At 50.0% G+C, this 288,358-nt stretch overlaps 1 protein-coding gene and 2 long non-coding RNA genes across 3 annotated transcripts; 2 read left to right on the top strand and 1 right to left on the bottom strand.

Moving 5' to 3' along the window:
• Nucleotides 1-101,985: 101,985 nt before the first annotated feature.
• Nucleotides 101,986-106,160, top strand: LOC128120601 (uncharacterized). Its single transcript, XR_008221909.1, has 2 exons — nt 101,986-102,313; nt 102,968-106,160. It is a non-coding gene; the product is annotated as an uncharacterized LOC128120601 (long non-coding RNA).
• Nucleotides 106,161-108,338: 2,178 nt separating this feature from the next.
• Adgrd1 (adhesion G protein-coupled receptor D1) lies at nt 108,339-228,546 on the bottom strand. The gene is made up of 25 exons (XM_052755524.1): nt 226,957-228,546; nt 226,834-226,870; nt 216,056-216,139; nt 211,304-211,426; nt 203,453-203,632; nt 197,870-198,124; nt 195,129-195,184; nt 193,832-193,987; nt 186,234-186,293; nt 183,324-183,441; nt 182,189-182,299; nt 180,663-180,738; nt 179,123-179,264; nt 151,121-151,194; nt 142,486-142,609; nt 135,915-136,018; nt 134,816-134,927; nt 134,352-134,505; nt 124,480-124,546; nt 122,870-122,936; nt 114,060-114,151; nt 112,224-112,350; nt 111,841-111,882; nt 111,461-111,553; nt 108,339-110,497 (listed from the first exon to the last, which is right to left on the bottom strand). The coding sequence occupies exons 1-25, from the start codon at nt 227,020-227,022 to the stop codon at nt 110,402-110,404; spliced, it is 2,616 nt and encodes an 871-aa protein (XP_052611484.1). The 5' UTR covers nt 227,023-228,546; the 3' UTR covers nt 108,339-110,401.
• Nucleotides 228,547-250,006: 21,460 nt separating this feature from the next.
• On the top strand, nt 250,007-269,477 carry LOC128120600 (uncharacterized). Its single transcript, XR_008221908.1, has 3 exons — nt 250,007-250,583; nt 261,257-261,405; nt 269,332-269,477. It is a non-coding gene; the product is annotated as an uncharacterized LOC128120600 (long non-coding RNA).
• Nucleotides 269,478-288,358: the final 18,881 nt, after the last annotated feature.

Genomic DNA, 288,358 nt, shown 5'->3' with positions numbered 1-288,358 from the left:
ATCCTGGGGGGCTCAGCCCTGCCACCACCCTTCTCAAGGAGGAAATGCTGGCTGACCATCTGTCTCACGAAAGACGTGACCTGTGTTACATATAGGTTTTGCTGACGTTGGTTAGAAATGCGATCTGCCACGAGTTCCCCCAATTTTTAGCAGAACATTAAGTGCATGCATCTGATGCAAGATTTTTTTTTAACCATTAAATAAGAAAGAATGCCGGAACTGTTAGTATTAAGGGTATTCCCTAATAAGTGAGTCAGGCTAATTTAAATAATTCAGGAGGCAGCCCTGAATGCAAGCTGGTGATGTTCATGCCTCAGGACAACACTCAAAGACATACCGGTTATTTATTCCTTTAATTCCCTTGAAATGCGGCTATAAATCCGTATTACAAGATTTTAATGAATATTCATTTCTAAAATGAAATATGGAGTTGCTCTAGTTTTTTTTTTAATGGAAGGTGGAGGGGGTAGGAGGCTGTGGATACAGATACTGCAGACCTGGATTCTGGAGCAGCCCAAGGATCTCTGGGTACCAGGGCAGGAGACCTGGCTACCAGGAGTCTGCAGGGGGTTCTAGAGAAACGCTGGGTGAGCACAGCACTTTACAATGTGCAGAGTGTCCTTCCGATAATGCATGTCTTCACTCATGCTGCAGTGGGATGCCACACCACCGACAGGTCTACTCAGTCCTGGGGTCCCTTGAGCCACTGGTCCCCAGGCATCAGCTGGCTTAGTCTGATGGCTCTATCTTACCTGGGTGAGCTGGGATAAGCTGCCACCCTCCCACGATCTCTTCCTGCCCACAAACACGCCCTGGCAAGAACGATATGAATGCTTCCAGAAGGACTGTGGTATCCTGCGCTGTGTGCACATTGTCCTGTTAGGGGGGAAGGGGTTAGTCTATGTTTTTAGGTCACTGCAGGTGGCCAGGGAGGTGTGTGAAGCAGGGGGAGGAAGACACCTCCCCTGGGGTACTGAGGAAGCAGGAAGCACAGGCCTGGGAGGGAGTTCTTGTTCCTTGTGGACTCCCACACCTTCTGCTCTGCTGTATTTGGATGTGGAAGGGGCTAGGGCAAGGCTAGCCTATCTTGCACCCTCTCTGACCCTCCCTCCTGGTCACCTTACATCCTGGACAGCAGCAGGGCTCAGGGCCTTGGGTGGTGAGTGCTGAGTAGCTGGCTGAGTTTTAATTTTTAAGTACTGCCAAAGATAGTGATGTATGTCCAGCCCACAAAGTGCAGAGGTCAACCTGACCTTGAGGACGGTTGGAACAGGTGAGCTTGTTGCTCTGCCAGCCAATAGATCTCTAATTAACCCAGGATGCCTCATTAGCCCATTTCTGCATTCAGCCCAGTTCTTTCTCCAGTCTTCTGCTCTGGATAGCTCCTCCCCCTAGTTAAGGCTCCTCCTCCCAGTGACACCCCGGATGTAGTACATATTTACATACTACTGTTATTTTGTTTTGTTTTGTTGAGACATGGTTTCTCTGTGTAACAGCCTTGGCTGTCCCAGAACTCACTTTGTAGATCAGGCTAGCCTCGAACTCACAGAGATCCACCTGCCTCTACCTCCCAAGTGTTGGGATTAAAGGTGTGCACCACCACGCCAGACTGACCCAGGTCTTTCTTAACCAGTGTTTTGTTAGTATCTCTTCTCTTTTCATCTTCTTCCCTGAACAGGATGTGTCCAGTGTTGCTATAGAACAGATACCAACTTCTTCCAACCACTCATGGCTACTCTGTCCCAGAGACCCAGTGGCTAGAGGACTGACCTCATGGGGCCAGTCCAGGCAGCAGAGAGGGTGTTATGGCAGACCCTAGAGCTTGCTGGTGCCCGAGAGGGGCGATCTTAGGTCCAGACACCCACTCCCCTCCGTTTGCCCTTGGGTTGTTTGTGTCTCTGGTTCTGTTTATATTGCTTGATTTTTCTTTCCTTTATTCACAAAGAATCAGTCCACTGGAAAAGCCAATTAAAACAAGGAGAGATTAAAAGGGAGGCTTCAGAAAGAGACAGTCACCACACACACATTTAAACAGCACTGGGAATAAACAGCTTAGGATCTACTCACATTAAAATTAAGCAAATATTTTACATTCTGCACTTGGCCAGATTTGGTGTTGTTTCTATGGAAACGTGCATCACTTGTGCTACAGAGAGTCTATCCCAGGTCCACTGGCCTTTGTGTCCACCTAGGGCTTTTTCGCTGGTCCCAAGGACTGACCATTCAGTGAAGTCTGGGGTGGGAATGCCCTTCCCTGTACAGCATCCTTTTAAGTCCTGTTCGGTGGGTTAATGAAACTTTATCTCAGGACCATCAGCACACGGTTTGTGGGAACAGAGGAGAGTAAGCATCCTCAGATCCAGGTCATGTGGGCCTCGACCATGATCAGTCTCCAGGAGGAAGGAGGGCCCTGCCCCAGTTCTCACTCAACCAAAAGAAATGCCCTGGGGTCTACAGGACAGTGACAGGAATGCTATTTGGGAGCAGAGACCGGAAAGAAGCATCCAAATAAACTCCATCTCTGGACAGTCAGGAAGCCTCATTAATTCCTCTGAAACCCCAGTTGGGCTCTGTGGCTTGAAAAACAAAACAAAACAAAACAAAAAAGTAGAAACTGGAGCCAGGGAGGGGCAGCCTACAAAAGACCATGATAACGGGGCATTAGCAGGAATCAGCCCCAGCTAAGTTTGCGTATGACATATCCCCCAAAAAGGCTCCTGCTGAAGGCTTGGTGCCCAGCTAATGAGTCCAGTCATTGATAGGTAATGATAGGAGATCTCTGGTCTAATCAATGGATTAACATTGGTGGATTTATATAGAACATATTAGGAGGTGGTAGACATAATAGAAAGTGGGCATGCTTGGAGGAAGTGGGGGCATGTTCTTGGGGGTTCTAATTTGTCTTGGGAACCTCCTCTACCACTTCCAGGATGCTCTGCCACACCCTTCCACCATGATGGTTTGCCCCAACAGGCCTACTGTTATGGCATCAAACAACCTGGACATTTGGAACCTCTGTAATGTCATCTCGGTCTTTGGCCACAGCAATGAAGAGCTGATACATCCAACTCAGTGCCACAGCTCAGCTTGCCTGTAGGGCAGCAGGGTCATCCTGCCCGTGGCCAGGAGGGACTCCACGGGGTCTCCAGGGGAGAACTGCTATATTGACATGAAGTCTTGCTCTGCTGGGCTGGACTCAAACATATTGTGGAGGAGTCAGAGCCCAGGGGAGGTGACCTGCCTGAAGGGGGTACCATCTGTCACCCTACCTGCAGTCTGCCACCTGATATTTCTGAGATCAGTAATGACGTGCTCCTGTGCATCAGCAATATTGAACACCTTCTCCACTGTTTGAGAGTCCTTGGAATAAAGGGTGATCTGTGCAAAATTCAGAGATAGACCCTGGGAAAAGTATATCAAAGTGTAGGCTGCAGACCTGGGGGCAGGACCAGGGCTTGACCTATTTCTTTAGCCTTTGGCCTTGAGTCCAGGGACACCAAGACCCTTAGGCTGAACCTTCTCTTGACTGGAGCAGGCGGTAGATCTCAGGGCTGGGATTCTACCTCTCAGAGGAGCGGTAGCACACGGGTGGAGGCATGGGCTCTCTTATTGTGCCCTCCCGTTGAGATTTGATTTATTCTTTAAGATTTAAACATTTTTAAAATAAGATGTCTGGGTGGGTACCTGAGGAAGGCAGAAATGTCCAGTGCCGTGGAGCTGGAGTTACAAGTGTTTTTAACCTTCCCTGAGAACCAAATTCAAGTCTTCCGCAGGAGCAGTAAGTGCTCTTACCTCGAGTCACTGCTGCAGCTTCACCACCCAGCCCTGCACTCTGGTCAAATCCTAGTTTCTTGCAACTGTGCCTTCAGGGACATTTCAGCACATCACAATGCATTTATTGAGCACTTACTATGTTGTACAGTCACCAAGGTTTTCTCAGTCTTCCAATGGAACCTGCCCCATTCCACCCCCTGCTCTTGCTACCTCTTAGCTACTGACCCCGGGAGCCTCATATCAGTTTTCCTCTACGGTAGGTATTCAATGACACCGTTGCTTGGGCCTGGGACACGAAGCCGCCAACCTCAAACGCCATCTGATTACGTTAGTTACTTCTGCGGTATCGTGACTCACATTCCTGGGAGGGTTTATTTTGGTGCACAAACTTTCAGAGAGTCTCAGCCCAGCATGGCAGGAAGGCGTGGAGGCAGTGGGTTGGTAGCGTGTGGAGGAGCCCTCCTCACATCCTGGTGCATCCGGAATCAGACAGTACAGGCAGGAACCAAAGGCTACCACTGGTGACCCACTTCGTGCCTCCAGGCCCCACCCTGAGACTTCACACACCACCAGTTGGGAAACACGCCTAGAAAACAAGTCTGTGGGGGCATCTCAGAGACAAACTCCAGCACCAATATTCCTGCCTCTGACTACCGCCCCCCACCGACAGAAGCCACTAGCCCCTCTCACTTATTAGACAACTATGGGGAGCCTCTGCTATATTCCCTCCAAACTGCTGTTGGTAAAGTGGCCGACGTGTGAGTCTCACAGTGTCAATTGTTTGAGAAGTGCGAAGAGGCCAAACGTCACACAGTGATGAGGTGTCAGTTTGCTTTGGGTTCGTTATTTCTAAGCATACTTACGCCATTTTTTTTCCAGTAGCCATGCTTCCCGGGACTTACTGGAAAACTATCAAAAGTAATAAAAACTACATTAAACACTTGACAGTCACTTAGTCTGAGACGGCCCTGTCCCAAAATACTTGACAAGTACTTGACGCACATTAGCTTACTCTCCATAAAGGCTGGAATAAAGGACGCTGTCTTAGTATTCCTCATTCATCCTTTTTCTGTTTTCTGGAGATAGATTCTTGCTATATGGACCAAGTTGGCCTCAAACTTATGACCATCCTGCCTCAGCTTCCCTGGTGCTGGGACTACCGGCATGTACCCTGCTTCTGCAACTTTTATGTGAATGATTTCTTTTGAAAGGAGAAAAACCCAAAAAGTAGGAGAGAAAGGAAAGGGGGAACGTGGTCCATGCCATCTGATCAGAAGACTCACAGCCACAAACTCACTAGGATGCCTTTAGGGTTACAGAAGATGAGGTTGAGAGCAGGACTTACGAGGGACATCTGTTAGTGGGACGGTCAAATGTCTGGCCCTGGTGAGGCCTTCTGTAATCCCCTGAAGTGGGGGCCAACAGGGTACTGAACTTCTAGCATCGTTACCCAGGGCGTGCTCTCTCTCCTCATAGCCCAGTACCTATGTACCTACCTTGATGGTGAGGCCCTTCCCCTGGACCTCTTGTGGTGCTGCTGTGGGACCTTCAGATTGAAGAGGGACAGCACCATCTGAAGGCGATCTAGAATGTTCCACACAGTAGAAAGTGATGGATGGATGTGCTGGTTACTGGGCCTCCAGGCTTGAGAATCAGTATTTCTAGAGTTAGGGGTCTCAGGGTCCCCCAGTGCATGAGACAGGACAGGGAGTACTGCTTTGAAATGATAGGTCTTAAATGGCAAAGGGGGCGTCTTCTAGGAGCTTGTTGAAATGCACACAGAGAAGCTTTTCCCTGGAGTCTAATCTTAAGGGTGCAGTGGGAACCTGCCTTTTAAAGTGCCAAGTGGGGTGAGGGTGGGGATGGGGATGGGAATGGGGACAGTGGGGATGGGGACAGGGGACAAGAACAGGGCTGGGGATGGGACAAGAGACAGGGTTGGGGATGGGGGTGATGATGGGGGTGGGGATGGGGATGAGGTGACTTAGCAAGTCAAGTGCTTGGTAGACAAGCGTGAGAACCTGAGTTGAATTCCCAGAACCCGTGTTGAAAGGCCTGGTACGAAAGCACACACTTGTCCCAGATCTGAGTAACCTGAGACAGGAGGATCCCTGGGACTTACTGACTAGTCGACTTAGCCTAATCAGGAAGTTCCAGTCCAAGGAGAGACCCTGTCTCAAACAAACAAGGTGATTGGCACCTGAGGAACAGTACCTGAGGTTGTTGTCAGGCCCCCACAAACACATCCACGTGTGTCTGAACACGTGTACCCACCTACACACACATACAAACCCCTCACCCACCAAGTGCCAGTTTGATCTGAGTGATCAAACACGGTGCTCTGGAGCAAATGAGAAGTTTAGCAACATTCGCCATGGCAAAGAGGGGCATTGGTGGTTTAAAAAAAATGGTAGGCTGGTAGCCTCAGAGGGCAGATACCAAGAGTCTGGTGCTCTGGGTGCTTCTGAGGGCAGAGCTGTATGCCCAGAAGGAAGAGGCATTGCATAGGGAGTTGTCAATCATCTCTGCAGTCTCCCTGCCATTTGTCTATGGGGACCCCTCTATTCCTGGAGTCAGCCACTCTTGGTAGATTTAAGATGTTCCTTAGAGACACCTATGCACAGTCCTGTGCATAATCCCCGTTCCCTCACACACACATGCACACACGCCCTGCAGTCAAGGTCTGTGCTGAGCTGGACTTACCTCCTCTTTCCGGTCCCCTTGTATCAGTTACTTTTCCCATTGTTGTGACCAAATGCCCGGCAAACGCATGTGAGGAAAGGAGGGTTTATTGTGGCTCAAAAATCCATCATGGTGGGGACCGCATGGTCGCAGAAATGTGAGGCAGCCGGTCACATGGCATTCTCAGTCAGGAAGCAGAGAGAGATGAATGCTGGTGCTCAGCTTGATTTCTCCTTTTTTTTTTTTCAGTCCAGGACCCCAGCCTAGGGGATGGTGCTGCCCACACTCAGGGTGGGTCTTCTTTCCTCGGTTACACCACTCTGAAAATACCCTCAAAGACAAGCCCAGAGGTGTGTCTCCTAGGTGATCTCTAAACCAGCCAAGTTGGCATGAGCTATCATGCCCCCCTTCCTTTCTTTCTGTTTACTCTCCCTTTTGTTTTAACAGTGTATTGGTTCACCATCAGATGTACAGAAGACAGATAAATCTCACTCTTAATGGCTCCATAATATTCCATTACAAGGACATGCCGTATACATAGAATCCAGATTATTTCTCATCTGGTCAAAACAGGGAACAATGACCCTCCATTCATCTGTCCCTCTTTGTGTATTTGAGTAGCTACATCACCAGGGTAAACTACTTAAAGTAAAGCTACTGTCTGGCTGAGTTACGCGCATGCTGTATTTTTAAGGCATCACTATCTCTCTAGGAAAGGCTCTTTGCAAATAATATTAGTTATGGACTCAACCAGCCATGCATGAGTTGAGGTTTTTTTTTTTTTTCCAGAGAGGAAAGTGTGTCTTCACTAAAATGCATGTAGGCATGTTCCTTGTTATTATTACCTAAACAGCACAACACAGTATTTATGTATTTTGTGGTATTTGCTATTTTAGACATCTAGAGATGAGTGAAGGTCTACAGGAGGCATGTATAGGCTGTTTATAAGTACAATGCCAGTTTATGCAAGGAAATTGAGAATCAATGCATTTATTGTCATGGGGTCTGGCAGCAGTCCCTTGTGGACACTGAGAGGTGACCGCTCACACGCCTCCTCTGAAATCACCCTGAGTTTGAGTGGGCCAACATTGTATGGACAAATTACTCCTCAAATAGCCTACCAAAACCTTGGGAGGTTGTTTTTTGCAAAAACTGACAAGCTGGTTTTCAAATGTCCTTGGCTATGTGAGGAGGGCAGGAATAATCAGGACGGCTGACCAGCAGGGCTGAAGGACTTTGCTGTCAGGCATGACACCTATAATAAAGTCATGCTCCCCTGATCATGGGCCTTCAACACCCAGCCCTGTAGTGAAGCAGTCTAAAAGTCAACACACACAGATACCATATACACACAAACACACACACATACACATCACACATAAGCACACAAACCCATAAAAAAACGCATTTACTGCATACAAAGCACACATACTACATATCAGCACACAAATACCACACACAGAAGCACTGGAGCACACACCACACATAAACATACAAACATCTGCCAGACACAAACACTCATATGGAACGTACACAACACACACAAATGTGTGCGAACACACATTTAATTCATGGAGAGTTGTCCTGTATATTGTGGGGTCCTTTCCTTTCCATGTCTTTAAGAGAGTGAGTGAGCCTTTGAGTATGTCTTATCCTCCGCTCTTCCTTAAGTATTTTAAAGTAAAGCTTAGGTCTAAATGTGAAAGAACCTTTAGAGAATGATTGGGTGGGGGTAACTTAATGGCTTTGGGTCAGGGAATGACTTGAAACAGAAAACAAGTCTACAGGCCTAGCAATGACTAGATTGGAAAAACTTGATCATTTGAAACCTTTTGGAGTGAAAATGCAAGTCACCCAGTGGGAAGAGTTCTTCACAGCACATTTAATGGGTGAAGGACTGATGTTCAGAACATAAGGGATCCATAACCCAATGAGACACAGGTAACACAATAGAACATGAACCAAGAGTAGCATCGGGTAGGTCTCCTAATGGGAAGCATCCCCACATAAGCACTGTGCCACTTTGACATCTCTCCTCTCTCTCTCTCTCTCTCTCTCTCTCTCTCTCTCTCTCTCTCTCTCTCATTCTTTACCTGACCCAAGAGACCAATACCTTTGGGAATTATCTGTTTGTATTTTGAGACACAGTGCATAAAGGCGTAATTTTGTGACATCAACCACTGAGAAACGCAGGATGGGAGAGGTGTTGCAGAGCCGAGTTCTTGTGTGTTATTAAAGTTAAGCTGGTCTAAATCCAAATTAGAGTGTAATAACCTTAGGCCATTACATGTAATCCCCATGGTAACCACAAAGAAAAGAGCTATAGAATACACACAAAAGGAAATGAGATAGGAATTTAAACATTTAATGACAAAATAAAAATCAACTCCACATAAAGGAAGATGGTAACTTGGAAAACGAAGGAAGCCCGGAAGGCAGAGCAGACATGTCTCCAAAATGACAGAAGTGAATATCTTCTTATCAGTGGACTTACAGGGAAAGGAAGTTCACCTGCTAGTTCTGGCCCCAGCTTTCTGCTCAGATAAACAATTCAGCTGCAATCCCCTCCCCCATTGCACTTCTGTGGGTCCCCACAGAATCAGTGCATCCAGCTTCTCTGGGAGGCCTTCATGGGACTGAAGTCCTGGTCCAGGCCCTTACTCCCTCCACCCACCCAAGGTACCAGGAATTGGTGACGGTTGTCCTGTGCTGGGTGGCAGCCGTCTCTTGGGCCTCTGCATTTCCAAATGTCTGCACTGGGCTTCTCCAGGTGCACTACTCGAGAGTCAGATTTGACTTTTCAGTAGACCAGGATTGGAATTTAATCTCTTTGCTCAGGGATTTCACGGCTAAGCCCATGCATGGTTCCTAGGCTCATAGGAAAAATACAGGCAAAAGTCTCTACCAGAACTTTCTCAGAGCCCAGCAGGACACTCTCTACCTAGTCAGTGATGTCTTACTTCACCAATTCAGGTGGGCTTTGTACCACTGTGACTCAGCAGCACTGGACTATGGGGGTACCATGGTCCACCCATCAACAGAGATGAGGATACACAGCTACTACTTACAGTATATAATGACTATTGCTTAGGGTCATTCCTAGCCCCCGACCAGGGAACCTGATGCCTTCCACTGAGAGCACTCCGAGAACCTGCCATCCAGTTTTGCCACACCCTTGGAGGATATGCCACCAGGGCACAAAGTCACTGTATGAGAAAAGTTGGGAGGTGGAGAGGAAGACCTGTATGGAGGAGTGTGGTTGCTCATGTGGGGCTTGGCTACAGACTGGAGCAGGCATTCCTGCTTCCCTCTCAGGCCTTGGGCCAGGGTTGTGTGTGTGTGTGTGTGTGTGTGTGTGTGTGTGTGCGCGCGCGCGCGTGCGCGCGCACGCGCATGCATGTGGAAACGCGTGTGCGAGCATGCAGAACCAAAACCATTCATATGGTGAGCCTGAGGCCCAGCAAGTTGACACTTGCTGAAACTCTTTATGGAGTGTGGAGATTACACATCTTCCCTGCGAGCTGTATCTCCCCCACGGTGCTCAACTGTGTAGCCAGGAACCTGGCCCAGGCCTGAAAAGGCAGCTGAGGACACCATCCTAATGCTGTGGGTCAGGCTGTGCCGGGTATGGCCAGGGGCAATGCTGGATGCTGGTCATGATTTCAGTCAGTGCGTGACTTCAGAGTTTCCCTCCAGACGGGAAAGCCATGAAGCCATTCTTTCAAAACAGGGCTTTGAGAAACCACTGCCTCGGGCACTTCTGGGGCTCTGGGTAGGACTGGAGCCTCAGGGTAAGTGACCAGATACAGAAAGAACTTGGCAGAAATATTTGAGTGGCAAGTTCTGTCTGTTTTGAGCCTGGGAGCAGGTGAGGAAAATCCACACTGGACCTGGAGGAAACTGAGGAGGACCCAGGAGAGCAAGCAAATGCCTCTCCCTGAGCTGGGATTCACTGTGCAAGCTGTGCATCCCGAATATTGTTCTGGTACATGTGGCGCCGAGCACCACATGAGTACTTATCTGCAGTGTGATCCATGGCTACCATTGACTCAGTGGTCACCCGACACATCCAGATCCCTCCCCACCTGAGGATTGAAGGTGGGGATTGCTGGCTTCTGAGATTTTCGATGAAGCTGCTTTGCCCAAGAAACCAATTCTTGATGGGGGTCCCCCTGCAGTATCATCTACTTCTGGGACTCCCATATGGCTTAGGTTAGAGCCGTTTCCATAGGGTAAGTCTTACTCTCCCAGGACCACCCTGGACCTGGCCTCAGCTTGACCCTAAGGAGTCCTTCCGTGAGGGCTGAGGGTGTCCCCTGCTCAGCTCTGTCCTTTCACATCCTGGTGATCCCTGGCCATTCTCCTGATTCCCACCCTTTCATATGGGGTCCAAGATACACACCAAGTCTCTGAGGGGAGGTCTTCCTCCCCTCACTCCAATGGCATTGTGCAGGGCACTGGAAGTTTCGCTTCTTGTGGGTGTTTTGCCTGCTCTCTTCAGGGCATGTGCCTGTCACAGGGATCAGGGACTAGGAAAATGGCACTTGTCATTCCTCCAGAAGCACATTAGTTCCTGGAGCCCCATCAACCATCAAATGCAACCAGCCACTGGGCAAATGGCTGAAAACAAGGATTGCCTGTGGGTTTCACTTTGAGGGCCACGGTACCCAACTGGGCTGTTTCATCATCTCTGCAGAGCTCTCCCCCAAAATTGCCTTCTTTATTTTTATGCTTGGAGCCCGGGACTGGATCTGTTCCCACGCTTAGCCCTAGGTAGGACCACAGGGAACACATCTGGTTACCTGCAGGTTGAGTGTTCAGCTTGGCTTGGGCTTCCTGTGGGGTGGGGGCGAGAAGGGGAGTGCGGAGGCTGGAGACAGCCAGGCCGTCAGTCACAAGACCAAGAAAATCTCCAGAGCTCCCCTGCCCATTCTGTGTGGGCAGAGAAGGACTGCGCGGTCTGTTGGCCATGCCATTGATTTGACCTAAAGGTTTGGATAATTGAAGAGGTGGGCGTAGCTTAGCCAGCAGCGGTGAGGGCCAGACCCAGGACATAAGGTAGAAAGAATTCTGCTCAGAGGGAGCAGGGAGAAAGAAGGAGTGGAGTCATGTCAGGTTCTACCCCAGCCCTAGCCCATCTTGAGCAATGGGAGCAAATAGATGAGATTCAACCGAGGGTCCTGGGGACCCCACTGATGGTGATGCGCTGTCTACGGGATTGTGGGGGCGCTTCTGTGAACCTGTCAGCATTACCTTTGACTTCCTGTGGAGGCGGACCCCTCCTCAAGAGCCAAGGTGAGAGAAAAGACAGGAGCTCACTATTCACCTGGGGATCTTGGTGGGGAGGGGAGATGGGCACCTGTCCCAGCTGCCACTCACGGTAGATCCACATGCGTAGTCCTGTGTCCAGATGCAAAGGCCTTGGTTAGAAGAATGGAGCAGTCCCGAGGGGTCCCTTGCCTACATGCTTTGGAATTCCTGGGTACCACTGTCATCTGCATCCAGCTGAGAAAAAAGAGTGGGGTGGGTCCTAAGCCTGGGAGGGATGGATGTCACTTGGGCCCCATGGAGTGGTGGCCACTGGCCCCCATGTGCTTCAAGACAGGTAGGTAGATGATGGTGGACTCCATTGCATTGTTCAAGGGGGGCCCTGTGATGAGGAATTATCCCTCTGTCTTCTGAAGGTCCATGCGTTTTAGGCTTCCCTGGGTCCAGTGTTAGTGTGGGGGACAGGAAGTGATGCTTCTGGGAGTGCTTTGTGACTACCCTGTGGCTCTAGGGAGCCTGGGGTGCAAGGCCTCACAGGCAGCCTTTATCCACTGCGGTGTCAGTGTCCAGCTCTGTCCCAGCAGGCCAAAAGTTGACGCTTCCATTTCCTGGGTGCAACAGTGGCCACCAGTGGCAGGAAGCAGGGGGTAAAATCTTGTCCTAGCAGAAGTCTCAGAAGTGGCTGCTTACGGCGTGTGCTTAGAGATTCCGTTTTTGCCTAAAGATCCTGCCCGACCACCACTTATATTCTGGGCTTAAATCACCTATGTGTCCTTTCTGTGAAGTCACTGGGTGTCAGACACTGGGCACCAATCATTCTGTCTTTCTTCTCAGAAGGCCCTTTTGCTAGTGATGGCTTCCCATAGTCTCCTTATGTTCTGAGGAGACTGTGCGTGCGTGCGTGCGTGAGTGTGTGTGTGTGTGTGTGTGTGTGTGTGTGTGTGTGTGTGTGTTCATGTGCACGCTCATGTCTGTGCAGACCCACATGTGTGCATGAGGAGGCCAGAGAATAACCTTGGTTGTTTGTCGGGAGCCACCCACCTCCCCTCCCTCCCCTCCCCTCCCCTCCTCTCTCCTCCCCTCCCTTCTTCCCTCCCCCCCCACTCATTTTAAGAAGACTTTATTTTTTTTAAGTTTTATTTATTTATGTGTATGTATGCTTGCATGAGTTCATGTGTACCGTGTGTGTGCAGGTACCTATGGGAGCTAGAAGACACCGGAACTGGAGTTATAAGAGGCTTTGAACTGCTGTGTGGGTGCCAGGGACCGAACCTGGATCCTCCGCCAGGGCAGACAGTGCTCTTAACCACTGAGCCAAGGTAGGCTAGCTAGGCTAGCTGGCCAGGAAGTCACCCCAAAGCTGGGTTACAAACCTGCATCGCCACACCTGTTTTTTTATTTTCACATACATTAGAGGGATCGAACTCAGGTTTTTGTAAGACAAACAGTGTGTTGGCTGAGCCATCTCCTCAGCCCCCAGGAGGACTTTGTCCAGGATTTTGAGGGTCATTGTCCAGGTCTGTGAGGATGAGGCAGGCGTGAGCTGTCTGGTTTTAAGAGACACGAGGAGCTTTCCCCTAGGCCCTGAGGGCAGTGACAGGATTCCCAGCCCTCTCTTTCGCCACGTGCACCCTTTCTCTGATGGGCTGACCCTCCTGCCCCTGAGATGATGGCCAGGCCCTAGTCTTGAGATCTGCCACTTTGGTAAATTAAATTCTTGCACCAGAAGTCTTCCATTCAGAAGGCAGTCTCTCCTAATTGCTCATTTTGGGGTCTGATCAGGCGTTTTCGTGGCAAGAGGTTGTGGATATGATGTTAATGGGAAAAAATTATATTTGGCATTTCTGTTCTCTTCCCACCGAAGGCCCCGGGTCTTGTTTCTTATTAGATTTCTGCTGGCAGATTTACTTTTGCATTTCCTCTTTATTACAGGGCTTAGGGGAGTCAGAGGTACTGGAGGGGGGAGCTACAGTGCTCTTTGTGTTACACAGCTCTCAACAAAGGGCAGCCTGGGGACAGGCAGGAGCTTGGGGGTATGTGGGGAGAGAGCATGTGATCCATCTGAGGGGCTCTTCACCCTGTATCCCTGGCTTTGGGGACATAACGGGGCAGGGGTGGGGGGTAGAGCATGCAGAGTCCAGCATGGCTAAAATGCTGGGTTGTTAAAGAGCACGCGGGTGCCCGCATTCCCAGCAGAGCGCTGGTGGCCGCGGCTGGCCCCACGGGCCACGCTCTGTGCAAAGCCCACTGGCTTTGCTGTGTGTACTTGCTGTGAAGGAGAGAGACAGATCAAACAACGGGAAAATATGGCCTGTAAAACGGGAGGTTGGCGAAGTAGCTGTCAGCACGTTCCCCCTGCCCCGCCCCCAAGGCTTCCATTCGCTTTTCGTGTGTGAACACTGTACATGTATTGAGAAACAAAACTGCCTATAAAGTATGAACAAGCTTTTTGGTTTTTTTTTTTTTTTAATTATTTTACATTGTGCCCTGGGCATTTCTGAAGGGATTTGGGCCTGTGCTTTTTTTTTTTTATTTCAGAAGGCAGCGTTTTTTGTTTTGTTTTTTGACAATTTCATACACACATACATTGACCATCCCGACCCTCACCCCACCCCCCCATGTACTCTCCTTGGACACCCTCTAACACACACCCCTCTACATTCATGCCCTCTCCTCTTTTCTTTCTTTTTTTTTTTTTTTTTTTGAATCCACCGAATCCAGCTAGTGCTGCTGCCCGCTGGAATACTGACTGGTCTCGTTGACTTGATCCTGTGTGGGTGACAGTAACTGGAGTTAATGGGTGCAATGGCCATATCATGTCCAGAAGACATTTCATGCACCCCTCCCCATCCTTGGGTTCCCTCCCCCCCCCCGCCACCCCACGCACTTTCCACAGTGTTCTCTGAGACTTGGTAGTAGACGCCCCATTTAGGGATGAGCACTCAATAATCATCACTTATGCTCATCAGTTTTGTCCAGTTATGAGTCTCTGCGTTGACTGCTGCCCATTGCACAAAGAAGTTTCTCTGACCGAGGCTGGAAGCAGAGCTTATCTGTGGGTATAGACATACGTATTTAGAAGGCAGTTTGACAATGTGTCCTTTTAGCAAAACAACAGTAGAAGACTCCTGCTAGGGCCTATGGCCTCCTCAGCTGTGGGTTTTTAAGTAGTTTTACAGCACCAGACATGAATTCCTTTCTGTGGAGCAGGCTTCAGAGCCAAGCATCAAGTGGTTGGTTACCTCCACCACCCTCATGCCATTATTGTACCGCCGGGCGCATCTAGAATGAAGTAGTTTTCACAGAAGGCGTACACCCACCACATGAAGCCGGTGTCTCTCTCACAAACTGCCAGAACTTGTTACAGAGAGAAATGCAACAGACGTGATCTTATGAAGATAAAGTGCTTGGGCTGTGGTTGCCCTAGGACTGACCGACAAGGTTCCAGGTTCAGAAGTGGGGAAGGAGGTGAGCAGGAACACGAGACAGTGCCTTGGGAAGGCAGAACAGTGTCACAGGGGTCTGCATTGCAGGCTCTACAACGAGGCAGAGGATGGAGCGCACAGAGCAGGGCTGGGTTGGGGTGTGCATGGGGAATGAGGGGTCACCAAAGGGAGTAACATAAAAACACAATTCTCTCCTCTCTGCCTTCCGCTCAGCTACCCCCATGTTTATTCCATTTGTGAGAGACAGCCATGGTCGAAATTGAGTTTGTAGCCTAAAGCACTGTGCACATTTATCATGCATAGTGTTAATAACAGAAACAGTATGCAGGTGCATGTGTAGATGCGTGTCTGTTCTCGGATCAGGAAAACATTTTCAATGTACACAACGGTACATTGAAAGGCAGATAAGACCTTTATACACCCACCACTTGACATCAGCCACCACAGACCTTGTGCCTCCCCCAGGGATAGACTCGGGAAGGTAATCAATCAGCAATGATCAGAAAGGTCACAAGGAGGCTAGCTCAGGGCATGGTCTGGAGTACAGGGAATGGAGGAGGCAAGTTGGAGAGCTACTGATCATGGAACTGTTGAGACCCTATTCTGAGTAGGAGGGTGTCACCCAGCTGCTGGGTCCATGGCTGTCTCCTCAGTAAGCCAGGGTTATGGAGCTGTGGTTAGCAAGAGGCTAAAGGCCCAGGAGCAGTCTACAGCATTTGAAGAGCACTTTGGATGTGCGTCATCTCTGAAGGACCCTAACACATCAAAGGACTCAGCACTGAGGTCAGCCTCCAGCCCGGAGTTGGGTGGAGAGGACCAAGGGAACCTGGAGGAGGAGGAGGGCAGGAAGTCCCGGGGAACTTGAAGCACACTGCACATCTCATGTTGCACACTGATGCATCCGCATGTGCCCCTGCTGGTCCCTCCCACGCTGCGCCGATTGTGAGGAAGTCGGTGGCTCTTTGGTGTAGCTTGACACTGTAGCTGGTAGCACAGCCGGGGTCCCCAAGGTTGGAAACTGATCATCAAGGGGAGGTGGCCTTGGGAAGTGACAAGATCATGAGGGTGGAGCCTCATCGCTGGGATAAGTGCTGTTACAAAGGGGTTGCAGCGTCGCTTTTAGCCTCCCACACCAAGTAAGATTCAACTAGGAGGTCTGTGAACCAAGAAGCCACCCCTCACCTCACACCAGGTCTGCAGGCATCTCTCTCACTCTGGGAATCCATCTTCCAGTACCTGGAGCAAGACAGAACTGTTGCTTATGAGATTCCTGGTCTGTGGGACTTTGCTATGGCAATCTAACGGGACTGAGCCAAACCCATACTCAAGTCCTTGGTTCTTTAGCCATCGAATATTAGTGCCCAGATCACACTGTGTTAGAAAACATCTCCAAGTGTCTTCACATCTAGACCGGTATCATTCCCACCCCTGTGTGGGTTTTCTGTCTCTCAGGGCCTTGTGAGGAAGCCAGTCAGATGTCCTGCCAGAGGAAGGATCGTGGTCTGATTTTAGTTGATGGTTCCTGCAGGGCTGGTTGACTTGCTTGGCATGTGCTGTAGACTGCAAACTGGACACTGAGTGAAGAGAGTCCAGGGTTTGGTTTCCGGGATGATTGGCAGGCAGGGTATGACTTCTGTGTGTTATCACACTCCAAGTATAGATGACTGCTCAGCCAGATCAAGGGTTCTTGTGGGAGGCTTTGGCTAGTAGATTCCGGTTGGTTTGAGGCTCTGCTACCTGATCCACTGGTGTAGATTTCTACCCTGATCTTCCATTGAGTTAATTTAATGAGTTAATTTAAAAAAATAAAGTGTTGGAGCCCCCAATTTCCTCATTCCTCCTGATTGATTGCTCTAGATGATTTAGAATAGGTATCCCTCATCCACCAGGGGCATGAATCTGCAGGAAATACAGTCTACCATGTATCAGGATAGGGGTTCTAGTTTTATTTCTGCTATTATGATAAAAAACCAACCAAACAAACAAACAAAACAAAACAAAACAGAAAAACAGCCGGACAGTGGTAGCACAAGCCTTTAGCACTTGGGAGGCAGAGGCAGGTGGATCTCTGTGAGTTCCAGGCTAGCCTTATCTACGGAGTGAATTCCAGGACAGCCAGAGCTATACAGAGAAACCCTGTCTCAAAAAAACCAACCAAAAAACCAACCAAACAAACAAACAAAAAGACCTCTGGCAAAAAGCAACTTGGGGAGGAAGGGGTTAAGTTCAACTTATATTATGCCAGGTTATAGTCAATCATTGTGGGGAAGTCAAGGCAGGAACCTCACAAAGCTCATCACACCACACCTGCAGTCAGAGGTAGAGAGAAATGAATCCATACATGATCACTCGCTTGCACTCAGCTCTGTTTACCCACCTTTACACGGTCCACGACCCCCTGCCTAGGGAATGGGGCTGCCCACAGTGGACTGGGTCTTCCCACATCAATTAACTTGATTAAGGTAATACCCACAGACATGTCCACAGGCCAACCCAGTGTAAACAATCCTTCATTGAGACTCTTTTCCCGGGTGATTCTAGGCTGTGTCAACTTAACAATTAAAGCGAGCCATCACAGCAGGATAAATGATGCTCTCCTTCACGTGTTCTAGTAGCAGAGTGGTGAGTCAATATTCTAGCCCCATTTGGGAGTGGACCTGTGTGTGTGTGTGTGTGTGTGTGTGTGTGTGTGTGTGTGTGTGTGTGTGTGTGTACTTTCTCTCTTTTCTACTTACACAGATATTCTTTTACTAAGAGCTTTGTTTGTTGAACTGAATTTCATAGAACACAGAAGTAAACACTTAAAGCACACGACTTAGAGACACGACTCAGAGGCATTTAGTACATCCCTTCCACAGCTGCGCCAACCCCACATCTGGACTCTGTTTTGCCATTCAGTTGCAGAGTGATACTCTGCAGGTCCGTCTACATGGTGACTCAGGTCAGTGTTTCCTCTCTAGTTTTAGATGTGAGGTATTCTGTTGTATGGATAACCACTCTTCATCTATCACAGAGCACTGGATATTAGTGTAGTTTATGGTTTGTTGTTGTTGTTGTTATCAGGTTTGGCACTATGAACATTCAAATTAAAAATAGCTGCTAATTTTAAGCGGTTTGGACTTAGTGGCAACATTCCTAGGCCTCCTGGTGATTTTGTATCTAACCAGAGAACTGCCAGCAAGTTTTCCACAGGAGCCGTGCCATTTTTTTTTTTTTTTAGCCACCTTGCACATGTATCCACAAATGAGGCCACACTTCCTCTGTGTTCTGCCAAGCACTTCCTAGACTCCGTTACATCATGATTGTTCCTGGGACTGCTATAACTGTTTGGGTTCTCTGTTTCTTCCTGAGTCAGCTTTGGCAGTATGTATTTGTTTCTGGCACCTTCTGGCTTCTATCTAGGACGTCTGATTGCTGGCATCAGCTCTTCACGGTGCTGTCTGAGTCATTGAGCTGTGTAAGGTGATGGTGCCCCACATCCACTCCTGGCTCTCACAGCTCCTCATGTGGCCAATGTCTTCACCTCTACCAGGTTGTCACTGTTCTTTTTGTGGCTATATTATACCCTCCCTGTTACGTGAGGGATACACTGGGTGGCTCTTGGATCCTGTCCCAGCAACTGCGTCAGCCTTGATAACGTCCCACCATAGGAGACATCAAAAGGACCCTGAGTAATCGGGTTCATTGAAACAACTGTTCTAACAACTGAGGACCTTGGAAGAACAGTTCTTGCACCCCTAGTTTCCTCCATGCCAATAGTTCTCTGCATAGTCTTCTGGGTTCAGCTCAGGTTTCTCTCACAGAACTGGGGTTAGGAATCCGTGTGTGTGTGTGTGTGTGTGTGTGTGTGTGTGTGTGTGTGTGTGTGTGTGTGTGTGTCTGTGTCTGTCTCTGTCTCTCTCTTTCACACACACACACACACACACACACACACACACACACACACACCTTCTCGGTAGCACTTAGGGCTGTCTGGGGATTCCACGCTTAGGGTCTGGGACTGCTTATGTTAAGGCTGACCTGAGCTGGGCTTGTAAGGGATGCCATAAGGCAGAAGGCAGAGAGCAACACCACAAAGAGACTGCAGTCCTGGAGATCCTGCCCAGTGGCCTGGTGGTAGCCATGACAGCCCTTGGCAGGTAAGCAACGTTAAGAGACAAGGCAACCATAAGAAAACCTTTTTTTTTTTTTTTTTTTTTTTACTAGCAAGAACCTGGCTTCAGCCGCTTGCAACTCGAAAGTCTTGTCTCATAAGCTATTTCCAAATGTTTGGAATTTGTTCCTTCCACCTGTTACTAAGACAACCCACATAGGTAGCGGTAAGCTAGCAGTGGGGGGAGGGGGCACTGAGAGAGAGAGAGAGAGAGAGAGAGAGAGAGAGAGAGAGAGAGAGAGAGAGAGAACAGGGCTGGTCCCTGATGGTTTATCCCGCTTCTGGGAGCGGGCTTGTTGGTTCAGTATTTGAGTCTCAGCCACTGACTGTGAGCATCCTGGCAGGTCAGATGCCTGTGTCTCAGGGCGATTTAAATTTCACATGTTTGGGGTGGGGGTGGGGGTAGGGAGACAGACAGGAAGTCAGGAGAGTCGCTCTGAGCAAGGTTTACATTTGGGAGACGGGTCAAGAGGAGGGGACGCATTGCAGAGGTCCTCCTCAAGCTGGTGAGTGGTTCAGCCTCCTCACCAGCCAATTCCTTCTCTGATTTTGCTGAGTCATCCCTGCCTGTGGCAGGGGCTGGATGGGAAAGGACAAAACAAAAGCCACAATGACAGAGAGCCACCAAACTGTCTGCAGTGACTGGCAGCCCCTGTGCCCCGTCTCGATTGTCTGAGAAGAAGGAACCAGAGGTCGGAGGAGAGACGGTCCCCACAGCTGGGCCATCTGCGGGGAGGACAGAGATGTGAAAAGCCCTCAGAGAGGGACACAAGGCCGCCTTGTGTGGGGAGCAGCCTCCCCTTAGCTGAGGGTTCCAACCAGCAAGGTTTGGGGATAAAGGTCAGCCAGCTGCAATGCGAGGCTCTTCAGGGGTCATGAAGGTCTAGTTCGAGCCCCGCCCGCAGAGTGGGATGGGTCACAGATCTCTGGACGGGAGGCGGGACCGGGGTCCAGCTGTGAGGGAGAAGGGGGCTGAAGCTTCTGCACTGGCCACAAACTCTGGCCTCATCTCCCTGCTAAGGACCCTGAGAGCCGAAGGACCAGGGGTGGAGGGTGTGTGGGGGAGGGGTGGGGCGGAGGGTGTGGTTTCACTTTTGTCCTGAATCTTCTCAGTTCTACACCTGCTCCCTCTTCCCCCTCCCTTCCCTGGATGCTGCCTCTTCCCTCATCGGGCTGACACCAGCCGGCAGGAGTGCTGCCCTCTGAACCCTGGTACCCAGAAGGCAACTGGGTAGCGTTCACACTCCATAAAGACACCCAGTGAGTGCACAGGGTGACAATGGTGATGACTCAGACCTCTGTTGGGGTGCTGTGAGCAACAAACAGCCTGGAAAGGACTCATGGGGTCCTAGATCTGGGAATTTGATGGACAGGAGTCATCCCTGAAGAGAGAGCACAGCCAGGCCAGGCAGCAGGTTCTGTCCCAGCAGCCTGAGTTCAAATCCTCTCTACTGCCGTTAGGGAGCAGCTGACCCAGTCTTCCTCTCTGGGCCTCAGTTTTGCCATCTGTTAAGTGGGAGGGCAGACAGTGAGGAGAGCCTGATAGAAGGAAGGTTACTAGGGAAAGTAAGGGACTCAATGTATAAATGCTGAGGCTAGCCCTCCACACAGGAAGGAGTGGGATTGCCCTCAGCATCCAAGTATCCCCCCAAGCTTTCAGTTCTGAGCAGCTTATGGGGTCCCCAGGGAAGGCGAAGCCAGCAAGCATGCTACAAGAAGCCCTCACAGCCCAGGTTGGCTTTGAACTTGCAATCCTCCTGCCTCCGCCTCCTTCAGCAAATCCTACCGGTGGCATGCGCCACCACCACAACCATGAAGGGATTGGTTCTGTGAAAGGATACCCGCAAGATCTCCAAGACTCATGACAGCCACAGGATATCCCAGAAGAGTCCTGGTGAGGGTCCGGTAAGGATGGTGTACCAGAAACCAGGGGCCAGGAACCGGCCCAGTGACTCACTGCAATGAGCATTTGCCGGTCAAGCTGGTGGGCCTAAGGGGTGTACTATATGGCACACCAAAGCCTCCAATGCCACCAGGAAGAGTGAAGAGGTGACGGAGAGGCAGGAAAGAAGGAGAAGCGAAGAGATTTTTCTGTGGTCGTTTTTCTTTGGGGGGAGTGTTTTTGCTTTTGCTTACTTGCTTTGTGTTGTTTTCTTTTGGGGGGGGTGTGACAGGGATGAGGGAAGGATATGGGGGGAACCAGGAGGCGAGCAGAATCGGGGTGCATGATGTGAACTCCCAGAGAGTCAATAAAGAAGTTAAAAAAATAAAGAGCCCTCACAGGTGGCCTCAGGGGAGGAGAGTAGACTAGCCTTGTCTCTGCTCAGCTCGGATTCCATCCCCTTGAGATGCTCTCCCCAGGGGCTCACCCAGTCTGCAAGCCTATTTTTGTCACCCAAGCCTCATTTTCTGAGTGACTGCCCCTCCTGCTGTGTGGCTGAGACAGAGCCACAGGCCTCTCACTAATTAATGAGAGGCAGCAATTAGCCATTTACAGCAGAGCAAGCGCTGGTAATGGGATTTCTAATTCTGAAGGGAAACGGAGTTAAACTGTGTTCAGAGCAAACGAAAGCCTGAAATCCAAGATGTTTTTGATTTGGAAGTTCCGTTCTAGTAAATTAATCGGATGGAGGTCGTTAAATTTCCTGCAAGAGACCAGAGATGATGTGCCGGGGTCACAAAACATTTGGGGGTCAGGGAGTGACCTTGTCTCCCCCAGAAGACCCTTGTGGATGCTGCCTCAGAGAACATAGGATGGAGTGGGCCTGGAAGCGAGCCTCTCCATCAGTGAGAGAGACACAGAGGGAACTCTTAGAAGAGTGGTTCTCAGCATGGGGGTCGCGACCCCTATGCCAAGCCTCTATCTCCAAAAACACTTACATTATGATTCACAAAAGTAGCAACCTGACAGTTATGAAGTAGCAATGAAAATAATGTTATGGTTGGGGGTCACCACAACATGAAGTGTGTTAAAGGGTTACACTATTTAGGAAGGCTGACCATCACTGTCCTAGAAGGACTCTGGGCACCTGGTGGGGTCCCAGCTCCTTGGCTTCACTTCCAGGTCAGCTCCAAGCCTCTGCTTCGTTAATGAGGTTGGGATGAGGACCCGATCCGTGGAGTTTTGGGGAAGAGAAGCAGCACGCACATTGTCTGCCACCACTTCTGCCTCAAAATCGTCCATGAAAATGACCTTGCTGGCCAATGAACTCTTACCTATCCTTACATCTTGCAGGGCGAAACACCACCCTCCTGAAGGAGACAAACTTTCCAGCTTAGAGGAGTCCCTGAAAGATGGGTGGGGAGAAAAATCGGGGATTTATGTTTCTTCATGTTCAGGGATTCCAAAGTTCATTTGTTTATTTATTTAATGTGTACGGGTGCTTTGCCTGCATGTAATCTGTGCATCACATACATGCCTGGTGCCTGCAGAAGCCCAAAAAGGGCATTGGATACTGTCTTAGTTGGGGTTTCCATTGCTGTGAAGAGACACCATGACTATGCCAACTCTTATAAAGGAAAACATTTCATTGAGGTGGCAGCTTACAGTTTCAGAGGTTTAGTCCCTCATGGTGGGTGGGGAGCGTGGGAGTTTGGTGGTGTGTAGGCAGACACGGTGCTGGAGAATTCTACATCTTGATCCAAAGGCAACAGGAAGTGAGCTGAGACACTGGGTGTATCTTTAGCATAGGAGACCTCAAAGCCTGCCCCCATAGTGACACACTTCCTCCAACAAAGCCATACCTCCCAATAGTGCCATTCCCTATGAGCTTATGGGGGCAAATTACATTCAAACTACCACAGATACCCTGGAATTTGAGTTACAGATGCTTGTGAACCTCCATGGGTTTGCTGGGAATTGAACTCATGTCCTCTGAAAGAGCAATCAGTGCTCTTAACTGCTGAGCCATCTTTCCAGCTCCAGTGTTCAGAGTTTCTAAGCAGGAGGGTGCTAATGGGAAAGTCTCAGGGTTACATGGCTTCCTCATCTGATTTAAGTGTCCAGTTTCAATTGCACATGGGGTTTCTTAACTGGGCAGACTGTCCCAAAACATCCTAGCTGATGCCATCAGACCTGGAAGACACCTGTGGGATACAGGTGTGCCCCTCCCCCACCTGTGCCCACCTCCCCCTGCTCCAGAGTCTGTGCCCCTCCCTGGCCTTCATACCCCTCCCCTGCCTCTGGGTCTGGTCAGAAGAGAGCTGTCCTGTCCTCCCACAGACCACCCTCCCTCCTCTCCCCAGTCTTGTGCAGACCCTGGCAAGGAGAGGGGGGCAGGGAGGGGGCGACAAGGTCACATCCGCTTAGCCAGGAGGCATGCTGGCCCCCTCTAGACTAGCAGGCTTCCCACCTGTGCTACAGAACCCAAGCCAGCACGTTGAAAGGTATCTTCTCTCATATTTTTGAGCTGACATTTAATATTTCTTTTTTAAACCTGGAGACGGCTTGCACAGGACACAGCCCTTCCGGTTTGTAAACACTGACATTTCACACTCTAACTGGTGTCTCTTTCCCGTGGATCCAATGGGCCACCGACAACACGGCTCCTCTCTATTCTCTTCTCAGCCTCCCCTGTCACGAAATCTACAGGGAAAGTTCACATGCCCCGCCCCAGGCTCTCCTTCTCACTCTTCCCCATGTCTCCCAGGCTGTGCTGACAGACACCTCAGCACATTCCTCTATAGAGCTGACTTTCCCAGAGCAGGAGTTTGGCCTCTCTGGCTGCTTTCTCCCCCTCCATCCACACCTGCAGGGTTAAAGTCTAAATACAGAATTGTACTGTGTCTGAAAAGCTCCAAGGGTAAGCATGTTCTTCTGGACCATGTTTCCCTGCATTGTTGGCAGACGAGTTATCAATACAGCATCAGCACCCTCTGTGTTTGTCTTGTTATACAAATATGCATCTTCCTTATGTGATACGTCATTTATAACACACCCTCCAGGGTGTGCATCATTGGTTCACGTATTTAACGCTGAAGATAAACACGCCTTTCTTTAGGAAAGAGTTTGTGGGCTTTTCTCATTTGGGGGTCTTTCCTGGCCTTTCTATGCAGACCAGGCTGGCTTTAGACTCACAGGGATTCACCTGCCTCTGCCTCCCAAGTGCTGAAATTAAAGGCATGCACCACCACGTCCAGCTACTCCTCTTCTTTCCTAAAATAACAAAACAAAACGAAACAAAACCCAAAAACAAACAAACAAAAAAGCAGCCACAGCAATGGGAGTGAGCAGCACCATCTGTGACTTCACCCTCAGTTTCTTCATAACTTATGAAATTGAAGACTTCGTCCCTTGTGTATTTGCTACTTGTATACCGGGGAGTAAAAATGTCTGTGAATCTTTGCCAGTAAAGAACACTGGGGTCTTTGTTTGGTTGTTATTGCGTCTGAGGTTATTTTTATGTTCTGCACACAAGTGCATTGTCACATAGGAATTGCAGATGCTTCTGCCCAGCTGTGGCCAGCCTGTCGCTCTCTTAACAGCGTCTTCTGCAGAGCAAAAGATTTTAACTTTGATGAAACCGACCGATTTTTCTCTAGGGCTCATGCTTTCAGCCTCCCCTACGCCGAGGTCACAAAATGGCTCCTTTTCTCCTCTGAGAAATCGCAATCTTGCATTTCACATAATGTCCTTGATACATTCGGAGGCAGTTTTCGCAGAAGGTTCTGAGGTCATTTTTTTGCTCAACTGCTAAGATGACGTGTGGTGAAAAAAAAAATCTCTTTCCTCTGGCCAATGGCCTGACAAACTAACATATGCTAAATAGTAATAGTCAATACAGAAATCATCTCAATCACTCACACTTGTTGAAGGAATGAAGGGCGACTGGGCCAGGAGAGACCTTACTGTCCTTGACATCAACACAGATGATGGACTCTCTCCATCTCACTGTTTTGCTAGCATCTGTGCTTCTGGACCCAGGAAGGAGTCACCAGCCCCAACACACAGTTTCCCCCACCCCCTCCCCCAGAATCATGGACCACATCTCAGGTGGCCTTCAGGTTCTAGCGCTTTCCAGGTCCTAGGCTTCCTGAGTGTTTGGGAATTGGTCTGGGTCCTGACTGGGCCATGGTTGCACCCAGGGCCCCTGAGTTGAAGGCCCAGCCCCTCCCTCTTAGGCTTGGAGGTCCAGTGCTGTCCCAGCTCTCCTCCACTCTAATGTCCAGCTCCTGCTGGGGCCCTGGGGACTGTCACCTCTCTGAGCTCTCTGAGGAGCCATAATTGGGCTTCTCGGGCAAGGCAGGGGTGGAAATGGCATTCTCACACTAATGAACTGCTCTCTCTGCAGATCCACGGAGTTGATCTGAGATGCAAACTGAGGTTGGTAGAAGTCACTGCTCTGGGGATGGAGAGTTGGCTCAGAGGTTAAGAGGACTTGTTTCTCTTGCTGAGGCCCCAGGACCAATTCCCGGCACCAAGATGGCAGCTCACAACCTCCTGTAACTGTGGCTAGTTTATCGACTTGATAAACACTAGAGTTATCAGAGAGGAGGGAACTTCAGTTGAGAAAATGCCCCCGGAAGATCAGGCTGTCGGCAAGCCTGTAGAGCATTTTCTTAATTAGTGATTGATGGGGGAGGGCCCAGTCCATTATAGGTTGTGCCATCCCTGGCCTGGTGGTCCTGGGTTCTATAAGAAAGCAGGCTGAGCAAGCCATGGGGAGCAAGGCAGTAAGCAGCATCCCTCCATAGTGTCTGCATCAGCTCCTGCCTCCAGGTCCCTTCCTTGTTTGAGTTCTTGCCCTGACTGATTTTGATGATAAACTATGATATGAAAGTAAATAAAATAAACCCTTTCTTCTCCAAGTTGCCTTTTTGCCATGGTGTTTCATCACAGCGATAGAAACCATAGCCAAGATACATATAAAATAACATGAATAAATCTTTAAAAATATTAAAAAAAAAGAAGTCACTGCTCTCTGTGCAACAGGACACAGGGGCCGCTCCTCTGGCTCAAGACCTTGACCTCGCATTTTTCTGCTCTTCAGCATCACCCCCTGCGGGTGAGGGATGCCGGGGGAAGTTCCTGCATAGTGATGAGGGAGCCAGAGGAACCCACAGGTTCGTGTCCAGCGGCCTGAGTCATCTGAGTCCCTGAGCAAGGGATGGAGGCGTGAGTATGGGTGGCTGGGAGAGCAGATGAGAGCTGACAATTCTCCTCATGTCAGAACACAAGTGAACTTTATGTCCCTGGGTCACACCCAAGTCAAAATCACAAATGCACATGGCTGACTGTCCAGCTGGTCTGGGATGCTTTGAGGCCAGGTTTCTGTGTCTTGCAGATACTTGTTCTGGTGGCTCAAGTGACACCGGGTGACAGGAGCAGGCTCATTGCTGGTGCTTTTTCCCTGTGCAGAGCCCTGGCACAGGATTCTCATCATTGTCTACGTGAGCCCCCAGGACTTCAGTCCCCCACAGCACACCTTTATATTGAAGTTATCATTAGCCTCTGTTACAGATAATGGAAACAAGCGGCTCTGACGGTGTTGTGTCCTTGAGCCTGGGCTGACCATGAACCCTCCGGGGCCGGTTTTGTTTTCTAAAAGTTCACCTAGAGGACAGCTGCTGCTTCGGAATTGTAGGCATTGGACACATGTGGACACACGTGATCATATGCCCTCCTGTCCCACTCAGGCCAGCTGACCAGTTGGGGTCTGAGAGGCACCCTGGCTCTGGGGAGTAGGGGGAACTCCAGGAGGCTGTACTTTGGCTGGAGGAGAGAGAGGGGACTCTCAGCTTCAGAAAACAGTCGGGGGAACTTGTCTACTTGACTTTATAAATCAAACGGAATGAGATTCCAGGACAGCACAGTCTGTCCCTGGATGGCACCAGGAAGGGGCTATTCCTGGAGCAGAGTCCCGTCCCCCACGAAGGAGAAGGCAGACCATTGGCTTGGCAGGAGTGTGTCAATGAAGAGAGCCTCACGTTAGAGGAGAACATGAGCTGCCCCCTCAGATGCCAGCCTGATCTTTAGGAGCCCTTTCTCCCTAGAGAGAGTTGAAGGGCTTCCGTGGACTTAGGGATGCCACACTCCTGCTTTGCCTAAGGTCTCTCCTCTGGGGATAAGCCACAAAGAGGTGAAGGGTGGGTGGATTCCCAACTCCTTCCAGATCTTGTGGGACATGCTGATTGGAATAATACTCTGCTGGATTCTAAACTGTCAAAATACAACACTGACCAATCAGAATGGAAGATGTGGGCAATCAGGTTGAACGTGAGCCAATCAAGACGGAGCATGGAAGGTACAGAATGGAGTATGGGCCAATCAGGACAGAGCATTGGGCCCATCAGATGAGAGTGGACCAATCAGTATGAAGCATGGAACACACCAAGAGTGTGGCCCCATTACAGAAGAAATGCACACATACCCAAGGCATGAGGAGCTGTACATCTCTCCTAGGGCCACAATGTACCTTCTTGTCCCTCTGCTCGAGACAATGGATCTGTGATAGAAACCCAGAAGATCCAAGCTCCCCCACTGCCTGTACAAGGTTCATGCCTCTGAGAGAAGATTGCCTTGGGCAGAGGGGCAGGAGCCCTGGGGTGTGCTGGTTTTTCTGTGTTAAACCCAGGGACCTCAGGCAGCCTCAGCTGTCAAGGACGGACCCTCCCTGTGCAGATCAGGGTGGAGTCCTAGACTGGCCGACCCTTACAGCACAGATGATTTAGATGTGTCCCCAGGAGCTGACTGTAACTTGGAGAATTAATTTTTAATAGTCAGTCGACACTTATTGTAAAGGATGAATGTCCTCGCCAGTCCTCATCCATTCCCATCCTTGGGACCAAGTGCAGGACATCACTTTAATTGCTTTTCTGTGTGTGTTTCCCGCAGTCTTTTACAGCTGTGCGTTTCAGTTTATCACTGGGGACACTTTTATAACACTGTCTGCTGCTTCATGAGGATCCTTGATTCCTAGCAGGCTCTGATAGGAAGGGAAGAATCCCTCATGCCCCAGGTGTCTCCTGAGCTGACTTGTGACCCAGAGACAGGCACCCTCAAGGACAGTGCAGCCAGAGGTTACAGCCCAGGCCAGATGGGGGCGCACTACCTGCATGTCCTGTGCTGTGTAGTCCAGAGTTCTCTTCACTGCTAGGCTGTGCTCTTCCTTGGCACATCAAAGGAGTCAGCTTTGGGATGGGTTCTATCCAGCAGCCTTTACCCAGTGTCTATTCCAGCACCCTAAGGAGGCACCCTTCCTAGAGTTTGAGATCCTTTCCAGTCCAGGGACAGATCACAGGGCCAGTTCTCAGATAACTGGCACCCTGCCAGGAGAGCAGGAGAGACAGACATGTGAATAGCAGAATATTAGAGGCCCCTGATGAAGTCTAGAGCACAGTGAAGATGCCAGGTGTCGTGGTCACACCTGGTCACATTTGGTGAAGGTTCTGGAAATTACACAGGACAAGAAATAAATAATAGAAACCCAACTGGAAGAAACACATTCATCAACGTTTGCAGAACATGTGTCTGTCTACATAAAAAAGCTAAATTAACCAACACTACAAAACAGTGAGAACCTCAAGGAAAATCCAAAACACAGAAGCAAAAAATTTCCTAGCATTGTAGAGGTGGGATTTCACCAGGACCAATCACATGCCAGGAGACTTTCAGTGAGAGGCTCTGGCCTTCTTCCCTACTGTATGTGACCCAAGGTAGGTGTGGTCACAGGACAGCCAGTGGGAACCCAGAGAGGAGGTGTCTGAGGGAGGACTGAGACCACAGTTGTGAGTTCATGATCACTCCCTGCTTTCCTTAGGAGGGCCAGGCCATCCCCTTGAGGTTGAGTCAGGATGCTGAGTTTAGGTGTGTTGTTACCAAGAAGCAAGGATGAAATGGTCCCCACTTCAGAAGATCATTGGAGGAGGGTGAGAAGTTCTGGGGGACTATCAGACAACACCCAGAGTTCGGGAAAGGGTTACTGAGACTTGAGGACTAGTTGGTGAGAGGCCATGCCTCCTGCTGTGTTAACTCTACGTCTGCAGGATGGAATAGGTGGTATTCAGCAGTCCATCTTTAGAGGGTGAGTTTCTCGGTGCTGATGTGAGGTTCTCATCTCTGCCATCATCCTGGAGCATAGGTGACAAGGGCAGCTGCCACCCCAGCATGGATGATGACTCACAGAGCTTCCTACACACAGCTTGGAGCCCCGCTGAGCCTGCTGGAGTCCCCTGACCCTAGCTGTTGTTACTGTTTATGTAACCCTAGGGACCTGCCGTGTGAATCTGGTAACTTCCTAAGCTTCCGAGTCTTGTAGGTTGCATGAGCTTCTCTCTTGCCTCAGGGAGGGAGTGTTTCAATAGAGAAGAGAAGAAAGGGCTTTGGGGTTCTCTGTCCATCCCAGGCAGCTCCTTCCATGCAGCTTCTTAACCAGAATGGAGCAGCTACCCGGGTCTGGGGGACTGTCCAAGGTGCTGAAACCCTCGCTGACTTCCAGGACAGGAATGTGGATGATGCCCCCCCCCCCCCGCCCCCCGCCCCATGAGCAGTGCTTGGGCACCCGGGACACCTGCATAGAGTGTGTCTGGTGTTCCTGTCTTCCATAATCACAACAGGTTAACAATAAGAATACGTCCAATGTCCAATGTCCAACATCTCACCTAGAAGACACTTTTGAGCACAAGTGGGAAATGAGAGTTCACCATGAATAGTCTGAGTCACCACCATCCACAAGGCCTGGTTCCTGGTGTGCTCAGGTCTGTGACACTGGTAACAAGGGGCTATAAGGTGGGAAAACGCATCATCTCAGCACATGTCCATCAAACCTGTGTGGGTACAATCCTGCATAGGTCCCTTGGCCCTCAGAGGGCTGGGCTATCACCTTGGTCTGGAGAATAAAGTCAAGGAGTGGGTCTAAGCATTTGCCTCAGAGGACCAAGGCATTGGATATTGCCTGGAAACTGGTCCTCCTGTACCAGCTCTGGGTGTATTTTTACAGTGTTCTTTTCCCATCACCAGGAATTGGGTGTGACTTTTAAAACTTTTTGCAACAATAAGTGTAAATGAAATCCAGGGCATTGTCAATGTGTGAGGTTCACAGAATTGGAAGAGACAGACATTCACATATCGGGGCTTTGGAGACACCTCCTGAAGTCAGGAGCACAGGACAAGAAATAAATAATATAAACCCAGCTGGAAGAAACCCATTCATCAACATTTGCAGAATATGTGTCTGTCTACACAGAAAAGCTGAATTAACCAACACTAAAAACAGTGGGGACCTAAGGGGAAATACAAGACACAGAAGCAAAAAGTATCTTTCCTATTGGAAATAACCAAATTTGAGAATTAACTAAGATTTGGGTTAAAAGAGCAGCCAGGCATGGATGTCAGTGAGCAAGCCGTGCTACACTGTGGAGTATGTGTGAGGATGATGGCACAGCTCAGCTGAGAGGGGCAAAGATGCTGAACAAGAGGGAGGCAGAAGGGATGAAGGCATAGCTCAGTTCTCAACTGAGCATGTGTGAAGCCCTGGGATTGATCCCCAGTACCACACAACCCGGGTATGGTGACTACTGACACCTGTAATCCCATCACTCAGGAGGTTGAGATGCAGGAGCATCAGCAGTACAAGATCATTCTCAAATACATCGTGTGTTCAAGATCAGTCTGGGCTGCATGAGATCCTGTCTTAAAAAAACATAGAAGGGAAGGAGAAGGAGAGGGAGAGGGAGGGGGAGGAGGAGGAAGAGGAGGAGGAGAGGAAGAGGTGGAGAGGAGTGGAGAGGAGGAAAGGGGGGGAGAAGTGGGTAAGAGAAGGTGGGAAGAGAAAGCAGGCATTGTGGGAGAAGACAGGTCACATTCCCAAACAGAAAGTCAAGCGTGGACCAGCCCTCCACCTCCCAGTGCTGATCAGCACACTCAGTGCACCATAGAACTTGTTTAGAGAAAATCACAAATGGATCAAAGAATTCACCATGAAGACAGAGTATGAGAGTAGTGAAGTGTGGGGCCAGAATCAAAGAAAGAGCGGGAGGTAGAGGAGGAGATGAGAGTAGTCCTGGATCCCTTCTGCCTCCCTCTTGTTCAGCTGAGCTGTACCGTCATGCCTCACACAAGGCAGAGCAAAGAGATCAACAGAGCAGGTGCGCAGCTCCAGACACAGGGCAGAGAGTGAACCTCAAACCCCAGGAAGGAGCTGTGGCTCGTCTGTAGCCTTCATGGTGAGACATGGCATTGAAAGAGCCCCTCCTTGCTAAAGAAAACGCAAAATTGAGCTTCTGCCTCATACCATTTCCCCAAATACTTTCAGACGGACTTGGGCACTAAATACAAGACAAAGCTATAAAACTCTGGATAAGAACATCTGAAAAATTAAGCCAGGGATGCACAAGATTAGCCAAGCCAGACACTGCAGACGACTGACAGAAAGAACGCACACCGAAATTTCAAATTCCTGGAGGACGAGAGATCTCGCTAGGAGATTAGAAAAGGAGTCAGAGGAAACGTTCACACGATAAATAACAAAGGACTCCCATACAGAATATGTAACGTTCCGTGTAACCACATGAGCAAGATAAGAGGCAGCATGGGGGATCAGCCAAGGAGATGAGCAATCCGCTCAGAGGAGAGAGTGTTAACAGTCGGCAAGCACAGAAAACGCCCCCCCTGAGCAGAGCAAGGAGAAAAAGGGGTAAAGCAGGGTGCAGGGGGTTGCTGGCTCATTGACACAGTTGAAGGAAAGCAGTTCTGTCAAGTGGTTAACAGGCTAAGGCAACTCTCTCTCATCCCGTGGGTGAGAGGCGGCTTAGCGTCCTGATAAAGGTTGTCCTCAGCTGTGAAACAGGCACAGTGAAAATGCTAGTGATGGTGAAGACGGTGATGATGATGGTGATGGTGGCGATGGTGGTGACGGGAGTATTGATGGTGCTGGTGCTGGCCTTGTGATGGTGCTGATGAAGGTGATGCTGGTGATGGTGGTGATAGTAATGGTGATGGTGGTGACGGTGTTGGCGATGGTGGTGATAGTAATGGTAATGGTGGTGATGATGGCGATGGTAGTAACCCTGATGCCGATGATGTTAATGGTGAAGGTGATGCTGGTGATGGTGGTGAACATAGCAACCGTGATGCTGGTGATGGTGATGATGAAGGTGATGCTGGTGATGGTGATAAAGTAATGGTTTATGATGGTGATGATAGTAACCGGGATGCTGGTGATGGTGATGGTGAAGGTAATGCTGGTGATGATGGTAATGATAGTAACCGTGACGCTGGTGATGGTGGTGGTGAAGGTGATGCTGGTGATGGTGTTATAGTCATGGTGATTGATGGTGATGATGCTCATGCTTCATCTAAGGAATAAGAGATTTGGTTACACCATGACAGAGCTCAAAACCGGGCAGGGCTATTTGAAATGTACACATTATTGTTGTTATTACTGTCTTCCCACTTTTCTTAGTGTGCAGAGCTAGCTACCTTCCCCCACCCTCCCACCCCCACCAGGCCCTGTGTCCTATGCTGAGTTTCCTCTATTTAAGAAACCTTGGCCGGAAGTGGTTAATTTGGCCATGTGGGGCCGTGAAGAAGGCTGGTGTGATGATTAATTGCAACTGTCAACTTTCTGCCCGATCTAAACTCACCTGGGAGATGCCTGTGGGGGATTATCTTGATTAGGTTAATTGAGATGGGAAGACCTGACCACTGGAGGTGGCAGCAGTATTCTATCACAGCCATGGAAGAAAGCTGGGAACACAGTCCACATTCTGGGACCCTCTGCGTCCTTATCCCACTCACAGTTCTCACCATCATGACTCCTGGTCTTCTGAGCCCCCCTGAGATTGATAAAGCCTCTGTGTTCTCCCAAGCACCCCTCAGCCCTCTATACCACCACCCAGCTGCATCGTTGTGCATTTGGGTGTTTGCTCACCTCTGTGACACCCCTGTCTGTGTAAAGTTAAAAAAAAAAAATTAGACGTGTGCCTTCTGTCTTGTTGGCCTGTATTTGTTAGCTTAATTCACATGTCTCCAGCTACTGAACCTAACAGGGTGGGATAAATGCTTTTCTCCCCACAGTGCTTAGAAATGAGTTTTCTCACCTGTGTCTCCCGTCTGCCCACCCACAGTCCGTGGAGATTTCCAGGCTAACTCAGAGAGGGTTTGTTAAAGCGAATGCGCAGAGGCTGTCCGAGTAAACCATTGTCCTAGCGATTTCCATTTTAATGCCTTTCCCCAGAGTGCTTTGAGCTGGGGTATTTGGGGCCCCCTGCCCAAATGGATCTGTGTGAGGTCATGAGGAGCCCTCCGGCTGGGATTCTGTGGAGTCGCAGGTGGGAGGCAGGACAGTCACAGTCTCTGCCATGCACACAAGGCTGGGCCCGAGGATCTGAAGTAGCGTCTACAGGGGCCACAGCCAAGGCTGACTCCGGCAGGAGTCCATCTGCCTTCTGCCTCGTGGAGCCCTCTGTACCCTCTGGGTCTCATGAAGCAACCTCAGAATCTAGTGGCCCAGGAGACACTGCCCGCTCCCCCCCCCTCCCCCGTCCCCATGGCTCCTGCAAACCTGAGACTTGAACCTCCCGTATTTCCTAGCCTGGGCCACTGTCTCCTCCTCTGATGGGTCAACATTCTGATGACGTGTATAACTGCTGTGATTCATGACGGCAACTGGTTATCACCCACTCATTAGAGGCCACTGAATGAGGAGCACTTCATAGCCAGAGTCCCTGTGGTGCTGGGGAGGTGGAAGGCTGGGGGTGGGGCCATCTTCTCAACCACTATGAGGTTTGTCCATCATCTTAGGCCCTGTGAGCTTCTGCTCCACATTAGGGTTCCTCTGACTACCTCCAGCCACCCTCCAGGTGAGCCAAGTGTCACTTGGGTAATTCATCACACGAGGGAAATATTTGCATTTAAACTGTTTTTTTTGTCAACTATAAAAACCAATACTGAGATTCACATTCATGATTAAGTTTCAATTTGCCTTATGAGAACCCCACACAGTGGGAAAGGAAGATGGCTGGTGCAGCTGAGAGACATGGGGCAGACAGCTCCTCCTGCCCTTCTCCCCTTTACCCCTGGTACAGGGTAAGAGCTGTGAGGTCACCTTTTGTGGTCACACTGTGAAGGGCTGGGTCCTGGGGCTGGGGTATCTTAGGGTCTCCATCCCTACTCCCAGGCCAGGGAGAGCCTGTAGGAGGATGGAGAGGACCCTGTGCTCTCAACAGCCTGCCCTCACCCTGCAGATAACGCCGCAGGAGAGGAGAGATGTGCAGGATGCCTGATGAATCAGAACAGCCGTGTGGAAATGCTGCCTCTGATTTCATCCAGGCACAAAATGAATGAGCTTCTCGGGCTTGTGGATTCCGAGGGAGGAAGTTTTTAAAGAGATCAAGAGCTTCGGAAATGTCCTATATCACCCCTGGGGAACAAGACACACTCTCCTCAAACCAGAACAAGTCCAGCCCTGCTTCCCCAGACCCTCTTGTCACCCATTGGGCAATGACACCCTCGCTCACAAGGAGCCCCAGGATATGCTGACCCTTAAGCCCAAAGTCATTTCAGAGACACCGCTGACCCCTCACTGTTGTGTGTGGTATTGTAAATGAGGTCCCTGTGACATCTTCTTGTTTGTCCCCACACCTCCATCTGGTAGCTGAGACCAGGAGTTGGCTCAGGGGAAGGTGGTGTGTATCAGTCAGGATGGGCTACATTGAACAGTAGTAACAAGCAAGCCTGTGGGCTCAGACGTATCTCTTAAGCAAGGTCTCACTGACCCTCACATAGTGACTCAGGGTCCCAGGCTAGACCCTCTGCTGTCGACTCACACGAGACCCTGACAACAGCACCAGGGGAGAGGAAAGCCTTGGGGGGACCCTGACCCTAACCCTAAAATTTAACTCTTCCGTAAATGCAATGTTCAATCAAGCTCTTAATGGGATGGAGACGGTGTCTCCTCTTGGAGCTGGTTATGACCTTCCGGGGGCATGTAGGCATAAGGGATGATTCCAAGTGGCCAGTTGTCCACAGTGAGGAGCAGAGGTCCTGTAGAGCCAGGCAGGATTGGGTCAGCCCTGCTAGAAGGGGGCACAGGGAGGAACAGCAGGGTCCCTGTCCTCCCTTGCTGTGGGAACAGCTCCTCTTCCAGATGGCAGGACCCAACAGAGCAGGGACAGCCTTGGGGGAACATGGAGCAGAGAGGCCTCTGGGCCCAGCGCCCCATGAAAGATTCATCCCAGAGCCCCAGGGACTCGGTGCCAGCTGTGCAGCCTCCTTGGTGCAGGGACAAGGAACCAAGTGGGGCATGGCTTTGCTTGCCTCAAACTGTCCCTAGTCCCAGTGCTGCAAAAGCATTTACATCGGAGTCAAGGGGGGGGGGGGGGACACCTGTGCCCAATGCTCATCTGCAAAGCTCCAAACTGTGTGGCTTTTTGTTGTTGTTCTCTGCAGACAAACCTGCTCCATAAAATCAACATTTGGGGTTAGTATAACCTACCTCCCCGAGCCAGCCTCAGCCAGGGTCAGGCAGAGCACCTGACTTGGGACTAAGGACAGAGACTGGTGTGGGCAGCAGGGGCAGAAAAATGATGACCACAGGTACAGCATGCAGATGAGTTCAGCTGCACAGGTCCCCACTTCAGGGGATGAGGAGTCACATAGACTTGGGTCTTCTGGAAGGCATACTGTGTGCGGGAACTCAGGAATCCAGGGTGGGATGACTACATTGCCTCTGGCCTCCTAGGTTGGCAGGTTCCAGACTCCTAACCCTCCTGTGCCTAAGATTCCTCAACTGAAAACCCAGAGGGACTGTCCTGTTCCTAGAGTCATTTCTGATGAACCACCCAGGGTGAAAGGGCACAAATGACACTTGGTCCTCTGTGGTGGCCACAGCTCAGAAGACCCTACCTGGAGCCCATGAACATGATCCTCCGATTGCCTAGGACTCAGGGTCCCTCGATGTGGTACTAAATAAACTCTAGCTGTGAGTGAGTGGGTAATTGAGAGAATGAATGAATGAGTAAGTGAAGGAATGAATAAATGAGTGAGTGGATGAGGGAATTACTGAGTGAATGAATGAATGAGTAAATGAGAGAGTGAATGAATGAATGAGTAAACAAAAGAGTGAATTTAAACAATTTAGTGAGTGAGTGAATGAATGAATGAATGTTCCTTTTTCATCCCCTCTCCACTACTCCGTCACTAGTGGAGCCCACGTCAGTGTCCTGGGCCCCAGTGTGTCTGGGTAGAACCCTAGGCCTGGCTTCATTCTGTTCCCTCTGTCACAAGGAGTCGCGCTTGGGCACGGGTCAGGGTGTGGTAAAGCTTCCAGGCGCAGCGCATGAGTGAGCGCGGTGTCCCATGGGTATTTAAGGAACACACTGGTGCTGAGGGATGCAGCTGGCACAAACATGGAGCAGTTCTGAATTCTGTGACGTCAAACGCTTGGCGTGGATGTCTGGCCTTCAGCAGCAATGAGTTGGTGACATCTCCTGAGGAGGAGGACCTGCACCCCTCCCATCTTGCAGGTCCCCATCACGGGTTCCCCATGACCTGGGGACCCTGTGATATTCAAGCAAGAATGGCCGGTGGTCCTCCCTTTGAGAGGCCGCTGTGCCTCTGTGTTAATGGACAGGAAGTACCAAGAGTTGTAGCCTGGGACGAGCCGGTATAAAGCCGAGGGGACATGAGAGGGCAGAGTGACTGAAATCAGGTTGTTGGCAGTTTAAGACAGGATGTTACAACTGGAAAGTGTTTGATGTGGTTCCCACAGTAAGCGTGAGAGGAGCTACAGAAGACGCAGGGAGGAAAAGCGGGGGGATGTCCCCATGCTGTCAACAAGACAGCAAGGAAGGCTGCAGGAGAGGGAGGGAGGGAGGGGCAAAGGAACAAGGCAGAGGTGAAGCAGCAAGTGGCCGTGCACAGCTGGAATGTTTCTGTTGGAATTGCTTTTGAGACATAAAAGGACCAAACTCCTGAGCAGAGCAGCCAAACAGAAATAAAGTAAGACCCAGGCACAAGCTGTCTGGAAGATAACTTACTATTTTTTTAAAAAAATTTTGTTTACATTTTTATTATATTATTATTGTGTGATACATAATGTGTGTGTGTGTGTGTGTGTGTGTGTGTGTGTGTGTGTGTGTGTGTGTGTGTGTTTGAGTGTGGGAGCACGAGTATCCAGGTGCATGTGTGGAACTCAGAGGACAACCTTGAGTATAAGTCTCCACTGTCCACTTGTTTGAGGCAGGGTTTCTTATTTGTTGCTGTGTACACCAGGCTAGCTGGTCCATGAACTTCTGGAGATTCTCCTGTGTGATTCCCATCATGCTCTAGGAGTACTGGAATTACAGGTGTTCTACCATGTCTGGCTTTGATAGGAGTTGTGTGGATTTGAACTCAGGTCCTCATTCATGCACAGTAAGTACCTTACCTACTGAGCCATCCTGTCTCTTTTGTCTTTTTAAAAAGTCTTTGTGGGGTTGGGGATTTAGCTCAGTGGTAGAGCGCTTGCCTAGCAAGCGCAAGGCCCTGGGTTCGGTCCTCAGCTCTGGAAAAAAAAAAAAAAAGACAAAACAAAAAAGTCTTTGTGTGTAGCTATGTGTGAAGACACTCGCTTTGGAAACAAGGACATACACAGATTTAAAAGGGAAAGGCAGAAAAGTGTATTCCATACGGATGGTGACCAAAGGGAGGGCAGAGGGGGCTCCAGGTGATTCAGACAAAACAGACACCCAGGGAGAACCTGACACAGGGTCAGGAAGGACCTAGTATGAGGATTTGGCGGGAGAAGCAATGTGTGAACATGTTGGCACCTGCCAGGAAGGCCCCGATGGATGAAGCATCCTTGGCACCAGTGAGGGGTCTCCTGGCCACGTACCCCAGCAGCAGATTACAGCAGCAACCCCCAAGAACAGGTGGGTCCGCCAGAGAGGCCACGAGAAAGCAGAAGCCCCAGAAGACACTGCTGCCCAGATAGACACAGTGCCATGCACAGCACTTCTTCCTGAGTCAACAGACCGTCCCCAGGACACATCCCATAATAAGCCCCAGAACAAAGCCTTGCATGTGGGAGAATACCGAGATTGTGCCATGTTCCTTCTTCCACCACAGCAGAGGGGGCTAGGAGGATGATGCTTTTGCCGATGACACCATCTTACACAGGGAAAACCCCAAATGCGACCATAAATGTCAGGCTGGATGAACAAGGGCGGCAAAACCACAGAATGAACAACGTGTGAAAACCAGCCTTGTTCTGAGATGGCAACGTGACCGGTCCCCAAAGGAAATTAAGCAAACGATCCCACTTTCAATAGCAGTAAGAGAAGGACACATCTAGGAAGGGACTTGGCCAGACAGATGAGATACTTGACCCTGAAGACTGTAAACACTGCTGAGGGATAATATAAACGCATGGAAAGACGCCTTGTGTTGGAAGATTGGTGTTGATAAATGTCTGTATTACCCAACATGATCCACACAGTCAGTTTTTGGCAGAACTAAAAAAAAAAATGTACAGGAATCTCAAGGGACCCCAAAGAACCAAAACAATCTTGAGAAAGGAAAACATGTGGCCCCTGACTTTGGAAAGGCTGCAAGACTCAGGAGTCCATCCTGGAGGTTGTGGACATGAAGACAGACAGACAGACCAATTGGACAGAACTGAGAGCACAGAAACAAAACTTTAGGGTGGTGGTAGACTTTGGGAAGGTGTCAAGGTCAGACATGCCAACCCATGGTGCTGGGGAACTCAACTTCTTAGTTACTTTTCTATTGTTGGGCTAAGATACCATGATGAGGATAACTTGCAATAAAGCATTTAATTTGGGGCTTATGGTTCCAGAGGGTTAGAGTACATGTCTCCATCATGGCAGGGAGCATGGCAGCAGGCAGGCATGGTGCTGGAGCAGTAGCTGAGAGCTCACATCTTGATCCACAAGCACGAGGATCCACAAGAAAGAGTTAACTGGGAATGATGTGGGCTTTTGAAACCTCAAAGCCCACTCCCAGTGACACACCTCCTCCAGCAAGGCCACACCTCCTAACCCTTACCAAACAGTTCCACCAACTGTGGCTCAGGCATTCAAATAGATGAGCTCATAGGGGCCATTCTCACTCAAACCTTCACACTCAACATCCATGAGCAGATGTGAAGTTGGACTCTCTCCTCACACAACATGAAGGATGAACTCAGACAGATCAAATGTGCAGGCTCAGGCCCAGCTGCAGAGCTGTGCAGGAAAGATGGCGAGGGGGGTAGGGGCAATCCTGTGTAATGATGTCCTGGACCTGATTCCGTACAGACAGCAAAGGTGACAGCTGAGGACTCAGACAACAATCTCAAAGCTTTGGAGTGTGTAAAAAGGGGGGTCATCAGAGGGAATGCCCTACTCACAGGATGAAGAAAATGCCTTCCCACCTTGTAAGTAAACAGGTTTAATCCCAAAATGTATAATCAGCCTTTGCTGCTCCACAGGAAAAATAAACAAACCACCCCAGTGAAATGGGTAAAGGACTTAAGTAGACACTTCCCTGAAGCTACATAAATGGCCAGCAGACACTCTGAAAGGCACTCAAGGTCACCAGTCACTGGTAAATTGAAAATCAGAACCACAGTGCCCCATCACCTCACCCCATTGGAAAGGCCATTATGAAAAAGTGAAATCAGAAAGTAACAAAAGTTGGCAAGAACTTGGAGAAATGGGAATGTAAATTAGTGAAGCTGCCCTGAGAAACAGTGTGAAGATTCCACAGAAACCTACAAGCAGGCCTTCCTGTGATCCAGTCAACCCACTGCTGGGTATTTATCCAGAACCAGTGGCAGGATCTGGAGATTTTTTTATTTACTCATGCAAGCCAAGATCTGGATGCAGCCCAAATATCCTGAGGCCTAAATGTGTGAAGATGAAGTGGTACGCCCATTCAATGGAATATTACTCAGTCTTAAAGGAGAAGGAACTGAACACAATGTATCTACAGTGGTCAGACCTGAAGAAACAATAAATAAAATGTTGTTGCCAAGGACAGGAGTTGTGGGAGTTCTGTCATTTGGTCAGTCGGATAGCCAATAGTAAAGAGCAGCTTGGACCAAAGGGCAGAGCTTGTATTAGAGGGTATGTGACCTAAATTATGGGATATAAAGCCGAGGCGGGGCAAAACACATCCTCTTGGACTGGGGCAGAGCTTATAATGAGCCACGGAGAAAGCTCGGCTTGGTAAACTTCACCATCCCATTTGGAAATGGGGAAGCAGTGGCCACAGTAGCGGATAACTGTGCCCCCATCGGAAACAGTGGAATAGCTGGTGTCGTGGCCCAGATTCTTCTTTCTGACTTGTAATTATGTACATGAATTTTGTTTATTAATAAAAGGTAACGCATTTCCCCAGGCTTCCCTCTTTAGACAGGGGCTGGGGGTCGCTCCACAGAGACAGATTGTTGGTGGGATGAACATGTCCCTGTTATCTCTCACACTCCAGTGTGCAAGTGGTTAACACTCCCTTGCTTCACAGTAACAAACATTTAAGATAATCAATGTGTCTCAGGCACCATGCATTGAGAGAAAGTTTAGGCAAGAGTCACATAGCATGGCGGCTTCAGCCAATGGCCTGGAAGGTCTCCAGAGTCACACAGGTCCTACCTTCACTTTTTTGTTGTGTGGCTTGTGTGTCCTTTATTCCCACCTATGCCCTAGGAAGGGAGTCTCAATCCCTGACTATCACTGCCTGCAGATGTACTCAGCCTCTCCAGATGTCTTAGGGGGTGGGGCACTCAGACCTTCTACCAGGATGCCGCCCACCAGCCTCCGCCTTTGTAGGACCCATGACTCACCCTGGGCGGCACAAGAGGCCAGTGTCTGAGGTGATCAAGAACTGAAGGAGCCGGGTGGGGGGGGGGGGGATGGAAGGAAGTGAGATGATGCTCCTCCCTCCCTCCTCCATCCTGTCACCCCTCTGGCCCTCCCCTTTCTGAGGTCCCCTCTGCTGTGCACTCAGGACTAATCAAGGGCGTGATTGCTGAGAGAGGAGACAGTCTGTGGGTGCGTGGCAGAGTCCCCCACTGCACTGAAGTGATTAGACCCAATCCAACCAGAGCGGGACCAAAATAGCTCCCTGCCCAGCATCTGCTGAGCAGACAGAGGCCATGGCCTCTGCAGAAGCATGGACTCTCATGATGCCCGAGTGAGTGCACTGGGTGGCTTGTGAAAGAGTGGGTAGCAAGGCGATTCTTCTAGGATTGCAGACCCGGCCCCTCTATCCTCAAAACTCTTGGTAGCTTTGACCCCCCAGTGACAAAATCCAGACCAGTACCTGGTGCCTAAGGTCTGCAAAAGTCCCTCTGTGGCCCTCTGATGGTCCCATACTCGCTCCCTGTCTCTTGCTCTCCACCAGGAGCCTCAGGTCTTTCTAGAACATGCCAGCTCTTTCACCTCTGGTCTTTTATACATGCTGTTCCCTCTGCTAGGAAAACCCTTCCTACGGCCTCTGCTCCCTTCATCCAGGTTTCCCCAACTTGTCCCACCCATGTCCTTGCAAGGGGTCATTTCACAGAGGAGCCCCAGGAGATGGATGGTGAGTGTTGTCGCACGTCCTTGGCCTCCCCTATCTCAGGTCATGACTAGGGCTTGCTGCTCACGGTCATGTGTTGGACTCATAGATGTCATAGTGACTTTGGGGAAATATTTTGAGAAAATACTTTTGAACCTGGGAGGCATCCATGAGGATATGTACACACCAGAAGCACACCCGTGACTGTTGTCACACTTGCTGGTGCTGAGGTGGGGTACAGGTTCTGGGATCGTAGGTGCTAAGTCTGAGTTATGAGTGCTGGTGTCACACACACTAAGTGTGAGCTGTGGGTGCTAGGCTATAGGTGATATACTTGAATGTGGGTGTTGGGATCACAGGTATGGTGTCTGAGTTGTAGGTCCTGGGGACAAGCTGTGGTTTTGAGGCTGTAGGTGATGGGGTTATGGGTACTGAGTTTGATGTGTGAGTACTAGGCTGAGGGCACGGGGCTCATGTACTAGGTAGGGATTGTGGTTTCTGGGTCAGTGGGTGCTGGGAATGGGTGTAGGGGGCTGTTGGGGGCTGGGATTGTGATTGCTGAAGCTGTTGGTGTTAGGCCCAATTCACACCAGCTCCTCTGAGCTAATTTCCCAAGCATCAGAAATTACCTGCTGATGATTAAACCCAACCACGACCATCAATTAATTACATAAACTTAAAATGAAATAAGCTGTGTGGGAGGCGAAGGTGTCCCTGCCCTTGCTTCTACCTCATTCTCTGACCTCCACACATCACACTGACAGCTGGAGCCAGAGTCCTGGAACCGTGGCCATTTCGAACAGTGAGAACCAGGGGGCTGAGGCTCTCTAGACTCAAGAAAGTACCCTAGCCAACACATTGTAGATGGTGCAAGAAACCAGGGGCCCTTTGTCCAGTGTTCGAGAACTACATCCCAACCAAGCAAATCCTTCGGCATAGCAATGAATGAGCAGGTTTTTGTGAATAGCTTTCACAAAACTCATGTTAATGTTGAGCTTTGAGTCTAGCGTCATGGGACTGAAATCACCCAGGAGGTTTCACCACGGCCTGCCTACCTGCCCATTCTGTGCCTCCGCAGGATTGGGATGGCTAGTTTTAATTGTCATCTTGATAACAGCCTAGAATTACTCGGGAAGGCAGTCTCGATGGAGGGTGGTCTGGATCAGGGTGGCCCACGGGCGTGTCTCTGGGGTATTATCTTGGTTACCTTAATTGATGTGGGAAGACCTAGCTTGGACTATCGCCTGGTTTTGGTCCCAGACTGTAAGTGTGCTAGCCGAGCATGTAAGCATTTATTCTCTCCCTGCTCTTGGATATATTGCGACTAGCTGCCCCAAGTACCTGCTTGACTTCCCTGCAATGACAGACTGAAAGCTGGGACTAGAAGCCAAATAAATCCTTTATCCCCTGCATTGCGTTTTGTTGGGGAGTTTTGTCATAGCAACAGAAATAAAACCGGGCTTGGGTGAGAGGCAGTCGGCTGGATTCTTGATGTCCAGAGTCAGCCATGGTGGATTCCTCTGCAGAGAGGAGTCTCATGATTTTGTCAGTGGGGAAAACCTTATTAGAGGCCTGTGATTCTCTGAGGTAGTGAGATGTTCACTGTAAAGAGGAAAGAATTCACCAGAGGTGGGAGTGGCTGGTACCCAAGCCAGGCCCTGGAGACATTAACTGCAGGAATAGCTCCAGCCACCAGGCCCTGACCCCTCCTGCCATGGCCTTACCCAGTCTCCACGGATGTTGATGGACACTATTCTCATGGGCTGTTTTCACACACCAGGCAGAGCGGGGAGACTCAGAATCCAGAGGTGATTCATTGAAATCCAGGACCTACATGCTGACTGCAGATAGGATGGATCAACAAAATCCAGTGAGGACAAGTGTGAGATGTGGTTGGCAATATCTCATGATTCTAAACTTGTGCACAGTGGACCCTCACACCAGTGAGGTAATCTCAGTCGCCAAAGGACAATGTGGGCAGGGCAGGGATGTGCCACCTTCTTGTAAACCATTGAACCCCACTGCTAGGACAGCCTGGTCCAGAGAGGGATGAGGCTGCCTGCTACGCATTTAATCACCATGGAGTGGTGGCCTGTTGTCTTTTTTTTTTCCTTTCTATTGCTGTGATAATGACCATGGACCATAGAAGAAAGGGCTCATTTGGTTAGGAGTCCTGCTTATAGTCCGCTGTGGAGGGAACTCAAACAGGGCCGGAGCCTGGAGGCAGGAGCTGATGCAGAAGCCATGGAGGAACATCGCTTCTTCCTGGCTTGCTCCTTATGGCTTGATTAGCCTATTTTCTTATAGCACCCAGGACCATCTGCCCAGGGGTGGTACATCCCACAGTGGGCTGGCTGAGCCCTCCCAAGTCGATCAATAAGAAAACGCCCCACAGACGTGTCTACTCACCAATCTGTTGGAGGCATTTCTTTTATTGAGTGTCCCTCCCCTCACAGGACCCTAGTAAGTGTCAAGTTGACAAAACCCAGCATGTCTGTCTTTTGTGAGTCTCCTGGTCCCATGGTACAGATCCCTTCCCTTCAGTGTCTTACGTACTATTACTCATTATTATCATTGTTATTATTGAAGGTCAGGCCTGCGGAGTGGGGAAGAGGAAGAGGAGGTGACCGACAGCTTCCTCCCTTTCTACTACATCAGAGAGAAGAAGAAAGAACAAAGCACCTACTTAGAATTTGGGAAGATGCCCGAGGTGTCCCTGGGGGAGGTGACCCTGCATGATGGTTAGCAAGCGTCATTCTCCTTGGCCTTGGAACACCTGACACATACATGGTGCATCTTTCTCTGGATTCGGAGAGGCTGTGCCAACATAGGAAGGAGTCCTGGGCCTCCCTTCTCTCCTCTCAGCCCCTCGCAAGGCTCAACATCTGCTGCAGTGGCTTTTCCCATCCCCATGCACCTCACTCTGAAAGCCTTTTCCATAGTCTTGCAGAAGCTCCCGTCCTGACCGCCCCACCCTGCCCTTCTCTCCTAATTATCTCTCCCGGCTACACTGTGGCAGGCCAGATTAAGCCCTGCAAGGCAGGCTGGAGCTTGGATGTGCCCTTTGGTTAGCAGCTGGAGCCTTCTGGCTCCAGATGCCGCTGCTAAAATTAAGAGAGATGTTGTTTGCCCCTGTGCTACCCTCACACCTCCACAGGATGCACCCTTCCTTGAAGGCTCTGGTGCCTGGGGCCATGACGATGGGCGCCATAGCAACCCACCTACACTGTCACATGTAGAGTCCTAAGCTGGGGCTAATTTAGTGACACTTGCCCTGGTGAATCAAGCCCTAAGTCACCTTGAATACAAAGCCAGACTGTCCAGGATTAGAACTAAGAGGCCAGTCCCCAAGGACTGCAGAGAGACAGAAGTACCATATTCAATCCCCGTGAGTGTCTGTGGTCATGGCCGTGCACTCAGAGAAGACAAAGGAGTCCAGGAGATTTAAAGGAGCAGGCGCAGGCTTGGCCAGGCCCAGGACACATTGGCACCCAAGGCCTCTCCTGGGGTCCCTCCCCATGGAGCAGCTCAGTAAGCGCACGTGGTGGGAAATAGCCACTTTCCTACAACATTCGACCCAGGGGCTGGGGCTCCTGGTGAGGAAGGTTGACCAGATGGTGCTCTGAGGGTCTTTAGCTTGATTTGGGTTAAGACAGGGAAAGCTGGTGCCAAGGGATATGACCAGGAAGGAGGCTTTCTGCAGAGAAGAGAGGAAAGAGAGAGGGGACTGGAGGCAGGATCTGGGGCCTGCCATTCCCTCAAGGAGGAAGTTCTTGGGGGCATGGACAGCGCCATTGGTTTAGGGGCAAAGGGTGGCACTGGAATGGTGTCAGTGTGGTGTGGACTGTGGAGGAGCCTGGAGGGATAGAGAGATCTGGAGGATGGGATGAACCCAGAACGAGGGAGGCCAGTGAGGTACCGGGTGGATGCCAGGAGAGAGAAAGAGAATAATGGGAAAGGCAGAGCCTGGACTTTGCGGGGTAGAGAGGATGAGGGCAGGAGGAGGAGAAAGGTACGCCCTGGACACTGTCCCATCAATCTAGCCTGGCACAGAGCCACAGTGTCCCCTTATCAGCCTCCTATCTCTCCCAGCCTGACTCTGTCTCTGGATATGGGGTGAGGGAAACTCTCAGCTGGCCGGCCTCAGATCAGTAACAGGCACGGCCACACCAGCATGTCCCTGCCATGTACCTAGATCTGGGATGTGTCCATGCCGGAAGTCCCCACCACTCATGATACATCAGGACCCATGCATTTCAGCAGCCAGCACAGGACCACCACATTCCCCGCTGAGAGGGCATTGTGAATCCGTGACAACTGTCCACACTCCAGACGGGAAACTGAATCTGAGCCTCACAATGAGGCCTGTGCCCCTCTAAACCCCAAGCCTCCTGCTGCTCTGGATGCTGACTCCCCCATAGGCCGAAGCCTAGTGTCCCACCTGTTCCAGCCCAGCCACAGGGCTTTTCTTTCCTATCCCCGGAACACGGTTAGGACTCTGGGAGCAGCAGGTGCTGGAGTGAAGCCACGGTTGTGCCAGAAACACAAGTCAACACGGCAGCTTTGCATTCTGTAAATCACAGAAGGAAACGGCGCGGCATCAATCAGGGCGATAATTGTTGCGAACCCTCTGTGGAGAGAAACGCCAGCTCAGCAGAGCCTCCTAGAGACCCAGCCTGAAGGATGAAAGCATTATGGGCGCCTCATCAGGAGGCCCAAGCCAGTGCCACATGCCTGGAATCACTACAGCCAGAAACTCAATCTATTACTCAAGTCTAATAGCCCCGGGCTCCCAACTTCATCTTCTCAGCTGCATTTAGAATAGCACTCAGATGGTCCCAGACTCGGCCCCTATGGATTCGGAGCCGAAAGACCTGGAGGCATTGCAGGAATAATCACACACTGGCTGCTGACCATGGGCCAAGGGCAGATGGCTGCTGCTGTATGTGAAGGATGCTCACCATGTGACCACTTGTGTGCCCCCCCACCCCAGCACTGCCAACAGCTGTTCTCGGGGTTCCCTCTGAAGTTAACCACTGTCCTGCCTTTGGTTCATGTGGGCCAGGTGAGCCTTGATATTCTTCCTGTGTGTGACTCATGTGACCTGGGACCACATAGCATCTTGTTTCAGAGGTGCTGGGGTGAGGTATGGAGGCTGTTCCATGTCTCCGTTGCTGTAACAGAATACCAGAGACTAGAAACTTACAAAGACAAAAGGAAGCGTGGCTATAGTGGTTACAGGTCTGTGACCCCAGCATGTGACAGACAGAAGCAGTAGGAAGTATGGGGCCAGCCTGGTCTACACAGTGAGTTCCAGACCCGCAGGGGCTGTATAGCAAGATGATCTTAAAAAGACAAAACAAAACAAGGGAGAATGGAAGGGAAGGGAAGGAAGAGAGAGAGGAGGAGAGGGGATGTATCTCTCACAACTCTGGAGTCTGAGTTGACGAATAGGTAGGTACCATCATTTCAGGGCCTTTCTGCCAAGTCACCTCATGATGGAGGGTGAGAGGGCAAGAGAGGCAGAGGGTGAACCCACACCTTCAGGTGAACCCATTTTTAGATCGGTCCACCCACTCCAGTGCCAGCAGTGTTAATCTACCCATAAAGACAGAGCCCTCACGACCTGATCTTACTTCTTAATTGCCCCGCCTCTACTAGCGGCATAGTCTGAGTCGCAGTGTGGGTTTCCAGGGATAGTCAAACCACAGTGCGAGCAACATCCGGAGCTGTGAAGAAACCCGTGTGGAAGTTCCACCACGCTCTTTCTGGAGAACAGGGATGGGAGGCTCTGCAGCCCTGTTTGAGGTCATAGCGGGAGGTTCCCTAGAGCTTCAGGGAACCTGTGTGGGGGCCCTGAGATTGACAGCTCAGAGGATGGTGGACCTCAATGATGGGGCACAAGGAATGTCCTCGTAATGTCTTCAAAGGCCCTGTGGCTGTCACTGTGTCTCTGTCACATCTGTGCATAGGAAGAGTCTAAAGACACACAGGGGACTTCAGGAAATGACTAATGGAAGACCCCGTGTGGTCTCCTGCTTTCTTCTTCCTTACAACATGAATGCCAAGGCAATACCTGGGGCCCTTCAGACGGTGTCTTCGTTAGGGTTCCTATTGCTGTGATGAAACACCATGCCCAAAAGGAAGTTGGGGAGGAAAGGGTTTATTTGGCTTACACTTCCACATCACTGCTCATCACCGAAGGAAGTCAGGACAGGAACTTAAGCAGGGCAGGAACCTGGAGGCAGGAGTGTAGTAAGCTTTGTTCTGTCGGCTGCCAGCTCACAAATAATGACCCAAAGACTTGTTATTAATTATGAAAGCTTGGCCTTTAGCTTAGGCTTGTCTCAACTAACTCTTATAACTTAAATTAACCTATATTTTTTAATCTATGGTCTGCCACATGGCGTTACCATTCTTCCATCTTGCACCCCGTCTTCTCTCTGTGTCTGGCTGGCAACCCCATCTTTCTTCTTCCCAGAGTCCTCTCTGTGCATGGAAGTCCCACCTATACCTCCTGCCTAGCTATTGGCCATTTAGCTCTTTATTAAACCAATCAGAAGGCTCCTCGGCAAAGACACATCTTCACAGTGTACAAAAAGACTTCCACAACACGGGAACTGATGCAGAGGCCATGGAGGGATGCTGCTTACTGGCCTGCTCCCCATGGCTTGCTCAGCCTGCTTTCTTAGAGAACCCAGGGCCACCAGCCCAGGGATGGCCCCACCCACCATGGTCTGGGCCCTCCTCCATTGATCACTCATTGAGAAAACGCCTTACAGGTGATCTCATGGAGGCATTCCCTCAACTGAGGCTCCTTCCTCTGATGACTCTAGCTTGTGTCAAGTTGACATAAAACCAGCCAGGACAGATGGTGATAGTGAAACCATGATCCGAGGGTGGCCTCGGGAAGGCCTGCTCCTGGGGGCTGGTCCTTCCCACATTAGGCTTGGACTGACCTCTGCTTCTTTCCATTTGGTGTCCTGGTTCCTCCTACTGAAGACCTCACCCTTCACCCTTGGGTTCTATGACCCAGGAGGCGAGAGACAGTTGGCCACTGTTGGGCCCTGCTGAGTCTCTGGCTGGGCATTTCAGGGGCAGTCGTGTTCAATCCCTGTGGGTGGAATCATACCCAGAACCATCATTTCATGAGGGTCCCGGCAAGAGGGGCTTGTCCTCTCTGGAAAGAACTGTGACCTGTGAACAGCCGTAGGACTCCACTGTCATATGCTGTCTAGAAGCTGGGAGTTGTGTTCCATGACTGCGTGTCAATGGAGCTTTAAATGAGTCTAATTTAGGAAGTACTTGTTCGTGATCAAGGGCCTCTCTCTCTGTCTCTGTCTCTGTCTCTCTCTCTCTCTCTCTCTCTCTCTCACACACACACACACACACACACACACACACACACACACACACACCACTGTTTATTTTAAATCCCGCAGGGAGCCGGTGAGCTCACCACAGATGTCTCTGCCTACAGGACTATAGAACCTGGACAGTTCATGTCAGGCATCTTTCTCAGCCATTGGAAGCAGGCAGCCCTGATTCCGGAAACAGATACTGGAGCTTGTCACTGTGCCACCTCCAAAGTGCAAATAGCGACAATCACAGCTGCCGCCACCACCTTGCATGCATCCCAAGAACACTTTGCAATTACACTCCTCAAGCTTCGGGGCTGGGCCTGGAGACAGCACTCTTCATTTAATATGCAGCTCTGAAGCAGGGAGGCTGGAGACCTTGTGTGCCCCATCCAAGTGACATCCACAATTGCTGAGCCCAGCTGGGTGGCTGGGTGTGCTCAGGAGAGCCCAGCCACTTTGTATGAGCCCTCCTGTCCATCCACTTCCCGAGAGCCTTACCCTCTGTGCCTTAGATTCCCCCGTAAAGTGCAGGTACCAGTACTGCTGTGATGGGGGCCATGCTGCCGGGTGCTCATAGTCCCAGCATCAGCCCTATCCTCATATCCCAAGGGGGAAAGTCCAGGGCTGTGTGTTAGGTGGGGCAGCAGCTACCTCTATGCTTACTGGTCTGTGACTGTGTCCTGTAGTTCTTGATAATTTTGCCTTTAAATTTGTTTCAAGAGTGAGGTCTAGTGGTATCTATGCCGGGGGCACATGCTTCGCTCTCTCTATCTCCACTGATGCCTTTCCCCATCCTGGACTGTCTTTTCTCACCCCTGGATGCTGATTCCTGGTATCCCAGCCCTGTCCAGCCTTGCCTCCTGCCTCATGATGGCTGTTACCCCCACCAATGCGGTGACTAGGCAGTGTCAGGGAAACCAAGTAATCCTGTAATCTTTAGCAGGGGCTTGGGGTCAGGTTCCAGGAATGCTGGAGTCTGTGTGCATTTATCTAGTGACATCACCACACATCCTACTTATGAAGAGATTGCCTGTTGTCTAGTTCCATCATGTAATGACTCTCGATTGGACACAGGAACATTATGTAATACCAGAGATCCCCATCCCACTCTGATTTGCCTGATTCTCAAGCCTATGAGTTCTATCTGAGCATGGGGAGAGAACCTGGCCCTCAGACCCTGAGGACCCCGCACTTGGGACCCTGAGAGCGGTTCAGTCACTGCTCCCCCTTCCCACTTCTAAGCCCTGATGTCAGGAGCAAGCAGGCACCAAAGGGACTTAGCTGGTGCCTGAGTGTCACCCCAGCCACAGTCTGGGGACAGGAAGGGAACAGGCTAACTCAGTCAGGATATCATCTTTCAGGATACACCCACTCCTAATGAAGGCCTGTGACTCCCCATCACATTGAAAATGCATGAAGGGCATCTGTTCCAAACCCATTTTCCACTCCACAGCATCCGCTTCAGCATGTGAGGTGCAGAAGGGAACAAGGTGTAGGGGTGAGGAGAGAAGGGACTTGATGATAATAATAAAGAGGGCCAGACGTTGAGAGAGACAGAGGGCAGCAGTGGAAACAACTGGAGGGCTCTGTCAGCCCACAGCAGTGTTCTGGACTCTCTGATGTGTGTGAGACCGCCGGATCTGAGTGTCAAGTCTCTGGCTCTGACCCAGGACCGTCCCCACGACTTTGGACTCAGTCTGCAGGGAAGAGGCAGCTGGCAGCTCCATGCGTGTGATCCAGGGCAGGGACAGCATGGCACCCTCCACACTGTGAAGTTCTGCACCTACACAGCACATTCCACACAGCTCTATGCAGTCTGTAGAGCTCCTACAGACAGCTGGCGGTCAGGCCTCCTGGCATCCCATGGATACCGGGGTTGCCCTAGAACCAGAGGCTGTGAGCCACAGCCTGCTTTCCCCTCTCGTTTTGAATAGAAACCAGAGCAACATCTATTTCATTTTAGAAATGAATATTCATTCAAGTTGTAGTAAAATACGGTTGCATTTTGAGGGCCAAATTAAAAAAAAATTAAATAACCGTAAGTCTTTGTGTTTTGTGCTTAGGTAAGTGTCTCCATCCCCCACCCCATCCCCAGCCCTTATGGCCACTTATTGAATTTATTTAAATTAGTTAAACTTGGACGTTAGTAAATAGTCAAAACCATGCTAGCTCCAGCGTCCTTATGTTTTATTAAGGGCAAATGCTTATGTGAAGAGTTTGGATTTATTGTTCTGAAGTGGGCTCAGTAAACTCCATGCAATGAACATTTTTTTTAAACAGAATCCAGTAATATTCTGTACTTGACTGAAGTCCCCAGGCTCTTGGGACAGATGGCCCGCACTTTCCATCTTCCCTGAGGAAACGTAGTAGTAGGGGTGGGAGCCCCGTGGGGTTTGTACCCAGTACCAGGCACAGGGGTGTGAAGCATGGGGATTTGTGGTATGCTGGGGTGCTGAAGGGTGAATCCTGAGCTGCTGGTGGGGCCCAGAGCGCCCGCCCTGGAGGTAGAAACCTGAAGGTGCAGGTGGCCCTTCACAAGGGCCAGGGCTCCTGGGGGCAGCCCCTAGGCAGCAGGCCAGATAGGAAAAGGCTTGCTCTGGGAGATCGGATCCCCTAGGCTCAAGGCTCCAGTGCTCCTGAGGGTCCCAGGTCTCTGTCTGGCTCACCAGAGAGCCTCACATTAGATAGACTGGCTCTCTCCTTGAGGACATGATGCCAAGCAAGAGAGCCCAGTGTCTCTCCTCGGACTATCCTGGATCCAGAGACCCTAAGGCATTACCCATCCTACAGGGGGCTGCAGAGACATCCGTTTCTGGGGTGCGTCAGGGCCAAGTCTGGGGGCTCTGTGGAGCTAGCCTACAGCCCTGGAAACCTCCCCATATTAGGGGCAAATCACACTACTCCCCACCTCCGAAGGCCAGCCAGTCTTCAGGATCTTCGCATTGTCTCTGTACAGCTGATTTGGGACTCAGTCGGCCCTAGAACAGTGGTTCTCAACCTTCCCGATGCTACAATCCTTTAATACAGTTCATTTGCGGTGACCCCCCAACCATCAAACTATTTTTGTTGCTACTTCAGAACTGTAACTTTGCCACTGTTATGAACCGTAATGTAAATATCTGATATGCAGGATATCCGATAGGTGACCCCTGTGGGGGGTCATGACCCACAGGTTGAGGACCATGGGCCTAGAGGGTGTCTGTGATTCCTGATTTGGCGGCAAGCTATAAGCAATATCTTGATATTATAAGGTCTCTTCTCACATGCTGCCTCCGGGGGGGACTTTGCTCACTGGGTGGGATGAGAACTAGAAGCCACCGTGAAAGCTTGACCCCTCTAAAGAGACTAGGTGGGATTCCTGGGCCACCAGGTGATCAGGACAAGGGAGGTACCCAGGGCAGCAGAGTACGATCAGGGTGTGAGGTAAGGACATCCTTACCAGTGTGACTTCCTCAGGGACCACATGGGAGTCAGGATCTCAGGAAGAGCCGGAACCCCTACTCTTGACATGGCCACTTAAGAGCCGAGGACAAATGTAAAAGGAACACAGGACTCACCAGGGTGATGTCTGGCTTCAGCAAGTCGCTCTGGTCACCCTTACCTACCTCCCTGTCACAATCGACCTGGACATGGCTGCTCAGAAGGACTTAGAGAAATAAACCGGAGAGGGGACCACAAGGCCTAGGACTTGAAGAGTATGGGGGAGGTAGCTCTCTGGGCCCCAGTTTCCCTGCCATCAGGTTCCCCCACTTCCCACTGTACCTGGGGGATGGGGGAAGGGGGCAAACATACCTTCTCCCTGCCCCAGGCATCCTCTGTTCCCATAGCTCAGAGGGACCATTCGAGGGTGAAAGACCTGACTGTTATTAGCATGCACACACCGGCCGTGCAGGATAGGGCCGGGGGGCCTACCCTTCCTTGTAGTTTGGAATCAGAGGCTCTGGGACTGGCTCCGATGAAGGCTTTGCTGTTCCACTCTCAGGGTAAGCTGAGGCCTGAGGTGGTTCTGAGCCTCTCTACCGGGACTCCAGCGATGCCCTCTCTAATGACCAAACTTGTCCTTTCTGGAAAGCTCCACCTGTCCTCACAGCTGCAGGGCACAGGGGAGGTTCTGTGACCTTGAGCTGGCTGACCTGGAGACGGCCTGGCTCAGTGGTCACGGTGCTGTAGAGCTGTTCACGGGGGTCCGTGTAGATGAGAATTCAGGAGGGCAGCTGGTGTAGGTACAGGGGACGGCAGCACTGGGGGACCAGAGTGGTTCTGGTTAGATGCATAGGCAGCTCCATCTCTGAATTCTGCAGAGCCTGCTGGGTTTCTTTTCCTGGGCAGAGAAAAATGAAGAGAGCCTTCCTCTCTAGGTATGCATACCCTGGGAGCTGCACCTGGTGGACCTATGGGGGGGTCCCCGGTTCAGACCCTTGGGGGTTACTCACCTTTATTCTTTGCTGGAATCCTCAGAGGCTGTGACTGTGGGAATATGCTGACATCTCACTGGAGCCTGGGATGAGGAGAGGAAGGACTCAGGCAGGGGCCCTCTCCTTGTCTCACTCCTGAATTCAGGCTTGGGTGGAGCCCTTTCATTCTGTTGCGGGCCCCCCCCCCCACCCCCATGATGGAACCAGTCTTTGGATTCTCTAGCAGAACAGTTCCCTGCAAGCTTCTGGCTTGTCTATGTGTCCTGATGTTTACGGAACATGAGGTGCCCAGAAACGGAATGGTCAGTGCATCCAAACCTGAGCACTTCAGTCCAGAGCCTTGCCTCCAGCCACAGGCCAAAGAGCACAGTGATGCTGGACATACTGGAGAACTGCCGGAGGCCTGGCCATACTTCCCCAGGGAAGGGGCTTGAGTCCTTATTCAAAGAGACCCTGTGTTGACGCTCGCTTCTTCTATCCTTAAAGTCTGGACCCAGCAGAGAGAACTCCAGCTTGCAGATTCTGCCTCAACTAATTTCCACACCTGGAAGAGAGATAAGGACCTTGGTACAGAGCAGCCATGGTACCAGAGAAAGAAATGGGCCCAATGAAGATGAGTGTGGAGTCAGGACCCAGGAACAGCTCTGAAGGCTAAGACCCATATTAGCCTGTCTACTCTGACCCTTGAAGTTCCCAGCATCAGAGACAGATCTGTCTCCTCTTCCTTCCCCAGCATTTGGTACTTGGGTCTCTATGGACCGCCTCTTTGCTCCTTTGTCTCTGCATGGCACTTCCTGTGACCTTTCTTCCAGGGCCTTTACAGGAAGTCAGCTTCCTTGGGCCAGCATGTCTTGACCTTTCTTCCAGTACATTTACAGGAAGTCGGCTTCCTGGGGCCAGCTTGTCTGCGTTTAATAACTCCATCCTGGAATCGCTGTCCAGCCAGGTAATTTAGTGGCCTGAGGGAACACAGGCTGCAGGCTGGTTCTGCTTTGACTCCCGAAGCAGACTGCAGGTGAGGGTGCTATCCTGCTAATGGCAGCTGTGACTTTTTACAAGGCCATTGAGCGCTTGGAGCTAATGTGATGATACAGAGAAATTACCTGTAATGACAGCTCACCCGTCATCAACAAATTCCCCTGTGGTCACCACATTAATATTACCAAAGGACAATGGCCCCCTCCTCACAGGAACCTCTGTGGGCCACATCCCCCTGCACAACTTCTCCTACCTGGGAAGGAGACCCAGGAACACTTCAGCATGGGGACCCACTGTGGCCAAAGACACGTCTTCTTTGGTATGGTTTGCAGCTTCTTGTGCTGAGGCAGTGGAATGCATGGAAGGGAGGGACTGAGAGTATAAGTTTGTCCTATGACCCGTGTCCTTAGCCTCTTTCCAAAGATGGACACTGAGCACATTCTTATGGACCACACACCACGGGGGTCTGGGTCTTGCTGTTCTGAAGCTTCGGACCCAGGGAAGCTGCCGGGGAGGACCCGAAGCAACCAGGCAACCCTGTCCTGCAGCTCTTCCCTGTGAGAACTTTATCACTGCTAAGTGTCTGAGCATCAAGTGACTATGAATCCCCATCCAGGAGGGTAGAGAGAGATGAGTGACTTTGAGGAGACTGTGGGACCTGGTACAGGTGGGCCCCTGGCACCCATCCAGCTCCAAGGAAAAGGATGGCTGTGTGCTGGTGGGTATTATTTCTCATTCTCATCCCTCATCACTAAGAGCCATCCAAAGAATTCCCTCCCAGTGCCCGTCTCTACTCCTGGGGACTCACTCATGGATTCCCACATGGTCCCCAGGCCCCAGTACGGGGTGGTCACAGCATCGGTTTCCAATCAGGAGAGCTCAGCAGAGTAGTCAGCACATGGAAACTGACTTAGAGAGTGACATGATCAGTGAGTGACCACATATGCAGAATGACTGTGACACAGAGACGGACCACACGTGGACACTGACCACAAATGGTACGTGACTGCACATGTAGAGTGATGGAAACTCAGAGGTGGACTACACACAAAGTCCTGTACTGTCCGTTACAGAACCCATTCCCCTCTACCCTCAAGTCAGGGGTTGTGTGTGGAGCAGGGTCAGAGGGCTGAGCGTGGGGTGTGAGATCTGTTTTGGGGTGAGGTGAGTCTGCTCTGGGGTTCCATCTTTATGGAGGGCCAGGTCTCCTGATTCTGGGCTCCTCTCTGTCTTGTTTCCCGGGGTCACCCCTGCAGGATCCCTTTGAACAGCCTAGTCAAACCTACCAAAACTTCTCACATGCCCTTCGACAAAATGTCATGGGTCCCAAGGGCAAAGCAAAACCTTGGCTTCCATTATCTTTAACCCTGGCCTTCTCTGAGGCAATGGTCTGGTACCCACATTGATGGATGCAAGAGGCAAACACCTGGGGGGAAGAAATAGCCCAGGGCTAGAACAGATGCCTTCTATGGTGGGTTAAAAGAAAATGCTCCCAAAGGGAGTGGCACTATTAGGAGATGTTGCCTTGTTGGAGGAAGTATGTCACTGTGGGGATGGGCTTTGAGGTCTCATATATGCTCAAGCCACACTGAGTGAAACAGACCACTTCTGTTGCTTGTGAGTCAAGCTGTAAGAACTCTCAGCTCTTTCTCTAGCACCATGTCTGCCTGCATGTTGCCTTGCTTCCTGCCATGACGACAATGGACTAAACCTCTGAACTGTAAGCCATCCACCACAATTAAATGTTTTCCTTTATAAGAGTTGCTGTGGTTATGATATCTCTTCACAGCAATAGAAACCCTAACTAAGAAACCTTCAGATGGAGTCATTGCTGGCTGCTCTCATCAGAATGACTGACAGCCAGGCAAGGAGAAGAGGTACCTAAGGTAGGGTAGGACAGGAATTTGGGGCTGCAGGAATATGCTGGGAAACCTCAGGTAAGCTCCTGTCTTCTCTGAGCCTTGGGCTACTCATCGAAGAGCAAAGGAGTGGTACACTCCTACCAGATGGACAAAGAGTTAAATACGAGGCAATCAGGGACACCTTCCACAGCGTCTCCAGGCATTCGGAGCAACCCTTTGTGGTTAAATATCCTTGAAGCTGCAGTTAGGTTGTTCCCACAATAACAGAAGCTGAGGCACCAGGACACTTTCCTATCTATCATGTATGTGCACCCACAAAAGGTCTGCAGCACCCTCCAAGGACTCAGTCTTCACTTCTGTATCATTTGCACCGAACCTTAGATCGCCCCTCCCCTGTGAGCTTTCTAAAGACTCATGGGAAGAAACACCCTAAGTAAGAGACTGGGTCCCCTGTGATTGGAGGAGAGAAAATAGGGCCGCCTTTCTCATGAATATGCTACCAACCTCATAAATATTCATAGACCCCACTGGGCTGCTGTCTATTTCTAGCTCACTGCATTCCAATCTCCACGTTTGCTGTGTTCAATAAACTTCTGCTTAAACCAACTGTGTCTCTGAACTGAATTCTTTCCTCTTCTTGTCTGAGAACCAAGGGATTCCTGGAGCAGAGGGATATAAAATGTGTGTGAAGCCAGGGGTCAGTGCAATCCTTGCTGAAGGCTAGAACAGTAAGGTCCTAAGTTCTCATTGCTTCTCTATCCAGTAACCACCCCCAGGGGCTGGGCAGTTGGGCAGGAAAAAGCTGGACATGTTGATACAGGAGCCCCCAGAATTCAGGTTCCAGATGAAATGCAGGGAATATAAGCAGCGTTAAGAAGTAAGTCTCTAGAACACATTCCTGTGTGGTATTTTCAAGTGTCACGTTTTCTTTGCAAGCAGGAGCCAGACATGGCAATTCTTTCACATTCTTGAACCGGAGTACCACCCTGAGTCCCCACTCTGCCTTCTGTAGCTAGGTTATAAAATACTCATTCCCCTCCTTACCAGGCACTGTCCAATGGCTATCCCAAGCTGTCTGAGTCCTTTTCCATGAGATCACCAAGAAGGAGGGCCAGGAGATCTAGGACTTGCCTCCTTAGATGTGTGGGTGCCTCAGAGCTCCTCATCAGATAGTAAGTACTCAAAGGCACTGCCCAGTAGTACAAGCAGCCCTCCAGCCAGGCTCCCTTGCCTCAGAGACCAGTGTAGCTAAGGCCTTACATCTCCTCCCACCCAGAGCCTCTGGTCTTGGCTAATGGAGCCTTCTCCTGCATCCCTTCACTAGGTCAACCTATGACTAGATGTCTTTATTTAGAGAACTTCCTGCCCAGGTCTGCCTCCAGGGCAGTGTGTATTGATGATAAATCTATTACTTAGTGGGCCGGGGCATTTAATCAATGAGGCTGCTTGAAGCCTTGTGAGGTAGGAAGGGCTCCAGGGAAGGAGGCCGGGTGATAAGAACATCTGGAGTGGGTGGAGGGCAGCTTTTATCTGTGGTCCTATAGTATCTAGGCTCTAGCAGTGTGGTAGCTTAAATGAAAATGCCCCACCCCTCATGGGTTCATGTATTTCCATGCTTGCTCCCCAGCTGATGAACTATTTGGAAGGATTGGGAGGTGTGGCCTTGTTGGAGGAGGTGTGGCCTTGGAGGAGGTGTGTGGCTGTGTTGGAGGTGGTACGTCCCTGGGGGTGGGCTTTGAGGTTTCAAAAGTCCACAACAGGCCCAGTGTCTCTTTTTCTTCCCGCTGCCTGTGGATCAGGATGTAAAGCTCTCTGCTATTGCTCCAGAGTCACACCTGCCTGCCTGGCCCCATGCTCCCCGCCATGATGATAATAGACTCAGCCTCTGAAATGGTAAGCAAAGCTCCCAATGATGAGAGTTGCCTTGGTCATGATGTCTCTTCACAGTGATAGAACAGAGACTAAAACAAGCAGCAAGCAGTGTATCCCCCTCTAATGTTGGCATCGCTGGAGAAGTCCACTGGGTGCTTTCCATACGTTCACTCATTAACCCCTGTACACATCCAGCAAGCACATGTGGACTGTGCCAGCCATGCTCTTAGAGGCTAGGCAGAAAGGACTAACACACAGATCTTTGCTCAGACTGAGCTTATAGCATGATGTAATGATTGATAATGGTGGTGGTGATGATGGCAAAGGTCATGGTTGTGAGGGTGGTGATAGTATTTATAGTAGGGATGAAGGTGATGATGATGGTAACAGTGATGATGGTGATAATAGTGATGATGTTGACAGTGATGATGATGATGGTACTGATGGTGATAATGGTGGTGGTGGTGGTGGTAACCATGGTGATGGTGATAATAATGTTGATGATGTTGACAGTGATGATGATGATAGGATTGATGATGATGGTGGTGGTGGTGGTGGTGATGGTAACCATGATGATTGTGGTAGTGATGATGATGTTGTTGTTAGCCAACATGATGATGGTTGTAATTCTCATTGGTCCACACACGGGGTGATGCTTGGATTCACTTCAGGTCAGCGTCCTCTTTCCCACTGTGTCCCCATATAAAATGTAAGTACCCACACAGAGGAGTCTTCACGAGGCAAAGCATGAAGCACTCCAAAAATATAGTTCAGCAAGAAGAGTTGTAAGTCAGTGAATTGCAGTAAAAATTAAGACCATTTGCTCCTTCAACTGCCAGATCCCGCACTGTCAATGGAGTGAGAAATTCTCTCTTATGGCGCCAGGGAAGGATCCAGCACACTGCCCTCCATGCTGCCACTTGGCCTCAGATCAGACCTCAGGGGTGTTCCCGAGGCCAGTTCTTTTATTCTTTTTAATGTCCCCTAATGGACATCCTGAACTCTGCCATTATTTTGCAGCACTCTCTGCCAAGATAAATGCTGCTTCGCGGCCATCTGCCACACTGGCCATCCTGGGCTTGGCTGTTGGGGTGCCCTGGGGCTCAGGATTGATCACAGGCACCAGGAGCTCTGACTCACAGCAAGTGACAACTGGAGCTGATGCTCACGGAGACTAAGCGTGGCCGTCATCCACCACCCTGCACACAGGCTGGACCGATGCCTGCACAGAGCCGGCCTCAGTGTGGACTGCCATCTGCAGGCTGTGCCGTGAAGGACCACTGTTCCTACCTTAAGTGAAGGTGACATGCAGTCTGCCATCCTAGGGCCATCAGAGCCAGTGGTGTGTCAAGGCTTGGCAGGAGAGGATCTGAGTCCTAGCTCCTGGCATCCATGGCCAAGCACCACCTGCTGGTTTGGGCATGTCTTCTCAGTCCCCTGGCTACTGGCTCCGGTTTCCTGTGGTGCCTATGTGTTTACCCAAGATCCTGCTGTCCCTTGGCTTTTTTTTTTTTTTTTACCCTTTCCTCATCTGCTGTTTAGGGACACAGCTCTCTTGCTCTCCCCAAGACAGTCAAACATCCCCAAATACAAACTTTAATGAAGGACACACAAAGGTCACCCACATTTTATTTTCTCATTATGGTGATTCATTGTTCACCGCTGGAAAAAATAGATAAAATTATAGAGGACATAAAAATTAAAAACCTGTGCATATTTATATATGTAAAACAAACGACAATGCCGTTGACACAAAGATAATGCCAATTTGCTCCTTTTAAAATAAGCTTTAACTATGGTGAAATACAGGCACATAAAATTTGTCAGCCTTACTGTAAAAAGGGAGGACGTAACTGCTCCAAAGTATGGTTGAGGGGAAGGTTTTTATTGTAGATATGAGGGAGAGACCATCCAGAGGCATCTGGAAGAGTCCAGGGCAGGGAGAGAATGTAGTAGACTGAACATGGCCAGCAGGTTGGACTGGGCCAGGGGCAGAGGGGGTGGGGGAGAGAGAGAGAGAGAGAGAGAGAGAGAGAGAGAGAGAGAGAGAGAGAGAGAGAAGAGAGAGAGGGACCCAAGAGAGCACACAGCTGAAAAGGCAAGGTTATACAGGAATGAGAAGCTGGAGGAAGGAAAGCCTGTAGGCTAAAGAAGTTTAGGGTAGGGGACTGAGAAGAGCTGAGAAAAGCCATAGGTAGTTGTGATACTGAGAAAGACCAGAGGCCAGCATGAGCTTTGGTATGCTGATAGACACCACAGTTAGCCATCCTGCCCCCCCAATCCAACTCTCCTCCCAGTTTCTTTTGGATCTGATACCCCCCCCCCCCCCCCCCCCGCCAAGACAAGGTTTTTCTTTGTAGCCCTGGTTGTCCTGGAACTCAGACATCCACCTGCCTCTGCCTCTGAGTATTGGGCGCCATCACGGCCAGGGTGACACTTAGCATTTTTAAGTCCTTTAATAAAAGGACTGAGATGTGACTAGCCGTGCATAGCCACCATGTGAACTTGGTGGGTTTGGGAGATAAGCACACCCCCCAGAGACCATCACTGTGATCCGCCTCTTCCAGTACCACCACCTAGTCAGAACCACTCAGAAACACCACCACAGTCTGCACCACCTGAGGGCCAGATGCTCCACCCTCCCTGATGGCTCAAAGTCCTCAGAGCTACACACCTGCTGAGTACCTCCTCAGAACTGTCAGTCCTGGCTCTTGACGTATCCAAGGCCTGAGAGCTGGACCAGCAGAGTGTTGCTAAAATTCCTGCCCAGTGGGAGAGACATAAGCAACATCTGTAGTTCCTCCGGAGGTTCCAATGACGAATTGAGGCATGATTCCACCAAAGTTCACTCTGGGGAACCAATGAGTTTGTTGGGGGTTCATTACAGAACATAGGTGAGGGTTTACTTACAGGGTGTGAGTGCTCCTCTGCCCCAGAGGCTACACTGAAAGTCTTCACTCAGCAGGGATGATGGCTTCCCTACAACCCCATAGATGGAGCTCCCTTCCCCTAGTGTTCCCAGCCTGTATACTCTAACTCCTTCCAGAGGCCACCTGAAATTTAAGGCAGAGTTATATAAAACAGGTGGTAGGGAGTGGCTGGACTCTCAGGTGAGGGTCTTGTGACTCCCCACCTCTCTATGGGGGTGTAAACAGTTTGTAAAACCAGGGGGAACATCCTTTTACAAGTGAGTGCTGCTGAACTCCCCAAGATGGTGGTTGCTTGGCTCTGGAGGTAGCCACGTACCACACAGAGCTAGATGCTCTAGAGAGCTAGGGGCCTTTTGCACCAGACCTTGGCTTTCAGGACCCTACCTGGAGAGTTATTGCTGGAGGATTTGGCCACCAGCACTTGGGAGCTGTTGTAGCAAAAGCAACATGCTGTGACTGCTGGTGTTACAGCTCCCAAACAGCCTTGGAGTGCCGGGACTCTCAGCCCTAGGGTGACAGTGTCACCCTAGGGTGTCAGAGACCCTTGGTTCTTAAAGCATGACAGCTCCTGACAACTCTTCTGTGACCAGGGCCACAGTCTCGTGTCTTTGGTTTTAAGTAGCGCTGCTGTCCTGGCCACCTCTGCTCCCCATTTTTTTTCTGCCCTGAACACTCTCTAGAGATCTCCGGCTACCCGGTCACCATTATTGTCACCTCTTCTGTTGTGTTCACCACGGCCATAATTCTGCTCCTGCTTGCCACCTCCCCTTCCTGTTACCAGCTTAGCCCCTTCTACAAAGGTCAAAAACGGACGAGGAAAGACTGCTAGAGGAGACTAGCCTTGGGCCCTACTACTGCACCACTAGGAGCAGAATGGCAAAAGAGGCTTCTGGCTCGCATACCCAAAAAGGGGCATGGCAAGGGTGATGGAGCCAACCAGGGTGAACCTTCATGTAAATGAAGGACTGAGCTTGCACCAGTCAAAGGCCTTGTGCTGGATCAACAGGATAGTGCGCCCCATCTGACCTGAGAGAGATTAGCTGTCATCTAGAATTCAGAGACTTGTGTAGGCAAAGAGAGCCAATGCAGGCCATTTAAACAAGTTGTGACTAGAACAGTGCATTTTGCAGCCAGACTGGTCCACATTGGCAGCAAACAGCCATAGTTGTAGTGTCGTTTCCTGGAGGTGACTGTAGAGGGTACAAAGGAAGATGTCTCATGGAGAGAAAGAGAGATCAGAGCCCCACATTCAGCCTTGATTTCCATAAGCAGAAATAGTTAGATGCTTATGGCCAACGTTTTTAGGAATAGTCTTCTTAAAAGTAGGGATTAGTCTGAATGGATGGAGCTAATTTTTGTGGATTTGTATGTCTGACCCAGTCACTGGAACAGCTGAGGAAAGAACGCAGTCCCCAAGGAAGGTTATGACAGGCCCTTGAGGTGGGTGATAGAAGTCGACACATTGATGCTGTCCAAACATTGACCAGGATGGTAACTGTGGCTGGATCATATAGCCTTTGTGTCTCCCTCCCTGCCTGCACCTAAATTCCATCTCTGACTCTAGCTGCAAAAACTCCCTCCCCAACATGGAAGAGCAACAGGCAGGGAGACAATGATCCTGACGTGTAACCTTAGAAATACATCTGGACCTTAATCCCTAGCTCGTCACGTAGGTGTGGGCACAGGACCTGCGTGCCTGTGCCTCCTGGGACCCTTCGGGGACTCTCTCAGGACACATCCAAGGGAAGGGGACAGCTTGGAAACCAGAAGAGATCACCTGAGTGGGGGATACCGATGACATCCCTTACCTGTATCTGAGACAGTGCCCTTGTGACGTTAACTAGGTGGACAGTTGTTCTCGGGATAGAAAGGTGAGCCGTCAGCAGCTCTGGGGGACATATCCCTTGTGAAAGAGTGCTTGGTGTTTACAGCTATGGCATTGACTTCACGCAGCAGACTCAGCCATGTGCAATTTTAGTGCCTCAGCTGGATAAAAGACAGACGAGCTGGCCTTCCCCTCTCCCTTCAGCTAAGGACTCTCCGCTGCGGTGTCTGGCCTGGGGCGTATACTGAGCGACTGTCCCCAACCTCTGCTCACATCTCTATGGGTAAATGGGTGGAACACCTCAGCCCCTGAGTTCCCCATGTGGTGTCGGAGACCAAGGAAAGAAGAGCCGCTCGGGAGGGCCATGCCTGTCGCTTACATGACAAATAGGGGGGACCCACGTCACAGGAGATGTGTGCCAAGTCCTGTCATGGTGACACCGCTTAAGAGGCTGAGCAGCAGAAACAAAACTAATAATGGCCCGTCTGCAGCGTGCCCTCTCGCTGGGGTGTAAACACTGAAGCAACAGTTTCCAGCTTCTTCCCCACACAGCACAGCCCGCTGTTGTCTCTCCCGTTTTCAACTTTGAATTGGTGACCTCCCATAACTTCTAGGAAAACGAGTCTCGCGACTTAAATCCCCAGCTTGTCGGAACCCCCCCCCCCCCCCCCCCGTTTGACTTCGCTTCCCCAGCTTGTCAGTGACCATCTGTGCAGGCTGCCGTCCATCTCTTGAGTTTCCTCACCTGCCCAGAACTGGTGACAGTCACAGATGGGAGGCTCTCAAGGCTGCAGATACACCCCTGGTGCTCTGGGGCACGGCTGCTGTCTCTGGTGTCGGCCGGCCCCTCGGCAGTAGTTTATAGCCTCCTGGATCTAGCTAGACACATTGTATCCCAGAATAAAAGACACATCCCAGCATCCCTTGCAGCAAGGCATGGTCATGTGACCGTGCACTGTGCAATGGATGAGAGGGGAGGTAGCAGGTAGCCCTTTCTCGTGACTGCCATGCCCCTCCTATTCCCATCCCCCCACCCCACCCCCTCACCCTCCGCCAGGAAGCTGGATGCCCAAGAGTTGGATCATGAGGAGGAGAGAAGATTGAAGATTGGCCAGTGTAGATGATGCAAAGCAGGAGAGAGCCTGGTGGGGGGGGGGGGGGGTGCCTCACCATGAGGCAGTGGTCACACAACACTGGCCAGCACGGGTCTGGCTGTTGTTGTCACAGGTGACTCCTGTAGTGTTGAAGACACTATTCTGTCCTGACAGTGACTCCACCTCTTGATGGATGTTGCTCCCCATCCCCCCCACCCCCCCACCCCAGTGTACCCAAATCCCCCACCCTGTCCCTCAGCCTAGATTTCTGTCATCTCAGAGTGTTCCATAAGGTACAAAATACTTCAGGAGCATTCACCCCAGCCTTGTCCCACAGCATGTGCTGGGCACTAACTCTGCAGCAGGCTTTGTGTCTTTACTTGGGGTTGCAGCTAGGGACCCCAAGCCCTTCTGCGTGGACTGTGCCTGCCTACAGGCAGGCCGGGTGTGTGGGTGTGTGGGTGTGTGGGTGTGTGGGTGTGTGGGTGTGTGGGTGTGTGTACAGCACAATCTTGGGGGATTCTTCTAGGAAGTTTCTCTCAACCCTTGAACTCTACCATGCTGTAGAGCAGGAGCCCCATTCAGCCCAACTCCCTTGCAGCAAGGCCTGGTCATGTGATCACTGTCTGGCCAATGGATGGAGAGGAAGATTCCCGGAGAGGTTAGTATGGATTGATGGGGCCAGAAGTGACTGTCAGAATGATGGAAACCCTGCAGAGCCACAAACCTCCTGTGCATAGCTCAGGGAGCTACTCCTGAACCTCTGCTACTGCCCCGGGCTGAAACTGCAGCGTTAATCAGTTTTTCATACATTGGAGATATCTCTTTCAACATGCTCTTAAATGCTCCCTACTGGATCCTCCCCTTCAGCTAAGATGAAACAAGACAAGATGCTCCACCACCATTTGGCAGCGAATCCCAGGTCAGAACAAGAGTATGTGTGTGTCAGTCACCTATAAGGAGAGTCTGGGGAAGCAGGATGGAAGACCCTGGTGAGCTCGGGCAGGGTAGCCACCACGCCCTCACATTACTGCACTCCATTTGCCAGACACCATCAGCACCAGAGTTATTCCTCTTCATTTCTAGTGTGTGTGTGTGTGTGTGTGTGTGTGTGTGTGTGTGTGTGTGTATGCATGCGTATGTGTGGTGTGCACGTATGCTGGCATGTCTGTCTGTGTGTGTCCCAGTGTGCAGGGACACACGTGCCTGCAGGTGCACACGCACACCTGTGAACATGTGCCTGGAGGCCTCCGGATGCTGCTGGATGCCTTCTTCCACTGCTTCCCGCTTCATCTACTGAAGCAGGGTCTCTCGTTGAACCCAGAACCCACTGATTCAGATTCTCCACCTAGCCCACCCCTGGCATCCCCTATCTTCACCCCCTACCCTAACACTAGGATGATAGGCAGGTTGCCGCACCTCTCTGGCTTTTTAGTGAGTGCTGGGGATCCAAACTCTTGCTCTTCAAGTGCTTTACCCACTGAGCCATGTCACCAGCTCCTGGGGGTTCTTTACCCACACTGCCATGTTGTGTGCGCAAAGGAGCTTTGCCCAGTGTCAAGGCTCAGGGTCCTTGTGCGGAAGAGAGTTCTCCCTACACAGCCCTTCTTGTCCATGCTGGACCCTGATGCTTGGATGTCAAGGGACTGAGCAGACGATGCTTTTCGGCAGAAGCAGCATTTCCAGTGGGGAAACAAGACAGAGGAGAGAGTAATCCAAAGACTGTGGGTGTGGCAGAGATGCTGCATACACCTGGAGACACCCCCCTCCTCGCCAGCTTCCACAGCCTATGCCTTTTGGGTGTTTGGAATGCAGACCACATTTTCTCCTGTCCTCTAGCTACGTGTGACCAATTTTTGACCAATAGCCCATGAAAGAAGCAGTGCCCTTAAAGAGGAAGACCATGTGTGGTCTCCACTGGGGCTGCAGAAGGCTGCAAAGAACATCATTTCCATGCTAACAAGCAGAAGCCAGACAGCCTTTAAGATTGTAGCAGAGAGAGCTGAGCTTTCAGGGACACGGGCTCCCTCCTAAGGAAGACACATGGCTTCCAGGAGAGGTGGTTTGGGACACTGGCTTTCTAGGACAGAGTGGCGACCACCCAGGGCTTCTAAGAATATTTGGCTCAAGATGTTCAATGGGCTCAAAAGCTCGGTGTGCCCTAGCCTGTGAGTCCAGGGTAACAGCCATGAGACACCTGCAGGCTGCAGGCTGCAGGGAGCAACTTCCAGGGCTTCTCATGGAGCTTCGCAGGAGTCAGAGAGATGGGAAGAAGCAGCGCTCTGTGGTGTTCAAATGTCAGGGATAGGGGGGAGGGGCACTGGTGTCATTGCAGAGGTGGGAGGAAACCCTTCCGGGTTCCTCTACCCTGTCTCACCCATGGGATAAACTTTGATCAATGGAAGCACTGGGAGCCAGCAAGCCTGCCTCCTCCAGGGGACAGGTGTTGAGCCGCTGTGGCTGGGAGCAGAGAGGATGCTGTTCAGGGAGCCAGCCCAGGTTCCCAGGTCCTGAAAACAGCTTTCTGCTGCTGGGAAGCTGGAGGCATGAGCACTAGAATCCTTCATAGGATGAGGAAGAGTTGAGGAGGGCTGGGTGGGATGGCTGGGTGGGCAGGAGGATACCCCGTACCTACCCCGCCCAGGACAGCTGAAGATGCACAGAGTATAGAGAGTATCCTGTCCCTGTTGTAGAATATTATTTTAAGGCATGTTACTTTTGTTTATGTTGCATTTGTTTTAGCGCTGTGAAGCTGTGTTCCTGTGCCTGTCTAAAACACCTGCTGGTCTAATAAAGAGCTGAATGGCCAATAGCAAGGCAGGAGAAAGGATAGGCGGGGCTGGCAGGCAGAAAGAACTAAGAGAAGGAGAAATCTAGGAGAAAGAAGAGGTAGCCAGAGGAGGGCTCTGGGGGCCAGTCACCCAGCTACACAGCAAGTCATGGAGTAAGAGGAAGATTTACAGAAGTGTGAGAACACGAAAAGCCCAGAGGCAAAAAGTAGATGGGATAATTTAAGTTAAGAAAATCTGACTAGAAACAAGTCAAGCTAAGGCAGGGCATTTATAATGAAGAATAAGCCTCTGTGTGTGATTTATTTGGCAGCTGGGTGGTGGGCCCCCCAAAAGAGCCAAAGCAAACAACACCATGTCCCAACTGTGAGGCCTAAGGCATTGACTATCCCCTAGTGAGAGCCCAAGAAAGGGGAGATGTGGGCAGAAATCTTTGAGGGACTTCAGGAAATCTGCCTGTCTCCACCTCCCCAGTTGCTATACCTGGCTTTTACAGTAGGTACTGGGGATCCAAACCTGGGTCCTCACAATTGCAGGACAACTGTTTTATCAACTGAGCCTTCTACATAGCCCACTTATTCAAACCATTCTCTCTCTCTCTCTCTCTCTCTCTCTCTCTCTCTCTCTCTCTCTCTCTCCCTCCCTCCCTCCCTCCCCTCCCTCCCTCCCTCCCTCCCTCTTTAGCATTTCTATCAAGTATGTGTATGCACATGCATGCGCAAGTGTGGAGGCCAGAGGACAACTCTCAGGAGTCAGTTTCCTCCCACTGTGCTGGTCCAAAGGATTGAATTTAGATTGCCTGGTTTGGCAGCAAGATCCTTTACCTGCAGAGCCATCTCACTGGCCCGTAAGCATTCTTGTTGGCGTGTGCACGTATTCATTGTACAGCGTTGGGTTTTGGGAAGATACATATGTGCTTCCACCATATCTACTCCAGGCTGTACTCTCTCTCACCCTGTGATCCCCTCCCCCTTTCCCTCCCCCACTAATCTCCCCACACTCCATCTCTCTCTTCTACTTTCATGTGACATATATAGTCCATATATATGTATATATATATATATATCAATCATATATATGTTACAAATATAAATGCTTTTACACACATATAAGAATACTAGGATCCATAAATAAAAGAGAATGTGGTATTTGTCCTTTTGTGTCTTTCTTATATTACTTAATGTGGTAAAGTCCATTTGCATCCATTCCTTGCAAATGGCATAATTTCATTCTTCTTTGTGGCTGAAAAATCCCCAGTATCTCTCTGTTCTTTATCCATTCTTCTGTTGGTGGACACTCCTGGGTATACACCAGAAGAACTCTTAAGCCAGCACACCACAAAGACACCTGCACACTCCTGTTTATTGAACCACTAATCTCAGTAGCCAAGTGATGGAATCGGCTCTGACTGACTTTCAACCAAAGATCGCAGCACAGTGGAAGAGGCAGCGGAGAATCCGGACACAAAACAACAAACACAGGCAGACCCGGATAGGATGCAGAGAACCCACAGTGGGTGTGGAGTCACTGATTAGCGTGTGAAAGCCTGGAGTGAGAACAGAGCCCACGTGGACTCCACAGGTGTCAGCAGAGACTGGAGGCTGTAAAGGATGGATCAAAGGTTTGTCCAGATCAAGTTCCACAGATGCCTCTGTGAATGCAGCTCAGAGGTAAGAAGGGAGAGACGCTATGAGGCAAGTTAACACAAAAGGTTAAATCCTTTTGATACAAGGGTTTAGCTCATCCTAAGTCATCAAGAAGATGCCATACTTGGTGCGGTGAGCTACAGAGAATGGAGGGCTGGGTCTGACAGGATTAGGAGTGAGCAGGAAGGAAACATCAGATACACAGAGGGTAAAGACTTGACTGTCAGCCTGCCTGCATGGCTGCCGGCTCCGCCGCATACTGGCTGGGCAAGTGATTTGATGTCTAGGGGCCTCACTTTCTTGATCTGCAAGACAGAGAAAACCAGATCTGGCTCTAGCCGAAATGCTGCAAGAATCAGGGGATGGATCACAGTGTTCCCAAAAGGGTTGGCAGAGCAGGTGCCTGGGCGGAAGCAACAATTATGCTTTAGCAGAGACATCCCGCCCCCTGCCTCAGCCTTGTCTTCAATAGGACATAATTTATAAAGAACCAGGACCTCCGTGGAACCTTCCATGAATCAGGGTCTACCTGGGCATAAGAACCACACAGGGATGACAAGAATGTTTAGCAGCTCCACAAACGGGAACAATGACTAGCATTTCCTACCCACTCACCACGGACTAGCAGACCCGGGTTATATCTTGCACATCCACACTTATCCCAATGGCTCTGTGATTGTCCTGCAGGGATTCCACCTTCACAGAGAAGGAAACTGAGGCAGGAGGTGGAGAGGCTTCACAAAGGCCACATGTGCTGGGAGATGTTTTTCTGTATGCTGTGAATATGTGTTGTTCCCATTGGTTAATAAATGAACCTCTTTGGCCCATGACAAGGCAGCTTAGAGGCAGGCAGGAAATACAGGACAGAAACAGGAAAAGGAGAGGCACAGGCAGAGAGGAGATGTCATCCCGCCATCCAGGGAACAGCATGTAATGGCACACAGGTAAAGCCACGGAACACGTGGCAACATATAGATGAATAGAAATGGGCTGAGTTTTGCTATAAGAGCTAGCTAACAAGAAGCTTGAGCCATAGGCCATGGCCATAAACTGGTAATTAATATTAAGCCTCTGAATGATTATTTTATAAGCGGCTGCGGGACCTCAGGGCCGGGCAGGACACAGGGAAACCTCTGACTACACACATGCATGGTGCAACCTGCGAAGAGATGGGACTCGAATGGGCTGCTGAAGTCTAGGCTAGGCAGAGCTGTCCTTGAGTTCATTGTGTCTCCTAGGGAAGCACACGTTCATGGCTCGGATGCTGAGGAGGACCAACCTGGTTGCACAGAGGCCGTGGTGAAGACCTGTGTCCACACTGGGTAGAGCACAGGAGAGCAATGAAAAAGTCCTTTGTGTCTCTGGTAACCAGACCCTGAATGGAGGTGGGGGTGGGGCGGGAGTGTGTTCCTATGCCAGCTTTCTAGAGAGAGGGGATTCCTTCGGGGAAACACAATCAAAGATGAATGACAGGCAAGTTGGAGGAGCATTTGCATGGTGACATTTCTCAGGGGCAGAGCTGTTCTGAGGGGGTAACGGGGATGTGACAGGCAGGGTGAGGATGCCTGTGCTGAGCTGACTCCTCACAGAGGCAGGGTACTCACATCCCATGACCAAATCACAGAGAGGAGAGAGAGAAGGGGGAGGAAGAGAGAGCAAGAGAGCACAGGCCTGAATTAAGGGCCCCGGAGCTGCTGAGAAGAGGAGGCAGTGGGGAAATAGCCCTGCTCATTGCTGAGGCCCTTTGCATTTGACGTCCTCAGCAAAAAGGACTTGCTTGAAGAGAGCAGGCATCCTGCTTGGTGTGGCTCTGGGGACACACCCAGGCTATGTCCCCTGTGGCCTCCTGAAGCTGGGGCTGAGTAGAGCTGGTGTGTAGCAGAAAGCGAATGCAGCTACCACAGATGGTGGCCGAGGACCGGGTGTGGGAAATCAGGCTCTTCCATCCTGGTGGAGGCTCTTGCCTGTGACAGCCCTCCTCCTCCCTTCTCCTTCCCCCTCCCTTTCTCCTCTATCCCTTCCCCTTTTCTCTTTCCCTCCTGGGGACACACACAATACTTAAGCAGGTCACAGATGAGGATTTTATTCTCTTATCAACGCTGAAGAAGAAAGGGAAGGTGGAATCCATCACTTACCACCATTAAGTCAATATTGGGGCTCTGCTGGGATCCCTGGGAGACCCGAGGGCCAGGGAGGATGGAATGTACCTGCCAGAGTGTAAGAAGTATCCAGGAAGTCACTCACACATCCACTGCATAGGGTCATACCTGCCTCTGTCCACGCATCCTTTCCCACTGGCTTCCTCCGCAAAGAGTCTGGGACCATTGCTGTTAAGTGAAAACAAATATTGGGGTTAAAGTGAACACTGGGGTCAAAGGGGCCAGGTCAGAAACAATGAGGCAGGTAAATAAAAGAGCTTGCAGCTGGGAATCGTAACAGAAGCATGTGTTTGAATTCCAGGGCACGTGCTGAAGCTTCCAGGGGCTTCCGTCCCCGGACAAAGAATTGCGCCGGGGACATATGGTTAGACCTAGCAATTGAGACATTCTATTAAGAGAAAGAGGTTTCTGCAGGGCTCAGAGAGAACATCTGGCCCAGGTGAAAAGAGCCCTTGGCAAGTGATTGCAGCTCTAAGCTGGTGACAAAGACCAGGAGGAGCCCTCAAGATGTTCGCTTTATAGCTAAGGGGAGAAGAAGCAGGCCCGAGGGACCGCGCCATCAGCCTCCTGGGGAAGTTTACATGCCGCGGACTGAATCTACTTAATTTACTTGATGTGTTCTCAATTGGCCCAACAGACTTGTTTACCTGGGCGGGCTGCACAGGTTTCGGAAGCGCATGCTTCAAAACCCTCTCTGCCCCACTTTCCTCTGAGTGGCAGGCTGTGGCCACTTAGCCCTGCAGGCAAGGCAGGGAGGTAGAGGGGTGATTGCATGGGGAGAGCAGAGCTGCCCAAAGCAATATCAGGATGTTACTGCAGGACTTAGAAGGAGCAGGATGCTAGGTGGGCAAAACAGCGTGGCATGCGGTCACCTGACTACCATGGAAGTGATGCAGGTGACCCTGGGGGAAGTCACATCTGGCCTGGGACTGTGACATTTATTTGTGACATGAAGGTACTCATGCTAGGTCCTTAACGAGCCCCTGGAAGGGTGATTGACACACATCCAAAACTGCTTTGACTGAAATCTACAATTCGAGATTCCCCCCCCATTCTGCGGCCAACGCCACAGAAGGGCCAGAGGGCCAGCTCAAGTCCTTTCGATGTCTAACTCTGACTAGACCATCAGGTTCTGGTGTGAACTGGAAGGTTCTGGAAATGTTTGTGTGTGAGGTGTGTGTGTGTGTGTGTGTGTGTGTGTGTGTGTGTGTGTGTGTGTACAGGCTCATGTGTACCTGTATGTTTGTGTACATGCAGACGTCAGAAGACAACCTCAACTGTCATTCCACATGGTTTATTTGAGGCAGGGTCTCTCACTGACCTGGAGTTCATCAAGTAGGCTAGACTAGCGGCTGGCTAGAGAGCCCCAGCGATCTGCATTTCTCCAGCTCTCCTGTGCTGGGCTCATAAGCACACACACACTTCTGGCATGTGACATGGGTTCTTGAGGATAAAACTCAGGTCCTCGCCCTTGCAAGGCAAGCTCTTTACTAGCTGGGCCATTTCCCGAATTGGTTCGGGGAGATTTTGAAGCATCTGCCCCCACTGTTTTCAGCCAACACTGAGGTCGTGGGAGTTTCGTGGGGGAACATTTTATCACTAGAGCAGGAATCAGGGTCGTGTCTTTCACAGGAGCCGCAATCCAGTCCTGATTCCCAGGACTAAAGCAAGCTCTGATGTGAGGCTGCGGCTGCTTGTCCTTGAAGCTGTAGCAACCAGCACCACAGGAAGAGTCGCTGTAAGCTTGAACTTGAGGCTTTAATAGACGCTCTACCCAGCACTCCTCCTTCTTCCATTTCCTTGGCCTCCAGGGAAGAGGGAGTTGGAGACTCTGGGAAGCATGCCCTTTTATTTGCTAATTCCTAGGAAAAGGAGCCAAGAAATTGTCCTTCAGGGCTTAGGACACACAGGCAGTGGCTCCAGGTAATGCTGCAGCTCACTGGCATCTGATGGAGTGACGGGCAGTCAGTGGGAGGGACTGAGATTTGACAGAACTCCTGCGTGACATCACGGAATCTGAATCTCCATAAGCCTCATGGGAGATCCAACCCCAGAAGCCAACAGAAGCCCAGGCGTCCTGCAGACTGAGAACCTGGACCCATGCTCCCAGCTATCTGAGCCACAGAAAGCTGCTTCATGCACCCCGGGGTCTGAAGTTTCACTCCCCGCCCCCAACACTCTTCAGGCATTTCCTACTGTGGCTTCCTCTGCTTCCAGTCAAGAGTGGTTCCCGGCCACACTAATGGAAACTTTAGCTAGATTAGAAGTGGATTTAAAGAGGAATACCGAAGCGGCTGTGCTGGGAGCGTGGAGGGTGGTGGATGCTGGGGGCGCTGACCCTGGAGATACGAAATCATCTAGTTAATTTCTTCGTCCTAGAGAAGGGAAAACTGAGGCCTGGGGGAGCGGCGGGACTCACCTGGGTCACCCTCAGCAAGGTTGGGGGAGAGATGAGGCTAGTACAGAGGTGTCTGCCCCCACTCTGCGTGTGTTTGATCACTGCTGACTGCCCCCTCACTGGCAAGAGGCGTCTGAGACAGGACAGCATTCTCACCTCCATGGGGTTCCAGACAGCTTCTCTTCTCTGTCCAGCATGGGGCTTCTAGATCCAAATCCTCAGAACAGCACAATTTACAGTTTCAATTTACAGTGTGGATATGTACCCAAAACGCTGGGCTGAGGATACAGATTGGTCCTCAATCTGTGGTGCTATGAGGAAGTGGAACCTTCCTAAGGTGAGGCTCGCAGAAGTACCCTTGAGTATGCTCGCTCTCTCTCTCTCTCCATCTTGTGGTTCTTCTCACTGCTGGCTGGCTGGCTGATGCCAGATGTACAGGAGATGGAACATGGGGACACTTGTGTCCTGAAGGAAGGAGGGCAGCCATGGATTCCTGCTCTGTCACTTTGGAGACACTCTGACCCAAGCTTGGAGGGGACCCTGCCTGAATGGAGGTCCCTGAGAAGACAGTGTGTGTGTGTGTGTGTGTGTGTGTGTGTGTGTGTGTGTGTGTGCGCGCGCACATGAGACCCACTTAGCAGTGAGACCCCCAAGGAGATGGTGTGTGCTTAGCAAAGAGTGGGTGGTTACAACATATTGGGATTTGTAAAAATAAATGTGTAATAAGCAGAAATGAATAACAACTCCATGGGTGTCCATGCCCAGAGGACTGTGAGAGCGCTGTGCAGAGCCCTATTCACGTAGAGATGGTATCAAGCTCCACCTACGACTGAGCCGGCAGGGGATCTCAGGAAAGGCCCTGAGTAGATACATCCATCACCGGATACAGGAGCAGAGGAAACACAGCAGGTGCCTGCCATATTTCTTAATCCTCCAGGGTCAGAAAGAGAGAAAGCAGGGAGGGGGGATGAAAGAGATAACTATTGAGACAGTGTGCAAGCAGCCAGAACAAAGGGCAGATAATGTCCTACCTAAAAAGAGGGTGAATTCGTCCATGGTCTGGAGGGACTGCCAGGAACGGAGGAGGGAAAAAGGCTCAAGGACATCCAGGGACCCCCAGAGACGGGTGAGGCTGTGTGTCCTTCCTCCCCTCTTCAGGGTCCCTGTGGCCCCCTAGCATGTATGCAATCCTATCCCTCTGAGGCCCGGGTTCTGCAGGGAGCTCCGAGGAGTACCAGAAGAGACAAGCTCTGTACGCAGCCCTTCTGTGGGAACAGTTAGGATGATGGATGGGGCTGGAGCCAGGTCCTTGGAGTCAGCAATTTTTTTTTTTTCTGCATTCCCTCATTTTCAATTTCATCTCAACCAGAAGCACTTTTAGAGTTGGAAAAAATGTGGGCACCATCCATGGATGGCAGGAATGTGGGACAGCACCGTGCACATGGTGTGGATTTAGGAAGCAGAGAGTGAGGGGTCCTCCTGAGATGTGAGTCAAGAGAGTTCTAGAAGAGCCCAGAATCCACTGAGACTCAGGAAGGCTGGGACAGACAAGGTCTAGCCTCCTTTGGGAAGAGACCTCTGACCTGACCCAACCTAATCTTGACCGGACAGGCTCCATTCTGGGGATAACATGCCTTGTCACCCCAGGCTTGGTGTCTCCAGCTTTCCTCTTATGTGCCCTGACTTTGGAACTTTGTTTCCTATCCAATCAGAACTGAGGGCTCCTGCCGGTGAGGCTGGGTTCCCCTGGAGGCACAGTGTCCAGGTCAGCAGCCCAGGGCTCTGTAGGCCAGGAGGTGAGTGTCCTCTTCCCCCTCCAGGCGGAGCAGCTCACAGCTCTCACTGCCTCTCAGGGTCTCCGCCTCACCTCATCACAGAGCTGGAACCTCAGGCCTGGATACAAAATGTCCAGTCAACAGAAACTGATACACTCTGACAGCAAGTACCGCCTTTCCACTTGAGAAAGTTCAAGGTCAGAGTTTATGTTCACAAACACTTGGTCATGAAAGTTGGACGTCTTAAGCCAAACCCCTGTGAACACACATCCTTAACCTCCAAAACCTGACAAATCCAGCAGAGGGTGAGAAGCTCCTGCGCCCCACTTTATCACCTCTTCTCAGCCAATCTGGGGGCCAGGGAGGTTGACTATGCACCCAGAGCCAAGTCACTGGCCCCTTACAACAGCGAGTGTTGCTTATGGGAGCTGGAGAGGCTCACCTGGTCCCCAGGCTCAGCAAGGATGGATGCCTGGCTGCTGGCAGCGTGGACTAAGCCATGGATACTGTGGATTCCAGAAAAGCAAGTCAGCTCCAGGGTTGCACCAATCAACACGACTAATAACCCGCCAATCAATACAACAGACACCCTGCCAAGCCAACACAGCGACCTGCCAATCACCACCAAAAAGCAATTTGCCAATCAACACAGCAACCTTCTAATCAACACAAGAAACCGACTGCAAATCAATGCCACAACCCACCCGTGGTGTCTGTATGGGGCTCACTTTGGCTCACAGTTTCAGAGGGTCTCAGTGTGTCGCAGAGGGGAGGCTGGCAAAGAGTCATTGTCTTGGTGGCGGGAACATGGGACAGCACTGTGCACACGGTGTGGACTAGAATATGGAAGGTAAGGCTGTAACCAGGGGTGAGTTCAGTCTTCAAAGGCCTGCTCCTGGTGACCTTCTACTAGCCAGATCCTTTCCTCCTAAGGGTCCCACAGCCTTCAAAATAGTGCCACCAGCTGGGGACCCAGTGTTCAAACAAGCCTGTGGGGACATTTCAGATCCCACTGATAACACTAGGGGATTTGAAACTTAGCTGAGCAACATCAGGAAGAGATAGGTCCTGGCCCAGAACAGCTACAGGGGCATGCCCAGAGTGACCAGCAGGGTCTGGCTGAGTGGACCTGGTCTAGATGGTTCAGAACCACAGTTGTGGGCTGAGCCCTCCAGGGCTTCCTAGTGATTCCATGTGACTCCTGCCTGCCTTCCACCCTTGTTCAGTCAGGTACCAGGTAGACAGGTGAGGGACAGTGTGGGAGAGTCTGTCAGAACCTTTTGAAGGGTTCTTGGTTGGAGGAGAGAGGAAGTAGGAAATGATAGCTAGAAAGATAGCAATGAGGAGAAAGACAGAGACACAGGATAGCTTCGGGAGGGCCCTGGGTCAATACCCAGCCACCCCGGGTCTTTATTCAAAAGGGCTTTTTAAACAATGCCAAGGGGAGAGGCAAAAGACCTCTCCCTGGAAAGATCAAAGCATAACCTACAGCCAAGTGTAGACCCTTCCAAACACTTGGTAACCATGCCCATGGTCAAATCATCCCATTATGAAGCCCTGCTGGGTAAAGCAAGCTCAAACTCTGACCTTGGGCAAGGCCTTAACAGAGAGCCTCTATGGGCCCCCACAGGACCGTCTTCAGTGTGTCCTCAATGTGGCATCTCAGGTCCTGGTAACAACAGAGCCTGTCCACCTGCCTGTCTCTGCTCCCACCAGGTGGGCACAACTACCCAGGCCATGTAGGCACCTGTCAAAACCCTGTCCTCTCTTGCCTATGTTTAACCAAGACCCACAAAGTGGGCTGTTCAAAGACTCCAGGTATTGGGGAGGGACTAAGCCTCTGGGGTGATGGAAGAAATGCTGTTTTTACTCAGTTTCCTTGTCCCTGTCTGGCTAGAGTGAGGAGCCTGGTCAACCTTCGGTCATGTGCCTACAGGACACATTGGTGGCGACTCTGTGGAAAGCCTTCAGCCCCCTGAAGGCAGGATTCGACCTCAGTGTTCTATTTGGAACCACAGCCTTGGGTTGAGACACCAGCCTGATCAGCTACTACCACAGTGTGTCATGTCTCGACCTTAGTCACCATGTGACTCCAAACCCCTCCTGTACCCATCTCAATGCACTCCTGGTCACCCAGCAGTAAGCTGTTTTGTATCTGTGGGTGAGGAGTCACCGGTTATGCCATCACCACCATCCGTGTGTCAGGGACCCTGGGACTTCGTTGGGAACCTCAAAGACAAAGACATTGAGGTGGCTCTACTTTTGGGGTGAAGACACTCGAGGGTCCAGTGCGGGAGCCGAGGTAGGCTCTACTGGGTTTTGCTGCAGCCTAGGTAAGGTGGGGGAGAGTGTAGGGGTTTATGCTGGTACCATCTCATCCTCTGCAATCTGCTGCGGGGACCCATAGCCACTTTCCCTCTCTGTATCTTCCTATCCAGATGTGCACACAGCAGGATATCACCTGAGAGAGATTTGGGGTGACCCCCTGTCCACACCCAGCTGCAGGAGCAATAGCATCACTGTCTGGCAGGAATGGGAACCGTATCACAGTGAGGTCTGGAGGTGCTGCGGCGGGCTGCTGTGTTCCCTCTGCTGCTGCTGTCCCCAAAGCACCCCTGAGAGAAGCCTGCAGGCTACCCTGGGCCTGGGCACCAGTACTCTCAAATCCAAACCCTGCCTGTACTGGCTTCTCTGTGGTCATGTGATAAAAAGCGCTATTGGCCAGCTGGCCTCAGGCACTGTTGAGCTGTAACGTGCTGAGGGTGAGATAGGGAACACTCTCCAAATCCCTCCATCTCCTGCACAAAGGCTAGAGGCTACCCTGGTCCCACGGCCTGGGGGCCCTGCTCTTCCCATCCCTATCAGAAGAGAACACACGGGGATACTCCTTGACAATGGTCAGTTCCCTCCAGTTTCTCACTGCAAATTCCCTTTACCTGTACCTCCTACCACATTACGCTGAACTTGAGTGAGTTTTCCTAGGATTGACCAAATTATGTTTCCCACGTAGCCAGAATATTTGGGGGCACAGAGCCGGGTTTTGCGAGAGTGATTGCATCTGGCACTGCTGATTTATGAGTTTTGAAATGAAAGGCTGTGGGGAGGTGGGGTGGGGGAAGGAAGCAAGCTATCTCTATCCAACCAGCCCTCCCCAGCTCTCCGTCTCAGGCGAGCTGTAGTCAATGATGGACTAGGGCCGAGGGTAAACAACAGAGAGCAGCTGACAAGGACCCGGGTGTGGTGAGCACTTAGTGTGTCCCCAGCTCGGGCCCGACGGCAGCCCCAATCAACCTACAGTATCTCCCTAGGTCTGGGGCTGATTCCCTCTCCCACAGTGTGGCAGTCAGTGGTGACCGTAGGTGCCATCAACAGAAACCAACAGTGCAGGGGACATAAAGGAGGAGCCAGGGGAACAGGACAGGAAGGTCTGTAGCCACTATAGGTCCCTCAGAGGAGGGGGGAGCCGCATATCTGGTGGCTCCTCTTCTAGGAGGGGACAGAGCTGACATCTACAACGGGACATGCAAACCCTACCTGTGAGGGCTCCCATTGCCTTTCCAGAGCTGTGAGGGGTCAGCTGCCGGCTGTTCGCATCTCAGATGGTCTTTCAATAAATAAAAATAAAAATACCCAGAGCTAGATATCAGGGTGAAAGCTGAAAGATCAGAACAGCCAGCCACTAGTTCTTATCTCTACGAAATCCTCAGCCTAAAAAGAGTGAGTTCCTGTTTCCTCACGCCTTATATACCTTTCTCTGCCCCACCATATTACTTCTAGGGATTAAAGGCATGTGTGCTTCCCAAGCAAAGACATGAGATCTCAAGTGCTGGGATTAAAGGTGTGTGCCACCACTACCTGACCTCTATGTCTAATCTAGTGGCTGGCTCTGTCCTGTGATCCTCAGGAAAGTTTATTAGGGTGCACAATATATCACCACAGCCAGCCACTTAACCTCCTGCCCCAGGCAATGGCCATCTACATCCCTCCACATCCCTCCTAGGTTTCTACTGAAAACTCTTGTGCAAGTTTTCATGGACACCTAGACACCAGGATCTGGCGACATGATGGTGAAGAAGACATGTGTGGCTCTCTCCGAAGCAACCAAAGTGGGTTCAAGTCCACAGGAAGGTCCAGCTTCCATGTGTCACTCAGAACCAGACTGTGACTGTACCAGTCATGGATACTCCTAGGGTCAGCTAAGGATCCAGTCAGCAGGGGTGTGGGGAGGGGCATGACACCTTTCTTTCTGCCACATCTGTCAGACACTCAGATTGAATGACTATCTGCAAGGCAGGCTGGGAAATAAAATCATAAAGTCCAACACTGGGGCCTGAAGGAAAGATGAACTCAGGGGCAGGCCCAGGCATCGACCTCAGCTCTGCCCAAACTCTACCTTCAGTACTCTGTAGGTGTGATGTTCCCTGGTTATTTGTCCCATGTCCCTGCACCTCCAAAGTAAGGTGGGAATTCATGGATCTGCTCAGACCCCAGAACCAAGAGCCCAGGCTTATTGTTGGGGAATATTATCTTAAGATGTGTTACTTTTGTTTATGTTGCATTTGTTTAACTCTGTGAAGCTGTGTTACTGTGCCTGTCTAAAACACAGATGGTCTAATAAAGAGCTGAATGGTCAATAGTGAGGCAGGAGAAAGGATAGGTGGGGCTGGCAGGCAGAGAGGATAAATAGAAGAAGAAATCTGGGAGGAGAAGAAGTAGACAGAGAAAGAGGAGAACTCCAGGGGTCAGCCACGCAGCTATACAGCAAGCCATGGAGTAAGAGTAAGATTTGCAGAAGTAAGAGAATGGGAAAAGCCCAGAGGCAAAAGGTAGACGGGATAATTTAAGGTAAACTGACAAGAAACAAGCCAACCTAAGGCAGGGTATTCATAAGTAAGAAAAAGCCTCTGTGTATTTATGTGGGAGCTGGATGACGGTGTGGGGGGGAGGCGGAGACAAAAGAGCAAAAACAACAAATAACAGCTTATGTTATATGTCTGCTTGAGATCAGCCCTGGCTCTGTGCTGAGAAGCTCATAGTGAAAACTCTGTGGGTAGGGAGCCTGGACACAGGCAGGATGGACAGAGGTTTCCTTTCTTTCTTGGCATTAGAGTCTGGGCTGGTGCATAGCAATGTGAGGGTCACTTCACAGAGCAGGAAGCTCAGGCTTGAGTCTGGTTAAAGGGAAATATAAGAAGCCTGGTAATGGTGGTGCACGCCTTTAATCCCAGCACTCGGGAGGCAGGAACAGGCGGATCTCCATGAGTTCGAGGCCAGCCTGGTCTACAGAGCGAGATCTAGGACAGGCACCAAAACTACACGGAGAAAACTCTGTCTCAAAAAATTGAAGAAAAAAAAAAGAAAGAAACATAAGGTCCCTGGTGAGAGGACATTTTTTTCTCAGACATGAATCAGTAGGACTTAAATTCCAGAGGCTCCTCGGAACCAGGACTGGAAGATATTGTCACTCACAAAGTTAATTGCATTGCTTTTTCCAAGTGCCCTGGTCAAGGTGGTCCTCAGCAGGGAAAGATGATGACCTGAGGAGAGACCATCCCTCAGAGCTGTGACTGGGACAGCTCATCACAGGATCAGCTTGTGTAGGCCGGTGGGACGAGCCTAGCTATTGCCATTGACGCTTCCCATGATGACAGGTGGCATGTTTGTCAATGCCGTGCAGGTCATCTCAGCTGCCATTGGACCTGGTGCTTGAACCCTGGAGCTCAGGCTGCTCAGAGGTCAAGGGCTTCCTCAGACGAAAGAGCCAGCTACTCACGTGCCTGTGTTTAGCCTGGAGCTGCGGCTCCTCTAAGTGTTACAGCTCTGAGCGGAAAGGTATCCTGGCAGCCGGGAGCCAAGGAATACCACAAAGTCACACTGCACAACAAACCTCACACAAGAGATTTATTAGGAAAGACACAGGAGGGAGGTGGCTGCCTCTGCTCTGGAGAGGAGAAACAGAGAACTGAGCAGGAGGCAGGCTTGATGTAGGGTTTCTTGGGGGGGTGTGTGTGGAGCTTTCCAGGGTGGCCTGGGATTAGAGGGATGTTGTAGCCTGATCTTGGGGCAAGCTCAGGGATTGGTGGGATTTTGTGGCCCCATCTCAGGCTTTTTCCATAGGGCGGGGCCTGGTTACTCTCTCACTGCAAGGGGCCTCGGATGTGTGGGTGAGGATTATGTCTGGCCACCAGAGCTGAGCTGATGCAGTGCACAGCAGTGCTTAAAGGAGCTCATGAGGACAAGCGTTTCTTTCTCTGAATCTCCTATGATGTATTTCCACACTGTAGTTCAGAGACACCCAAGCAGGAATGAGCTCATTCAAGGTGAATCACCCAAGGAGTGCCTTGGAAACTACAGCGCCCGGCATGTACCTCCCTGGGACACAGTTTGAGAAGAGTGTCATCAGGACCCTCTTCAAGGAGCCAGGAGGTGCCAGGGACATGCACGGGGACACCCTAAGACTTAATACGGAGGTCCATGCTTTAGCCAATGCCAACATAGGCTCCACCCAGAGCCACAGGCAGAGGAGCTACAGGGTTGAGGATGGCACATGAGCTGCTCTACACAGTCCCCAGGGTCACAGTACACAAGAACCAGGCCAGACTCCCTGGAGGCCCGGGAGGACACAGGCTCTGGTAGGCTTGACCACAGATAGCCTCTGGGGAGGACGTGGGCATCAGCAGGGCCACCAGCAGATGGCCGAACAGAATGCAATAGAAACATAAAATAAAGGTGGGTGGTGGTCACAGGGAGGCTGAGTGAAGATTTCCGGATGCTTGAAGATCTAGAGAAAGAGCGGGAAATTAACTCCAGGGCCCCTTGCCACCAGAATATCCCCCAGGACAGATGCGAAGAGGCAAGCTGAGTGAGGAACAGCATTGAAATGAAGCCAGTAACCTTAAAAAGATGGTGTGCTGGGGTAGTGCTACACAAACACCGATGAATAATAATATCAACAGAGGAGTTTAAAAATAAAACGGAGGAAACAGGCCATGTATTAGCAGCCCATCAGCCCAGGCAAAGATCGGAATTAATCACTATAATCTAGAAGGGAGGTGGAAACATTAATTCATTTAAAGTGCAATCAATTAAATGTACATGTTAAAAGGGTTACCAAGAGCGGAGAAAGGCAGAAGGTATATCTTACAAATGTGTAGGGGAGGAGAGGGCATGAGCAGGTGCTGGAGAGGGTGGGAGCATACTGTGCTGTTTACAGAGCATGTAACAGAGTCTGGGATGTGTTTACAGTCTATTGAGATAGTCGCATAATGTAGAGAGAACCTAAAGCCACCATCAGAGTGGAGGCCACTGGGGATGATGTCACTTAGGACACTTACAGCATCTTCTGAGTGAAAATAAATTCAATAAAATAAATTGCAAAAAAAAAAAAGGTCAAATTTTAGCTGTGAATTCAAGATTACAGACACACCTGAAAAGAAGGCGAATTCAAGGGAGTGTCTCTCCCTACGGGGAAGAATTGAGTGGATGAGAGGGTGATGTTGTGGCTGGGGAGTAGGGGAAGATGATATTCCAGTGAGGGGTGTGATTAATGGAGGAGGCAGGACTTGGGGCCAGCCTGGCTGCTGGGGGCAGTTCAGGTCTCAGTGAGGGCTCCTGTGTGTCTGTTGTAGGTGATTAGTGTCTCCAAGGATTAGGGAGGTAAGACAAATGTGTGCTGGGTTTTGGATGGACAGACAGACCTAGAAGGTGGGTGTACCAAGAGGTAGCTAAGAGAAGCTCATGCCCAGAGGCCACAGGGACGTGGGGCCTGGTGGGTTTAGACACACGCGTGTCTGAGAAGAGGTAGAAAGCCACTGTCCTGGGCAGGAAGAAGAGGGACTGACCCAGCATCCACTCAAGAAGCCGCCACATCATTCCAATGTCATCCTTCCTTGAGCTGGCTCCTTCATCCTGTTGTCGATGTAATCTTTCTTTCATGATGGCTGTCAAGGGCCGAAGCTGTCCAGGTGACATCAGGAGGGACCTGAGCCCTCAGCCTCAGGAGCGCAGGTAGATGTGGAGGCTGTCATACCAGCTAACTGTCCAGGAGTGTTGTGTGACACCCAGCACAATTATATTAAAAAAATCCAGCAGACATTGATAAGACAGAAGGGACCAAAATGTGACAGGCATGATTTATGATTCAGTTAATTTAAATAAACAGATTCAACCCTCAAAGCTGTCCAGCACCTTTCATCAGAGACCCAAGGCTCTCATCAGCAATAGCCATCTCCTTCAGTCACCAGCCCCGAGCAGGTCCCCTTTCCCATCACACAGTCAGCTTTTCCCAGTTCCCTCCCACCAGCATGTCCCAAGGGAGCTGGACAAAGCCAGCTTAGAGCTTTCTCCCCCTCCAGGATAGACTACAGCTGTGCTCAAGGGAATTGTGTCCACTTGATTTGAAGGGACATCAGTGACACCAAGGGCTAGCCTGGGCCAACTTAGAAGAGAAATGGACACTACTACAACCTGAGCTGCCAGGATCTGGAGATCTCTGGTGGCTGGAGGCAGGGACCAGGAAATGAGACCCCAAAGGGTGGAGGCAGGGGTGCATGTCATATCCCAGAACCTCCTGCACAGGCCCAGCTGATGAGCTGCCATCCATCTGGTGCTCCTGGCCTGGAATCTCAGAATCCACAGGATGAGCCTTGACTGATCAGGCTGACACTGATTCTCCAGCACTGCCTGGACCTGACAATGGGTAGAATCTATGCCCCAGAACATCCAGTGAGGGACTGCATAGGATGATGGGAAATGAGCACGACCCTGTGTTAGTCAGTTTGTTGCTGACGTCACAGGTGTCTGAGAAGGACACTTCATAAGTAGGGCAGATGGTTTTGGCTCAAAGCCTCAAGACTTCAGTGCACAGGGGGCTGGCTCACGACTTTGGGCCTGTGGTAAGAAGAGCATCATGGTAGGAGTATGTGACAGGGGAGGTTGCTCACCTCGCGGCAGCCGCAAAGCAGAGAAGCAAGGATGGATAGGCCAGGGACAAGATATTCCCTCCAGAGCACATCCCAAGGACTACGTCCCCCAGCAGGCCCCACTCCCTGGTTTCCACCAGGTCCTAAAGACTGACAAATATGAACCCACCTGTGGGTCAGTCCAATGATCAGGTCAGAATTCCTGTGACTCATGACCTCTCAATGACTAGATCGGTATACCACGGGGACCAAACCTTCAACAATGAGTCTTTGTTTCATCTCTAAATCACAACACCCCCAAATCATCCTGATGCGACCCCAAAGAGCAGGTGTTGGTCAGGACAAGTGTCCCCTGCACGGTAAAGGGGTGGGATGGAGCAATCTGTGGCTGGCTGACCCTGAGAGATGAAGACAGCATCTCTGGACATTCCTGATCTCTGTGTTACCATGGAGACCAGGGAGGGTAGCAAGTGTGTCCAGGGGATTTCTGTATCAGGACAAGAGTCTATGACAGACACAAAAGTCTGAGCATGGTTCCTTTAGGGTCCCCCTCCTCTCTTGTTTTTGTACTCACAAGCTAGTGACCTCGGGCTCCCTCCACAGAGCCTCAGGCCTCAGCAGGAGAGGAAGGGGTAGAGAGCCTGGAGGGGGAACGGGCCCCTTCCCCCTCTGAGTCTTAGGGCCCCCAGCTAGTGAATCTTCCCTTCAACTGACAACATTCAATCCAAGTCAGGTGGAGGTGACTGGGGACCAAGCACGAAGAGGCATTGTCCTGGAGCGTCTGGGACCACATGTCTGCAGCTGAACAGGACAGAACAAGAGCCCTGGCCTTTCTGACTAGGGAACATTGTGGCAGCCTGAGCGTGACCATTTCCTCAATTGGAGGAAAACTGAATTTGAACAACAGTCAAAGAGATTTGCTTTTTTCCTGGGCCGCCTCAGGCAAGCTCTGCTCTCTGGCTCCTCTGTGTAAGGCAGACATACACCTTGCCTCCCACACCGGTCCAGAGGCTGAGAGAACTGGCCAGTTCAGGTTAATGCCCACAGCTCAGAGCGGGCATAGCCTGTCACTGGCCCTGACCAGTGACAGTGGTCTCTGGGGACAGGTAGCCAAGGGATTTACAGGAAATGGAACCACCTAGGACTGGGTGGGCAAGGCAACGCAAGGGAGGGGGAATGGGCAGAATGAAGCCTGCAGGGCATGGGCACCCTCAGTCAGCAGGTGTTGGGGGTGGTCCTGAGACAGAGGAGAAGACAGGATTGAATGCCACATCCAATCCAAGCAGATGACACTGTGTGTATATGGCAGCTAGTTGGGATGTGTGGGGTCCTGCCATGTAACAAATGATCCTTGGATCTCAGTTCTCTGATTCCTGGCCTGTGTTTTCTGTCCTTGGTCCTATGGCTAGGATATTGCTTCTTTTTAAAAACTATTTATATTTTTTGACATTTGTGCACATGTAGAAGTAAGAGATTAGGCACAGGAATCATTCCACAGAATTTATCTGCCTTATTTTTTGAGTTAGGGGCTTTCAGTGACTTGCTCAGTAGGCTAGACTGTCTTCCCAGCAAGCTCCAGAGGCCTGTCTCTATTTCCTCGGTGCTAGGTTCGCAACTGGGCACCACCATGCCTGGCTTTTCATGTGGGTGCTGGGAATCATGCACTCGTGGAGAGGACTTTCCTGACTGCTCCATTTCCTTAGATGTAGAGGGCACAAAGTCCCTGTGCTGACAGATAGCACTCAGGAAACCAGAACTGTTAAACACACAGGCTTTTCTCTTCAACAGAGGGATTTATATCTGTTTCTGCCCAGAAATCTGGGAATGGATGTACTTAATAACCTGATGATCTTTGCTACCTGTAAGGCCCTGCAGGCTTCACCTGAATCCCTCAGACTATTATGTTTATCTTAGACTCCTGAGCATTGTTTCTCAGTCAATAGAACCTAGTCTTATGAAAGATGCCCCATGTACTTTGCAGAAGAGTTTACTATTATGGTTTTCCCAGACCCTTCCTCCGTAGACCCTTATTCTGAGCACTGTTTTTCAGTCAATAGAACCCATTTGTGTTGTTGGGTTGTTTTACTCTTTGTTTCTTTGGGGGCCCGTCATCCAGCTCCCAAGTAAATCACACATGGAGGCTTTTTCTTACTTATGAATGCCCGGTCTTAGCTTGCTTGCTGCTAGACAGCTTTTCTTAAATTATCCCGTCTACCTTTTGCCTCTGGGCTTTTCCCTTTCTCTTACTTCTGTAAATCTTACTCTTTCTTACTCTGTGGCTTGCTGTGTAGCTGGGTGGCTGGTTCCTGGAGTCCTCCTTCTTCTCTAGCTGCTGCTTCTTCCTCCCAGATTTCCCCTTCTATTTATTCTCTCTGCCTGCCAGCCCCGCCTATTTCTCTCTCCTGCCTCACTATTGGCTGCTCAGTTCTTTATTAGACCATCAGGTGTTTTAGACAGGCACAGGAACACAGCTTCCCAGAGATAAACAAATGCAACATAAAACCAAAGTAACACACTTGAAAACAATATTCTCCCACACCCATTCTTATGGAAGAGGTCACAGGCACTTTGCAAAGGACATGCACCTTGCAAAGGAGTTGTGATGTAGCCATGCCTTAAACTTCGTTGGGATAACTGTCACAGGGAAACGTTTTTTCCCAAAGTTTCACTGTGCTTAAATACATCAAAAACAAACTGCTCTGAGTCAGACTCTAGAAGTGTGAACCAACACCAGCTAACTAAGTTGTGTTGAACCCAATTTCCTTCTTGCCTCCCCTGGACATGGCATTTGCAGGGACCCCCCATACTCAGACCCCCATCTTGTCACCTTTTACAAAGATTCATTTATTGTTTTATTTATGTATTCTTGTGTGTCTATGCATGTGTCTGAATGGATGTGTGTGCAGTTAGCTGCAGAGACCAGAAGAGGGCATTGGATCCCTTGGAGCTGGAGTTGCAGGCAGTTGTGAGTGCTGGGAACTGAACTTAGGTCCTCTGCAGGAGCGGGAAGTACTCTTAACCACTGAGCCATCTCCCTAGGATCTCTTCATGTCTTCTTTACACTGCGTCCTATGGCAGAGGGAAAAACAGAATACGATAAATGACACACTGAGTCCTAAGGGATTTCTTGACTGCTAAGATTGGTGCAGGGATGGACATGTGACCCGGTCATACCTAGTGATTCGAGATGATTGATGGGAATGCCTGGACCAAGTTAGGCAGGCTTCCACCATACCAAAACCAGAGCAGATGTGAGATCTGGGGATGCTGTAGCCCCTTTGCATTCACGAAGAGAAGCTTGGCTGAAAATGTGCTACTCTATCCTGTGTTTGACCAAAAAAAAAAAAAAAGACATGATTTTATATAAAAATTACACTGCAAAGTGGGCTGTCAAAATATTACTATCGAGCCAAATGACCAGCCTTTTATTCTCCTCATCCAAATAATGATTCCATTTTAATTCCACAGTAACTAAGCACATTGTCTTTGTAAGTGTCTGAATAGTGTGTGTCTTTTTAAATAAGGAAAGAAGACAAGCACACCACAAAGGAAAATTATCCCACTATTTCAAAGAAATCAATGACACATGAAAGAGAAACACTCATTTCTAAAGAAAGGAAGGAGAAAGAGTTGGATGTACTCCTGCTGCTGATGGGTGACGGCGGTTGGTGATAATGATGGTGATGATGGTCATGATGATGATGATGATGATGATGATGATGAAGATAATGAAGATGATGTTAGTGGTGGTGATGTTAGATCATACAAGGATGGTGCTGGCACTGTTGCTAATGGTGGTGATAATTATGAGTGAGATATTAATACTGGTGAGGATGAAGCTAGTACATTACTCACTGGCTTGTGTCCTTGGACAAGTGAATGTATCACTGCTGTGACTCGGTTTCTTCATCTCCAAACTGAGCAAAGACAACTGACTCTTGGGGTAGGGACCGGTGGGTGGGGCCTATAATCAGAGCTTCATGGGTGTGGCCCGCTCAAGGCCAGTATTGGAAATGCTGGTTCTTCACACTGGCCAGAGGAGACCCAGTGTCCTCCTCCAGGGCTGGCATGTCGCTCCTGACAGAATGCCCTCGGCAGGGCCATGACTCCCAGGAGAATGGCTCTTCTCTTTCAGCTGTCAGCTCCAGAAGCCTGGGCTAACTATTAAACAAGCTGTTCTGACTCCATGTCCTCCTCTCTTGCCAGCGGGAAAACTACAGCTTCAGAGGACAGATCTTCTATGAGGAAAGACAAAGTGTCACTGGCAGAGATCAAATCAAGAGAGAGTCCTTTGGTAGCAGGTGTCAGCCGGGCTGCGAGGACAGGCCCACTCTGTTCTGATTTGTTTCCTTCAAAGTTGGTATCTCCCAGCTGTCCATGCAGCCGATGCTCACATTCAGATCTGGGACTCTAGTGAGGAGCAGCAGGTGTGTGGGAAGGCGGGATGACATCGTGGTCATCAGGTTACTGTGGGCTGTGATATAAAGATGTGAGGTATTTGAGATGACAAGGACCCCTTGTCTTTTTCTTGCTCTGCCCTGTCCTGGTGGTCTACCATCAGAACCATGGCCAACCTAATGACAGGCTGTGTCCAGACCATCCTGGAAGATGTTTGGGACCTGAGGTGGGTCATCCATGAGAGTGCAGGAGAGGATCCAGGGGCAGTCTGCACTGTGCAGAGTCAGTAGCAGCCAAGGGCAACAACAGGGCTGAGAGCTGAGTCCTCTTGCTGGGAGAGGTGTGGCCCCTGGAACAAGGGCATCCCTATACAGAGAGGGCTTGGCACTGATCAGTTGGTGGCATTCTGGGGCAGGTGAGCCTAAGGTGCAACTGTAGTGTTGAGGAAAGAGACTGTCTAAGCAGGCCAGGCAGGTGTGTGGGCAGAACCACTGACTGAGAGCATGGACTGTGGGGTCAGACACTGGATCTGAGACCTGGGCACCATGGATAATCTCTGAACCTTCTTATGACTCTGTTTCTTCAGCATTAAAATGGGGGAGGTGACAACACCTACCTTATAAGCTTGAGATGACAACAGAGAAGTGACCAATGGAAAGAACATAGAGCAGATGCTGGCATGTGTCAAGTACCACATACAGTGACAGAAATGGTGATGGTGTTTTGGACAGCAGTGATATGAAGGTGATGATGATGGTGGTGGTGGTGGTGCTGAGGATGATGGTGATGATAAGGAAAATGGGGAATAGGATGAAAAAGACAATGACAATGATTACAGTGAAGTGGTGATGGTTATGATGCTGATGGTGATAAGGAATTAAGAATGATAATGAAGATAATGAAATGGTAACAGTGATGGCAGTGATGGGGGTAATGGCGATGATGGTGAGTGTGCTAGTGACGTCAGTGTAAGAGTGTGATGGTGATTACACTGACAGTAATAGCAATGATGACCCCAACAAGGATGGAGATGCTGTTGTTGCAGCTGGCGATGGTCCTGATGCTGTTGGCAATACTGAACTAACAATGATGACAATGACTTGGGTGCTGTTGATGATGCTGGTGATGATAACAAAGACATGTCTGGTGGTGGGGATGTCAATAAAGCATAGAATGAAGATGAAGACCATAGAATGGTGACAAGGACTGTAATGAGAATTCAGGTGATGTTGATAAAGGACTGGTGAAGAGGATAGTTGGTGTCAATGATGTGACGGTGATGACAGGTACAGCAATGATGATGCTGATCATGCTGGTAGATGTCCAGCTCAGAGGGGAAGAGTTTAGAGTCCTTTGTTACTTCTTCAAAGTCTCCCCATCCACAAACACCGGCTAACTGCTCAGGAACCCAAGCCAAGACCATGTAGGGGACTTAGGCACAGGCGTGATTTCACCTCTCATCAGTGCTAAGCTCAACATCCACCTTTGCAGAATGAAGATGACCATCACACCTGTGCTGTGGGGTTACTATGACTACTGCATCAATGACGGACAGCACACTTGGGCAACAGCTGGTGCACAGTGAGCACTAGATTCCTGAAAGCTGCTGATCCATCCCTCCTCTCCTTCTGTGGTCCTACCACGACTAACACATCAATGGGGATCCAGTGCACGTCCTTGATCAAAGACTATCCCTGGAACACACTGTCTATTTTCTCTTCCCTCACCCTGAAGAAGAGGATCTGGGGTGTGTCACTCTCCTGGGACAGGCTGTGGCATCCCTGTGTTCCTGTACTCTGGGGAAGTGACTGCCATCTCAGGACAGCACCACCCTCTTAAGCCAAGGACCCGGCCTCACCAGCCATGCCAAGGGCATTCTCTGATCCAAGCATGGAGCAGGTCTATTTATAGACTGATCTCCGTACTGATGGAGATCATCAATAAATTGCTGCTGTTACCGGGAATTAGGCTCCTGTTGGAATATTGTCTCCAGTGAGCTAGCGAGGAGGCGACTTAAATTTACAAATGAAATATCACACTAGGTGAGAGGCCTCACACTGCCAGAAAGGGGATCATTGTTTTATTCTATTGTTTTTATTTTAGAAATTGTCTTTACTTACACAGAGACACATGCTCCGGCCACTGTCTTAACCACGCATCTATCTATACAAATACATCTCCCTTATGGAGCTGAATGGGATCAGGCTGCTTGCTGTGATGGCCTCCCTTTCCAGCCATACCTTGGGCGCTCCCTGTCACCCGAACCTTTGCATGGAGTGTCCCCAGGGCCTCCAGCTCATCTAGCCAGAGGTTGTATGGTACGGATCTGTGTTGGCTCAGAAACTGGGTAGGGAAGAGTCTAGGGGCAAACAGCTGGGGACAGGCAAACCTTGTAGCTGGCCAGGGTAGCCTGAAGAGGGAAGAGCCTCTGAAGACCCCTCCTCCTCCTAAGGTTAACAGAGCAGCCCAGGGAGCCAGACCCCACAGCTCCAGTCTCAGCCCAAGGAATGAGATTTCATGGAATTATAATTTCAAGTGCAATTACTGCTCTGTCACTGTCTCACAAATGTGATTTTCTTCCTTTGAAATGGATTCATGGGACTGACTTGGCCTAGGTACAAATTGGCATTTATGGCTGGATCACGGACACATGTCTCCATGTCTCCACTCTCTCTGTGCCAGGCCCAAATGGGCAGATTCCACATCGTGCCATATTGGCAAAATTATTAAGGCCCCTCCACGTAGTTAAAAGGGAGGTTTATTTAGTGGTGTAACTTACAAATGAAGGGATAGGTAGGTCGTAGGGTCTGGGAAAGATGTAGCGCAGTCCGGCGGTGTTTTCTGGAGAACTCTGCTCCGTCTACCTCCAGCGTCCAGGGTTCAGGAACCAAGAGAGACGGCACATCCAGATCTCAGGTCTTCAGGGTCCTCTCTTGGCCCCGCCTTGTAGGTGTGACAGTTACTGAAGCCTCAATGGGGGCTGGAACTTCCAGATCAAGGTTGGAATGGCTACCCACTACAGTACCAAACCGGGATCACAGTGCATCCTGCCTCCTCTGCTCTTGAGGGCCCCAGGTGGTCACTGCCACGGGCATGCTGCCCAGAGACCAAGCTTGTCAAATAACAGCCCAAGTTAAGAGCCATCAGCAATGATCCTTATTGTTGTACTGTCCTTCACTGCTTCTGAGCCCTGAGACGCTCCCTGACCTGAAAGAGGCTGAGACATAGCAGTCCGTCTGGCCTGGGGCTGTCAGTCATCACAGAGTCCATTTTCTACAAGACCCTGCTGGCTCATGGGAGTTCCATCCAATGGCTCCTTTTCCTTGAGGGTGAGTGGCTGGTTCTGCAGGCCAGCTTCGTCCAGCAACTCTGGAGACATGGGGCAGGAAATGTGTGGGGTCTCCCCACCCTTGCTGTGTAGGTGGAGTGGTTCCATATGCTGTGCATGAGGGCATGTCTGGGGCTTTTTTTCAGGGATGGGTGTGTAATTCTGTGGATTTACACACCCATCCTGGTCCTGTTCTTCATTCTCTCTGGGCTCACTGTATCCAGCATCAGAGAGCATATTCTAAGATATTTCCATTTTGACAGAGGGACAGGAGGGGCCAATGGGGACACCTGCATAGTCTATATTTTAAAGACACACCTGTACTCCATACTCTAAAGAGGAATCAGGGCATACATGGTATCACTAGCTTAGCATGTACACACTAGTAAGGGTTGGCTTGTCCGAGTTAGCCCCTCCCACCCAGATGCCCCAGGAAGAAGAGAAAGTTGACATCACAGCACCAGGTAAGCTGGACTCAACATACCAAGAAGTACCGGAGTCTGGACATCCACAGGACGATGGAAGTGTGTGAGGGCTGATAACAGGAGAAGCACCAATGTGGCGGGTCTCAGAAACATGGTAATCCACCAGACGAGAGAGTCCCAGCTGAGCTCTGGAATGACGGACTGCCTTTGATTCCCGCCTCCCTCGCCTTTCCCATGGCCTATTGGCTGGGGGATGATATGGAAGGCAGATATTTAGGATGGTAATCCCACTTTCTCACATCACCAGCTGGCTGAATAAAACCCAACTTAAAGAGACAATTCCTGTCTCTGCTAATTGGCCTCTGTTGTGTGTCAGGAGGGATGAGCTCCTGTATTCTGGTTACTGTCCTGCTCTTTGGCCCCATCCATATGGTTTCTGTCTCACCAAGATCTTCACTCTGTCAGCAGATCTCTGATGGATTCTGTCGGGGATGGGAGGAAGGGCACACTCCCTTCCCCTTCCTGTCCCCTACTTTAATGTACCCCCCCCCACTCACCAGCCTGGCTTTGGGGTAGCTCAGACTAAGCAGGTCTAGCCTGGGGACTCAGATTGTTCACGTCCTATGGACCCAGGGGAAGTTGACTCTCCGCAGCCCAGGTGGGTACACAGAAGCTCTCAGATCCCCTGTGGGGTAAAGGGGGTTCCAATCAGCCCTCCAAGGGCTGCTCTCCTAAGATCACTCAGCTTGTCCTTTTAGCCTTGAGTTCCTAATACCGGCATCCTTCCAGCCCTGCTACCTGCACAGAGGGATCCCACCCAGGGCCATCTTCTTCCTGGGTCCTTTATCTAGGCAGAGGCTCATGGGTAGTCCATGAGTCCAGGGACCGGCTCGGTCAGGTGAGGGATGTGGTTGCAAGGGAAAGCTGGAAGTGGAGAGACGGCTTCCTCTTCAAAACAGTGAGCTGCAGAATGAGGGGAAAGCCTCCGTAGAGCAGAGTTCAGGAGGGCTACAAGGGCCTTCAGCACAAAAACAAGACCCTCAGGACTTGCTCTTGCCCGGTCACTCCTCCTGCTTGGCAGCCTTGCCACACCTCTGTCCCTCATACACTGGGTCGACCTACCCCGAGCCTAGATCATTCTCCTCCTACATCTCCATCTAAACCTCACCCAAATGTCACCTCCTCAGAGAGTCCTTCAACAGACTTACAGTGACCCTTATCGATCACTATAACATACAACCCACATTGAAGTGCACAGTGGCCAGACTCTACCCTCTCCTTCCAGCAAGGTTATTCATTCCAGGCACAGGGCACAGATCCCAACCATTGACGCCCACAGGCATCTTCAAAACAGAGATAGCTCCAGAAGGCATGTCCCAGGGATGAGGCTGAGCCACCGTCACACACTTGTGCCTACGTGCATGCTTTAGCAGACTGGATGAAGAGCCTCCCTCAGCCAGCATGGCCAACACCCCTTCAGCCCACGTCCCAGGCCCCTGCTACCTTCTAGAAAGCAGCTTTTATACTCATGGGTCCTCCATAGATGTGTGCCTGCACCAGGGAGATGCCAGTGCCTGAAGTAGTAGTAGGAGTCCAGACCGGAACTGGCCACGTGTCCACCTGAGGCAGGCAACAAACGCACTATTTCTCACAGCAAATATCCCCACCCCCACTGGAGAGCTGATCTGCACACCCGGAAAGAAGATGGCAGAGGTGGAGCTGGGTATCACGGCCTTGGTGTCACAGCTGCTGCCTATGACACTTCCCTCCTGATGTGGAGGCACCGTCTGGATTGTCCCAGCAGGGACACCGTGGGTACAGCGGATGTAGCCAGGGTTTGGAGCCCCTCCATTCTGTTGATGGACAGATCAGAGATGGAGGGTGTGGAAAGTCTTTGGATAGAAGAGACACCTGAGGCTCTAGGCTCACTGTGGGCATCTCCTCACACCAAGATCCTCCTTTGTATTCCCTCCCTTATGCACTTAGTCACTCTGCCATTGGCTAGGAATGATCAAGGAGGAGAGGGACATTCAAGTGGTTAAAAAAAACAGAATTGGATTTAAACTGTGCTCACCCATGTCACCTTGATGTTATTGCTATCCTGGCTACTTATGCTTCAGAGCTCTGAGACACGGCCCTGGTGTTCGGGGTCCGGCTTGGGGAGGAGGCAACTCTCGTATGAATCCCGGAGTCAGCCTTACTGCCTATGTGGCCGTACAGGGGTCGCCTCTTCGTACCTCAGTTTTCCTCTTGCTAAAATGCTGACGTTGGTACCCAGAGCTCTGAGGCAAGGTCAAATACAAGCACTCTTCAGTAGCCCTCAGTGCGGGTCCACACAGCAGACTCTTCCTAAGTAGGATCATTACCAGCTTCCCCAGTGCTGACAGTGAAGGGTGTGGGGTTGCAAATCCACTGAGCTGTCCAAGCGTGTCTGTCAGTAAACGAGGTGCTGGGATGCAAGGCTTTAATCAGACAACGCCCCCTCCCTCAGAAATAGAGTTCTGGCCTCCATAATTATTTATGTTAATATTCAGTTTTCTCCCCAAACCAGCATTTCTTATCATTTCAGTCCCAATATTTAAACGTCCATTTTAGGATAATCACAGGAGCTGGGCGAGACTATTTGTTATTTTTTAACATGGAAATTGATATTCTGGTTTCATAAATCCTGCCTTTCACGCATCGCCTATGGGTTATTAGCGTTCAGTCGGCGCATCCATTTCGCCTCTTCATATCTCATTTCTCTGGCTCACCTTCCCGAGGAAGGAGACAGGCTCATGAGTCTGCAGTCAGCTCACTTTGGGCTCTTTTTAATTTACACCTGACAGAAAACTAAAATTGCTCAAACTTCAACTTCCCATTTTCCCTCAGCTGTCTTTTCAGCCACTATTGTTCCCTTTTCTCTGTGGTTTTTTTTTTTTTTTAAGATAAAACTTCAAAAATTGAATGATTTGGAGGTGGGCAGTTGAGCGGCATATTCATGATGTTTTGCAGGGATTTGGAGCCTTCCAGGTGTAACTCTTTCTCCTGCTTGGTTAGAGTGAGATACATTTGTATACATTGTTTCCCTTCAGCTTCTGCAATACACAGAATTGTTTCCTAATTGCTCCTTAGATTTTTCTTGGCTGATTGTGCAGGAACAGCTGGGTTTTGTGTTGATCTTGTTCCTTGCCACTTTGCTGAGTTTGTTAATGTTGGGGCGTGGTGGGGGGGAGAAAGAGAGACTTAGCAGTTCTTTAAAAAGATTTTATTTTTAATTCTGCATGTGTGTGAGTGAACATGAGTGCAGGTGCCCAAGGAGGCCAGAAGAGGGCGGCAGATCCCTTAGAGCTGGAGTGAAGTATGCTTGTGAGCCCCAGACTCCCATGCTGAAAATGAACTCAAGAGCAGTATGCACTCTTAATCACTGAACCATCTCACCGGTCCCCAACTGTTTGGAAATTGTTTGTTTGTTTGTTTGTTTGTTTGTTTGTTTGTTTTACTGAACCAGCTGATTTTTCTGTTTTATCTCCGCTGTGCTCTTTGTTCCCTCTCTCCCACTAGTTTTGGATTTACTTTGCTCATCTTTAGAGTATGAAGTCAGATCACGCACGATTTGACCTCTCTGTTTTAACATTGCTGTTCACATTGCTGGCAAAGCGGCTTTCCCTGCAGTCCAAAAATTTGGTGTCTTTTTTTTTCTTCTTCTTTATTTCATTTTAAAGGTATTTCCCCCAGGACTTCTTCTTCTAACAGCTCCTGAAAGCTTGTGGCTCCGTGTGTTTGTGCATCCGGGCTCGCTCTCTCTCTCTCTCTCTCTCTCTCTCTCTCTCTCTCTCTCTCTCTCCCTCATCTAGCTTCGGTCCACTCTGTGTTGTTAATTGTGTGAAACACAGACAAAACAAAGGTCTGTCCTGGACAATGCTCCACACGGGCACACGTCCTATGACTGTTGGCAGTGTATTCCTGATCTATTGGGTCCAGCTGGATCATGATGCCTGCATCCTCCATCCTGTTTCCATCCCTGTCCATCATCACTGTGTTACCGAGAGTACCTCCTTTCTCCTCTTCTTCTCATTTTCAGAAGCCCTTGCATAAAGCTTACGTCAGTGAACCTCAGTTCATCAGAGCACCCTTACAGCTGGGCCTACCTCTCCCCATGCCAGACCCTACCCATTCATTTGCTGCCCCTGTCACCCAGCTCTGTATTATGGAAGGGCTGTGGCTTCACCTCCCAGATGCAAGGAGATGCCGATGGTGAGGCTGGACACCAAGGGACCCAGCTGAGGTTTGACACATGGATGAGAAAGCATTAATTATCTGGAAATAGAATTCAAAATATTTTAGATGAAGTCAAATTAGCCTCCAGCTGGGACTCCGGCTGAGCAGATGTCACCTCTTCACATCTCACTGCCTCTGCCTTCCCTGAATCTCTGCCGCGTGAGTTTAATTCACAGAACTTAGCCTTGCTCTCCGCTCACACTCCACACCTGAGAGGCCTGGACCTGGTGCTGTCACAGGAGCCAGTGGTGAAGTAGTATCTCAGGCAAAGGGGTCAAAGTCCAGGGCCTTCCCAGCCAAGGCCTTGTCCTGGACACAGGCTGTCATCACCAAATCCATGTGGGCTCCAGAAAGGACGTTGCCTCTCCCCACAGGGTGCAGACAGTGTTCCGGGACTCACGCCTGAACCGGTGATGACAGAGAGGAATTCCCCGCTGCTCTGTAAGTGATGGTGTGTGGCTCAGGCCTGCCAGCGAGAGGATAAATGGCCCCCGAGAGCCTGTGAATGTGTGAAAGCCCGGATCATAAAGAGCAGTTTTCTTAACAAAATCAATCTTTAGATGTATGGTTTTCACAGCCAGGACGGGGAAAAGCACAAAACACGGTAATCGGAACAGAAAAACGAAAACACTCTGGCAGAACCAAGAGCTTTCTGTGCCGAGAGGCGACGGCTGGGCGTCCACCAAGTTTGTTTAGAAATGGCGGCATTGTCCGAAAGGTGGGGACTCACAGGGTCCTGGCTCAGCTGGTGGACCTGTCAGGACTCTGCCGGCTGCTATGCTGGTCCCTCTTGGACACGCCCTTCTCACGCCTGACTCCCGTCGATCTCAAGGTCAGCTCCACGTGGCCCTGACAATGACACACACACACACACACACACACACACACACACACACACACACGCTCAGCCTCAGGGATGGCAGTCAGCTTGGCTCTACAAGCTGAGAGCTGCTTCCCTTTACTTTCGGAAACATGGCCTCCTGCATCAGCTCCTCATGGCCACTTTTAAAAATCACCGCTGACTTGGAGGCTCAGAGAATGGATGTATGTTTTCTTGCCGTTTTATAGATCAGAAATTGGACACAGAAGTCCCACAGCTTAAGTCAAAATGTCAGTAAGTTGCTGGCCTCTCTGGAGACCTGAGGGGAAGCCCTTAGCGTGTTAGAGAATTCAGTGCCTGAGGGTTTAACACTGTGGTCCCTCTTCCCTGATGGCTGCCAGTTGAGGTTTTACCAACTTTCTGGGCCCTTATGTTCACTGTGACTTACATCTCCTCTGTCCTCAAAGCTATTTCTTCGTTCTGGTCCATCGGTGTGCTCCATCTGGGAATGATGGACAATGATCCACCCTGGGCCCTTCAAGCTCCCCATGATCTCAAGTTCCACAGCCCTAATCACAAAGTACCCTTCCTCAGATTGGGGACATCCTTACAGATTCTGGGGATTGAAAGATAAAAGGTGCTGGTTATGGTGCTGGTTACCAGCGGAAAGGTCATGGTCACGACAGAACCCAGTATCAGTATTAAGAGCTTTATTAGGAGGAAAGCGGGAGAGGAGAGCCAGGCCTGGAGAGGAAAGAGAGAGAAAGATGGTGGGGTGGGAGGACAGGGAGCAGAGCAGAGAGAGAGGGTAGGGCCTGCGTCCGGCTTTTAAGGGCTCCCAGTAAGGAGCTACACCATGCATGGGCTGATTGCTTGACCATGGTAGTCACCAACGCATACTGATGACATAAGACGCAAGACCAAATCTTGCTTAACTCCTGGACTGCGAGTGTGCGGTCACGCAGCTGGAGTAAGGGCAGAATTCTATCAGGGATTGTAGTGGACATCTAAGGGACCATTATTCCGCCAACCGCCACAGCACCAAGAGCAGATTAAGGTGGAGGTTGTCCTGACTCCATTTCCCCACACGAGATGCGGCATGACTTGATGAGGACTTCTCTGTCTACCTCGTCTGACTTGAAGGTCAAACTTCCCAAGGTCAACAGCTTCCAAAGGTCCATCACTGAACTTGAGTCTAGGTGCAGTGAGATCCTCAGGGTGCCCTCAGATGTGGGTTTCTAGAGTACAGTGGACAGATGTTGGCCGAGCTGGTCCCTTTTGAAGTGCGCAAGAGTCTATGCCTGTCAATGATGGCCAGTGAGAATAGGGCCAGCTGTCCAAGAAAATTAAGAATAGGTATTTTAAGCCGAGCTTAGCTTTCAGGCACCGGGGATGACTTCACCTCTCTAAGCCCAGAGAAGGTTAAGTGAACATCTGAGGGCCCTTCTGGCATGTAACCTCATGTGCAATCTATGTCCAGGAAAATGTCTTTTTAAATCAGTCTCTTTCAAACCTGATCTTATCTTTACTCCTTCATCTCCACAGAGGCAGAAGGCCTTCTCCTGTTAACACTGGTGCCCACTCCCATCTCCTACCCCTTTCTTTGCAGCAGCTCCAACCCCCCACCCACTGTGTTCCCACCCTAAGTCTCGACTTCCTGCTTTCTTCTCCTGGGATACGCAGCCCCCGGCCCCTGCACCCATTGCCATCTTGAAGAACCTCCCTGGGTGGAGCTTTGTCAATTTCTCTAGGGTTCTTCAAACCAAAAATGAAATATACATGAAATTTTCAAAGAATGATTGGAAAGGATAAGGAATAAACACAGTAGAACTAATGAATCAGACATGCCAGATGCAAATGATAAACTCTAATCCTTGCACAAGAGCCTGCAACATGTGACTTCCAGCTCTGAGCCCCGGGGATGTAGGATACTGAGTGATAGCAAAACCTGGGAACAGCAGAGCCAAAGGCATGCAGGAGGACATGCGTCACTTTCCTGCTGGCCTTCTTTTGAAGAGGATCATGGCCATAATGATTTCCAAATATCTGTCCTTAAAAAGCGGTGTCCATTTCTGCCCTAGTTAACTTTAGCTGTCAATGTAATACAGCCTAGAGTCATCTGAGGGAAAAAAAAAAAGCCTCCATTGAGGAACTGTCTAGGTCAGATTGGCCTGTGGGAATGTGTAGAAGGGTCAGCCCACTGTGGGTGGTATCATTCCCCAAACAGGTAGTCCTAGGATGTACAAGAAGACTAGGTAAGAGTGAGTGAATGATTGAGCCAGTATGCAATGTTCTTTCACAGTCTCTGCCTTGAGTTTCTGTTTACGTTCCTGCCCCAACTCCCCTCAGTGACAGACTATGACCTGGAAGTATAAGCCAAATAAACCCTTCCCTTCCCTAAGGTCAGATTGTTTTATCTCAGCAAGGAAACGAGAACAACTTCCTAGCCATACTACCTGCCCATCTCCACTGATGAGAGATTCTGTGCTCACTGTGGTCAGTGCAGGAGCAGGCCACCACCATCTCCATTGTCAATAAGAGGGACTAGGATGGAGCACACCCCAAAAGTCAGATGTCTCTGCACCTGTAACCTCAAGAAGAATCAATACAGCCTCAATACAATCACCCTTTATTTCAGGAGGGGTAGACTACCAGCAGATTGGAATAAATTCTCCAGGGGCTACACCCACCACCAAGGGAAGGGGTTCAGAGGCAGAAGCAGCTGCCGCAGATATGAGGGGAGCTTGAGAAGTGCATATTGAGGAAGGCTGACACTCAGAGCCTCACAGAGACTTGCTCCCTTCCTTTTCAGTCAGACACGTTCTGGGTCCTGCTGGCTAACGGCTGATGCGGTGGGTCGAGGGCCATAGGGTCTGGGCTCTTTCTCTCTGTAAAGCCTCAGATCTCTCCATGGGGCTTGTGCCCCCCCCCCCCGGAAAGAACTGTAGCTGTTGCAATCCCATTTGCTCCCTGGAGACTCCACCGAGAGCCCACCACCTTCGGCGTGTGTCTCAAAGCTACCGGATGTCATTAGGCTGTGTTTTTGGTTCCCGAATGAAGCGGAAAATCCCAGGACTAGGGTTTCACACCAGCGCACACGTACACAGTCTGCAGTTCTCTGATATCCCGGCTCAGTGGTGGATGATCTGTCAGCTTCCGAGGCTGTATGCTAAGCATTTAGGATACAAACTCCAAATCCACTCGGGGCCTGGGGACCCACCCAATCACAGCCTAGTCCATTCGTCGTGGGTGTGGAAAGTGAAAGGAGGTACTTGGGTTGGGACTCAGTACTCCACTACACAGGGGCGTCACCCAGGTGGGTCCTAAGAGGGCCATGTCATTGCTGGGTCTGAGGGAGCCTGACAGCTCTGTAGAAACAGGCAAGCACTGGGTATGTAAGGTAATTAGATAGGCTCTGATTAATGGGGGTTGACTGAAAGTGAGAAGCAGGTGCCTAGGCTCTGTCCCTTCTTCATGTCCAGGGTCCTGAAGGTGGGGGGCTCTGGTGGTTTGAACAGGTATGGCCCCCATAGACTCTTGTATTTGAATGCTTGGCCCATAGAGCATAGCACTACTAGGAGATGCAGCTTTGTTGGAGTAGGTGTGGCCTCATTAGAGGAAGTGTGTCACTGGAGGCGGGCTTTGAGGTCTCCTGTGCTCAAGCTACACCCATTGTGGTACACAGTCTCCTTCTACTGCCTGCGGATCGAGATACAGAGCTCTCAGCTCCTTCTCCAGCACCGTGCCGCCATGTCCCACCTTGATGACAGTGGACTAAACCTCTGAACTGTAAGCCAGCCCCAGTGAAATGTTTTCCTTTATAAGAGTTGCTGTAAGCCGGGCGGTGGTGGCGCATGCCTTTAATCCCAGCACTCAGGAGGCAGAGCCAGGCAGATCTCTGTGAGTTCGAGGCCAGCCTGGGCTACAGAGTGAGTTCCAGGAAAAGGCGCAAAGCTACACAGAGAAACCCTGTCTCGAAAAACAAAACAAAACAAAACAAAATAAAAAGAGTTGCTGTGGTGATGGTGTCTCTTCACAGCAACAGAAACCCTAACTAAGACAGAGACTTTCCAGTCAACAGAACAGAGTTTAGTTCTGTGAAGGGCATCTTTTTTTTTTCTAGAAAAATCTTTATACTGGGTCTCTGGGACCCTGTGACGCTGGTGGGCATCTCTGATCCAAAGAGGGGCCTGTGGCCCATGCCTTTGGCTCTGATTGGTGCAGGGATGGTCACCTGCTCCAGCCAGTCCAATCCCAGTAAATATGATTTGCCCTAGGGTTGGTGGAAAAGGCTCTCACACTTTCCACATGCTGTGCTCTGGCTCTAGAGAATAGCTCACTGCCAATAAGAGTGAGCTTCAGACCTGCCCCAAATCTGACAGGAGCTGGGTCTGGGAGGAAGCAAGGGTGACCAGCGCCATCCTGGCACAGTGGCCACCTTCTGGAGCCTGAAGCCAAAGCCTGAGAAGCTACAGCAACAGCTGAGATGGAAGAACTGGGCTCGGTTCTGATGATGTCATGAAGCCCGCCTACTCCCTCACCCCCTACCCCCACCCCCCCCGCCACCCCCCAGCCTGCTCTGTAGAGATTTGATTCGGAGAGCCAGCCCCGCCCCTCCCCTTTCATCTCCTGAACACACCTGAGGTGGTAGCCTTTGTTCCTGTGAGACACACGGGGTAAGACAGGAAGAAACAGGCACCCCAGATAAGTATCGACACGATGACATGTACAAGGGACTCAAGATGGCGCGACACATTCTGGTAACAAGGAAGCTTAGACCCAAATGATGTGGACAACACACAGAAGCGGCTCACACCTCAACATGACACACGTGGGAAGCCCACCTGTCGCCCAGGTGAGCATGCCCAGACTCCACATAGCCTGTAGTTAGTGGGCATGCCCACATAATACACCAGGGTTGCCTTATCTCCCGGTGTCAATGGTGCAGTAAAGCCTCTATTTCCGAGATTAAAAAGTATGCTTATGCAGACAGTCCTGGCTGACATCTACATAAATCTTCTCGGTTGCGTTCTGCTGCTCAGGCTTCCCTCAGCACCCCCGCTCTTCCTGGAAGTGCACCACAACCAGGATGTGGAGCTGCTGCGTCCAGATGTGAGAGAGCACAGGTCCCAGGAAGCCTCTGGAAGCTTCAGCTTGGCTGGCACTGCGTGAGAAAACACCTGCTTCCTGCATTATTAAAGGACCCTCAGGATGCCGCTGGTGAACCGCGGGAGCGATGCTGCTCCTGGCTGTCCAGGTAAAGTGATACAGCTGCGTTATCTCCCAGCACTCACCACACTTACGCTGGGGAGACTGTGGACCACGGATAGTCCGGGTCCCTGCGAGGAGTGCAGGGATGGAGGCTGCTGCGTACCAGGCACTCCAGTGTGAAACTGTCTTTCCTGCACCATGTGACAGGCGCAGGGTATCAGACCCAGGTTTGTAGGAAGGCAGTTTACCTTGGGGGTTTTGACTCACCGAGTGTCTGGCACAACGCGAGTAGATTCGGAGTCCTTGGCTTCCTAGGTGTATAACTAGCCGGTTAATTTCCTTGTCTTTAAAGTAGGGTGTAAGGACAAATGAGCAGATGGGATCCTGTCATCTGAACTGCCCAGGGTCCCAGTCTGAAGCTTGGGGACCCAGGAATGAGGACCCAGTCCTAGTACAGATGATGGCCTGTGGCCCACAGCACAGCCTGAGTGTTGGGCTCTCTGGCGGCAAACACTACTACCCAGGCTCTGGTATCCCACTCTGTGCATGTGGATTTCAGATACCCCACGGCTATACTCTGTGGGACAGGCTTGGGAGCTAGACCATCCCTTCTAATGACTGCCTAAACTGTCTCTCGGCTCTCCTATCCAGATGTTCTCTCTCTCTCTCTCTCTCTCTCTCTCTCTCTCTCTCTCTCTAGCAAGGAGAGCTAAGAAGCGGGGTTCTGCGTGAATTAAAAATGCATTAAAGCTCTCAAAGGACATCAAAGGCAATTTCAGTTCCTGAGAACAAAGTGCATGTCTCAGAGCTGCGTCGCAATTCCCAGCATTATGGGTGCCCCCTCCAGCTCCTTCTCTATCGTTCACCTCCTGTGCGTGGTCTGTGCCGTGACACTCACCATCGCTTTAATTACAAGCCCATAATGCACAAATGTAGTTGGGAGGAAAGGGGACACAGGCCCCTTGGAGGGTAATTATGTGCTTGTTACAGCTCATTGACTGTCTCTCGTGGTGTATGAAACTCACACTAGGAGCCCAGCAAGGACCTGGGTGGAGCGGTGCCATGTGTCACTCAGCGTGCATTTCTAAGTTTCTACCGTGTCCAGGCTCTGTGTTGCTGGAGGTGTAAATATTGCAGGACAGAGCACTCTGGTCCCTGGGGTGTCTCCCATCTGCAGAGGACTCAGAAAAAGGCCTGAGACTTTCCCGACAATATAAAAGTTAAGCCAGCAGACATTACGAAGGAAAAGCATGTCAGTCTCTGAAGATATGGCACAGAGGTCCAGGGAAGAGGTCCCCAGGAGGTGACATTTGACCTGAGAACTTCGAGCCAGGTAGGTGAGGGACTGAAAAGAAATACAGAGCCTCAAGTTCATGGTGATGTCACCAAGAGTCCCTGGGTATTTGAAGCTAGGTCCCTGCTCCCAGCCTCCCAACTTTTAGATTGTGTTACACCCCTTGGGGTCTCCCTTAGGGCACCATGAAGCCCAATTGGGAACCTGCGGAGAATGGAACCAGCAACGGTTGGAAAAGGCACAGACAGATCACAGCTCAACAGGAAACCAGAAGCGTCTCCAGGGACACCGCCATGACACTTTGTCACTAAGTTTTAGAGGAAACAGATGACGCCATCTCCAATCAGCACCCGGCCAGGCAGGCGAGGAAGAGCACAGACAGACTGCCGATGTACCTGCTGGCACACTCTGCCATTGCCCACTGTTGTCCAACTGCTGAGGAAACTCATGGGGCAGCCAGGGGACAGCAGGCGACTTGCTAGCTCTCCCTTGAGGCTGAAGAGGGCTGGAGAAGTCATTGTTCCCTAAAGGCTCCTATATCTACCAGGACTGGATGGATGTCCTGGGTAAGTGCACAACACGCCTAGAAGTTCCAGAGGCAGGAGCATTTGAAGACCCGCTGCCAAAGAGTTGGGGCTCTGCATCATGGTGCACCCCACAGAGATGACCATCTTCTACTAGGACACAGCAGGGACCACAGGGGACTAAGGGCATACCGCACAATGAAGGGGTGGACACACGGGACCCCTGGGTACACCGTATGCTTAGGGGATGGCCATGGGAGGCTAAGTGCTTGTGGCACACCGAGAGGGAGAGCCACCGGGGACTGTGGGCCTCCTGCACACTAGGGTTCAGCTGCAGGGAGCTGCTTGCTGCAGTCAGCCCACACATGGCCAGAAATCACTCCTCTAGTGACGGGTGAGTCAGAGGGAGGGTGAGCCAGCTGTGAGTGGCTGAGAACTCCATGCCATAGGCGCTGAGGCAGGACGAAAGCTTGCTTCCCTAACAAAGCTAAGTGGAGAGTACAGTGCAGGGCTGGCCTTGTGTTTAACACTGTGGGGGGAGGGCCTGCTCTGTCCTGTCTCTAGGGTACCCTCTGTGTTAGACTTCTCTGAAGTTCCACCATGGCTGCTGGAGCTCTAGCCTCCAGGTCCACATCCCATCAGCCCGTGGCAGGAAGGCCACCATCCCACCTGACTCTAGTCTGACTGCCCCAGACCCCTCCCCGCTTGTGTACCGGCTTCACACTGAGTCATCCTAGCCATGGCTTGCATCCTGAGATGTACCCTGGGAGAGGCAAAGACATTCTCCCAGCACGGCCAGAGGAGAGGAAGGATGTCGTGTGCACCAGCCCCCAGCCCATGTGGAAGGAACCTGGCCAATGTCCATCCACAGCACACAGCAAGAGAAGAGGGTGACCATTCCCTGAGAATGAACCCAAGGAAGCCTGGAGAGCTGCAAAAGCAGGCGGGGAACACAGAGCGGGAGGCTTCGCGCAGCAGAGCTGAGTTCACAGCTGCAAACCCAAAGGATGCGGAAGAGTCTGTGGGGCCAATTACAGAGCAGCTGAGCTGGAGGCAGGAGGCGCCAGGATCCTGGTTCCCTGGGCAGACTCCATTAGGCCTATCCTTCCTTCCCATTTAAATCTCCTCTAAGTGCACCTTCCTACAGGAGAGAGAGAGAGACTGCTGATAGCTTGCAGTTTACAAGGGCCACAGGTGGCACCCCCAGATCCCTGCCTCAGTTCCAAGCCAGAGATGATGTGTGGTGCAGTCCTTCCGGCCATAGTGCTATCCTGGGGCCTCTGCAGTGACCCACCAGGGGCCCCATTCTCTCGTAGCAGTAGCCCCAAAGGGACTCCATGGTGCATCCAAGGGAGGGTTCTATGGTGCATCCCAGAGCAGCTGTGCCCCAGTCAGGGACTTGGGTCTCTCTCAGCCATCCTCATGGACCAGCTGTAGCTAGAAACTTCTCTGTACCATCTGTGGGCTCTGGAATTGACAACGCAGGGGCCCTGGGAAATAAGGACAGCCACCCTTGTAGCTTTGGGGCTGAGGGGCTGCCATACCGGTCCCTAGAAAGGGTGAATTGACAGAGATGGAGTCCAGAGTAGTGGCACACACCTTTAATCTGAGCACTCAGCAGTCCGATCTCTGAGTTCGAGGCCAGCCTGGTCTACAGAGTGAGTTCCAGGGTAGCCAGGGCTACACGGTGAAACCCTGGCTTAAAAACCAAATAATGAATAAAGTTTCTGTGGTTAATATCCTAAGTGGCATCGTGGAAAAGGAACAGAGCACGCAAGACAGATGGGAGAGGTCGACAGGCAGACATAAAAGTGACCGTGCCTCTACTTAAAGCTATTCCACAGCAACACGGGAGGCCTCTGGAGGCCGCAGAGACTCCAGACAGCCAGGGAAGGAGTGGGTAGTTTGGAAACAGACTGAGAAACTCCCCAAACAGAAACAGAGATGAGAAGGTGTTCTAAAAGCACCGGGAGTGGGGACTGGGGGGCAGTTATGAAAGAGGAAGCCATGGGAACCTGGGAAGAGACTGCAGTGTGTGTGTGTGTGTGTGTGTGTGTGTGTGTGTGTGTGTGTGTGTGTGTAAAAATAGTGACTAGGCCAGTGGGTGGCTCCGTTGGTAAAGGTACTGGATGCCAGGCCTGACCACCTGAGTTGATCTCCAGAACCTGCATGGTGGAAAGAGAAAATCAGCACCAGCAAATTGTCCTCTGATTCCACAATGAGCTCCAGCATAGGCTGGCTCTGTGTCTCCGTCTCTCTCAATGTAATTTTAAAAAGAGAGATAGGAGCTAGAGAGATGGCTCAGCACTTAAGAGTACTTTCTGCTCTTGCAGAGGTCTGGGGTTGCATCTCCAGCACCCACACGGTGCTGTAGCTCTAGCTGTAACTCTAGCTCCAAGAGACTGATGCCCTCTTCTGGCCTCCTGGGTACTTGCACACACACATGTGCACAGACATACATGCAGGCAAAAGACCTGCATGTATGTACATAAAGATTTTTTCAATAATATTTTAAATTAAAATGAATAAGGTAAATGGTAATGACTGAGAACGTCCCAACACACCAACCACAGATACAGGAAGCCCTCATGGAGCAACACACACACACACACACACACACACACACACACACACACACACACGTACTCGGAAAGTCAACCAAGATGTGTCATTAAAATGGTGCAAATCTCAAGTAAACTTCTGCTTAGGTCAGAAGGCGGGGGATGGTGGCGGGGAGCTGGAGGAGGGGGAGCCCAGCTTACCCACAAAGCAGCAAGAATAGCGTTACAGAGGAACTTCCTACCAACTCTGCTCAGGAAGATGGCGGACAGTAATATTGGAGCAATTGAAAGAAACACACACACACACACACACACACACACACACACACACACACACACACACACACCAGTGTTGAATTACATAATTGTAGCAAAACCATCCTGTGGAGAAAGTCAGCTCTATCTCAGGGAAGCGGACAGGGGAGCCGGTACTCAGCATGCCTCTTCCTTGCAGGAAATGGTGAGTTTCTTCAGAAAGCGGAAAGTGATTAGATCGGATATAAACCCTAATTAACACGAAAAACAGAGTCCCAGTAGCGGGGTATCCAAGAAGAAATAAGGGAGGGTAGGATAAAGCGCTGTTTCCGTTCCTAATTGATTTAAGAACTAGCCGGTCCACTACAGGAACACGGCAGCAGTCTTACCTTATTAAGTTTTGTCTTTTGCACCTTCTGCTACCTGTGGTCTACCAGAGTCTAAAAATATGAAACAAAAAAATCCAAGAATTGATTTTTAAAAACTGCATGCCCTTCTGAGGGGGTGCCATAAAAATCTCACGCGGTCCTGTTCTAGCCACCTGAAATGTGGATCTTCCCTCTGTCTGGTGTGTCCATATATGCCTCCTGCCTGTCCAGCTGGAAGCATCCCCACCCTGTAGGCTTCCTGCCCATCCGTCTATCACATGCCCCACCACATGCATGATCGAGCCAATCGTGTTCAGCATCCACACTGCATATGTCCCCTGCTTGCTGGCCTGTCACGCCCATGCCATATATGCTTCCCCCTGCCAGTCACTCAACAGGCTTGGTCATGAGGTCAACAGTGATTGGTTCAAACAATGCTTATCGAGGAGGCTAAGGCTATGCTGGGATGCCCAGGTCATCACCATGCTTCGTCTGGTCTCACGGGCATTGCGTCACCCCACACCCTCCCAGGAAGAAAACCCAAACGCAGTGCGTTCAGAGAGAGATCAGAGTCCCACCTCTCCTGACATTGCTGTAGTCGGATCGTTACTACTGCTGTTCATCTCTTACTGTGACTGTGAGTGACAACCCACTGACCAATGAGTGACTACAATTTAGCAGGTGGGACCTACCGTAGGCGAGTCTGGTGAAACCGAACATCCGCTGGGCTGCACATCAACCAAACTCTCAAGCCTTCGCCCGAACCTCACTCTGCCACCGAGAGCTAATTTTAGCGGAATAAAGAAGGTGCATGCTGCAGCCAATGAGGGAAATACATTTGGAAGGATTGTCTATTGAAGCACACAGCCTAGGAGGACCCAAGCCAGACAGTTCCTTCTGTTGTCCCCTTCCTTCCCAAGCCTGCTGTTTGCCCTGGGATGCTCACACCCACCCTAGGATGCAGACTTCTGGGATGGAATATACTGGGTATACAGTAGGCTCTGAGACTTTTGTGACAGCATCCTGTTAGGGTGCCGCTAACCACAGATTGTGAAGCCCAACACTATAGTTAAGGACATTGAGAGTTTATTTTATCAAAACCACAACATGTCTTCACTATAGCAGCAACTCATCATCTCCCCTCTGCTGTAAACTACTCACACACACCATTCTTTCTAATTTATGTGGGGCCAAATTACACACAGATAATAAATGATTGCGGAAGCCAAAGTAGGTAGCCTATAAATAAAACCACACACTTTCACTCACTGGAAACGGGAAGCTGAGACAGGGTTTGCTCTTGGCTTCTCTCGATATATCAGCTACATAAGAGCGAGTATTACAAAAAGCCAGGAACTGAGAATCCCACTGGGAATAAAGACAGTCCTGTCCTGCCTTGCCTCAGTGGGAGCCCAGTATGCATGGGGGGGGGGGGGATACAGTGTTCTCACTACTGGGAGCTCAGCAGGGCAGGTCGGACCCTGGGTCACTGGTGTCTGGTTTGGGGAGTAGTGAGATGCTGAGCAGTGACCACACACATTCTGTAGACAGGACTCGTCACCAAACACAGAGTCTCGGCATGACCTCAGCCGCACTGGCCAAAGGGGCTGCAGGAGGGTAGGTCACGGGGGCCCAGATGGCTCATAGATCTAAGTCCTGGCTTGGACAGAACCAAGTCTGGTCCTATAGCCTTCTGGCTTCTGGAAGAGATGCCTTCATGGGGGCTGTCACTTAGGGGCTCGGGTGTGGCTCAGTGTGGAGTGTTTGCCTAGCTATGCAAGGCCCTTGCACCATTTCATTACAAATGGAGAAAAAGAAAAGAAATCAATCAAAGCCCAAAAGACCCATAGAACTGGGTGGAAACATGTTCTAAAGCCAAGCAAGTGTGGGGGGTAGGCGCTCAGGGATGTCATGGGAAATGGGGGTTTTCCAGTATCAGGGTCAGACTGGCCATCCGAGCTGTGCATGTCATAGATACTTAGGTTCCTGTCACACTAGTTGACCCTTCACAGCCTGTTCCATAATTCTCCGTGATCCCCACCCACACGAGGATCTTGTTGACAAGCAGTTGTCACAATGACTAAATGACTGCGCTTCCCCGGGCTGGGTCTGATTCTGTCCACTCACGCCAACCCCAAAAGCCTCCAGTGGCCACCCTGCCCAGGAGTGGGGACTTGGTGTGGTCACTGATGGAAGTCTCTGCAGTGTGGTGGTTGGTCTGGTGTACGACATGAGGGACATACAATATCTAAGCGATCTGGTGCCTCGTTGGCACCGAGGTGGCATATCTAAGTAATGAGAAAGCATACCATAGGGGTAGCTACGCCCCCTAGAAAACCAGGAGATGCAGATGTAGGCGGTTCCCCAGCAGAGGATCTCAGTCCTGGAGGAGGCAGTGGACAGAGAGAGGCTCATGTTTGAAACCTAAGGCTGACTTTAGGTCCAGCGAGGCACAGCTTACAAGGAATAGGCTGAGTCAGTTCCTAGGCAGTGGCTCCATTAGACTGTCTTCACAAGGCTCCATCTACAGGATAGTGGGTGACTCCAGACAGGCAAAAGCAGAGACCCCAGAAGTGGTGTACAGCTAGGGTGGGAGGTGGCCCAATTAGCGTCCCCTTGCATGAAGATGTACATTCCAATTAGTGCTGGCCTCACCCCCCCCTATCCCACCCCCCGCCGCCATTAACTCAGCTATGTCTGTTGACCCTCTGGAGACACTCAGGACCTTAGGTACCCCTTAGAACTTTGAGTCTCCAGCAAGGCGGAGGTTATGATCTCTTATAGCTGCATCCTCCCGTCTCATTTATCACAGCCTTGCTGGTACTGTGCTCTGTGCTCTCATGATAACAAGGGAGGTTCACACTTAGTGTCACCATGGGCTACATCGCACTCCGGTGTGCACAGAGGACAGACGTGTGCCTACCACATCAGGGAAGAAGGGCCACATCATCACTGGCCACACCACCCTGAGTCAAATTGCAGTGATAAAGAGGATACTCTGCACAGTTATAGGTCGGGGCTGTGATCCCAGGCCGAGGCAGCAGGGAGAGGGACCCATGATGGAGGCAGGGTGCGCATTTTTTTTTTCTCTGCTTCGGGGAAGGCACTTGTTTTGAATGGCAGCCACCCTGATCACACAGTGGACAGGTCCACACGGTGGGCAGAAAGGCTGCTCTTGTCCCAAGGGCTTAACTTTGTGGATGCCACGCCTGGCCGGGTCCCGTTGACCTGCAAAACACAAAGGGAGGTATGAAGACAATTCAAGAGGTAGAATTTCAGTCCGTAGGAATACAACAAGCTTTGGACCCGGGGACCATGTGAGGATCTGGGACCGCACTTCTGAGACTCAAAGAGTCCAGACCAGAGCACCCCAGGCAGGTTCTAACCCCATGAAGGTCAGGTTCTTGGCTCATCACCAATCAGTCAAGTGAGCTCTCTTCGAGGAACACGCCATGTACCAGGAACTTGGAAAAGGGGGAGGGGGCGCTGTTAGACAAAGCTAAGCTTCATCTTGGCCCTCATGAGTTTATTTCCAGGAAGGGGACAGACAACGGTCATTAGGAAAGTGGCTGAGGTGGGAGACTGACCATGAGTCAGCGACACTTTTACCTAGTGCCATCCAGGAAGGAAACACTAGAGCAGTGGTTCTCAACCTGTGGGTCCCGACCCCTTTGGGGGTTGCCCATCGGATATCCTGCATATCCGATATTTGCATTATGATTCGTCACAGTAGCAAAATTACAGTTACAAAGCAGCCACGAAAATAATTTTATTGTGTGGGGGGAGGTGCGGGGGGGGGGGAGGTCACCACAACATGAGGAGTTGCATTAAAGGGCCGCAGTATTAGGAAGGTTGAGATGCACTGCCCTAGAACAAAGGGCTAGTAGATGACAGATAAATGGACTGCATTGCAGGCTAGACCCTCCCAGGGGCCTGGAGAAGAGGGAGCTGTGGGCGGAGCTCTGTATTTTAAACAACGGCTTGCAACAGCATGCATCCTCCCTGAAGCAGAGGCTATGTCCACCTGTGAAGCAGGCTTGCAGCCAGGTTGATGTCCAGGATTGCTGGTCCAGGTAACAGCCACATACTAACTAGAGCCCTGAGGATGGTGAGGGGAAGGAGGAAGGCATTTGGAACAGGTCTAGTGAAGCCAGGGAAGGGACTCAGGAAGACACGTCACATTGTACTCACGATATCGGAACTGAAGGGCTTTGTGTTTGTGGTGCGGGCAGAGCTGCTTGTGAGGGACCAGACCTTGGTCTTGTGCTTGAAGGCAGCTCTCACCTTCAAAGGCAGAAGAAAGAGCCTGAGAGGGAACTCCAGAAGCTGGCCTAGCAAATTCTCAGGGGTCATTGCCAACCGCCTCTAAAGACTTGCTGTGATGTGAGCCCCAGGCACCCAATGTAAGGGCGTGGCATCGGAGTTGGTACCAGTATCGACATCAGAATCAGTGGTTCCCAAGCAGAACCTAACAGGGATTGTTATTACCCTAGACAACACTGCCCTTCTCTCTGTGCCCTTACGGAAGTGAAAAGCTACTTGGAGCTGTCAGGGGGGTGGGATGGACATACCTCTGAGTTTAGGAGACAGTGAAAGAGGAAGATGAAGAGGCCCTGGGAAGGAAGGGGAGAGACAACATCAGAGCCACACACTGACACAAGGTCCCTGCATCACTCGAGCCTGAGGGAGGCATGGGCATAGCTCACTGTGGCGGCGGGGAGGGGTACAGGGGGAGGAGGGGTGCGGGGGGAGGGGGGCCTCAGGCCTGCAGCCCCAGGGAAGGAAGATTTCCAGATGGCTCAATTCAGGGAGGGGCAAAGACCCTGATCACCACCCCCGACTTCCAAGCAGAGGACACCAGACTCTGCCTTAAGTGGGCCTTGGTGTTCACACCCGACAGGGATGATGGGAGCCGTCTGTGTTGCCGGCCTGTTGGCCCGCAGGCTCTTCTTACCTGCAAGGAGTTGAGGACAGCAAACATGTATTGGAAGACCAGGGCCCGGTCACTGACGGCCAGCACTCCAAACACCCATGAGGTTCCCAGGATGGGTAACAGCACAGCGACAGCCTTGGCCGTCAACCTGGAACGGAAGACGGTGACATTCACGTTAGCCATGGGCAGGCGGACCAGGCCAGGAGGACCTTAGGGGGCCAGGTCTGCTGTGAACAGAAACGGTTCAGCAGGGAATGAGATGGGGCTGTCTATGGACTGCGGAGCTGCAGGGCACCAACCTGCCTGCCCAGGGTACCCTGATCTCTGAAGCTCTACAGAGCCCAGATGGGGCCAGCATTTGGTGGTGGTGCTTCTGCAGAGAGAGGTAGAGGTGAAGGCACCTCCTGGCTGGGCTCTGGGAGAGATGGTGGGTGTAAGTGGGGGTGGTGGTGGTAGGAGTTCAAACGTTCTGGGCACAGCGGCAGCCTTGGTCCTGCAGGTGCCAGGCTAAGATAGGAGCAAAAGCCTGGGCTGAGTATGAGAGCTGGGGACAGAGCGGCCACCATGACCACTGAAGAGCCTTAGGGTTGAGGATGGAGTGTAGAAGAACAACCTCCCTCCTGATCAGGCCACAGTGGGCAGGGGACAGTCCCGGCTCCCCCACCCGTGAGATGGAAGAGGTGAGGAAATGCTCCTGACCCTCATGAATTTATTTCTTCATCTAAGCACAGCCTAGAAGGTTCTAGGGGCAGAAAAAGCCCAAGAGAGCTGCCTCCACTTGTCAAGTTAATTTATGGGGTTTAGAATCATTAGCTCATTGATTTGCTGTTGCCTGTTCATAGTTTTGCCTGACGCACTGTTTTAAAAGTCGCTTACAGGATGCCAGCTGTTTCTATGGGAGTTCCCAAATCACCTGCAATGGGGCCCTCAGCCATGATCCTTAGGGTGCAGGGTGCTGGCAGTCCTCTATGGTCAAGAAGGACTATGAATCTTGGGTCCATGAATCCCCATGAGTGAATCCCACCCCATTGGGCACAAGACTTGGCCACTGTCACCATAATCCCACCACACCCCCTTGTACAAGAAGGAAGACACTCTCCCAAAGAGGCCACTGGCCACCACTGTTCTGCCTCTAGGAGGGGAGTGTGGATTTGGGCATGAAGCCCATTCTGAGGAGAGACACAAAATGGGAACTGAGCTCAGGAGACTGTGTCTCCATGTATGGGGTATCTTACAGACTCAGGTCTTCCTGGTCACTGCATCTCCCTCTGCCACATCTAGTTGCTGTAGGTTTTTCTGACATTTGCCATTGACAGGCCCCATAGATAAATACTAGGAACCCAGGCAACCTCAATTGGCATATCAGTCCCATTGGCGGGGGGTACTTCCAAAGATCTCCCTTCTCCTTCAGTAGTAGCCCAGTGTGCATGGAGCACTGCTTTCTAGAATGTTCCATCACATGACAGCCCAAGAAGAGGGCTTTGTATTCCCTTTCCACTGTGAAGGAAGTGAAAGGCAGAGGGGCCCACTGCTGCAGGACCTAGATGTCAGATTTTCATCTCTAGAGTCTCCATTTCCCCTCCCTCCAGCCATCTCAGATTCTGGCTAGAGAAGTCCCAGGAGGGCATCTTCATGTGGTCCCCAAGGCTGCAGTAGGACCTCATCTTGCATCACTAGGAGTAAATAATGGAATAAGGACCTAAACCAACTCAGGCTGACTATGTAGGGCTTGAAGATGCAGAGCCACTCTGGAGGAGACTCAGGTGCTGGTCCTGGGAAGCAACGTTGTCTCTCCTGAAGCCTCTCGTAGCCCCCATGGGCAGTGCAGTGGGATGTGGACAGTTGGGGTCAACTTACTTGAAGGCACTGGGGTCCCCGTGTATCTTGTAGCTGTCGGTGCTGATGTGGGAAATGACCCTCGTCACGGCTACCAGGATAACGATGTTGACCTGTGAGGGAGGAGAGGGAGGGAGGCAGTGAGCGGCTGGGTCCACCCAAGGACACAGGAACATGCCCCACAGTAGCCACTCCTCAGGCAACAGGGAACGCGGCTGGGATGAATTCAAGGCAGATCCCTGGACTTTGAGTAGGACAGATGCTACATAAGCCTGCCCCACAAGCATCGTGGTGGAAAGAATGAGTGTGACCTTTGGGGTCAGACGAACCAGTCAAAGCTCATCTCGTGTTTGCTCACTCTGCCTGACCCTGGATACCTCCGTGGGTCCTGGGAATCTCTGCTTCCCGCTGAGACAAAGATTGGCTGGTGCAAACTAACCAGAGAAAGAGGAGATGCCTCATTTGCTCAGTCCATGTATGGCAGCTGGCTCTCATCATCCCACACACCCGTATGATGTTTGACAGCCATAGCGGTGGGGACGTGTTATCTGTGCCCAGCACTGCTCCTGCTCCAGGGTGGGGACAAAGGGACATGCTGGGTGACTCCAACACTCTATCCCAGCCCCTCTGCTAGCAGCTCTCCTGAATCTGAAATGTTAAGGGGCGAGATAGGACTAGCAGGAGGCATGACCCCCAGTCTCTTTCCGCTTGAGGGGCCAGTGGGTTGTGAGAGCGATGCTGTGGCCAGAGCCCATTCCCTTAAGTGTTAAAATCTTTGAGATCATCGGGAAGCCAGCTCCAGACTCACGACCTTAGAACTGACGGAGGCATCACTATCAGGTGTCTCAGGGAGGCTGCTGGTCTGTCCAGCCTTGTGTACTGCCAGACCTGGTAATACTGGAGAGGCCTGCAGTCAAGACCTCTGACAACACAGCCTTGCGGCCACATGCATGCATCAGTGAGCCTAGGTGGCTGTTGTCCCGGGCCATTCTGAGACCCCTCTGCAGAGAATGCCTGATTTGGGGGGACTTGAGATGCTTTCTCCGCTCTCATTCCAGCTGGTATTTTTCCACTCCAGCCCTCTCCCTCTGCCTCCTCCCGGCTCCCATCCATCACCCAGAGCCTTTTGTTAAAGGTTTTCAGCTGAGACAATTCTGGGTCTGTGCTATGCCAGGGGAAAACGAGGCACTATGGGTACCTCGCCTATCCTGTCTAGACTCTTGCTTACGCTACCGTCAGACATGAACAAAAGCTTAACCGTCACTTTCCCTTGGTGCCTTGTTGCCCCGGGTAACAACAGAGTCTCCCAAGGTCGGGGAAGATGAGAGAGGTTAATGCATAACCAGCTAGCACAGTGTCACGCAGTGTCCTGTAATTCAGCTGCCCTCCAGCCTTCCTACAACTGACGACTGGGGCCAGAAAACAACATTTGACAGGAGCAAGAAGAGACAGTGGGTGTGACGGGGCCACTGACTTTTAGACCTAGTTACACTCCAACTTGGACAGTGACAGACGTCAGAGCAAGCTATGCGTGGTGACTGATTCAAGGGACAGGGGTGTCACCTCAGACCACCAGGGCCATTGACACCTGAGAGCATTCTGCTGTCTTCAGTCACGGTGCCCTGGGCTGTGTGCCCCATATCCTACAGAGCACCCACTGGGTCACCAAGGGAGAGCGGAGAGGGAACAGCCCCAGCTCACAAAATCACAGACCCTGCCTGGCCTCCTGTGATTCGGTAGATTTTCTTGGGGAAAAAAAAATAATAAATGCTTTTTTTGTGTGCGTATGCCTTTGGTTCATTCCCAGAGTGCTGGGTTTCTAACAATGCAATTCTTTGTGCCGTCCCCCTGATTTGGAGGGTAGAGTTATTCTGTCTCCCATTGGCATGCTGCCAGCCTGCCCCTTTCACTATGGGAATGTACAGCTTAGCTGTCTCACACACCTGTAAAGGCTGATGATTGGAAGCAAATTGGTTATGCACCAGTGGGCAACAGATGTGGACCGCAGGGCTCTCTAGAGGTCATACCTATGACACAGGCATGGTCCTTTTTCCTGCCTAAAGCCTCGGGGCCCTGGTCCCCTGGAGGAGATACTACTGCGGTAAAGATACACATGGAGGTGCCCAGTCTGCAGAAAACCCATGGTGATGGAGAAGCTAGTACCAAGCCTGCTCCCTTGGGGAGAGTTGATACTGGGGGATGGAAGAGTAGACGTGGGCAGAGATTGTTCATATATTCAGATTTTTTTTCATATATTCCTATGATTGTCTCTTAACCATGTCTGTTACAAATTTAAAAATCAAATCACCTAACTACTTTTTAATCTGGAGCAATTATAAATTAAAAGGAAAATTACTTGAAACTCATCATCGGTGAATATGTCAACAGCGTCCTTGGGGGGTCACAAAGATATTTAACCGGGCTAGGTTCTAGCAACTTAGGAATGTGATGGGCTTGGGGAAGAGCCACAGGATGCTGCCTGTGGGAGAGATTCCGATACCTTGTGCCGGGTTAGAGGTCACACTACCCAGCTTCTCACGTGAGCTGAGAGGCCACATCATGGTGAGCAGGCCACATGAATTCACGGTCACAGCACCTTCTCCAGACGCTATAAAAGGTGATTCCATCTCAGATCTCAAAGCAAAGACCAGAGATGTAGCCCCATGTCCCCAGGCTTCCTAAACCAGGCTACCAACAGTGCAACTGACTCACGAGAGAGTGTTTCGCAAACATGAAAATGTGACAGATGAGAACTTCAGGATTTTTTGACCGAACTACATGGTGTCTCGGCACCAGCAAAACTGCTCATATTGCTCTGTGCCCACCCATCACCATTTCTCTTTTTATAATTTTTTTCTGGGTTTTATTTCTGCCCTAGGTGTGTCTGGTTTCATTTGGAAGCCTTGGACCTGGTCCACCACATCTGTAGTGACTTATCTACATGTCTGTGGTTTCACATCTGTTGCTATGCCTGGACCATCCTGTCGGCAACAGCACCGGGAGAGGGTGATCCTGCATCCGTGTAGTGATTTAAGCCCATGGCTTACGAACAACATAATCTAGAATTTCACAGAAATACAAAGCAGAGTGGGTCTGACCTCTCGGCTCCACGCTGCTCTCTCTGGCCCACATTCTAGCAGGACTAGGGAGGCCTGGTTTGGTTGAGACGCTGTGTGATATGAGCGTCAGTGGTTTGCAGCAATTTGTGTGACCTGTCAGGTTGGGGACAAACATCAAAGAAACAATTCCAAGCTGCATTTCAGAAGAGTAGAACTGCATACCAGGCAGTCAAACATAAAGCTGAGTACAGGCCAAGATGACCCAGGAAAAGATCATGGTGGCCTCTGGGGAACGAAGGAGGGATGGTAGGTGAGGCCTCTGGGGTTGGGTCTGGCTCTTCAGCTCTGTCAACTTAGGATCATCTAGGATCTTTTAAAAAAAAAAGGGGGGGTGGGGGAGGAAGACGTGCAGCAGTGTTTTACAGGGAGAAGCTATCCACATCTGTACACACATACACAATATATAATATCCCAGTGGTATGTCACGTCCCAGAATCCCCATGTCTTATGTCTGCCTGGGAACTCTGTGTACAGCCTTGCATGTGGCTCTGGACTTACATGCCTATAGCTCTTTGTAACGGTGGATCTATGTGCCTATAGCCCAGTCTGTAATGTGTCTGTGTCCGTAATTCTGTGTAGCCATGGATCTATGTGTCCATAGCTCTATATATCTGTGGATCTATGTGCCTGTAATTCTGTCTGTAGCTATGAATCTATGGGCCTGTAGCTCTGTGTCTGTCAGTATCTGTGGACCTATGCCTTAGTTTTGTGCATCTATATAGTATGGGCCTATAGCTCTGTGGATCTGAGGATCTATGGGCCTATGGCTTTGTGGCTCTGTGGATCTAAAGGCCTACAGCTTTGTGGTTCTGTGGATCTATACGCCTATAGCCTTGTGGCTCTGTGGATCTATGGGCATGTAGACTTGTGGCTCTGTGGATCTATGGGCCTGTAGACTTGTGGCTCTGTGGATCTATGGGCCTGTAGACTTGTGGATCTGTGGATCTATGGGCCTATAGCCTTGTGGCTCTGTGGATCTATGGGCCTGTAGACTTGTGGCTCTGTGGATCTATGGGCCTGTAGACTTGTGGATCTGTGGATCTATGGGCCTGTAGACTTGTGGATCTGTGGATCTATGGGCCTGTAGCCTTGTGGCTCTGTGGATCTATGGGCCTATAGCCTTGTGGCTCTGTGGATCTATGGGCCTGTAGACTTGTGGCTCTGTGGATCTATGGGCCTGTAGACTTGTGGCTCTGTGGATCTATGGGCCTATAGCCTTGTGGCTCTGTGGATCTATGGGCCTATAGCTCTGCAGCTGCAGCTGCCTATTCATTCATGTGTCTATACTTGGCTTCTCGAGGAAGACAAGGATTTTGAGTACTAGGATCTTTTCTCTCTCCCATACCTGGAGGTATTGTTCTCCGGTCCTTTTTGGGACAGGCACAGACCAAGTGAGCCACTGTGGGACACAGGCTACAGTACCCATTCTCTTGTTGAAGTCTCTCTTCTCGGTAGGGGTGGGGGTGGCAGTGTGCACGCTCTTTGGACTGATCTGCATTCCCTTGTGACCAAGCTTCTACCACATAACCACAAAATATTACTGCATTTTGAAGTGGGGCATTCAGAGAGGTGATGTATTAAACTGGGGTCATTTGTACGGGTTGTAATCAAACAGAGCTATGGCCTCCCACAGGCAAATGGCCAAGGAGAGAGGGAACCAGGGAAACTGACCCACTGAGCCTTTGATTTCGGATATCTGGCTTCAGTGGCAATAAGGGAATAATTCCCTTCATTCAAGCCCCTGGTCTATGGCACTTTCTTGCAAGATCTTGAGCAGATGAAGCCCTGGGGAACTGCTGGTCCATTGAACAGGTCTTCATTTAGCATCATCAAGTTGGATGGTGGTTCCTGATGCTGAGGGGCTCAGTTCTGCTTTTCTCTTTGGCTCAAGGTCTAGGTGACTAGCTACTGTCCACAACCTCCTGCACCTGCAGCCTAGCCGTCACTAGTACAAGTAAAGCTACATGTTCTGACACACACATCCAACTTTCTAAAATGGCTTTACTTGAAAAGTTTGCAGGCCAGCCTGGCAGTGGTGTACCCTTTTAATCCCAGCACTCAGGAGGCAGAGGCAGGCAGATCTCTGAGTTCGAGGCCAGCCTGGTCTACAGAGTGAGTCTCAGGATAGCCAGGGATACACAGAGAAACCCTGCCTCGAAAAACTGGGCTTCGGAGAGGTTTCTGCAGTTAAGAGAATGTACTGTTCTTGCAAAGGACCTGAGGTTGGTTCCCAGAATCTACACTGGGTACCTCATAACTGACTGTAACTCCAGCTCCAGGGAATTCAATGCTTCTAGCCTCCTTGGGGACCCGCACTCACACTCATGTGTATAAACCCACACAAAGATACGCACATATACAACATTAAAAATAATAAAAATAAATCTTTAAAACTGTGCTAGCCTTGTGGGGGTTGTTTTTAGATGCATATAAAGTCTAGGCATGGGGCAGTAATCCCACACTGCTCCCCAGGGAGCCACCATTCAGGAGTATCCGCCCCACATTTTCCCATCCATTTCCCACTTGCTTGAGAATAAGTGCCCACGGAGAGCTTTTACACAAATGGGGTCAGGCCATGCTTGACATCCAAAACTTGCTTCCTCCATTTGGAAGTAAGGCGGAGAACTACTGGGTGAATGAGGGCATAGCTCAGGAGGGCACAAAATGCCATCCCATCCCTACTCCAGCACCCAGCCTGAGGCCTGGCAGTCAGCAGGACCAGCCACAGCATGCCTCACACCGGGGATTGGCCACCTTTTTCTGCCACGGGCTGGGTAGTGAATACCTTTGGCTCTGAAGGCTGCAGCGTCTGCTGCAGAATGTCTCCGCACCGCAATCTGAACAGCTGCAGACACATTGTAAATCAGCAAGTGTGGCTGTGGCCCAAAACCTGACCTCAAAGTAGGTGTGGTCGTGCCATTACCACGGAGCCCTAAGAGCAGTGGTTCTCAACCTCCCTAATGTGTGACCCTTTAATACAGTTCCTCATGTTGTGGTGACCCCTAACCACAAAAGTTATTTTCGTGGCTACTTCATAACTGTAATTTTGTTGCTGTTATGAATCATAACATAAATATCTGTGCTTTCTGACAGTCTTAAGTGACCCATGTGAAAGGGTCCTTCAGTCTCTCCCAAAGGGGTCTCGACCCACAGGTTGAAAGCCACTGCCTGAGAGGCTGCCTGCACCTCCTTCTCAGCTTCGACCACGCCCCACTCTACAGGAAGGCACCAGATGACCCCACATTAGCTAGAGCAACTGGAGGGAATTTACAAGCTGCTCTTTCCAAAGCCTCTGCAGATCATGTGGACAGGGGAAGCTTTAAGCATCACGTGATGTGGCTGAGGACTTCTGTCCCTGGGGTTGAGAATGACTGACACTCTGGGAAATGAGCAGGGTGCTTTAGGCAGCGCAACCCCTGGGAGTGACACCCAGCGCTCCATGAATCTGGGACAAGGGTGCTGGGTTTCTGATGCTAGGGTGAGAAGGATCTGGGCCCAGTGGCCTCAGACCCTGGCTGCCCCTGGCTAGAGGCACACAAAGAACATCTGTACCCAGAGGTTCTTCCTGGCCCAGAAGATCCGGAGGGTCTGTGTGTTTAAGAAAGAGAAGAAGACGGACCTCAAACCTGAGTCCTCCCTTTCTTGGTCCTGGGGCCCCGCTGCCTTCAAGCCAACGGTGTCCCCTGAACCAAGAGGGACTGTGGAGGAGTGGGGACCTCTACCAAGAATGCATTCACATGATGAAGGGTCCTGCTAAACCCCAGACAGTAGGGAGACTTGGTACCAACCTCTTGCCAAGCCTCTGTGAGCCCACCCTAAAACAACTAACAATGGCAGCTGACCCTCCTGTAGGCCTGGGCACAGCACAGCTCTAGCATGGGAAACTCCACAGCACCGTGATATGTTGTGATCTCTACACTGAGAGCTGCTAATGGGAAGAAAACCGTATGGAGGCCAGAGCTCTTTTCGGACATACCTGGAGGGGGTTGGGCTCCACCTCATCCCTAGTCTAGACCTCTCGGTCCTCCTTGAAGGTGATTCTCACACTAAATGGGACCCCCTCTAGACCCTGTGAACCTCCCTGCTGGGTCATGGCTTCCAGTTCCTTTGAGGCTTCTTTTCCCAAGAAGCTATGCAAGTTTGCCTGGGATAGCCCCCAAGCCCTGGGAGCTACCTCAGGGGACTGACCTGTAAACGTGGATCCTGGGCCAAGCCTCAGCCAGGACCCAGCCTCAAAGCTAGCATGATCTACCCCCCCATTCCCCCCCCCTTCAAAGAAAGAGGAAATTACTTCCAGGATCCTGGGGCCTATGGACCTTGCAGAGCAGAATTTCCAGTGGGAAAAGGTTCGGCAAAAATGAAGTACAGCAGGAACTACGATGGTCATGTGTTTAGCAGGAGCCACATGCATAGTGACAGTGCCTGGCCTCCCCGCCCCAAAGGGCACTGTGATTACAGTTCCCTCTCTGCCCTCTGTAGACCCTCAGCCAAGAAAGGTGCCATTGTGCCCATTAGCATGAGGGCATCAAAGAAGAATCAGCCCAGCCATTCAGCAACTCCCTCAGTTTCCTTTATAATTAACTACCAGTCCTGCCTCAAACAGTGCTGCCGAATGGGGATGGTCACACAGATTCATAGTCAGGAAAAGCAGAGGAGAGGGATGGGAGTTATGGCCTTCTTGAAGTGTGTGTGTACGTGGAGAGAGAGGGGGACCCTCAGATGCGGTCCAAGACTTCCCAGAGGTCACCTCATTCTTTATCTGGTGAGATGTGAAGTCTGATACCACCTGAGATGTGAGGACAGTGTCGCCGTTCTCCCCACCCCTGCTCCCCGCAATCAGGGTGGGGCTGGGACACCCCATCTTGGGGGTAGCAAACAAGCCTACAGAAGGCCAATGTATCTCTACAAAGGGTATCCTTTGGCACTGGTCAGCAATGGCCCCCCTGGAGCCTATGAAGACTACAACACCCTACAAAGGTAGCAGGGTGGAGGGCAGGATCTCCAGGACCCCAGTTATGACTCAGTCTAGGCAGGAAGCCCTTCCCAGAGTGGGGTGGTTGGGTCCTGACCCCTATGACTACACCAAGTTTGCTCCGTGAACCCCCACACCCCCACAGACATGAGCCTCGGCACACAGGCACTGGGGTCAGCAGGAGGATGTAGCCATGGTTACGAGAATGCTGTATGGGTCTGGCTGCTCTGCTCGTTAACCCTGGGGCAACTGCCACAGAGAGTAGTCACAGGGAAGATAAAGAGCTCCCTAGCCACGGGCAGGTGTCTCGCTTAGAGCAATGTGGCTGATACCTGTCTCTATGCCCCGGACTGTTCCCACACTGTCACGTGTCTTCATTTCATGACATGAATCTTCACTTATATGTGGGGTTCCCACAAGACCCTCTAGCATCCCAGCCTTGGGGTGCTGGGGCTCTCTGAGAATTCTGTGCATGCCTCTGGGCCTGAGCTCAGCAGAGGTGCACTGAGGGCTTGTTGGGGTTGCTCCAAACTCAGGGTCTTCATGAGGCTATGGTAAGCCAAGGCTCAAAGTCACTCACCCCGCCTCCCCTGCCTGGGGGGAGGGGGAGAACAGTAAGTATAAAAGATAAATGGCAGCATGATGCTATATCTTGGGGTGTATCTTCAGGGAGCCTGGCACAGTCCACGTGGCCCTGACCCTGGCCTGCCTGGCTCTGCCCATAAAGTGAGGAGACTTACCACAATGACCAGCAGGGCAGGGCCCACAAAGGCCCAAATAGCACCACTTCCCAGGGACAACCAGCAGCTGTGGAGAGAGAAGAGTTACTTCAGCAACCCTGTCCACCCTCCACAGAGGCACCTCCACCCCAGTGGCCCTCAGCCACAGCAACGGCAGGGCCGCAGCCCAGTGAGAGAATTCATAGGCTCTCGGTGCCGCTATGACACCCACTCTTCAACCCAGTCACTTCCATGGTGATCTCATGGGTCTTTTTCTTGGAGAGGATGTCTCAGGATCGATGCCTGGGTCAGCCACCTCTGTGGAGTTCAGCCACAACACAGAGTAGATTTCTGTTTCATTACCACAGTAAACAAAAGGCCTCACCAGGGACTGGCTCCGGGTCTTTGCAGAGAGAATCAAATATTGGCCAGGAAGGGACCTCCAGTAGGCCTCAGGGAACTGGTTGGCCACCTGCCCATCTGCCCTGGGCCTTCTGGTCACTACACCCCCATGGAACCCTAGCACAAAAAAAAGGTTCCAGTGCATCCCAGCAATCGCTCGCTCTAACATGCTGGAGTACAGTGACTAGGAATGTGGTAGTCCACCTGCTGTTCTCAGAGACACGGCCCCTAACTCAAGTGAGATGGCCAGCTTCCCCACAGGGTTCCATGACCTCCCAGTGCTGGGGTGGAGTCCAGGAATGTCATCTTTTCAATCCTGGACACTAACGTTCCTCCCTCGAGACACGACTGGGACCCACAGAGACGGCAGGAAAGAAGGTAGCCCAGGCCTCCCAGCCAGGCAAGGGTTACAAGACCCATCAGCCTGTGCATCCCAGACTGTGTTCATTTGCATACTCTCATATTCTTTCAGCCGGATGCTGTACATTCGCTGAATACCCAAGAAAGGCCCGGAGGTCACAAACCTAGGCTTCATGGGTGACCAGAGCCGTGCATCTGGGAGAAGCAGGAGGATTTAAAAAATTCCCATCAGAAGGATCAGTGGCTAAAAGCACTTCCTGCCAGGACTCCGGATGATCTGAGTTAGAACTCCTGGACCCATGTGGTAGAAGGAGGTGACTGACTCCTGAAGGATGCCCTCTGACCTCCAACTGGGTGCCGTGACATCTGTGTACATGTACATATGCATGTGCACACAAGCACATTTACACACACACACACACACACACACACACACACACACACACACACACTGAATAAATTGCAAAAGGAAAAAGAAATCTGGAACATTATAATACCCACATTATGGTTCTTTTTTTGTTTATTTGTTTGTTTGTTTGATAGAGGGTTTTTATGTGTAGTCCTGGCTGTCCTGGAACTTGCTTTGTAGACCAGGCTGGCCTCAAACTCACAGAGATCTGCCTGCCTCTGCCTCCTGAGTGGTGGGATTAAAGGAGTGTGCAGCCACCTCCACCTGACTCCCATCATTGGTTCTAAGAGCATAACAGGACTGCTACAGCTCTCTCTGCACGGGCCTGAGGGAGCCGGCCGATGCCCACTCTGCACCCAGGTGAATTTGGACTTCTAAGACTATGGGCACCTTCCAATGCTCTTCTCTACAGGAGGCCTGCCAATCATAAGGCATGTTCAGAGGATACAGAGTCACTTACCTGTCACTTGTCCCATAACTGTCCATGGAGAATGACATGGAGATGACACAGATGAGAAGAGGGCACCCTGCGGAGAGATGGAGATGTCACACGGCATGTTCCCATCCGCTTCTGTCCACTGATGCGTGTGTTCACTCATGGCTGGCATATGCCCTGGGGACTATGGCTGAGCACTGGGCACAGAGCACTGTTAGACACAAGGATCTCTCAGGCTAAGCCAGAGGTCACACATGGTCACATTTACACAGCACCTTAGTTTGGTTCTACCTAGGAGCCTGGGGGTCTGTACAAGGTTTTGGGGCAGGGTGGCCCATAGTGACAAGAAGGGACACTAGGCATCCTCTGTTTGGGCCATGAGTCCTAGCTAGGTCAAGTTGACCCACAAGAAGCATGTAGGAGCAGTTGAAGGCATTTTTGTGTATGTTAACAGGGATATGTGTCCTGGACATTCAGTAGGCAGAGGCCCAGGCCTCTGCTGAACACCCCACATGCCACAGGTTGGCTCCCTGTGCTGGTCTGAATAGGAACGGCCCCCACAGACTCATGTGCTTGAATGCTTGGCCTTTAGGGAGTGGCACTATTAGGAAGTATGGCCTTGTTGGAGTAGGCAGGGCCTTGTTGGAGGAAGTGTGTCACTGTGGTCTTAATATGCCAGCTTTGAGGTCTTAATATGCTCAAGCTAGGCCTAGCGGGGCAATCTCCCGCTGCCTGTGGATCAAGATGTAGAGCTCTCAGCTCCTTCTCCCGCACCGTGTCTGCCTGCATGCTGCCATGTCCCGCCATGATCATAATGACTAAACTTCTGAAACTGTAAGCCAGCCCCCGATGAAATGTTTTCCTTTATAAGAAGTGCCGTGGTCATTGTGCCTACTCACAGCAATAAAAGTCTAACTAAGATACTCCTTAAGAGAACATGAGTTAAGAAACCACTCCATAGCTATAGGAAAGTGGACAGTCCAGGGCCAGCCGGACTAGACTATCAAATATACAGTCCCCATACTGCCAGTGTTTGAGCCCACAACTCTCTAGCCAGCCATTCTATTTCACATCTATGGGGCCCAGAGACTGACTCCTTCTTGGCTTTCAGGCTTGTGACCCATGACTGGCTCAATGGGCCATCAATCCCCGTAGCCACAGAAATTGATTGAAAGATGAACATGTGACCTGGATGAACCAATCAGACTCCAGCAGGGACTCAAAGGCAAGACTGCCTTTGATACTGGGAAGAAAGAACTCTCTCCTCATGGGGTTGCAGAGAGGGCAAGGACATTGGTGGGACAGGTGGGGCTTGTGCAGCCACCTTGGTACCATGGGGAGTTACGGAAAGCTCAGGCCACTGCCAGTGAGGATATCAAGAAAGGCAAATTTGTGTTGTGGAAGCCCACGGATCAAGACCCGAATTTGTCACCAAAGACCTATATGAACCATGGCTATATGAACCATTAAATTCCCTTTGTGCCTAAGCCACTTTGAGCTGGATCTGTTTTACAAAACCTCGTCAGGCTTCTGGAGAGGTGATGGAAGCGAGGTCGAAGAACAAACTAGAAAAACATCTAGACCAGTAATTCCCACGGCATTCTGTCTTCCTGCCAAGAAAAAACTCCAGGTCAAACTGCTCTTAAAGCCAGCCAGCCCAGAGAGAGCTGACCGCTCCCTGCACTTTAAAAGTTCAGAGGATTGATATATTATATATATTCAGATGTGAGTCTCCACCAGGAGGAAGTTGCTCAGCGTTCTTTAGCTCAGTTGTGGCGTGGGGTTTCACTCTGGAAACATGGCTGTGCTTCCCCACCTCCCACCCCCAACACACACACACACACACACACACACACACACACACACACACCTGAGCTTTCAGGATGATCCCTCTCAAATTTTGCAAACTTTTCCTGCCACTCGGCATTTCTACAGGCTCAGGATCTGGTACCCTTTGCCACCTCTGCAGGGGGTGGGGGGGTTGGGGGTTGGGGGTGGGGCAAAGAGACCAAAGACCTGGCTCCATAGTCCACCATAGGATCCCTCCAAGGAGAGTGTTCAAGAGGAAGGGGGCTGGAGAAGTAGTTCTCAACCTGGGTGTCACATGACCCTTTCACAGGGGCCACATATCAGATAGCCTGCATATCAGATATTTACATGACGGCTCATAACAGTAGCAGAATTACAGTTATGAAGTAGAAACGAAAATAATTTTGTGGTTGGGGGTCACCACAGCATGAGGAACTGTATAAAGGGTGGCAGCATTAGGAAGGTTGAGAACCACTACAATAGAGGAAACTATTTCTCAGCTTCAACTGGCTTGTGTGAGAGAGAGCAGCCCAGTGTCTCCACCCCACAGCTCTCTAGCGCCCCCTGCAGACGGAGAGCTTCATGCCTCCATTCTCTCTACCAGGATCGCGGTTTGGGGTCTAGCCTCATCTTTTTAAGACGTTTCCCCCACATCTCTTCCTCTGAGGCAAGGACCAGTTTAACCCCAAATAAATACAGGAGACATCAGGGAGTCTCTTAAGGTCAGCACTGGGAAACAACCGGTACGGTGAACCTGAGGCCGCCTCAGCCTCCCCTGCAAGTGCCACTGGGCAAGGAAGACTGCTTCTCTGTGGTGATTGGTGGGAATATTGGCGATGACTCTCTGCTCCCTCCCGGATGCAGCCACAGCCTCAAGCATCAAGAAGTCCCCATCTTGCTCTGGAAGGCACATCTCTTACGTCAAGATCTCATAGTCCACTCGAGATGGCAAGATGGCCTCTAATTCTTTGGATGGTTGAAGTGAGGGCTGGTCCCAGGTCATGACTTTATACTATCACCTGGTGACTGATGAACAGCAAGATGGCGGACAGACTGCTCAGAAGACAGTGCACATTGGAGGGGTGGAAAGCCCAAGGGCTTCATCCACCCATCTTTCTATATATATATATCTGTCTTAATCCCTCTCCCTTTCTTTTTCCTTCCCTCCTTCCTCCTCTTTCTTTTTCTTTCTTTCTTCCTTCCTTTTCTCCTTCTTCTTCTTCTTCTTCTTCTTCTTCTTCTTCTTCTTCTTCTTCTTCTTCTCTCTTTTCCTTCCTTCCTTCCTTCCTTCCTTCCTTCCTTCCTTCCTTCCTTCCTTCCTTTTCTGCTTTGGGAATCTGATTTTGTGTGTGTGTGTGTGCGCGCACGCGTGTTTTTGATCAGAAATTAGGAAGAAAAGTTCACAGACGGACAAACCAGGAGAGTGGACACAGACAAAAGACAACAAAGAAGCCTGAGTTGTGGGATCAAATGACATCTGGCTCCCTTCCTGGGGTCACACCAGACCTCCTGTGCAGCCTCGGGGAGCTGGCTGAACCTCTCTGGGCCTCCGTGACCTCGTGGTTCATGAAATGGAGTCTGAGAAGTGCTCACATGGGGCTGTTGCAAGGGCCACATGAGATGCACAGGAACAGTAAAGCCCTTGGTGTGTGACGCTGATCCCTGTCATAAGCAGCATCCTGGATGACTCAGATTCCTCACCTATTCCCACCAATGTCTCATCCGGAAGCGTCTTCCCCTAAACCCCAGCTAACTTGTGCCACTCTTCTGTGGGCCATCTGGAGTTCTTCTGGCCCTGTCACCATAGACATATTCTCTCTGGGTCGAGATGCACTCCTCTTAGGAACATGGTGACCTTCCAGAAGACCCAGCCTAATGCCAACCCTAGAGTTGGCCTCCTAAGATCCCGGTAAGGGTGACAGACATATTTGGGAACCACTGCTGGGAAGTGCTGGCAAGAACCAACAGAAGACTTGGGCATCCCCCAGGAGATTACTGAGGCCACCTTTCCACATTTCTGTTGTTCCACATGTGGCAAATGTGCAGTCTGCCCCGTGAGGCTCTTGGGACCTTGTTCTGAGCGGCAGGCAGAAGTGGTATGTGCTTCTTACGGGTTCAGTACTGAATTCCCAGCACTGGCTCCAGGTGACGACCTCTCCACTATGGAGTCTGGGTTCTTACCCTCTCACGGGCACTGTTCCGTGGTGGACAGGTCTTACAAACCCAACACTAGTGCTCAGCGTTTGCACTGGCTGGTGTGATGTCAACTTGACACTAACTGGAGTCATCAGAGAAGAGGGAGCCTCAGTTGAGAAAAATGCCTTCATGGGATCCAGCTGTAAGGCGTTTTCTTCATTAGTGATTGAAGAGGGGAAGGCCCAGACCATGGTGGGTGGTGCCATCCCTGGGCTGGTGGGCCTGGGTTTTATTAGAAAGCAGACTGAGCAAGCCACAGGGAGCCAAGCCAGTCAGCAGCATCCTTCCATGGCCTCTGCACCAGCTCCTGCCTCCAGGTTCCTGCCCTGCTTGAATACCTGTCATCACTGTTTCTGATGAGGAACCGTTATACGGGACTGTGAGTGAAATAAACCCTCCCCTCCCCAAGTTGCTTTTTGGTCATGGTGTTTCATCACAGCAATAGTAACCCTAACTAGAATAGCATTTAAACCCAAGCAAAAGCGGGAAGCCGGTTATTAGCGCAGCACGGCCCAGAAGGCCCTGATTAATATCCCACCACCACACAGAGGCCGAGATGGCTTCCTAAATAAAAATGCAGAGGAAGGCAGGCCTGGAATGGACTTCAATGGGGTCTCACCCCAGATGAGGGGGGAGTCACAGAAGACATCAAGTGCCATGGAAAACAATAAACCTCGTGACATCTCTCCGTGCCGAGTCGGTAATCAAATTCCAGTTGGCTGCATCCAAATGCAGGCACCAGCGTCCCTCATCTCCCCAAGGACACAACCTGGTCCCCTCACTTCCACAAACCCCTGTCCCCAGCTCAGGGCATGTCTGCCAACAAACCTGTAGCTGACGCCACACCTCCTCCTCCTCCCCCCCATCTCAGCTCCCAAACAGGAATGGATTTCTAAAGACTTCGATTATGTGCAGGCTGAAGCGCTGCCCATGAGAGATCCAAGGGGAGGAGGCTATGTTTCCCATGGTCTCTGCCTGCCTCGGGGTCTCCTGGGTCAGCTCCAGTTCCTTCTTCATTAAGGGATGGGGGCTAAAAAACCTGCTGCCTACAGACTGCCTGTACTTAGGCTCGAAGCCAACCCTGCCCTGGCAGGATGAAAGACACAGTTCATGGGCTCCTGATGAAATTAATTAAGGGCAGGATGTTGGGAAGATGGATGGGGGCTGCAGGGGTCAGAGCTGCCTGGAGTTCTATTTGTAGAGAGCTTGTATCAGGGCTGCAGACTGAGTTCTGTGAGGACCATATATGTGGACATCAGAAAATGCCAGTCCCTGCCACATTGGGAAGCAGGATATCCTGCCTCCTCATTTTTTCAAAGGGGCTTTGCCATTGTAGGTAATGTCCCTCGGTGTTTTTAATATTGGTGAACAGCTCATTTTTCTCCAAGACTGGCAGATCAAGTAAAATATTCCTCCAGGTTGGATAGAGTGGATTGTCACACACTCACACACCATCATACGCCCACTCACAATCCACTCACACACCCATCACACACCCACTCACCTATCCATCACATATCTACTCACACTCACACACACCCATCACACCCCGCTATTCACACACTCACTCATGATCCACCCACATACCATTGCGTGCATGTGTGTACACACACACACACACACACACACACACACACACGCACGCACGCACACACCACTCTACCAGCCCTGATCATCTGCCTCTCTCTACCAGAGTGACCAATTTCCACAAAGAAACCAGTAAGCTGTAGGGAGGTAGTCATCCATGTCTGTTTCTAGAACTTTCCTAACTGAAGTCAGAAGTCACTGGAAGGAGCCACCCTCCAACCTGGGCAATCAGGTGGACTGAGGGAGCAGGTCACATTTGAACCAGCCTCACTGGTGGGATGGAGAGCAGTGGACACCCAGCCTTGTATCAGACATATCCAAAAGCACCCAGCCTAAGCAGTAAGGCAGAATGGAAACCATGGGGCCAGCGGGTACCAGCTGCATGGCCTGCAGCAGTAGGAGGCAGCTACCCACCCACATCCTCTGTTCTAGTCTCTCCAGGGAATCCCAGGGAAAGTGTCAAGTGTCAACGCCTCCACTTCAGCCTCAAATAAACGACATTTACCAACTCCAAGCGCACACAGTAAACACGGTTAATCTGCTGTTTGCATAATGAGGGCTGAGAAAATTAAACCCATTTGAAGAAAAGGAGAAACAAGCAGCAGCAGGTCTCTGATGCCTGGTCCACATTCCCCAACAATGGCGAATGTGGAGGGTGCCCAGCCTCAGTGCAACACTGGCAGGAAGTGGATCCACCCGCGCTGGCGGGCGGGGGGGGGGGGGGGGGGGGCGGGCGCCTTGGGATGGGCGAGAGTCCATACAGCCAACAAGCCAAGACCGGGACACTACGCAGGCCATGGCTCAGTGAGACGATGGATGATAAAGGATCCAATTTTTGAAACTTTCAAAGTCCCCTGTAAACTTTCCTGAGTGCGCAGCAGATTGAGATAAACGGTCTCAAGGACATCCACAAACATCACTGTAAGAATAGGGAGACCAGCCGGGCGGTGGTGGCGCACACCTTTAATCGGAAGGCAGAGCCAGGCAGATCTCTGTGAGTTCGAGGCCAGCCTGGTCTACAGAGCGAGATCCAGGACAGGCTCCAAAGCTACACAGAGAAACCTTGTCTTCAAAAAAAAAAAAAGGGTAGGGAGGCCAGGGACACTTGAGTGGCTTACTGCTTACTGGCTGGTGACATGAGCAGGGCTCAGCCCTTCCCATACTCCCCAGCCCAGGTCTGCAGGGTATTCGTAGAGGGCAGAGCCAAAATCCCTAACCCTCAGCTCTGCATTGGAAAGCTCCATTCTAAGGAAGCCATTGACACCCACGCTGCTTGACACCCTCCAACCCCAGCCCGAAGTGTGTTTATCCATAGAGATCTGGCAGCTCTCTGTGTCCTACCTCACTGACTCTCAGGGTAGAGAGGAACATTCTGCAGACCAGAGGCCACTGTCCCTTCCCAGAGCCCTATGAAGAACAGCATGACACCAGGTGGCCACTGTCCTCACTCTGTTCCGGCATCTCATACCCTGCTAGGAAATGTCAGGCCAGGACTAGCTTCAAGCAGTCAAGTAACAGAGCAGCGAACCAGCCAGTGGCAGGTAAGCACTGGAGGATGCTCAGAGCCCTGAACGATCTCATCCAAAAACACCAAATACTCGGCCAAGGTTCTAAGCCATACAGGACAGCAGAAAGTGTGGCCCACACAAAAGAAAGGTAGCTGAGAAACTGCCTGGGAGGGGCCAATGTCATTGAAGACGTTGAAAGCACTAACTAAAGCCACCAGCAGAGTGTGACGGCCATGTCTCTTCAGAGTATCAGATAGCAGATGGGATTTTTTTTTTTTTTTTTTTTTTTTTTAAGGAGAAACAAGGATCAAATGGACACTCTGGAACTGAAAAGTATAATCACTGAAATGAAAGCATCCCTGGAGGAGCCAGCAGGGGCCAAGCAGCAGGAGGAAGAGTCTGGGGGACTCAAACACCACACAGACTATGCCACATGACAATCAGAGCAAACAGGAGCCAACAGAGTCCCCAGAGAAACGGAGACACCCTAGGACTTCTGGCAGGTGCTAGAGAGTGCCAGAAAGGAGAGCAGAGCGAAGCAGGTGTCTGAAGACATCATGGCTGCTTCAACAGCTGATAAGGACCAGGAAGAATGCCAGGGAGCGCAGGAGGGAGGCAGCCTGGACACGATTGAGTGCAAAGGCTGAAAGCAAGTGAAACCGCTGAACAGCACAGGAGAAAAGCAGCCCTTCAGCTCCAGGAGCTGTCAGGATAAAGAGCAGACTTCAGGGGAACAGTGGAGATGGAGGTAATGAGGGGCCACTAAGCGACCCAGGGAAAAGAATCTGGGTCCGGCACAACCACCTTGTAAAACGAAGGTGAGACTGATGTGGCTGGATAAATAATCATCCCATCCAAGCATGCGATTAGAAGGCCTGCCTCGACAGCCGCAGAAAGGGAAGAGAGTGCTCCAGGATGAGAACTAGCATCAGAAGGGGAAGAGAGTGCTCCAGGATGAGAACTAGCATCAGAAGGGGAAGAGAGTGCTCCAGGATGAGATCCAGCATCAGAAGGAGAAGAGAGTGCTCCAGGATGAGAACCAGCATCAGAAGCGGAAGAGAGTGCTCCAGGATGAGAACTAGCATCAGAAGGGGAAGAGAGTGCTCCAGGATGAGATCCAGCATCAGAAGGGGAAGAGAGTGCTCCAGGATGAGAACCAGCATCAGAAGGGGAAGAGAGTGCTCCAGGATGAGAACCAGCATCAGAAGGGGAAGAGAGTGCTCCAGGATGAGAACCAGCAGCACCAAAGGCAGTGACATGCACAGACATGCACATCAGTGCAGACACAAAGACACATGAATGCACACCTACAGCAACACAGACACACACACAGACACATACAGAGATACACAAACGCATGGACATGCATAGAAACGCAGACCTACACACACACACACACACACACACACACACACACACACACACACACACACACACACGGCACCGATAAATTACGGAATTATAAGCAACAGTAGAGTTGTGTGCCCTCTTTTTTTTTCCTTCCTCAATTGAGTTAAAAAGCAATAATATCAAATGACATTTATAGAACTGCATTATTAGGCCCATAACAAATAGAAATGTAATAAGCTTCCGAGGCACACCAGAGAGGGAGGATGACAAAGCCGTGTTGGAGCACGGTGACAAAGCCAGATGGCAATTCAGACTCACAGGGACAAACGCAGAGGGCCAGACGTGGTGCGTCCAAGGGCTAATAGGACAAACGCTGCGGATACACGCCCCGTCTCCTTTCTTGGCTTCTTCTAGCAAGGCGAGGTTGATAAAGTAATATTACAGCCTGTGCCCCCTCCCCATGTAGATGTGATATGTGTAGCAATAACCACAGAAAAGAGGAATAAAGTAATAGAACCACTTAAAAGCAGCGTTTCCGTGTTGCGCTGTAATTTAGTAAGAACATAAAATAGATTTTAATATTGCTGAAATGCATACAGTAAGCACGGGGACACAACCACTAAGAAAACAACCCAGAAAATACAGTGGAAAACTCATTAAGAGAATTAAAATGGTGCGCAGGAAAGCACCCACTTAATTCAAAAGGAGCCAAAAGGGGAGACGCAGGAACAGACCAAGTGACGGTCAGCACCTCACTTCAAGTAATGGGTAGAGCAAAGAGAGGAAAGATCTAGGCCAAAACAGAGGACCCGAATGTCACCTTGAGCCAGCTAAGCCTGACACTGATAGAACACACTATCCAACAGCAGAGAGCGCATTCTTCCCAAGATGACGGGACAGTAATCAGCCGTGAGACAAACCTTGATCCCAAGATGATGGAACATTAATAAGACAAACCTTGATATGTTCGAAAGTAGAATCATGCTGACCATTCCCATCTTCACCAATGTCACCCCACAACCCGATCCCCCATCCCATCCCATCTCCACCTGATCCCATCCCATCTCCACCTGATCCCACCCCATCTTCACCTGATCCCACTCCATCTCCACCTGATCCCACCCCATCTCCACTTGATCCCATCCCATCTCCACCTGATCCCATCCCATCTCCACCTGATCCCACCCCATCTCCACCTGATCCCACCCCATCTCTTTATGACCCATCTCATCTCCCCCAAAGCCTGTCCCACACTCACCCACTCTGCCTCATTGCCACTAAGACCCACACCTGGCCCACCTTCTCCCTCCCAACTCATCTTAATTGGTTCAACCCCTACCATCTGCCCCACCCCTACCACATACCCCAGCCTATCCCTGCCATCTGCCCCGCCCCTACCACATACCCCAGCCTATCCCTGCCATCTGCCCCACCCCTACTACATACCCCAGCCAATCCCATAGTAGTAGAGATGCTTGCTGTCCTCTGACCCGAAGACCTTTATCACCATGCTGTAGAGATGCAGTCCCTCCACCAGCATCCAAGCAAAGGCACTCAGAAAGAAGTAGTGCAGGAGAACAGCCAGCACCTGGCACGGGACCTGGGAGCCAAGCAAAGACGCAGGGTGAGGCCACGGACCGCACAATGGCTGTGCTTAGGTTTTTCTTCCCAGTGTCTATTTCCTGGACACCGCTAGTCACATGACCTCACTTTCATCCCGGGGAGCCAAGGCTCAGTTTCTCAGTCCCAAGTTCTTCTACAGCCTCTGACTCTGCCGCTCACTCATGTCCACTCCTAGCACCGGAACTCAAGAAAGGACCCCCAACAAATCCTCTCCCCAATGTCTCCTGAAGAGACACCTAGGTGCAGAGGGAGGCGCAGCTGCGGGGTGAGGATCAGCACCTACTCACCGTGCCAGGCTCCACACGGAAGCTGATGAGCAGCAGAACCTGGGCCACCAGGACAGCAAAGGACAGGTTGGCATGGATGTGGTAACGCTGGTTCCGAATGGTACTGACAGAACTGAAGACAGAGAGGCGAGTGTGAGTCCCAGAGTTCAGCCTTGACATCTGATCCCCATTCTGGTCCCCTACCTTTGAGAAACCATGGGTATCTTTATGGCTTCTACTCCTCCATGCTGTCACTCCCTGCTTGGACCCTCAGCAGCTCCCTATGACTCTTGGCTAGCATCCCAGGTCCTTCCATAGATCCAACCACCCTGCACAGCCTGAGCCCTGCATGACAGTCCAGTGGTTCTTCTAACATCCCTGGGCCATCTTCTGTTTCACACCCTCCACCCTGGGGGAGTCGGGGTGGGGGGACTCATCTGAATTCTGAATTAGAACCTGCAGAATATACACCCCATGACATCATCAACAACATTGAGGGCAGCAGGGAGGGAGAGAGCTACTTGGATACAGGAGGATGGTTGCAGGACCTGCCATCCTTTTCTAGTCATTCCTGGCAAGGCTCTGCCTGTAGGCTTGGATGGCCACCAACAGGGAGAGCTTCCTAGCCTCCCGCCCCAAGATGCTCACCTCTGTACTGTCTCCTTGCACATGGCAGACTGCGCAAGAAAGCATTATTTATTCTTTGGCTTTCTCGGTTATTGATGGGCCCCATCCAAAGGCACTTGTGCATGACTTGGCCTCAAAATCAGACATCATAGCTTGCTGAGGAGCGGAGAGTCAAGGATGCCTGTGCTAACTCTTGCCTGGCTCAGATCCCCCCAGAACTCCTCAAGTGTCGGTGTGGGACTTTCCAGACCTTTCTACTGACCCCACTCCACAGGCCCTGCTATTTCTTTATATCTTCCCTGCACCTCAGATTTTGAAAGTGAATGTCACTGGAGAGCAGTCACATCGTCACATCTGGACCCCACCTAGCACGGCTGGGATATATATACCCCCAGGGTCTTTAAAACCAGAGGTATGACCAGAGTGGCAGGATGCACAGATATTTCCAGTAAGTTGCTAGGCCTCTTGGGGACACAAGGAGAGGGTGACTCACGACAGGACTGCAAAGGTGACCAGCGTGGCAGCCAGACAGAGAACCGACAGAGAGCAGCCAACGTAACTGATGGACGACAGCGCCACCTGGTGTCCACGTGTGAGCTGCAGGAACAGAACAAGGTGTGGGTGGCTGGCCTTGGACCCCATTCCAATGGCGGGGAGGGTGGTGCCGCATGATGCCATAGCGCTGACCCTGTGATGCTGACCACCGAAGCCTGCCTCCTGCCCCAGTCACAGGCAGAGAGATATACCACACTGGACTTCAGGGTTGACGTGACCCATGCTTCAGATTGCTTGGCTTCCTGATTTAGGCTACCTGACCTCTTCTACTACGACACCCCCCCCAGACTCAAGTCCGTTCAGCCATGTCTGAATGGGTGACCTAGGGTGACCAGAGACATATGCCTCCCCTGGCTATGAAATGCAGGAGATAACAGTGATGGGCTTGAAGCGGGGAGGGGGGTGTGTGTCAATGGATTCGCAGACATGAAGGACTCAGGAAGACCACTCACAGCATGTTAGATGAGAGGCTATATTGACTTGCAGAAGGTCAGCTCCCTCTCTGGCCCTCAGTTTAAAAGCATCGCCAGCCCCCAAATTGACAATGTGCTTTTCCTCATTGGCAGATACATGCCAGCCCTTGTTTGGTACCTTCTCTTGAGTCGACACCCATTTGGTCACCTAGATGGACATCTGTTGTGACAGATCATCTTTCATGGCAAAACAAGGCATGTGTAAACAGAATTTGCACCCCCACTAGAGCCCAGCAGCCCAAACCTGAGTGTTCCATCCATTCCCTAGCATCCAGTACCCATCTCTGTTTTGTTGAAGCTGGTTCCTTCCCATCTGTGGCCCTCAGAGATTATGCCCAAGTTCCAATGGATGCTAAGATCCCTCCATGCTGCTCTCTGGCCCTGGACAGAGCCCAGGTACAGCCAGACCTTGAGAGACTCCATGGTTCCCTGGGCAGCTCTAGCTTGGCGACTGTCCCTTATCTTAAGCAGCTCTAGCATTTGCTGACCACAGGCAGGAGCCTTGCTAGGGCTGAGCCTGGGTTGTCATCATTCTGTGTCCCATGGAGATGGATACCCAGTGCAGGTGCAGGTGGGCATGAGCCACCTAAGCTGCTGTGGCAGAATGGAGGTTCCCTGACCTCTCATGGGGTTCATCAGACACGGAGTCTAGGCCCCCTCCAACTTAGGTCACCTCATAAAAGCCAACTAGGGGGTCCAGGGCTCCAACACTTCCTCCTAGGAACCGGGAGTCTCTATCCCATGAACCACCTGGCTTACCGGGAAAACAAGACGTATCTGTCCTTCGCAGTGAACAAAATTCAGGACTTTCATCAAAAGCCAGGAGGCTCCTCAGGGCTGAGGAAGTGGCTAAGATGTCCATCACGACAGGGAACTAACTACCTTCCTGGCTATAGGGCAGAAGCCAGGACCTGGAGTCCTGGTGGGAACTGGAACCACAGCAGGATACAGTCACTCTCCTAAGAAGCACGTGTAGCCCACAGTGATTAAAAACCTATTGGTCTCTTTCCCCATCATCTGCACTGACTGTCGGAAACTAAGACCAGCCTTCAGTGCAAAGCCAGGCGAGGATGGAGGTAGGGAACCCATGGAGCAAAGACCCAGGGCCAGGTGTGACATAGGTTCTCAGGACTGAGTCCTTCATGAACACTAGGAAACAAGGACCCTCTCCCTGGGCTGGCAGGTCCTGACCCCAAAGTGCTGGGGGAAGGAGGAACTGCAGACAAAGGTCCCCCTGTTTTCCAGTTCATCCCAGAAGCATAGCCAGGCAGCTTGAGACAATGGGATGGGTTTTAGCATTAAACTTCTTGGTCTTCGGGTCCATCAAGAGGACTTAGCCCACAGCACTCAAATGGGGATGGGAAGAGGTGTGTGACATCTCACCCTTGTCTGAAATGGCTGGAGAGACAACCACCACTGAAGCATGCCCCCCCCCCACGGAGGTCAGAGTCCTGGGGAGACACGGCAGTGGGCCACATGAATGTGGCTGGGTCTGTATGCACCTAGGCGGAGCAATCAAGATACGCGGATTCGTTTGTAAGAAGGGAGCAATCTTCACCCTTTGTTCAGAGAACAAAGAGGTGCTTGCTGCCGGCTCAGACAGCATGTCGGTGATGATGGGAAAGCCTGCGTTCGTGCTTGCGTGCGGGACCCAGGAGACAGGAGAGAGGGAGAGGGGAGATGTTGGTTTGCTCTCTACCTGGTGTGTATAATCTCTACAGGACCCACAGAGAATTCCTCCACTTCCTCATGCATCTTCCATCTGGTCCTCTATGGGGTGCCCTGTCCATAAGGATGCTGGGACTTAGGCTATGGTGAACTTCAACCTTGGAGCCAGAGCTGCCCACTCTGGCCATCCTCAGCCCTTTGCTCCATTTTGGGCCCTCTAGGATGGAGACTTCCCTCTGCCTCATCTGTCCTGTCCCTGCACCTAGAGCCACCAAGCCTACCCCCTGCCCCTTGGGGGACGAGTCCCATCCTGAAGGCAGCCTCCTCCTGAAATAGGATCCCAGAAGAGGCAGACAGGCCCCCATCTGGAGAGAGCTCCCCCTCCCCCCCAGTTTCAGAGCGGCTGATGCTTAATGAAGATTCTAGGATAACATCGGCACCATCCGTGTCTCTATTTCAACTGCGGCATCCTGGACCTGGCTAGAGGAGCTGATGTCAGGGAGTCAGAGGTGGATCCCAGAGTAAGGAATGAGGGTGGGGCTCCCCAGAGGTTACCCGGCAGCCTTTTATACACTTCGCTTTCATCTCCTCTGTCCCAGGTGCCCTTCTCTCCTTCCCTCCCGGGCTCTCCTAAAAGCAGCTTGCACAGTTACCTCTCCTGTGACTTCCTGGGCTCACTGCCATGGCCCAGGTGGCCCAGGAGCCTCCCCAGAGCCTGAAGGGAAAGATGCCCGACAGGGAGCAGCCAACAGGGAGGCTGCCACGGGGAGAGAGTGAGAAGAGGGGAAACAGGATGGGGGCCAGACACGAACTTGAGGGGGGAGGCAATGGGAGGGGACAGGACAGGGAGCAGAGAAGGTGAGGCAGAGGAGAGTCTGCTCTGAGGCCTCTCTCTAGCCTGCACATAATCTGTGCCCTTCCACGGGTGACATTGGCATCCGGTATCCCCTTCAGTCACTCTCCCTACTTTGTTACCGAGGCAAGGTCTCCTGCTGAAGCCAGAGCCAAATGGGTTAGCCTGGTTAGCCAGCTTGCACCAGGGATTCATCCGTGCCCACTCAGTTTTTCTTTGGGTGGCTAGGGACCTAAACTCTAGTCCCCACTCGCGCGGTAAACGCCTTATTCACTGACCCACTTCCAACGCTGACACTTGAATGTAAGAGGCCACAGTCCCAGAGGGAGTGGCTAGACCTATCCCCGCCCCCTACCCCCTACCCCACCCCCATACTCCTCTCTCTACCCCGGGTGAGCCCTCACAACCAGGACAGCCCTAAGACTCTCATGCTCCAAGCTCATTCTGTGCCAGGCATGGAGTTCAGAGGCTGGGGGCTCAGGGCTGGGTGTCAGGGGATGATGGCAGGTTCCAGAGACTGAACCCTCAGCTGCGTGCTCAGGGTTAGGGACTCGAGGTAGGGTGCTGAGGCTGGGTTCCCTGGCTGGATAGTGCCCACTCCTTCCCCTTCTGATATCTGCCATGGGCCTCCAGAAGCAAGTCCCGCCCCCTCCCCCCACCCCTGCACCCCGCTCTGCTGCAGATGGTCGTGGAACTGAGTCTCAGCAGACCCACACAGCACATGGCGGGGAGGAACCCTGTGTGTCCCAATAGCTGGCACAGTTGACTTATAGAGGGGCTAGCACTGAAGACCCACAGCCCAGGACAGGGACATTTACAGGAGGTTGCCTACGCATACAGCCTGTTTGTGCCCAGTCCTCATACATGCCCCCAACCCCAAAAAGCAACCATGGAGCTCTGGCTATGCCACGTTTCTGGAACCACAAAAGCAGCTCACACAGTGGTTGTACTGGTCCCATCATTCCTTGCTTTCACACCTACACACAGGCCCCCTTCGTGGCTGTAGATGACTGCCACTATCTTGGATCCAGGCTAGAGATGGTGCACTGGCCATGAGTGGAAAGGGGTTCCACGACAGCACCCCCCACACACACACACACACACCACACGCAACACCAGCTTCAGGGCAGCATTGTGTGCCCTGGCTGTGTCCTTTCTTTCCCACCGTGGCCAGATTTAGAAATGCCCCCAAAAAAACCCCTGGCATTGGTTTCAGGACTGGATCCCTCTGAGTCAGCAACCACAAACTCAATGTCCTTGAAGTGCCTGGAGAGACTGCAGGAGACCAGCTGAGGCTCCCACTCAGAGGAGCATGTGGGGCCACTCTGCCCAAAGATCACTCACCCTTCATCTCAGCCCCTCGGAGTGGCCAGGACATCCTCCCCTCCAGACAAGAATGAAAAGTGTTGCCGTCTTCAGCACAAACTGAAGGTGAACAGCTACTGCCCATAGTAGGGGAAAGTGATGGAGATAAAGATGATCTGGACCCATGAACCCTTTCCCTGAAGGGGCTGGGATAATGCCTCCATCCCCTCCAATATCATTTCTGGTCAAATTCAGCTCAGTGTGGCTGGGTCTTCTGCTCTTTAATTAAATTTAACTAATTTTTCCACTCTGTGTGTGTGTGTGTGTGTGTGTGTGTGTGTGTGTGTGTGTGTGTGTGTGTAAGGCATGTGTATGGTGCATGTGCACATGTGTGCTTATATGTGGAGACCTAAGGTTGATTTCAGAAATCTCCATCCCTCTTCCACCTTATTTATTGAGTCAGGGTCTCTCAATCAAACCCAGAGCTCTCCCATAGGCCTAGTCTAGCTTGCTTGCTTGCTCTGGGGATCCCATCTCCACTGTTCAAGGTTGGAATGACAGATGGGCCACCACCCCCATGTAACATTTATGTATGTTTCCGGGAACCGAACTCTCGTCTTCATGCTTCCAAGGCAAGCGTTTTCATCACTAAGCCTCCTCCCTAGCCCCGTTTTACTTTTCTAAAAACCAGACATCGAGACTTTCAGATCAGGTAGCTGAAGCATGAAATTCTGATGCGAGAGCCAAGCCTTCCACATTCAAACTTCATGAACACTTGAATGGCCAAGGTCAGCCTCAGACCACATTCTAGGGTCTCCTGGAACATCATCCTGGGGTCTCCTGAGACATCATCCCATGGTTTCCCAGGGAATCATCTTGGGGTCTCCTGAGATGTCCTGGATTCACCTGCGGCATCATCCTGATGTCTCCCGGGCCATCATCCTAGAGCATGCCTCCTAGCATTGGCCCACCAGTCTACGTCACTACTCAGGCATGCCTCACTGTCTGTCGAGACTGCACAGAAAGGCCACACTCACTCAACGAGGAAGACAGAAGCCTCCAGAAGTGAGCCCCTAGGAAGAAACCAGGAGGGGAGAAGGGTTCGACAGACCACAGAGAGAAAAAGAGATGGGAACACGACGGGGCAGGAGTGCCCAAGCGCAGACTTGAACCACAAATCCAAAGACCATGAGGGGGAAATTGGTGCCCAGGAGGAAGCTGGCTTGGTGTCAAGGACATGAGGTCATTCACACCACCTTTTGAATTCCATAAGTGTGCCCCGGGCTTGGCTTCGCTTGTGAGAGCTGCCTTAATTTCGTTAATGTTCATGAACCGTTCCTTTTAAACGGGGATAATTTTAAACCATTTTCAAATCAACCTTTCCCAGCAATGAATAGATGTGATTTTTCTCCCACGAAGACACCCACAGGCTGTCTAAATTTGGTGTCACCAATACTGACTGGTGACAGATTCATAATATAAATGAGTCTGGATTTCCTCCTTCTTCTTCTTCTGTTGTTTTTCCCTTTTTGACTTTGTAGATTGGACCTCTCTTGGGACAAATGCCAGGCATGAGTAGCCGCTCCCTGGAGAGTACACATCCCTTTGTGTTGCTCCTGGGTAGGCCAAAAAGGGGTATAATATCCCTCCAGCATATGGAGGGCCCAGAGGAGGAAGCTCCCTACCCTGGTGTCATTTGAAATGTCCCCCAGTGGTGTGAAAGCCCCTGTCTCCCTCAGTGAGCCTAGGGGTGCACCTGTACCTTCCCTCTGAGCGGTCTTTGGCAACACTCAGGTTCCCAGCCAGCACGCTGGATGCTCACTTGCTTAACTGCCTACTAAGAAGGTACCTCCAAAGGCAACATCACTGGCCAGGTACCTCCTCTGCTGGCCCTTGATGTGTGCTTGCTGGATGCCATGGACTCATTTCCTGCAACTCTGGAGCATCTTCCCAGGGCAGCTCACAGCTGCCTGCTGATCTCCCCTCCAGGCTTGTGATCTGTGTCCCATGTCCCCTTATGCTCCCTTAACCAATGTAGGTTTCTATGTGAACCACATGTCAGACTTCCCGGCTTGCTCTTCAAAGATGTTAACTGTGTCCAGCCACCTCCCAGATAGGAGATCACTTTGTAGACCATCTAGATCTGCTCCGAGGGTGGCGGCAATAGCTGCTGAGACCTGAGGACCAGGCGGGGTCTACGTGGCACTCACCTGCAGCGGGACCACTTGCATGAGGATGGCGAAGTTGGTGAGATGCGTACAGCGGCACACTGAGTGGGTGAGGTTTCCCTCTGTGAGCGCACAGCCCTGGCTTGACCAGATGCCTTCCCCGGAGCTGAGGGCACAATGAATAGGCATGATCAGTGGGAACAATAGAACCCCTCAGCCCCACAGGCTCAACAGCTCACTAGTTAACCCTGACATCAGGGTGCAAACCATCCTTGGGTATTAAAACTGGGAAGACACTGGGACAGAGAGAGGCCAGAGCCACTGCCTCAGCTTGGTCCACTGAGAAAGCACCTAGACCCCTCCCAGCCTGGGAGGAAATGTGTGTGGCCCAGAGTCCAGCTTGGGAAACAAAATACTCAGGGACTCATGAGTGACCTAAGGAAAAGCATTACAGTTCTTAAACGTGTGTCTGGAGGACAGATACATAAAATGCAAGGTGTATAAATAATATATACATAACTAAAATGCAGTGCATACAAATATGATATAATGTGGTAGATATGAAGCTAAAACTCCTATATAACACTTTAAAAACCTTGAGGCTGGAAATAGGGTGCCGTGGCTAATGTTACTCGCAGTGCGACTATGAAGACCTGCATTTGATTCCCAGCCCCCGTGTAAGAAGCTGGGCATGGTCCTATATTCTCCTGTAACCCCAGTACTGTGGGCAAGTGAAAGCCAGGGGATATCTGGGATTGCCAGTCCAGCCAAAAAGAATGCAAGTTCAAGATTCAAGGAGAGACTCTGACTCAAAGGAATAAGCTGGAGAAGTATCGAGGGCACTCGATGCCCTCTACTGACCATGGCATGGTTGGGCATGTGCAGATACACATACACACACACATACACACACACACACTACACATGTGCACACATTATTGTCACTTTAAATTTTATTTTAAGGATTTTATTTTGTGGGGGGGCTGTGCGCGCGTGCGTGCGTGCGTGTGTGTGTGTGTGTGTGTGTGTGTGTGTGTGTGTGTGTGTGTGTGTTTGGGGACTGGGGATATAGCTGCATGTAAGTACAGGTGTCTGCAAAGGACAGAAGAGGGCATCAGATCTCCTGGAGCTGGAGTTACAGGTGATAATGATGATGAGCTGCCACATGGGTGCTGGGAATTGAACTCAGATCCTCTGAAAACCAGTCTGTGCTCTCTACCTCTGAGCCAGCTCTCCAAGCCCCCAAAAATTTATTTTAAAAGTAATCCTTGGCCAGTGTGTACCGTTACACGCAAAAGTGGCACACAGGACATCGTGATGGTGTGCGGGAGGCAACATCGACCCGGTTTCTGTGAATGCACACATAAATGAATGTGAATTACTAAGGACACTGACAGCCTCGTCACAGTGGCCTCCAAAAACCAGGGAAGGAGGTCAGGGGAGGAGGCTGGGGTCAAATGGAATGTTTGCTTTTCTGTAATGTTCTAGTCTCTAATTGCTGTTGACGCTATGATTTCTCACAGTGACACCCAGGCCAATAGGCGCCTATGCCAGCCGGTTAATCTTTGCAGGGAGTGTGGTGGTTGCTGGCATTGTCCTGTGTGAACTTCTCTGTCCTTTCAAATGCCAAACAGGTGTCTTTGTCCGAAAAGGCAAACCTGTGTCTCAGTTTGAGGCAGGAGCCCCGAGTCTACGGAGCCGAAGGAGCCTGAGGCTCGGGCTGTCTCTCATTTGTAGTCCACTATAGTTCCTCCTTCTACACTGTGGGGGTAGCTGCCTGGAGTGAGGGAACTCGGGACCTCAATCTTGCACCCCTGACAATATCCAAGGACGAGACCACTCAGCTACAGCAGTTTTATGTTCCAAAGAGGCCTGTAGCCCTTGCAATAGTAACCTTGTGGCGCGGGTGAGGGGGGTAGGTGGGGGGAGTGGGGGGGAGTGGGGGGGAGTGGGGGGGAGTGGGGGGGATGGGGGGAGCCCGAGAGTGTGGGAAAGGGGCCGTGGTGTGGGCACCGCACCTGGTAACTGAGATTCAGGGAACAGCAGCTTTCTGGGTGGTTCTCATGATGAATGAGTCACCTCCTGGGGGAGGTCAGAGGCACCCAGCTGAAAGCAAAGCCTGGGCCAGTGGAACCACGTGTAGAGAGACCAGATCCCATCAGTAACTCCAGAATACAAAGGCGTCGTGGGCCCCTCCCCCACCCCACATTTGGATCTCACTTTCCCAGCTGTGTTTGACACAGCTACTTTGTATGCCTACTTAACGCAAGGATGCCACGTTTCCATTTGAGGTGACCCTGAGAATTCACAGGGGTGGACACAGTCAGGATGGTGGACCTGGCCCTCGGCTCTAGCGAAGGGTGTGCAGACAAGCCTTGAAAGTCACGTCCCAAAACTGAACCCTGAAGGTGTGACTCTGCCCTAATCAACCAGGGAAGCTGAGTTGTGAGAGGTGTCACCTCTGTATGGGATGGAAATCCGTTCCCAAGGGAGGTGGTGGGGACGAGCGGGAAGCTTCCCAGTTGTGTGCACATAAATCTGCACAGAAGACAGCTGAGCCATTTCAGATAACATCAAAAATATGCACAGCCTGTGACCTGGGACGTCCACGTCAAGGCAGAAATATGGTCACTCGGGTACATAAATACAATGTGATGTATATAAATACAGTAAAAGAAACAGGTATCGGTAGAGGCAGAACACAAAAGAAAATCGTGTGGAATGGTGCAAGAAATGTCCAACTAAAACACTTCCATATATTTCTTATGAATGCAAGTGTATATGACACATAAATTATTTCAACACACATGCATAAACTCAGGGTAAGATGTAAAAATAAAAGAGGTATTTGTCTTTTTAAAATGATGTTTCACCTTCAAAAATAAAAAGAATAATGTTTTGAAGCCCGGACGTGGTGGTACACGCCTGTAATCTTAACACTTGGGAGGCTGAGACAGGAGGCTTGCTGTGAGCTCAAAGCCAGCCTGGGTTACATCGTAAATTTTAAGCTAGCTTGTAAAGTGAGACCCATCTCAAATGAAAAGGAGGAATGTGAATATATTAGGGGGTGGGGTGGGGGTATAGTTCAGTGGTAGACCATGTGCCTAGCATGAACGATTCTGGGTCCCATCCTCAATCCTACAAAGTAAATAAGTAAATGCATGTATACCTAAATATTAAATATACACCAAGAGAGTCTTTGTATAATTTCTTAGAGTATTAATCTTTTCCAAAAAGTGACCCGCGTCGCCTGGCAGGATGGCTGCTCAGCCATTAAAAGCATTTGCTGTCAAGCCTGAGGACCTGAGTTCGATTGATCTCCGGGACACATAGGGTAGGAGAGAGCTGACTTGAGCTGCAGGCCATCCTCTGGGCATCCCACACACACTCTGGAACACTTGCACCTATGGCCAACTACACATGCACACACAGACAGGAAGTATCTTTAAAATTATAACTGATAAAAAATGCAATCAGGAAAAAGTGGCCCAGAATTCTAAGACCCGTAAAGGTATCTTTCAACAACGAAAGGGAGCTTGTTCTCAGACGAGCAATAACTGAATTTACTTCTGGCAGGCTCGCAATACAAGGAAGGTTAAAGGGACATTATAGCAGACAGAAGTGTGGCTCTGCACAAAGACATAAAAATAGCTACAGATGGGGTCAATGTAGGCGTCTGTGGCATGGCTCTGGTCTTGTCTGGTAACTGCTCTACAAGATAGTTGATCGTCTGGGGCAGAAACGAAAGAACCTGCAAAGATCTCCTAAAGACAGTGCAACCTCACAAGCTATGGGCAGGAGGAACTGCCGATGTATTCATTACATCTTAGAATACCTCTAAAGTGCTAGGACATCCATTGCAGGTAGACACAGGGCATGCAATGTAAATGGTCTGAGCAAGCCTGTGAGAGATGGTCTAAAAGCCCCACTTTTAGTCAAAGAGGAGGAAAGGAAAATGGTGGGTGAAGATATACTAATTGAAAGGGTAGAGGGAAGCCTGGAGAAATCGCTTGGGAATTAAGAGTACTGACTGCTCTTCTAGAGCACCCTAGCACCCACATTGGGAGGCTCACAACCACCTATAACTCCAGCTCCAGGAGATCCAATATCTCCAACTTCTGTGGGAACCTGAGCTCATGTGCACATACCCACAGATGCAGACACACACATATCCCTAATTAAAAATAATAAAAACTTAAATATTTTTTTTTGGTTTTTCGAGACAGGGTTTCTCTGTGTAGCTTTGCGCCTTTCCTGGAACTCGCTCTGTAGACCAGGTTGGCCTCGAACTCACAGAGATCCACCTGCCTCTGCCTCCCGGGTGCTGGGATTAAAGGCGTGCGCCACCACCGCCCGGCTAAAAACTTAATTTTTAAAAGGGCCGCAGAGTTGTGTTTAAATGAGATGGTGCGGACCTCAGAGTAGAGCTTATCTTCCAGGGCAAAGAAGGATGTACCACAGACAAGAGCAATGATCCCAGGCCACCATCACAGTCCACACGCCTCCTCTGAGTTCACTGTTCTGGGTCATCTCTTTCTCAGGTCTGTCCACTCCATCTCTCAGACCGAACCCAGAACCTCATGCATGCTAAGCAAGTGCTCTGTCACTAAGCCGTATCCCCCACCTCCCTTTTCACTTTTTATTTTGAGACAGAGTCTCACTGAGCTGCCGGGGCTAGCCTTGAACTCTCTCTGTAGCCTCAGCAGGCTTTGATCTTGCTGTCTCCCTGTCTTCCTGGCCTGTGACTTTGAGCCCAGCTTCCCACTCTGGGAACTGGTTCCAGGACCCCCTCGTGGAGACTAAACGCTGAAGAAGCTCAAATATTTAAAGTGGCCCAAAGTTTGCATAGAGTCCCCACACACCCTCTTACATTCGTCTCCAGGTGATGCATAATATCAAATGCAATGTGAATGGCATATGGACAATTATATCATGGAAGGAATTATGACAGGCAAGAAGTCCACACATGCTCATTACAGGTGTAATTCCCCGCCCGGGCCTGGACATTTCAGGTTTGTGGTTGGTTGGATATCTACCACAAAATTCATGGGGACTGAGGGCCAAGTGTGATTGGCAGGACAAGTTAACAGAACAGTGGCAAGACCAGAAGACCTGAGCATAACTGCTACTTCGTGTGACCGCGCTGACATTTATGGAACTCCTGCCACAAATGCATCGTTTCCCAGGACCACTAGAGCATGGGTTGTATAAACAACTTAAAACGCATCTTAAAAACCCAGGCTGTAGGAAGTACCTTTTCAGATCATAAAATATTTAATTACAAATCAATAAATAGCGGAAAGGGCTCCAGAGAGTTCCCCCACTGTTCAGAAGTGAAGCAGCTCCCTTCAAAATGAACTAAGGGGCCGGGGAGAGGGCTCAGCGGGTAAAGGCGCTTGCCATCAAGCGGGACGACCTGAGTTCCATCCCTGGGACCCCACATAGTAGGAGAGAACTGACTCCCCAGGGTTGGCCTCTGACCTCCATCCAGATGCATGTCGTGGGGGAGAACATTTGAAGTGGATGGCATTGTCCTAGATCTCGGTCACATGATGGCACAGCTGTGTTCACTTATCAAAACCAAGAGGACTATGCTTTCAAACTGAATTCTCCTGAATACATAATAAGGAATCATTTGCAAAGTGGTCTGGCTGGATGCGTGTGGTGTGGCCGTCTCTGGGAACTGGGGCTGAATAGAATTGCTCTGTGCGTGCATATCATCAATGTCGGTTGATACCATATCTTGGCTATTGTGAGTAATGCTGGGTAAACATTCTCTCTAACTTGCTGACTCCACTTTCTTTGGATGTGCACCAGGGGTGGGTCTCATTTCTTTTCTTGAGGAATCTCCAGACTGATTTCCACAATGGCTGTACTAACTCGAACTCCCCTTTGCTCCACACCCTGGCCAGCATTGCTGTCTGTTGTAGTTAGTTTCAGCTGTCAACTTGACACAACCCAGAAGCATCTGGGAAGAGGGAACCTCAGCTGAAGAACTGCCTCCACAGACTGGCCTGTGGCCACATTTCTGGGGTATTTCCTCACTTGCTAATTGATGTGGGAAGGCCCTTCCCACTGTGGGTGGTGCCATCCCCTAGTCAGGTGGGCATGGGTGGTATAAGAAAGGTAGCTGAGCAAGCCAGGGGGAGTAAGTAGTGTTCCTTCATGGTCTCTGCTTCAGTTCCTACCCTTGGCTGCCCTCCATGATGGACTCTAACATGTAAATCAAATGAACGGTCTCCTCCCCCATGTTGCTTTTGGTCAGAGTTTTATCTCGGCAATAGAATCTAACCAGAATGCTGGCTTTTGGCCTTTTTTTTTTTTTTTTTAAAGTCAAATATATCATTTGGTAACAAGGAGTGAAAAGAAATTCGTGTGCATGCGTGTGTGTAGGTAGGTACACATGTGTGTGTGCAGAGGTCAGAGGTCAGCTTTGGCTGTCATTCCTCGGGTACCATCCACCTTTTATTTTTGACAGTCTCCGACTGGCCTGGAGTTCACCTTTAGGCTGAAGGACAGCCCCAGGCATCCTCCTGTCTCTGACTCCCACCACTAGAACTACAAGCCCATGTCCCCTTGTCTAGCTTTTGACATGGGTTCTGGGGAGTCCGACTCAGATCCCCATGCTTGCACAGCAAATATTTAACCTACTGAGCCATCTCCCCTGCGCCAAAAAAGGAACTCATAAATCTTCTTCTCTCTTCTTGTGGCTGACGGAATTGTGGTGGTCAAAAGGCCAGCGACACAAGAATTCCCTCGCAGGCTTGCTCTTTTGCAGAAATGAGAAGGGGCCAGAGTTGCTCCACTTGCAATTATCCTCCAGACAAGAGTCCCGACTGCTGGGCACCCAGTGTCTCAATGGCTGCTACAATCTCCTTCTTGTGTTATTGGAATCTGTGGGAAGTTTCACTAATGTGTTCAATGCCTGTGTCCCCAGCCGGCTCTCAGGAGCAGCCTGTATTCCAGGGCTGTGAATACGCCCCCCTCAACCCTGGTTCATGCTTCTAGCTTTCCCAGGATTCCCTTGGATTCCACTGACATCTCTCCATGGAAGTTGGCTACAAACACCGACCATTTCCTCCTCTGCTTTATAATTCCTAGAGTCAGCCCTGCTTGTCCCTCGACCCTTTCTCTTTGAAGGTCCCAGAAAATGAGTCCCGCCCCCAGAAGCTCTCTTGGCTTGGATCCTCCCTGCTGCCTTGGGGTGTCAATGAGGTGTTCCCCCCAAGCTGCAGGTGACTGTATTCTTGGATGAAGTGAGCGACGTGTGTTTACAAGGAACTCCTCCACGACTTTCATCTGGTGAATGGCCTCACTAGAGCTTCTGACTTGAGTCTGGGCTCTCAGCAGCCACTCAGGAGCCCGGCTTACCTGGTTCTCCACTGAAGCTCTTTCTGTCCAGCTCAGCTTTCAGGAGTCTCTGTGACTCATTCTTGCTCAGTTTAAGCTCATCCCCACTCTTCTCTCAGCTTCTTGCACTGTGCCCATCACCCCCCCCCCCGAGGTCCCCACCCACAAACCTCATCTTGTTTATAACAGCTGTTCCTACTGCAGTGGAGAACTGCCTCACTGCGATCTCATTTGCATTTCCCTGAGGACTGGGATATTGATTTGGTTTCTTTTCTTTTCTGTATCTGCTGGCCATTTTTATCTCTTCTTTTGGCAAGTGTCGATTTAGGTCTGTCACCCATGACTTAATCAGGGTATGTGGGTCTCTGGCTATTGGGTTATTTGAGTTTCTGGACATTAACCCCGACACTAACCATTGTGGGAGCCCGTTCTCGGGTGCCTCGTGGCTTTACCCAGCAGGTCCGCATAGAGGATGATTAGGACCCACCCACTGGCCTGAGTGCAGGTGTCTGAGATGGTCTGCACTTGGCTGTGCTGGGGGAGGAGGTCTTTTGCTCCACCCCTTGGCGTGTCTATAAATACCCTGGGGCAGAGACAGTCGGGGCCCATTGAAAAGGTTCCAGGCCCTCTCGAGGCTATCCTTTATTTTCTATCTGTTTATCTCTGCAAGATTCTCCGCAATAAATCCTTCCATCTAATATTTCCTGCTGCTTGCACTCAAGAAAACTTTGGGGAACTGTGGGGGTGGTTGGGTAAACGCCCCACAAACCATCAAATAGAGATATTTTTTTATTACATTTATTTATTTATTTGGGGGTAGTGTATGTGTGCATGCTAGAGTACGCATGTGGAGGTCGGGGAGTTGGCTCTCTCCTTCCGCCATGTGAGTTCCGGGGATCAAGGTTAGGGTTATGAGACTTGGCAACAGACACCTTTACCCACTGAGCCATCTCGCTGGCCCCAACACTAAGATTTGGATATGCTAGCTAGTGAATGCTGTTTCCCAAAGCCCTGAGTCCTAGCCCTCCCTTGAGACTCTCATCACAGAAGGCAGTGGGACGGTATTCCCATGTGGCCTCACGGTGCCCCGATGAACTGATTCTAAGGACTATAAAAGACCTTTGAATCCATGCAACCTCCGGTCATACCCAATCAGGTCTTACCCTCATGCATGCTCATACTTGCAAACACGTTGGCTTCATAAACAGGTGATTACAACCCTACCCTGTGTGATGTGAGACCGGCCTGGGGTGGACACCTTGCTGTCTTCCCATCTTCCCCCATGCTCCCCCTTCTGTCCACCTGGTACCCCCCACACTGACGGTACCTGAAGTTAAGGAAGACACAATACAGGAAGAGGCGGTTGCTCTCATTGGTGGCATCGACCAACTGCTTGTGAGTCTGAAATGAAAGGAAACGGATACGTCTGTGACGCGGCAGAAAAGGACAAACGCGCGCCCCGGAGCGGAAACAGGATTTCCTCACAGGGGCGAAGACAATGGCTCCCTGAGTAAAAGCATTTGCCAATGCTGGACCTAATGACTCGAGCTCAATCCCTCCACCCAAATAAAAAACCAGATGTGGCGGTGCACATCTGTAATCCCAGGGCCCCTGTGGTATAAGATAAGTGATGATGATGTCGTGAGGCAGCTAGCCTGGGTGTGGGGCATGGTTCCAAAATAAGAGAAAGCCCTGCTGCCATAAGGGCCTGCAGAAGGCCAGAACTGACTCCCGAAAGATGTCTCTGACCTGCCCACGTGTGCCACGCACACACATGCCTGCATCGATACGCACGAACTTTAAAGTGTGTTCAGTTAATTAATTTATTTAAAAAGATTTTCAAACTTTAAAACGTATGTGCGTAGGTGTGTATATGTATCTGTGTACACACGCATGTGAGTGCAGTGGGCACTGGGTCCCCTGGAGCTAATTCTAGGAGGTTGTGAGCCACCTGAAATGGATGTCGGAAACCGAACTTGGGTCTGCAGCAAGAACAGCACACACTCCAAACTGTGGAGCCATCCCTCCAGCCCCATAATTTTTTTTTTAATTCCCCCCTAAGATCTCTCACATCCTGAACATCCAGGGTGCCCGTCACAAAACTGGAGAAGTCAAATGACCAGCCTGAGCGAATTCGAAACCACGCTCCTCCAGGGCTGCCCCAGATCAGCACCTGCAGACTTCCAGGTCTCTTATCAGTTCATAAACAGCCTGCACGGATGAGTAGGGCAATCAGAATGCTTTTGAGTTTCTGAGTATGAAGAAGGAAGAACTCTATGAAATGCTGTGGGAACCTGGAATTAAAACCACTTGCCTCAGAGTGGAACAGAAAGTTTTTTTTTTTAATACCATCCCTCTGCCCAGGTACCACACAGCTATAAGGCACTCGGGGGAAAGGTCTAACTAACACAAGGAACCCAGAGTACTCCATGCCTGCATCCACACTTGGCATTAAACAGCTTCTGATTACCCAGTGATGGGGATGTAGCGGGAGGCAGAGCATGCACATGAGCCCATGGAGGGTGGATGATGTAACACTGAGCTGGAATTTAGGAAGAACAACCTTGGTAACAGCCGGGCCAGGTGAGGACGCATCTCTACTGGAATAGGAGCCCTGTGTTTGATATCTCCTCTGGACCCAAACTGCACAGAAATGTCTAAGAGGTACATCTCTGTGTCACCCAGGTCATTTGGAAGTATTTAAAGCAAGCAGGTGGCCAAAGGAAGCCAGTCCCAACCCCCCATGCCACAAGAGACATGGGCTCTAGGGAGGTGGTCGGAAGAATGTCTTTCTCCTGGGTGGCTTGTTTCTGTCCCCTTTCCACCTCCAGACACCAGAGCTTAAATCATCCTTCAAAGGAAAAGTACAGCTGGCCGGTGTGCAAAAAAAGCCAAGTGTGTGTGGTCCGTAAGGGAGGGGTAGACTAGCTGTCTTGGGTCTGGGGCCAAGGTCACGGCCTTGACCAGGAATTCCCTGCCCAGCTGGTCCTCGGGCTCTATCCCAGGCTCAACTCTTTGGCTGGGAAAAGCAAGTTGCTCTAAAATAAATTTTTTTTAAAAAAAAAAAGGAAGCCTTGATGTTTTCAGAGAGATTTTAACATATGGGAATGTGGCTATGCCAAAGAAAAGGTGAGTCGCCTCTCACAGCCCACGTTCCACTTGCAGAGGACCGTGGGAGGCCGACAGCTCATCCAAGTCCCAGTTGCCTGGGCTGGAAAGAAAAAAACATTTCCACAGGTCAGCAGGATGCTGGGCATCCAGAAGGGCCTGGCAGGGTCCCTATGAAGGTACAAGCAGAGAACCCGAGGACCATCCCACACAAGCCTGATTGTGTCCCCCACCCCCACCCCAGACACCTGCTGTATGTCCAGAGCCTCAGAGGCTGCAGAACAGCTCCAGCCTATTCCACAGGCTCCCCCCATCTCTGGAGTGAGCTTCCCGATGGGATTAACCAGCCAATTACTCATCACCTGCTGCTTATAGGCAAAGTGTGGGCTTCTGAACATGAAAGGGAAGGAAATATATCTGAGAAGTTCCCTTAACACCCCTTGTTCAGACACGTGTTTGCTTTATGTTTTAGCATGTGGCTTTACCGATAAAGAAATTGGGAGACACTTCTTCATCACTGTCCCCAAGCAGAAGGCAGAGGGCACCATGGTCCTTAATTCTGACCCTCAGCAAGGCAGCATCACAGACCAAAATAGCCACATCCCCAGCATAGGGCCAGACACAGGCAGAGTCTAGCAGAGGACCCACTCCACCCTCACTGCGTTTTTACCTTCCATCGGCATTTCCTAGCAACCCAAGCCCAGCTCTGAATAATAAAGGATCTCATAAGACAGAGGCCTGATGTTCTCTGGTTTTGGAGAAGCTTTGGATAGCCCTTCATAGCCCAAGAAAGCCCTGGCGTGGAAGACTGGTGGGCTCATCTGGGTCAGAGCCAGGAAGGAACAGTTGAGTAGGTTCCTATCCCAGGATCTGAGGCAGGCCAATGGGATGGGCCACCCTGAGGGCAGGAAGGATAAAGACCAAGCCAGGCAACACCCTGTCTGTGCTTTGTACTCAAAGGCTCTGTCTTCCCAAGCCCCCCCCCCCCCCAGGGTCAGAAAGAACCTCGCCAACCTCTGCATAACGCAGAATTCAGGTTTCCGTCTCTTCACGGCCAATGCGGGCCTTTGGGGTCTGAAGACAGACCCATCCCTTCAACATGAACTAAATTCGAAACCACATCCCTCCAGGGCCGCCCCAGATCAGCACCTGCAGACTCCCAGGTCTCTTATCAGCTCATAAATAGCCTGCATGGATGAGTGAGGTAACCAGAGTGCTTTGGAGTTTCCGAGTATGACCAAAGAAGAACCCATGGAATGGCGTGGGGACCAGGAATTCCAGCCACTTGCCTCAGAGTGGAACAGAAGAGTTTTTATACGATCCTTCTACCTAGGAGGTTCAGACACGTGTTTGCTTTATGTTTTAGCATGTGGCTTTACCTAGGTACCACACAGCTACAAGGCACTCAAGGGGAAGGTGTAACACAAGGAACCCAGAGAATAACCCATGCCTGCATCCACACTTAACATAAAACAGCTTCTGGTTACCCGGGGACGGAGATGTAGGGGGACGGCAGAGCAAGCCCAGGAGCCTATGGAGGGTGGTCGAGATGGAGCCAGACGCTAGGCAGGATAACCCTGGTGGCAGCTGGACCAAGTGAGGGCGTGTCTCTAATGGACCAGGACCCCTGTCCTTCAAGTCCATGAACTCTTCTCTGGACCCAAACTAACCTTCCACCATCCTGAATAGACCAGACCTGTAGTCTGGTCTGGGACACAGGGAGGGGTCCTGCCACTGGTAGAGACATCTGCCCATGCCTCCGGTGACAGGTAGCATCCTCTACAGCGGCCAGCTCCATCTCCCTCAGGCCTACTCCCTTCTTATCTACCCTTCCCACTTTACAATGGGCCCTACCTACTTTCATACTGACCATGCCCCTTCTTAGCTGATCTACGGGGGTGTGGCCTGAAGAAGACGGGTCTATGCGGGGGGCTTCCTGTGGTCACACACACTCTCCCATCCGGCCTAACCCAGCTGCCACATGGCCCCCTGGGTCCAGCGGCTCAGGAGGCTGCCCGCTGGCCTCCCACAGCCACTCCTGCTCTTGCCCCCCCCAACCCCCATCCTCCCACCTCCAACCTTGTCCTTCTCACAGCACAAATCCAGTCCCATCACACACTTAAGCCCCTCGTGGGAAAGACGGAACGCAGACACCTGAGGGATGGAGGCCACCCTCCCTTCATGGCACCGCCTTCTGCTTTAGCTGAGCCTACCCTGTCCACCTGTCCCACCTACCTACCTGTCCTCCCATCCATCCACCTTCCCTACCTGCCTATCTGCCCACCGTTCTCCCGTGCGTCTACCTACTACCTCCCCGTCACCAATCCCTCCCGCCCCATCTACCCACCTCCTACCACCCCCACCTGACCATTCACCCACGTATCCACCCACCTCTCCTCCACTCACTCACTTATTCACTCATCCACCTACCCACCCCACGAATCCACCCTTCCATCACCTTATTCCCCCATCCCCCCACATACCCCTCACTTGCCCATCCACGCTGCCCATCATCCACGCTGCCCATCCATAGACACATCTCCCAAGCTTGCCCACCTTGCTGCAGCTGCCTGGGAGGCCTGACCTTCCTGATGCTCCTGCAGAACTCACCCTAATCGAAGCCCCAGGCTCCTCCGGGGGTGCCGTCCACTGTCACGTTTTTCTTCCCTCTTCTCTGCACACTCTTGTGTCTGATAAACCCCACCCTTTCCCAAGGTGTCAGAGCCCCAGAGTAGGCCCCACCCTCAACACCACCCCATTCCACACAGTGCCCCTTACCAGATAGGTAAGTTGTATACACAGGGACTCGTGAGAACTGAACAGTAACCCCGCTCTCTGTGGGCTCCCATGGGAACCCCAGTCACACCTTGTGATCTGTCCCTAACACAGCTACAGAACTGTAGAAGGATGGGAAGGTGACTTGGGTATAGATTAGGAGAGTGGATAGAGGAGAGGACCCCAGAAGGTCATCTGTCTTCTCAGATGACTCCGGCTATCCGTAGTGACATCTGATCAGTATTCATTTCCCAATTCTTGCTAACAGAACCAGTTTTGCTCAGGATGACAGTGTGGCTCTGAGTCTGACTATCTAGCACTTGCAACCTCATCCTATATTGCTGGGGGGCAGAGGGACAGTCTTCCCCAACTCACCAACAAACGCTCACACTCACTCATGTACTCATACTATGTTCACACCTGGCCTTGCTGGTACGTCTGGACACTCTGGCCTGCTCCTTCCTCCTCTCAGACACCAGCCTGGTCTCCTAAGGGATGGAGCCAAGTGTAAGTCAGACCCATAGGATGGGGCTGTGTGGAGCTCCTGCGCATCAAGGTCTAACACTCTGACAGACCCACAGCCCATTCACACAATAGCCTACTGGCTGGCTAGGCTATTTTCCCTCCCAGAGCACCATTGTTCAAGGACTATGTTCATAGATAGTTATTTTTCTCAAGATGCATAGTTGGAATTTCCCAAGATGCACAATCCTCTTTCTGATGTCCCTCTGCCGCAATACAAGGTAAGATGAAGTGGAGCCCAGACCGTGCCACACACCTGCTCTGTCTGGACTCTCCATCTCATCCTCCTCATCCTTCCTGCCCTGGGATTCTGCTGTGTTGAGCATCATGAAGATGGTCTTTGATAGACCTGAGCCTATCACTCAAACTGTGCTGTTTCATCCCCCTCCCCGTGTGTGTGTGTGTGTGTGTGTGTGTGTGTGTGTGTGTGTGTGTGTGTGCATGTGTATGCATACATGCACGTGAAAGTCCAAAGTCACCCTCAAGTGTCACTTCTAAATAGCTATCCACCTTGTTATGGTCTTTCATTGGCCTGACTCTCAAACAATTCAGCTAGGCTGGCTAATGAACCTCAGGGGTCTGTCTGACCCCTTTGGATCCATGGAGAGGATGGTGCTGGCTTACAAGACTGTGAAATCCCCACCTCTCCTGCAGCTGATCCTGCGGCTGTTGATGGTAATTTGTGGTGACTGTACACCCTCGAATATGCCACATGAAAATGCTGTTCCCCACAAGAAAGGAGCTGGTTTACTTCGAAAAGAAAGCAAATATTTGATGGGCTGTAGTGGTACCTATTTCTGTGCAGTGTGTGTGTGTGTGTGTGTGTGTGTGTGTGTGCGTGTGTGTGTTCATATGGGTGTGCCTGTGTGCATACATACAGAGGCCAGAGGCCAGCCTTGGGTGTCACACCTCAGCTGTTGGCTACCTTGTTCCTTGGAGATAAGGACTCTCCTTAGCCTGGAGCTCACTGAGTAGGCTCAGCTGTCTGGCCAGAGAGCATCAGGGACCTGCCTGTTTCTGCGGGAATGACAGGTAGGTGCTACAGTGCCTGGCTTTTTAAGGTAGGTGCTGGGAATTGAACTCATTTCCCTCAACTTTCCCAACAGAGCTACCTCCAAGTTTTGTCCTTGTATATTCCTGGTTTCCCCATCTGCTACTCTATTTTATAAGCCTGTAGACATGACAGCTCAATCCCAATTTCCCTGGGCCCCAAGTATATACACACACACACACACACACACACACACACACACACACACACACACACACACACACACATGTGCGCGTACTGTTTAAGAAAATAGACAACTTGCTCCTGAGATCGTCCCCCTGACGAAGGACTAACAGTTAAAAAGGTGCATGGAGACTCCCTTACAGACACAAGGAGAAAGGTATAATTTCACTCACGAATTAACAAGGGACGAGCGGATATGACTGGCCCTTCCAGGAAGGAGTCTCAGAGCAGGTGAGGCTATCAGAACTACTGAAGCAAATTTGCTTAATAACCACAAAACATTCAGAACTGGCCGATTTCCACAGGGAGGGAGTGAAGGAGTCTGCGCCAGACAACATTTACACTTCAGTGGGAAGAATGAGGTCTCGAAGCCTTGTCTGTATTCAAGTTGCAGCGCTGTGCAGGAGCGCAGGGGCCAGGGGGTGGGGGTGGGGATGATGGGATAGAACCAGGAGGAGCCAGACAACGCCAGGTAAGGCCCAGATGAGCATGCTGTGCGTCCTTCTGCTTCTGAGTCCTCCACAGTTATTTCTCCCACAAATTAATTACACACACACACACACACACACACACACACACACACACACACACGCACATGCACACACACACAAACACACACTTCCAGAAATAAAATGCCATCTTGATGGGGTCAGAAATGGGATAGAAACCAGTGAAGAGGTAGTTCCGAAGATGTCTGAGTGGAGGTAACGATTCCCCAGCCCATCAGGGCAAGCAGTTTGGGAATCTTGCTCCTAGAAGCAATGAATCCATCAGGATGGTAGATCCATCAGGATGGTGGATAGATACCCTGAGGAGCAGGAGCAGGTGGGAAGGGAGGTCTCTGGCGAGGGGGCTCACTGACAGCCCATGTTTAGCAGAGAGAATTTCCAGATGGTAGAGATGGGGAGAAGACATGGGCAGATTCCAGCTGAGCCCCTGGCGCTGAGAATTGGAAGAGTAGCTGCCCAGAGGGCATGGCCCCAAGATCCCACAACGGCTTCTATCTGTTCTCAACACGGTGATGATCAAATGTCCCATGAGCAGTCAAGGAAGCTACCTACCTACAGCAATCTGGGAAAGAACTGCCCAGCAGGCAGGACAGCCGGAGGAACACCAACCAGAAAACCACACACTAACGGTGTGGTGGGCAGACTGCTTCGAAGACTCCCGTCTCACCTGACTTAGCTGGCAGCAGGCAGCAGAATGAGACAATGCCAGACAGAGCACAGCAACTCAATCCCAGAATGCTCTAGAAAAAAAAATGCTTGCAACAGCGGCACAGAGGCTGTGGGACACGATGGGATAAACGTCCGGGGCTGGAGATGGGGATGGTTGAAAAGGGGGCTAGGAGATTCTGGGTCAGAGGCACATTCCCTGGTTTTCCTGGCAGTTAGGGTCTACAGCCTGGATACAGCAGACTTTAAATATGTGTGTTTTCTGTACCTCAGTAATTCTGTCTTTTGGTTTACATTGACGTGCTTTGGAGGGTGCAGAGGAAGCAGCCCTGAGATCTGCAGGTCAGCACAGAGGGAGGCTGTCCTAGGGAGAGTCAACAGGGAGCTAACGGTGCATGGAGATCTGGGTGCAAAAGCACCAAGATCATAAGAAACCAAAGAGGGGCAGACTAAGTCTTCATACCAGCATCAACTGGTGCATCTGGCAGTGTTGGTGAGCAAACAGGGATGCTCTGCAGAGTGGGGTGACACATTCTGGCAAATCTAAACCTAGGCGCAATGGCCATAGCCCTGGACCTGGACCCAGGAATGGCGGTGAACGTAGAGATTCCTGGTTGCCCAAGGTGCTCAGAATGAGTGGAGTTGAGGGACCAGCCCTCCACAAGACGTTGACATCATCTCCTCGGATGTTAGACTCAGGTAACATTGCAGAAGGATGGAAGAGAGTACGTAAGAGCCAGAGGGTAGGGTGCAGCTGTGAAGTGGCTCCCTCTAGACTTGACAGCCATGGTATGATCGCGAATTCCCAACTACAGTCATCTGCACTGGGCCAGCACAGAACAGCCCCAGTCTATAGTCAGTCAGGGATGGGAGGAGAGTTCATGGGATCTTAGCTCTTACTGCTGAACTATTGGCCATTGACAGGTTCTGGAAAGGGGGGGAAGTCATCATCTTCATTTGTGGGCCCACTATTAGGCTCCAACAGACACCCCCAAACCAGTGGTCACAGTTTAAGCTCAATGGGTCACAAAACAGATAGATAGAAAAAGGAGAAAGATTTGTAGGTAACAGTGCAGGTAGACTGGGATGGTAGGGATTTGGGAGGAGGTAAGGGGGTCAGAGTGGCCAGTGTGCATTATATACATATGTGAAACTGTCGTCGGGCAAATGTAATTAATAGAAAAAGAAATATGTTAAAAGCTGAACCCATTCCTAATTGTGATCTGTGTTCCCTCTCCCAAACCAAGCTACCCTGAGTCGTGTATCAGCCAGACCCACTGTGGACTGCACACAGACACTCACCTCCCACTGTGGGGAAAGTCTGGGTTTCATGTCCCGGGAGAAAGGTGATGTTCTATTTATTCACTTTAACGATGACTAAAATTCAGAAAAACAGCCCTATTTATGAGGTTACCATGGGGTTATGGCTGATTGCTTCTGGGACATCACCTGTCACTCCCAGGGCACAAAAAACCACTTCAGGTCCTTACCAAAGCACTGTGGTGCTCCGTGAAAAAGCTTTTACTTGAGCGGTGTATTTCCCTGTTCAGCAGAGCACTTTAGCAGAATTAAACAGCCTGAACAAAGAAACACATCCAAGACAAAAAGAAAAAGGAAAACACTTAGAACTGGCAATGGCCCAGACAGTAGAGTCCCCAGATAGGCTCAGGCAAATTGGGGAGGCAAGAGCCTTGAGGTCCCCTGGACTCAGCCAGCATCATTCCCACCTTGCTTCCTGGGGGCTATTACCCAGATCTAACAGAGCATAGCCATGACATTGTCCATTGGGAAATGACCGTAGGGTCAGCGGCACCAGCCTCCGGCCTCCAGCATGATACGACAGGGAGCCAACCTCATGATCCAAACCATGACCTGGGCTGAACTCAGGGGCAGGTGTCCTGCTGTACAAGGCAATTCTGCCCCGTCCCCCACCACTTAGACATCAGATCGCTTCCTGTCCAGACACACAACTGGAAAAGAGGCGATGAGTGAGGGATGGAACTGAGGGAGACGATGTCAACACGGCCAAGAAGCAAAGAACAAAGAGCCTAGAAGCTTCCAAGGACACGAGCTAATGGAACCTCCTAGCCACAGCTGCCACCAAGGCAGTCTCGGTGGAAACTGCGCAGATGATGATGGCGATTTCCATTGAGAAGATGGGGACATCTGCTCTCTAAGGGCCACCAGTGAACGGCAAGCCCACTGTTCTGGCTGGGACATGCCAAATCCCCAGCTTCCTGCACACAGTTACTGGAACCTCATGTCTCCAACACATTCCTGACACTGTAGATGGAACACTTTTGTTCAGTCCCATAGGGACAGAGCCAGCTGAGATAGAGCCGAGGCCATTTCCTTGACCACCCAGGGTGACACTCAGGAGCCCCAAGCAGTCATCTTACTAATCAGGCTGAGTGACTGGATCTGCACCTGGTAACAGCTCCCACCTCTACCCACCAGGCTCCAGTCACAGACCTGGCTGTGGGTGCCTTTGGGACCCCCACTGATGTCACCACAGGACGGCCAACCCTGCCAGGTGGCTCGATTCTCTGTCCCTCTCCCATCCAAGCAAGGAAATCCCTATGAGACTGGCCCCAGGATCACTACCTCCACCCCATCCCTGCACCTCCCTGACGCCCTTCTGTCATACCCAGGCAAACAGCACACAGTCACCACGCTGGTGACAGCTAGCCAGATTCAGCTGTAGCCCTGGTAACTGCCCCTCAGAGGGGACCGCTTCTGATCTATAGGGTCATGTGGTGTAGACCAGATGCAGACTAGAACATTATAATGTTCCAGGAATGTTGGGTGGGTTGACATGGCTAACATGAGGGGTCAGCAGGCATTTGGGGAGACAAGCTTATCAATATGAGGTGAACATGGGCACTGCACGTCTGAACATCTAAAAGAAGAGAGACCAGGTAGGTGAGACTCAAGAGAGGAGTCCAGAGCGGACATTAAGGTCACGTGGCATCAAGGCCCCCATGACCTACTCCTTCTGGGAAGTCAGCCACACAGCTCCAGTCCTGCTGCTAGCATTTGGTATGGCCATCCCACAGCCCTGGGCTCAAACAGCACCAAAGGCCCCACCCAACCATGAGGAAAGCTGAGGCCAGAGACCAAGGGACCTGACCGCTGTCCAACAATAGACCAACCAAAGGCACTGTGCCCCGCCTTGGTAAGCTCCTGGGTCAGAGACTCCGTTGTCCTCCTCAGCCCTCACTTGTTCCTTACGCCTGGCCTGTTTTCTTGTCCCCTTCCTTCTCCCTCCTCCCCAACTCTCACCCTGAGCATGAGGAAAGGCCAGGCCTACGGTAAAGCTAACACCTGGGAGTGCTGGAGAGACACAGAGAGGGCTGGTCCTGTCCACAAACAAGGGACAGTTTCTCAGCAGACAAGCCCCTTAGCATGGCTATAAAAAGAGGCTGCCTCCACAACCTATGATCATCGTGGGATAAACAGCAGATCTGAATGTTGACTGAGATGGAGCCATCTCAGCGGGCCCCCACCCTGTCCATCTGAGGGAGCCTCAAGTCACAGCCAGGCCTGCCCATCTCTCTCTCTCTCTCTCTCTCTCTCTCTCTCTCTCTCTCTCTCTCTCTCACACACACACACACACACACACACACACACACACACACACACACCTCTTCCCAGAGGCCATGTGTTCAGACCAGAGAGGTGGGTAGCCCTTCTGCATATCTGTAGCCCAAGTGTGTAGGACCCGCAGAGGACCTGTGGGTGCATTCCCACCTGCTACAGAATGGACAGGGCAGAAATGAACTCTGGGGGAGGGGAAGGAGGACCCAGGGCTGCCAGCCACCACACCTTCAAAGATGCCACTCCTGACTTAGCCCACATGCTTCCTCAGTCATCCACACCGAGTGAGCAGGCTTTATGGGTAACAGGTAGACATTTCTCTTCTCATGACCCAAACTAAGCATGCCTTTGATGGCACGTGACTCCACCCCAGCAACTGGATGCGTCAGTCTACACGTTCTCTCACATAGGAGGGACCCCATCATGTGGGAGGCCCAGGCACCTTACTCAGCAAAACTGCATGGAAGAGCCGGGCAGCGGTGGTGGCGCACGCCTTTAATCCCAGCACTCGGGAGGCAGAGCCAGGCGGATCTCTGTGAGTTCGAGGCCAGCCTCGTCTACAGAGCGAGATCCAGGACAGGCACCTAAACTACACAGAGGAACCCCGTCTTAAAAAAACAAACAAACAAAAAAAGCCGGGCGGTGGTGGCGCATCGCTTTAATCCCAGCACTCGGGAGGCAGAGGCAGGCGGATCTCTGGGAGTTTGAGGCCAGCCTGGTCTACAGAGTGAGTTCCAGCTGGAGAGATGGCTCAGAGGTTAAGAGCACTGGCTGCTCTTCCAGAGGTCCTGAGTTCAATTCCCAGCAACCACATGGTGGCTCACAACCATCTATAATGAGATCTGGCGCCCTCTTCTGACATGCGTCATATATGCAGGCAGAACACTGTGTACATAATGAATAGATTAAAAAAAACAAAAAACAAAACAGAGTGATTTCCAGGACAGGCTCCAAAAATTATACAGAGAAGCCCTGTCTGGGGGGGGGGGGACTGTGTGAAAGCCTTTGGGGGCCTAATAAAATCACCAGTCATACCATGCTCTGCTTTCAAAGACAAACAAACAAATAAACAACAATAAAAACAACAAATAAAACCTTGCCTAAGGGAGTCAAGCTCATATAAGTTTCCATCCTGTAGTTAAGCACACAGCCAACCCCATCCAGAGGACATGCAGGGCTGGTCTATAACCCCAAGGCCGTTCAGTTGAATGGGGTTCTCTGCTCATTCCCTGGCCTGTCCCAGCAGCTCCTCTTGCTCATTTTGTCCTGAATGCTTCCCCCGCGTCCGTGCGGCAGCAATGTCCTCCTCCAGGGTGGAGCTGGTATGACCAGCGCACACACAGAGCTGAACTTAGCTGTCCAGTGTCAAAGCCCCGACCTCAGGGCAAGAGTCTTTCTCTTCCTCAGGGTGACAGAGGCCAGCAGACCGTCATCTCTGCAGTGGGCAGGGCAGAGGATGCTCATACTGTACAGAGAAGCTGTTCTGCATTTGGTCGGGCAGTGAGGGCATGGTGAGAGGTGGTGCAAGGCCCATATGTTGATGGCAAGCAGATTTCCACTTTCCCCAGGAGCCTGAAGCCTGGCTTCTACTCCCAGTTCTGAATTTCTTAGCCAAGACAGAGTCCCAGCAAACTCCATTCCTCATCTGCTGTGAGGCTCTCACAGCCCTCCCTACTGTTTGCTGTAAAGCTGCTGGAGGGGATCATGGGTCTAGACGGCAATGTTTTGTTAAAATACAGAGTTAACTTTGCAGGGGCTCCTGATGCTCCTGGGACACCAAGGACCCATACCACCTCGACTCTGCACCTAGAGTGTCCTCCCCAGCTGCCCCCCCACCCTCCCTTTGCCCCTCCAGAACAGCTGAGGTTCCAGCGGAGACGGGAGTCCTGACTAGACAGGGTGCGGACAGGGTTCTGAGCAGTGGGGATGTAGAAGGCCATGCTCTGGTCAGACACTCTGGGGAATGGAGGACTGAACGTAGTAGCTGGCTTGGCCCACTGTCTGACTATGCCCAGGTGAAGCTGTGTATGAGTCAACATCGCTTCAACTGTCGCCAGTGGGGTGGATTGAGGATCTGGCCCCTTCAATTCTGGCTTGAGGAACAGTGGAACAAAAGACCTTTCCTAAGCATGTGCACCTGGGTGACCTCTCCAGTTGTATGGACACCACCTCTTGGCTCACGTGGATGCCACATACAGGTCCGGGGTGGACCCGTGGAAGACAGCTAGGAAAGCATGGGGTGGGCGGGTGTGCCTCCCAGGACAGGTCGGGGGTGGGGTGGGGACTGTAAAGCGTTGGAATGGTCTTGAAGGTTCATAGGCCAGCCCTGCATGCTGTCTGCTCTCTCCTTCCTGGTCCTTAGAGATGCGAACAAGCAGCCTCACATCCCTGCTGCCAGAGACTCAAGCTGCTCCCACCACCAACGGTGGACTCTATGCCCTGAACCACGGGTCAAAACAAGCCTGCTTCCCCTCAGTTGCTATTCTTGGGTGTTTGTTCACAGCAACGAGAAAAACAACCAATAAGAAGGTGGTCATCCTCCCACTGCCAGCGACACCTTCCCAACCAGCTGTGTGACAATGCCTGTGGTACTCGGTGACTTCCCCGCCCATAACCCCATGAGGTTAGACTCTAATTGTCACTGCCCCGTTTGATAGCCACGTGGCCTGTGATGGGGGCAGGGTCTACTCCAAACCGGAGAATTGGTCCAGGGATCATAGGGATTACATCATGACATAGCTGTTAAGAGCAGGCCATCACCAGAATGGTCACCATGTTGTCTCGGGTCCCCACAAGCATGAGGATCATCAGAGCCATCTATTCAAGCGTTTGAATGATGCACACCAAGCTGATGGCACATGGGGACTACGGTCCCGTGTTCTACCATGATCTGAAGGAACAATGTACATTTGTCTTACGTGTGACCTAAGATACATAACCACACGTCAGAGCTGTGACTCCAGATCATGTTTCTGTTTGCGAGGAGCGGAGAAGAATGAGAAAGAAGAGAATGGAGAAGAGGAGAAAGGAGAAATGGGGAGCTATTTAAAGGAGGAGGGGTGCGGAGAAAAATGAGAAGCGGAGGCAGGAAGGAAGGGGAGGAAGAAGGGGAGATGCTATCAGGGTAGTGGAGGCAGGTGACAGATGCCCCAAGAAGCTCCATGTCCCTGTCCTGATGACCCATCCTACCCACCTACTCTAGACTGCCGGGAGAGCATGGGAGATGGGATTCAGCCACCTCTGCAGGAGCAAAAGCCACTGCATCGCTTCCCCCAGGCGCCAACCTGCTGGACGCGTAGGGCAAGGCTTGGCACAGTAAGCCCTTCAGTCATGTCCCCGGATGGAGACTGGAGCCCAACACAGCAGACCAGTGGCAGGTGTGTGACCACGGCCCCTTGTCAGGCCCTCCCACATCAATGGAACATGTAAATCCAGATTTGCCTGCGGCGCCTTGAGGCTCCAAGCCAGGCACAACTGTAATCCCAGCACGCAGAAAGCAGAGGCAGGAGGATTGCTATGAGTTTGATTAGTTTAGACTACATAACACATATGAGACTACAGATCAGCCTGGGCTATAAAGTGAGACCAAACATCAAAACCAACCAAGTAAGTAAAGTAATAACGTAGACACCTGCTAACAATTCACTATTTTAAAACAGAGAGGAAGAGAGGAAGTCGGGGCCTCTGGGGCAGAGTCCCGGCCTGAAGCTGGCAGTCAAAGTGAGGCTGTTTCCAGGAGGTTCCAGAAGGATGTCAAAGAGGAGCTTTAGGCAGAGGAGCCTTTCCTGGGCTAGTCCTCACCATGCCAGAATCACCAGGCTGGTGGCCCCTCCTCATCATTACCCAGTGAGGAGCCCCTAGCACCCAAGAAATGCTTGTGCCTGCCAGATACAGTAGCCCCTCCCTGGGGACCTAATTTGGGCAAGGTAGGACTGGCCCCATGGTCTGGGGGGCACAGACCCCATTACACAGAACATTTTGAGGGATACAGCCTGGCCATTCCTGCAGTTTCCCAGTATCTTGTATTCTTGCGCAGACTTTTCAACTTTCCAAGAAGTAAGCAAACACAAATCCCCAAGACTCCTCACCATGAGGCCCAGGCCAGTGCTTGACCCCAGGTGTCAGCCTGAGCCCCATTCCTGTGCATATGTACGCACACATGCGCATGCGCTAAGATGTTTAAACGTCAGCCAGAGTTACATGCACAGTCAGCAGTCAGAAGATGGTACTCCCGGAGCTGGGGGGGGGGGGGGGGGCGGGTGGAGCTCAGAGTTGTTTTCTTCTAATCCCACTCTCAAGGCCAGTTCACCTGTCACCCTCAGCTCTTAGATGTATTCTTGACTTAAGAAAGGGGTTCCTCCATCATTTCTGCTCCATCAAGGGGTGCTAAATGGTAAGGGATTCTCATGTACTGGACCACTTGGGTGACTAATCCTGGGTACTACCCCTGCTTCATCAGTTCCAGAAAGCAAATATTCAATTTCTGCCCCCTGGCCTTGGCCTCTATGCAGGAAGAAAAAGAACACACCTGCTGGGTAGACTTAGTGTCGCAAGCAGCCTGGCTCCTCTCTGGAGGGAAGTGGCCCTGAGCTGCGCCATGCAAGAGCAGACACCCAGCAATGTGACAGACAGGTTGATGAACAGAGCTGGGAGGCTGCAGGAATCTCGACAGTGTGGCCGGATAAACCTACCCAGCACCCGTGGGTGGTTTATCATTGTGGTGACGAAGTCAGGTCATTTACAGTGCTAGCCAATGGAACCATTGACAAAGACTCATTGATTTGGCTCCACATCGCCACGTGGTTCTAATAGCGGGGGGGGGGGGGGGGGGGGGGGGGGGGGCAGAAACCACAGTGCGTGACTCGCTCGGAGAGACGGAGGTTCCACTCAGGACATAGATACAAGGCCCACAGATCTGGTGATCCAGGTACCTGCTGTAGGAGTCTGGCAAAAAGAGAGTGCAGCTGAACAGGGTCCTGCTGCACTGATACCAAGTCATCTTGAAAACTCAAACGCGGGGCTGGGGAGATGGCTCAGCAGGTAAAGGCGCTTGCTGCTAAGCCGGACAATTTGAGTTCAATCCCCAGGACCCACTTGGTGGATAGAAAGAAATAACTCCCGAAAGTTGTCCCCTGACCTCCACAGGAGTGCCATGGCACATGTGACCCTCACCACCCCATAAATAAAATCCAAATCCGTTTTGTTAAAAAAAAAAAAAAGGCCAGATCCTTGATAGTGCGCTGCTTCCCTCTGCAGTGAATTCTCTGCGAATAAATCTCCCAGAGACCAGTTTGCTTTTGTGGAGACGGCGAAAATAATTAGCCAAGGAAACAGATCTCATCCACATTGTGATTCCCACCACGTAACCCTCTGTGTGCATTAGACATCTGGGGAGCTAGACCCAGACCTAGGAAAGTGGGCAGATTTTTCTCCTTTTGTGTTGACCCCCATTAGCATGGTTATAATACGGTTTCTCTGGGACACAACAATAGTGCTTTCTCGGCCTCCTGCCTCCTGCAGCTTCTCCATTGTCCAGTCTGAGAACAAGTAAGTGAGCATCCTCTGTGGGGCTGGCGATGGCCACGGGGCCATCATCTAGGCGCCGCAGGCAAAGAGAATTTTGCTTCGTGGAGAAGTGGGGGCTTAAGCCTAGGCTGAGTATGGAGAAACAGAGTGCAGTGGAGCTCATCTAAACAGCACAGGGCAGAGGCCAGGGGCTGCGTTCGAGCTCAGAGCTGTGAGTCATGCAGGCTCCAGGCTCCATGATACCCCCAGCTGACTAGCTATCAGAAACAGGGTGTTGCCTCTGCAGTACCAGCTCCTACTGCGTGCCACATGGGACACCTAGCATGACGCCCGTGTACAAATGCACAGATCTGGCCTCACAGGACATCAATAACCACACGGAACATGGGTGCCCTGAGGAAGGGACACGGCGGGCATATCTCACCAGCTCCACGAGATATGGAGCCTGGACACAAGGAGAGCAGGAAGGAGCCCCATATATAAAAGCACCAGGGCCAGGGAGGGGAGTGTGGACTGGGGACCGGATGAGCGATGTCCGTGCTGTGTAAGGGCCCCTGGGAGGGCTTGCCCTCACCTCCCTGGGGTGTTAGGAGAGCTGGGGAGGGTCCACAGCACATAGAGAGGTGACCGGATCTACCTGTTCCAGGACCTTGTTGTCCTGGAAGAGGGGGGTGTCAAGGCTATTACAGCTTCTCCAGGCCAATGAGGAGGCTCGGCAGCAAACAGGCAGGGGGCACCACCGTGCTAAGCCAGGGTGCGAGGTCTGGAAGTAAAACCATAGGGGCCCAGGCACAGTTGTCAAGGCCAGTCGATGAAGGAAGAGCTTCAGGAAAGAGCCCCTGTCCTCAGAGCTCAGGTAGCATAGCCTGGCTCACCCTGACCAAGTCGCACACACCCGTGTGGCTCAGGGTTCACTGTGTCTGATGGCTTCTTCCGTTCATTTATTCAGTCAACAGACATTGGTTATATTCTTCCTCTCTCTCTCTCTCTCTCTCAAGCTGCTTTCTCCCAGAGAAGACAGACAAAAACAGCCAAAGTCATGCAAACAGGATTGTGTACACCTCCAGGAAGGGAAATAAAGGTAGCAGGCAGGATAGGGCGTGCTTAGGGTGTGTGGCTCATTCTTAGAGGATGGTTGGGCTGTGGGACAGTCTGCGAAGGTGGTAGCCATACAGGGGCCTGAGGAAGAGCATTCCATTTAGGAGAAAAAAATGAAAAGAAAGGTCTTGACTTGAGGCAGGCCAGGAGGAGGCTGTTGTAGCTCGAGGCTGGGAATGGAGAAGACCCAGGAAAAGGTTTTAAAAACCTGGATTGTGGGGCATTTACCCACCACCCCCACAGTTCCTCAGAGTTTTCTTGAGTGCGAGAAGCAGGAAATATTAGATAGAAGGATTTATCTTGCGGAGATGAGATAAACAGATAGAAAATAAAGGATAGCCTCGAGAGGGCCTGGAACCTATTCCAACGGGCCCCGACTGGCTCGGCCCCAGGGTTTTTATAGAGACGCCAAGGGGTGGAGCAAAAGACCTCCTCCCCCAGCACAGCCAAGACCAGACCATCTCAGACACCTGCACTCAGGCCCGTGGTCTAATCATCCTCTATGCAGACCTGCTGGGTAAAGCCACAAGGAGCCAGAGAATGGGCTCCCACACTGGATTTAGTTTTAGAGCACATTGAAGATTTATTAGTTTCTACTTATTTTATGTGCATGATGAGTGTTTTTGCCTGTATGTGCGCCACATGAATGCAGGGCCTGCAGGGGCCAGAAGGGGGCATCAGATCCCCTGGAACTGGAGTTACGGGTGATTGTTAGAGGCCATGTGGGTGCTGGGAACTGAACCCTGGACCTCTGCAAGAGCAGCAAGTGTTCTTTAGCACTAACTCATCTCTCCAGCCTCTTTTTGAATAGTTCTTTGAGTACTGAGTTGAAAGTGAGGTCAAGTCTGGAAGAGGGGGCCGCTAGGGGGTATGGCTGTCTTATTGGGGTGGTGACAGAGACCAAGATAATGATGGAAGATGGGGGAATAGGACTCAGATGCAGCTAGAAGTTGGGCCTTTTTCTCTTATGCAGCAGTGTTGGCAGGGGGTAGGGTTGCCCCGCCTGGGAGGCAGAGCAAGCCATGCACACTGATGCCCGGGCACACCCTGGGCCTACCTCACCCAGAGCTCAAGTGACGCAGCAGCTTTGGAAATGGGCCCACAGAAGACACAGCTGAATGGACCTGGCTAGACACTCCCTGTTCACAGTCCCAGAGACCACTGTGTCCCCACCCTGCGGTTAGTCTCTATGGTCACCCGTCAACTCTGGCAGAAGGGATGTGCGTGCGTTCCTTCTCTCCCAAGAGCTGCCTGTCTGGACACTCATAAGGGACAAGAAGTCAGTGAGCCGGACTGACATCCTAAGGAAAAAAACGTGAACAATCCTACACTCCACCTCACCACATGCCCCAACCCCCATCTGTATAAAACGGAGAGGCCAGGTGTACACAAGTCTACCTAACTCATTTCATGGCACACTTACACCACACAAGGCAGAAAGCAGGCCGTGTCATGCCGTGATGCCTGCTGGTGACTTACCCACTAGAGGCTCCAGACAGCCACCCAGGCAGACATGAACCTCGGAGCTTCCTCAGAGTGCTGGGATGTTTGGGTTTAACAGAGGTGGGCACTGGGCAGGTAGGAGTCGCTAAAATAAGAAACTTGGCTGAATTCACCGTCTCCCAGCTGGAGCCGGAGTTGGGGGAAGCCCCAGGCCTTGTCAGTACAAACCACTTACAAGCTCCCCACTAGGCATGCTCTTACCCGCAGGCTGTGTGCTCAGTTTGTGTTACTAAAGTTCTTGGAAAAGCCAACCAAGGGCTGCTTTGAATTCCTGGTTTTCTAAGGCCCTACCCACTGTTGGGGGAGTATCCATGGCTTTGGACTCTGCAGAGGTGCCAGATGGGAGTAGTAAGGAATGCATGGCAAAGCATGGCAAACCTATTCACCACACAGCCAGAAGCCAAAGGAGAGAAAGAGGGGGTGAACAAGGTCCCATTATCTCCTCCAGGATAACAAAGTCCCCCGTGATCTAGAGCTACCATCCCTCACTATCTCCCAACACCTAGGAGAACAAATCTACCATGGATCTCTGAGAGCAAAAGAGTCACATGACAGCCAAGTGCAATGCAAGGTCCCTTCTGAAGAACGCAACCCACCACAAATGAGAAAGGTGTGGAGGAACACCCTGGGCTGCCTCCAGCCGTAAAAGGTGACGTATCAACAGTGTGAGGTTTGGACAGGAGCACCCGAGTGAGCTACAACCAGCGTGGAGAATTTCCAAAGTTGGTGTCGGAATGTATCAGCTGACACATACCCGGGGACTTGGAAGAACACACACTGCCCGGGGAGAGTGAAGCTGTGAATTTCTCTGCAAAGCTACACCCTGAGTTCCCAACCCCGAATGACAATTCAGGTTTATGGAGGGTCTGTTCCCACCATATAGGGGCTTCAGCAGGGCCTTGAGAAGCTGTGTGCCCTCCAGGGTAGGGCCCGGCTTATGTCTGACCCTGCAGGAAGCTTCAAAGGGCACCTGTGGAGTGGCATCCCCATTGCCAGAGTCCTAGAGCCAAACCCTGGGAAACACTCAAGGCACTCACAGGTGTCCTGCCCCAGCAGCCTGTCATGGAAGTCCCTGGTCGGCTGCCTGGTTCTACACGGGCAGGGCTGGAAGTAGAAGAGGGTAATGCCTTTTGGGGCATGCCAAGCCGTGCAGTCCCCAGAGCTGATCCCTAGAAGAAAGCCAAATGACTTTGGCTCCTTCGGCTATTGACCAGCATCCCTCAGTGCCCTGATGCACAGTGAGGGAAACCCTACACTGGCCTTCTCATTGGGGGTGGGAGTGACATCTGTGACATCTCCCTGACCCTTTGAGTATCTTGTCACCCGGAGAAGAAAGGTTTGAACACAAAAGAACCTCAGCCACCACGTGGGTGAAGGGGGGGAAGAGTCTGTCAGCCCACACAGCGGTCATCTTCTCTGAAAAGGGCTGTGACTGTCTGCTGAAGGTGTCCACACTCCCAGAGTGTGTGTGTGTGTGTGTGTGTGTGTGTGTGTGTGTGTGTGTGTGTGTGTGTGTTGTGCACTGTGTGTGTGTGTGGTATGTGTGTGTGTGGTGTGTGTGTGTGTGTGTGTGTGTGTGCTATGGGGGGGTTGTATGTGTGGGTTGTGGGTGTGTGTGTTGTGGGTGCGGGTGTGTTTTGTGGGTGTGTGTGTATTGTGGGTGTGGTGTGTGGGTGGGTGGTGGGTGGTGTGGGTGTGGTATGGGTGTGTCTCCATATGGCAAAGGCTCTATGCCAATGCCTTTCCATCAAGGGTCTTGAGATGGAAGAGCACCCCGGATCACTTAGATGGTCCTGATGCAGCCCTTGTGAGATGGAGGTAGCAAGGTCAGAACTGGAGAGGGAAGACAGGGAGAGACGGCAGTTCAAGGACTGGACTGTAAAATGGTGTAGAGCCGTGGAGCTGAAGGTGTCTCCAGAAGCTGGGAAGGCAAGAAAGGAGTTGCCCTTCTGGGCCTCTGACACCTGGAGTCTAGCACAAGGAAACTGATTTTGTACATCAGCCCTCCAGGACTCTCAGATAATAAAGCTATGTTGTTCCAAGCTACTGGCTTTATGTGGATTTGTCACAGCGGCTGTGGGGAGCTGAGACGTCTTTCTAGAGGAAAACGGTTGACACCCTTGACAACATAGAACTCTTTAAGTTGCACAAGGCAAAAAAAATTGTCAAAATAAAACACAGCTATGGCGGATTGCAGCAGGCAATGAGCTATCTGCAAGATGAGGAGGGATCTTTGAAGTCAGTAATGAAGCGAACAGCATATCCCCCGCAAAAAAAAAAAAAAAAATCAAGGCAAGAGTGCATGATCGGAAAGAAAGATGCAGATGGCCAAGTCACTCAGGGAAGGGCGCTCAGCGTTGCCAGCAATCAAAGGAACTCAAACAGAAACAAGCAGATGTAAGTTGTGCCCATCAGAGTTTAGAGCTAAGTGGGAAACGGGCTAACGAGCCCCGGTGGTGACAGCGCTGATCTTAGAATCCTTCTGAAGGCACTTCTGCCGTGAACATCAGTCGTGAAGATGTAGATGCCGCCATCCACAGCCCAGGCGAAGCGGGAGGGTTAGCACGGCTTTAGCAGAAAGCCACTGAAGTTAGAGAGCTAGAAACAGCCAGTTTGATGGATGGGGAAGGGGCAGCACAGCAGTCTGAGGCAGAGGTTTATCTTGCCGACAGGTGGAGCCTGGTAAATCGGGCATGCATGTGGGGGAAATAAATCTCGGCCCTACCTCATCACACACTGACACAATTAGGCAACAGCCGCAGAGCTTAATGGAAGCGAGCGCAGCGAGTGCTTCGGGCGGCACCAGAGTCTCTCTGTGACCTCCAGTCAGATGAGATTCCTTGGCCAGGACACCCAGAGGCCTGAAGCTCAAGTCAGGAGCTTGATAAATGGGCTTGCATGAAAATTTAAAGCAGCCACTCATCAGCAGACACCCTGAGAGCAAAAAGGCCAGGCGCAGCGGAAGAAGGAGTTTGCGGTACAAGTGCCTCACGTCGGAGACGGGCCAAGAACTGAAAATCGATAAGGAAACAAAAGCAGCAACTAGATGGGAAAATGGGATATATATATGTAGAGAGAGAGAGAGAGAATGCCCAGCAAACACATAAAAAGGTCACCAATGTCACAGAGAAAAACAAATAGAAACCAGAATGAGGCAATACAAGCCCCCTGGAGAAGACGGACAATCCCAAACATGATTGACAGGTTCATACGTTCCTGGGGATTTGGAATGGTGCCCTCTTTGGGAAATGTGATCCGTCATTGATGCTGTTCACCAATCACACACACACACACACACACACACACACACACACACACACACACACACATACATCTGCCCCAGGACCAGCCACTGTACTTCCAGGCTCATGTCCCACAGAAGTGAGCACATGCCAGATAGTTCTGGAATGTCCTAGTCATGTTCCCTGCACAGCACACACTGGGATGGGGCTGGGCGTGGAACGGGCATTCAGACACTGTTTGCATTCTGCCACTTGGCTCGGGTGACCTCACGAACATGTCCACTCTGTGAGGCATGTGGCACTCACACAGACAGGTGGCTTCCTGGGAGGGTGTTACCTGCCCTGACGCATGCTCCTCAGAGGGGAATGAAGGAGTTTGCTCTGAATTACCCTAACCCCCACAGCTCACATTCTGAGCCCAAGCTCACAGGTCTACTGTCTCCCTCGGAACGTAAACACATACTTGGCTTAAATATCACAAACAAGTTAGAAATGATAAAAAAAAAAAATCTGTGGCCATTTAACCAAATGATTCTACTTCTAAGATGTTATCAGAGAGAGAGACCTGAGTAGCCTTAGTTCATCACAGCCTTGTCTATTAGGATTGAGACTGTGAAAAGCCAGACACAACAGCGGGAGGCAGGGTGTGGACTGTGATGCAGCCACGGAAATGACCAGAGAATTTACGGCAATTGGCTTGGATATTCAGACAGATCAAACCAAAAACTAGAAAAGACGGCATGGCTAGCCTCGCCTCACTTACACAAGTCTGTGTGTGTGTGTGTGTGTGTGTGTCCTGGTCTCTACAGAGTCCCGTAGGAAGCCCCTCAGAGTTCAACATTCATTGTAGATGATTTTTTTTTAAGAACCATCTCACAGCACAGTCTGCAGAGAAGGGGCTACCAGTCCCAGACAGAGCACCACAGCAAGAGAGGAAAATGCTTTGTTTTATTACAAGACTTTTTTTCTCACGAGGCCGACAAGATGGCTTAGTGGGTAAAGGTGCTTGCCCCAAAATCTGTTGACTTAAGTTCAAACTCACATGATGGGAGGAGAGAACTGACTCCCACAAGTTGTCCTCTGGCCTCTATACATATATAAATAAATACACAAATAAATGCAATTTTTTTAAAAAAAAAAAAAAAGACCTTTTCTCATTCACAACAGATCATAGCAAAATAATAGCTGTAAACCATTGGTTTTAAATGTTATTCTTTAAGAAACAGAAGAGTGACTGTGCTTAATAATCTAAAGTGGAAAACAACCCACACATACCCCAGGAGATAAAGGATAGGATGCTCGTACTATGGAATATTATAGGGCAACGGCAACAATCTAGCTGTTCCTACTGCGATGACATATGGGACTCTCAACTGGGAATCTCCCAGGGCATTCCTGGCAAACGTCTGGAGATGGATCTGGTTGTCACAGCTGGGGATTCTGCTCCAGGCATTGAGTGAATAGAGGCTACAGATGTTGTGGGATACCCTACAGTTTATCAACGGTGCCCACAAATCCCCACATCCCGGAAGCATCTTGCTGAGTCAAGAGGCCACAGCTGTTCCAGCAGAGAGGTCAGTTGCTACTGAAAGATTAGCCAGCATCTGGATCCCATGCCTGAGTGTGCCATGCAGATGAAACTTCCAGCTCCATGGGAGCACTAGACTGGAGAACTGTCACATGATCCACAAGCCTTTCGCATCTACTTCCTGCGTACTATCAATCCTAGTGTCCTAGGAGGCCAGGTAGATAAGTACTACTTTGCATGGAGAAGGGCTCCTGGGAACCAAAATAGCACTCCAAGAGAAGGCCCAGCTTCTGGCACACTTAGAGGGGACCATGGAATAAAACAGCCAGCCTCGGGGATGGAGCCAAGAAAGGTGTGGCGGTGACCTAAGATATAGCATAGCAAATATCCCTCCCTGCAGTCTGGCCAATCCATACACCAAGCCTGCACAGGCCATCTGTCTGCAGAGGGGCAGCGCCAAACACTGGCCTGATTCAGAACTTTCTCAGCTCATTTATCCTCCGCAGCCTGAGCATCCAGGGTGGTGGACGGGACCTAGCACATTCAGAGTGATGCAGCCTTAGGTCCCAGAGGTTTTCAGCAGGTTTGAAATTACATGGGCTGGGGAGGGGGTGTCTGTGCTGTACCCACCCCTTATCCCTAGAACTCACCATGTACCTGTTCAGGAGCCTCCAGGATAGGTCTGGTAGTATGCTATGATGGTTAGTTTTTTGGTTTAGTTTGGGTTTGGTGGATGCTGTTGTTGTTATCAACCAAATGACACAACCAGGGTCATTTGGAAAGAGGGAACCTCCACTGAGAAAATGCCTCCGTCAGACTGGCCTGTAGGCAAGTGTGTAGAACATCTTCTTGATTAATGATTGATGGGGGAGGAGGGCCAAGGCACTGTGGGTGCTGCCACCCCTGGCAGGTAGTCCAGAGAAATAGAAGAGAGTTAGCTGAGCATGAGCCTGAGCAGCGAGCGAAGGAGCAATGTCCCTGCATAGCCTCTGCTTCAGCCCCTGCCCCTTCACGATAAACAGGGGTTAGGACTCATACACCAAATAAATGCTTTTCCTCCCCAAGTTGCTTGTGGTCATGGTGTTTATCACAGGAATAGAAAGCAAACTTGGACAGGTACCTATACCCTCAAGATCCTGGGGGGCCCATACCAACCATAGTCCATGACAAAAAAGAGAGGACCCCTCAGCCAGGAACCCCAACCTTGACCTGTATGTGCTTTAGAGTGTTGGAAGACAGTCCTGTGACCCCTGCTCCATGCTTCATGGACGCGGTTGGGGGAGACCATGCTGAAGGCCCCACCCCCAAGCTCCCTCTGTTCATTCCCATCAGCTCTAGAGAGGACTCCACAGGAATTGCTCCCTGCAGCTGTAGCAGCAGCCCTGCCTAAACATCCTCAGAAGGACAGCGGGAACCTTCAACCAAAGGAAAAAAAAAACAAAAAAAACAAAAAAAACCCGCGCAAACAACAACAAAAGCCCCCCAAAATCCCAAACTCTTGAGGACACCCAGTTAAGACTGTCTTTAATTACTGTTCTCTTCTGGTAGGATAAAAATTCCCCTCTCTTTAAGGCACAACCCCTCATTCAAGCTCTTTGTTAAAAATAACTCCAGCAACCGGCCATTAAGCCGGGAATGTGTCTTAGCCTACCCTTCCTTTTTTTTCCCCCCTCTGTTTGCAAATTGGCACCTTCCCAGAACTTCACAGAAGACAAAAAAAAGGGAAAGTCTTCCACAAGACCGCCACCTACCAATAGCACCGGGAAGATGAAGGTGGGTGGGACCCGTAATCCCACTGCAATGGGAGGCAATCCCCTCATCTCAGGCTGGCTCGCAAGCCTCCAGACAGGGTGTGTGTGTGTGTGTGTGTGTGTGTGTGTGTGTGTGTGTGTGTGTGTGTGTGTGTGTGTGTGTAGGAATCAGTTCTGTTCTTCCACCATGTGAGTCCCAAGCATGGAATTCAGGTTGTCTGGTGGCAGATGCCCCTGTCTGCTGAGCTGTCTCCCTGACCCCACCACTCCCCTTCTTAAGTAGAGTTAACACTTCAAACAATCTAGTCTTCTACCTGTCAGAGAGAAGCGTGCATGTTTTGAGAACAGACAGCGCCCCACTCAGGTTGGTCTGCAGCTCTTCACCAGCTCCTTGGAAGTCTCAGTCTTCTGGGTCCCCCGCTCCCCATAAGCCATCATCTCCTTCCCAACAGGACCAGTTGCGAATGTGTGCATGCATGCAGGCAGGCGTCCAGCCCTCCTGCTGCCTCTCCCTGAACATTCCAGTGAGGGGGGGGTGGGCCAGCAGCCTACATCTGCTTCCTGCGCCCACACTCCAGTCAGCTCTGCTGGGCAGGGTGCACATTTGGGTGGTGAACTCCAGTTTTTCCTGCTGCTGCGGAGCCCCATAAGACTTTAGTAGGGTAATCAGTCTTTAAGACTCTATGTTAGTCTGTCCTTGACCACTCATAAATCTGCATCTTCAGAAGCGAGTCACACACACAAATACATGACCCCAAGAGAGACGGAGTGGAGGGGGGCGGGGCAGGCTACAGTCTGTCACTGTTACCCCACCAGGATGATGACCTGAGACTCTCTCTCTCCCTCTCCTGTGTGTGTGTGAGAGAGAATGTGTGTGAGTGTGTGTGCACGCGCGCGTGTGTGTGTGTGTGTGTTTGTGTGTGTGTGTGTGTGTTCTCTCTGTTTCTCTCTCTCTCTCTTTCTCTCCTCCCTCCCTCTTTCTACCCCCTTCCATGGCATAGTGAAGGGGGCAGGCACCAGAAGAAGAAAGCAGGATGGAGGGGTCTATTAGCAGAGAGGAGTCTCTTTGCAGGTAGAGACAGACTTTCCAGAGCACTGGGTGGATGGACCCTGCTGTTGTGCTATACACAGCACACCTGAAATTCTCAGAGGTGGCTGTTGAATAGTAGGAGCCCTGTAAACCAGGTTAGGGGCAGGGCCAAGCAGACCATGTAGTTGACAAAGTTGGGGTCTCTGGGACCAGCCTGGAGATACTTCTAACACAAAGAAGAGGGAGAAGAGCAGGAGTGTCTCTCTTCACGAAGGGAAAGTGGAAACGATACCAGGACACAGGGGAAGAACAAACTCATGTTTCACATTTTAGATTTCGTAGCTCCAGCGCCAGCCTGAGTGCATGCGGGCCCATGTGTACACGTAAACAGATGCACACAAACAGGTGTGCTCTCCTTGGCATATGGATACCACGAAGCCCTGGTTCTGAGCTGGCTTGTCTGCCCTCGGCCCTCAGTGGCTCTTGCCCCACCCCTCCTGCCTCCGGAGAGCATCCCTGGCTGTGTTTCCCAACATGTCTCCACCTGGCCTCATGGTATCTGCTGTCACCTATGAGTTCCCTCTCCAGGAGCCTCACCTGAGGCCTCCCTGAGGCAAGATGCTAAATGCCAGCTACAGGCCTTTGAGAGATGCACAGGAAGGCAGCGCGTGCGTCGACGTGTGCACACGTCTCCGCATGAGCATCTCAGGAACCTCAGTGCATCAGCTCCCATCTCTGCTGCTCTCACCTACAGGCGGAGCTCCATCAAGATGGGAGAGAGCCTCGGCGCGAACGAATGAATGAACGAACGAACGAACGAACGCATCAGGACAAACAGCTCATCCCTCCAAACCCAAACACGGAGATGTCACTCTCAGGCTCAGAAGCAGCAACACCACAGAGCTCAGCTCTCCATCTTGCTAACAATGTCGTGCCTGCTAAGTGACACTGGAACAGCTTTCCCTCTCCTCCAAGCAAAATATTGTCACAAGCCAGAGGCGCATACCCGTAAGAGCCGTACTTGCTTTGGAGAGCCACAGCAGGCCCCAGAGGCCTCTTCACTCAATGTCAGCCCACGTGTCGTGGGCAAGGCTCAGCCGTGTGGTTCAAGAATAAAATCGCAAGGAGATGGACTCTGGGAAGGAAAAAGTGCTCCTTACCCGGCACCAGGCCCATGAGCTCAACGCCACGGGCAGCGAACCATATCCAGGGCCAGTGAAGGGGACCACCTTCCACTCACCAATTTGTGCCTGAGATGGACGGTGATCAGAGGAGAGCCCGAGAGGTTCTGGGACAGAGTGGGCGGTGGGGACACCTCCAGGGAGATCAGGTGGCTGGCGACAGACAGCAGGCAGTCTCTGCAGTTCACAGCCTCAGGAATCCTGGGAAATGAGAGGAAATGGGTTACAGACAGGGATGGAGGGAGGACGTGCCGATAGACCGTGACCTTGAAGCCAAGAGTTCTGAGACCAATATTTGAGCCCGCATCTGGAAGCAGCCTTTGCTGCTAAACATTGCAATTCAATGCATCTGCATGCCTGGCTGTATGTACAACCTCAAGCACCCACTCACCCCTGTCTGAACCCAACCTTCCCTGATGACACAAACATGTGGTCAGTACTTGTGTGCTGGGGTCTACTGTCTCATTGCTCCTGTCCAATCGTTTCCCCACGAAGGTGCCTCAGTTTCCCCAGTTCATTCAGTTGGCCAGTCTTTCTCCACTCAGCCGCACACTCAGAGCTGAGTCCATGGCTCAAGAGCAAGCCCCGCCATCTCCAGCTCTGTTGGTCAGCACAGCACATTGCTCAACCACATGACAGCTCGGAGATGAGGTCACGCGCACCCCAGGGATCTTCCAGGAGAGTCCCGCTTCCCTCTGCTGGGTGTCAGCTCTAAAGGACAGGGTCTCCCTGGCTTAAAACTGTAAGGGGACTGACTGCCTGACAGAGAAGGGAGCCCACCCTGGGAAGAGCCTAGAGATGGGATGTGGTAGCAACGCCGGGGCAGCTGGGTCACGCTGCTCCTGAAGCCAGATGCTTGCATTATTCTACTTATATTATTACATTATTACATTATTCAGCTTACATTGTTCAACAAGTTCCCCGTTTGCTTAAAACCCTTCAGACTAGATTTCCCTGCCTCATTCCAACCCACAGCAACCCCTTCCTTGACATCTCCTAATCCTTAGTCTTGGAGTTCTGAGGTTGAAATGCTATTCATGGCCAAAGTCAGGGACAGTGCCGTGAGATATCTGGTACGCAGAAGTTTGGCTTAGGGACTGATGAACTCGGTATGTGGATGATCCTGGGGTGAGTTTAATTATGTGCCCGAGCTTCCTGCTCCCCTCACACCGACTGTGGAGGAAGCAATGGAAAGAGAGAGAAATAGAGAGAAGGAGGGAAGAAATCTTCCTAAGGGAGACAATCCTAAAGGCAGGTCTGCTGCCTTCCCATTCTACAGGTGTGGAAACTGAGGCTCAGAGAGCTTCATTCATGGCTCCCAGATCACTGTCAGCCCAGAGGGCGCTGAGGTCTCTAGCCTGTGCCTCTAAGCATAGCTGGCCAGTCTGCCCTAGAGCCTGCTGGATCCCACTGAAGGAATTCTTGAGTCTTTTCCAAATGGCTAGAAGCCCATTCTGGCTCGAACAGCAAGGCAGCAGGTGTTGGTAGGAAAAGTTTTCTAACATGCATGTGTGTGGCAGTGTAGGGTGTCATCGTGGTTGGTCACCCAAGAAACAAGTGCATACACACACATCCCACACATCACCTTACGATACTTACTTTGTGCTGGCTGGGGGGATGTTGTTCAGGTAATAGTGCATGGAGTGGTAGAGGAGGCCGACAATCGTGGTCCAGGCTAAGGACAAAGCAGAGGTCAGACACCCGTCAACACCCAGTCACAAGCAGGAAGTGTGCAGAACCACGCACACAGCAGGGCTGAAGACAGCGACTAGGTGACTTGGCGTGGGGGGCGAGGGTTGGAAGAGCCACGGAATGATGAAATTTACAGCAGCATGGACACCGTGGCTAGCCCTGTGCTCAGCCGGGACAATGGCCTCCTGCCCTGTCCCCTATGTCCACTCCAGACACAGGTGCCGAGCGAGGCCTGCCCAAGACACCACAGAGCCTCGGGAGCAGGGGGCTCTTCATGGGCTACCAGTTGTCCAGCACTGAGTGTGTCTCAGTCGGTCTGCAGGATATGCTGATACTCAGATGCAGGTCCGCAGACTAGTAGACACCCAGATGGCTGCAATGCACCTCCTACCCCTTAGTACAGTGAAAACCACATACTCAACTCTTTTCTCACTCCAGAAGTGTGAGATCACTCAGCCGTCATTGGCTGATTCCCTGAACTCTCCCTAATGTTAACTCAGGACTCACTATACACCAGGCACAGTGATTTATACACACTTGGCCTTGTAAAGTCTGAAACAATATCACGAAACAGGTATTATGATTGTCCTGGCACAGATACGATCAGCGACTTGCCCAAGGTCACACAGCCAGCAGTGGCGAAGCTGGGACTCTAACCACAGAATCTGGGTTGGTTAACAGAAAGTGTTGAGAATGTGGCCTCTGACCCTTCTAGAAACCTGGGTTATTTATAATATGTCCCGCAGTGGGACCTAGGAGGATATAAGACCCTATGCAAGGCTGCTAAGTGGTGCCTCTCTCCTGACAGCAAGATACACTGAGTCTTTGCCAGGAGAAGATAGACGTCATGGGCACCTGTCCTCCAGACCAAGAGATGGGTCCTTGCTGGGGGAGGGGCTGTGTGGCAGGGCTGGGTCTCTGTCGGATGAGGATCCACGCCAATCCACAACTGTGAGTGGACACAAGAGGAAAGGATCTGCATAGAGGATGCCATCCAGATACAGCCAGAGTCGCCTGGGCCACATCCATCAGATGCCCTTAGCTACTCACTCATAATGAGACTTGACTTGGGCCTGTCCTGGGATAGTTTCTGGCTCTCCTATACAGACATACCCATCTGTGGCTCCTTGAACAAGGAGGGGAGGTGCCCCATCTATTCCCATTCAACTAACCAGGAGCTGAGCAGATTGGGGGACACACACAACATCCTGTGTCACCGTGGGTCAGACTCACAGGAACATAGTTTTGCAGAGCCTCACTCCAAGGCCCAGCTCAGTTTACAGTGTGTTGTGGGATGAGGTGGAAAGGCATGCTTTGCATCGGAGCCCTCTCTGGGAGCACCCAGTCCCACTCTCCCGTGGGGCAGCTCCATCAGGGAGGGACAGTCACCCAGACTGGACCACCTGAGAGCCTGAGCAACCAAATCCGCTCACCTTTGCTGTGAAGGGCCTCTCTCGGAATCTCAATGTAGCTGTGTCCATGGGCTGGGAATCTGTAATGGGGGGTGCTCAGTGCTGGGGGGAGGACCTTGGCCACGGAGAAATCTGAAGGAGAAGTGGACACCGTAAGTGGGGTCATCAGGCTCACTGGCTACAAGAAACAGACTGAAACCCTGTGTGTCACTATCCTTCATTTCTTAAACCAAGCCAACTCCTAGGGGAGAGGAATCGCCTCTAGAAAAAGCGACCCAGAACACATACGTGCACACACACACATGTGTGCGTCCACAGGCATATGAGTTAGGGTGAGAATTTCTGCAGAGGCTAAGTCCTCCGGCTACATCCTAAAGGAACTCCTACCTGGTGGGATCCCACCCCTCTGTACCCCTCTGGCTTTAAGCGCTCAGTCTCATGTTATCAATGATGCCAGACCCCATGGGAGGGAGACTGTGGCTATCTCAGCTCTGGGAGACCCTGTCAGGAAAGGGAAAAATTAAAACACATGTGTGGAGGGAGTGCCTTGGCAGACAGGCAGCTCCAAAAGCTCCCTCTGGGGGCAGATGAGGCCCTGGGCTATGGTGGGGTGCTGTGTGTTGCCCCTGCACTGAAGTGTCCTCAGACAGGAACTCAAAGCGAAGAATTTATGCCTGTCTGTGGGGGACCTGACATATTCTGGGGAAACCAGGCTGCTTCCTCTGAGATATCCCATTCTGGCATTCACCCAGACTCACATTCTGGGCTCCTCTCCTCCCCTTCCAACAGCCTTCTTCACCCACTCCTCATCTCCAAGGCAGAGAGCATCTCATTGGATACTTAAGGACCCAGAGGCTCATGGGAGTTGGAGTCCCCATTTTGTTTGAGCCCAGACAACTGTCGTGGGACACCTGTAGCTCCACACTGCATTACTGTTTATACAGTCCTGTGTGCATACCCTGACCCAGCGCTTCTGGCCTCATGCTAACACAGTTTTCTTCAAAAATGGGGTTTTGCACAAGGTACTCGACCTCAGAGAAATGGTGGTTGATCTCAGCTGCTGAGTGAGCCTCAGACAGCGTGAAGGCCAGTGGTCCACACACCTGGCACGCTCCCTCCCACGACCTCCACCGTCCCCCAATCTGACAATGGCTACCTGCCATGGAGGAAGAGCCTGTGAGGGTGACATGGGGTTCTCTGGGCTGCAGGTTGGATGATATGTGGCCCATGACGGCATCGATGGTGTCGACCAGGCCCAGCGTCACGGCGTTGTCCTGGAAGCGACACAGATGTGAAACTCTGAGGACCACCACGCTCAGCATCACATGAAATCAGCACATCATGAACTCGGAGCTTTATCGCTTCCCCATGAAGGCCACAAGAGAGAGAGAACCAACCCACTGCCCCACTCTGAAGCCTGGGCGGTGATCATGCACCTGATGAGTTCACGGAGCATGGACACAAGTCAAAGCTAACCCAACGTCATAGCATTAGTTCCTGAGTGGCCAAAGGGCTCAGACACCTGTTTGTAGCTCTGCTATGAACTCCCCAAGAACCTGGGCAAGTCTCAGGTCTGCCCATGTCTCTGTCTTACAGCTAATGGCCCTGAGTCCCCTGAGGCATGAGGACACCAACAATTCTTTTCCCCTCGCAATGAAGCAGCAGCCTCTTTGGAGGTACCAGTCCCCAAATTCCATCTGGCCTCCTTGGCTCCCCATGCAATGGCCCTCCTCACCTACTCTGCATCTTTAAGGCAGAAAGGACACCACTGGATTCTATCTACAGGAAGACGGGTTCCTTCTAGTTGCACAGACCTCTGCTGCCAATTTGGGACCAGTGTCCATGTCAGGGTCCATGTCCACCTTGGCCTGACTGTCTTGGACCTCAGACACCATGGCAAAGAAGAACAGTTGTCTCCGCCCCCTACCCCACTCTGCCCGGCTCTGCTCCCCCTACCTCACCCATCCCCTCCCATCCTTTCTTAGACAGCATCTGTGCTGTTGAGCTCCCGACACCCTCTCACAAACACTCCAGCAGGACTTACTGAGGCGGAACCAGATACACAGGCCAATTTTAGACATTGTCTCTTAAGCCCGTGGTCTGATTCCAATCAGAACGTCTGTGTCTTTGGCACATGGTTCTGGGGGGGAGCAGCGATTCATGCGTGCCCTGCTCTTCAACGCTCATAAGCTTGCCTAAGCCTGGATTGTTTCGTAATTATTCATATTTTGCCACAGATTTGCATGTTTTACATTCAAAGAAAGTTCATTTAAATCAATGAAGAAAAATCTGTCAATCCGAGGCCTCCACTGGCTGCTGTCCCTCTTCTGGCTGTCCTCACTGGCTCTTCTCCCATGGTTCAGACTGCAGCTTGTACACAAAGTCCCTTAGAAACCTATCCCTGGAAGTCTACGCTTCTTGAAAAAGACTGTGTTTCTTTTTCTTTTTTTTTTTTTAAAGATTTATTTTATTATGTATACAGTGTTCTGCCTGCATGTACGCCTGCAGGCCAGAAGAGGGCACCAGATCTCATTACAGATGGTTGAGAGTCACCATGTGGTTGCTGGGAATTGAACTCAGGACCTCCCACTCTTATGTTCTTGACTCCCTTCCCATTTGCCAAGGTTATGCAATCTCATCTCACGTGAAGCCGTTCGAGAAACGGCTCATGGCACGCACAGACCCTCATGCGGTCTTATTGATACGGTGAGACTTGGCTGTCGCCTCTGCCTCTCAACCTTGCAAAAATCTCTGAATGATTGAAATGAGGAGGATCCAGGAGAGTGAGCACTTCAGCATGTTCGTATGATCAGGGCCCTCCTGGGCACCTGGGAGGCCTTCATTGTCCCTCTCATTGAACTCCTGGAAGCCATGTGTGGCACAGAAGCTGGGCAGAGCTGAGTTCCTGAGTCCCAACACGGACTCTGAATATTTGAGAGGTGAATGCCCACTATACCAAGTCACTGTGAGGTGGGGTCTCTTGTTACTATAGCATGGCCTATACTGACCTGACTAACACGGTGTTCAGAGTACCTTGGCAAATGGTCTTTCTCCCCACTTTCCCCATTTTGTGTGTGTTTGTGGTATGCATGTGAGTGGGTCTCTATGCCCACATGTGCATGTGTGCATGTGGGGCCTGAGGTTCATGTTGAGCACCAGTCTCAATCACCCTTCCCCCTCACTCACTGAGGCGGGGTCTCTCAACCAAACCTAGGGCTCACCTATATGGCTAGCCATCTTGCTCTGGGGATCACCTGTCTCTGACTTCCCAGGTTGGAATTAAAGGGAGCCTGCCAAGCCCACCCAGCATTTGTGTGGGTGCTTGGGATCTGAACTCCAGTGTGAATGCTTGTGAGCCAGCTCCCCAAGCCCACCTTGGCAAACATTCTTGGTAGAATTAAGGAAAAGCAGGTCCCGTCAGATGTCTGTAGAGCGAATGTGCATGAGTGGGCTCTGGACCAGACTGTGGGGTCAGATGAGGTTGCTCACCGTCACGCTCTGCCTGAAGGCCCTGGGTGATTCTTATCTTAGGTATTTTTATCATTGGCCGTTGCCACAACTATTCATCGACTGTTCTCATGTTTTAAAGAAGTAATATCAATAGGGTGGTTTGGAATCAAAGAAAGGCACTCTGTTCTGCTTCCTGAATTTTGAGTGCAAAGGGACAAAAGCCTTTCATTTTCTCACTTTAATCATGAAGCACACTTTTGCGCTTCCCATCTCACTCAATCCGCTGATCTTAAAATGCCAAATATGGCTCTTATGACTATTCAAGAATGCAGACTAAAGGGGAAAAAAATGCATTGTGCGAAATGACAAGCAAAGGTCAGCCTTCTGGAAGAGCTGGTCCCTTTCCCAAAACCAGAGATGGTGGCACGGGACTGGGGATACCAGGGTCCCCAGCAGACCAGAAGACACAGTACCCTGGGTATATTTCATGCCCAAGGGTAATGAACTTCAGCATCTCAGACATCAGGACCAGGAAAGACCCTGGGATGCCACTGCAGGAAGACAGTCATAACCCAGTACACACACACGCTGAAGGTCAGAGCATCCTTCCTCTTACCTCTGATACGTGGGTCCAACTGGGCAGCAGAAGTACATCGCCCACAGTTCTTAAGAAGGTCTAAAGATAAACAGAACAACACTGCTTAGCATAGATCCTTGAGCCTCACATCTGAGTCCATCAGTCTCCTCCCACTTCTCCTCAGCCGATAATTGGTTTAGCACACAGGCAGACCATAGTAGTTTATAATAAATAATAAAGGTGTGTGGACATCTGTGTATGTTTACATGTGCGTGGGCACACTTTTGTGCTGATGCACCTGGGAGTGCATGTGTGTGCATGTGAAGCCCAAGGCTGGTGTCAGGGAGTGTCTTCAATGACTCGTCCACCTTATTCATTGAGACAGGCTCTCTCAACTCACCCCAGAGCTGGCCAGTACGGCTAAACCTCACCAACCAGCTTACTCTGGGGAGCTCCTGTCTCTGCCTTCTGAGACTGGAATTATGGCAGGTTGCCATGTCCACTCAGCATTCTGTGGATTCTGGGGACCTGAATTCAGATCTTCAGGCTTGTGGGTCAAATGCTTTAATCCCTGAGCCCTCTCCCCAGCCTCGGGCTATGTCTTACAGATGCTATCTCCTCGCTTGTTTCTTGTGACAACTTTGTGAAGTCAGTGATCAGAATGTGGATATCACAAGTGTCCAGTGCATGTGGTAGGCCCCAGCATGTCCAATCAATGAATGAATGGATGAGCGGATGAATGAAGGAATGAGTGGATGGATGGATGAGTGGATGGATGGATGTGGGGATGGATGGATGGATGGATAGATGAGTGGATGAATGGATGGATGAGTGGATGGATAGATGGATGGATGGATGGATGGATGGATGGATGGATAGATGGATGGATGGATGTGGGGATGGATGGATGGATGAGTGGATGGATAGATGGATGGATGGATGGATGAGTGAATGAGTGAATTAGTGAATTAGTGAAACTGCTTCTTTTGAAAAAAAAAAGGCATTAGCCTGCCAGCATCCCCTGTAACCATGGAGGAAAGCTGAGCAGGGTAGTTGCTTCAGTGGTACTTGCCCCAGCTCCTGCCCCTCCCTACTCATCTGTCTCAGTCTTTCCCTTTCATCTCTGGCTACAGACACCAGACTCAAGCTTGGAGGCCAATTCACTGACCTCCATTTCCTCTGCCCAGTGGTTCTCAACTTTCTGAATGCTGCGACCCTGTAATACAGTTCTCACGTTGTGGCGACCAACCTCCAACCATAAAACTGTTTTCGTTGCTACTTCATAACTGTCATTTTGCTACTGTTATGAGTCATCACATAAATATTTTTGGAGATGGGGGGGGCGTGCCAGAGGGGGTCGCGACCCACAGGTTGAGAACCATGTGGCGTCTTCCCGGTCAACGAAGTCCTGTCCCTCCTCACCACATACGCTAAGTATGTGCAGGGTGCCTCATCAAAGCTTTCTTGTCCCATTCATCTCCATCCCACAGCTGTTGATTTGTATTCTCAAGCGCGGGGGCTTAACTAATGACCGTAAAAATGCTTCTGTTTTCCCTCCTTGATCAGAGGAACAGCAAACATTTTTTTAATCCCTTAGTCGTTTCCCTCCTTCTCCCCCTCCTCTTCTCTCTCCTCCTTCCCCCTTTTCTCTTCCTTTCTCCCCTCCTCCCCACCTTTTCCTCCTCCTCTTCTTCTTCCTCCTCTTCCAGAAGGTCTCATATAGCCCAGGCTGGCCTCAAACTCACTATACATAGAACTACCCAGGCCAAGGATGACCTTGATCTTCTGATCCTCTTCCCTCTACCTCCCAAATGCTGGGGTTACAGGTGTGTACCACCAGACTTGGTTTGTGTTGTACTGGGGGTCATGTTGGGTAAGCACTCTTCCAACTGAGCCATGTCCACAGGCCCCCATGATTTTTCTAAAAAGCCACAAAGTAGAGACTTCAGGTGGTCAGGCTATAGCCTCAGCTCTGCCACAGAGTGCAGAAGCAAGCTAGACTTTGCAGAAGTGAGCGACCATATGTCCTTAAAATTTTACTACAGAAATAAGCTATGCATGGATTACATTTGGCCTAAGGGATAGAAAACAGTTCTGAGAGCAGAAATGAGTGAACCACATCAGTTAACTTGGATTTTTTTCTCTTCTCTTTTTTTTGGGGGGGGGGACGGGGCAGGGGGAGGCATAGGATCAAATGATGTAGTCTCAAGGTCATCCTGCCTCAGTTTCCCATGTACTAGGATTACAGGTATGTACCACCACACACAGCTTTCTATTTCTAATCAGTTGCTTCTATGAGGGGGAGCTAAATCAATTAAATAGTATATTTTATTTACTTAATTCAACACATAAAAGTATCATTTCAACATGCACATCATATTTTTGCTAACCGTTAGATATTTTACATTTCTTTTGTTCAGGCTGAGGGGGCTCCAGTGGGCATCCTGTACATGGGTCACTAGTCGCTGTACATGAACCATAGACCTCGCACTCAAAAGCACACCCAACTGACAGTACAGCCTAGGAAGTGGCCTCTGGCCACTGTACTAGGCCATCACCGATGGTCAAAAGCCAGGACACTATGGAAAGCTATACAATGACTTCCTAGAAATTTTGTTTCCTGTTCAATTGGAGTTGAGAAGTTGTGGACATCATCATTCTGTATGATTTGTCCCCAGGGTACCAGGGTCAGCACAGGCCATGGAAAAGCCTCAAACTGATGACCACTGGGCTCAGTCAGCCTTGAGGTGGTCTTCATTTGATCTGTATACATTTCCTTTTAAAATGCCAGCCGTGTTTTCAAGGCTTAGGGCTTCCCCTTGCCAAATCAGAAGAGAAGAGACTGAAGGTTGAAATCAGGAGGCTTCGAGTAGCTGGCTGTTGCTCTCTACGGGTCAGCTGTCTGTCCGGTGGTCCTGCCCATCACATCCTTGACTTTGATCATTGATTCCCTCCTACCCCCCAAAGGCATCTGGGTTTGCAATCTCTGACTCTGTGAGGTTCAGCAGAGAGGCAAAGAGGAAGTAACAGGCAAAGAGCCAAGCCACCAAGCTCAGGAAGTGTTTCCCATGTGGCCTGCATTAAAGTCTGTGTTCCAATACGCCATCTTATGAAGAACATGGAAACACCTTGGCCATGTGTCCCCACCTCACTTCCTCCCCCACCAGCTGTCATTGTAGCTCCACACTGGGTTTAGCAGAACAACGTGTCTCCCCTGACCCAAGTCCCTCCATACTCAACCCCATGTCCTTCCTGAAAGATACATGCTACTCTTTCTGCGGCCCTCAACCACAGTGCCTCTCAGCATGCACGGCTCAAGGAAGCTATGGTTCATGCCTGCCACAGCCCCTCATCTGCCTTCACATTCCAACAGGCGATAAAGGATCATGAGGTGGGAACTAGAGTGTGCTGAGAGGCTGAGGAAGCAGACAGACTTTTGAAAGATTCCTATACTCTATAGACAGACTCTCGGACCAGCTGTTACAAGAACAAACGAGAGGTCTGATGATGCACTTACTGTAGGCCAAACCCTGCTCCAGGGCATCACATACCATCTCCCATCGGTGACCTGTGCATAATCTAAGAAATAAAACTTGCCTAAACATCAGAGGACAGAGCCAGCCACCGAGTTAAACATAGAGAGGTCAGGCAGGGGTGGCACACACCTTTAATCCTAGCACTTGAGAGGCAGAGAGCCATCTGGATCTCTGTGAGTTCAAGACCACACTGAGCTACATGAGATTGATTCAGTCTAGGAGAGAAACAGAGCCAGGCAGTGGTGGCATACACTTTTAATCCCAGCACTAGGAAGGTTGAGATAGGAAATGAATTGACTGGGCAGAGAAAGGCATATAAGGTGTGAGGAGACAGGAACTCAGGAGCCCCTTTCGGCTGAGGACTCAGAGGCATTCAGTCAGAGGATTCATGGAGTTGGCAAGGTGAGAAGTGACTGTGGCTTGTTCCTTTGTCTCTCTGATCTTTCAGCATTTACCCCGATATCTGGCTCCGGGTTTTTACTATAAGATCATTTAGGATTCGTGCAACATTGACCTATAAGATTGCCCAAATTTAGAGATTTTCCACCCAATCCTGCCCCTCTTCCTATGGAAACAGGAAGTGTGCCACACAGGCCATTTTGCCCAACCAAGATCTTTTTCATGACTGGCTGGTCTGCCATGACAATTCTGCTCCCCTGGGCTGGTGATTGGTCTAGGTGAGGTCAATAAGCCCAGTTACGGTCAATAAGCCCAGTTACGATCAATAAGGTGGGGTGGCTACTTCCAGGGTGCTGAGGGCTGTGGGAGTATACAGTAGGTGACAACTAGTGTTTGACAAGTCGACCCACCAGATGTATGACTCCCTGATGGGAAGCCCCCCCTGGCAAAGCCGTGGGGTCACTGGCTGTGGGAAACCGTTGTTTTCTGTCTGTAACTTTCTTATGTGCCACCATTATACCTCCCTATAAGCACAGCTGTGGGATGCTTTCCACAGCCCTTCGGTAGTGTGTTTTACATCTCTGGGCACACATTCAGCTGTGTGTGGGAGCCCATTTTCAGGTTTCCTGATGGCTTTACCCAGCAGGTCCGCATCGAGAGTACGATTGGACCCCGGGCCTGAGTGCAGGTGTCTGAGATGGTCTGCACTTGGCTGTGCTGGGGGGTGGTCTTTTGCTCCACCCCTTCGCATTCCTTTATATACCCTAGGGCAGAGACAGTCGGGGGCCGGATGGATTAGGATCCAGGCCCTCTTGAGGCTATCCTGTATTTTCTATTTCTTTCTCTCCCCTCTATCCTTCTAATATTTCCTGCTTCTCCTACTCAAGAGTACTCTGGGGAAATGTGAGGGTGGTGGGTAGCCCCCCCCACCACAGTCGTGGATGTCTGTTTAAGCTGTATAATTCTGGTGAATAGATATATTACCAGAATATTCTTCTTTACTGACACAGGAAAGTAACAATACTCTCAGTCTCAAAGACAGCCTTTTACACATTTTGCAAAGACCTTAGAACTCGTCCAAAACAGGCTAAGCTGCCCCTACAGAATGTACACAAAGACTAATTCCCAGGTGTTATTTATTGCTAAATCAAGGCCAGGCTGTTTACATCAAGACATAATCCTTGCATCAGCTCCCTTTCTGCACATACCCTGACCACTTAAGGTTCAGCCAATTGTTTACTGTCTGAGACCCCCTCACCAACTTAGAGCTCCGTGAATGGGTCAATGTGACATTACTAGCCTAAGAGAAACTGCGTGACTTATCTTGTGTTGTGAGAATGGGTAGGGCCCTGAAAATGTAACGTATAGTTGTCCAGAGTTTGGCTGTGAGGGAGAGCAGCAGCGGCAGTGTGGAGAGAGATGGCTGTGTAGTGTATGAGAAAGAGAGAGAGAGAGAGAGAGAGAGAGAGAGAGAGAGCGCCATGTGAAAGAGCTGCTGCTATGTAGGAGAGCTGTGCCTAGGAACTGTGTAAAGTTCTGTAAGGTGAGAAAGCTCTGTAAATGAGATGTTTAGTTGTGGCTGGAGATTTGTAACTGCGGAAGCAAGGAAGATGCTGTATGGAAAAGAGATATAGAAGAGAAATATATGCAAAAGATAGAGGTGTAGACATGGGGAAACAGGTGTGACTGTGTATAGAGATGTATGGACGTATGTATGTAAAGAAAGACATGTAGCTGTATGTATAGAATGTAGCAATGTGGAGATATGTAGCTGTATGGAGACAGAGTCAGAGATCATTCTTAAGATGAAGTAAAAGAGAGAGTTAACATCAGAAAGCATGTGTGTTTTCTTACACCAGTCAGATAGATAGAAACTTACTCCTAATTACCCTCAGATAAAACAAAAAGTCTAGCCCTCGCCGCCTTCGTGGATTTTCTTGCATTGCCCTGGAGGTGGCCTTGGAGCAGGCTCTCCATAACACCCCTGATACCAGGGCATCATGGGAAGGCTTCTGCCCTACAAAAATGAGACACTCACCCTTCCCATCCCCAGCACATCCAGACACAAAGGCAAAGGGCTGGGAGTAGTTGTATGGATATAGAAACTGGGCCCATTGGACACTATAGTTCAGAGCACAATGACCTCAACAGTAACAGATCAGTGGTCAGGACGCATAAAGGAGGGCCACATAGCCGATCCACCCAGCCACTGTCAATGCCAAGGACTCAGACACCATGGTCCACACCTGCTCTAGGCTGAAGCCTTCTTATTGCCATACAGGTACCAGTTAAGTATCCGGGCAGCACGACTCCTCCACACCTCCAGGGAAAGTGAGGCCTTGCAGGGTTAGACAATGTGCCTGCCAAACTTCCAAGAGGACAGGGCTGGGCTCATCCCCAGCTTGTTCCACTCCAGAGGCTGGAACCTGAACCGAGACCCCCAAGCCCATCCTTTACAGAACCTGAATCTGTCTTAGCCCTCAACCTCTTGAAAGCCGTAGTAGTTCTGGGTGACGTGGAATTCTAGAACCTGCATGTTCCGAGAGATGATGAAATCTCAGACATCCAACTTGCTTCTCCTGCCCTGATCAAGAAAGCTACTGACTACCTCCAGCCACTCTGGGGAGCCTCTGGTCACTATATCCCAGGTTGGATATGTTTCCCTGGGTATGCCTTCAGAACTAGACACTAAAGTGCACAGGGATCCATTTGGTGCCCTGAGATATGGTCACAGTAACTATTGCCTCCATGTGTCAGAATAGCCAGGAAGCCAGCAACATTTGTACCCTAAGAAGAAGTACACAGTTATAATAACATGCAGGGCAAAGGCAGGTCTAGCAGCCAGACTCCACACTCCCTGCTCATCGCCTTGGGGTGTATTCTCAAGAACGGCCTATCTCAAATACCCCTTCTCTCTCCATACCTGAAAATAACCCTGGGTCAAGAAAACCATACAGCTGTGAGATACCTCAAGCTCCTTCCTCTCCCTGGGAACTGTTACGAGGAATGAAGAAAGGGAGCGTCTCGACTTTAATGTCCTAAGCACCATACTCATGGAGTGCTCTGGGTGACTTCAGGAAGGCACACTGTACATGGCGACCTGTGGCCTCTAACTACATCTGCTAACATCCCCCCACATCTGCTTTATTGCTGAGGAGACATCAGACTTGACACTATGAGTTGCAAGCTCTGGAGGCTAGGTAGGTGTGTGGATGGACCAGGAAAGCTAGATGCTGGGAAGTGAAATGAAGATCCAATTCTCAGCTCAGGGAGGCTTCACTGAGCATCACAGAGCTGGCCAGAACAACCTGCCTGTTTAGAAGAAGCCTAAACTTTGTTAGGCAAAGGCTCTTGATCTTGCTGTTTGTTTGTTTGCACATGCGTGTGCAAGAGCATTGTGTGTGCACGTGGGTGCGTGTGCACGTGCGTGTGGTGTTCGTGAATGTAAGCCAGATGTGTGTAGGTGCCCCTGGAAGCCAGAGAAGGGTGTTGTATCCCCTGGATCTGGAATTATGGATGGCTGTGAACCATGCAGCATGGGTGCTAGGGGACTGAATTATAGTCCTCTGTAAGAGCCACAACTGTTCTTAACTGCTGAGCCATCTAGTCAGCAGCCATGGCTCTAGATCTTTCTAACTTTCTAATTTATGGCCCAGCCATGCGTCAGCCCCAACCCACCAGCCAAAAGCACCAGAGCCTTACCTGTGTGAGGTTCAGCGCAGTTTCCTCTGAGAGGGATTTATTGGGCAAGCTGAGGGACACATTTTGAAGGTATCTAAGCACCGTTCCAGGCCTCTGGAAGCATTTTCTCTCCTCTGTCAGGTTGGTGATGATTGGGTGGTAGGCATCTGTGGGCATCTGAAATACAGTGGCCACACGACTTCCTGCTAGGAACTAAAACCAGGACATTCTATAGAAGCTCAAGGTGACCTCTGGCTCTGGTCCCATCCCAGGACAGTACCAAGACTGGTCCCTCACACACATGGATGCTTCTGGGAAGAGCCTGCATAGAGACAGCATCCCATCCTCACAGCCACCTCATGAAACAAGAACTGCTCGAAAGATGAAATTGGCCATATGGGCATACACAGAGAGAAAGAGAGAGGCATGCAGAGTTGATGACCGGTAAACAAAGATCTGAACCCAAGTGGACTAGAGTCCGGGCATTTGCTGTCAAAGTTCCTGAGCAAGGGACATTCTTTAGACACAAAAACTAACCTGAAGCAGCCACAATTCTGTATAAATCAACCCATTCCTCCGATGTCAGAAAAAGAGTCACCAAAGGAAGGTGAGAAGAAATGGGTCTCACTGCCCAGGAAGCCATTTCAGGGGTCACTGGCTCCCCACAATTTCCTTTCTTCCTAGCGTTCCAAGGAACAGGAACCAAGGGGATCATTTTTCCCATCACTCTGGTACCCAGTGTTACCCTGAAACTGGATTCCCTCCCTTTATTATTTCACCCTGGGACATGCCTCTGGCCTTGCTGGCACACAGCACAAGCCAACCCAAGCGCCAGGAGGGTGGGGTTATGGTTTGAATGTGAACTACTCCCCTGTGAAAGCTTTGGTCTCTAGTGGGCGGCACTACTGAGATGCAATTGGGTTGTGGCAGGGTGCTAACTTCATCAATGGATGAAACCCATGGATGAGTGGATATGTTGTAGAATGGGCTGTAGAGGTGGGTGGGGTCCAGGTGGAGAAAGAAGGATGTGCCACTGAAGGATGCATGATCCTCAGACTGTCCTTCTCTTCCTACCCCTACCTCACCTCTCTTTCACCCCCATCCTTGCTTCCTGGTTGCTAGAGAGCACAGAGGAAGCATCTTTCCCCCACTTGGCTTTCTACCATGTTTCTGCCTTGTCTCCGGCCCTCAGCAATGCACCCAAGCACACCACAGACTGAAAACCCTTTCTCTCCCTTGTGTTGTCTTCTCAAATACTTTTGTCCCAGCTACGAAATGTGACTCACACATGGGGCAAAGGGAAAAGGCCCCTGCTCACCACAGAGTGCGCTGTGGGCATCGCCGGTGGTGTTGAAGACATCAGAGCATGTTTACCTGAAAGAGAAAAAACAATGCTTCCGTGAGGCTAAATCATCCTTCGTCATCCCCCAGGGAGGCCTGCCCTTATTCGGATTTTACCAGCTTGAGGTGTCCTACGGAGGTGCGGAATGTTTTGAGCATGGATGTTGCTGGGAAGATAAAGGGCTCATAAATCAGCCTAAAAGGTAGATTATATGGATTTTCCCAGCAGAAATTATTTTTCCATTTATATTGTAAATTGCCTCTGAACACCGTTCATGCAAGCCATCACATAAAAGGATGATTTTATGCAAGGTCTCACGGATTTCAAACAAAGAGAGAATGAGGAATAGGCTTCAGTTTCACCCAGACTCATTATAGATAAGACACAGGATCCTTAATCACTGGGTGCTATGGTTTGAATCAGAAGCGTCTCCCACACTCGAACATTTGGTAACCAGCTGGTGGCACTATTTTTGGAAGGTTCTGGACACTCTGGGAGGCAGATCCTAGCTGGAGAAGTGAGGGCCGCTAGGGACAGGTCCCTGAGGGTGTATTTATCCCTACCCACTTCCTGTTGTTTTTTTCTCTGCTTCCTGCCCCACTGTGACATGACTAGATGTCCTCTTCTGCTACGATGTCCCACTCAAATGGAGCCCAGTGGCCACCAGCCGGACCCTATGAAATCATAAGCCAGGATCCATCAATCCGACTTAAGTAAGTAGTTTTTGTCAGGTGTTTTGTTACAGCTTAAAAGAAACTGATACACTAGGCTAAAATGCCACCCCAAAAGTGGTGAAGGAGACAGAATTTCTGCTGTGAAGAGCCTGGTTATTCTCTCTACTGATGATCATGGTTAATTATGAGCCATTCTCCATGACGAGACGTCCAAGATCAAAGATGAAGCCCCCCGCTTGATGTTTTTCTGCCTCCGCTTCACCGACTACTTCTGACTCTATTGTTTCCTGACGAGAACGCAGACTTAACTTGATACATGACCTCGTTTTTGGGAAATGTCTCGAGGTTGCTTTGGGTGACCTGAGGAAATGACATCATCCCCCCTGGCTGGCTTGAGAGTGATGGGCCCCTTGGGACTGGGTGGGGTGAGGTGGCTGGTGATGTAGAGCTGGACCCCAAAAGCGTTTTGTTCTCCAAGATCGAGTGACATTCGTCACTTGGGTGCCAAGAAGTTACAGGGCAGCCATGCCATGTGTTCATGTCATACTAGAGTCAACTCCTGTTGACTTGTGTGCCCCTAAGAGATCAAGGCAATGGAAATGGAGGTTTCCGCGCATACCAGAGGAGTGGCCATGCTAGATTGAGATGAGAAGTGAGACTCCACCGCACCCTTGGTCTGTCTCATTCCTGTGTGATTCTTAATGTGGGGTCGTCTGGCAGATGGTACATATGCCTAGATTTCACAGATGTGTGCACTGAGGTCTTGAGATCTGGACTTGACCCTCTCTGCCTCTGCGTGGGAGCTGCTCGCCACTTGAGCAGCAGGGTCTGGGAGCCTTGCCGGGAGAACAGACATCAACAAGCCATCTCTCTATGAGTCAGTAAGGGATGGAGTTTGGATGGACTCTCTAGAACAGGTGAACCTCAGAAAAAAAGAAATCGATCAGTGGCTGCAGAAGTCAGCGATGGCTTAATAGACATGGATGTCCCTTAAGGACAGTGAAATATTTGAAGATGATATAGAGGCTGTGGTTGCACCCTGTGAACTTGCTAAATACCACCAAACTGATTCTCTTAATGCCATTGCTTTTTTGTTTTGGTGTGTGCATGGGGAAGCAGAGGTCGACCTCAGTGTCTTTCCTGAGGATCTGTCTACCTTTTTTTAAAAACTAGGACCTGGGGCTGCCTTGTGATGCTAGGCTGGCTGAAAAGTGAGTCCAAGAGATCCTCCTACCTCTGCCTTCTCAGTCCTGGGATTATACGCACACAGCATCACACCCTGGTTTGGGGTTTTGTTTTTGTTTTTGTTTTGTTTTTTGGGGGGGGTTATTTTGTTTTGTTTTCCCGGGACAGGGTTTCTCTGTGTGTAGCTTTGCACCTTTCCTGGAACTCACTCTGTAGCCCAGGCTGGCCTCGAACTCACAGAGAGTGCTGGGATTAAAGGTGTGTGCCACCACTGCCAGGCTTGCCCTGTTTTGTTTTGTTTTTTTAAATGTGGGTCCTAGGACTTTAACTCAGGTCCTCACGATTGAGAGGCAAGCGCTTTACTTACTGAGCTATCATTCCAGCCCTATATTTTTTTTAGTTGCTCACTTTAAATGGTTGCACAGATGTCACATGAAATTTATCAGAGCTTTTTAAAAGTCCCATGGCAAAGTAAGAACTGAACCATATCCACCTGTCTACAGGCCCCTGCTTGGAGCAATCACCTGTAATCGAGCAAGAAGAAGGTACCCTGGGGTCTGAGGGCCCCAGAGAGGTTGTGCACATGGGAGGCATTTGTCAAGGGTCTGACTATTTGCCATCAAAATCTCTGTAATCAGTCTGTGTATACCCCACGGAGCCTGCAAGGATCAGAGAATATTAATCTCAGCGTGTCTCCTGTGAACTGTTGGCTCATTTATCTTGGGGAACAGGTGTTCAGAAACATGACTATACTTAGAAGGTTCATTAAGATACATCTCAAATCTGCCCTGACATGAGCTTGAGGACTGAAGGGTGATGAGGACCCCAGATCTACCCACAGCCTTCCCACACACTGACCAACGGCAGCTGTGAAGTACATCTTGACCTCATCGGGGGTCAGCGCGCGTTCCCAGATGATGAACTCATCAAAAGCTTCGTTCTCATAACGCTTGGTCTGGTCCTGCTCAGACCCTATGACCAGGTTGACATGAGGCTCCCCGTAGGTGTGAGACACTTTCCCACTCGGGTCTGAGGTGCTCAGAGTCCCGTTGACGTAGACTTTTAGGCCCTCCTTGGATTTCCACGTGAACAGAACATGAGTCCAGTAAGGACCTGGAAGAGAGCGAAGATGCATCCTGAGCCCAGCAAATAAGTTCTACATGAGCTTCCTAAGCTCCTAACCACATCCCTCTTTCATGGGATGCTCTGTCACCCTTGGCTTTAGTGAATCCAACTATGGGTTATAACATAACCTGACTCCCCTAGTCCTTTGGAGCACATGACCTTTGCTCCCACCCCCAAATTCCAAAAGCAACTCGAGAAGACCCTTTATTATTTTAATACAAGAGTCATAAATTTAAACATCTGCAATCAAAGGTAATAAAAGACTTGTTTAAAAGGTGTGGTGGTGCATGCCTTTAATCCCAGGCAGTGGTGGTGCATGCCTTTAATCCCAGCACTAGGGAGGCAGAGGCAGGTGGATCTCTGTGAGTTCGAGACTAGCCTGGGCTATAGAGTGAGTTCCAGGAAAGTCTCCAAAGTTACACTGAGAAACTCTGTCTCAAAAAAACCAAAAATAAATAAAAATAAACAAACAAAAAAACAAAAATAAAAATAAAAAATAAAAAATAAACAAAGGCTAGATCCAAGCACCAACCAATGGGATCATAATCCTAGTTGAAAATCTCAACATGGTCAGGAACAAGATGAGGACAACCCTCTGTCACAGCTCCTAGCAGTCCCCACTATTACAGTCAGCAGGGAAAGAGGCACCCGGGTTACGAAGAACAGACTAAAATTATCTTTGTTATCAAGAATAAAAGCAAAGCCTGAAATGCCCATGTGATGTTCACATGATGGGTGGGTGAAAAGCTAAGAGATAAAGGTCGGCTGTCTTCCAACCTTATAGTAATGAACACGTGGCGTGTGTGTATAGGCACACACACCCACACAGTCATGAGCGCACACACACACACACACACACACACACACACACACATGACTGAGGAAAACTGTAAAACTGAGGAAAAAATGCAGTGTCTAGAGAGACAGCCCATGTTCATAGACAGGAAAACTCAGTGTTGTTAAGGTATCTATCCCAGTCTGTTCTTCAGTAGACACAATGCAATTCATACCAACCCAAATCCCAGCAGGGTGTCTTTTGAGGAGCCACCATTGGACTCTAAAGTCTACACAGAGAGACAAATACCAAGAAAAGTCACATATTAAAAGGAGAAAAACAGAGTTGGAGGACCGACATGGCCTCCTCCTTTTTTTTTTTTAAATGAAATTATTTTACTCATCTAAATTTATTATAAACTGCAGATACTAAAGACTTTGCTAAGTTTTGAAGGAAAGCTTCCACTGTTTGACGGGAAGCGTCTGCTAACTTGGCCTCCTTCTGAGACTAAAAATGGCCCGCCCAGCCATGGCCTGTGCGGTGCATCCAGCCACTTGCAGCTGAGAATAGCCATGAATGTGGAGCCATGCAAAATTGTAGACACTTAAAACGTTGTAAGAGTCCCTTTTGCAATTCAATAGCACAAGTCCGGAGCATGAACTCTGCAGGTAGTAATGTTGGTTGATGGTGCCCAGAGGTCACACATGCTTGGGTGAGTAAGCGAAGCCACGTGGTATTAGGGAGACAAACAGATCAAGAGGAACAGAACAGACAGCCCAAATATAGAGCAATACAGACACCATCTGATGATACCTGACAGGAACAAAGCCAAATTGGAATAAACAAAGCCACAGTGGAACTAATACAGTCTCTGCAATGGAGGATGCTGGGGAAACTGGATGCAAAAATAACAATGAATGAATAAATAAGGACCTCATCGCTATGCCCCCAAACTAATTCAAAGCGGGTGGTGGATGGAAACGCCAAACCCAGATCTGCACAGCTTCCAGAATATAAAAAGGGGACTCTAGAATGACCCTGGGCTTGATTCTGACTTTAAAAAAAAAAATGTTTGTTTTACTTTACGTATGTGGGTGTTGTTTTAGTCAGGGTTACTGTTGCTGTGGTGAAACACCATGACCAAAGCAACCTGGGGAGGAAAGGGTTTATTGGCTTACACTTTCACATCACAGGTCCTCATCAAAGGAAGTCGAGGCAGGAACTCCAATAAGGCAGGAACCTGAAGGCAGGAGTTGATGCAGACAGAGGCCATGGAGGATGCTGCTTATTGGCTTGCTCCTCATGGCTTGCTCAGCTTGCTTTCTTGTAGAACCTAGGACCACCAGCCCAGGCATGGCATAATGGGCTGGGCCCTCCCACATCAATCACTAATTAAGAAAATATCCTCCAGGCTTGCTTACAGCCAGATCTTATGGAGGCATTTTCTCCATTGAGGCCCCCTCCTCTCTGATTACTTTAGCTTGTGTCAAGTTGACATGAAACTAGCCAGTACAGGTGCCTTGTCTACATGTATGTCTGTGCACCACATACATGCAGTGCCCATGGAAGCCAGAGAGGCTGGGAAGGCAGAGCCAGGTAGATCTCTGTGAGTTCAAGGCCAGCCCGGGCTACAGATTGAGTTCCAGGAAAGGTGCAAAGCTACACCGAGAAACCCTGTCTCGAAAAACAAACAAACAAAAAGCAGGAAGCCAGAGAGGGTGTCAAAGTCCCTAGAACTGGACTTAGAGGCAGTCTTGAGCTACCATGTGGGTGCTAGAAATCGAACCCAGGTCCTCTGGAAGAGCAGCAAGTACTCTCCAGCCCTTTGATACTGCTTTTTATCATCAAAAGCATGATCCAGGATAGAAAACCCGAAAAGCTAGTTTCCATTAAAACTGAAAACTTCTGCTCTGTAAAAGAACTTGTTGATAGAAAGAACGAAAAGGCCAGTCACAGGCCGAGGAAAATGTCTGCAATGGACACTGTCACACAAAACATGCAAAGAACTCTGAAACTCACGGTAAGCAAGCAAATACCCCACTGAAAGAGAGGTAAAAGGTCAAAACTCAGACTCCTCCCCAACATACAGAGGGTATGACACCAGGAATGGACGCTGACATCTCTAAAAATAGGCACACATTCAAGCAGCTCATCCCTGAAGCACAGTGCTGGGATGGGGGGGTGCTTCTGGGGGGGGAAGCTGGTCATGTGCAGAAGTAGGGAGCCCCTGGGAGCCCTTTGGTCCTTGTGCTCAATTTCGCTATGAGTTTTAAATGCCGTGAAAAAAAAAAAATGGAGGCTGAGAACAGTAGTATGGTCACGCCAGACTAGTGTTCACGCACCTGGGCTGCGGAGCCAAGGAAGAGGGAGAAGAGAAACCTGGTTTCACTGAGGACAGGCCTCTGTGCTGACTGGGCTGGATAGGAAGGTGGCTCCTAGGAGGGTTCCTCCCCTTCCTCCTCCTGCCACTAAAAGATGGAGCCGGGGTTTCCATTCTCTTTTGTTTCCAAGGGAAGACGAAGGTCTCCATTCAGACATGAAATCAGAACTGCTGGTCATGCCTCATTCAAAACATCACTGAATGACTAAGCAGTCACCCGAGCAGGGGCCACCAAAACATCTAAGGGACTGTCCTAACATACCATACATGGCATTAACCAAAATGAGGTGACATGATGGCTATGGCCAGCCTCCGAGCTCCATCAGAAACCCCCTTAGGAAGCCTCCTGGTCCCTCCTCTTGTCGATGGGAAGACCAGCCCACAAAGGGTCTTGACTGTTCTGCGAGCCTTGCTATAAGACATCCTCCTGGGGTTGACAAAGAAGGAACAGGAGAGCCCCTCTAAAGGACACACAGTGCCCCTGCCCTCCAGTCACTGTGGACTGCCAGTGATTACGTCAGGGCTTCCTGCTGGGGATTATGTAACACTTTAGTAATTTTGACACTCTGAGGAACACTCGGATCCTAAGCAGGGCCAAAGCATCATTGCACTTGACTTTGAAAGTGAGAATAACAAAGTCCTCCAGTGAATAAATGAGGAGCAGATGACCGGGGGTTGTTTACAAGTCTCTCGGCATCCCTGGGTGGGAAAACAGCACGTGTTCAGTTTCAAAGAACCTGCTAGATGCCTGACTCTGTGCCACAGGCCCAAGGCCCATAGGGAATGAGCTGTTACCTAGGAAATCTTGACCGCCAGCGGTCCTCACTGAGAGCCATCTCAGAGGTTCAGAAGGAGCCTTGGGAAGTAGGAAGGCAAAAATGTTTCCGGCTTTGGAAAGCATCCAGAAATTCAGTGTCTTCCCTGGATGCTGCATTTCCCCCACCTTACAGAGAAGGAGTTACAAATTCAGCTTAAGCATGGCCAGCACCCAGAGGGCAAACCCAAGTCTCCCAGGATTCTGCAGCCCATTGTTCAAGGCTCCCCCGATCCATCAACTGTCTGTCTTCCTGGGAAAAAAAAAATAATAACTGCTACTCTTCAAATGTTACAAATGAAGAAATTGAAGCACCAAGTGATGGACTATGATACCAGGTCCATAAAGCTACGAGGCAGATTCAGGACCTGGCCCAGCGCTTAACAGTTAAGCCGTGCGCCTCCTTCAAATGGGCCAGAAACGGACCCTGAACTACTTCGGAGACATTGCTTGCTCCTAGGGCAGTGCTTCTCAACCTTCCTAACGCTGCGACCCTTTAATATAGTTCCTCACGTTGTGGTGACCCCCCCAACCATGTCCGTTGCTATTTCGTAACTGTCGTTTTGCTACTGTTATGAATCGTAATGTAAATATCTGATATGCGACCCCCAAAGGGTTGAGAACTGCTGTTTTAGAGGCTTACTATGGAGCACCCCCTCCCCCACCTCTGACCTGGCTGGTTTCTGTCCAGGTTCCCCCTGCATGTTACATGAAACTCCTGGTCACCTTCCTCCTCTGGTATCTTGGACTATCCTCAGTGACCCTGGTTTCAGCGTCCAGCCCGACTAATGAACTTGATACCACAGACCATTAGAACTTCTCTGCCTACTCTGAAACTCAGGCCCATGGTACCCCGGTCCCCTCCCACTGGTTCTAAAGGCACATCCTTAATGGAGACCACACGGTACCCCAACCTCTCCTCCTGCCTGACTGCCTGCTCCTTGATTGACAGCCTGTCTTCCCCAAAACTGTTTGTGCTTCTGGGAGTAGCTTCAAGGCCACCTCTCCAAATGGTGTGGGGACAGGGGGATTCAGCCACGGTCTGTCCATCTTCTCCTCACAGCTTCTACTTGGTCCCAGCTAATGACCGGGCACCTGCCATGTCACCTCCATTATGCAGAAAGCCACCTCCATTATGCAGAAAGCCAGCCTCACACAGCCACTGGGTAACAGCAATTACACAGTGAGCTTTGACCTTGGCATGAGGTCATCTTGTGACAGGTGCCCTTCTTGTTCTTCTGACACCTTCCCAAGCTGCTGGCAAGAAGAAATCCTGTGCCACAAAGACTCCTTTGGTGTCCCATCATCACTGAGGGGCACAGAGGCTCCAGTTGGTACCACACTCACCCGGAGGGTTGAAGGTGGCCTTCCAAGTCATGGAATTATCCCGCGTGTACAGCTCCACGGAGCCCTTTCCACCGCTAGAGCAGACTTTGAAACCGTCAGAGATGACCTGTCCCCCATAAGCGAAGGGGGCTGGTCGAGGCTGCTCCCCTTGAGTCTTCCAGAAAAATGAAAATGTCACTCCTGCAGAGAGAAACACATGTTCATCAGCCGGTGCTGCAGGAGCATGAAATGCCAGAGCAATATCTGGTTAAAGTCAAGTACATTCCCCAGGGTGTGACCTGAGCCACCATCCCCTTTCAAATAGTGAGAAGCCTTGCTCCCATTCCCAGTGCTCAGAAGAGGAAACTGAGGTCGGCGGGTTAGTGACTGACGGAGGTCGGGTACAGACCCATCCTGGCTGACTCTGAACATGCAAATGTGAACCCCTTCGACACAGCCTCCACCCCCACCTACTCACCCAGATCCTGACAATGACTTTACAAAGGAAAGAACCTGTTTCATTCATTCTGGTTACACACAACATCTTTTAAAAGATTTACTGCCTCCGGAACGTCCTCCCACATCCCTAAATACGCTTTTCCACTGCCGTTTTTTATGTCTGCTGGGCGTCACATCCTAAACAAACCCGTTTCTGAGTCATAGGATTTGCTTCAAAGTTTTGAAGGAACATTCCAAACAGAACTTGAAGCTAATTTTTTTTTGACATATCTCAAATTGTATGTGCTTCAGAGCACGTTCCCCAGGGGGTGTTCTTGTGAAGAGGGAAGCTGGTTTTTCAAGGTTCAGAATGCCTTGGCGGCTGACTGCCTGTGGGTGAAGGTGAGGCAGGCAGAGATAAGAACAGCTGCTGTGTTTTCCAAATGCCCAGTACGTGTAGGTGTGATAGCTCTAGTTTTAATCATCCATTTGACACAACCTAAAACCGCCTGGGGAAAGAGTCTCAGTAGAGGGTTATCTAGATCAGGTTGATCTGTGAGTGTGCCTGTGAGGGATTGTCTTGATTGCTTTAATTGGTGTGAGAAGAACCAGCCCACTGTGGGCAACACCATTCCCTAGGTTTGGGTCCTGGACCATATAAGAGTAGAGAAAGCTAGCTGAGAACACCACATGCATATATTCATTCTCTCTCTGCTCTTGACCACGGATGTGATGTGAGGAACAGATTTATAAGTTCCTTCTGCTTTGACTGGCCTACCGAGGTAAATTATAACCTGGAATTTTGAGCTAAAAGAAAAACAACTTTCTCCCCTATGTTGTTTTTGTCAGAGGAGTTTATCCTAATAAGTGTGGATCCCACCTCCTACGCTGGCATGAGGGTGGTACCCCACGTGGACTATGTGGTCTTTGCTACAAACATCATCATGAATGAGTCAGATCACAGGGGATGTGATCCCTTCACTCCCAGATGCAGAGAAAATATAGCTGACCAGCCAGGCTCTGGATGGCCAAGAGTGTCTGGCATGCACACAGGCAGGTCTGGGCCCACCTTCACTCAGGTCCATCAAGCACAGACCTGGTGGGAGGGCCCCAGGGGTTATAGACATCCCTGAGGTTATACTATAGCTTTCCTGCTTCTGGTAACCTGTTCCCACTTCCTTTAGCAGACATGTACACTATATGTGTGTGTTTGTATGTGCACGTGTATGTTAAGCTGGCCACCGACTGGACTCTATGTGAAAGATAGACATAAAATGATTGTCTGGCTCCTCCCACCTGGCCAGGGAGGTGACGGAGTGTCCATGACTCAAGCTGATCTCCCCACAGGGCTGATCATAATAGGCCACCATGGATCAGGGTACAAGGAGGAGTGGGGACATTTGCCCTAGCCTTATTAATATAAATGACACCAAATTCACTTTAGCTGTTATCAACAAATTGAGGTCATGTAGAGAGGTTTACCAGACCACTGCCTCTGACGTATGCATTGGTGTCTTCTTGCCAGCCATCTTTGCTGCAAGGCCTTATGGGTTGGTCTGTGAGAGTCTTTTGAAGGTCTCGTGACAGTGTTGCTGCCTCATGCCTTCTGGTTTCAAAGTCCCCATATGACTCACTCGAGCATGGGAGGTGTGGCACAAGTTTTCTATCCTTGGCTTGGAATTTCTCCCTTATGTTTCTTTTTCTACCCAAGAGGAATCTAAAGATTTTTGAATGCTCCCCAAAAATGATTAGTGACTGAAAAATGCTTGCGATGACATATTTTGAATTGCTCTACACAGGTTAGTCTTAAGCACATAGGTGTTGATGTGACATACAGTACCCATAAAACACATTATCACTCAGTGTGAATCCAAGATGAAAGTCAAGAGTCAGGAGATGGCTCAGTGGTGAAAGCATTTGTCAGACAACTGTGACTTCTGGAATATGGATCTCTATAAAGCCACATAAACGCACGGCCATGGCAGCCTGTCTGTAACTCTAGCCTCAGGAGACTGAAACAGAGAGTCCCCAGAGCAAGCTGACCAGCAAGACAAACCATATCCATGCGCTCTGGGTTTGATTGAGTGATCTTGCCTCTCAATAAATGAAGTGGGGAAGAGCAATTAAAGGAGATTCCTGACACCAACCTTGGACCTCCACATGCCTGCACACACACATACATGTAAACACCCATACATACATACACATGAAAAAAATGGAAAATAAATAAATAAAAGCCAGTCAAAGATGGTGGTGCAGGTCTGTATCTCAGCTACTTGGAAGGCTGAGGCAGGGGGGTCATAAGCTCAAGGCTAGCCTGGCCTACATAGTGAGTTCAAGACAATGCTAGACAACTTAGTGAGACCCTGTCTCCCAATAAAAAGTAAAAAAAGGGGGGACTGGAGAGATGACTCAGTGGTTAAGAGCACTGACTGCTCTTCCAGAGGACCCAAGTTTAATTCCCAGCACCCACGTGGCAGCTCACAACTGTCTGTAACTCCAGTTCCAGGGGACTCTGACACCCATGGCAAAACACTAAAGCACGTAAAATTTTTAAAAAATTTAAAAAGTAAAAGAAGAGCAGAAGATGTAGATCAGTGGTAGAGCACTTGCTTAGTTTGCTGGCCATGGGAATAGATAGATAGATAGATAGATAGATAGATAGATAGATAGATAGATAGATATAGATATATGAATATATGGATAGAATAGATAGATAGACAGACAGACAGACAGACAGATAGATAGATAGATAGATAGATAGATAGATAGATAGATAGAGGCTTTGGGCTACAATGTAGCCTTGGCTGTCCTGGAACTCACCATGTAGACAAAATTGAACTCAAATTCACAGAGATCCACCTGCCTCTGCCTCCCAAGTGCTGGAATTAAAGGTATGTGTCGCCATGCCTGGCTCAAAACTATGCTTTGTTGCTTTTTTAAGAACTTCCAAATACTAGGAAGGTCCCAGACCTCTCTGGGGCTCTGGGAGCTCTGGGTAGAATCCAGGTCTAAGAGGCATCCTTGGGTTGCTCAGGAAAGTGGTCCTGTAAGGTCTCCAACACTAGGATAGGGTGACGGTGAGAGGCTGGAGGATGCTGCCGAGGTCCAGGCCACTCTGGCTGTGGAGGAGGAGACTTAGATCTTTCTCTCCCATCCTTCCTCCATCAGGATCAGATGGCACCCTGCCCCACCTCGCCGCACTCAGAAACAGCCAGTTTCATATGGAAATGAACAAGGCACACTGTGGAAATTTTGTTGTGAAATGTATCTCCAGCAAGACTCCTGGAAGTCATTTCTCCCCACCCCCACCTCCCTCCAAAAAACATTGCTGCTTTAAAAAAAAAAAAATCCTTTCACTCAACTGAAAAACGCAAAACGATGCTGTCTCTGCCAAATGTGCCTCTGCCCAGGAAGAGAAATAAAAATAAAAAATTCAATAGAGTGTTAGGTAATAAGAATAAAAATTAAAAATTCAGTGTAGTACTGGACCGGGACAAGGAGAAAGTGGGTCGTGAACTCTGCCAGCGAAGCAGCTCGTTTTAGCTCAGTCAACCTGCAAAGTAATGACTCCCGTCTGCCAAAGCCTTCATTGAAATATCAGTCTGTGTCTCCACGGTCTGGAAAGATTCACAATGTGCCCACAGGAGCACCTGTCAAACGCTCAGATCATCAACCCAGAGAAGGAAGTCTGAAGGGGAAAATAGTAAGCCCAGCACAGCACATTGGTTCCATGGTTTGCTCTTGTTAGGATCAGTAAATCCTAATCTCTCCACAGCCCCTTGTCAGGGATGTACTGAGTTAGACAGACGCATCAGTGAGGCGTCCAAACCAGCTGCGCCTGCTCAGTAAACGCACTATGAGTGCTGCCTTGTGCTGAACATGGTAAAGGCCTCAGAGAACCAGGGGGTGGTCCAGACAGAGTCCCCCACAGTGCCAGAGAGTAGGAAGGAGATGTGACAGTATCCCACCATGAATAACCACAGCTTGAGCTGCCACACGGGGACAGAAGGTCTAACGTAGAGGCACATGCCAAGCAAAGGGAGTGTGGAGCAGAGCCCAAGGTCTGCAGGTAGCTCCCCAGATCCCCAGAGAGGCCCTTCCTACTCTCGGCTTCCCGCATGGGTACCCTGTGAAGTGAAGGAGACGTAAACTGAAGGAACACAGACAGCCGGCTCCCTGAGGCTGATGCTCTGGGTTGCATGTGCGTCTCCGTTGGTAGAATGCTGGCCTAGCATGAAGGCCAGCAAACACATGCATGAAGCGCCGAGTTGGATCTCCAGAACATAAAACCATGTGCGAGGTGCGTTCCTCCAATTCTTGTCTTGAAAGAAAGGGAAATGGAGAGAGAGAGAGAGACAGAGAGAGACAGAGAGACAGAGACAGAGACAGAGAGAGACAGAAAGAGATAGAGACAGAGAGAGAGGGAGAGGGAGAGAGAGAGAGAGAGAGAATAGCCTAGTGTGTCTTGATGGCCGTTTGAACTGGGAACCAGCTACAGGTTAACAAACACCAAGACTTTGACACTTTGACCTGAAAATTGCTCCACAGTTTCTCATAAAGCTAAAAATAAGACTACCCTGTGACCTCGTTATACCACCTCTGGGCGTATATACTCACAGGACTCCACATCCTACCACAGAGACATGGCTTGTCTATACACAATAGCCAGAAAATGGAACCATCCTAGATGTCCATCAATGGCTGAGCGGATAATACAAAGGTCGGTACTTTTATTACACAACTGAATTTCATTCAGCTGTTTAAAAAAAAAAAGAAATCATGAAATTTGCATGAGAATGGGTGGAAGCAGAAAACATCACAGTAAGTGAGGTCACCCCGGTATAGAAAGACATAATGCCTCACATCCTTTCTCATATGCAGATCCTGGCTTTGAATTTCCAGATTTGTGTGTTTAATTTTGAATGTCTGTAGAGGAGCCAGAGAGGACCCATGGGAAGGGGAGGGGAAGAGGCCTGAAGGTATGAGGGGACAGTTGAACATATGGGCTGTGAAAGCAGAGGTGGGGGATGCTGGGAATTAAAGGGTTAACAGGAACGGGGGAGGGGGGCAGGGGGATGAGATTGGGGGTGAGTTAACCAAGACTGAAGATATGTAAAAAATACTTGTGGAAAGTCACTACTTTGTTAGCTACTTAAAATACATAATTTTAAAGAGGAATTTGAACAAAAGTGCCCTGCATAGGTCAACAATGAGGCTCTCAGAAAATATGAGTTCTTTTCTTTCTTTCTTTCTTTTTTTTTATTTGGTTTTTCAAGACAGGGTTTCTCTCTGTAGCTTTGGAGCCTGTCCTGGGACTCGCTCTGTAGACCAGGCTGGCCTCGAACTCATGGAGATCCACTTGCCTCTGCCTCCTGAGTGCTGGGATTAAAGGCGTGCGCCACCACTGCCCGGCCCAAGATATGAATTCTTAAATGAAAATGTCAGTGCCAGACATGGACACCTTCCCTACAAGTTATATATTGGTCAGAGTGGCCCCAGAGACCCCTGAAGCAACCTAGACTCTTACCATTGCTTTTGGTTCCCTACCATCACTAGATGGTAAGGCCCATATTGCTAAAGACACCACGTACTTTGGTTGCAGGACGGAGAGAAATCCAGCTAGGACTGACCTGAAAACGTCTTTGCTGGCTAGCTTTCACAGTGCTGGAAGGTGTTATGCGGGCCACTGGGAACAAAACGTAATCATTGATCTTATTCACTGCTAGACCCTGCATGATAAAATACTGGTCTGCCAGGTAAGATGTACTCACTGGCACAGTAGCGGCATGACAGGTAGGAGGTAACCAACCAGCTTCTAATCAGATCTGGTGCCCACACCGAGGAAGGAATTCATGCCTTGGCACTGTAAACTTGGTCAACAGCGTGTGGTCGAGGAAGTCATAGACTTCGGTGGGAAACCTACTACTGTTGCTTTGATAGATGGACACGTGATCAAGCTGCCTTCCAAATATTTTTCTTTACACCCATGGATCGTTGCTCCTGTCCACCTTGGTCAGGGGAGCTTCTTCTGTTCAAAGTGCTGTGACTACGTGACTACTGAGTGCTCATCTCTAAACGGGACATCTGTATCAACCCTTCTAGGACATGGGGACCATCCCAGAAGAGGAGACAGGAAGGATGTAAGAGCTGGAGAGTGGGAGGAATGCTGGGAAATGTTGTCTTCTGGACATGACGCGGCCGTTGTCTTCACAAGCTCATGGCGGCTGTGGTCACTTATACAACGTCAAGTCAGTCAGCATTCCAACACAAACTGAGGAGGGGCTCGTGAGGTCCCACTCCTCGCTCTGACTACTGGGGGAGGAGTCAGTTTTCTTCCGGGCTGTGGCCGCTGGCAGGTTGCCCATGCTCTGGTGGATGGCCCCACACCCGTGCCCTTGCAGACAGCACTAATTGGGTGAATAGGTTGTGGAAACGAAGAGGAAAAGGGCATGAAGCTGGCTTGGGGGGCAGAGGATGATGTCCCCCAAAGGATTCGAATGCAGTCCAGACTCCAAGGAGAGAGGAGAGGTCTGCCTTCTCTTTGACACACCTGTCATGAGTTCCAGCCACAGGTCACGGGCTGGAACGGGTCCAGCCACCATCCAGCCACCCTCAATGAACACATAAGAAGTGAACCCGGTTTGAGGGTTAACAGGCACACCCTGCTCTGCCAGGCCTGACCTGTCATCAACATCCCAGATCCAGAAATAACGCCATGAGAGCCACACCATCAATTTCCTTCCCACAAGTGCCGGGCCCCATCCCAGCCCGAGTGACATCTATCTCAGCGGCTGTGTTTTAAAGTGGGATGTCCCCCGTTCCTCTACAAGGTTCGATATTTTGATCTCCTGGCTCTGTAGGGCCATGTCCTGACTTTCTGTCTCCAGGACAGGGGACTGCATTCAGGTGGCTGCAGCCTTTCCCTCTTCCCCCTTCCCTCTCCTCAACTTGCATCTGACACTTTTCACACACATTGCAGTTGATAAGAATCCTGTTCTCTTAGGACGGGGACATGATAAAGCAGGGAATGATGCTCACTGTGTAAGTATAAGGACCTGAGGTCAGATGTCTAGAGCCCACATAAAAAAAAAAAAAAAAAAAAAAAAAAGAAGCCAGGCATGGTAAGTTTCACCTATAACCCCAATGCTATGGTGGGGATTTCAAGAAGATTGCTAGAGCTGAGAGCCCAGCTCCAGGGCCAATGAGAGACTCCATCTCAGAGGAATGAGGCACAGAGTGATAGAAGAGGACACCCAGTGACCGTCTCTGGAGCATGGGTACATTTACTGAGGACACACACACACACACACACACACACACACACACATACATGCACGCGCGCACGCGTGCCCATGCACATATACGCACTCTGTACTCACTCTGTTCACATGTGCCACTAGCAGGGTAGCGTACATCTCAGCCCCAACTCACCCTCAGGTCCACACTGGGCCGGGTTGCTGATGCAGGATGACTTGAAGCTGCCATAGTAGAGGAATGTCACACCCTTCTCCTCCTTGAGGTAAATACCTTTGTTGACCTTCCCTTCCATGATATCTAAGAAAGGAAACGGACATGTCAGTCACCCAGTTGCCGCCAGGAGAGTAAACACACATGTCAGACTTATACAAGCAGCTTACAAATGAGTTCGCAGGGCTATCTTCCTTCATAATGCATGCCTAATGTCACACATTATTCCCTGATAGTAATCGCATCCACTAGTACTTAATTATTGATAGTGAGAGTGTGAATGATTCATAAGTTTAAGTGTTAGGGAATAAATTATTACCCTCCTATTAATGACAGGTCAGCATAACCTATATTTTAATGCAACAATATTGTAACTGACGTATTTGTCAACTGTTGAACCCTAAACACCACTCACACCCCTGCTATGAGGGTCCTTCCCACTCTGCCTCACGCTGAGCTTTCCGGATGGAGAACTCTCATTATTTAAGTGTGAGGCCACAGCTGCAGATCAGCCTTGCTGGCTACTGACTAAAGCATGCTGGTCCTCTCTGTGTATGCAACCTCAGCTTTAGAGCCACGTCTAGACCCAGGAGGAACCACAGCCCCATTTGGAAAAGTCCCTGAAGGGCCTGCCAACAGCGATCTCGGAGAGCCACAAACCCCTGTCTCCACCACAGCTCATTCTGCGATCTTGTGTTGTCATGTGCCTGGCTGGTGTGTCCCACGGCGGAAGCAAGGTGGTTGCTTTATAGACAGATAAGTGTAGACTCTAGAAACGATTGGTGATGGCCTCTCGCTATGCATCAGAATGAGCATTACCCAGAGACTGCCACAACCTGTGTAGGAACAAGGAGGTTGATAGTGTATGTCCTTCTGGCTACTGGCCAAGTGTGCATTCAAGATCTGGACACTCCGCTCACACGTATAACTGGCTGGGTGCAACACTCCCTGTCACGTGGACCTCCACGCAAGGGCTCCGGTGTTTAAACCCTCTGGTTCTACTAATCCATTGGTTGCCATGGGAGGGCTATATCTTACTTCACTGAATGGATAACTACCCACCAGATAACTGAGCCAGACTGCTCAGGCCCAAGAACCAGACTGCTTGCTTAGTAAAATCATTTAGAGATGTTAAACAGCCCACAGTGGAGAGAGAAGTTGGATGATGTGCTAAGAGAGAGAGAGGCGTACACAATCTGAACAGGCTTTCTATGCCCATCACTGCTGTCCCTTCAGCTCCGAGCTCAAGGGAATCACAGGCTCTGGGTTAACTGGCAATCATCTTACTTGAGTGGGCGTGTCTTCTAAAATGGCTCCTAAAGAGTTTGCAGAATGCAGCTGCAGAAATGCTGATGGGATGTTTGTGAGACTAGATTTTTTTTTTTTTTTTGGCCTGAGTTTTAAAATCAACTTGCAGTGTCTGTGAACTGGGCAGGGTTAGCCTCTCCCAGCCCCACCCCACAAAGAATACAATGTATTCAAAACTCCAGTTTCTTCCAAGCATGGTGGTGGTGTACAGCTGGAATCCTAGCACTCGGGAGGCAGGAGGAGCAGGAGTTCAATCTTGGCTACACAGAGAATTTGAGGCCAGCCTGAGCTACATATACCTTGTCTCTAAAAAACGGGGAGGGGGAATCCATTTTCAGTGTTTCGGAAAGGTCTGGGACCTGCTTGTTTTTGTTTCTGAGATCAAATGACTGACTCAAAAGAGTCTGGCGTTGTAGAAGAGCCTCCACCCCTTCCAGACATGCCTGTCAGGGAGGCTTCCTAAGCCAGAAGCCTGTGTGGCTTTTCCCAACACCCTGGCTCTCTCTCTTGACGTCCATCACTTGCACCTGGGCACCCACTCTTTTACCAGCCGAGTGAGTCCTACAGAACCAGATTAGACCGGTCCTTAACTTCCCTGGGCTCCAAACGTGACGGGACCAAGCAGCCAGTGCTCACCTACAGCCGCAGAGAAGTTGGAGTAAGCGGAGTCATTGGTAAAGACAAAGGTAGCATTGTGGGAGGGAGGCACAGTGAGGTTGTGGGTTCGCAACGCTGGGTGGGACGACAAAAGAGAAGACACCACATGAGTGACGTGAGACACAAATGGGAACAGCACATCTCTCACCCCAGCACACAGGGGAAGGGCTCCTCCTCCCCACGTCCGCCTCCACCCCCACCCGCAGGTTTCTTCAGCAGACTCCAACACCGCCGATGGCCCCCTGAGTTGGGTCCCTGCTGGCCTTGGCCACAATCGAGCAGATAACGGTCTCAATTTGCTGGCTCCCGCTCCCACCCGGATGCGTAGCTGAGAGATGTAGAGTTGAACTCAGCCATTCGTGAAGCAGTGGTAACAACACGGGGGAAGGGGTGTGATGTGAAGGACCAATGAGAGACAAACACTGTGGAAAAACAGCTGCGTGAGATGGCCGCGGACGAGACAACAGAGGGTCCGGCCACAGACAAAGGGCTGCACGTCCAGGAGGTAGCATCCAGAGCCGTTCCCGCCATCCCCAGCCTTGGTTGATCCCAGCTTGTCTCTCCATCCTGGGGAACCTGCTCTCGTGATGACACACGCCTGTTCCCCTGTTCCGCAGCAGAGACGGCCGAGGAGGCTCCAACAGGAAGCCACAGTGCCAGCACCGCATTGCACAGTGTGGGGACAGGCACGGCGGCACTGAGGAGTTCCTGCTGTGTGTCTGGGTGATTGTGGGACTTCGGAACACCGAGGCTACTGACTTAATCAGCAGCAGTGAGCTAAGCTGGGGAGACGGGGTAAAAATGCCTAGGATGGGAGCTCTGGGGTCCCGAACAATGCTCTTCCACTAATCCAGGTGATCGCCTCTCAGGGGTTTCAAAATAAAGACTTCCAGAGAAGAAATTTAGATCATGACGAAGGCCGATGGTCTGTTTTCCCCTGATCCAACACACCAGCTAGCACAGGGTGCTGTCGCCCTTCTTACTACAGCAGAGTGGAAAAAAATTCTTGGCTGCCATACAGTCCGCAGGGGCCACCAGCATCCTACCACATGGGAGAGCCCACAAAGGATGGAGGATACAGCATAGTCAGGCTGAGCCCTTCACGGAGGCCACGCCCACCACTAGCTGGAGCTTCTAGACTTGGAAGATTTTTGTTTTAGTTTACTTTAAATTTTAAAAAACATTATTTATTTTATTTTGGTTTTTAAAATACACATGTATCTGTTGTATATGCACGTGCGCGCGCGCACCCACCCACCCACCCACACACACACACACACACACACACACATGCTTGCATGACACAGCATGTGTGCACAGGTCAGAGGACAACTTGAGGAGAATGTATTTTCCCCGTTCTACCGTGTGGGTCCTGGAGACTGAACTCAGATTGTGAGTCTTGAGAGCAAGTGCCTTTATCTACTAAACCATATTGCCAACTCTTTTTCTGTTTTAGAGAATGGGGCTTGTGTATACCATGAGGCATAAGTTGAGGTAAGAGGATAATCTTCTGGATTCACTTCTTCTATCATGGAAATCCCGGGAATCGAACTCAAGTCGAGATGCTTGGCAGCAAGAGCCTTTACTCCCTAAAGCTCCTGGATTCCAAAGTTTTAGGGAGACATTTTAGAACCTTCTGCGACAGTTTCCCACTGTGCTTGAGTCGTATCAAAGAGGAAGACTCCAAGGGTGGGCAACATGTTCACCAGCAGTATTCTGAATACATTGCACTCGAACTTGTGTATATACAGAACAAGGACATAAGAGTGTGTGTGTGTGTGTGTGTGTGTGTGTGTGTGTGTGTGTGTGTCCGCATTTGACGTTCATAAGAGCAGCAAGCATATAAAAATAAAGTGGAAGACCTTCAAAATTAACTCCGAATCAATACTTTTGAAAAAAGGAGTTCTTGTTGGAATGGACATGCTCACAACTGTCCTGAGTTTCTCCAATATTATGGTCTGAGTTCAGTGAGACAGAGCCCCTGACACCTCCTGTGGAGTTAACACCAGGAAGAACATCTTAGGGGATGTTGGCTGGTGTTTGGCTAAGTGCTTGGTAGACAGGGGACACCTTGCTTCGGGAAACAGTGACCTTAAGACAGGACAGTCTGACACAGTTCATCATAATCTACATATCAGCTTGTTGTGGCAACTCAGCTCTGTCCACCCGCAAACATCTACCCAGACTCTCACCAGAGCAGAAGGTTGTACACTGATGAAGGTTTAGGAAACCCTGCCCTTCTATCGTAACAATGTATAGATAGATGTTCTCATAAAACACTTTGCAGTAACCATCAGTGAACTAGAGCGATCGCTCTTCTCTGTTGCTCCAGCTCCAACGCGTCCTGGGGCATCTAGAGTCTTTCCCTCTCTCTAGAGTCTTTCCCTCTCTCCAGATGCCCCAGCCCCTGGGAGGCGCTATCCCCACACTGCAGGTATTCTCACCTCCCTAAGTCCCTGGGAGGCGCTATCCCCACACTGCAAGCATTCTCGCCTCCCTAAGCCCCTGGGAGGCGCTATCCCCACACTACAAGCATTCTCATCTCCCTAAGCCCCTGGGAGGCGCTATCCCCACACTACAAGCATTCTCATCTCCCTAAGCCCCTGGGAGGCGCTATCCCCACACTGCAGGTATTCTCACCTCCCTAAGCCCCTGGGAGGCGCTATCCCCACACTGCAGGTATTCTCACCTCCCTAAGCCCCTGGGAGGCGCTATCCCCACACTGCAGGCATGCTCACCACCCTTGTCTACCTCCAGTTGTGTCCTGAAGTTCAAGGATCCCATCCACATTTTCCAAGGGCCAGTAATGAGAAGCAGAAGCCAGGACCGCAAACCCTGCAGAGAAAGGACCAAAAAGTTTACATCACAATTAGGGAGGAAGGAACTGGAGATAAGAGCTGTGACCCGAGCACTCGAAGATTGAAAAAGAGTGAGATTGTCGTGATGACCACGGACCTGGCTGAAAAGGTATTAAGAAAATTCAATACACGCTCCTGGTTAAACAGAAACCACCACTTTAAATTGGAAATCAATGGCTAGTTTCTTAATTGGACTGAGCAGGACAAATAGGGAGGGACATCTCCTAACTCAGGGAAACAAAAGCCCCGTGCATGTCGGTACAGGGCTAGGAGCTGCCCGTTAGTGTGGGGAAAAGGCAGAAATGCCCATTATTGTGCTGTTACTTGGAGTGGCTTTAGAGGCAACGTCTGATATAATTGGACCACAGAATAAAACAAGGTTTAAAATTACTTCACAGGGAGAAGATGCCGGGCATGAGAGAGGCCCCTGACAAACACTCCCCTGTGTCCTTTAACAGTAACCCGCAAGATCGCACATCCTCCCCCTATTTGTAAAGAGAAGTGAAAGTCCAGCTGGAGGGCTGGGAAGATGGCTCAGCTGACAAACTGATTGCCACACAGGCGTCAAGTACCAGAGTTCTATTCCCCCAACCCCACATGAAACCAGGTGGGGTGATAAGTGCCAGGGAGGCAGAGACACGGGGATCCTGGGAGCTCACAGGCCAGCCAGATTAGCTAGAACATGAGTTCGGGTTCAGTGAGAATTTTTGAGACCCTGTAGACATGCATGTGCGCGTGTGCATGCGCATGCGCGCGCGCGCACACACACACACACACACACACACACACACACACACCCCAAAACATAAAAATAAATAAAAATAGCTATAGCCAAAAATAAATAAGAGGACCTGGAGAGGGCATGGTGGGGGAGTACTAGAGGTGATAAGGACATCAGAGGTCTTGAGGGGAGCTAGGGACTAGCATGGAGGATGCAGTGAGAGGACGTTGTGTACCACACATGTAGACAGATGTTCAGTGGGAGGAGAGGCCACGGGTGCCTCTACTACATAGAGACAGTTGGCTTGTGATAAAAGTGGCATTTTAAACCAAAGATCTACTCACCACAGACACTGAAGTCAGTTAGGCATCTGGGGGAAAAAAAAGATCTTAACTCATTAATACTTCTGATGGATCAAAATGTGAGTGTGCTGTAAAAACTGAGCTAGAGGCTGGGGTGGGGTGGTACGTGGCTTTAATCTCAGTTTGGGAGGCAGAGGCAAGGGGATCTCTGTGTTTGAGGCCAGCCTGAGCTACATAGTGAGATCCAATCTAAAAAAGAAAAAGGTGAGCCAGGTACGGTGACCTGTGCCTTGTGGCTGCATGAAATTAGGGTTTAGAGGACTCTCTCTGCCCTTCAATTATAACATTTTGAAGTAGCCATCCATGAACTACCCAGCGCTCCCTCATCTCCATCACCCCAACTCCAACACACCCTTCCCTCCCTCTTGGGAGGTGGAAGGGCTAGAAGTTCAAAGCCAGCCTCCATGACATAGTGAGTTCTAGGTCAATCTGAGCTGCATGAGACCCTGATTCGAATAAATACATAAATAAATAGAAGCTTTCGGAGGTTTTACATTTGGCCAATTTTGAAAATTCCTATATAGGAAATAAACTGAATCAAACTTGGAAACTACATTCTCAAAGTGTATATGGCAGAAACACGTTGATTTCTTTTTAAGAGGTAGTCAATTTACTTTCTGTATTATTAAAATTCCTGTGGGCCAGGAATATGGTTTAGTGGTAGAGTGTTCACGTAATATGTGTGAGGACCTGGGTTCAATCCTCAGACAGCAGAGAAAGGAAGGAAAGAGAGGAGGAGGGAGGGAAGGAAAGAAAAAAGGAAGAAAGGAAGGAAGGAAGGAAGGAAGGAAGGAAGGAAGGAAGGAGAAAGAGAGAAAACCTATTAATGAGAAGGAAATCAACAGAAAGCTTAGGCACAGTAACACAGTTGAAGGAAAAAGAAACGCAAACTGTTTTTTTAACTATTTTTAAAACAGCTCACCCTCCCAACTTTGCTCAGTGCATCCCAGGATCGTAAAGACTACAGAGGACAGTCAGCCACACACTTCTCCGGTTGGAATGGCCACCGAGAGGCCAGAAGTGTGGAGCTGGTCAGTTCTGACAGAGGTTCAGAGTGAGTCAGCATCGGTTTGGCCTTTCCAGAGAGACAATTTGGCTAAGTCTCTGCAGAGGTTAAAGACACGTTCTCTCTGGTGAAGTAACTCTATTCCTAGGAATTTATACTCCAGAGGCTCTAAAACGTATGATCAAAGACCTGTATACAAAAGTATTTGTTGTGGAATGTTCCCACAGGATCAAACACCAGAGAGCGGCCTGGATGCTCATCTGGGGAAAGCTGACTAAATAATCAGCATGTATGTATGTGAAGGGAGCTGGTGAGCAGCCAAAGGGATGATGGAGAATGGCGTGCATCGGTTGACATGGAGTGGTGTTTAAAAGAGCTGGGTCCACAGCTTGCTGGTAGAATGCTTGTCTAGCATGTGAAAAACCTGAGGCTCCATGCCCAGCACACACACACACACACACACACACACACACACACACACACACACACACCACACACACATTCTCTCTCTCTCTCTCTCTCTCTCTCTCTCTCTCTCTCTCTCTCTCTCTCTCTCTCTCTCTCAACAATTTTTACCACATTGTAGCTAGACAGGGGTAGGAATCTCTGCTGTTCTGCTTCACAGGGGATTGACTCCAGAGAGCAGCCATGTCCCACGAATCTCAAAAGCTAGCAGAGAGAGTCAGTTAAATTCCCAGGAAGCTGAGGCAGGAGGATCAGGGATTTGAGGCCAGCCTGGGCCACAGAGCAAAACCTTGTCTCAGAAAGACAAAAAAAAAAAAAAAAAAAAAAAAAAGGAAAAAAGCTGAAAGAAAGTTTGGGTATCTTTACCATGAAGAATGATAAACGTCTGTGGCGATGGAAGTCTACCCTGATCTCACAGTGTGTGTCCACACCAAGAGAAGACATGGTGTACCACGGACATGGCAGGTTCCGTGTTTTTAGGAACCAATACAAAATAAGGCGGGTCAGTGAGATGGCTCAGTAAGTGTGTGCCACCAAGTCTGCCAGCCTGAGTTCAATTGCCAGATCCACAGGGTGGAAGGAGAGGACCAACTCCTTCAAGTTGCCCTCTGACCTCCACATACACACTGTGGCATGCTACACACACACACACACACACACACACACACACACACACACACACACACACACACAGAAATAGGTAAATGTAAAAGAAAAGCTACTGATTAAAAATAATAAATAATAAAAAATAATTCAGCCAAGCATAGTAGTACAGATCTTCAATCCCAGCACTAAGGAAGGTGAGGCAGGGGGATAGTGAATTCCAGGTCAGTCTAGTCTACAGAGTAAGAATCAGTCTCAAAAAAAATTAAAATAAGCCAGGCGGTGGGGGCCGCACACCTTTAATCTCAGCACTCCAGAGGCAGAGGCAGGCGGATCTCAGTGAGTTCGAGGCCAGCCTGGTCTACAGAGTGAGATCCAGGACAGTCAGGGCTACACAGAGAAACCCTGTCTTAAAAAAACAATAAATAAATAAATAAATAAATAAATAAATAAATAAATGTGAGATAGCCAGGCATTATGGCATACAACCTTCAATTCCAGCACTCAGGAGGCAGAGGCAGGTGGATCTCTGTGAGTTTGAGACCAGCCTGGTCTACAGAGTGAGTTCCAGGACAGCCAGGGCTATGTAGAGAGACCCTGTCTCCAAAAAAAGAAAAACGAAAAGAAAAGAAAAAAAGAAGAAAGAAAAAATGAGAAGAAAGAGTCACAACACTGAGACCTCCTGTTCTCCAAGCCTCTGACCTAGCTTCCTTGTCAAAACACTGTTAAATCCCACCTTCAAAATCACAGTGGCCTTGGGCATCATCTTGGGGCAGCATTAACATCATAATCCTAGATGACAGGTAGGTAGTCACCTTGATGGGTACCAAATACCCCATCTCTTGAAGTTCAGATTGCTGGCTCCATTTGCCAGTTGGTGTCTTGATTACTTTACACCTGTTGTGATAAAATGCCCTGCCACAAGCAACTCCAGGAAGGTTTTCTTTAGGCTCCCAGTTTGAGGCCGCAGTTCATCACGGTAGAAAATGAGCAGCTCGTCACATTTTGTCCACAGTCAGAAAGAAAAAAAAAAAAAATGGATGCTGGGGCCCAGCTCACTTTGTCCTAAGTGTAGCATCCTTATCCACAGGATGGTGCTGCCTGTGTTTAGAGGGAGTGTTCCCGTTAGCTCTATCAACTTGATACAGCCTAGAGTCCTCTGAGAGAACAGCCTCAATGGATGAATTGTCTAGATCAAATTGGGCGTGCCTGGGGGTGGTTATCTTAATTACTAATTGATAAGGGAGGGCCCAGCTCACTGTGGGCAGCACCATTCACTAGGCTGTGTAAGAAAGCTAACTGAGCCGGGCGGTGGTGGCGCACGCCTTTAATCCCAGCACGCGGGAGGCAGAGCCAGGCGGATCTCTGCGAGTTCGAGGCCAGCCTGGTCTACAGAGCGAGATCCAGGAAAGGCGCAAAGCTACACAGAGAAACCCTGTCTCGAAAAACCAGGAAAAAAAAAAAAAAGCTAACTGAGCTTGAGTCAAAGAACAAGCCGGTAACCAGTGTCCTCCTCCATGGTTTCCGCTTGAGTTCCTACCCTGACTTCCCTCAGTGATAGACTGTGACCTGGGAGTGTGAGCCAGATAAACCCTTCCCTCCCCCTTACCGTTGCTTTTGGTCAAAGTGTTTTATCACAGCCACGGCAATCAGACGACAATAGTGAGTTTTTCCACCTCAATCAACCTAATCTAGAGAATTCCCCATATGCATGCCCAGAGCTTTGCCTCCCAGATGATTCTGAATCCTGTCGAATTGGAGATACTAACCTTCCCGGTTTTCTCCTGGCCCTTCCGTGTTCCCACACAACTCCCAAATGCAAGCCAACAACAGAAAAAGTCCTCCAGTGGGGCCTAAGGAAATTCATCAAGGCCTAACTCCCACATGCAGCCAGGAAGCAGTTCTGGGCAGTCTCCAGCTGTGAGATGCCGGGACTCAGAAAGGCAAAAATACAAAGCCTTCATTTTCAACTTCTAATTTTTTTTTTAAACCCCAGAAAAGGAAGATATTCGTTTTTAAAAAACCCTCATGGGCTTGTTATTCAATTCATGTGGGAGAAATATCGGAAGCAGAAGGAACATCTATTTCACAAAGAGCAACGGTTGGGTCTTCAGAATCCACCTCTGCCACTAAGCCACGTGGACAGTGTCCCTCCTGCCATCTCTAGGGAACAAGGCGACAGCCAGTTCTGGGCAGAAAGGCTGACCAGTGAAGGTATGGAGTCACCCCAGAACCAGCCCATGTAGTGGAGACGGGATGAAAGGTTTGAGCATGTTGTCACCATAGTGCTGGCATGAACCCCGAGACAGGACAAAGCACCCACATGGTTCCCATTGTCCCCCGACTACAATATGAATCTGTCTACACATGGGAAGTCAGGGGACAAGGCTGACTGAGAGGAAGCAGTGTGGGGTCAGGTGAGCCCTGAGGAGGAGGATGACATTCTAGGTGGTTAACAAGCCAGATGGCTGGACACACGAGCCAGGACAGAGGCCAGATCAGTCTACACCGAGCAGTGGCCAGCCTTGGAGCAGGAGAGTGCAGACAGGCAAGGGCAGCCAGCCTGTCTGACCTTAGACCAGACCAGTGTCACACTGTGTGAAGGTTCCCCTGGGATCATCAGGTCTCCCATTTTTTATTTGTAATGATCATTACAAATAACCCAGTCCCAGGTGATATATCTACAATACAACTCCCGCACGTAAGGCTCAGGGAATATCTCAGAAGGGAAAGGTGGGAAATTCCCAAGAGCCAGAGGACCAGGAAATCTGCTGTGGGACTATAGCTCCTAGAAATGACAGAGCAGCCTCCACCATGATTCCTCAACAATATGGCTGCACAAACAAGACCAACAGGGTCCACAATAGCCATGCCAACATGGGAGGGGGAAATCTCACGGCGCCCCAACCCTAGACAAAGAACTACAGGCAACTAAGGGATGCTGAGAGAAAGACAATTATTCCTTCCCAGCAATCAGCTCCCTAATTCATTTCCATTTTATTACAGCAAGACCTCCTCCCTTGGCGGACCAGGCTGACTATGAACTCACAATCACCCTGCCTCTGCCTCTGAGCGCTGGCGTGATAGGCGTCTACCATTGTGCTGACTCAAGGCGTCCCACTTTTGAAAGATAAGTCAGAAACGCAGATGTTTTCCATTGGATTTTGAAATTTCCCCCCAATGGTAATATCACCAGTTTTATTTTTTTATTAAAATCGTGTGGTGTTAATAAGACGGGCTTAGACTCAGCCCACAGGTTCCCTAAACGCCCAACAGAGCGGGATCACCCACGGTCCTCTAAGTTTCGTAAGAGTGAGACAGCCTCATTCTTTTGTGGAAAAAGATAAAGGTGACAAGCCTGTTGCCGTTAGCCACATGGCTGCCTCAGACTCCCACAGGGATGGCAGGCAGGTCTCAGGAGGGAACACGACCTCAAGGGCTGAAAATAATGGCCTGGGGAAGGCAGAGGAAAAGAGGAGGAAGGGGAAGGAGGAGGAGAGAGGACAAAGAAAGAGAAACGTAAGGAGGGGATGAGAGAGAAGAAAGAAGGAAGAAGAGGGAGAAAGGATTTTAGTCTACAACATAACTATAAGCCAGTTCTTCAGAATTCCTTTTTCACGTGTATCTAATGTTCCACCAACGCAGTATCAATTTGCTTTGAGGAGAGAGGTGGAAGGGAGGGAGAGAGAGAGGAGATGAGCATCATCACTCCAATCTTCCATGTCTCTGATCTCTCCCCTTCCCAGCCTGGCTCCCTTTGGCCTCTGCTACCAGGACACCACGGAAGCCTCTCCCTGGTAGAAAAGTTGGTCTCTCTGCCTCTGCAGCTGGCCTTGGACATCCAAAGCTCATTTCCTGGCTGTCTCTGTGGTCTGCAACACTGTCTCCCATGCTTTTCATAGCTGCTTCCTTCGAAGCAGCTGGGTCTCCGCTCCCCCTTATGAAGTTTCCCAATTCCAACACGTTGTGTTCTGTTTTCTCAGGGTGGGGCTCCATGTTTTGGTCATGGTCTTTTCTCTACCTCATCAGCTTGATCTTTGAAGGTGGTAGAGGGAGGGGGGCCCATCTCCTCTGTGTCCTGTGTTCACTGTATCCAATTACAGCCCTTCTGTGTATATGCGCGCGCGTGTGTGTGTGTGTGTGTGTGTGTGTGTGTGTGTGTGTGTGTGTGTGTGTGTGAAATTCAGGTTTCTGCATTTGCAGCCTCCCGTTTTAAATGTCAGTAATTAAAAACATAACTATATAGGTAGAATGAATGATAGAGTATAAAAACAACTAGACAGGATATAATTAAACATAAACATAGAATGACCACAGAATATAATTATATGCATAAAATATATTTATAAATCTAGCATCCCTTAGAAAAATCTCTACTTGCTTTATTTCCATGTTTTTGTTATGGAATAAACAGTGTTTTTTAAAATTTCATTATGGGGGCTGGAGAGATGGCTCAATGGTTAAAGCATTGCCTGCTCTTGCCAAAGGACATGGGTTCAATTCCCGGCACCCACATGTCAGTTCACAACCATCCATAACTCTAGTCCCAGGGGACCTGATGCCGCATTCCGACTTCCACAGACATCAGGCACACATACAGTGCATAAACATACATGTAGGCAAAACATGCCTACACATAAAATTTTCTTTTAAAAATTCCATTGTGAATACATATCATTTTTTGACTGGCCCAGCAAAGATGGAGAATGACATTCCTGCTATGACCCAGCGGTTTCAGAAGTCCTTCAGAAGCCACTACATAAATAATGACTTGTCATTGCCTGCTTTACATGCCAAGCAGAGCCATGAAGCCTGGGGCTGGACTGGGGTCGGCAGTCCCAGTGGCCTGGAAGGAAACTAGGTAACAACCCAGCTTGCTATTTTTCTCAAGTTTCCAGACCTTCGTTACAAACATCGACTATAAAAGGGCATGTTTATAAACTTTTACAAAGTGGCCTGCAATCTTGGCGAATGCCATTTATGGGTTTGGATCCACCAACCTCGGAGCTTCCTAGGTCGTGTCCTGGGAAGCCAAGGGCTGTGAATCAGGACCTGGGGTGTGAGAGGGTCTCGGGTAAGTGTGGGGGTCAGTCCCCTGTCTGGATTCCCCCTTCCACTCCTGGCTTCCCTGTTGAGTGGGAACCTGGGTTAAATGGGCTCTCACTACAGCTATTATAATTCCGCTGCAATGACAGCCCATGGTCACAGTCACAGGGATACTCAGAAGGCGTTGACACTCCAAAGGACCTCATACCTTTTTTGAGATTTCTAAAACTAAAAGTCTGACCTCATACGGTAGATACAGGAATCCAGAAGCTATCTGGTGGCCTGGGCCAGTGTAGACACCTATACACAGGGAGCAGAAAATGCAGGTGGCTGGTGGCCTCAACTGGGACTCTGTTTACAGGATGACAGTCCTGTCTTTACACAGACAAGGCATGGAAGATGGTTGGTGACTGTTTTCTGAGTCCTGCCTCGTGCAGAAGGCACAGGGTTGGAGCCAAGATGAGGCAATATGACATCTTAACATGACTTTCCTGTACCACCATCACTTCTATGTGATCCTAGGTATCAGTTCCCCTAACTCCCTCCAGATGGCGTCAGCTCATCTCTGTGAGCTTGAACTAACCACTCCAGCTACAGACGTGCCATTGACTGGCCACCATGCAGGTGAGTGTGGACAGGAGGGCTCCAGCTCTGCGTCCTTCTTAAGCTACTTTAGGCAATCCCAAGGCCACTCCCTTCCTTGGCACTCTCTGTGTCTGGACAGTCCCTTGGCTCGTGTGTCAACCCTGTGCCCATCTGGGGCTCTCATGGGTGGAGGTGTCTGTCAGGGATCAGGTTTTCCTAAAGTCTCCCTCGGGGCTTCTTAGGCTTGGGCGGCAGGAGAAGAAATCCAAGGAGATCTTTGCAGAGAGGGCTGAGTATTATTTTTTTTTTTAATAGTCAAAGTCCAAAATGTAAGAAAAGACAAAAATGAATTGGGAGCGGGAGGAAGTAGAGTGTGGGGGGGGAGAAATGAAGGACAGAAGTGGGTGGAAGGAAGGAAGGAAGGAAGGAAGGAAGGAAGGAAGGAAGGAAGGAAGGGGAGGGGAGGGGAGGGGAGAAGGGGAAGATAGCCTTTGGGTGGAAGCAGGAGGGAGGACTAAGCTACTAGGGATGGGAATGAGGACCAGAAGGAAGCCTTCTCGGGCTAGATGAGGACTTCGAGAGGCACCTAGGATCCCTGGCCTAGTCTCCGGGCACCCTGGGGCTCTACCTTCGTTATCTGTGGTGCATGCACACGGACTGATACAACTGAATGGCTGCTGGTCCTCTACGGAGGGTGCTCAACCAGGACAGGCTTCGTTCCACCCGACATCAGGTCAGGAGCGAGGTGTCTCCACAGAACCAAGGTCTCCTGGCACCACTGACGTTTACAGAGTCCCGGATGCTTGCTCACGTGTGGACGTGTGTGAGCGTGTGCGGACAGGTACGGGTCTGTATGGACACGTGTGGATGCGTGCGGAATCTCAGTCAAAGGTCAAATTCTGGAAAAGGCCCCTGAAGCTTTCTCCCCTCAGACCAGCAATACGCACAGTTCCAAGTCCAACTGACTGATAACGCCTATTGGTACAGGCAGGCAGCCCCCGGTCTCAGCAGGGAAGGAGATCTTTCCTATCACCACTTCAGGTATATTCTCCAGATCCACATCCTGTCTGCTGCCCTTCACGGTGCTTGCCATGTTGGCTTGCCAGCCCTGGTGGGGCAGGGCCCCTGTTTGGAGGCAGACTGGTCCTGCGGGTCGGTTCTGCCGGGAACCCTCGTCTCTCTGAGCTCTGAGTCACTGACTTCTTCGCCTTGACCCACCAAGCTTTCCCAGCAATGGGTCAGACATTCCCCTCTGACCTTCAACAAGAATCCTAGCCCCAGAGCACCTGCCACGGGCAGGCTGCAAGTCCCTTCCTATTCATCCCCATTATAGATGGAGCAACCCTCCCGTCTGTAACAGGGCTGTGATCCAGACTTCTGAACAAGTGTCACCCTGTGCATCTGAAAGGGGAGTCACAACAGCCAGAGACAAGTGTCCTGATACCTCCCCACCCCACCCCCACCCCGCTGTGCATGTACAGAACAATTGAAAGATGCTACACAGTGGTGCCCGGGTCCCTTGGGAGGACAGCCCCACGGTTCCATGAGGCTGGAGGCACCAGGGAGAGTTCCCATGGTGGTGACCCTAAGTAGGCACAAGTGTGTAGTCCAAAAATCAAAAGACATTCTGCTCTTGAAGGACATGTCTCCTTGATTAGAAGACAGCACCTGACCTAGAGCAAGAGGCAGCTGGAACAGGGGCCAGCTTCTTCATCACCAGCTTGAAGACATTGGTCACACCAAGGTTGTTGTCTCAAAGGACAGAATGTATTTTCTGGGGATAAGGATCCCAATGCAGGGGGGGTGGTAAACAAGTGGTTTCTGGTGTACCCCCAAAGGCAAGGAGAAAAGCATACAGCCATCAGAGCAAGGAGGGACCTTACCTGGATGTTCCTGGGCTCTGGGCTGGGTGCCACACACCTGCAAGGAAAGATCACGGGGTAAGTACGGGGATATCCTCCACAGACATATCTATCCCAGCTGCCTTTAGTGGCCTGGGGCATTACCTGGAAGCTGTAGAAAGACCAGAGTAGCCAGACCCAGCGGCAAGGCAGTGCCGGCAGATCCCTCATGGTGGGAACCAGGCGGCGGGATCCCCCACAGTCTTCAGGGAGCCTCTCTACCTCCAGCTTCCTGAGGACAAGGACATCTTCATCACAGGTTTCTGGCCACCAAGTCTGTCCCCTAAAGTTTGTGTCGTGTAAGGGCCTGAGAGCAGTTGGGGCGATTCTCCTCTCCAAACTGGAGTCTTCTGGGACCCGAAGGCTGGATGCAGCGCTGGATTGAGTGAGCACTCCTCCTTAGCTCCACCAGAGTTCCCCAAGCTCCTGGCTGTTGCTGCTGGGCAGGCCAGGGCCTCCTCCGGGTGCCTGTAGGCTCAGGAGTCCTCCGTGTCCTGGGCCTGGGACTGGCAGGCACTTGCCTCCCGTCTCAAGTCGGAGCTCAGAGCTCAGCTCAGCCTGGAGCTCAGGGATGTCTCTGCTGCCTCCTTCTGCAGCTGAGCTCCGCCACACCTCGTTGGCCCAGAGTCCAGGCCGTGGCTTTGGGTGGAGAGCCAGAGTGATGTCAGCGGGCCTCAAACTTTGTTCGCCTCTATTTATATCCGTCCCACTCCGGCCTTTCCTGGGTCCTAACACCAGTCTGTTAGGAACTGCTGAGTCCTTCCCAGGACTTTCCCATCAAAAGGTGGCCAGACAAGCCCAGGCTGTGTGTGTATGTGTGAGGGGTGAGAATGTGATGGGGGTGGGTGTGAGAGAGTGTGTGTGTAAATGTGGGAGAGGTTGTGAGGGTGAGAATGGGTGTGAGCATAGTAGTGAGAGTGTATTTGGGATGAGAAAGTGTGTGTAGGTGTGTGTGTGTAAGTATATGTGTATGTGTGAGAGTATTGGGGGTATAAGCATGTGGATACTGAGGGGTAGTGTAGGTGGGTGTGGGAAGTAAAATAGGTGTAAGTGAAGAATGAAGAGTGGGATGAAAGTGGAGGGGTGTGACAGTGTGGAGGTAGGTGTGAGCAAGTGTGAGGGTGTGAACGTAGGGAGATGCAGGTGTCAGGAGTATGTGTGGAGTGTGGGTGAGTGTGGGTCTACGTATGTTAAGATATCTTCTTCTCGGTGCTTTCTTAGTCACTGTATGCTTGTGATGTGCATAAGTGTGTGTGTGTGTGTGTGTGTGTGTGTGTGTGTGTGTGTGTGCTCCACATCCTATAGATGTGGGGGGAGTGGGATGTGAGAACATATGCATGTGGTGTGTGTATATTCTGTGGACATGTATGAGTGTGGCCATGTAGGCATGCAAGGTATGTGTGGCTATGGATGGATATGAGTGTGAGTAAGAGTGTAGATGAGTATGGATGTATTGGTGTGTGGGTATACATAATCAGGGCATATTCTCAGCAGCACCCTCAAGGTCTCATTAGCATTAATAAGTACATGGGGCCAGAGAGTTGTCTCAGTAATTAAAAAGCACTTACTGCTATTGCAAAGGACCTGAGTCCAGTACCCAGTGCTCACATCAGGCAGCTCACAACTGTCTGAAGCTCCAGTTCCAGGAGATCCAACAGCCTCCTCCAGCCTATTCATCCAACAGCCTCTTCTGGCCTACTCGGACACCTAGACACATATGATGCACATAAACTCATGTATCCTCACACACATACACGTAAGTAAAAATAATAAACCCTTAAGAAACAATGCTAAGGGCTGAAGAGATGGCTCAGTGGTTAAGAGCACTGGCTACTGTTCCAGAAGACCCAGGTTCAATTCCCAGCACCCACATGGCAGCTCATACCTGTCTGTAACTCGGTTCCAGGAGACCTGACACCCTCACACCAGTGCACATAAAATAAAATAAAATTATTTTTTAAAAAAAGAAACAATGTTAATAAGCACGAGCGTAGTTGGGGATGGGCGTGCCTCAGTGCCTTGTGAATATGCATGTATTGTCGGCTCATTCCCATTGGCACCCTCAAAATCTCTATCAGTATTAGTAAGCACACGTGTGGATTAAACCGGGAACTCCGCTAGGATCCGGGTCTGCTCGAGCATGGGAAAACAGTGATTATGCACACAAAGAAAGGAGGCATCGGAGTCAGGAGATGCTGCCAGCTGCCGCCATGAGTACCAACATGTAAGATACTGGTAAGCCACGAGCCATGTGGCACAGATTTGTAGAAAGGGGTTAATTTAAGATGTAAGAATTAGATAGCTAGAAGCCTGAGCCATTAGGCCAAACAATTAAAAAAAAAAAAAAAAAGAAAGAAAGAAAGAAAAGAAAGAAAGGAGGCATCTACCTACCCATGCCCCATCCAGAGCTGGCCATGCTTTCTTTCAACCCACCCTTGCAGAATTCAAGAACACCCGCTGACGTGTGGCACCTTCCTTTAATTATACAATCCCACCTCAGCACACCTCAGCACCCAACTGAGTCCGATTTCTGTTAGCTGTGCCTCAGTTTAGTCGAGGCCAAGACTACTTGATCCACCTTGCTCCAAATGTGCAAACACGCACACACAAACACACACACACACACACACACACACACACACACACACACATACATTGCCCTCACACCCGCACCATAACCACCCCTGCAGAGTATGTCCAGTAGCACGGCCACAAGGCACACAGCTCCCTCACCCCCGCTCCCTCCACTTGTGTGCTCTCGGGCAGAGCTGTCTCCCTCCTGAATTCCTCCTCTGCAGGCTGGAGGCAGCCCTGAGTGTCCAGGAGACAGAGATTAACATATAAGGCCCTTAACACGGGGCTTGGAAGAGAGGTAACAGCACTCAATAAATGTTCGCGATTACTACGATAAAGTGGAGCATAGCACCCAATAAACGCTGGCTATCGCTAACATCTCAGTTGCCCTGACTTTACATGGGAATTTAGAGTCCTGAGTCCAGCAGGCTTCCTAAAGAGGGCCGAAAGAGGGCTTCCAGCCCCTGGGGGGTGCAGGGAGAAGAGACGTCAACGCAAGGTGATTGCAGTAATTCCTGCCAGCGCTGACAACCTCCCTTGCTATCTGGTCACCTCGCTAAGGAAGGCTCCAGATGGCTCTGTGGATAGCCCTCCTCCCAGAGCCAGAAAACCTGGACTCTGACCTCCAGGCTATTTGTAATAATGACCTCTCTCACTTGGTGCCTAGGTGCCTGCCGGTCAGGGAGAACGGGAATTTATAGCTTTCTCAGCCCCTCCCCCAGAGGGAGAGCGGAGGGAGGAGCCTCAGCGCCATCTGAACTTAAGAATTCAAACAGCTTGCTGAGTACAGACCTTTATTTCCAAAGGGGGAAAATAAAACCAGGAAGTATCTTTTAATATAAATTTGTCCTTGGATAAAAAGAGACACCTGATTCAATGACAATAGTGAAAATTGGTTGAAAAACACATTTTCACAGGACCGTCTGCCAGGGGCCAGAGCCTAGGTACCAAGACCCAGCCCACAGGGTGCTCACCTGTCACTGTACTTCTGCACCCACACAGGCTGGAGCAGAGACTCCCCTACACCTCCCTTTCATTCCATGCTTTCTCAAAGCTGGGTTTTGCCTGACGCAGAGGTCAGAGGGCAACTTGTCAGAGTCTGTTCTCTCCTTCTACCATGTGATACCCAGAGACGACACTCCGAGGGCTGTCATGCTTGGTGGAGAGCACCCTGACCCAGTAAGCCATCTCGCTGACCCAGCATGTTATTTACTACGGTCAGAGTACAGTGCATAGAAAACTAACTAAAGCATCCTCCTCCAGCCTCCCGAGACTATGTACCCGGGACCAGCATGTCCCTTCCCTGACTTGCCGCTTCTGGCTTCCACTCACTCTGTTGTTCCTATGCAATTGACTTCCTAAGACTCCACATACAAGCAATCACACTGTGTTTGTCTGTGATTTGCTTTATTCACTTAGCATAATTCTGGATATGGATCTGGAATGGCGTGTGGGCTTGCCGTCCAATAACCAGGTCCTTTTGTGAGCCTCATTCCATCACTCCCGTGGGTGGCACCCAAGTGTCACCCCGACAGGTGGCTTCCAGCCCTTCCCCGTTGTTTTTCTTTCATGGACATTAATCATCACCTGACATACATTTTTATCTCCAACATTCATTTCAGTCACTGCCCCACTCTTCTGGCTGAAACGGGCATGCGGCGGAGCCACGTGCTCACTCTGAGACAGGGCCGAATATCTGACACCCGATATTCAAACAGTACCCTTTGAATGAATGCATGCCCACTTAACTTAAAGGATGTGTGGGGAAGTGTTGTGGTTCAGGAAAAATCCATCAGATTTTATTGAGTGGCTGCTAATTAAATATTTAAAAAATGAGCCTTAAGCTTTGATGAGGCTCTACTCAATAAATGTTTATGAGGTTGCTGAAGAAGGCGGGGGCTTGCTGGTGACAGGGTATGAGTGAATTACACAAGGGCCAGCCTGGGCAGGACAGAGGTCCTGCAGGGGTCAGTCTGGAATGGCCAAGGAACTCAGTAGAGAAGTTTCTTTGCTGAGTTCTGTATTCTCAATCACACCACCCGTGCCCAGTCACGTGCCTTCCACCAACTGTCTCAGCTGTGTGAGGCAGCTAGCTTGTGTGTTTGATCACACACACACACACACACTCCCTGCAGATGGACAGACAGAACAATGGCTTCTGCCACACAATGGTCGCATGCCATAGGCAGGCAGGAACAGGAAAAGGCAGACCCGGAAGGACTGAAGGGTGAAGTCGTTAGGGTAATGATGTGGAGGAGTTAGGGGAGTCTTTCTCCTGATGGCTAAAAAAGGGAAGAACAGTCTATAAGAGCAAATAAATGAATGAACAAAGTAACCTGTGGAATACACTAAACTCAGGACAAACATACATTCCTGAGAAACAGCATCTGAAGCATGCTTGTGTGCTTACACATGCATGCTTGTGCAAGCGCACACACACACACACAGAGAGAGCTGCTGCCAGGGCTGGGGTGTGTGTGTAGCTCACCTGTAGAGTGCTTCTCTTAAATGCACAGGACCCTTGGTTTCACCCCCAACAACTTCCCGGAAGAGAATAAAGGTCACTACCTGCAATGATTAGTCTTCATTGTCCAACTTGAATGGATTTGGGATCACCTAGGAGACACACTTTGGGGTGTGACTACGGGGGAGAGAGGGATAGCTGTGAAGACTCACCCTGAATGTGGGCAGCCCTATCCCATGGGCTGGGGTTCTGGACTGGAGAAGCCAGCTGAGCACCAGCCTTTAATACTTTCTGCCCCCTGACTGCAGTTACAGTGTGGCCAGCTGCTTCCTGTCCCTGCTATCACAGCTTGACCCCATGCCTTCACCGCCATGATGGACTCTTCCCTCGAGCTGTGAATCAAAACAGACCCTTCATTGCTTAAGTTCCCTGGGTCAAGTATTTTGTCACAGCAGTGATTAATACACTCTCCTTCCAGGAAGGAATGGCCACTGGCCTGTGGACAATAAGACATGGATGGAAGTCTCCAAGGAAAGGACTCCAAAGGCATGCATCTTCTTTACTCTTTTAGAGCCTTCTTAAGCTCTTTCCCTGGCTTGAAGGTGGCAGCCGGGAGCAGTGGATGAGGAACAGTGTTCTGCTGGTTCTGATGATGATGGAGGAAACCATGAAGATGCTGGCAAGAGAAACCCAGTCCACGTCCAAAGTATTCTTGACTCTTCTTGACCCGCTAGAGAGGGGAGGGGAGGAAATGTCCAACCTGTCATCCACAGTCAGTCAGACCACCGGAGAGATGGGACTTGAGCAGTTGCCTCAGAGATAGCTGTGTGCAGGAGGAACAGAGAACTCGGCAGAGACCTCCAAGAGTTTCACAAGGAACACGGATTGCCCCCACTTTCACTCTCTTTTCCAAGGACTCCAGCAGGTGCCCACAAGGAAGGCTGACAGGGGGTAGGTGACAGGACATGCCACAGCACACACCCAGGAAAGTCAGCATCACTGTTAAAAAGGGCTGCCAGCCCTGCCCAGACCTTTCATCCTTGGACCAAAGTTCTTCCCTTCCTGGGAGTTGGACAGCCAGGCTACACCAGGTGACACCTTGCAGGAGACCAAGAATGGCAGGAAATGGGGCTCAGAATATTTGGGCTCTCTTTCTGCCGAAGGTAGGCAGAGTAGTGAAAAAACCCACCAATGACACAGGGGCACAGGGCCACTGAGGCAGAGCTCACACCGTCCCACCACCAGGCCCGTGGGAGGCAGTATTTGGGGGCTAGAGCAAGAAGAATTCAGGGGGGTGATGGTACAAAGAAGATGTGGACCCTGGAAGTGCAGTGAGATATGGTGAGGAGCTAAAGGACCAGACAGCCCTACCCTAGGCCAGAGGAGTATGGAGCAGGAGGATTGTGGGGCCTTCAGTGTTAGGGGTCTCCAGAGCAATGGAGCCAGACTCAGGGCAATACCCATTTGGCTAGATGGGCTTAATGCACACGAGAGTGCGTGCTTGGGCACACACAGACACACATGCGCACACTCTAATGGCTCAGCAGGAACTTGGCCTACCTCTGGCACAAATATAGCTTATCAGTCTCCAACGTCTTCCCAAGCTGCCCATTCTAATATTATGACACACACAAAGGCAAGAAAAAAAAAAACGAAAAGATAAAAAAAAAAAAAAAAGCCAGCTGTTAAGAAACAAGACAATCAAAACCAAGAGATGGAAAATGTTTGAGTGATGGGAACGGATTCGCTGAACACCGACAATGTTCGCCCCCTAGCAGGACTTCTGCAGACGTGGAGGTGCTGCCAACAGCCCCGTGGAGTGCTGGCCCCCAAACTGGATGACACGCAGAGCTCACGGCAGACTTCGCTCAGGCAAAGAGAGGGCCACGACCTTGACGGAGGTCCATTAAGAATCAACCAAACCGATGCACCGAATGAAAGAGCCCCCTCTTAAAACGGCATGAAAGAGCCGAAGCGCGAGTCGAATCCTGTAATGGGGGTGGAACTGGAATTCTAGAGCTGAGAAAAAAAGAGACCAAAGGAAGCTGGGAGACAGGAGGGGAGAGGGGATGAAGGAGGCAAATGAAAGACAGTCAGCCAGGCTGGGAAAACGCCGACAAGGTAAATGGGGGAGAGAGAGAGAGAGAGAGAGAGAGAGAGAGAGAGAGAGAGAGAGAGAGAGAGAGAGAGAGACCAAACAGGCAGCAAGAAGAAAAGTACGCATAGTATACAGAAGAGAGACTCAGAGAAACATTAACAAAAATTATAATTATAGCAGCTAAAGGATGATGTAGGGGAATAACTAAATACCGAGTGCTAAGAGTTTAGCACAATGGCAGAGCCCATGTCCTTACCCCGATCCAAAAGAAAAGATGAAAAGGGGGGTGGGGAAGGGGAGGAGGAGGAAGAGAAAAAGAGAAGGAAAGGAAACAGAAAGGGAAATAGATGTATATTTCAAAAAGGAAAAGACTGAACTGCCTTTCGGAATGGAGGCGCCAGGGACCGGGAAGAAAGTGAACCTGAGGCACGTACCGGATTTCTTCGGATGATTAATTGTTCTGAAGGCAGAGGAGGATGCCGATGACGGCTTAATACTGTGGCTAGCCTGCGAGCACCGGGTTTTACCCCTTAAAATGGTGGGTTTTATTGTGTGTGAATTATGCCACCATAAAGGGGAAAGAGAAATAAACACCTCAAACAGGAACGGAAAGAATTCAGTAGCAGGAGGCCAGGACAGGAAGAAATGTAACCTGTTCTCTTTATCAGAACCACGGGATACCCGACGGAAACTCCATCCATGCCGAGAAAGGAAATGGCTTAAACTCCAGTTAAGTAGCAAAGAACTCCCCCCCCCCATTTTTTTTTTTACATTTAAGTGGGATTTTTTTGGTTGTTATTTTCTATTGATTTTATTCAGAGAGAGTCTCATGAAGCTCAAGCTGGTCGCTCTCTATGTAGCCAAGAATGACCTTGAATTTCTCCTGCCGCCACCTCCTGAGGGCTGGGATTACAAGCCTGTGCCACCACACCCAGGTTATTCCTTGCTGGGGATTGAACTCAGGGCTCTGTGCATTCTAGACAAGCACTCTATCAACTGAGCTATGGGTCCAGCCCGTGTTTGACTGTTACAGAAACTGACTGGGTAAAGAAGAGAGAGGGTCGAGGTGGATTGCTGTGGGCTGCTGTGCATGGAGTAAGATCCAGGAAACACAGTCTAATGTCAGACAGTGGGGGGGGTGAGGGACGGACAGTGGTGAGGGGTTCATCTCTATGTCCTGTCTTTGGGAAGTGACCTGGGAGCAATTAAAGAGATGCCTTCGGTGGCCACTGCTGAGAGAAGCACGCAACAGATCTTAGGGCAGCCACTGGAGGGACATACGGTTAGAGATAAGTCAGTAACAGCGTCACAAATTCTGAATGAATCCAAGAACAGATGGAGAAAAGGCTGAGGGAGGGGAGAACAACGGACAGATGGGATGGAAGATAACTGGCAAAGGGCAGGTTCTTATCCAAGTCATAGCCGGAGTGAGAATAAAAGACAGATTCCCAGACTGGGGAAGAATGGAAGAGCTGACTGCCGACCATCTGTGAGAAACGTGTAAGTATAAACGTGGAGTGAGGTTACAGGAAGAGGATGAGAAACGACATATCACACAAACACTAAACCAAAGAAACTAGGCAGTGGGGTGTGTGTGTGTGTGTGTGTGAGTGTGTGTGTGTGTGTGTGTGTGTGTGTGTGTGTGTGTGTGTGTGCGTGTGTGTTCTGATTTCCCTGGAGAGAGAGCTCCGAGGTTAAGAAACCCTACTGCTGCTGGGTGGCGGTGGCGGCATACGCCTTTAATTCCAGCACTTAGGAGACAGAGGCAGGTAGATCTCTAAGTTTGAGGCCAGCCTGGTCTACAGAGCGCGTTCCAAGACACTCAGGGTTACATAGAGAAACCTTGACTTGAAAAACCAAAACAAAGTCAGGTGATGGTGGTGCACGCTTTTAATCCCAGCACTTGGGAGGCAGAGCCAAGTGGATCTCTGTGAGTTCAAGGCCAGCCTGGTCTACAGAGCAAGATCCAGGACAGGCACCAAAAGTACACAGAGAAACCCTGTCTTGAAAAGCAAAAAAAAAAAAGAAGAAGAAGAAAGAAAGAAAGGAAGGAAGGAAGGAAGGAAGGAAGGAAGGAAGGAAGGAAGGAAAGAAGGGAGGGAGGGAGGGAGGGTGGGAGGGAGGGAGGGAGAGAGAGAGAGAGAGAGAGAGAGAGAGAGAGAGGAAGGAAGGAAGGAAGGAAGGAAGGAAGGAAGGAAGGAAGGAAGGAAGGAAGGAAGGAAGACCAAAACAAAACAAAAGAACATGTACTGCACCAGTAGAGGACCAGAGTTTGGTTGCCAGAATCCACATCAGGAGGCACATTGTCCTAGTTAGGGTTTCTGTGGCTGCAATGAAACACCATGACCAAAAAGCAAGTTGAGCAGGAAAGGGTTTATTCAGCTTACACTTCCACACCGATGTTCAACATCAAAGGAAGTCAGGACAGGAACTCAAACAGGGCAGGATCCTAGAGGCAGGAGCTGATGCAGAGGCCACAGAGGGGTGCTGCTTACTGGCTTGCTTCCCCTGGCTTGTTCAGCCTGCTTTCTTGTAGAACCCGGGACCACCAGTCCAGGGATGGCACCACCCACCATGGGCTTGGCCCTCCCCCATTGGTCACTACTTGAGAAAATGCCTTACAGCTGGATCTCATGGAGGCATTTCCTCAACTGAGGCTCCTTCCTCTCTGATGACTCTAGCTTGTGTCAAGTTGACACACCAAATCAGCCAGTACCTGTGTGGAGATTTGCTTGTAACTACAGCTCTAGGGGATCACATACACACACACACACACACACACACACACACACACACACACACACACACACACACGCACACACACACACACACTACAGACCCATGATAGATAGATAGATAGATAGATAGATAGATAGATAGATAGATAGATAGATAGATAATAGATAGCTATAGAGACAGACAGATAGGTAAATAGAGATAAATAGATAGGTAGATAGATAGGCATGAAGGTCACAGGACTATAACAATAAACACACAATGATGACAGCATATAAGCTGTAGAATGGACAGGTGAGCTCCACAAGGTCACAAGAATGAGGTCAAGAGGCAAAAACCAATCTGTTTTGATATGCTCAAAATTCAGGATCAGAAATTAAAATTTATTTATTTATTGAGACAAGGTCTCATGTAGCTCCAGCTGGTAGTCAAGGATGACCTTGAACTTTTGATTCTCCTGCCTCCACCTCCTAAGCACTGAGTCGGCAGGTGTGTGCCCCCATGCTCCGTTTCTGTGGTGCTGAGGATGGAACCCAGGGCCTTGCCTTTGCTAGGCAAGCGCTCTGCCAGCTGAGCTAGCCCCCAAATACAAACATTTCTAAAATACCATTTATAAGAGAACCAAAGAAATATAATTGTTGATTTTATTTTATATGTATGAGTGTTTTGCCTGTATGTGTGTATATGTATCATGTCTGGTGCCCATGGAGATCAGAAGAGGGAATCAGATCTCCTGGAACTGGAGTTAGGGATGGTTGTAAACTACCATGTGGGTGCTGGGAATTGAACCCCAGTCCTCTGCAAGAGCAGCAGTGATCTTAACCACTGAGCCATTTCTCCAGCCCCTATTTAGGACTATTTTTGGAGTGTTGAGCCTATTTTGTATCTTGTTATGTTGGTGGCACCATAGGAAAGTCTCATAGCTGCTTTTTGGAGTAGAAGGATATTTATTTGTTTGTTTATTTATTGCTTTTGTTTTTATTTTGTCTTATTGAGGAGCAGGGTCTTACCACGGAGCCCAGGTTGACCTCAAACTCATTATATAACCCAGGCTAGGTTAGTACTTAAAATTCTCCTGTATCACCTCCTAAAGGGCTGCGATCACAGACAGGTGTGTGTACCACTACCCAAGTGCAAGGGTAATTTTTTTTAATTGTATTTTTCCTAAATAAACCTATGTAAAACAAAAACCCCATAAGCTAAGAATGGCACAGCCAAAGGTGAAGGGAGTGTGGATGCTTGGTGATGCCGGACTGTCTGCCTGTCCCTCCACGCAGCAAAGCCTTCAGTATGGTTCTAGCAGACGTGTTTGGAAATCATCTCCAATGGAGTAGGACAGTCTGAGCCAGCCTCTCCTGGATCATGCATCTTAATCTCCTCCGCTTCTCCCTCTAAAGAAACTGGGCTTCGGAGCTCATGGTTTACACCAAGCTGAGGCATCTCCCTGTAGATCCATCTTCATTTTCACCTACTTGTGACTGAGAACTAAACACTCAAGATGCTAAAAGATGGGACCCTGCGGTAGTAAGGACTCAGCACCTCAGTCACACATCAGTCATGAGCCCCGTCCGTCCGTCCGTGGCATTTGGAGTAAGGGGAATGATAATCAATTATCTTGCACCTTTGGAAAACAGTGCCTGTACAGAGAGTCATGATTAATTAGCACCTTGGAGGCATCCCTGACTGACAGGGCCGGGCTAGGTGCAAACCTTCAAAGACAGAATGGCACCTCAGGGGGTTTATTCAGCAGAGAGCTTACACCAGCATGAGCTCTTACACGGAACCTCATGAAGCCTGCAGCCAGAAATCAAAGAAAGATATCAACTTTGAAAATCAATCTCATGATTCCGTGATGCATGAGCTGTCATCACTTAAAACGGTGACAACAAGAGAATCTTTTTACAGTTTTCTTCCACCCCCTCCTCCTCTAAGACTGACAGCCAGGAGCCAGGGAGATGGCTCAGCGGTTAAAGGTGCCTGCTGCCAAGCTTGATGGTCAACATTTGATACCTAAGACGCACATGGTAGATGAGGAGAAGTGATTCCCACAAGTTGTCCTCTGACTTTAACATGTGTGTCATGGCATATGAGACACACACACACACACACACACACACACACACACACACACACACACACACTAAATAAATAAATAAATAATAAATAAATGTAATTTTAAAAAAAACTTAAAGAGCCAGGCGGTGGTGGCTGGCGCACGCCCTTAATCCCAGCACTCAAGAGGCAGAGGCAGGCGGATCTCTGTGAGTTCGAGGTCAGCCTGGTCTACAGAGCAAGATCCAGGAAAGGTGCAAAGCTACACAGAGAAACCCTGTCTCGAAAAACCAAAAAAAAAAAAAAAAAAAAAAATCTAACTAGAAACACTGGGGTATCACCAGTGATGACCACAGCTTCTTTCAGCCCCTAAAGTCTACCTGCGGCTCTAGCCTAGGCCCCAGGCCTTGAATACAGAGTCCAACTTGGTGCTTGCATCAATTAGTTCATCAACCACAGAGGTTGGTTAGAGAGGGACACACAACCCAGTGAGAGGCAGAAGACACTTGCTGCTGTTGTAAGGGCATAGAAAGACACTTCTGCAGCCGCTGTATGGCAGCTAGCTCAATAGAGAATGGAGCCAACAGGAAGGAAGTGGAAAAAGAGAGAGATAGAAAATAAATCCCCGATACCACTAACTGAGCCCCGAGTGGGGTCATTTTGTTCATTTGAACTCACAAAGATCCGCCTGCCTCTGCCTCCCAAGTTCTGGGATTAAAGGCGTGCGCCACCACCGCCCAGCTCGAGTTAGATTCTTGTTTCTCACACATCTGGAATTTACAGCATGGAGAACCTGGCTCGGCTAGTGAAAAGTGAGTGGTTACTTTCCATACAGAGGAACATATTGAAGATTCAGGTTACAAAGCCTCATTTTCATCACCTCCATCCGTATGACCTGAGAAGGCAACACCTTCATCAGAGTAGCTGCAAGGAGCCGGACTCCTCTGGACACTGAGTGATGCTTGAAATGAGAAACAAACCAAAGACGACATGTAACAACCACTAAGAGTAGGGGCTGTGCTGTCTTGGTAGGTTGGCTTGTGAATTAGAACAGAAGCCAAAGCCTGGATTCACAGGATGTAGGGACCGGTCAGGCTCCACTCTGAGATACAAACCTGAGATGCTGGCCTCTATGTCTCAGCTTAGCTGCCCATACCTCTGTTCTTCTGGCCCCTGGGCTCAAGACATTGGACTCATTTATCATTTATACAGACTGACCACCCCCCCTCCAGAGAACCTCCATCAGGGCTAAGCCCTTTTTCATCCTTCCCCGTCCCTTTCCTCCCACTCACATACTCCATGGCACAGGCACCATAATGCTACTGCTTCTTTCGGTGTAAGACATGCTGATCCCACGAACAAAAAAAGAGGACTTATGATCTTGCTCTACATCTATAGTTGCTTGAGGCCTTTGGTAAGAGCTAAACTCCCCAGGCCTCAGTGCCTATATCATACAGCTGAAATAAATGTTACTACTCTGTCAAGTCAATCTATACCAATAGAGCCTGGCACACAGTCAGTGCTCCATGATTTCAGTATCGATCATGATGATGATGTTTGTGATAACGATGGTGATAATGATCATGATAGCAGTGATAATGGTAATGAAGAAGAAGAAGAAGAAGAAGAAGAAGAAGAAGAAGAAGAAGAAGAAGAAGAAGAAGAAGAAGAAGAAGAAGAAGAAGATGATGATGATGATAATGGGGACTGGAGAGATGGCTCAGAGGTTAAGAGCACTGGGTGCTTTTCCGGAGGACCCAGATTCAACTCTCAGCACCCTTATGATGGCTAATAACCATATATAACTCCAGTCCTAGGAGATCCAATGCCCTCTTCTGGCTTCCTTGGGCACTAGGCACTCACATGGCACGTAAACATGCAAGTAAAACACTCACACACATAAAGTAAAAATAATTTTTAAAAAGTTAATGATGATGATGGTAGTGATTATCACGATAGTGGTGAGATCAATGGCAATAATGATGGCAATGATAATGGGGAGGAAGATGATGATGATGATATGATGGTTGTGATGATGGCGGCAATGATGATGACAGTGATGATGGTGATGAAGATGACAATGTTGCTCCTGCTACCGATACTAATGGTGATGATGGTGGTGGTGATGATGATGTGATGGTGGTAGTGGTGATGACACTGATGGGGTTGTCATGGTGATGGTAGTGATGTTGATAGTAATACTAATTATGGTGATGATGATGGTGATGATGATGGTGATGATGGTGGTGATGAGGACGGTGATGATGATGGTGATGGTGGTAGTGGTGACGATACTGCTGGGGATAATAGTCATGATAATGGTAGTGATGTCGATAGTGATACTGTTTACGGTGATGATGATGGTGATAATAGTCATGATGGAGTCCAGGATGCTAATGAACCCATGACCTGCTAAGCATTCGATTTCCTTCCTATTGTAAATAGAACCTTATTCTAAAGGATTCCTACCCCTCTCTCATGCTTAGCTTCTCGGGAAACACTTATTGAATGCCTCCCATGTAGCAGACAGTGACCTCCGTGCCACCTGTCCGTGTTTCTAGCAAGAAAAGACTTCTGACTTGAGGAGCTTGGGTTCATAATTATTAAGAGTCAACAAGGAAACTAGACAAGTCAACAAGCAACGCAGCTGTGACCATGGAAAGCAAGCAGGGCTGCGCAAGAAAGAAAAAGTTGCATGCACTGTAAGAAGAGGAGAGAGCTGGCACTCGCAAAGCATGTCACAATGCCTCCGAGTCTGTTCAAGTCACTGGGTGCATGAGGACCCAGGGGGAGTGCTGGCATCTTCCTCAGACACCGGGCGTTAAGAGGGGAGCGTCTCTTGTCCTGGAAGGCTGTAATGCGCACATAGTTGTGGTTTCCCGAGTCCCTAATGAGAAGGACTTGATTCCAAACCAAGCCTGAGGAAAGCATCATTGAGAGAGCAGGGTGACTCCTGATGACCCTGCTCGCATCCCTGGGCCCAGTCACCCTAAAGCCCACTATGTCTACACCAGTCAATAGGTTTCTTTTTCTGTCCAAGTCCACTCAAAATGAATGGTTTTGAAATTAGTTGTTGCAACCTTCAAGGAAGACGCTTTGAATGAACCCATACTAGCAGGTCCTATATCGCCATGCTTTTGCCTTCTGTCCATCCTCCAAACACATAACTACCCAGCTGCCCTCCGTACACCATTCACATTCTCTCCCCCAAACAGCACTCACCCTTCCAAACCTGGGCTCTATGTCATCCTCTGTGCTGAGATTTTTAAGGATAGGCGTCTACCCTAGACAGAGTAGCTTCCAACACTCTACCTCTGATGGTTCAGCCTGCTCCCCTCTGTGTAGAAAAGCACCATCCACCAAAGCTTGCCTTATATAGAGGTGCTCCGGGCAGCATGTATAAATATAACTACAAATTAGACCTTTCACATTAATAATTGCCTGTTTCCATCCCCACCAACATCTACATGCCAGCACCCATGAGCAAACTGATCTGCACTTCCACTGGACAGCGCCCGCCCCCCCCCCCTCCCCGTGCCCTCTCTCTTGCCCCACCCCCTGCCCCCGCTCCAGACACCAGCCTGAGGGGCTGGCAGAATTTAAGTCATGTCTCATCACTTTTCTCTTGACACCGTGGTTTACATCAAGTCTTCAGAGCTGTCTGGCCCCTTCCTAGGACCCAAGCAGTCCCCATCTTAACTACCTCTAACTCACGGCTAAGGACTGAACATGAGTGTGGCCCACCTTGCTGATTCCTAGGTGAAAGTCCTAGTCCTTGGTGTGATGACCTTGGTGGACAGGGTTGTCTTGAGGATGAAACCCTTGTAAAGGGCATGCGTGTCCTCTTGAGAAGAGGCAGCGGGGAGATGATTCCTCTCTCGTGGTGAAAAGCTCTGGGACATGGCAACTATCATCTGTCCACCAGGGCAAGTGATCCCCCCACCCCTGGCACCAGCTATCAGTACCGCAACCTCAGGCTCCTGGCCTCTAGAACCGTGAGAAACACATGTCCACTGCCTGGGCCTCTAGGTCACAGAGCCACTTGCCTGGCTCCAAAGACCTTATGCTCTGTCCCACTGTTCCCCCCCAACCCCTAGTTCCCACCTGAAAGACTCTGGGCTCTGGTCCCACTGTGACTTCCTCAGAGGGAACAGTTCCCGGCTAAGAATACTCATTAAGAGCCGAAGACGGCACTGATGAACTGGCTGCCCTCAGAGAAGCCACAATGAGGCTGCTCAGGTGAACAGTGTGAGCCTCCCAGAGGGCTGAGGACAAACGTGGAGGACCCAGAAGGATCTCTGAGAGCACAGGAAAAAAAGCAAAGGCCTCTTGGATCGGGGTCCAGGCTGCCTGGTCCCCTATGTTTCCACAGCATACTCCCCAGAAACTGTACAAACAACATTTCTCACTCTCTGCTTGGAAAGGTGACGAGGTAAAGAGCCGGGAGCCGAAAGGAAAAGTCTGAACTGAAAAGGGCTGTGAGGGAAACTGTGAAGAACGTCTGTGGGGGTTGAGGATATGCGGACAGGGGGTGAAGCAATCTGGACAGCAGAGAGAACTAATCGGAACAGGGGAAAAGTTTCTCAGCCCCGCGGGACGAGAGGGTAAGGTCGACATCCTCACTGTCCGTGAACAGCGGAAAAGTGGTGCACAAAATGGCCTCCTTGAAGAAATGATGGCTGTCTCGTGTACGCGTGTGAGAGGTGATCAGTATTTGAATCTGTGGACCCAGCCAAGAAGATCTGTCCTGCTGGGCAAGCCCATCAGCCCAGAAAGTCCAGGAAGGCAGGGAGGGGCTTTATTTCTTCTGTCTTTGGTGCTTTGTTTTGTTTTGTTGCTGTTTTTGTTCTGTGAGACAAGGGTTTCTCTGTGTAGCCCTGGCTGTCCTGGAACTCACACTGTAGCCCAGGCTGGCCTTGAACCCACAGAGATCTGCCTGCCTCTGCCTCCCAAGTGCTGGGACTAAAGGCGAGTGCCACCATGTTCGTCAATTTCTGTCTTTATCTCTAGTTTCTCTCTTTATTCTCTCCCTTCCCTCTCCTCCTGTCCCCCTCCCTCAACTTCCATCCCCTCTTCTACGTACTCCTTCTTCCTTCCCTCCCAACCTGCCTCCCACTCTTCCTCATCCCCCTCTCTCCCGCATCCCTCCTGCCACCTTCCCTTCCCCTTCCTTCCTACCTTCCCCCCCCCCCGACATCCCTCTCTCTCCTTCCCCTTCCCTTCCCCCCAACCCCTGTCTCCTGTCCCTTGCCCTCAGCTGAGATTTCTCCATCTTCCCCTGCTCTTGTACATCAGAGCTGCTGGCACTTGGCCTCCAGACTGGGGTTGACCTTCACCTTCAGTCCCAGGTCCCCAGCTGGTGGGGATCGAGGACAGCACAGTGGACGACAACTCATGCTTGGTGACTGAGGAGCCTGTTCCCATGTCATTCTCTGAAGGGAGGGAGACAACAGATGACGAATCAATAGGAGGTGGATGGTCTACAAGCTCTGTTTCTCTGCAGAACGCTGACTAATACAGCCTCAGAGAGAAGCAGGAGGCAGAAAATGAACCAGGGGCTTAGCAGAACGCACCAGCGCAAGCAGCCATCTGGATCTAATTGACATTTGCGGAGCGCCCCACCCAACAACATCATGATCCGTGTTCTTCTCAAATGCGTAGGAAACAGCCACCAAGACAGAACGTTATCTCGCACCATAAAATAAAATCTAATCCATATTAAAGAAGTGAAACCATATCAGATATGCCCTCTGGACACTGAACTTGAGCCATAAATCAAAGCAGGGAAAATAATAGGTAAATCCCCACTCTCTGGGCAATTAAAACACATATGCTCTTACATGGCCCATGAGCTCAGAAGTAACGCTGGAGAGAAATCAGAATTTTTGTTTTGTTTTGTTTTGTTTGGGGGGGGACAAAGTTTCTCTGTGGAACCTTGACTGTCCTGGAACTCACTCTGTAGCCCAGGCTAGCCTTAAACCCACAAAGAGCCACCTGCCTCTGCCTCCCAAGTGCTGAGATTAAAGGTGTGCACCACCACCACCACCACCACCATCACCACCACCACCACCCAGCCAGAAAATATTTTGAACTGAGTAAAAATGGAAATCTATTGCATCAGTCTGTGTGGGGAGTAGCCAAAGCTGTGATCCGAGGAAAATATATAGCATTGAATGCTTTTGTTAGAAAAGGAGAAACCTCCTAAATCAGCCACCTAGACTTCTATGACAAACTAGGGGGGAAAAAAAGAAGAAATATGCTTATTAAATAGCTATATTTCAGGTCAGAAGTGCTGCATAAATTAGTGCCTCGCTACAGCTTTCCTGCTCAGAGATCTCCAGGGACAGATAATTACTCACTGATAAGATGGTTATTGACATTTCCTGTTATAGGCCCCATCACTCCCAAATATCACCATCTTCATATTTTCCAACCAAATGGGAGTTACCCCAGACACCACCCACCACACACACACCTGCCCCTCACACGTGAGCACACCGTGTTCACGAGGCTGTAGTTGGGGGTTTCCTAATCAGCTTCCTCTTTTGGAGCGAGGGTGGGGGTTGGGCCTTGGACAGCTGATCTTCCTGCTTCTGCCTCCCACCCAAGTGCTCCGGCAACCGGCAGGTGCCACCACGCCTGGCTCAGCTTCCTGTTAAAGTCAGCCTTTAACCAAACTTTGGCTAGAATGCCTCCTTTCTAACTATAAACTGATAGCTAATGCTAACACACTGTTTCCTGGGTCTCCCCGGCATGGCTTTCCTCTGACGACTCTGAGGCAGGCACTGAGGTCTCTCATAGTCCACCCCATTTCATGCCTCCCTGTCTATCCCCCTTGGCTCCTGAAAATACATAGATGGCTTAGAAAAGCCACTTCAGAAACCTCTACAGCATGAGAATGACTCCTTCCTGAAGTTTTTAACACAGAGGGTGTGTGATGCCTGCCTGCCACAGCGGCTGTCTGAAGGGTGTGCCAGCCTTCCCGGGCCCACAGCACATATTGCCAGTGTGAACCCTAGAACTTGCACTCTCCAGACTGCTCCCCTGAGCATCTGTCACTTGGAAGCTCTCTATTTGTTTTCAGATGTGGTATATCCTAAGTGTCCCCGGAAGGTGTCCCTTTGGTCAACGGAGCTGGACAGGAGGAGGGCTGGAGGTGGTTCATGGTGGGGTCAGTCTCTGAAAAGTTACTTTTAGAAAACATGAAGCCGGGCGGTGGTGGCGCACGCCTTTAATCCCAGCACTCGGGAGGCAGAGGCAGGCGGATCTCTGTGAGTTCGAGGCCAGCCTGGACTACCAAGTGAGTTCCAGGAAAGGCGCAAAGCTACACAGAGAAACCCTGTCTCGAAAAACCAAAAAAAAAATAAATAAAAAATAAAAAATAAAAAATAGAAAACATGAAGGGTGTGGTGGTACATTACTACAATCCCAGAACTCAGGAGGCTGAAGGAGGAAATGGCAAATTCAAGGCCAGCCTGGGCTAACTAGGAAGACCTTGTTTAAACACACACACACACACACACACACACACACACACACACACACACACACACACACACACACTTAAAAAAAAAGAGAGAGAGAGAGAGAGAGAGCGCTTCCCAGTGTCCCTCCTTTCTCAGTGGTCACTGCTCAGTAGTATGTCCAGATAAAAGGCACCTTCCTACCTTTGAATCCTCCAACCCACTGTTAACCTCCCAGTCCTTAGCAAGGTCACCTGCCACCAACCAATGGGGTGCTATACGGCTAGTGGAAAAGACAAGGGAGGAAGAAACTGAAATCCCAGAAGCCCTTCCATCCTGGAGACGAGCACTTCATCAGACTATGCTCTTCGACTGTTCCAGAGATGATCACCCGTGGCGTCCTTTGCAAAAGGGAAAAGAGATGGTTTTCCTGAAAGCTTGACTAATAATGCTGCCAAGCGATCCCTGCCGTGTGTCCTAAGCACCTGGGAAGAGAGTATTACACACCTCCCAGTCTCCAAGCATCTTTCCCAGGTGGTTCCTCTCCTTGTAAAGCCTGACATCTCACTAAAACCCCCCGGGGAGCCAGGCACCTCACACCAGGCTGTTCTGGGATAAAGTGGCAGAGACCCCGCCCACTTAATGGGTCTGGAGCTCACTTAAGAAACCTCCTGTCAGGGTTTGTCTCAGGGTGTGGTTTGAGGATCAGCATCGAGTACCTATAGATTTGGGGGAGGAGGAAATGCCCTCAGGAGCCATGCTCATCGCTGCTTTGGAAAGCCAGCACGGAGTCTGGAAAGAAGTATAGGAACAGGGGACATGAGGAGCTGAGGGACAATGAGGATAGGGTTTTCAGTGTCTCCTCAGAATAAGATCCAGTCTAACCAGACACCTGGGTGGTCCATGCTGTTGTTGCTCTGACCCTGACCCTTGGATAACTTTGAGCCACACTTCACTGGAAGCACTTACACTGCTGTGCCATGAACTCATCCTCTGGCCTGCACAGCAATCCCAGAGGGCTCCACGTCACCCAAGAAAAATATACTACTTATGCAGTGACCGAGGTCTATACCTCCTGAGCCTGGATCCCAGAGCAAGCTAGTTAATTGCCGTCAATCATGTTAACAGGCGGCACCTGGGCACCCCTTTGCTGGATTAGTCCCACGGTGTAGCAACGATGCTTTATTTTTCTTGTACACATGCTCAGAGATTACTACTGGACAAGGAAGAGTGCCGAGTGAAAATTATCAATGAAGAAAACAGAAGTCTATAATCTATCTCAGTTTGTGTATTAAACTGTGGAACAGCATGGCCTTCAGAGGGCATTTGGTTTCTGCTCTAAATTGTGTCTTATATATGGAGTGGGGGAGACCAGCCGAAGGATATGGGATCCCAATCTATGTTCCGACAATTCCAGATCTTTCTAAATTATTTGTAAGAACAGAATAACAATGATGCAGAAGAGCAGATAGCATTGAGATGGATGGTGTGTGTGTGTGTGTCTGTGTGTATGGTGTGTGTGTGTATCTGTGTCTGTGGGTGTCTGTCTGTTTATGGGGGGTGTCTGTGTGCATGTAGTGTAGATGTGTGTGTGTGATTGTGCACAGAAAGGTGTGTCTATGTACATGTGTGTGGTGTATGCGTGTGTGCATGTGAGAGGGTGTGTCTGTGGTGTGCGGAGGGAGTACCTGTGTCTAAGTACATGTGTGCATGTTGTCTGTGCCTGTGGGATGTGCCTGTTTGTATGTAGGATGTGGTGTGTGTGTGTGTGTGTGTGTGTGTGTGTGTGTGTGTGTGTGTGTGTAGAAGAGGGAAGAGAGAGCAGGAAAGAGAGCAGGAGAGAGAGAGAGATTGAGAAATGAACTATTGATTACAAGCCAGCAAACTAAATTGGCAGGTACTGTACTGAGGGACACACATCTCATTTAGACCCACAGAAACAGCCAATGAATAAATGGGAGAAATTGCTTTGCTTGTGGCCCTTACTCCAAAATTATTACTGTGCCCATACCCAATCTTGTTTTCCCTGCATCGGGGAAAATAGCCTTGAAGTCACGTGACTGCCAAGCTGAGCGCCAGCAGGAGGCACGGGAGCGATGAAGTTCTAGCTCATTCTGGAAAATAAGGCAGTAGACCCAAAACCGTGACCCTTTTGAAAGTCTGAATGGCAAGCCTGCTTTCGGGTGGCTCTGGGATGTTTCGTCGGTGGAGTCATGAGTAGATGGTCAATCACAGCCGAGTGGAATCTCAACCAGGAGGAAGAGACTGGTAGCCCTCCCATGCAGCCATCTCAGACACAGCGTCCTCCTCTTTATTCTCACTGCCGTCCTATCTGTCACCTTCATCTTTTTGTTTTGTTTTTGTTTTTTCGAGACAGGGTTTCTCTGCGTAGTTTTGGTGGCTGTCCTGATCTCACTCTGTAGACCAGGCTGGCCTCGAACTCACAGAGATCCGCCTGGCTCTGCCTCCCGAGTGCTGGGATTAAAGGCGTGTGCCACCACCGCCTGGTGTCACCTCCATCTTTATTGCCAAAGATCACGTGGTAGGGAGTGTACCGCTGCAACACCCTTACCGCTGCAACACCCTTACGAGAAGGGAGACTGAGTCCAGACAGGAAGGGAATAAGGGCAGCTAGTGAGGACAAGCGCAACATGCCAGCTCGGTCTTAAGGGTTTGTTTGTTTGTTCGTTTTTCGGGGCTTTGGTAGGTGTTGGTTTTAATGCGGTGGCGTTGTGTTATTCATTAAGTGGGAAGAGAAGCCACACAGGAATTCCAACAGTAGGTTGGCTTTGGTTGGGGTGTGGCCTTTTAACTTTTTATTTTGAGACAGAGTGTTGTAGAACACTATTGTCCTATCGAAACACCCCACACCTTCATCAGATCAGCCGTGCCAGCTTGCAAGGGACCACCATCATGATGGGTCTTGTTGACTGCTATTGTTACCTTAGAGGAGAAGGTCTGAGGGTCACTGGACCTCCCAGTGAAGCCACTGCTTCTCCCAGCCTTTGCATGTAATTCTAATTCCCTAATTGCATGTGGCCTCGGGGTCTCAGGAGGGGTGTACATAGGCCGAAAAGGGCAATAGATGGGGCCTCTGTCTCCGAAGTTGTCCGGAAGCCATTTTCTATGCTGGATGAAGATTCTCCAGTGTGGCTCTTTGGGGTCACCCATGATCTCACTAGTAACCACTTACTCCTGCTCTGTGAGTAAGTCCAGGAAGGCCATTGGTCCCTAGGGTGAACTTTGGTGGAATCACACTTTGATTTGTTATTGGGACCTTTTGAGGAAGAAGCAGACATTGTTTCTGCCTGCCCCTCTCCCGATCCCACCCCAGGAAGGAATTCTTATGGTATAGGGTCTCACTAAGTGGCCTAGACGGGCCTTGAATTTACAATCTTCCTGCCTCAGCCACCACCCCCACATAGCTGGGATTACAGGTCAGTGTCTCCAGGCCCACCCTCCAAGTCAAGTTCTTAACCACAATACCCAACACTCCACATATCCAAACATTCCAGAAAAAAAAAATTACAATTGCAAAAAGAAATGTGCATTTGCAAAGTTTTCTGTTACCCTGATATTGGAGCCTAGCATGCCAAACACACAAAGCCACACGCAGCCTGGGCTCCCCTTCCACCCTGTTCCCACAGACGTATCTCAAAGAGACACGCTCTGGCTGCATTCTTGTGAATTACTATTTTTTTTAAGTTTTTGCGAAGTGTTTTTTCATGTGCCACGATTCAAAGACATTGGAAACCTTCCCAGGCTCATAGCATCCTCCTCTCAAGAGAATGATTGGTTATTTAACCCCACGAAAGAAACCCTCATATTCCACCCTGCCTGGGGCCCCTCTATAATATCCCCGCTCCCCGGCCACGATCACAAAGCATGAAAATCTGTGACTGATACACCCAGCGGTATGCTCATTAATCGAGAAAGAGTGTGGCTCCCATTTGCTTCCCCGATAAAATTCTGAGGTGCTTTACAAAGACTTTCAAAACGCCAACCTGGATGGAGTGAAGAAACAGAATCAATGAACAGTGGGCGTGTGAGGGGTTTGCAGGATTTTGGGGGGGCCTCTTCTCTCTCTGAGGGGAGGATGCGATGAGGTAGGGCAGCTAGCTGCAAGCTCCTGGCAGGAATTCAAGGGCGATGAACGCAGACAAGGAAACATAGATGCATCGAGGAGGCAGCCAAACATCTCCATATGTCACTTTTCCAGTACATTTGAGTTAAAATGGCTGTGGAGTATGTGGCCAAGTAGATTATGCTAGGGCTGCACGGGGAAGAGGGAGATTGTTTTCTTGCATGTGACCAAAGCCAGACGTGGACCAATGCACGTGTGCAGGTAAGTGAGCCTGGCGCCATCACCTAACGGTGTAAACCACGGGTGGAGTGTGACTGGTGTGGGTGTTTTGCGGGGCCGGAATAAATAGCGACAAGAAGCAGAATGGGGTGACGAGGGAGAAGAGAAAATGCCGAAGCAGGAAAGAGAGGTGGCAGCGGCTGACACCGAGACCCTGTGGCTGTGACCCTGTAGGACAGCGGCTCTCAACCTGTGGGTCAGTCGTGATCTCTTGGAGAGTTGAACGACCCTTTCACAGGTATCGCCTAAGGCCATCTACGGATCAGATATTTACATTGCAATGTATAACTGTAGCTCAATTATAGTTATAAAGTACCAATGGAAATAATTTTATGGTTGGGGGTCAGTCATCACAACATGAGGAACTGTATTAAAGGGTCGCAGCGTTAGGTGGAGAACCTGTAATGAAGGGGGAAAGGGAGATAGACAGGTCCCTGGGAGAAAAGACCATTCATAACCCACTGTAGGTCTGACTGGATCCAGGGACTCCGCTGCTCTCCTGTTGCTCAGCTCAGCCTTGCTGAGGAAAAAGGTGCCTGAAGCCCCAGGTCCCGCCCTCTTCTCTGACTGCCTACAAGGATGTTATTAAGACAGTCTTCTGATAACACTCCAGAGAAACTGAGATCATTTTCACTTCCCTTATCAAGAAATGGGATAGAGAATAGCGATCGATGAATCCAGGCAAATGAATACGCAGGAGAGCCAGCCATGCAGGGCAAAGGCCATCATTTTCCCCGGAAGGGAGCCTTGGCTTGCTACAGAGAGGCAGAAAGCAGGTTTCAGGACCCTGGGGAGTTTAGGGGTCTAAAGAAACTCAAGGTACTGTCGGTACTAATGGAAAGCTCTTGTAGGCGTGAGACCGGGAAAACAGAGCCACTACCACGGTAGAGTACTGTTTAGGGCAAAGCGCACACACTCTATTCTCTGTGTGTATTTTACCTATGTGGAGGGTGCAGAGAAGATTCCAATCAGGTGAATACTAAAAACAACCATTACTCTAGAGAGCTGAGAGAGTGATGATACCCGTGACCTCCAGCCCCATGTGTACTTATGACCTACAGGTGTCCACAAGACTTGAGTTGCAAAGGTCACTTTTTTTTTTTTTTTTTTTTTTTGGTTTTTCGAGACAGGGTTTCTCCGTGTAGCTTTGCCTCTTTCCTGGAACTCACTTGGTAGCCCAGGCTGGTCTCGAACTCACAGAGATCCGCCTGGCTCTGCCTCCCGAGTGCTGGGATTAAAGGCGTGCGCCACCACCGCCCGGCTCAAATGTCACGTTTGCACAGCTCTGAGGACACATGAACACTGGCAGCTTCCAGGATGCTTTTTTGTTTGTTTGTTTGTTTGTTTTTACTATATGATCTCTACCCATCATTTGGCTTTCAAACCTAGTACGTCAGAATTTGAGCAACAGCTATGTGTGTGTATCGGGGGGTGGGGGGGTTGCCTATTCTGTGTCAACATCTCCTCGATCTCGACAGAACAGAAAATAAGGTTCTTCCTGACCAGCTTACAGATGGGAAGACAACAGCTAAGGAGCCCTGAGCTTTCCCAGTTGAGTTTTTCTCTCAGCGCTGGAGAGATGGCTCAGAGCTTAGGAGCACTGGCTGTTCTTCCAGAGGTCCTGAGTTCAGTTCCCAGCGACTACACAGTGGCTCACAACCATCTGTAATGAGCTCTTCTCTCATGTGTTTGATATGAGGTCTCTGGCTTCTGTGACTATCTCTTGTCTGGGAGGAAAGCTGCCCTCCAGAAGCATCTACCACCCCATTGAAGAAGAAATTAGTGGGGCTGGAGAGATGGCTCGGTGGTTAAGAATACAGACTGCTATTCCAGAGGACCTGGGTTTGATTCTCAGCGCCCACATGGTGATTCACAACCATCTACGGCTCCAGTTCCAGAGGGTCAAATATCCTCTTCTGGCTTCCATGGGCACTGCGTGCATGTACAAACATACATGCAAGCAAAGTCATCATGCACATAAAAATAAATAAATAGATGACTTAAAAGGAAAGAAGTAAGCCCAGTAGCCCACATGCCATGCATTTTGCACTGCACAGCTGTCCCTAGTAAGAATCGACCACGAGTCAGTGAGGAGCATCAGATGGTGGAGGTTCTGTGTGGTACCAAGGGACATGGATAAGTGTGATGATCTCATGCCCAGAGACTTCACAGCCTTTCAAGAAACATGAAATGATGGACAGAAGGTGAGGGAAAGACACAAAGAGGACGTGTGAGCCACAGCCTAGGACCCCAGAGGGACCCGTGCTCAGCCCAGCTCTGCAAGTCAGTCAGCTATGGGGGGAAGAACTGAACAACAGCAGAGGGGACACTGGACTCTTGTGTGGGGACACGGAGCATTCCTGTGGGGACTCTACATGTATACTCTGTTCCTCTCTCTCCTTCCCCTCCTTGCCTGCCTCCCTTCTCTTCCCTTTCTCCCTCCCTCTCTCCCACTTTCTCTCCCTCTCTCTCTCCGTCTCTGTCCCTCCATCTGTCTGTGTCTGTCCTTCCTTACCTCTCTCTGTCTCTGGCCTTCCTTCCCTTCCCTTTTTTCTTACTTCCTATCTCTCTCCTCCAGCCTCTGCCCAGGAGGACTAGGGACTCTTTCACAAGGTTTCTGAGTTTTGTGGAGATGCTGTGAGATTCTAATCTTGTGTAAAAGGTTTGGTTTTTACAACATTGCAAATTCAAACTGCAGAAAATATGTAAGCAGAAAAATAAAAAAATAAAATAAGGCCCCAGGGTCTAGTTTTTAATTCCCGTAAATATGCTGGTACCAAAGGATTTGAGAACACAATAACAAGTGGGTTTGGTTAAGAATTGCCTTAGCCCGTGTGGGCTGTGATCACAAAATACCACGGCCTGCCTAGCTTATGACCTGCAGAGAGTCATGGCTCACAGTCCTAGGGCTGGAAGTTCAAGAGTAAAGCTCTGACAAACCTGGCATTCGCTTCCCAACTGTTAACATTTGCTTGAGAACTGCCCCTCAAGGCCTCATGGGTTTGCATACTTCTTTTCCCCCCGATGAAGGCATTGCTTTAGAAGACTGTGGAAACTTTGGAACTTGGGGCCTACTTGGCAGATATGGACGACTAGGTGCCCTGGAGGGTTAGAAGGCAGCCCTGCTTGCCAATCCACCAAGATCTGAACAAGCGTGGCCACAAGCTCCAGCCGCCATACTTTCTCCACCATAATGGACAGAACCCAGAAAACTGAGCTGACGTGAGCAGTACCTCTCTGGAGTTGCTTCTGACGGATATTAGGCCATGGCACTGAGGGAAGTCACTAACACCCCAGTTCATGGATGCTGAGCTCTCGATGGGTCATCCTGTAGGGATGTAATCCCAGTCACAAGAGTTCCACCCTCATGACCTAATCACCTCCTGATACCACTGTCCCAGGAGCAAGGATTTCAACACAAATGAAGGGGAAGGACTTTCAGGCTGTAGCAAAGATCCCCACTGATATTTAAATACATACAGCAAAGAGCTAGCCACACGGCAGCCTCACCCCTTCTTCCCCTTGGTAGGTAATTCTTGTCTACAGTGAATATGGTTGGACATCCCTGCTGGCTAACACAAGACCCACCACCCAACCCATAGGGATCTGGGGACTGTGTCATCCACATCCCACAGTCTCGCTAAGTGATACAAAATGGTGTTCTATAAACCCCCCAAACACTTGTTTTCAACAAGGAAAACAAAACTTAGCAAAAGAACCTTTCTCTGTTTAGCGTTCCTGATAATTTTGCATTCTTGGGTGGTGTTAAATGTTGCTCAGAATTATAATAGGAAGCAATTACCAGACAAACTCACCATCTTCAACTAATACGACTCCCTTCAAAATGTGATGTTTCTGAAGAAACAGATAAAAGCCAGGCTGAAGTGATCACATTTGGGGAGGCAATTCCTTTTATATCTCTGTAAAAGTGATTACAGACAAATTTCCTTTGCCAAAAAAGCCAACGCCTAGTGCATATGTACTTTATTTTCTTGGCATCCCTCAGCCCCTTAATTTTTTTGCAATTAGAGAAAATATTTGATGATAATAACATCTCTCACTTGAGTCAGATAAATTCCCTTCCCTCCTTCCTCCCTCCCGGCTCCTCCCACTCAGCCTGCTTTTTATTTTTCTCCCCCAAATCCATTCTCCACAGAAGAGACGTAGCTCACTCCTACCGCTCGTGGGTCACCTCCACCAAATGGTATAGCTTTCCCTCCACCCAGCCCTTGCCCACGCACATCATCAGTCTGTTTCCGTCCCAGGCCAGAACGCAGTGGTCCTTATCCTGGGTGATAAACGGAACGTGGAACGTGCACAAGTGCTTTGGGACAGACAAGACTGATGGGCTGGGGCACAGCTCAGTAGGAAAGCTTTTCTAGGGTGTGTGAGGAGGCTCATGCTCCGACCTGACCCTGTAAGGAGAGAAAGGGGAGGGGGGAAAGGTAAAGAAAGGAAGGTGAGGGGGAAGAGAAGTGGAAGACAAGCAGCCTTTGGAAGCCTGTTAACTGAAATGGAAAGAGCACACTTGCTCATCAGGGCGTTGTTGCGATTCCATGAGACGCTTTCCTAAAGGGTCTGACATGGGACAGCTGCTTGCCCTCCTTTCCTCCACACTTAGGAGAGGACCATGCTTCCAGGTCCCACCCCTCCATGTCAGCCCTCAGAATTTTGACCTGCCCTGTGACAGGCCATTCTCACCATACCATCATCATCATCATCATCATCATCATCATCATCATCATCTATTCTCTCTTCCTCCCTCACTCCCTCCCTCTCTCCCTTTCTCCCTCCCTCCCTCCCCATGAGTCTCCTATAGCAAAAGCACTGGGCACTCACCAGTTCCTCCCCTGTCTCACACCTCCCAGCATCCCTCATGTTGACACGGTGTTTCTGGGAATGTGAGTAAACGTGATGTACATCACCCACCCCACCCACCCGACGTAGTTGGGGCCAGGGATTTTACAGCCCTTGAGGTCAGTTTGTTCCTTCTCTCCTGCCTGAAGGCAGAGGACACAGATTCAATGGTTAAGCCGTCCTGAGTCCCAAAATGACCACACACAGATTATCCACTCTGTGGGATCACCTTAGTTTAAAGGGCCTAAAAGTGTACAGTGGGCATAGTTCCCCCATCATCCCTGGCTTTCTTAAGGCTTTGTCATTGTGTCAGGCACAGTGAGAAACAATAGATCGTTCTGAGTCAAATGAGGCAGAGCCTCGCTTCCCACCCGGAATGTCAAGGATGAACCCTGACACAGCCCCACCAGCTTCTGCCCTTTTCCCTGAGACTGAGTCCCGAGTGAGCACCAGACAGTCTGTCTTCGCACAGAGTCAGAGCAGGACCTCCATGGTCTAGCCTGTCCCTGCTCCTCCGCTGGCTCTGTTACCCAAGCCTGACCCTCTAGCCCTCCCGATTCCACAGACCCCAACAATCCTTCCGGAGACTCCCTTTCGGCCTGAGCGAGCCAGGCTGTGTCTTGCACTGGCAGCCTAGAATCCTGAGTAATACCGCTGATATCAGGGCAAAAAAATGTTTACACATGCTTGGGTGTTCTCAGCCAAGCCGGCCACCCCCACCTCCCCAGCCAGATCTGATGCAACGGCCAGGCAGCCACACCCTTGGCTCCAGCTCCGTGGACACGTCTCAGGAACTTACAATGCTAAAACCGACCAGTCTCTGTCCATCTTCTAGATCCTGAGGGCTGAGCCAAACTCCAAGAAGTGTCTCAGGTCCCCCAAGCTGACTCTTCCCAGAATCTGGGTGGGTGACTTTCCGCAAAGGCTAAAGGGACGTGGCTCTAATGTGATGGCCACCAACACCCAAATACACAGCGTTTTGGATACTTTCCGTCCTTAGGCTGCTATGTCGATGGGTCACAGGGAACCTAGCTCCTTGAAGTGGGGGGGGGGGGCGGGTCAGGGCCACCTGCTGTGAATCATAACGCGTGATGAGAAAGCAATGCTATCTATTATATGCAGGGATCCAAGGGTCCCCAAGTGGCCACAGCACTCCTCATGTGTGGCTCAGAACAAGTTCCTCCCACTATGTCTTGTCATGTAGCCTTGACACCCTGCACCAAGCCAGAGGAAAGGAGAAAGCGTGGCTAAGATGATTCCATTGGTAAAGCGCTTGCTGTGCGAGCATGAGGACCTGAGTTTGGATCCCCAACATCCACGTGCAAGGCTTGAGCACGGCAACACACACCTGTCACTCCAGCACTGGGGAGGTAGAGGCAGGGAAAAATCCCTGGAGCTTCCTGATCAGCAGGTCCAACCAACCAGCAAGCTCCAGGATCTTCAGCAAGAGAACCTGTCTCAAAAAGGAAAGTGGGCAGGCAGCAGAGGTGGCTCAGGGGTTGAGAGTACATACTGCTCTTCCAGAGGACCTGGGTTTGAGTTCCCACACCCATGTTGGGAGGCACACGACTGCCTCTAACTCCAGATACAAGGGGAGTCTATACCTCTGGCCTCGGCAGGCACCTGCACCCATGTAAGTACACAGACCCGCATACATACCCATAATTAAAAATAATAAAAATAGGCCGGGCGGTGGTGGCGCACGCCTTTAATCCCAGCACTCGGGAGGCAGAGCCAGGCGGATCTCTGTGAGTTCGAGGCCAGCCTGGACTACCAAGTGAGTTCCAGGAAAGGCGCAAAGCTACACAGAGAAACCCTGTCTCGAAAAACCAAAAAAAAAAATAATAATAATAATAATAATAATAATAATAATAAAAATAAAAGGTTAGACTCCTCAAAAAGTCATCGTATTAATAATAAATATAATAATAATAGCCTGGCCGTGGTGGCACACACCTTTAATCCCAGCACTCGGGAGGCAGAGGCAGGCAGAACTCTGTGAGTTCGAAGCCAGTCTGGTCTACAGAGCAAGATCCAGAACAGGCTCCAAAGTTACACAGAGAAACCCTGACTTGAAAAACAATACTACTACTACTACTACTAATAATAATAATAATAATAATAATAATGTGGAGATCAATAAAGATACCCAATGTTGACCTCTGGCCTACACACACACACACACACACACACACACACACACACACACACAAGGCAAGGCAAGAGTGGGTAACCAGTCATATGAGGGAATTATTTACAGGTCCTGACTCGTTACCTCCCATTCACTATATCACTCTACTGGGACACTAGATCACGGGCCGCAGGATTATACCTATGCTCAAAATGAAAAAGAAGAAAGAAAGAAAAAAAGTCAGAACCGAAACTGCTGTCTGTCAGCCACAGAGAGCCTCACACATAGGCCACAGGGCTGGGAGCGCACAGACACCCACCACCAGCCTCTCCAAGAAGAACATCAGTCATGCGCCTGTTGAAAGGGCTCAGCAACCTGATAGGTTGGCATTTCTGGCGGTTCCTGGGCTGCTCCTGGGAGCTAAAGTCCATGACAGGAGAGGGAAGCGTGACCTCCCTTGGTCACCGCAGGCGCGGCACAGATTTGTTTTCAGGTGCCAAGATCCTACGGAGCAGGGACCTCAGTGTGCATACCGAGTCACGGGACTTCTGCGGACGTGGGCAGAATCTCGGTGCATTTACAGGTTGCTGGCATCTCAGCTCCTTCTTCCCACCATCTTTCCATCTAAACACATGGTGGGGGCGGGGGTGGTGAGGGGATGAGCGAAGGAAAGAGCTGTTGCTGTATTCTAATTCACACTTAAGGATTGCAAATGCAACTTGCCAGCGTAGTCTTCCCACACCTGAGGATGGCCTGCCTCCTGCCCGCTCTGCCATGAGCTTTCTTCTCTGAATGCCAAGAGGGTGGCAGATCCACAGAGCCTGCATGCTGATAATGCCCAGGAGGTAGGACCCACCCTAGCACACTGAATAAACTTGTCCACCTGTCCTCCAGACCACTCCACCAACCCTCCTCACAGCTACTTCAAGGTTTAATTGCTTCTGCCATCTGGAAAACCTCCCGTGCATCTGCCGGGGGCCCTTCAATAGTGCGCGAGGGGCGTGGCTACGTGGAGCCGCTATGCAGAAGTCCCGGGGATGGGGAGAAGTGAGCATCTCTCTTTGGACCATGGTGTCCTGGGAACTTGCCAAATCCCAAAGTGGGTATCAGAGGACAGTTAAGATAAACAGATAAGCAGGCTGTTGTGGGCTGCCTGCTAGGTCTCTGGTCTCTGTCCTGGTATCTAGAATAAAGTCCGCAGGCTCCCTCAGTTCTAGAATTCTTTTTTTTGTTTGTTTGTTTTCGAGACAGGGTATCTCCGTGTAGCTTTGGAGCCTGCCCTGGAACTCGCGCTGTAGAGCGAGCTGGCCTCGAACTCACAGAGCTCCACCTGCCTCCGCCTCCCAAATGCTGGGATTAAAGGCGTGCACCACCACCGCCGCCCCGGCCAGTTCTAGAATTCTAGATGAACCTCTGATCCCTCTGCTCTGCTGCCCCCTGGTGGACGTTCTCCGTAGCTTCGCACGCGTTGCCTGGCTCCCCAGATATAAGCTGTTTCCGGTAGATAAAGAGCCTTAGCTCCACTCTTTAACAGCCCGATGGCGGGGAGGGGCATCCCGTTAGCGGTGACCACCACCCTCCTCTCACCCCTCCCCTAGACTAAGCTCCTTATTTTTCGTCCTCCTTAGTGACCCAGCCCCTCAGCTCTTCTTTGCCAAAGATCCCCCCTCTTCGAAGTTCCCTCCCCGCCGCCAATTGACGCCATACCTTCTGCAAGCCTCCTCCGTGCTCATTTGCGATCCTAACTTCCAGAGCTGGCAGGCACCCAGCCCTGTGCCCTGTGCTTCATGTCCACACAGCATTCAGCATCAGACTGGCAGGCTGTGTGATTATCTCCCAAACTACAGTGACAGACTGTGACAACATGGGGCCATGCGATTTTTCTTCATCACTCACCCTCAGCCAGCAGCAGAGGTCACTTAGTGGGTGACTTAGCTCATGACTTAGAGGACTATGCAGGCTACCATGCTGTGGGCACTTGGTTTCCTGGACCAGAGATGGAGAGGAAAAACCCAAGGGGAGAGAACAGGGCTTACTGCCCCCTCGGAGGCCTCCGTTTGGGACACATCTTGCACTGAGTCTTTGCACAGACATGTGACCCAAGGAACTGCAGCACCAGTACCAGCTGTGTGCTGGCAATACATGCAGGCTCACCCAGATCCACCAAGTCACATCTTAACTGCTCTGTGACGAGATCTTGGGGACTCGAAGGCACGTGCACCAGCATTTGGAGGCGGCTGCAGCTCACGTGTGAATACCCTGCATAAACCAAGAAAGCAGCATCCACAGCTGTGCCTTGGTTCTGTGCCACCATCTTGCCTCCCCACCACCACCACCCCGCCCGCCACCACCAAAGACCTGATAAGCATCCCTAAGACCTTAGAACCCCCACAGCAGCCTCATTTAGCCAGGCTCTGATGTTCAGAAGTCATCTTTGTCCCTAAGACGTTGTCCCAGCCTTCCCTGACGTGTCTGCTGCTTGGCATCAACGGAGCTGCTGAAGTGGATGCGGGACGCGGGTACCACCGCAAGGCCTCCCTCTTTCGTCTGAGCATCATTTTGCACTTTTCCTAGTGGAGTCTCTGTAGAATCCGTTCACCGAAGCTTAGAATATCATTTCAGGACGTAGCTTTCAACAGACATACTGTCATTCCTAACAGTGTGGTGAGTGGGTGCCTTGATCTACTCTAAGTGGGACATGTGGCCCACCCCTGCCCAGCCCCCATAATGTCTTCTTCATCAGTGGTTTGTAACTACATATCTGGGGCTTTGGATACCTCCTATCTTTTGGGTAGAAATCCCTGAAGTCACATGGCAATTGTGTCCCCAGGTTCCCCCTCCTCTCGTTGGCTTCGAGACACACGTCAGACCCTTTCTCCCAAAGTAAAAATGCTCCACAGAATGTGACAGTCTCAAGGGCAGTAACTCTGCAAGATGTGGAATGGAAGGAACGTGTCTCCAGCCACGCATGCAGTCCTGTCCAAGCCAAGACCTGTAGGGTGGCTTTCCTTCGTGACCGCTTGCAAACCTGTATTGCAAAAGACTGTCTTTACAGCTGTCTGTGACCCTCCCAGCCTTGGGGTGCAGGGGTCAACAAATCTTTAGACATATATATTTGTATTATTTATAAAATATATAAATGTATGATATATATAAATGAATGTTGGCAACATGTGGACCTTTTGAATAAATCCTCTTGTAGGCTTGTGGCCACAGTATGGAGCATGGGCGCCCCCAAGTGGCTAATAGGGGAAATGATCAGGGGTGTTGGCATGCTGAATCCAGCAGCAGTCCAGAAGACTAGGGACTTCCAGGTGAGATGGAAATGACAAATGGGCCCTGTCACTGGGGAGCATGCATGCTAGCAGGATGGGGTATGTCTGCAGTTAGCAGATGGCACAGCTCACTCATGCAGTTCGGGACCAGATCTCTGTCTGTTAGCCAGTCAGCCCTAAGCATCTGGGAAGGAAGGGCCTGGCAGGCGCCTAAGCTATGGGTCAAGCGGATAGATGAACAGTAACAAACTGATGATGAGGACTTGGAACCTTCTGAAAGATTTCTGAGAGCGTGCAGAGCATCAGTCTGTCCCCTCCTCCGTCCACATCTGTCTCCTTTTCTCTTTCCATCTCTACGCCTCTATCACTCTGTCTGTCTCTATATCTTTCAGACGATGCCTGAATCAAGCAATGTCGAACAAAAGCCAAGCCCAAAGATGGAGGTGGGGGCTCTCACCAGACAGAGGTGCTCCATCATCAGCACCGGCCACACAAAGCAAGTCTGTGGAATGCCAGGCCATGACCGTTGAGAAACAGTCCAGTAAGTCGCTGCACAGGGTATGAGGGACTCTGCAGATGGCATGGTTAAGGAGCCTGAAATGGGGGGGTCCTCCTGATGATCAGGGAGGCATTGCAATTATCAGATGTATGACAGAGCATCTGAGGTTTGAGGGAAGAGGGGGGTGAGGAGGATGAAAGAGGAGAGGAGGGGGACAAACTGATTCAGGAGAGCCTCACCTTAGGCAGGATCGTGGTGCCTCCCACGGTTGAAAAAGACAAGAAGAATTCTCCCAGAAGCCACTGGAAGGTAGCCCTGGAAGCACCCTGACTTCTAGCTTTTCCATTCTGGCTTCTAGAACCATAAGTGAAGAAATCTAAGTCAGAGAAAATAGACAAAAAGTGATTGGGGAGGAAGGGATGAGATAAGGGGAAGAAGCATGTAAATGGCAGGAGGCTGGCACCTCCCAGAGCAGGGCAGGGCAGGGGAGACCCCTGGGGATGTCCGGCTGCTTTGGCTATGGGCAGTGGGTATCATCCCCAGAGGGCTTTAAGTAGTGTCCTTTTTTTTTTTTTTTTGTTTTTTGTTTTTTGTTTTTTTTTTTTTTGTTTTTCCAAACAGGGTTTCTCTGTGTAGCTTTGCGCCTTTCCTGGAACTCACTTGGTAGTCCAGGCTGGCCTCGAACTCACAGAGATCCGCCTGGCTCTGCCTCCCGAGTGCTGGGATTAAAGGCGTGCGCCACCACCGCCCGGCAAGTAGTGTCCTTTGATGAATAGTTAAGGCTCTTAAATGAGCCTCTGCCAAGCCATATTTTCTATGCCTAGGCAATATTGGGGATGATAAAAGACAGGGAGCCACACTCCACATGGCACCAGTGGTGAGTCCTCTGGAGATGTTGCCTGCCACCATATTGTCACATTTAGAGAGCAAAGATATATATGTGGGTTTCACATATGCATTCATGGTAAGGCTGTCCTGTGACTGTACAGAACAGGTGTCCTGACAGGTCCCTGAGGAACCCCTTAGAGAGAGACCCTTTAGGCGGGGCCTGTGAGTCTCCACGCTCTGGTGATTAAGATCAGACAACTGCCCCAGGTATCCAGCGCTTCCCTGGTTAGAAAGCCTAAGAAGAGAGCCCAAGACTCAACAACAGCAACTCTTCAGAAGAAAACAAGCGTGTGAAGGAAATAGGGACTGTAGCTGACCATGAATGGCACAGCTGCTGTGGGGACCATGCCGATCCGGAGCCACCACTTGACCTGTAAACCCTCTCCTGGCTATGCATAGAAAGGTAGGAAAAACAGGTGTTCGGAATACGGCACACACAAAGGCTGCTGACAATAATAACCAACGACGAGCAAGACACCGAATGCTCATCAGCGATAAGTGGGCATGCAAATGTGCTCCATGCGCTCACCTCCAGAGAGAGCTCCGGAGATGAGGTTCTGCCACATGCTACAACGTGGGTCTGTCTTCAAACATGATCCGAGTGAGAAGCTAGGCAGAAGGCCACATTTAAATGAGCTGTCCAGAAGAGGAGAATCCATGCAGATAAAAAAAACAGATTCGTGGTGTTCTGGTTTGCTTTTCAATTTCTGGGATAAACAGCATGCTCAAAAAAACAACATGGGGAATGGGGAAGGGGCTTATTTGGCTTATGCTCCCAGGTCACACTCCATCATGGAGGGAAGTCAGGGCAGGAACTCAAGCAGGAGCCAAGGCAGAAACTGCTGGCTGGTTCTCTCTGGCTTATTCGGCAGGCTTTCTTAAACAACTCAGAATCACCTTGGACTAGGGATGGTGCCGCCCACAGTGGGCTGGGCATATCAAGAAAATGCCCCGTAGACATGCCCACACGTTAATCTGCTGAAGGTAATTCTTCAGCTGAGGTTTCTTCTTCCCAGGGGACTAGGTTTGTTTCAAGTTGACACAGCTGGGAAGACAGAGTGGGAGCAGTTGCTAACTGGTGGACAGGGCCTCTGCTTAGCGTTGCACGGGTTAAAAGCTTGGCGGCACCTGTGGTGCCATTAGGGGATAGTGGAAACTTTGGAGTGTGGTAGGAAGAAGTTAGGCCATCGGAAGCATGCCCTTTAAGGAGATACTGCTGCTTCCTGTCTCTCTGCTTCCCAGATGCCATGAGGTGACTCACAACTGCCTGTAACTCCAGTTCCAGGGAATACAGCGCCCTCTTCTGGCCTCTGCTGGCATCTGCTCTCAGGGGCACAGACACTACCTCTACCACCTGCTCCCTCTAACATACTCTGCTGGCCATGGGCCTAAACAATGAGAGCCAAGCAACTGTGAGCTGAACCCATAAGCTGAAGCAAACATTTCCTTTTGGGTTTTTTGGTTTGGTTTGGTTTGGTTTGTGTGTGTGTGTGTGTTTTGTTTTGTTTGTTTGTTTTTGTTTTTGTTTTGTTGTTGTTGTTGTTTTTAAGACAGGGTTTCTCTGTGTAGTTTTGGTGCCTGTCCTGGAGCTCGCTCTGTAGACCAGGCTGGCCTCGAACTCACAGAGATCCACCTGGTTCTGCCTCCCAAGTGCTGGGATTACAGGCGTGCGCACCACCACCCAGCTCCACATTTCCTCTTTTTAAGCTGTTTCTCTTGGGAGTTTGTTACAGTAACGAACAGCCAACACGAGGTGATGAGGCTGAAGAAGTAGATGTTGATGGCTACCCTACATCCTGAATGTTCTAATCCCACCGAATTTCATGTCGTAAGTGGTTAGGATGGGAATTTTATGTTACTGTCCTTTACCATTAAAGGGAAGACAGTGTCTGAGCTGGGGAGTAAGGGGGCGGGCCTGTAGGAAACCTGCTGACTCTTCTGCAGTTTCTGGGCCCGTGTGGAAAACGTTTGAGATGCTCCAAACCCTCCAGTCATCCCCATGGCCATGATCTTGCCTATCTGACACCAGCCTCTCCCAACCCCCAGAGACTGCTGTGTAAATGATACCAGGACAGTCAAGGCAGAGAGACACCACGGGGACCCTTCCACAAATGTTACAGGACAGGCTTATGCTGGTCCGGGCTGGATCCCCAGGGTATAAATCTGTAGTCATCTTCCTCATGGCCTTCCTTGGGCTCTGGTGATCTTCCTCAAAATTCTCTCATCTCTTATAGGTCTTTTGTGCTTCCAGATTAATTTTTTTGTTTGTTGTTGTTTTTACAATACCTTGTTTGTTTTTTTCACAATCTGCTGTGATTTTTTTTTTCTGGATTCATTGCATTTGTAGATCAGTTTGAAGAGAATTGACATCATGGTTAATACCAAAACCAATAAGCCATGAGCATTCATCAACCCATAGGAAACCTCCATGCTGTGGTCAAAAGAGCTGTGTCCATCCCCACTCATATTGAAATAGATCCCTAGTGGGATGGGATCAGGAAGTGAGAGGTCTTTGGGAGGACACTAGTCATGTGATGGCATCCCAGTGGTTGGTACTATGCCTTCTGACAAAGGCTTTGGAGTGCTCCCTTACCTCATCCTGTCATTGGAGAACCTGAAAGGGGCCCTCACCAGACATCAGCTCAATTGGGTCCTTGATCTTGGACTTTTCATCCTTGAGAGCCATGGAAAATACGTCTTTCCCGTTAATCCACTGCCCAGGTCATAGAAATTTGTTTGGCAAGCCCAAAAGGACTAAGAAACGCCACTTTACGGGGCGGCACGTCACGACACTGGAAATTACAGATGGCTTGATGAGGTGCTGTTCCAGGCATTTCTAAAATTATTTTTGATTGTGTGCATGTGTCTGTGTTCATGCACATGAATGCAGATGCCAGCAGAGCCCGGAAGAGGGGCTTGGATTCCTTGGAGCTGTAGTTTCAGGCAGTTATGAGTTGTCCAGTGTGAGTGCTGGGAACCAGTCCACTGTAAGAGCGGTGTGTAATAAGCAATACGCAGCTTAACTACTGAGCCATGTCTTCAGCCCCTGTTCTTGGTGTTTTTACAATGAGCTGGCTGCCCTATCCCAGAGGTCCCCCACCTATGGGGGTGATACATGCCAGTGAATATCCTGTGAATTATATATGTGCTCCACCACCACCTTCCCATTAGGGAAAAGCCGTTGCCAGGCAGAGGAACCCTTGGGGGAGGTGGTTTCAAGGCTGAAGAGGAGGTGTTGGGAAGAGATCTGGATGGTAAGGAGGAGGAATGGCTTGAAAACCCGGAGGAGATGGCAGCCTGTCCTCCCATGAAAGCTGCGAGTGTGGTATGTCCAAGCACTAAGCAGAACGGCAAGGCTGGAGCAATTCAGAGTCATGCAGAGTAAGAAGAATGGAAATGTGGTGGCAAGATATTTACACTGGGTCCCAGAAGCCATCGGCTGCCACAGGGAGTGATCGGTCAGGTGGCTTGGCCTGCTGTAAAGTCTAATGCTGTCACCTGCTTGGCCAGATAGTCACAGTCACACAGGAACTTCCCTCTCAGCTTGCGGTCCCCTACTTACACACGACCTTTCTGTCGAGGCTGTCGCCCTATGAGACTTCACCACAGACGCACGAGTCGACTCCTGCCTTGGAGAGCCCTCAGGGTTTGAAAAAGGAGAACGGCACTTGTCTGTCTGGCGTCTATTGTCACTTAAAGGCCTGCTGAAGAAAGGTCCAACATGGGGGTTTCAAACACTGAGAAGCCCAGAGTGCATTCAGTGTATTTCAAGACTCAGAGCTCCTTCAGAGGAGAAAGGGAAGCAGCACTGAGGAGCACGGTGAGCCGCATGCTCTTTCTCTGTCGTCGCTCTCTGGAAGCCAAAGCCTGAGTGCGGCATCTGAACTTCAGAGGCAGGGGGATTTCCGCGTCGGTTTGAAAAGGTCACGAGGGCAGCCAGCCAATTTCCTTCTCTAAAAATACTTTCCATTCAGATCTTTGCTTCCCACTGGGGTGTCCCCAGTATTTCAAGACCACTCAGAGCAAGTCCTTTGGGTCCAGATTGAAGTCAGGACATAAATTTGTTAATAGCTTCAGACATAAAATATAGAGTGGGGCTGGGGGGTAGAGTATGTGCATAGCATATATGAGACCTGGGGTTCGATGATCCCAGGAAGTGGGAAGGCAAGAAGAGGATAAAAGAGAAAGAAGAAAAGAAAGCCCTCTCCTTTTTCTTAAGATTTCTTTTTTATTTTATGTGTGTGTGTGTGTGTGTGTGTATGTGTGTGTATACAGATATGACATATCTGTAGGTGTGTGTGTGTCAATCAGCTAAAAGAAAAAATTTGGTGACCATTCTAATCCTATCTCTCTAAATAAATGGAGTGGGTTAAAAACCATTCAACAGAAAGCACGCACAGAGATCCTCAGGGCAACAAACACCATTGCTTTTTCCATTAAAAGCCGGGAAGAGACATTGGCATCCACAAGTAGCATTATTGCTCCATGTGGACTAGGAGTCTCTGTAGATTTATAAATAAAAGCCTCACTATAAACATCTGGGATGGGATAGTAAAGTTTCTTTTTTCTGAATATAGCTGCATACCCTCCAAAAATAAAAAAAAAAACTAGTAAAATAAATTAATGGAACAAGTAAATAAAGCAGTGTTTTAAGGCAGACAGATTGATGATAAATCTTCTAAGTTATTTTCTGTGTATTAGGCCCTAAAGAGCTAATATAAAGGGAAGAAAATATCCCATTTGTCAAAAGTGATGGGAGCCAAATGGTATTTAAATAAAAGTATACAACGGAGTTTAATGGTATCTTATTGGGGGCCATAAAAGAAGATCTACAGAGATGGGCAAATATAGACAGTCAGAGAGAGGAGTCCTAAAGCCACAGCCATTAAAACCCTGTGGCACTGGTACATAAGTAGCCACTGTGACTACAAAATAAGTACAGAATGAGTCCAGACATCTGGCTATTACAGAGCGGTGATGGCTAACATTGATTGAAAACAGAGTCCCCTAGGAGACAGGCTTCCAGGAGCCGCTATGAGGGATTATCTTGATTAGGTTCATTGAAGTGGGGAGACACTCCCTGTAAGTGGGCAGCACCATCCCATGGGGCTGGGGTCCCCAGACTGAGTACAGAGGAGAAAGTGAGCTGAGCACCAGCATCCATCTCTCTCTGCTTCCTGACTGTGGATGCCACTGTGACCAGCCGCCTCACGTTCCGCTGCCATGTCTTCTGCTATGACAGACTGTGCACCCTCAAACCGTGAGCCAGAATAAACTCGGAGGTTGTTTTTGTCAGGGCGTTTACCACAACAACACAAACAATAATTAAGACGAGAGGCAAGGGGGCATCTCAGAATTTGGAGCATCTTCAGTGACTGTGATTTATGCATATTACAAGGGCCATAAAATCACACAGAACAATGCCTCCGACACATGCATGGGAATCAGGCTCAATGACAAAAAACATAAGTACCAAAACCTGCAAATGCCAAGTCAGTAGATAAATGTTATCACTGTGAAAGAGAAAATCATCTTACTACTTATGGCTCAAAATCCAGAAACCATTTTTTTTTCAAATTGATAAATTTGGAGGCTAAAGAGATGGCTCAGTGGTTAAAAGCACCACTGCTCTTGTAGAGGACCTGAATTCAGTTTCCAGCACACATGTGGCTGCTTACAACCACCTATTAACCCAGTTCCAAGGAAACCAGTTCCCTGTTCTGGCCTCCGAGGGTACTGTGCTAATGTGGTACCCATACATGCATGACAATACTCATACACATAAAAATAAATAAATCATATTTTAATTTGTTAAAAAAGTAAAAAAAGCCGGGCGGTGGTGGCGCATGCCTTTAATCCCAGCACTTGGGAGGCAGAGGCAGGAGGATCTCTGTGAGTTCGAAGCCAGCCTGGTCTCCAAAGCGAGTTCCAGGAAAGGCGCAAAGCTACACAGAGAAACCCTGTCTCGAAAAACCAAACAAAAAAAGTAAAAAAAAAATCGATAAATTTGGCTACATAGTGAGAATGGGAAGAAAATACCACCAACGCTCTATCAACTGTATTTTCCACAATAAAGGGCTAGTAAAAATTAATGAAAAATGAAATGGAGCTTTCAGGGAAAGTAGTTGGGGACAGATGAAGGAAGCCACAAAGAAAGGTCCAGCACCCAGCGTGGATGAAGAGGCATCCACTCACATCACAGGAAGATGCGAAAATTCAAACCATGCTGAGTTACCAAGACACCGGGTCAGAACGACAAGATTCGGAAACCTCAGCTCTTCCAGGACTTTCGGGGGAAGGTCCAGGGCTTGGAAAGGCGATTAGGTAACAAACAGCTAACAGAGCAGAGCAGCAAGCAGGGACCCAGCGATGCTCCTCCTGGGAACTACCGTGCTGATGAGAAGTCTGCACACACGTGGCGAATGACAAGCATGCACGCCCGGGTTATGTCTGCAGCTGTGTTCTTAATAACCAAACATTATCGACAACCCAGGGAGAGAGCCGGCTCAATATACATAATGTGGAGCATTCTCCCAGAGACTCTGTGCTGCGTGGGAAAAAAAAAAAAGCCAGACACCAATAGTGTCTTTGAGTAGAGAGAATGTAAGGACCTATATCCTAATCATTGGTTTCTGCATATTCAAATCATGGCAGGACACAGGAGAAATAAAAGCAGACCCGGAGCTGTGGTGGTGAGAGAGATGTTGCCCAGCCAGGTGCCTCCAGCACTCCTGCTTGGGGCCATTTGAGTGTCTAAGCATCCCTTGTTCAAATAATTCAAAGTGTTAAAACCTCACTACATTCAGGCGGCGCACGGCAGGACACAGGACCACACTACGGAAGGAAAACCCTGCAAGGCTGTTGCCAATGGTTACATAGATGGGCAGAGGATTGGGATGGGGGAGTGTACTTTCAAAAAGTGCTTGAGAATTACATTCCCTATGATGAGCAACCCCTATGAATTGTGAGGCTCCCGGCCCAAGGCACATTTGCGCGCCGCATCTATGGTTTTTATTATTGCCATCTACACTTGTCTAACTAAAACCAGTCACTTTTTTTTTTTTAATTGTTCCAATAAAGGGCCAGTGAGACAGCGTGGTGGGACTCACCGCCAAGCCTGACGATTTGTCTTCCGTCCCTGGGATCAACATGGTGGAGAGAGAGAGAGAGCCAACAATACGTAAACAAATAAGCACAATAAAAATCCCAATCAATAAAAGTGTCATTTAAAAAAAAAATGAACAGATTTTTATGTTGTAGAAGGAAAACATTTAGCCCTCTTTCAGCAGAAGGAAAACAAAAACCAGAGAAGAGTGGTTATCGTCTGTAAGAAAGAGATTTTTTTTTTCCTTACTGAAAACATCTTAATGTTTTAGTTATAGTAGGAGCATGGGATTCAGGAATTCAACCGCATTTTTATCTTAGCCTGTATTTTCATTTATTTATTTATTTTGCTTTCTTAAGAACATTCTAGCTGGTCGGTGGTGGCTCACGCCTTTAATCCCAACACTCAGGGGACAGAGCCAGGTGGATCTCTATGAGTTCAAGGCCAGCCTGGGCTACCAAGTGAGTTTCAGGAGAGACACAAAGCTACACAGAGAAAACCTGTCTCGAAAAACCAAAAGACAAAAAAAAAAAAAAAAGAACATTCTATCTAGGCAGTGGTGGCGTACGCCTTTAATCCTACCACTTGGGAGGCAGAGGCAAGTGGATCTCTGAGTTCGAGGCCAGCCTGGTCTACAGAGTGAGTTCCAGGACAGCCAGGGTTACAATGAAAAACCCTGTCTTGAAAAATAAAAAATAAAAATTTGAAAACAAATAAACAAAAAAACCCAACCCCCCAGACTTCCTAACTCTCCAGAGAAGAAAAATATATATATATAGTCTTTATTTCTGGGGTATAGTTTCAAGGTTTAGGCACTGTTCTTAGATGACTACAGTCCTAATAGACAATCCTCAGTAAAAATGAGAGCTTTATCGACACATCCACCATGGTCAGCACAAAATGATTCTGATGGAGAGGGTGCTATCTCTTACTTTTCTGTGTTTAAAATAGCATAATGAAAGCTATTATGGGGGGCGGGGCTGGAGAGATGGCTCAGCGGTTAAGAGTACTGACTGCTCTTCCAGAGGTCCTGAGTTCAATTCCCAGCACCCACCTGGTGGCTCACAACCATCTGTAATGGGGATCTGAGGCCCTCTTCTGGCATAAAGTTGTACATGCAGATAGAGCACTCATACGTTAAATAAATAAATAAATCTTTTTAAAAAAGTCATTAAAATTGTATCCTATAAACCAGGGTTAACTAGGCACTGCAGTGGCACAGGCTTTTAGTCCCAGCACCCAGAAGGCAGAAGCAGGTGAATGTCTGTGAGTTTGAGGTTAATTTGGTCTGCACAGCAAGTTCCAGGCCAGTCAGGGCCACATAGTTAGACTACTCCTTTAAAAAAAAATGAAAATAGCATTAGTCAACAAAATGACCCAGGAGAGAAGCTTTTTTCTGTTTGATCTGGGAATCGGGAACACTGTTCAACATTTTTGAGTACCACAGCCCTTTTCTTTTTTTTAATATGTGTTCTGATATTTTTTTTCGAGAAATCTAAAGAATTGGTGTCACTGTGCCCAGGGCTCCACATTCCAACAGGAGGGGGTGATGAGTTACAGCATTCTTTTTTTTCCTATCCTGATGGCTGCCTTAAGGTAACCGTAGCAACAGGATGCTGGGCGACTCAACAGATCGATGCTCACAGATGGAAGGATTCGGGCTGAGGAATTTCACTTGGTTTTCAATCTGCCTGGCTGTATGTAAAATGCCGTCTTGATGCTGAGTCCTCAAATCACCTTTGTCCAAAATCATTTAGTGTGAACTGGGCAGAGATCCTGGGGAAGTCAAGATGATGATTGTGGTGTAAAAGCCAGCAGACACCTCAGTTAATATTTACTGCCCTGGCACTGACTATGCTGTGTAGACACTGGGCAAAGAGCTCAGAATCTACCGGCTAAAACTCTATAATTGAGAAAACGATAATATGTACATGTTAATATACATATTAGTTTTATCTGGGGTTAAATGAGATAATGATAAAGCATTTGACATTGTGGCCGGTACATAGGCCATAAAAACAAATATGGTTAGTTAGTCAGTTTTGGGTTTTTTTTTTTTTTTTTTTTTTTTTTTTGGTTTTTCGAGACAGGGTTTCTCCGTGTAGCTTTGCGCCTTTCCTGGGACTCACTTGGTAGCCCAGGCTGGCCTTGAACTCACAGAGATCCGCCTGGCTCTGCCTCCCGAGTGCTGGGATTAAAGGCATGCGCCACCACCGCCCGGCTGGTTTTGGGGTTTTTGAGACAGGGTCTTGCAAAGTTCAGGCACTGTCTCGGACCCAATATATGACAGCTGCTGGGCTTGAAGTCTTTATCTTCCTGTTTCTACCTCCCAAATGCCTGGACTACAGACACACACACCACCAAGCCCAGCTGAAACAAGTTGTTTTTAATCACATATATTGTCTTTTACTAGCTTGGTCTTAGTTAGGGTTTTTATTGCTGTGAAGAGACACCACAACCACAGCAACTCTTATAAATGAAAAACATTGGACTGGGGTGGCTTATATTTTCAGAGGTCTAGTTCATTATCAACACGTGCTGAGAGTTCTACATCTTGACTCACAGGCAACAGGAAGTGGTCTGACTCACTGGGCATGGCTTGAGCATATATGAGCTCTCAAAGCCTGCCTCCACAGTGACACACTTCCTCCAACAAGACCACACCTCCTAATAATGCCATTCCTTTTGGGGGGGCCTTTTCTTTCAAACCAGCACACCCACCAATACATATCAGTAATGCATGCTTTCCATGAAGAACTGGGGTTAGCCACTGTTAGAATCTTAAAGCATTGTAGGGGTCCGACTCATTTTCCTTCTTCCTCTTCTAATCTTGTGTGTGTGCTTGTCTGTGTGAGAGACGCGTATGCATGTGCGATGTGTGCGTTTGTTCTTACACGAGAGTGGAGCTGTGAGTGTGGAGGTCAGAAGACAGCCTTGGGTGCCAGTCCTCAAATTCTACCTTGTTAAAAAGAGGGTCCCGCTAGGCGGTGGTGGCGCACACCTTTAATCCCAGCACTCGGGAGGCAGAGCCAGGCGGATCTCTGTGAGTTCCAGGCCAGCCTGGTCTACAGATCAAGATCCAGGACAGGCACCAAAGCTACAAAGAGAAACCCTGTCTAATAAATAAATAAATAAATAAAGAGAGAGTCCCTTTGCTGTTTTCCACCCAGCACAGTAGGCGAGCTGATCCACGCACGCATGTCTCCACCTCCCTTCTTACCATAAGAGGGGAATTCCAGACCAGACCAACCTATCCTGTCTGGCTTCTTACGTGGGTTCCCGGTATCGAACTCAGGCCCTCCTGGTTGTGAGGCAAGTGCTTTACCCGCTGAGTCATCTCCCCAGGCCCCGCCTCACTGTACAATGACCAGTGTTTTATATCTACGGTGCACCTCACATCCTGGTCCAACCCACTGTTGTTGTGCTGTCTGCTTGAATTTTATGGCAGAAAACAAAATAAAAACTCTAATCAGAACTTGCGGGGGGGGGGGGGGGGGGGGGGGGGGGGGGGGGGGGGGGGGGGGGGGGGGGGGGGGGGTGAGTCAGTGGTGGAATGCTTGCCTAGCATGCATGAAGCCTTTGGTTCAGTCGCCAGAACTGCGAAGGGGAAGGGGAAGCAGAGAGGGGAAGGGCTGGGGGCGGGGGTAGGGGGTGGGGGGTGGGGGTGGTAAAATGGAGGAAAACCCTTAACAGTCCATATCAGATATTTTCATTCTATGAAGCAAAGAGAGTCGACAGTCAGGTCAGGGGGTTTGAGTGTGTTCAACACATACTATGTCTCCCTGTGAGAACGGCATGAAACCTATCATTTTATGCAATTAAATTAAATATGCTGCTGGGCGGTGGTGGGGCAGGCCTTTAAGCCCAGCATTTGGGAAGCAGAGGCAGGTGGATCTCTGTGAGTTCGAGGCCAGCCTGGGCTACAGAGTGAGTTCCAGGACAGCCAGGGCTACCCAGAGAAACCCTGTCTCTGAAAAACAAAGAAAAAAATTAAATTAAATATGCTAATAAAAACAAGGAAGAAAGCATGAGAACCCTTTGAAATAGACTACACACTGGAGACTATATGTGTGTGTATGAGTGCATATGCTATATGCACATACGTGTCATACCCACACGTATGTTAAATATGCATGTGTGTATTGTATATGTGTGCATGTTACATGCACATATGTGTTATACATGCATGTATGTGTTTATGTGTGTTATATACACTTGGATGTATGTATCTGTAGGTACGTGTGTGTGTGTGTGTGTGTGTGTGTGTGTGTGTGTGTGTACATGCCCGTGTGCCAGAGGACCCTGAGTGTCTTGTTCTATCACTGTCCACCTTATTCCCTTGCAACAGGATCTCTCAATGACCCTGGAGCTAGGCTGTCAGCCAGTAATCCCAACTATTCCGTGTCTCTGCTCTGAAAAATACTGAGGTCACAGACCCAGGCCATACTCTTGGTGTGGGTTCCAGGGATTCGAACTTGAGTCCTAATGCCATACAGCAAGTGCTTTTACCCAGTGTGCCATAGCACCAGCCCCACATTGGAGACTCTTTTAGTGTGTGTGTCTGTTAGCATTACTGGCCCATCTTTCATAGCACGGTACTGGATCTCAGTGCAAGAGAGACTCAAGGGGACAGATGGATGATGGCCCAGAGTGTCCTGGCTGAGAGGCTATGGCCGACTCACGTGATTAGTATGCTCTAATCCTCTTTTCTTTTTCTTTTTTTTTAAGACGGGATCTCACTATGTAGCTCTAGCTGTCCTGGAACTTGCTAGGTAGACCAGGCTGGCCTTAAACTTGAACTCACAGAGATCCACCTGCCTCTGCCTCCTGAGTACTGGCATTAAAGGCATGCGCCACCACCACCAGCTTCTCCTTCTTCTTCCTTTTTCTTTTCTTTCTTTCCCCTTCCCCACCCCTGTGGTTCTGAGGATACAAACCTAAGATCTCACAGGCTAGCCATGTGCCCTAGGAGTGACCTACATCCCCAGACCAAGAACCAAAAGCAAGAGCAAAGGGCTGGATGTGGACCACAGTGGTAATGTGCTTATTACCTAGCACACACAAGGCCCCAGGTTTAATCCCCAGCAGCAAATGGGCAGGGCAAGGGGCAGTGAATATTTCCTACTGGGGCTACAACAGGAGGCAAAAATCACCAATAAGAGTCAATAAGAGGACTGGTAACATCCCTCCAAGTCCCCCCTGCTCCTTATACCTGTCCCACCCAAGCCATAGTTAGGCATTTCAGAGCTTACTCCTCTTGACCGAACTGTAAAGAGCAGAGACATTGCAAAGCCCAGAAAAGCAGCAATGTTTGATAACTGGGGTGGAAAGCCATGCCAGAGAGCTATCCCAGACCCATCTTAGAGCCATCAAGAAGCCGAGGTCCACGGAACGAGACCAGCAGCAACTGGAGATAGAAAGCATCGCTCCTAATCGGTGAACGGAGACTAATTCAAGCACTTCAGACACTGGAAGGCCCTCCGGGAGACTGATGAGGCTTGCAAATATTTCTACTCGAATCTCTTCTGATGATGGTGCTGTGAAAATCAAGTGTGTGTTGAAGAAGAAGCTGTAGCTCTTCCGAACGAGAGACGAGCCTCCCAGATTCACACAGTCCGCTTTGGGTTGGTTCCAGGAATCTGCACATCATTTCAGCTAGTAGCTCGATGGCATTCGATACAAAACTTGTCACATCTCCACTCTGAGATGCCCGTCCTTGTTTAAGCACACTCAAGTGACTACGCCTAATCCCAATTATCCTCACTTAACGAGGCACTCCTGTGACACGCTGACGAGCTCCTCACACTGGGATTTTGTTAGCCTTGATTATTACCAAATATTGACTGATTTCCTGTTAAAAGGATGATGAGCAGAAAAATCTGTATCTCTCACCACACAGTAGGGCTGGGGTGGCCGCTGCAACCTTCCACGAAGTCTACCTTTATCAGGCGGAGATTCGGTGTGCACAGGAAAATGAAAACACACACCCTGAGAAAATCCCTCCCTAGCAGCCCCTGAACAGGTTAAGATTAAGGCCCTCCTGAGGCAGAGCTCTCCCATCACCTCACTGCTGAAATAAATGAAAGAAAAGAGAGAGAGCCTGTAGCTTGAGTTTTCCTGCCTGGCCCACAGTCAGGACAAATCTCTCTTACCCACCAGTCCCAAGCCGCTCAAACCCGATCAAGTAAACACAGAGACTTATATTGGTTACAAACTGTATGGCCGTGGTAGGCTTCTTGCTAACTGTTCTTACAGCTTAAATTAATCCATTTCCATTAATCTATACCTTGCCACATGGCTCGTGGCTTACCGGCATCTTCACATGCGGCTTGTCATCATGGCGGCTGGCAGTGTCTCTCTGACTCAGCCTTCCACTTCCCAGCTCTATTCTCCTCCTTGTCCCGCCTATACTTCCTGCCTGACCACGGGCCAATTAGTGACTTATTTATTGACCAATCAGCAACACATTTGACATACAGACCATCCACAGCAAGAGCCCAGTGCTTGAGAATACTAGCTAGCCTGGAATGGTGGCAATGAGGAGGCAGGCCAGCCTGGCCTACACAGCAAACTCCAGGCCAGCCAGGGTTACATAGTATGACCTTGTCTCAAAAAAAAAAAAGTGCTGACACCCCTTTCTGGATTCGTGGGTACTGTGTGCACATAATGGACATACAAACACTCAGATGCATATACACGCATATAAAATAAATAAATATTTTGAAAACAGTAATAAATATAAAAGTCCTGAAGAATTACACATGAAACAGGAGATTGGTTTCTAGATTACAGAAGGACTTTGTAAGCCATGCTGAGCCCTTGGCATATACACACATGCACATTTACACACAGGTTGACACTCAGAGGGATTCACACTCATAGTCAAACTCACACTCACCCTCTGCCAAACACAAGCACACTCGGAGCTGAGGCCTGTTCTGTCTCATTCACTAACCGCGCATGTCTGAAAGCACAGTGTACGCCTTCAGGCAGATTCTAGATTCCAGTGCCTGTGAGGAGTCACGGCCTGGCCCTGCCTAGTGCGCATGAGCAGCAGCCACTATGTCCTAGAGACAGGAGTACAGCAGCCCAGAGAACTGTTACAATCACAGTGGGTAGGAGGGATAATGTCATAGCTTCTCATCCCATTCTTCAAGAAAGCATACGTACCGGAAATGTTTAAAGTGTGTGTGTGTGTGTGTGTGTGTGTGTGTGTGTGTGTGTGTGTGTGTGTGTGTTGTGTTTTGTTGAGCCAGCTCTCATTCTGTAGCCTGGGCTGACCTGGAACTTGCCCTTTAGCTCATGCCTACCTCAAACTCACAGCGGTCCTCCTGCCTCGGCTTCTCAACCACTGAGATTAAAGCCATGAGCCATCAGGACTGGCTAGAATTGTATGTGCAGTTTTTAAACGTGTTGTAACCCAAATGGAATGCATTGCTGATGGAAATGAAAGTTGACAGGACCCTAAATGGAGGAATCGGGAAGTAATTACCAAAACTAAGTAGGCCTTAGCCTTTGATGAGATTCAGGGTAATATGGCTACAGACAGGCCTCAGCCCTTTAAATTCTTGCCCTCAGCATACACTCATACACTTGGAGTTTTTAATCCAAGAGAAATTAGATCAACAGGTAGAAATGCTACATACCCACTAGACCCTTACCACCGAATCCTGGAAATAGCCCCCATTCATGTAGAGTCCTGCAGTGTTACATATAAAATGTTCCCCTAGGAGGCTACGCAAATTAGTTCAAAGGTTCTCAGATGGCCGTGGTGTGTCAAAGATGGACTGTCTCAAGAAATGTATAGAGTGATGCCTACCTTATAAGAAACAGGAGATATAGCCAGGTAGTGATGGCACTCGCCTTTAATCCCAGCACTCAGGAGTCAGAGGCAGGTGGATCTCTGTGAGTTCCAGGCCAGCCTGGTCTACAGCGTGAGATCCAGGACAGTCAGGGCTACACAGAGGAACCCTGTCTCAAAAAACCAAAAGAGCAGGCTGGAGAGATGGCTCAGAGGTTAAGAGCACTGACTGCTCTTCCAGAGGTCCTGAGTTCAATTCCCAGCACCCACATGGTGGCTCACAACCCTCTGTAATGAGATCTGGTGCCCTCTTCTGGCCTGCGGAAATACATGCAAACAGAACATTGTATACATAATAAATAAATAAATCTTTAAAAAAAAAAACAAACAAAAGAGAAAGAAAGAAAGGAAGGAAGGAAGGACGGAAGGAAGGAAGAAGGGAGCCGAGCAGTGGTGGCGCAAGCCTTTAATCCCAGCACTCGAGAGGCAGAGCCAGGAGGATCTCTGTGAGTTCGAGGCCAGCCTGGGCTACAGAGTGAGTTCCAGGAAAGGTGCAAAGCTACACAGAGAAACCCTATCTCGGAAAAAAAAAAAAAAAGAAAGAAAAAAGAAAAGGAAAGGAAAGAAGGGAAGAAGGGCAGATATGTGATATGCATATATAAACACACACATAGGCACAAATGTGTGTGTTTACATTTCTCTTTTTCCTCCGATTGGTGGAAGGAAAGAACTGACTCTCACAGTTGTCCCCTTCACATGTGCACCCCCACACATGTACACACATCATAGACACACAAAGTAACAAACACATGTTAAAAAAAAAAAAGCAAAGACGTCAATATAGCCTCAGAAACATTAGGTAAAACCTGTGCATTCTTAATTTTCAGTTGGAAATTGAGGATTAATGTTCCCTTTCAGAAAACAATATCTGCTTCTTCTATCTGTCACTCAAGCAGGCTGGTGGCAATGGCAGACCAGGAACAAACACCCCTAGCCCCACAGGCTTCCTCCTCCATCTAAACCGACACCAACTGCAGAAGTCTCTAACGAGATCTGGAGCCAGAGACGGAGATGATGGTCTGTCATGCCTGGAAGCAAGAAATATATTAAAGGGGGAAAAGGCCAGAGCAAAATGACACAGAAACCAATTTGATGGGTCCCCAACGGCCCAAGAGAGAGCCTTCAGCCATGGAAGAAGAAAATAATGACTTCACTATATTGAAACACAACCAAGATATAAGAATCTCTACGCCTCTAATGATGCCACCATGGAAAACACTCACTGGTCATCCTGGAAACTGAGTACCAAGTCATTCTTCTCAAAGTTGATATATTAGTGGCTTCTCATTGTGGTAACAAAATACTAACAAAGGCAACTTAAGGAAAATAGGGGTTTTAGTCATGGTCGAGTATATAGTCCGTCATGGTGGCGAAGGCATGTTGGTAGAAACAAGAGGCACCTGACTGCATTGTATTCACAGGGTACAGGAAGCAGAGAGAGATGATGCTGGTGCTCAGCTCACTTTCTCCTTTTTATTCAGTCCAATCTGTGGGATGATGCCAACTACATCCCAGGTGACTGTACCTCCTCAGTTAAACCTCTCTAGAGACACCCTCACAGGCACACACAGAGGTGTGTCTCCTAGGTGACTCCAAATCTGGTCAAGGTGACTCTAAATCTGGTCAAGCTGACAGTGAAGATTATCCATCATTATTGGTAAGAAAGTACGGGTATTAACTATGCCTGTCCCATATGGGTTTGTGTCAGGGTTATCAAGTGGTTAATGAAGGAACCTACTCTTCAGAAGAGTCACAGTTAACAAGCTCAAGAACCGTAGAGTCAAGAAATTACCACCGTGCCGTCGGGATTGAAGTACCAGATCTATCAATCATCTATGACCATGGAAGCTGTCAGGAAAGATGGATGAGGGAATAAACACATTTCTTACTTGACTGTTCATACTTAAGAAAAGTAGACTTCAAAAATCTATCGCACAGAAGAGTGTAAATCCTGAGAACCATTAGTCAAATGCCCATTTTTCTAAAACTATGTGGCAAATATGTCCCTTAGTTTGTTAAGACCAGGATGCTCTGCACAGCTTTCAAGTGTGTGAGCTCTAAAGTCCCCTCGTCCTTCCTTGTTTTGCCCCGGGCTGTTCTCTTGTGCTTCCTGAATTCTGGGCTTGGCTGATGCAATTCAGCGGAGTCCTCTGACCCCCCCACACTGCCTTTGAAGTGGGAGTTAAATGTGGGGATTGCCTAGAATTCGATACCACTTTCTGGCCCACATCAGAAGAGCTGCTGAATAAGATCAGGTGTTGCCTAGAAGAGTGTTGTCGGGGGAGGTCGAGGAGGCTGGAAAGAAGCAGGGGTGCTGGAACCAGCAAGCTGTGGAAGACTGAATGTCTCTGCCCCACACCCCCGCATGCCAAAGTATCCACCAGGTTCCACATTGTGAGGCTGTGTTTGCAGCACGGGGGTCACTAAAGTTAAATAAAGGTGGCCACAAGGACAGGACTTGAATCGGCAGATTCACAAAAGAGAAACTGGAACATTTCGCTTCTCAAACACCAAGGAATAAGCCACGTAAATCAGAGACACCGGGGGTGACGGTGTCAGAGCATCAACACAGAATTGATGAGTCCGACAGTGAGCTGCACATGTTTTGTCAGTGGATTTTTGGCAAGATGTCAAGGTAATACAATGTGCAAAAGAGCTTATTTTCAACAAATCGATCGACGGGCTGTCTACACGAAAAAAGGACTCTTGCACTTGACCCTGTGTAAGTTTAATACAAAATTTATCATGGAGGGGCTGTATAAAGTCCAAAATCCTCTAGAACAACAACAACAAGACAAAAAACAAACGACTGGAAGGCTTGAGCCCTAAAAGACAAAAAATTAGCTGGACTTTAAATGAAAACAGCTTCTAATAGGTTTCCTTCTCCCCCCAATAGGTCTCTCCCCCGACGCAGTAAGCCAGATCAAACCAAATTGGAAAAGTGTAAGGCAGGTTCTCTGGTCCTAGAGATCGAGGCCAGAGAAGTCTTGCACCGAGCCAGGGCGGGAAAGTTTTATAGACTGTAGGTGAGGGGTGATGATGTGTCTGCCCCAAACTGGGTTTGTCCTGAAGTATGGTCAAAAGCTGAGCACTTACGTGGGGACTTGGGGCCTGGTAACTTCAGGGGAGGAAGCTGCAAAAGCCACCAAAAATATAGAACTGGGCTTTCTGGCGCCTTTCCTTTGTTCAGAGGCTCGCTGAGTGGGTGGAGTTTGGAGAGAGAGAGAGAGACAGGAATGGGGCTTCCTGATAATGCAGGGGTGAGCCGGAGGCTCCAACTGAGCAGCTTCTACTTCAAATAACTCACTGTGAGGGTTCGCCTTCCCTGTGCCCTTGATGGGATTTGGAACCACCTAGAAGATACATCTCTGAGCCTGTCCGCAAGGGTGGCAAAAAGGTTTCACAGAGGAAGGAAAACCCACCACGAATGTGGGCAGCACCGTCCATCCCAGGTCCTGGCATCTCCGACTGAATGAAAAGGAGAAAGTGAGCTGAGCACCAGCGTTCATCTCTCTCTGCTTCCTGACTGCGGATGCCAAGTGACCAGCCGCCTAAGGCTCCTGCTGCTGTGCCTTCCCCGCCATGACGGGCTGCACCCTCAAAGCATGAGGCAAAATGAACCTCTTCTTCACGGGGCTGTAGAAATGGCTGAGCAGTTCAGAGCACCTGTTGCTCTTCCAGAGTACCCAGGTTCGATTCCCAGCAACTATTTGTAACTCTGGCTCTCAGAAATCCTTACACCCTCTTCTGCTCTCCTCTGACACCAGGCACACCCATGGTGCACAGACCTACGTGAAGATAAAACATTCATATACATAGAATAAAAAATGAACCTTTAATAATAATAAATGAGAAAAAGGAAAGGGCCAGCAAGACGGCTCAGCAAGTTCAACTCATGTGGTGGAAGGAACGAACTGACTCCTGCAACTTGTCCTCTGACCTCCACATGCATTCACATACACACACACACACACACACACACACACACACACACACACACACATACACACACACACAAACACACACACATTAAATACATAAATATAATTTTGATGAAATAAGATATATAAGTTAGGTATGGAATTCCCGTAAGAACCAACCATCTTATCCCTATCCAAATATCTTAAAGAATTTAAAACAGGTTAAAAGGAAAAACAAAGCTCCTGTGAATGTTTGCAGATTGAAAACGTCCACCAGGTGATGAGTGGACAAGGTGGTATGGTCTATCCACACAACAGAATAGTATTCCGCCATAAAAAGAAAGGAAAAAAAAAATAACACAAGCCTTGGAAGTGTGACTGAGGGAAAGTAGCAGATCAAGGACATCCACTGGGGTATTCTCTGGTAACAAAATCTCTAGAACCAGAAGGTCCCAGAGAAGAGATAAGAAGCTGGGGGAAGCCAGGAGGTGGTGGCTCCAAAGCTACACAGAGAAACCCTGCCTCGGAAAAAAAAAAAATTATTTTTAGGCCAAGTGATTGTGGCACATGCCTTTAATCCCAGCACCCAGGAGGCAGGTGGATCTCTGTGAGTTCAAGGTCAACCTGGTCTACAAATCAAGTTCCAGGACAGCCAGAGCTGTTCCACAAAGAAACCCTATCTCAAAAAAACAAAACAAACAAACAAAAGATTCATTTTTATTTTTGTTTACGTGTATGTGTCTATGGGAGTGCATGCCACATGAGTGCAGTCCCTGTGGAGGCCAGAAGAGGGAGTCTGAGTCCCCGGAGTTGGAGTTACAGGCAGTTGTGAGACTCTAATGTGGGTGCTGTGTTGAGAGATCCAGTCCTCTTGAAGGACAGGAAGTGTTCTTAGATGCAGAGACATCTTTCCAGCCCCATTATTATTATTATTATTATTATTATTATTATTATTATTATTATTATTAATTGTATTTATTGTTACTATTATTATCATTGTTGTTATTATTATTATTATTGCATCTCATGTAGTCCAGGCTGCTTTTGAACTTCTGATCTCCTTGCCTATGCCCTAAATACTGGGATTGCAGATTTGCACCTGTACACCTCATTTATGCAGCACTAGGGATCAAACCCAGGACCCTATGCATGCTAACAAGCACTCTTACTGACTGATCTAGATCCCCAGCCCCCCCACCCTCCACCCCCCAACCCCCCATCCCCCGCCACACACACACATAACATACTTTGTTTTTTTTTGAGACAAGGTCTCTAATTGGCCAGGAGCCTACCAAGTAGTCTTTAATCTGGTTGGCCAGTGAGCCTCAGAGATCCTCTTGTATCCACCTTCCCAGAACCAGGATTACAATGTACACTGCACTTAGCTGTTTTATGTGTGTGCTGGGGGTCAAACTCAGGACCTCATGCTTGTGTGGCAACACTTTGCCAACTGGACCATCTCCCCAGCCAGGTTTCTTTTCTTCCACGTGAGCAAACTAACAGCTCAGCTCTCTTTTAATGGCTCAGATACATCCTCTCCTGTCAACTCATTTGCCAGGCACATCTTCCTGTCAGTCTTCTGCCGTCTGCTGTAAATAGACTTATACCATGAATAGCTCAGAGCAGTATTTTCTATATTTTTTTTCTTTTTCTTTTTTTTTTTGGGGGGGGGGGGGGTGACAGGGTTTCTCTGTGTAGCTCTCTGGCTGTCCTGGAACTTACTCTGTAGGCCAGGCTGGCCTAAAACTCAGAGAGCTGTCTCTCTCTGTCTCCCAAATGCTGGGATTAAAGTGCTACCTTACATTAGAAATGCTCTCTTTTTTTTTTAAATGATTTATTTATTTTTACTTATGCCTATATGAGGGTGTCAGATCCCCTGGAGTAACACACAGTGGTGAACTGCCATACGGGTGCTGGGAATTGGACCCAGGTCCTCTGGAAGAGCGACCAGTGCTCTTAAGCACTGAGTCATTGCTCCAGCACCACCCAGCAGCATTTCAAAGTGCCCAAATTAGTGGCAGACAGTCTAAGACTCTCAAGTGTTTAAAATGGTGAATTTCCCTACTGTGGAATAATCCTCTTGTACACTGTAAAGATTTGTCACTCAAATTTGTTTAATAAAATGATTGGTGAGGCCAGCCTGGGCTACAGAGTGAGTTCCAGGACAGGCTCCAAAGCTACACAGAGAAACCCTGTCTCAAAAAAAAAAAAAAAAAAAAAAAGAAAGAAAGAAAAAGAAAAGAAGATGACTGGCCAGTAGCTAGGCAAGAAGTGTATGTAGGCAAGGTGACCAAATTAAGGATTATGGGAAGGAGAAGGGCAGAGTCAGGAGACACCAGCCAGCCACCTAACAAGCAGAATGTGTAAAAATGAGGTAACAAGACATGAGCCACGTGGCAAAGCATAGATAAAAATATGCGCTAATTTAAGTATAAGAGTTAGGCCAGGTGGTGGTGGCGCACGCCTTTAATCCCAGCACTCGGGAGGCAGAGCCAGGCGGATCTCTGTGAGTTCGAGGCCAGCCTGGTCTACAGAGTGAGTTCCAGGAAAGGCGCAAAGCTACACAGAGAAACCCTGTCTCGAAAAACCAAAAAAAAAAAAAAAAAGTATGAGTTAGCTAGTAACAAGCCTGAGCTGTCAGCTGAGCATTTATAATTCATATTCAGCCTCTGAGTCGGTTATTTGAGACCAAGCAGTCAGAACAGGAAACCCCCACTCAGTGTGATAATCCCAACACTGGGGAGGCTGAGGCAGGAGGATCTTGAGTCTAGTGCTAACCAGGACTGCATAGTGAGACCCTGTTTCCAAAAGTCTCTCATACTCTTAGCTCTGGGCAGAAATGTTGAGGCTTCTGGCTCCTTCACCTGGACTCAGATGGCTTAACTGCCCATGTTAGCAGCTCAGGTACTTGCTTCTCAGATGACCTGAAAAAGCTTCAAAGGACAAATTGTGCAAGTCAGTTTTACTAACAAATTGTCCAGCAAAAGATGCTCAACTTTTTCCCACTGACAGCTGTCTCTGTACAGGTTTAGATATACCTAAAACTTATTATCTGAAATAGACTTTATTTTTAGAGCAGTCTTGGGATCATGGAAAAATTGTGTACAGAATACAGTACTCCTGGATGCCCTGGACTCCCCCTACTGTGTGTACATCCATCAGCACTCTTTCTCACAGGCACATTTGTTACGTTGAATGAACCTCCATGAACATTATCCTCCTGGGCATCCATGAGGGACATCAGGGTTCATCCTGGCCCTGTGTGTTCTGTGGTGTGAAGGGATATTGTCCATCATTTCGGCTTCATGCAGAGTGGGTTCCCCTGCTCCTGGGGTCCTCTGTGCTCCACCTGCTCATTTCTGACCTCCCTGGCAGCTGTTCATATTAATGATGTCTCAACAGGCCTGCCTTTTCCTTGTTGTGGGTGGAATGTGGCAGAATTGGAATCACAACTACTTTACATTGGCAGCTTCTTCTTCTTCTTCTTCTTCTTCTTCTTCTTCTTCTTCTTCTTCTTCTTCTTCTTCTTCTCCTCCTCCTCCTCCTCCTCCTCCTCCTTCTCCTTCTCCTCCTTCTCCTCCTCCTCCCTCCTCCTCCTCCTCCTCCTCCTCCTCCTCCTCCTCCTCCTCCTTCTCCTTTTTTCCTTTTTTTTTTAGACAGGGTTTCTCTATAGCTTTGGAGCCTGTCCTGGAACTACCTCTGTAGACCTGGCTGGCCTCGAACTCACAGAGATCCACCTGCCTTTGCCTTCTGAGTTCAGGGATTAAAGGTGTGCGCCACCACTGCCCAGCTTGTTGTTTGTTCTTAATGTTTTTATTTCTTCTCTCACACAATACACCCAGACCACAGCCTCCCCTCCTTCTACTCCTCCCATCCCTCCTCCACTTTCCCTCCCCCCAGATCCACTGCTCCTCTGTTTCCCTTCAGAAAAGAACAGGCCTCCCAGGGATGTCAACCTAACGCAGCGTAACAAGACGCAATAAGACTAGGCATAAACCTTCATATCAAGGCTGAACAAGGCAACCCAGTAAGAGAAAAGGGTCCCAAGAGCAGTGATGTCCACCCAAGGTCCCTTCCTGGTTTTCATGGCTTGATTGTTGAGTGGTTTTTGTTTTGTGGTGTGTGTGTGTGTGTGTGTGTGTGTGTGTGTGTGTGTGTGTGTGTGTGTGTGTGTGTAGTGTATAGTGTGCACATGCTCATGAGAACTCCCTGAGGTCAGAAGAGAACATCCAGTGTCCTTCTCTATCACTCTCTGCCTTGTTCTAGAGACAGGCTCACTGAACTTGGAGTTCATCGTTTTTTTCCACTGGAGACCTGTGAGCCCTGGCAATCTTATCTCTGCTCCACTGCTGCCAGCATTGAGTTTACAAGTGTGTTCACCCATGTCCCCTTTTTCTGCAGTTGCCGGGGATTCGAACCCATGTGCTTGCATAGCAAACGCTCTTACCCCTGAGCCATCTCCCCCGCCCAGTTGCTTGGCTCTTTTCTTTGCTTAATTATATTCTAAATGTACCATGGATGCTGCTGCGGGACAATTATGAAAAAGTTTCTATAAATATCTATAAATATCCACATGGAAGGTTTTTGTAGAAGTAAGTTCAGCCCACTAGGGGTAACTACAAAGGAACATGACCACTAAATCATACAGTAAGACTATGCCTAGTTTTATGAGAAACCACTCAATTCTCCAAGTAGTGAACGAGAGTTCCCATTACCTGCATCCTCTTTAACATTAGATGTTGTCAAGGTTCTGGGCTCACACCACTCCAGTAAGCATGTAGAGGGGTCTCATTTTAATTTGTACTTGACATATGTGTATGTGTGACTATATGTGTATGCCACATGAGTGCAGCGCCTATAGAGGCCAGAAGGGGGCGTGGGATCCTTTGGAACCGGAATTAAAGATGATTGTGAGTCATCATAAGAGTGCTGTGAACCAAACCCAGGTGTTCTACAAGAGCAGCAGGTGCTCCAACCACTGAATCATTTCCCCAGCCACCTAATAGTCTCAGACGAAGAGTGTTAACAGGAGTTAACATCCTCTGGCCTAAACATGGGCAAAGGGCAAAGATGTCTAGACTTGAAATTACCTCCTGTCTCAAACCTGCTCCAAGTTAGCAAGTGACCCCTGAAGAATATTTCCAAAAGTTTAATTACCTGATTCATTTTTTTTCCTCAATTTAGACAGGGGCTGGAAAGATGGCTCAGCACTTACTAGTACTTGCTGCCCTTGCAGAGGACCTGGGTTGGGTTCCCAGTACCCATATGGTGGCTCACAAGCACATGGGACTCCAGCTCCAGGAGATGCAATACCCTCTCCGGGCTTCTGTGGACATTGCACCCACATGCGTCTATGCAAACACAAGTAAAATAAATCTTAAGCCGGGCAGTGGTGGTGCACACCTTTAATCTCAGCACTCGGGTGGCAGAGCCAGGGGGATCTTTGTGAGTTGGAGGCCAGCCAGGGAGATCCAGGACAGGCGCAAAGCTACATAGAGAAACCCTGTCTCGAAAAAACCAAATAAATAAATAAATAAATCTTAAAAACAAACGAATCAACAGAAACCAGATACAACCCAGGGTTGGGGGACACAGTCTATGTCTTTGGGGAGACTCTGTCACCATCTCATGAAATTCATCAAGTGTCCTTTATCTAGCCATTCACTTCTATGGGGGGAGGGGTGTTTCGATCCAAAAGGGACCCTAGGCTCAGGCACAAGGCATGAAGGACAACGTCGATAGTGAGACACTTGTGTAGACCTTTTAGTTACTGGCAGGAGATTGCTGTAAGCCGATCCATATCCCCACAAGACATGCTTGGTAATAGCCCATTTAATCTCGGAATGTATGACTTATTTAGGAATGGGGTTCGTGCAGGTGCATTTGTTGAAGTCACATTGAGGCAGCTGGTGTGACATCTGTCCTTATTGGAACAGCAGAGGTAGAGACAGACACGCACAGAGGGAGGGGACCTTAGGAGGTGGGAGATAAGTAGGAGAGGCACCTCCAAGTCTGGGGCCATTGTGGTGGTTTGGTTTTTGTTGTTGTTGTTTTCAAGACAGGATTTCTCTGGGTAGCTTTGGTGCTGTTCTGGATCTCACTCCATAGACCAGGCTGGCCTCGAACTCACAGAGATCCACCTGGCTCTGCCTCCCGAGTGCTGGGATTAAAGAAAGGCATGCACCACCACTGCCCGGCCCATTGTAGTGGTTTGAATGAAAATGGTTCGTATATTTGTATGCTTAGTCCTCAGTTAATGAACTATTTGTAAGAAATAGAAAGTAGGGCCTTGTTGGAGTAGGTGTGGTCTTGTTGGAGGTGTGTCAACAGGGGTGGGCTTTGAAGTTTGGTTTTAGTTTTGGTTTTTTGGAGACAGGGTTTCTCTGGGTAGCACTGGCTGCTACCTCGACCTCACTTGGTATACCAGGCTGGCCTCAAACTCAGAGATATGCCTGCCTCTGCCTCCTGAGTGCTGGGATTAAATGCATGTGCTACCAATGCCCAGTGGGGTTTGAGATTTTAAAAGCCTGTGCCAGGTCCAGTGTCTCTTTGCCTGCTGCCTTGGATCAGGATGTAAAGCTCTTAGCTACTGCTCCAGTGCCATGCCTGTCTGCTTCCCACCATGATGATAACAGACTAACCCTCTGAAACTGCAAGCAAGCCCCTAATTTAATGTGTGTGTGTGTGTGTGTGTGTGTGTGTGTGTGTGTGTGTGTGTGTTTTAGAGTTGCCTTGGTCATGGTATCTCTTCACAGCAATAGAACAGTAACTAAGACAGTCACCAAAGATTGTGAAGAACCCCCAGGAACTCAAGATGAGCATGGGACAGAGCCTCCCCAAAGACTGAGAGGGACCTCCTCCTTACCTGGCCCTGTTTTTCCTTGGATCTCAACGGTCAGGCCTCTAGAATGGAGAGCCTATCTGTGTGATGTTTTGGGATGACCGGTTCTGCAGGAACCTGTCACAATGGCAAACTGCAGGAAACCAACACAGAGGGAATGCTGGCGCACTTGTGTAATGATGTACCAGGGAGACAGACAAGATGGATGACTCCCAGCAGTACACACATCTACCAATAGCCTGGGCACTGTCACCAAGGAAGTCCTGGCTTTCCTTCAGAGTGCTGGTTTCCAGGTACCAGTCACCTTATTAAACATTAGTGTATTATAACTGGGTCATTCTTTTGAAACCAGTCCAGGTTCCAAAAGGACCATGTGACAA

This window comes from Peromyscus californicus, unplaced genomic scaffold (genome assembly GCF_007827085.1).
Source record: "Peromyscus californicus insignis strain IS unplaced genomic scaffold, ASM782708v3 Scaffold_2__1_contigs__length_46816999, whole genome shotgun sequence".
Taxonomy (NCBI): domain Eukaryota; kingdom Metazoa; phylum Chordata; class Mammalia; order Rodentia; family Cricetidae; genus Peromyscus; species Peromyscus californicus.
Note: the sequence above shows the minus strand (reverse complement) of the source record. Positions and strands in the feature narration are given on the sequence as shown.

Bases quoted from the DNA above. Each gene is read 5' to 3' on its own strand.
- Adgrd1 (XM_052755524.1), bottom strand. From the start codon at position 227,022: ATGAGGGATCTGCCGGCACTGCCTTGCCGCTGGGTCTGGCTACTCTGG. The intron at 203,633-211,303 runs GTGAGTTGGGGC...TTCTCTCTGCAG, and splicing joins GGCCCAGTGTGGACCTGAGG to GAGTGACATTTTCATTTTTC. The intron at 180,739-182,188 runs GTGAGCGGATTT...CTTTGTCCTTAG, and splicing joins AGAGGCCCTTCACAGCAAAG to CCTGGACCACGATTGTCGGC.